The sequence below is a fragment of the Solea senegalensis genome, linkage group LG6, assembly GCF_019176455.1.
Source record: "Solea senegalensis isolate Sse05_10M linkage group LG6, IFAPA_SoseM_1, whole genome shotgun sequence".
Taxonomy (NCBI): Eukaryota; Metazoa; Chordata; class Actinopteri; order Pleuronectiformes; family Soleidae; genus Solea; species Solea senegalensis.
Genome location: NC_058026.1, coordinates 13,967,180 through 14,255,537, shown reverse-complemented (window position 1 = coordinate 14,255,537; position 288,358 = coordinate 13,967,180). Strand labels below are relative to the sequence as shown.

Below are 288,358 nucleotides of genomic sequence, written 5' to 3'. Positions count from 1 at the left end.
CATGTCTACACATGTACACACACACACACACACACACACACACACACACAGTTGGATTCCAAGACTCAGGACCATGTGACATTTGCTTATTGAATGCTTTCCTCCGGAACACATTCATAATTTATGGCGACATTGGATCTGTCTCCACAACACACCCACCCTGAACCACCCCATCCCTTCTGCCCCCCCATCTTTCTGTCAACCTCCTGCTTTCATCCAATAATCACGTCAAGCAGCAAACTACTTCTTTGTAAAAGTTATCTAATGTGTTTGATTGAATTTAATTAACAGAGAAATACTAAAATAAACTATTATTCCCCTACCTACCTACCCCTCTGTCTCTCTCTCTCTGGGGACTTCAGAATAAGTGATGTTACTAATTGACCAATCACGTTGCACTAACAAGACTGTCAGACTGTGTTAGGATCATCCGCCAATCATGGCCTGCTGAGTTGTCTCCCTGGGCAACTGTTAGCCAATGACCTGCAAGTATCTGGCTAGGAGCAATCACAGCCAACAACCAGAAGACACACATGCGCACACACACACACAAACACACACACACACACACACACACACAAAGGCACACAAACGCTCATCATAACTTGCTTGTATTGCGACCCTCTGAGACTTTAGCAGCTTGTGTGTGTGTGTGTGTGTGCTCTATTATTCAAAAACCATGTTGCTCAGGAACAAAGACTTTGCTGCCCATTAGTGACCAAAAGCTTGAGGGCACACACACGGGCACACACACACACACACACACAAAGACACATGCATGCACTCACACAAACACACAGCTTTGTTCATTTTGACATTTTTTTTTTCTTTTCTTTTTGAGACCATCTCTGCCCAGAGCATGCAAGTCAGACTAGCCTTTTTTTATCCTCCCATATACTTTTGCCTCTTTCTTGCTTTCATCTTCCAACTCTTTCTCCATCACTGGGTCGGGTCCTTAACCTCCTTTTCCTCCTGACTGCCTCTTTCACCAGCTCTACTGCCTCAGATCTCCCTACATCTTTCTCTTCTTTCTTCTCCTGTTTTCATCACGTCAACTTTCCGTCCGTCCCCCTCTCTTTGTGCCCTTTCTTCCATTTTGGATCATTTATTGAACTTCTCCATCTTAATGCCACTGCTTCTAAGTGACAGTGACAGTTGCCTCATCATGGTATGTGGAGCCAAGGCTATTAACACACAAACACACAGAGACTCACACACATTCAAAAATAAAAAAAAGGCACATGGGCACAATTTCAGCTCCGTCCAATGGCCACAGTGGTAATCAAGGTTGGACACACACACACACACACACACACACACACACACACACACACACACACACACACACACACACACACACACACACACACACACACACACACACACACACACACACACACACACATATGCACGGGCAGCTTGTTAGTATGTTAATTTCCACTGTGCATATGAATGATCATCTGAGCGCAAACAAACACACACACACACAGTGACCATCTGCTCCACCGAGGTGTGCGAGTGTGTGCACTTCTGCTCTGAGAATGTCACAGTTTATGCCATAAATGTTCAAAAACGTGCAAACACGTGAAGTGTTACATGTATTCGATTCATGCTCAAACACTCAGACGCATGACAAACTAATACCAGCAGGGGGAAAAAAGTGAGCGAACGATGATAGCGGACATTCCAGGGAATGCCACAATATCTTATAACACACACACACACACACACACATTGAAAGACAAGATGCGTCTGTAATGGAGACAGATAGAGGAGTAATCCCATTTTATTCTTCCATAAGGATTGTGGATTAGAAGAGGATTAGGACAGTATCATGACAAGATTATGACAAACATGAAGCTCTGCTGCACTAAGCCCATTACTTGCATTTCTGTCACTTGCACGTGTGTGTGTGTGTGTGTGTGTGTAGCAGAGTTAATGAATGCATGTCTACCTTGATACATTAGGATGAAATCATGCAGCGCTTCTTTCCTTAGGGAGAGTGTATATGTGCGTGTTGTGGGGCGTCAGAGGGGTTCAGATGTATTTCTGAAGCGTCACACCACATATGGGTCACTGCTGTTGTCCCTCAGGGCAGCGGGCAGGGTTTGAAATTGGGGTTTCGACTCGGGAGGAGGGGGGAAACGGGACAACATCAGAAGTATTAAATCTGGATCTCCAACAAGGTTCAACGAGCTTTCGAGCATTGAGACGATGGGATGAGTCCCAACTCGGGCACTCGTGAGTGATTTGTAATTATGATGAGCTAACAGAAGACTGCAGCAGTAACCTCAAGGGCAAATAGGAAACACTCCTCCTCCTCCTCCTCCTCCTCCTCCTCCACTGAGCGTCTTTATACAACATGTAGAGCTGTTAACTTAACGGGCTACATGAGAAGGTAGTAATGAGAGGTCGGACAGCGTGTTGGTATTTTTGGTTCAGGGGTTCTTGAGTAACCACGGGACGGACAGAGGGAAAGACAGAACGACAGAGATGATGTTCAACAGAGGAAGGTTTAAGGTTTCATTTTAATCGCAATGTCTGCATTAAAGTTTTTTTTAAGGTTTTAAAATGCATAACACCAGGCTACTATACTTCTACAGAATCCAATTATTTCTGGAAAGCATGAAAAACAAATGAATGCTACATTTACATAATTACTCACACTAAAGATCAAGTCAGTCTATCAATTCATACAGGGGTTTTTTTCCCCATAAAGGACATTGTAATTCATGGAATTCTTTTACCTGGTTTTGGGATTATTATGGCTGACTGATATTCTTGAATAAATTAATGGAAAACAACAATATTTAAAAACATCTCTGTGGGACCAACACAATTAACTTTGCACTTTTTCAAATTTAAACTGCTGAGGTTTTGTCGTAATTTTTTAAATCACATATTTTGTCTCCAATTATTTCTGTCTTTTGTTAGGTGATTAAAAAGGTACGGTGAGAACTTTCACACACCCACACACATTACATCTGATGATCTGATGAGAAGCAGAGATCAGCGGAGGAAAGCAGAAAAGATTATTTCGGCTTTAAGTTAAGTCAAGATGAAGGTGTGAGGCCAGAGTTTGAGATGAGAGAGGGTGATCTGTTTAAGAACGGGAACATGAAGAGAAGGATGACGATGGCAGGGTTATGATGATCAGATGTCGTAAACCAATTAGACCGGGTGTTGCAAGAGAGTGATTCCAGCAGCTACTGTCACTGACCTCAGGAAAAGAGAATTTTATGACAAACTATCTCTGCTTTCTCTTCCCCTCCCTCATCTTTTCTTGCGCCAACAGCCACTTAAGTAACGGCCGTCTTTGTCCTTCCTGAGCTGTTTCACCCTTATTTATGTCGAGCTGAGCAAACCTGCCCATCTGGAGCACCGGGTTAGAAACCCGAGGCCATGACCACTTGACAGGGCCACAGATTGTTTGCTGATTGCAGCTGGGTTTCCACATGACCAGATTACCAATTAGCTTTAATGAGCTCCGGGCAAAAGGTGAGACCACAGAACGATCTCATTTGGGTTGTGAATTGGAGAACGGTTGAGCGACGCTTCAGTTTAAATACAGCAAAAGACCTGGGAAAGTGTTGGTTCAGTGCTACTGCTGAGGAAACTGGGCAGGCGACGCTATGGAGAGACATTTACGGCATGTATGCCTAAATCTGCTCTTAATTGCAGAGGTGGAAATCTCTTCCTCTGAAATTTTCTGGCTAATGTGAGAAGACAATGTGTCCCAGAGTTCATCAGCAGTCACACACACACACACACAAGTGTGGTTACAGCAAAAGAACAGCTGAGCTTTAGATTACTCTAAAATCCCCCACGACTATGAGTTTGGGACAGAGGGGTGAAATAAACTTACCACCTGCTACTGGTAGTCCACACACACACACACACACACACACACACACACACACACACACACACACACACACACTCTTTTCCCTAACATCTGCCACTGCAGTCCCCTGTGTTTTGCCAACACCGGAAACTTTCAGACTAATAGTCACAGCTCAAGGCTGTGCTTACAGTTTCCCAGCTTTTAATGGCTGTTCGCCTTACATCATTAATGCATATCAATCACCATAAACACACATACACACACACACTCACAAGTGTGCACATGCAGCAGGATTTGTATCACTGAGCTGTGAATAACAGAGCTGAAGGCCTCTGCAGTGAGTATTGAGCTATTAAAAGTTCACAGGGAGGGAGCCGAGTGATGGAGGGAGGCAGGGACAAAGTAGAAAATCAAACAGAGAGAGAGAATCACTGAGACATACACCCGCAACCCTCAGGTGATTAAAGGGATGGATAAAAATAAGAGAAACACCTTCCTCTTGTAAATACCTATTCATAATGCATGGTTTCTGTCTACTGTGTTAGAGGCAGTGATTTAACTCGACCGTTGTAAAGTGCTGATTGATAATTTTAAGAACTATTTACAGAAGGGCTGCTTCAGAACAAAGTGCACCGGGTATTTTGCCCATCATAAGTAAGTGTGTAGTTCACACGCAGTTGAAAGATAAAACATGTGTGCTTTGATATAAGACATCTACAGGTTGAGGAGCTTGGGTGTCTAAAATACTCTTCTATCTGATTCTCTTTAGTTTAGTATGCACTGTATTGCAGTGGTTATTCTTACAGGGAGTCCACAAAAATCACAGTGTCATCATATTGTGCAATTGAACAACACTTTGAATTGTATTTGAAATGTTTTCTATGTGAGAATTTGTGGCCGCAGCTTGTTGTCAAGTCAGTGAGGGTGGATAACTTACTACTTTTGCATGACGTTAGTCTACATGAACTAACGTGAGCAGAAAGTGGTCACACACGTGGAACACACACAAACAACCCTCTCACGCTGACAGTCTACAGGCTCACCAAGAGGAATCCTAACAGCTGACAACCCTAAAACCAATTACACAGTTGTGTGACAGTTTTTCCTGTGGGAGTTTTGCATTATTAGTTTTTTAAAATAAGAAGTTTTTACTGTCGTCACTCACCTGGAAAAGGTTCTTAAGCGCAATGAGTAGATGAAGTGGGTCGTTTTCTTCTTTAATTTGCTTTATGAGCCGGAACAGATTCAGAGGTCATAACGTACCGACATGGAAACATGGCCTGCATAAAATAAAGTGACAAACCTGAACAACAAATGAAGGAGTCTTTAAACCATGATGTTAAAACCGTGTTTCATCTGTGCTGATCTGTGCACGGCCAATCTGGAGTCTAACTGGCAGAGAAACATCACCGAGATGAAGAAGTTGGTGGAAATTACACTATGACTTTTATTTAACAGACTGAACTGTTAAACAATGTGTACGTTGAAGAGGCTTCAGTGGCGCGCACACACACACACACGAGTAGTCATGGAAGACAAACAGTGATCAAACAACAACAACTCATGTCTGCATCTCTTTCATCTTTGCATGCTAATTAACCTTGGCCTGGAACCTCCTAGCGTTTAATTGCTACCATGGAAACGGCTGCCATTTGCAAAACCTTCCCCCACACACACGTATACACACATGGACACCAAATGCACAGTTCAATTAGACCCATCCATTCTGCTTGACTAACAGCAGTCATCACCATCAGCCCATCTGATATCACCTGTCTCCATCTGTTTCTGCCCCAGCAACTCATGAGAGAAGCCGCAGGCAAAGATGAGGAGGGAAATGCAGACAAAGAATACAAGATATAACTGTAACAGGTAAGAATCTGCAGTGTTTATTCAATCACCTTTCTCTAATCTCATCTTTCCGTGACTTCTTAAATATTTAAACTGCAGAAATTTAAGACTAATAAATAACCGTTGTCCAAAAAATGTAATTTTTGCAGATTAAATGCGGTGGAGAGGAAATACTATGAAGTCATATTCATTTATATTACATGGGGAAATGAGCCTAGTTCTCTCTTGATTTATAACACCAGTAAACACAACAGGATTTAATGGTCTCAGTCGCTAGTTTCAGGTTTCCTTCAATAGCACTTGATGTGGTTTTTACACAATATGTTCCTGTTTAGAGAAAAATGGACAATAGAGTGCCGCATAGACGCGTGGACGATCGGTGTGATTGACAGCTGGCATCGGTCAATATTTACGCTGTCGCTTCAAAATGGAAATTCAGTTTGTAACGGGTGACGTCACAACCACCTGCAACCTTGGGGGGACACAGTAGAGACAGGACAGAGAAAGGGCGGGAGGTCCACAGACCTGCTGCCTCATGCTCAATAACCACCTTAAAAAAATGTCCAAAAATGTTTGTTGTTTTTAGCTGAAAAAAAACTTGTACTGTACTTAAATGGTTTTAATTTAAACTGCTGCAGTGGAAAACAATGGCAACACTGAGCACAGTCTGATTCAAGGGAAGAAAGTTTAGTAGGAATGTGATTCACTGGAACATGAAGACCGTGTGGGAGAAATAACCGGCCAGTAAAAATGCTATGAAAGTCCTATGGTCACTATCTGCTGGGGAAGCTGACGGAGGGAAATGAACCAGGAGATCGGGGGAGAATCACCATCACTTTAGACGTGCAGATTCAAAGTATTTCCCTCCATCTGTCTACAGACCAGACTCAGTTCAAATGAAGCTTGAACTTAAGAACGTCCACAAACCTGCATGGAATCAGCAAGCTTCGCCCACGCACGCACGCACACGCACACACACACACTCTACTGCTGTTACTTGTGGGTGTCTGAACATGTAGATTGTCAGGCAGTAATGCTCTGTGGTTAATAACCCCCTCCACGCCCATCCGTCACCCCTCCCTTTTGCTTTTTCCAGTCACTTTCCATATTCCAGATACCAAAGAGCAAAAGATCTGGTTACTGTTGTTTGGGGCATGACACACACACACACACACACACACACACACACACACACACACACACACACACACACACACACACACACACACACACACACACACACACACACACACACACACACACACAAACCTCCAGCTTGCTGACAGGAAAATCGACTTTACGGCTGTTGGTTCACTTGGGGCCTCTGCCGGCTGTATCGATGTCGCCTAATTCCATTCAAAAAGAGTTTAAGACGTAAAGATTTCATTGTGACATTAAAGCTTTGACTTCTGCACCGAATAGTCAATATAACGATGTCGACCGAGCAGCACTTGTTTTCTTCTGCAGACTCTTGTTGGCCACATGTAAAGCAGGAAATGCTTCTGTCACACTCTCATTATTCTTTTTATCCTTTCATTAGCACTGTCCAGAAAAAATGAGACAGATCACGCAACGTTGAATTAAATATTGTTTTGGAAGAATGTCGTTTTTTGGCTTTTCTCAAACATTCTATTTCTATAGAGGAAAAACAAATCAACGACCAGATGCACTTCTATTATCAAGCTTATCTAAGACACAGATTTTGTCGAAAGACTTATTGTAAAAACCTTCTTTTCAGCTCTTTGTGTCAAGATATATCCAGGGTTTTTTTTCCATTGCATGAAAGAAAACTAGCCGTATAGAAAAACACTGTAAATTAAACATTTGACATTTATTGTACTTGACGTGATTAATGGCGAAAACATCTTTTTTTTTTTATTTCTACATCTGTCCCTGAAAAATACATCTTTTTGTAATTTTTCTAATCAAAGCATCAACAACTATCTGGAGTAACGCTGCGTTAAGGAGTGATGAGGCCAGGTGATCCCTCATGTTTGTCCCCCGTGTCGCCTCAGATTTATGGAAAAACATAGCAAACGCTCATGGGGAAACTAAAACACGTTTCTCTAACGAGGCGGAACTGCACACTTTTCTCCCACAACTGCGTCTCACACTGTTCACTTCCACGAAACAAAGATTTAGCTCCATATCTCTAGCAGCTGAAGATGTCTGGGAAACGACAACTGTTACCTAGCTAGTCACTAAGGCAACTGTGACAGGAATCTTACAGTATGTGCTGTGGTGAACACACACATGCATGCGCGCGCGCGCACATACACAGTCCCGGTTACCCACCCGGAGCACTGCTTGTAATTATGAGAGCTGTAAAACAGGCTGACATCATAGCCTTGGGATGCTCGTCCCTTACTCCTACTCTTTTTTTATAGGTATATTATAGGTCTGTGTGTGTGTGTGTGTGTGTGTGTGTGTGTGTAGTCATTGTACCTTCCAGGTGTTTCAGCGTCATCTAACTTTCACCACTGACTCTTGTGTGTAACAGCCTGGCATCAACCACAAAGCATCCACCTCTGTCTTCAGTTTTACTCATCACAGAAACATGTTTAATCTACACACACACACTTCAGTGACTTTATGGTGAGCTCATAGTCAGGTGGTGGTTGTGAGAGATGAAAGAGACGGTAAAGTTAAAAACAAATGTGAATTATGACAGAGACAACAAACATCATCATTAAATAAAGACACCAAGAATTCAACGGAAGTGTGTATGAACTCCATTAGTGAAAAAAAAAAACACTTAAACTATGAAGAACATAATATGGTCCAATGTTGAGAAAGCAGAATAGCTGAAATTCCTTTTTCCAAACTCACACATTTCTCTGCCAATGAGCTGTCAGGACACAGGTGACCCTGACATTTTTTTATTTCCCACCTCTGACCCATGAACAGGAAGAAACCTGCACACACTTTCTCCTCTGTGTCTCTTCTGTGTCTCTCGCTGGTCTGCCAGTAATTCATAATTTCATTTCTCCGAGTGGTGAAGGTCTCTCTTTGTATTGCCGTTGCACTGAACCTCGTTAAATTTCGCAATGAGTCAAATGCCCACACACGCAAACAGGGAGAGAGGGAGAAGGCATGAAGCTTTCTAGGCGTGTGAAATATTTAGGAGAGCCAGTGTAAGGTGTTTTTTGTGGAAAAAAGTGAGACAGAGGGGGCTTCAGGAGAACATAAACTACAAAAGCTCTCCTTTGACTTGGCCCATTTAGGCCCATTTAGAGACAACACACTTGCAAGAGAGCGAGACTGAAAGGAGGGAAAGAAGAGATGGTGTGAAGAGAGGAAGCGCATGAGCTCCATTTATTGTTATTACTAGACGGAGAGACAGACAGACAGACAGACAGATAGACAGGTGAAGTGTGAGAAAAAGCAGTGATATGATACGATCAGAGTCCCAACTTGTCTTTGCATACTTTATCTGATCACCCTTCCAGATAATGTTTGGTTCATCCTGCTTTACCCAATCTCCCTGGCATCCTGTGAGTGTGTGTGTGTGTGTGTGTTTGCGCCTAACACTTGCTAAGAGGTCAGAGTTCTTAAGAGCAGCCGTCCAATTACGGGGGGCATGGTGTTGCCGTAGAGATGAGAGAAAAAGTGTAATTGGATAATGACAGGTTGGAACCTGTCATCAGACACCAGCATGGATGCACACACATGTGTGTACCAGAGTGGTTGTGCACACACACACACACACACACACACACAAACACACACTTGGTCGCAAACCTGTGATTACAAAGCTGCTGATCTATCAAAAGCATGCAGCCATAACTCTGCTCTGTTACTTTCTGGGTCTCATAAAATCGTATTTTCCCTGTAAGTTGGCTTTTAAATCATTTTTGCATGCTTGAAGTCTCGTCTTAAAGTGACAGACGTGGTGTTCTGTTTCTGGCCTTGGTCCTCACATTCTGTAAACATAGTGCGTTTTAATGAGCCTGGGTCACCGTCATCACTTCAAACACACTCAGAGGCTCTAAACTTGTGAGCAACATCTCTGAGTGGAATCAGTGGTCAGCTCCCAGTTTCCTCTCTTGGTTTCCTCTACATCATTACCATGGATGAGTGTCTTGCATAAGCCTCTCCAAAACCAATGTGTTGAGCTAAGAGAGGAGAGATGGGTAGGGGAGGGGAGGAATAGTGTGAGAGGGTGAAGACTTAGGAGAAAGGTGCTGGAGAGAGAAAGGGAAGATAATAGTGGAGGGGAGAGAGAGAGAGAGAGAGAGAGAGAGAGAGAGAGAGAGAGAGAGACAAGAAGGGGAAGAAAATGGGGTGCAAAAAAAAAGAAGAAAAGACTAAGCGAGTAGGAGAGGTGCAGAGGGAGGGTGGTGAGGTTCTTTTTTGTGGTGGTTGGAGAGTGACATGGGTGCCAATAGAGTGGCCAGTGATGACAGTCCCACTGGAGAATGCTGGCTATGCCAGTGGAGTGGCACTAATGGAGCCAGAGAGGGGATGCAGTTGCCTGCCTCGGAGGGGGAATATTGTGCAACTGGACAAGGCAGCTTGAAACCGAGCCAAGATGGAAGATGAGAGGGGAGGGAGAGAGGCACCCAGGGCAGAGAAAGACAGCCATGTTAGGTCTGCTGACTGATTGACATGAACTGAACCCCCTCTGTTTTCCGTTTTGACGGGTAAGTCTCTCTGAGTTTTTACTCTTGCAGAGTGGATGCTCGGTAGACGTGTGGAGTTCTCACTGTGGATTTGCATTGTAAACCCTTAAATACAGTTACTCCCCTTCAGTAGCTTTAATGTTAAAATAGTGTTATTCAACAGACTTACCGCGCAATTTTACTTTATACAAAATTTAGCTGAACATGTATTCAGTAACTTTGGGATCTTCATTTGGAGTTTAATTAAAATGTTGTGCCTTCAAACACAATCTGACTGCAGAGACATTTGACATTTGCCTGTTGTTGAGAGGATTTATAACTTTGACTTTATTTGGTTTGTATTGTAATATGATGAGTTGAGAAGTAGCTGTGTCAAATCCAACAAAGCCAGGCTAACTGGCCATAATGGTTCACCATGGTCCATTATATATATAAATGAAAGGAATATTATAAGTTGTTTCTTGCCTCCTTGCTATCTTATAGAAAAAGAGCCCCTCCTCCACATCCACATGGAAACACACATGCAGCACGCAGGGGTCAATATTCCTGTGTAGCTGTGATTGGGGTGAGTAGATGAGCCTTGCATGATGAATTGTCCTGATTATTCCATAATCCCTCCCATAATTCACCAGCCAGGCTGACTCATCCATCAATACAGGGCCTGAATCCATACCTGTAGATAATGTGAACAGACAAGCCGTCACACAGAGAGGGAGGAAGGGAGGTAGGAGGAGGAGGGAGCTACGTCTCGCTGATTGTGAGCTGCGTAACCCCAGCCTTTACTTCATATTATTAAGTTAAGCACTGAGGCTAAAGTGAAAGAGAAGAAGAGAGGAAGAAGATAATAAAAGTGAGCGAGGGAAGCGGAGGGGGGGGATGCAGGATGATTTAGATGCTTTGTTGGGAGGCACTACCACACACGTTGACCTGTAATCATACACAAGCAAGGTGAGGAAATGGCTTTGATGCTTGCAGAAGACCTCACATGCTCACACATACACTGCTATTGTAAGTACCTGCTTCCAGGTAAGCTCTTCCTGGCACTGGGTAAGTATGAAACCCCCACTCCCAATATTCCACACTCAGGTTACGCACATTCAGATAAACTCACACACACACCTCGACACTTCTTCTCCTCTCTGACAGACAAACTGGCTCCAGGCTTCAGGCTACCTGCCATCTACAGTACTCACATACCTCTCCCCATATCCTCCCACATGACTCTCCCCTCTTGCTCTCTCACGTTCTCTGCCCGTCACTTCTCTCTCTCTCTCTCTCTTCTCACTATAGCTCACAATGGATCTAACACTTCTGTCTGCACCCTGGTAAATTCCTGCCAGCTTTTTCTTTTTTCCCCCTCCATGCCATTTAAAAGAGCAAACACGTCTCTAATCTTTCTTTTAAACACCCTTCATTCATTCTGTCTGTATCCACCCCTCCTCTCTCTCCGTCTCTTTTTCCAGCTGTAACTCTCACTCCGTCTGTAACCCGATGAGCCAAGCCGCGTCGTCACTGCTGCCTTGCCCATTAACCTGGATATCTCATCGGTTGGCGCTGAGCTGCCCTGACCTTTTCACCTGTGAGCAGTGAACTCCTGACACTTGGCGATGTGCCGAGCTGCATTCAGCGAACTGAGCTGAATAACGTAAAAGTGGAAATGATGCAGATTAGAAAAGGAAAAAACAACAACAGGACAAGTGACAGGATCCTGTCACAACACTCTTCACAGACATAGTTGGAAACCAATCATTTAATTTAGCGTGCCTTACATGTTCTTCAGAGTTAAGGTGTGAAGTTCTACCTCTACAAAACACCGACATGAAACATTTAACTTGGAAAGAAATTATAAAATAAAAAGCAGCAAAAGATTATGCCAGTATACTGGGTCTGGATAAGACAGTGTCTGCATCAGGATCCAGACTACAGTTCGCCCCCTGGTCTAGAGGCGTGTGATGAGGGACATGCATTCTACCTGTACTACAGAATTTAGACACATCATGTCATCCAGTATATACACTGTCTCATACTGTGCATGTAATAAAGTACATTAGTAGCACACATTTAGTCAAGTGGGGAACAATTTGGCTCGAGCTGTGCAAAAAGACTTTTCTTTATCACTTCACATCTTTACATTCTGTCTGCATAACATAATCTTTTGTGCTGGTGCCCTCTTAATAATGCCAGTTTGGCACCAGGCCCCCTCGGAGTCGCTTGAGAATGAATTAAAGCATTGTGTTCGGATCTGAATGCCCAAATCACTTCTTAAGAATGACTGGCCTTGAGCAATTCAGATAGGCGGTCGTGTGATTCAGATGACGGCAAGCGAGTGAGTCACTGACACTCAACACCTAAACACTGTGGGTCTAAACTCACGCTGATTCATAAGGTGTACGCAGATGACATGGAAATCTGTGAACACACACACACACACACACACACACACACACACACGCGCGCGCACGCACACACACACAAAGTCAAAATAAAAAAAACACTGTTCTGTTTGGCTTGATACAATCTGCATGATCCAAGAGTCAAAAACAAAACATTTCTCAGACAATATGTCTTTGTATGTGCTGAAAAGAGTTGTGTGTGTGCGTGTGCGTGTGCGTGTGCGGGTGTGTGTGTGGCAGTTTTTATATCTGTTTAAGTGCATTCAGAGAAACAGGAGGGGGCAGGAAATATTGTTGAATGGTAAAGCAATGCATTTGTGCCAATGTGTGTCTATGTCTGTTGGACAGTGGAAGAAAGAAGAGTGAGACAAATGGACAGAGAGAGAGAGAGAGGGAAAGGGAGAGAGAGAGAGAGAGGGGGAGAGAGAGAGAGGCCCATCCACAGACGCCTCGGGCTATAAAGGCTTAACTTAATTTCCTTGGACAGACATAATGGCAGGTATTTGCATATCCTGTGTACACAGAGTCAGTGGCAAAATATCTTCTCATCCAAAACACTGCATCTGACTTTGCTGCCACGAGATAGTGATCTTTTTTAAAAGGCAGCAGTCCCAAGCAAAGAGTTATCTTCAACTTCAACAACAACAAGAAGCAGGAGTTTGTTTTTCTATAGCATATATGCTTTACAGGAACATCAAGCATTGATGTTAATGACTGAGTATGATAATGATTGTAACAGACGGTTGTTCAGCATAACTCAGGTCAACATTTGAATCAATTTGACAAAAACAATGTTTCACAAGAAGGAAGTCATCTAAACTGTGCTTCATGATCAACCTCATCTACTTACAAGTCAAGCATGGAAACAATCAGCGTTTTTGTTAATAAAAGATAGTAGAGAAGACCAAAAAAAATGTTTTAATCTTATTGTTCTTATTGTTAAAATGTCTCTTCCATGTTCATGGCACGTTTGTTTGTGGCCCAGTTACTGTATAGTTACTGTATAGTCACCTACATCCAACATTTGATAAACCTTTCATTCCTTTTCATTTTAATTTAGAAAAAGCTAAATTATAACCAGATGAGTCTAAGTTATTCACGGCTACTATAACATGAATCTGAATCTACTGACTGCCCATGAATTTATTATGAAGATACAGTGAGTTGTCTGTTTTATAAATTTGTTTCCTTTCACATTTTTCTCATTTCACAGACGTTTCTAAATAGCTGCAGAATAAATGAAAAAAAAAGCTGGACCTATTAAGATGTTTAATCTTAGATTATAATAAAAGCCTTTCACACTTTCTACAAAAGCAAGTTTAATTTGCCAATTGTTTGTGAGGAGAGAAGAGACAGAAGATTTCTCCTTCATTCTCCTTTAGATCACCGCAGATCATCTCCAGCTTAGATCTTTGACTGAAACATTCTTCCCCTTTGACCTCTGGAAACCCAGAGGTCATCGACCTCTATGGCAACTCAAACGCCAAATGCTGTCTTAATTAAAAAAAACATTATTTACTCGGAGAAAATTTCATTTTCACTATACCTTTGACCTCTCTCTTCCTTTTTCCTTTCTCCTGCTACTCCTCCCTCTGTGTTAGTAAACTGTCGACATGCTGGGAAAGCTCACATCTTCTAAAAAGACGCCTGCGTTCTTGTGACTATTGTGCCAAGCCTGTCGTCTCAGCCGAGGTGGTGTGTGTGTGTGTGTGTGTAGCAAGGTTAAGCTCTCACAGAAGACAAAGCCACAACTTTCGAGGCTGCTAAGCAACAATGCCGCCTGGTAAAGCCTCATCGGGCCACCGTTTAGCAGAGGATTAGGAACAATTACACACATAAACACACACACCCAAAACACAGCCTCATCATCAACTTCATTCAAACCCCATACTGCATGAAATCAGTGTGTGTGTGTGTGTGTGTGTGAGAGAGACCTGCAGTCCAGTCATTTTCCTCTTCTAAATCAACATGACCTAATGATTCCTAATTAAAAAACAACATACATATAAAATCATCTTATTCTGTAATGGTTTTGTGACACCGACGACAAGCTTTAGTAAATGGAGACACACATTTCAAATTTCAAGTACATTAGCACAACTTTCGTTGCTCACAGGCTGTAATCTAGGAAAGGGACGTTATTGCAAATCACAATACAACATTAACAAATGAGTCAGTATTGATTTTTGTGCCCGAGTTGTGTTTTTAAACGTCTTTATGGGCAGAAAAGGATACAAATTTGGATAATCGGGGGAAAACATTCAGAGAAATTGTGTTATGCCTCGATGTGTGTGCACAAAGCAAAGACATAAAGATATAACCTTTGCTTTTTTTGATATTTAAAATTATACATATCATGAGATAGAAAAACACTAAAGGTCACACAGTGAAAGGATGATGTGGAAAGCTGCCACTGAGACACACACACACACACACACACACACACACACACACAAATGTGCAGAGTCCCATCAATCTGTCCTCATGCTAACCAGAGTTTTCAGCTATGGAAGCAGTGACCCATTCTCTTATCCTCGCATCACCCCTTCCCTTCATCAACCCCACTTTCATCTCTCCCTCCTTCATCTCACTACTGATTTCTGTCAACCAGAGAGAGAGAGAGAGAGAACGAGAGAGAGTGGGAGAGCCGACAAAGGGGGAGAGTGTATGTGTGTAGCATCTTTATGAAAAGAAATGTTTTGCAAAAGCATGACCAAGTAAGAAATGACAAAATAAATCCAACTTATGCAATTTTGGGGCAGATTATGAAACAAGATAAATACACCCACATTTGTTAATGGAAGGAAAGTGTGAAGGAGCAAACTTCTATATTGATATTCTATATTCTAAAGGCAGCGCTTCCTGAACCTTCCTGCACGCCTACAGACATTTCACCTCCAGTCATGTATCCTCTACTCCCACGTAAAAAAAAAAAAGGATTGTGTGAATTATTTCTCACCAAATACATCTATTTAAAAATGACCAACACGTTTTAAGAAATCTGCTGCAATGTTTGGCTGAATTTGACTGTATGCCTATTTATATGACAGTTTCAAAATGTAATCAGGCTGTTTGCAAATCATGTTTTTTGTCTTTGCGTATCCCCTACATCACTTTGTGTACAAGTTTTTTTAAAATAGGCGGTCCTTAGCTGACGCATAAGTAACGATGGCGATCCGGTACCTTGAGCGTGACGTCATCAAATAGCAACACCCTAATTTTAATCGAACGTTGTAGCCACGCTAAGTCTGTTTTTTTTGTTTTTTTTAAGTGTTATTGTCATTGTGTGTAACTTACTGCTGAGCCAAGTCTTTTTTTAACTCCAACCTTAACCTCACTGGTGTCGTATCTCTCCGACCTATAAGGTCGTTTTGAGTGGGGAGGACAGGTCATAAAGGATCTGTCCTGGCTTATCATTACATACAGCAGTGTTACATACATTTGGTTGTACAAGACAAACTTGTCACAGTTAGGTCCCAGCAAGATTTAAAAAGTAAGTAGACAAATATTGTGAATAAGATTTATATGCCACTTCACTTATAGATACATTTCATTACCTAACGATTATTACCTATTTCATTACGGAGCAATGTATTTGACATGTGAATTGACGGACTCATCGACGTTTACGTGTTTGCCGTATGTTATTGAGGAAACTTAAGACACCTACGGCTGTTTACTTGATTTTATTTAAGTCTATGATCACTGATTATACTGATTATTCTATCTACGTCATGTTCCTACAAATACTTAAAATGACGGTATTTTACTTGGAAGTTCAGTCCTGTATTTATAGTAGTGTTTTTCTAGTCCACTTGGACCATATGTTGGCGTACTGTAGCTTAGTGGCTTAGTGGGCACACAGGCGTTGACACAGAGCCTTGCATATGCCCGGTAAAGATGTACATCACGCTGTCTTTCCTCTGTGTCCTCGTAAGAATGTTTAACAGTAGCTTAAATGTCTGTCTGTGTTTGAGTGTGTTCTCATCTCGGGGTCAAAGCTTATATGATCCTCTTGGCAGGGGTGAAACTCTTGGTTCTCACCCAGTGCAGTGAGGTTTTTCTGGCCCATCTTGTTTTACAGAGTCTCTCTAATGAACTGTATCTGTTTGAGCCATTGTTCAAAATGCCTCCTAGATGCTTCATTCCCCCCTCTCTGTCTCGCTTGTCTCTCTCAGAGCAAACAGCTGTGGTCCTCACAACTACCAAGGGAAACAGCAGGCCTGTGCTCTGTGTGTGTGTGTGTGTGTGTGTGTGTGTGTGTGTGTGTGTGTGTGTCAGATAGAGGTAGGTTTTGGGGATATGCTTATGTGTGTCGACATAACCTAATAGAGTCTGAGCCCTGGAGTGTTGGGGGGTGCTCAGTGTGTGTGTGTGTGTGTGAGTTTGCATGCATAGACGCAGGTGTTTTAAAGGGAGAGGATAAAAGAATGATGAGGACACAGAGATTTCCTATGAAGTCACAATTCCCACTCTCCCTTTTGTGTTTTTGTCTAATGTCAGCTGTCCTTAAAATAATAATTTTATCATCCGCTTTTAACCCTTTAACGCCGAGCATATCGCAGACGACACGTTTACACAAGTGCACTTTACATGACCGTAATTACACAAATTATACTGAGAGCTGAGACGTTGCACATCGCAGCCAACATCGCGGTTATTTCACTCGTGCTGTTGAAAAGAGTTGGAAAAACACCTGTACATAAGTTTCCATTTTTTAGCATGTTTTTGCACATTGACACAGAAACGAAAACAAATTTTATTTTAAATATATATATCTGCTCAAACTTCAAATTTAGCATGCAAAATCTGGTGTCCTGTACAACCACAACGCTTTCTTATATAAAACCTTTTGTTTTTCCTCCATTTGTAAATTTGCAAATAACTGCCAGATATTGAAAGTTATTCTGGATAAAGGGGCAAAAACACTTAGTCACAGGACATTTTCTTGCCCTTTTAAGCAAAAAACTCAACAAAAAAACAGTCCAGATGGACATTTTGAGGCTCAGGTGCTAAATGACCAATTTAAATAAGCAAATGTGTTTTGTAAAAATAATAATAATAATAATAAAAAAATGCAGCCCATTGCCCTAATAAAAGAGGGAAAATTAACACTGAATATTTCTAAAACTGTTCTAGATCTGTTCACTCTGAAGTTTTCTTAAGGTATGATGTTTTTCATATGAACGTTTACATCAATGACCAGAAGATCACGCTCTCATCCACTAGTACACTACACCCTTTATAATAAACACTAAATAATTCACTCTCTAGTGAGCAGTAAATGTTGATTCCACTTACACTGACTATGACTGAGTCATCCTAAAATTACATCATCAGTGATATAAGTGTGTGGTCAAGGGAGGGAGGGCAAAGTAGTGTTTTTAGTCGTCTTCAATTTATAAGAAGCCCGGTGGGATGCAACATGTCAAACTTCTCAGGTCTCGCACCTGTTCTACAAGCCACTTTGATTTAGTCATCAAAAAAACTAAAACAGACGCAGTACATTGTAACACACACATACACAGAATTTCATTCCTCTCCCCCAAGAGAAAAACATCATAATAGCAGGTTAAGCACATGTTCATTTATAGCAGTACTGACGCAAAGAAAAACACATACCTTCTGACCTCAATGTAAAACTTAACAAAATTCCACCTCAGTGGTTCTCAAGGGTTTTTTGTTGTGTTTTCTAAAAATACAAATATGCTGTAGGGAATGAGGAAGGAGACATGAGATTTAATATTGACCAAGCTGCCCTGAATAATATTGGTTTAGCCTCCATGGTTGTCATTTCATTCTGAATGACTTCCATACGTCCATAAAATTCCATAAAATTCCATAAAATCTGCTTGCAGTTTTGTGGCTGTGAAAGAACCAACTTTTACTTTTTCGTTGTTATGTCGCATTTTCTGTGGCTATTCACAGTTTTTTTATTACTTTGTCTAATGTGGATTTCATATTGTACTATATTTGATTAAAATAATGACTGTAGCAGATCCTGCAGTGAAAATTGTACAATAATCGGAGGAGATGCATGCGCAAACACACACACGGGTTTGGTTTATGGTCAAAATGCACTCATACACACAGGCTGCTTGTCTGTGACAGCTGAGCAGGGAGCCGTTGTATTTTTACCTCGACCCACACGACGAGCAAAATGCCAGCTCTTGGCCTTGAGAAACTCTCCCTCGTACACACACACACACACACACACGCACACACACAAACACGCGCGCACACACACTTGCAGAAAACACTTACGCACATGCAGACACACACCCTTTAGACATGACAGGTCAAGCTCAGCCAACCAGCGTAACAGCCGCAGAACATAAACAACTTTCACACACTCTGTGAATCATCTGAGCATTTCAATATTGTTTTAGATAAATATATTCAGCCACACATATAAATATATGGAACCATAATTATTCCCCGGGACCACAAATGACTATGACGGGAAGTTAGTTCCCACAGTTTCAGCAGCGTCGCAGCCCAGCCCTCCAGTACTGGAAATCCACAGCTTGGTTTACATACAGCACAGACTGAAAATGTGGAAGGTGCTTGACAACAAACAGCAGTTCACTGGTTTCAAAGCAAACCGGAACATCTATGTTGTGGAAACTTTTTTGAAAGATCAGTTCCTACACTTCGCAGCTTATGCCTCCCTTGGTTTGTTATATTCACCACATTCTTTTCTCTGTGTCTCACACACACACACACACACACACACATGCAGACACACTCACTCCCAGTGGACAGCAGTTGTTGGAGTGCTAATCTCCATTAGCTTCTGAACTGGCTTCTATGGAGAGGGCCATGTAAAATCAGGTCCCTCACCCCTTCATCCAAGTAAAACACCACGTCTCCATTACTAAGGAAGCCCGATACTCCTCTGCCCTGTGATACACTGTGTGTTACATATTACAGCATGTCATTTAAATCAGTCACTATGTCGTGCACACAAACACTCCACCGAACAATTCATCCAACATCAAGCTCATCGAACAAATCATAAGACGGACACACATACATTTGTATATAGACAATGACAAAACTGTACTCACAGTCTGTAAAGCTTTGTCGTTCCCAGGAAAAGCAGCTCGGGAAAGACAGCCAGATTATTCCGATTCAGGCGCCTGAAAAAACAGAGCATAAATTAGAGAACAAACTCTACGAAGGCCTTTCCAGACGGTATGGGTAAAGTGGTTAGATGTGAGTATAATTATCTTTTTTTTTTAAAGTGAGATTTATATTTCCTGATAAGCATATTGTGTTGTATTGTTTTGATTGTAAAACCAGTCAGTTAAGTCAAAGGTAGTTTGGGAGATTGATGGAGACACTTAAAACACACACACACACACACACACACACACACGTTCACGCACAGATTCTCAAAAACAGACTCCGGGTTACCCCTGATTTAAGGGGTACAACATGGCTGCCAGACAAACAGTGAACTCCAAAATGACGAAGGGACGGTGGGGAGAAAGAAGAGAGAAGGGGTTTGGATGAAGGGTCAGGGGGACTTTTTTTAACCACAAAGACGAAGGAGAGGAGACGATGTGGGAAAAACAAACAGGCAGTCTGGCCGGGCTACCGAATGTGTGAAAAGGACCACACTGAGTAAACAAGGCCCTCACAGGAGAAGAACTCACAACAACCCATCATCACATACGCACGCGCTCTCTCACACACACACACACACACACACACACACAGAGACAGAGAGAGAGAGAGAGAGAGAGAGAGAGAGAGAGGGAGACAAACAAAGGCGTTGGGAACCCTCGGGTGAGTTTAATAATCTGGGTGCGATCATTTAACCCTGGTTGAGTGGATTGAAGAGGTTTGTGTGCCGGTATGTGCTGCTGTGTGTGGTTTAGCCTTGATGTAAGTCAGAGGAGAGTGAGGCAACTGAGTGAGAGAAAAGCTGCGGAAACTGTTTAACCCTGACACACACACACACATACACACACACACACACGTCTGCGCTTCATTCACAGTGAGGACCCTCATAGACATAATGCATTCCCTGGTCACTTACCTTAACCTTAACCATCACAACTAAATGCCTAACCCTAACCTTTACCCTAACCCCAAAACCAGGTCTTAACCCGAAAAAAAAACCCTTTAAAAGAAGAGAGGACCAGCCAAAATGTCCTCACTTTGCCAAAATGTCCTCCCCCGTATGGTTCACACAATTTGTGGTCCTAACATAGCCACAAATACAAGAACACAAACACATACAGCTATCCTTTTAAGGACCCTGCTTATCTGGTTAAAGGGCCACTTCACCCAAAACATTTACAGTTTTGTTTTACCAATTTCCAGAGATGAATGAGTAATTTGGTCGTCAGACAGTGGATCTGCTATACATGTCTCATTCTCACAACAACAGAGGAAAATGGGATTGAAAAAGATTAATAAAGCTGAAAAAAAGTGAACGTCAAAGTCACTTCCTTCCAAGAAAATAAAAGCCTTAATATAACCACTATTAAAATGATTAAGCCTTAAACTTAACCAAACTCTCAAATATTAGGTTCTGCCTCAAATAGGACCAGGTTTTGATCTCCATTAGGGCTACTGGTCCTGACAAGGTGAGTGTTTATGGCAGAAAAGGTCCTAATCACACATTGACAGCCACAGTTGCTGTGCTGGCAGTACAAAAACAGTAGGGAAAACAGAAGTGTGACGACAGATTAATTAGAAATCCAATAGTCCCAATTGGTTTTATACGATTTACACACGAATATTAATGCTGGAAATTCCACCGACTTTCCTAAAATAAACCCCTCAAAAATGTCACCAACTCCGTTCAAAGCTTAAAAGGCATCTCGATGAGGGTCAGAAGGAAAAAGCTTCACAGAAACCGCAGTGGACTCTCCTTGAATAACGTCATCCCCTCTGTGTCTGTCTTCCACCCCAAAGTGTACGACTACACGGATGTGCTTATGCACAAGCACACACGTTTTTACACTCCACAGTCACATCGGAGGCCACTTAAATATTTAACGTCCTCTAGAAATGATGTTTCTGAATTATTCACTGCTCTTCAGTTAACTCTGGCTAAGAGCCCCACGTGGTCCCGCTGAGAAGCCCACTCCCACTGTAGGTCCTGCCCAGCCATGAGCACCCATTAATGGGCTAGGCCTCCACTGGGAGGGTGCAGAGACTGGTGCTGGAGGTAGGGATGAGGAAAGGAGGACAGAGCAAATGTATGATCTCATCCTCTTAAAATAGAAACAATGCCGTAAGACTGGGAGAGTGAAATAATGACGTAAAGCTCAAACCCAGTTTGGTTCATCTGATTTTTAAATGGACTTTATGAATTTAATAACTTAAGATGCCTGATTGTCCCCTCAACCATCAACATTTAGGTCCAAATTTCAAGTATTAGGGCTTGTCCTACAGTCTGCATTCATTTTTAATGGGCATGCATCACAAAGGTCATTAAATGCCCTTTTGAATAACACTTGTTATTCATAACATGTTGAGCGCGTTACTTTGGAGCTCCTCTGCTTGATAAAATATCACATTATCATATTACAACATTACATTCCCAATAAAACAGGTTATGACATGATCCCATGAATGACCCCCTGTTTGCCACCACTGCAAAGATAGAACTGCCAATTATTCAAACACTATTTTAGTAATGATTTATTTATAGTTGTGATTAATTTGGTCCTTTAGACCAGCTGTGTTTTTATGTTTGGGGTTCCAGTTTCTTTTGCACGTGCACAGATGCACGTGGCTGCCGTTAATTAATTTGCAATGATCCATTTTTCAGAAGGTGGTGTTTATGTGCTCCGACATGCGTGCACAAGATTGTTTATTTACATGAAAACTTCAATGCATCATCATCATCGTCATCGCAATGGTGCAGTCAGTCACCAGTGAGGGGAGTCTAATGTTTTAACATTAGATGTTTTTTGTGTTCAGATAGTGTAGTAGTGTGTGATACTGTTTTTGTGTGCGTGTGTGTGTGTGCGTGCGTGTGTGTACATGTCCAAAATAGGGTGTGGACATTTTGGCTGGTCCACACGACTTTAATGGGCCTTTTGAAGATTAAGACCTAGTTTTAGGGTTAGGGTAAGGGTTAGACGTTTAGTTGTGATGGTTCAGATTAGGGGCTAGGGAATGCATTATGTGTGTACTGTATGTATGAGTGTCCACACAAAGAATGCAAAACCAGCATGTGTGCATGTGTGTGTGTCTGAAGTGAGAGGGTTTCTCCAACAAGCTAATGTCACACTGCAGCATGGTGATAATCCATGCAGTCATAAACAGATGCTAGTGGCCACAAACCACACAGTGCACACACACACACACACACATAGAACAGTCTTAAAACTCGAGAGCCTCGTAGCTGTGCCATACTACAGACTCTGGCTGGAAAGAAAACAACAAACCACCTTAAAAAACCAATTACTTCACTGCTGTCACGTTATTTATTACACACTCACGCTCACATACAGACAAACTCAATACTAATGCCGTTACCATAGTTATTACTCAAAACCTTGTAGATGTTTTTATGACTCAAGGGATCTGTCTCTACCAAGATAACCACTTCACACTAACCAGTGCCTCTGTTCTGCCCATTATCCACCAAAAGTTTACACACGCTAATCTGATCTGTTATTTAAACACTGTAAAGCAGAAAGCCAGTATTCTCGCCCGACCTGTACAAATTCCTTTGCTATCACCAAAAATCCAGGAGTTACTGGAAACATTTTTTTCCTAACTGTTGCGTTCCAGCACCTACAACAAATGCTGGCTGCACGCGGCAGAGACCAAAATCTGTCACAGGTGACTTTTTAGACAGAAGTGCTGCAGTGAAAATGGCTGTTTGTGAGTCGTCACAGTGCAGATAATTTCAAGCTCTGCTGCTCAAGAAAAAAACAAAACTTGAAATGATCAGTGCGAACAGTGTTATCACTCACCGGCTTTAAAGCCAATCATCAAGTGCTAATCCACGGCTTTTCTTTGAAATCCATATCCAGCTATCTGGGATCACTGTTCCAATTATCTTTGACTATATATTACAACATGGTCACTTGGTTTAACTTCATTATCTAGTTTGTAATCACTACTGACAGACACATCTCACGACCTGTAATCACTTGTAGAATTATCCATTGGTGTGAAAATGATCTTTGCCATTGTGATCACTCAATTACAGGCTAATTATCTGAAGCTTTATCTCACCGCTGCTCTCTGAAATAATTGTCTCAATGCCTGTAATTACTGTTTTGTTTCTCCCTGCATCTCTGTGTCTGCTATCTCCTTCAATCTCACAGACTTTGAATTGTGCAGAGGCAATAAACCAGTCAAATGTGAGGGAAGGATAAGAGGATCAGGAACGCCTCTCTTTCCTGTTCTGCACCCACGGGGAGAGTGTGCCGAATGTTTGACATTCCTAAATGCAAAGGACGACACAGGCACAGAATGAGATGGGAGGGTATGAAAAAAACATGAGGAGAGGCCGAGGTATGAATGAAAGAGAGGCAGAAAAGGCGTAGCAGGGTGGAGGGGAGGTAACATCCAGATAAAACCAGTACTGACGGAGCAGCCTTGCGAAAGTGAATGCGCATGCATGAGTGTATTCATACCCATGCATGTGCTCACGCATGTGCACGTGTGAGTTGTGACATGCCTGGCTCCTCCACACCTCCTTTGACCATCTACCCTTCCTCCATAGCCAGCAGCTACTGCCCCACACCTGACCCTGCCCTGCCCAGCCCTGCAGGGCCTGTCGCAAAAAAAGCATGTGAAGGGGGACCCATTTTCCACCCCTGTGGGGGGCAGTCACTGTGGATCCATCAGCCCAGCTTAGGGTCGCCTCCTCTCGGCAGCGATGCCCAGCAGGCCCCGTCCAGCCCCCCCAGAGGATGGAGGCCTTTGAAATGAGCCCCGAGACTCCAGACTCTGGAGATGTGCCTTTGTTAGGTGGCTGCGGGAAGGCATTGATGACTGACTCCATCTTTGTGTCTGTGAACGTGGCACGCTATAGCTGCAGAATTATAGTGGAAAACCCTTGCAAGGGCAACAGAAGACAGCCATGTTGTGGCAGAAAGTTAGCAGCCGTCAAAGGTGTTTGTCACCATCAGAGACAAAGTAAGTATTTACAGTCTGACAGTAATCTTTTGCTGAGCAGTCTACATTATAAGAATGTTTTGCTCACTTGTATACATTAGAGAGGCATTTACTAGGGATGAGCTAAAACTATATTCAGTATTGGTTCAATACTGGTTGAGATCTCTGTATTAGAGATCAGAAAAAGAAAAAGTTGAAATCTGACATGATCTAAAACCCCTAAATATCACTTGTATAGAGGGCAACACACTCCACCGAAGACGTGAAGGGAATATACTTTCAAATAAAATGAGGGGAAAAAATCAGACGCAAAAGAGATTCTCATCAAAGGACTGTAAATGACCGATATCTGTATCGGTAGATACTGAGCGCTGTTTTGCTATCGAGCCATGCTTAGTATTTACCAGCATGTACTGCCTTTTTTGCACAGAGGGTCATTGGTATCAAAGTTTCTTCTTAAAGCCACGCCAGAAGCAGTAAAATGTTGCCCTCTTTGTCCACAGTTCTGGGCAGGAATTCCCAGAAGTGCTTAGCAGGACAAAACCTACTGGTTTCATGAGAAACACCAGCAGATTCCCTGCAGTTGTCCACAGAGCTTCTCTATCCATTAACACAGAGCAGCTACGGTGCAGCACATACCAGCAGACACAAGCGAACCAAAAGCAGACGCAGAATTATGATAGTTCATCCTTTTCATCCCAAACACTCCTGACAATTGCTCCCAACACGGCTATTAAAAAGATTATCCACCCCTCATTTACTACGATATGTACATTTGTGCATGCTCACGGGTGGAAATCTCTGTTTGTGCAGGCGCGTGAGTAAGCGGCGAGGATGTTTATGTCATTAATTAAAAGCTCGTCTCAAAACCTCCTCACAGTTTCCTGCATTCCGAGCCACATTCACACATGCATATATATTATGGACTGCTGACACATCAAGCACGGTTGACAGTTGACACAAAGGACATATCAGCAGTCGGGGTCCACGTCCCCCTTCTGTCTCGCTCCCTCTCAGACAACTGACACTTAATTATGGCATAAGTGCTTCAGGGTTGGATGCTGAATACCAGTGATTCCAGCCCAGCGCCGTAACAACCTTTGGACACTTGTGAATCACAGCCTGATGACACGAACTGAAACATCTACAGCCGCGCATCCCGACAGCGAGGTTTAACGATTATGAGGGCACAGAGTGGTGAGAAATTAAAGGGAAAATCTTTACACAACAAATTCACTTAATGGATTGAGTATGAAAATATGATTGATTAAATATTTGCGAGTCATGGAAAATTTGTTGTCCCAATCCAAAACAGTCGGTGAGGTTCCACTGTTTTATGTGCATTTTGAAAAAAAAAATAAAACTGAATGTAAATATCGCATTCAACTTTTAAAGTTTAAGCCTGGTGGAAAGGAAACAAGTGCATTGGAAACAGATTCAACAGTTAAGTATGACGTTTAGAAATCATTCGCACTTCACTGCACTGGAAACAGCAAGCAAGATGAGGAAATGACAAAAGTCCTGGAAAATAAGTACAAAAAAAAACAAAACTTGTAATCACACTCTTTAACTTTGCTTGGCGCTCTTTATTTACGCCATAAAGTTACGCATGATTCTCCTCATGAGAAGTGGCATTTTGCACCACCTACTGCTTAACTCTGTGAACTAAGACTCCTAGTATTACATTGACAGCAGTGAATGGAAACACACATGTAATAGGGGATGTCCCGATACCACATTTTTTGTGTCCAACACTGTGATACCGATATCACAAACTCAAGTGCCTACTAATATTAGTCCGATACATTTATTTTAGACCACTTATAAACTATGAAGCTGTTAACAACACACATAATTCTCCTCAACTGTGTAACAAATACTATTCTCCCAATAATAAGAAATAAACATGACTGCGATATATAGGATTTTCGGACTGTATCGGATTCAACCTTTTTATCAGTACCGATACCGATTCACATCCCTAACATTTACGACCAAATTTTTACGATATATTTTAATGGAAACCCCACCTGTGAAGGCTAGATGAGTGATTACAGTGTGTCAGGGCCTTGAACAGTGGCCTGCAGTTCTGTGACCATCAAAACACTCCAGTCCTTTGCTGTATTTCAAAGTGCTTGTGTTGTATGTGTGGATACATTCTTCTTTTTTTTCAAGGTTAGGAAATCAGAGAAAATGTATTTAGAGATAATGTAGTGACTGTTAAAACATAATAGCATTACTCACAGTCTCTCCAGCTCCTTCAGGTCCTGAAAGGCTCCTCTCTCAATCGTGGTGATTTTGTTCTCCATTAGCTGCCTGAAAGAAAAACACCATGAGGGAGTGAGATGATGAGAACTGGAGAAGAGTGAAAAAATAGAGAGTGATAAAGAGACACACTGGGCAGAAACCTGACAGAGTGATTTGTGTGCTAGAACCGCGAGAGGCCAAAGAAAAGGAGAACGATAGCTCGCCGTGCCCACAGATAAAAGGACGATGAGGAAGAGGAGGTGAAGGAAAGGGAGATAGGACGCAAGAAAGGAAAGGAGATTGACACGGTGAGAGGAGAGGGGTTAAGATTGAGAAGATAGTTGACAGTGAGTGTGGGAAAAAAATTAAGAAAAACAGAGATGGAGATGGAAAGCGAAAGAATGTTGAAACGTCGAGTCAGAGAAAGGAGAGGAGACAATCAGCCTGAGGTCACTGGAGCACCAGAATCGACTTCAAAACCGGCACATCAGTCGGACAGCAACTCATCTATCATCCAATTTGCTCTATCTAACCACATCTCTGTGACTACTCATTCACTTACACAAGCACAACTCCACCAGGACCAGTGTGCTGACCAAGCCAAGACACACACACACACACACACACACACACACACACACACACACATAACAAGCAGGTGCATACACATGCAGCCAGATATAACTGGCTGCTCCATCAAGATCACAATAAATTACTTTCATAAAGGACCAATCTGTTGGTTGTTGTTTTATCCCTTTGGTTAATCATTTTGTGGTCCATAAAATGCCTGATATAACAAATAATTTTCTAGAGTAATGTCCTATAGTTACAGTACAAAACTTCAATGTATTCCATTAATTATCAGATATGACAAATGAGCAGCATAAGTGTGTGTGTGTGTTTCAGATTAACTACAGCTCTCTCTCTCTCACACACACACACAACCAATTAAGAACATAATCTCTGGAGGAATTCCAACAATGTGCATTCTCTGCCATTCACATTAAGCGTGTGAATAGCGCGCGCACACCCACACCCACACACGCACACACACACCCACACACACACACACAGCAGGCTATCCCTGTCACAGTATTGGTGCAGGGAGGCTCTTAACTTAACCCGGGTCCATCACAGGTAAGGAACTAGTTGTTACTTGACTTTACATCTCTTCCTTTCCTTCCACCTTTTCCTTCCCGCCTTCACAACTACATTCCTCCCTCCGCAGTCAGACCTAAATGACCTCTATATCTCTCTTCTCTCCCCCCCTCCATCACTTCCTCACCAGCGCGTTAATCTCTCCAGCACATGGGCCCCGGGGCCCCGTGGTTAAAATAAGCGCCTCCTGACACTTCCACTGCCACATTAACACGACGGCATTAACAGGTGCCGCCGCTGTTCTGTTGAGCCACACACACACACACACACACACACGCACACACACGCACACACATGCATGCACTCACACACGCTTGCACTCAGTCAGTGCTGCATGCGGCAGCGTGATGCTGCTCAGGATCAGGACACATTGTTGGGAAGTTGTTGTTGAAAATGCTGTTGGACACATACTGTTGTTTTTGCATCAGCACAGACATAGAAGACAAGTTAATTCATTAAAAAAAATAGACTTACAAGACTCGCAGATGCCTCAGTCCTGCAAAATCCGCCTTGGTGATTTTTGTGAGGTTGTTTGCATTCAGGTCCCTAGAGAGAGAGAGAGGGGAGGGGTAAAGGAGTTTATCAGTGCGTTGATACTTTATTAAAAACAAGGACAAAGCAGGTGAGCAGCGCTTTATTCAACTCCATGTGCCAATAATGCAGACAGGGAGCTGGGGCTGTTACAGGTTATGGTGGGTAAATTTGAATTTCATCAAGGGGATTTTTGCCTGATAAAATACAGCCTTTCCAACTCAAAGCCACTTGTCCAAATCCGTTTTTGATTAACTTGCTGGTCTCCAGACAAACCGATGTGGTCTAGAGAGGCTGCGCTAATGCAACAGCGCGAAACCACCAACACAACCGCAGCATTGTCCCGAACTTCAGCTCCGCCATCGGCGTTTATTCACATGTCACCACAAGTCTGCTGTCTGTCTGTTTGTTACTTCGCTTTTTTTTTTGAATCCGCATCTTTTAGATTCCGCAGCATTTACAGTGACATGTGCGTTTTAAGTGTAGTTTCAGGCGCCTTAGATCAAATGTAAATCTAATTAAAATGTGATCTCCAAAGGACACACATCCGCCTCATATGCTCTCAATAAAAAAACAGGGATTCTTTAAAGATATGCGATTATTTACACTGATGTCATTAGATTGTGATAAACAAATTACAATAAACTAGTCAATTATAATTATCATATCTTATCAAACTAACCATAAGTTCAGCATTATTCACACACAAAGAAACTGATCACATTCAATTCATTTCCCCTTATGAAACGCGTCCAAATTGTTGGGACACCTGGGTTGCGTAAATCCAAGCTGCGCTGTCGGTACTTACAGCCTCTCCGTGTTGCGTGGAATGTTCCTGGGCACGCTGCGCAGTCCTTGGCCGTGACAGTCCACTGTGGTGCCAGTGCAGGAACACTGGGCCGGACACGGCTGAGCGTCCGCTCCGCTCAACAGAACCAGAAGAGCCACCAGCAGCCCTGCAGTGGCCGGAGAGAGGCCAGGGCCAGCAGCGCTCACAGCTCCCACCATCACTGCGGCAAGTGGGGGCCAATATGAGACCCACGCACGAAACACTGGGTAATTCAAGGGCGTTAAACAAAATTAAAAGCCCTGAAATGAATCCGTGGAAAGCTCACCAAACTCTGCGCTGTGAACTAGACAGTCCTCTTGTTTGCTGATTCCTCTTTGTGGGTTTTTTGGGGGGAATTTCTCTTGCTGAATTTACATTTGGCTCTTCTTGGAGGGGGCTCTGTCTGTGAAGGCTTTGCACCGGGAGTTTGATCCCTCCGGACAGGGAGAGGAGAGGTCGACCAGGCGGCTCTCAACCGGCTCTCTCACTGCGCTACAGCGGCGAAAACTTCCACATGTCCCCGGCATGCGGTGCGCAAAATCCCCCCGGTGCGCTTTGAGTTAGTGTATGTGGTGTAAATGCGGTGTGTGTGCGGAACCAGGTAGAGTGTAACACCTCACACCTTGACCTGATCCAGAGAAACACACTCTTTTACACTCACACACACACACACGTGCGCGCGCGCACACACACAGACCTCACACTCCACACACACTCCAGGTGAGACTGTCTTGTTATTAATTCACAACACGCCTCCGGCAAAGAGGCAGAAGCGGCGACAGCGCTCGTTTTTGTTGTTTTGGTTTTTTTTATCCCCAAAAAGCTCAGCAGAGGTCAAAGTGGTATTGATTCCGATCATGTATCAATAACACTCTATCACATGCGAGAAGAGAGAGAGCAGGCAACGTGAGGAAAGCGAAAACGCTCCGTGAAAGACCAGCGCGCAATACTATAATCCAACTCTGCGTGGTGCGTCAAAACGCTGCTCCCGAGTGTGTGTGTGTGTGTGTGTGTGAGAGAGAGAGAGAGAGATGGGGGAGGGAGAGTGAGACACAGAGACAGAGAGAGAGAGAGAGAGAGAGAGAGAGACGGGAGCGGGCATGTCTGCTACTGCGTCTGTCCAGACAACTCTCACTCACACACACACACACACACACACTGCGTTTTCCCTCGAGGTAGCAGCAGGTTTCCAGCTGGCCGTCTGTCAAACAGCAACAGTTAGATGTCGGAAGGAGACTCTCTCTTCTCACTGCAGTGTCCCGGTCACCTGATGCCTTATTTATTTGGCCTCAGGAAGGCGACAAAGCTTCTCAGGGAGGACAAAAAACAAAAAAACTAATGTGGAAATTTGGGGAAAACCCGCCTCATTCTATTATTTCATCGTGTGAATAAATAATCCAAGGACGAAGCTGATGCATTTGTTGCTGTTGTGTTACACCCTGGAGTGTTTGAGGACGCAGTTTAAGGAGATAATGATATGGACTTCCTGGGATTGAAATGAACCATCAGAAATGCTGACATCCAGAGTAAATTAGACATCAGATTCATTAAGTAACAAAGGAGTCAACAACTCATACATCTGTCTTCTTCTATATGATCAATAACAACAAACTGATAAATAAGTGGTTATAGAATGTGACAAATTACATTCAGATGTTTACTGGTATTTCTGCGTGTCAATGATACAACATGATATATACTATTCAGTGCTTGGACCAATCACTGATATAATACTCATAAATATGTTTTTCCCCTGGGGCTAACTGCATTTTGTCTTTTTTTTGTAGTAAAATTAACATCATATTTTTCATAGTCATGTCACAGCAGCAGGTATAAATGTGCTTCAGTGAGCAAAATAAATAAATAGGAGGTGCCTATTTAGGCTATACTGTTGTAGTCAATAGTCACATCAGCAGATCTTGTATTTGATAATACATTTTAAAGCTAATATCTGCCGACAACATCATGTATCCCTAATCAATTCTCATGTTAAAAGATCGATTTATAGCAGGAACTTCTACTTTTGCTACAGTACAAACATGAGGGGGAAAAAAAAAAATAGAAGAATCCAGTTGAATCATTTAAGCTGAAGCAGGAATTAGACAGTATAACTTATAGCTTTCATTTGTTCATTTACTATATCGTTATCATTCATGGGTTAGACAGGTCACAACAGCAGGAGATACATTCAGGCAGGGTGTGGCACCATGGGTCAAACATACAGGAGGAAAGACATTGGCCCTCTCACTTGCTCCATTTTTTACATTTTTCTATATATTATATTATATTATATTATGTTACATTTAGTGTCTGAGCAGTGCACAAAGTGTGGAAGGACCCTTCTGAAACTGAAGGATTCATATCCATCCATCTTCTACTGCTTTCTCCTAAACATGAGGGTCACAGGGAGTTATATATATTATATTATTTGGATATTTGTCATACTGTGAACGAGGTTCAAAGACGCCTGTTGCCATGGCCTTGCGAGGACAGCCTGCCAAAAAGAGTGCTGCTCTGACCTGCCACTACCTACTAGGCTTTATCTTTGCACTGAAGCCTATCATTAATGTCAAAGTGCCACCTATGATCATCACTCATAAGTGAGCACAAAAACACGCCACTCAAGATACAAAAGAGAAAAATATATGTCATCTACAATGATTATTAGGCCTTAATTAAATGGCACGCTTGTGCACGTGGCACAATAGAACCACTACTGAAAAATATCCTCGGGGGAAATACTGATCTGCGATGATCGTATGAAATCGCACAGTCTGCAGGAAGCTTAATGAAGCTGGCAGAGAAGTTCTAGAAACTATCCAGACGTATGCATTCTGTTCTCTAAAAAATAAAAAAGGGAATATTTGGACTCAAGCTCAAATGTTTCACGCCAACAAAAACAAGAGGTCACTTGTGTGGACTTGTGATTCAGGTAAATATAGCTCCTTTTCTAATGGTCAGAAAACCTGCAAACTGTCTCTCGTCTGCAGAGGGAAAAGATACACCTGGCATTCAAAGCCTGGTCAAATGACTCTGCAATAGATACATGTTGAATCAGCTTTGGCTCTGATGAGCATAAATATGTACAGGACATTTGGGTGAATGTGGTCATTTCACAGTCTTGTCACAGACTCTGCACTGAAGTCTGAGCGTGACATTATGTTGCACACCATCAACTGAACAGTTGAACAGAGCTTTCTTCTGTTGCACATCAGTGGTTTACAACCTTTTTGTGATGCAGATCATTCACCAGAAGAAAAAAACAAAAAAAACAGACAAACTCTTCTCATGACAATAGGAAATGAGTCAATATTGAATTCAACCATGTTACCAAAAAATGTATACATGCTCATTTTTGTGTGAAAGAGATACTAAAGTATAACTTAAATTAAAATGTTGTAACCTTAAATTCACCTTCAGGTCTACATTCATGTTCATAGAGGTCTTCAGGTCTTCAGGTGTTGGTCTCAAGATTGTGGACCAACAAGAGTTCTGTGTCCTTGTTTATTAACAGGTTATGTCCTAGAATACGTTACCTGTTACCCATGTGTGCTCTCTGTTTGCATGTTAGCATCATTTTGCACCAAAGCTGTAACGTTCTTGAACGTACTTTGTGAGGAGAGTGACTTTATTTGCCACTAAACTCCCAACTCTTTGCTGCAATTATATTGTTTGATTACGCAACCATTACAGGAATATTACAGTGATTCTACATTAGGGGTCAGCGAGATACACATCTCAAGATCATGAATCTGCAGTGACGCCTGTCTTCCTCTCCCTCTCCCTCCCCTGTGTCTCTCTCTCTCTCTCTCTCTCTCTCTCTCTCTCTCTCTCTCCTGCTCTTGATCCCTTTCTGGCTCCAAAGACCGAAGACAAACAGCTGTGTGTGATTGTAATGCTGATGTGTGCTGTGTGCATGTGTGTCTTATTCTGCTCCCCCTCTGCCTCACATCCCCATGCCTGCTGCCACACACACACACACACACACACACACACACACACACACACACACACACACACACACAGTCTTCTGAGAGAGTAAAGAAATATATTACCCCAGCAAAATGTTAATATTTTTCTCTTCCTCATTTATGAGGGGTAAATAAGGTATAAAAGCAGAATTATTGTTTGCTCCCCTTTGTCTTAACAGAGAGGAGAAGGCAGACATGCAGACGTGTGGAGGAGACAGACGGGGAGGAGCTGGAGGGGGAGGACAGACGCCCGGACACTGATGGTGGTGTATGTGTCATAGCTGAAGTGAGGGAAGAGGGTAAAAAAAAAAAGAAGAAGAGAGGAAGTAGAGTTGGGGTGACCCTTTACCTCCTGCAATACAGTGATGCTCCAGGGCAAATGGCCTGTTTGGACACAGCCTCACCTGACCTGGTCTCACCTTACACACACAGGTTTGCGCAGCTATTCTTTTTAAGACTCGGCATTGACTTGAATTCATTTGTGCGTCCTGACCAAAGCCTAATCTTAAAGGCCCCCGTACCTAACACGCACCGTGCACATGACGTGAATTGCGTCATCAACGTGCAGGAAGCGTGTGCAGCCCAGATTTTAGGGCTTTTAACTGCCCCTGCTTAAGTGATTCTGATTTACTGCCATTTTACTGGCAACTCAATTATTACTAATTATTTCTATGATTCCTAAGTCACACGTCAGTCAGTAAGACATTCATCTACATTGGATGGGACAGTGGTACATGACCTGTTTTTTAAGTTAACTGCGACATTTAGCTGCTAATAATAAAACACACAATACCAAGTAGACGTCATGAGCTACGTGCTGTAAGAAAACATAAAACAAAATGCTGAGCCAAAATGAATAGAGCCTCTCAAAATAGACACAGCCTTTAAATGAACATGCGACAAATGAAACAAAACATGTTCTTTCAAAGGATTGAAGATGACAAACACAACGTTTTTAGAATGCTTCTTAAGGTCAACGGGCAACTGCTACTAACTGCAGATTCTGTTCATCTCGCTAATAGAAATGTCAACAAAGAGTTTTAAACACCTAAACACACAACGCACATCTTAAAAGAGATTTTGCCTCATTAGAACCAGGTCTTGGTCTCCAAGAGAAGATCCTTATAGGTAAATGTAAATGTCTTTCTATAGTTGTGAGAATACTTGTAGAAAATGTGCATTTCTGAGCCCCTTAAAGGTTTTCATATAGCTTTAAAATAAGCTGTTTTAATGTGCTTGAGTCAGCTTGTGCCACTGTGTTTCTACAGCAGTCCGAAAAACAAGCCAGAGTTTGCATTTCATATTTTGAAGCAGAAACTACACAAACAAAAATAAGTACATGTGAAGGCCACTGTAGATACCCGACATGCTTGGGAAAGGGAGGGGTCAGCAGAACAGTCATCAATCTACAGTCTCACACTAGATGTTACTAATTCTTACACATCAGACCTTACATTTAACCTTCAATATTTGAACTAAATACTTACTTCCAATCAAACCCTTATCCGTTACAATAATGATGATAATAATAATAATAATAATAATAATACCTGGGTACAAGAAGAATAAAGCCTGTCATACAGTAGAGAGTGACTCATTAAAATATTTGTTCTGTAGTTGTTTGTTCAGTGGAGAAATAAGTGAAAAAGTGTTGAGGTCGTGAAGGAGAAAATACTTTGGACCCTCCATAAACAAAGATTTTGTGAGTTCCGGAAGTTCAGACGACGTTGACATTGTACTTGAATACTCACTTGACAAGCCGTCTGTGAAGGTTCTCATTCATCCAGGTATTTTCAGGAGTTTATAAAAGCAAGTTCAATTGCCCATATCTAAACCCCTGAAGGAACCTGACAAACCAGATTTTCATCTCTCGCTATTCCAGTGTGGTGTCAGTATCCCATTTTTAAGATGTTAAATCTTCTGCATCGGGCTGTGCGATCTAGACCAAAGAAGAAAAGAAAAAAGCCACAATAACAATAAAAAAGTTTGAAAAAAACTCTATACTGTATGAGCAGGAAACGACAAACAGTTGTTAAACAGAGAAACATTTCACAAATCTGAGGCAAAACTCAGCTCTACTTTTACACAATAGATGTCATCATTAGATTAGATTGAAATAAAATGAATAATAATGAAGTGTTTTTTAAAGCAACAAATGTAGATTTTATTCTGAAAGTGTCACCAAAACAATTGGTGGTGAAACTATTAGATTACAAACCATCACAGAAAAACACATAGATGAACAAACTAAAGTGGGCAGGTCAGCTCCAGTAAATCCTATTATTTATCATTTTGGATTTAAGCATCAACTGTGCAGGGGCGTTGGTGACTCACTGGTAGAGCGAGTTATCTTTCAACTGCGCTATTGGCCGAGGCACTTAACCCCATGTTGCTCCTGACGGCAGCGTGTGAATGGGTATGAAGGATGTGTGACAAGAGAGAGAGAGAAAAAAAAAGCGCTGCACATAGATGAGCTGTTATGAATGTGTGAGTGAATGAATGAATGGCAAAAACTGTAGTAAAAAGCAGCTGTGAGTAGTCATCAAGACTAGATGGGTGGTGGTTTCATTTAAAATAAAATGGGTCACTCTTGCAGCAAGAAAACCTGGTCAGAACAAGGGCCTTTCTGTGTGGAGTTTGCATGTTCTCCCTGTGTGTGTGTGTGTGTGTGTGTGTGTTTTCTCCAGGGTCTCTGGTTTCCTCTCACAGTCTAAAAACATGCAGATTTGGGGCAAAAATTAGGCGAATTAGACGCTCTAAATTGACGATAGGTGTGAGTGTGAGAGTGGATGGTTGTCTCTATACGTGTCCCTGTGATGGACTGACGACCTGTTCAGGAAGTACCCTGCCTTTCGCCCTACGCTGCTGAGATTGGCACCAGCCCCATTTGGAGGATAAAACGGTAGAAGAGTGAGTGAGTGAGTGAGTGAGTGAGTGAGTGGACCAAGTGTTAAAACTTTCTGAAGTACTCAGAACAGAAAGAATAGATTGATAAGTATAAGCTGAATATCTTTTGATGTTGAATTTCTTGGGTTTGGAAGTTGTTGTTTTCTCAAAGCTGCTAATGAGAAGTGATTTGTCTAATGGTTGCAATGTTGGTCCTGGTCAATCCTGTCTGTTGATTTAGGAGCAGTTTGTGTTATATTTGGTTTATGACCATGCAGTTAAACTGAAAGTGTGTGTGTGTGTGTGTGTGTGTGTACAGTAGAGCTAACTGTGTGCAGCATGTGTTTAAGTAGCAGCTGCCCAGAGGCCAGGTGGTTGAACTGAACCCTACACACACACACACACACACACACACAAAGCAATCATGGTGAGGACACTCATACCCCTAACCCTAAAACCAGGTCTTAACCCTCAAAATGCCCTTTTAAGGAGTGACAGAATGTGAGGACCAGCCGAAATGTCCTCACACACACAAACAGGTTTCCATGACTTCAGAGGACATTGCATTGAATTACACTAATTTCCTGGAGACTTACCCTAACCTTAATCTAACCATAACTTCAGCCTAATTTTAAAACACACCTTCACCTTAAAATGTAGCAATTTATGTTATGGGGACTCGATATTTGTCCCCATGAGGAAGACAGGCCCCCATAATAATGGTCTCCAAAACATAAGGAATACCAGACACAGACACACACACTCACAGTTACCTATTCTGCAAATATTAATGTATGTACCCACACATGTTCTTGCAGTGCAGCATCCAGAGCAAACAGACAGAACTCTTTATTATACATACATGTTTGTATATATTACAGGCCACGCGGTTAGTGTAGTGGTCAGCACTCAGGCCTTTCTGCATGGAGTTTGCATGTTCTCCCCCGTGTGTGTGTTCTCCGGTTTCCTCCCACAGTCAAATTAGGTGTGTGTGTCCCTGTGATGGACTGGTGAACTGTCCAGGATGTACACCGCCTATGGCCATATGTCAGCTGAGATTGGCACAGCTCTCCCCACATGTGGAGGATAAAGCGGTCGAAGATGGATGGTATGTATTACTTCACCACATGAATCAAATCATGTTGTTTGTGTGTTTGTGTCTGACTGATAATAATAACATTATAAAACAACAACTGATGGTTGTGATGTTGTGTCTGGACTGGCACTGTAAACACAGGGCTGGTTTCACAGCTGCATGCGCACGCACGCACACACACACACACACACACACACACACACACACACACACACACACACACACACACACACACACACACACAAACGGCAACATTAAGTAAACAAAGACTCCTCCTCTCACACATTCCATTCACTCCCTGCTGCCAGTTTTGCGCTGATGAGATCCACACATGAAGAGTATTGAAACCGGACTGAGGCCCTGAGGTGTGTGAAGAAGTTGCTGGTTACCTTTGTTGTGATGGCACTGAGACACTGTTGTCTGTCTCACACACCCAGGCACTGTGGCCCCGGGAGATGCTGAGGAAGTGAACAGGATCTCGTAAGGTACTGGTATGCTGGAAACTCTCCATTCCTCATGCCGCTGGAGAAAGGCGTGTCTGGTTTCACATGTCAGGTGCATGTGTGTGTGTGTGTGGGGGGGAAAGAATTCCTCATTACTTGACAAACAATAGTTGGAAACCCACGCTGCATTATGATTCAGAAACAATAATAACAATATTGTGGTAACAGAGCAGCGAGATGCAGTGGGTTGTTTAAATGTGAATAAGAACCTTCCACACTCCTGGGCACAGGTTCATTGTGCAATGTGAGGGTGATGAGGATTTGTTGGTCTTGGAAAGTTACAAATGTTTGTTGGATGGATTTCTCAGAACGACAAGTGACAAGATTCAACAAGCATTTAAGCAAACCCTATAGCAAGTGTCTTCCTCTTTACATACGAGAAGAAGCCAGGACTCGGCGTCTGGACAGTGTTTTTAATTTAAACTCCTGTTTACTTGAACTTGGGAGAAAAAACACACAGTACTTCAGTTTGTGGTGTCAAACTATTAAGTAGTTTTTGGGTGATGGGTTTTAGCAAAGCAGAGATACAAAAAACGCACAGTTATGAAGTATATGGATGATAAACTCCAATGACCTGGGGGCCACTGAGTGTCTACTATGGTCAGTAGGAGAAAAAGACATGTTTTTGAGAAAAATGATGATATTTCACATGATTTCAAAATAAATCTTTGTTTTGATTGACCTCTGTGATAAGGGCTGTGATTTTGGTTCTCTCCCCTCACTCTTCTTTACACATGGTTTGCTACAAAATTTTGGGATAATCGTTTATTTGGTTGTACATACGTTTTGGACAAGAAGCGTGTTTATTTATTCTGGGTGTAAATATAGTTGAAGCCATTTAAATATTTGATAGAGCAGCAAAAAATTGGTAGAGACATAAGTTTTACTTCAACCTACTTCTCCTCAGACACCCTGTGTCAACTGGGAAACAACCCTCGTGTGAAGGATAAGTGATAGTCAATGATAATAATAATAATAATAATAATAATAATAATAATAATATTTAAAAGGTTTTTTTTTACGTGTAGGTGTGTTATGTTGAACCAGGTAGGTTTGCTTTTTTGAATGTGTAGGGTTTAGCAATGACAAAGGCCGGTGTCTAACCAGACATGACAGGTTGGCACATTTCCCTTCATGGTGCAACAATACAGTCTCAGCCCTTTTAATCCTTTTACACAATTATCCCTCAGTGTGTGTGTGTGTGTTTAAGTGCAGCTACTCTGACTGTGGCTTTTTCATGGACAGGAACCAAAACAGCTCAACCGTCATTATCCTAAAATAGCCCACATGTACAAGATAAACATTTGTGTGCGAAACTAATTGTGCATTGTGTGAAGCAGACTTGTTGATGACCATTGTTGTGACAACAGATCAAACATTTGTCTGAACCCATCGCTGAACCCGTGAGATTTGGGAGGGGAAATAGAATATATCCCATATATCCTTTGTCTCGCCAAATTGAAGAAATTGAAGTCTTGTTGACAGCGGGCAAGTAGAAACAGATGAAGTAGATTACAGATAGGACCAGCAGCTATTCTTCTTTTCTCCTTTGTTTTTTAGACCTTCACTATTTTCCCAGTGAACTGAATCGCACAAAAGAGCGATGAACAATCTAAATTCCACATCTTCTCCTCTCTTCCCCTTTTTTCCTGCGCTCTTTTTCCAGTGTGCTGAATCAGTGAAAAGCCACATGGAGTTAATAACTAGGCCCATAAAACACCACTCCGTCTGACACGCACAGACATGCACACGCAACAGCGGCCATGCCGGAGATGTCATCCGTTTATCACACTCTGAATGATAGGAATTTGTCTGGGTTATTTTTCCCTCCAGAACTGCCAAAGAACAAAAACAGAACTAACACAAGCTATGCAGCAAAATATATCAGAAACATTATGAAATAAGGCTCCAGCGTGACGAGAACGTAAAAAAAAAAGAGCAAAAGTGGGTAAGTGAGTTATAGCAGACAGTATGCTGTGCTAAAGTAATGGGTCTTAAATACTGACATGCTGCATGATTCCATGACAAGGGCAGGAATGGTGCTGCAGATGGCGCTTTATAGGACGGGGCTGTTTTCTGTCAGGTGCGAGGAATGGTGCGTGGAGTCCTGCATCCTGTGAGAGTGCAGCAGGGGTAAATCAACCCAGGCTTTCAAGTGCCGCACATCGCATGTATTCACAGCACCTTTGGAGATGTATTTTACCGCTACACTGTTGTCCAGAAATAATCAAAGTCAATTTCGGAGTTAACCCAAGAGTGTGAGTTTAGTCCCATTCAACACACGAGGAGAGAGCAGAACAAGAGGCCGCAGAGGAAAACACAGAGAGAGGAAGAGGGAGAGCAGGGTAGAAGGAGTGACATGGAGGAGGTAAGGAAGGAAAAGTGGGGTCTGAGGAAAGGAGATCAGGGCAAGAGTGGAAAGGAAAAAAAGGATATGAAGGGTGCTTTGGAGTGAAAGAAAAAAGGAGGTGTGTAGAAAGAGGACTGTGGGAAAAATCAATATGCTCTGTGGAGCGACTGGAAGAGACAATCAGTCCTGTCTGACCCCCGTCTCCCCTTGGTATCATTGTGTGTGTGTGTGTGTGTGTGCGCGGGGTGTAATGAATGTATGTGTGTATTTGTGCATACATTTAATTCACAAATGCCTGTATGTGTCTGTGACATACGGATAGACAGATTTTGAGTTTGAGAAGATTCTTGATATGTGTGGTCATAATCACACACACAAAGAGGTTTCCATGACTTCAGAGGACATTGCATTGACTTACATTAACTTTTTTCAGACTAATGGACTAACCTTCACCATCATAACCACTGACCTAATCCTAACCCTGACCCTAACCTTAATCTAAGCCTAACTTTAAAACATGTCTTCACCTTAAAATGTAGTCATTTACATTATGGGGACATGAACTTTGTACCCATAAGGAAGACACATCCTCATAATGTGACTGTGTAAACAGATGTAGGTCCCCACAACATAAGGAACGCCAGGTAAGCACACACACACACACACACACACACAGAGAGAGGTGTGTATGTATCTGTCTCCGCTTGTGTTTGCTGTCCTCAGCTCAAATATGTTTTAACGGCATGACTGCTGAGGGAAGGAAAAAGCTGCCGGGGCGAGCTAATGGGAGAAAAGTTCATTAGCTACTTTCCCTCTATGATCTTTATGAAAAAGGGCAAAGCAAACAAAGACTCAGAGCGAGGTTGAAACAGGATGAGGCTGCAGTCACTAACTTTGCTCACTAACTCCATTTATGTCACTGCCGTCCATGTATGGGGTCACATTCATACTCATACAAGCCAGAGGCTTTGTGCCTGCCTGTCCCAATCTACCTTTTTTGTGAAAATGCCCTCACTTTGATAGCTGTTATTATCGTGAATATAAAGAAGACAGCCCCCTTTTTTTCTTCCTTTCATTTATGTGTATACGCGTGTGTGTGTGTGTGTGTGTGTGTGTGAGGGGTTAGTATTTTAGCTAGCCTCGAGGCTAGCAGCATTCACAGACCCTCTCCTCTGAATCAGCTATTGTCTGAGAACCTCTCCTGAATTCAGTTTCTCCATCTGCCCCCAGGCACCTCTTAGACTGACAGTGGTGAGGGGGGTGGGGTAGTATATGGAGAGATGAAAGAGCACACAAGAAGAATTCAACTCGTCAGAGAGAGAGAAATTTAAACAATCACAGAATCCACTTTTCTCAGTCATTCTATCACTCCTCTGCTATCGTTGTCCAATCGCCTCTATTGCTCTATCCCTCCACCCGTGCCCCCGCCCTGCACTCACTGTCTCTGTGCTGTGCAGTTGCAGGGGGTTAATTGAGGTCTAAACAGCAGGGGGCTATAATGACACCTTTGCGAAGAGGGGACAAACACACACATACACACACACACGCACACTCACTAACACGTCATAAAGCAATAATTAAAAATTCAAGATGCAGGGAACACACAAGAATCCTCATTTTTGATGGTAAGCTATGCTGTGTGTGTGTGTGTGTGTCTGGAAGAGTGATGTCACATTTAATGACAAAGGTTTCCACCCTTTGGAAAAAGGCTGCCTCACCCCAAATCAGGAACCAACTGAATAAATCACACAATTAATCCAACAAGTCAGTATGGCGTATCGAAGCATTGCACACACGAAACACAATAGATTGGCAGCTGTGTGTGTGTGTGTGTGTGTGTGTGCGTGTACTTTGCATGCTCTGCTAGCAGCAGATGGTAAGCCGGTGGTTTGTTGCCAAATTCACTGTGTGATCATGTAAATGATCACATACACACCCACACTCAAGTAACATAAACGAACCAACAGCTACACCAAGACGTAAACAAACATATGCGTGTCCGCTCGCCAACATACACAAGCACGCACGCACGCACGCACGCACGCACGCACGCACGCACGCACGCACGCCTGTAGTGAGATGAACAGGATGATCAGCGCTCTACCGTCATTGATCTGCATTAGTTTCCTCTCCTTTGTCTATTCTGACTCAAATCTTCTTAAAGTGTCTTTATGAAATGTTTAAACTGTGGCTGCACCACTGTCTGTGTGCGTTATTTGTTACCTCTGTAGGACCTTTTGTGACATAAACACAGACCTCGTCGGGAACAGTAGTCCTGATGGAGACCAAAACCTGGTCCTTATGAGGCAGAACCTCAAACTTCAGTCCAGTTCTTCTAATGAGGTACTGGTTAAGTTTAGGTCTAAGATTGTAAATGTGATTAGGGTTAAATAAGGCTCAGGATAACGCTTCTGACGTTACAGCAGCGTCCTAAGGAGAATAGCTATGCAAACCACTGTGTGTGTGTGTGTGTGTGTGTGTGTGTGTGTGTGTTTGCTAAGATGTTGATTGAAGCTGAAGTTTAACAGTGGGAAGCTTTACATCAAAGTCTGACATTCACCTTTCATATCCTCGCCTTTTGATGCGCGGAAACACAAACACACTCTTCATGCGAATAGAGAGCAGACAGTTTCACTAAAATTGAAACGTGCCACTTGCTTCGAACCTCTGCAGTGCAGAGAGTCTCACATGTACACGCACACATTAACACACACAGAGAACACAGATAAGGGTCTCCGCGGGGTTTCGGGCCCCTCTTGGCACACAGCTCACAAAGAACACTCGCCACAATGAGACAATATATCGAGGAACACACAAACTCGCCTACACACATTTGGCAGCAACAGCATCGGGCAACAGATGCTTCTGAATGGGCTCCTTAGCCATGCATGATTCATAATGTGGCCATTGAAAATCACTTTTAACACATTCATAACCACTTATGGCTGCTTATGAATATTCACAGCTGAGAGGCTCCACCACACAATTATGATTAATGACACCAAAAAGGGACACAAACATGCCAACTTTTCTGCTTGGGTTACTTTTCTGCCCCTTTAAAATCCCAGTAACGGTATTGTTTATTAAGTTGATTACAAGCAACCTTTAACACCCAACCCTCAAATTATGAACCATACAAAGGACCAGAGATTGTCCTGTAACTAAGTGCTTTTGCCCATTTTTCCAGAATAACCTCCCATATCTGGCAGTTATTTACAATTTACTGCATGTTCAAATACTATTTTAACAATTTAAATTGAAAAAAAAAACAGATTTTGCATGTTAAATTTGAATAACAAAAACTCAGTCACTCAGTGTTTCTTTGTCTCTAAATGTGCAAAAACAGGCCAAAAAAATGGAAACTATGCCCAGGTGTTTCCCCCATTCTCTCCTCTCTAGTGACAAAGATGCTGATTCTCACAGCACAAGTGAAATTACCGTAATAACCATAAAGTGCACTTGTGCAAACGTGGTTTAAAGCACTTCGTTTTAAATGGTTATGGTTTTCTGATAGATTTTTATGAAAACTTCCCCTCCTAACATTCCTGATCTCTGGCAGAAATTGCTTTTCAGAGTGAGACTCTGTTATGATATGATACAAATAACGTATAATACAAATGAATAAAATACAAACGTCAGTGTCCTCACAGGACTCCAGAGAATACCCCATGTCTCATCGTCTTTATTCATCAAAAATCTCAAAACAAACCCTGCCAAGTTTTCATCTTCTCTCCTTTGCTTATTGCTCCTCGTGGGAGTCATGTTCTTGCAGTGAGTCATCCTCCCAGTGCTTCCAAATATCACCCGCAGAATCACAGGTTCTTTGAGCTTTCACCTTTAGTTGAGATTGATTTGAATGAATGAAATGTAGAAGTCCATTGTGGTTTCAGAGATAACTTAAACAGCATTTTACTCAGTTCTGCTTGCACAACTGGAACACGTTTGGTTCTTTTCATATTAAACAAAAAAAAACATCCACCAACACCCACGTACATCTGGCTTTCATCTTCAGTGTGAAAGGGTACCATCAGCATTCATTCCCAGGTCCAATAACGCTGTAGTAGAAGTCCCAGTTATTTTATTGTTATTTTATTATTTCTTACACAAATACAACGGTACCTACAGTATGTATTTCTTACTTTTCATTACCACTCCTTTCTTTATAGTGTTGAGTATAAGAGCTTGTATGTGTACAAATGGCAAATAAAAATGGGCAGGAATATGACATCTACATGGACAAGCTAATTCACTTGGACATCGTTCATGTGACGGCAGTCAGACGGACGTAAGAACAGAGGTAGGTAGATTTATTTCTTTACATTTTAAACATCGTACAACAACGAGGCAGTGGTGACGCCCTGTTGTTCAGTCACAGTGAAATCTGATGTCATTGCCAACCTGACTGACTTTGGGAAATGAGGTGTGTTTGCTACAGAGGATATCATTTTTTTGTTTTTTACCTGGTGAAATTCTGCAGCGCTGCACAAATGACAGTTACGACAGGAAGACGGTGGATCAGTGGTGGACATGTGCAGAGTTTGACTTCAGCCTGTGTACACAGTGCAACTACTGTTGTGTGTTATGCAGCAACGACTGCCTACATACAGCATTAAAAGACAATAGCGGCAAGCTTGCGATAAAGTACTTTTGCTGCCCCTGCCACCCCCCAATCAGTCATCTTTTAACTGGAAGGTTGTTCGTATGCAAGAGTGAGACAGAAAATGAGCTGGAAATAGTTGTTCTGTATGAACGTGTGAGTGAATGGCAAAAACTGGAGTGTAAAGCATCAAAACACAATATAAATACAGACCATTTACACATAAAATGCAAGAATAAGTATCACAATTGGAAAATATGTCCAAAAAAAATATCGCATATCATATCATGCAGCTAAAATATATATAAATAGAAAAGTTTATTGCTGACAAAATGCTGGTGGGTTGTTCCACCATCAGTGAAGCGAAAAGACAAACACACTTGATTTGCTGGGCAGATACTGCCTGACATGCAGATACTGCAAACCACTTTTTAAAAATCTTCTCCTTCGCATTAATCCATACAGTAATCGTCAGTCATCGCAGCCTCTCACCAGTCTGCTGGATTGTTTCAGGGCAGGTTAAAGAATCCATCTTGAGTCGCAAATGTCAGACAGAAGCAGACATTATATGTACAACATAATATAAAGGGTTAGGGTTAGAAAAGTATTAATAATAATGACAATAATTGACTTGAAGTAATAACTGAATTAATCTTGGCTTGAAAAATGTAAGCAGGCTGATGATCCAACATCAACCGATTATTATCAGCGATCACAACCTTAAATATGTCACTTGCCAACAAAGTGCTCCAAACATGAGGTTCTCACTATGTAATAAATGTATGTATTATGGGGTACAATAGCACATTTATATGAGCAACGGGGTTTTTTAATGAAACCTCACATCATTTTCTCATCATGATCACCACAACGTTTGGGTTTTCCCTTTTCTTTACGCAAGCAAAACAATGGAAAACAGAGAGAAAAGATAGCAGAGCAAAACAAACAAAGAAATGGAGAGAGAGAGAAGAAGAAGTAGAGGGAATGAGGTGAGAAGTTGAGGCAGTGGTTTATTTCTCAACTGAAACCAGATGAGGAATGGGGGTGATGAAAGATCTGGGAAAAGCACCATTAACCAATTAGCTTTCCCAAATAGCCATGTCTCCACCTATCATGGGGCTTTACCTGACAGCCTCATTAAAGGAAACAGCCGATTGGCGGATAAAGTGAAAACACATTGTTTTTCTTTCTTTTGCTTTTTTTTCTCCGTTTGTCCCAGATTTTGAACAGACACTATGTTGAACCACACTCACACTTTGTGTGACAGAATGACATAGCTTCACAAACACACACACACACACACACACACACGTTTGTGCTTCATTCGTTAGTGAGGACACTCACAGACATAATGCCTTCCCTAGTCCCTTACCCTAACCACCACAACTGTGGTGTTTAACCCTAACCTTTAACCTAACCTTAGCCATCACATCTAAATGCCTGAACTTAAAACCAGGTCTTAACCCCCAAAAAGCCCTTTACAGATGTGAGGACCAGCTAAAATGTCCTCACTTTGCCAAAATGTCCTCACTCCGTGTGGTTGATATGATTTTTTTTGGTCCTCACAAAGCCACAAATACAAGAACAAACACAAATGCTGATTTTGCATTCTTTGTGTGGACACACACTAAATGCCTAACCCCTTAATCATCAAAAAAGTCCATTAAAGTTGTGTGGACCAGCCAGCATGTCCTCACAAGGTCAAAATATCCTCACAAAGAGTTGTTGACAATTGGTCCATGACATGTACACACATACAAACGCGCACACACACACACACACACGTACGATCCTTAGTGACATACCCTAACAGCTTACCTTAACCTTACCCATCACAACTAAATACTTAAAACCTTAACCCAATCTTAACCCTAACCCTAAAACCAAGTCTTACTCTCCTCACAGCCTCCTTTAGATAAAGGACGCGTCTTTGCTGTGTGAACTGGACTGAATGTTTGTAACGTGTCTCTGTGTAAAAGCGCTACAGTGTGGTCTTGTCCTTCTTTCTTCTCACAACAAATCCAGACCACATGTTTTTCAAAAAGTGAATTCAAGACTAGCATTGGGAAAGCACCTTACAATCCCTCCCTTCCTCGACAGTCTTCCCGTCCAACGTCTCTCCCCTCTTTCATCCCACTTCATCGCTCACCACATCCATGTGTCTCACCTAAGTCTCTCTTCGTGTCTCCTTCTCCATCTGTCAGGTCTCATCTCTCGCGCGATAGATTTCATCCCAACACAGCGTGAGGACAGGTTCAGCTCAGTGTGAAGTGGATGATGGGAAATGGAGTTCCCACTGAGCTTGTATGACGTGACCTATTGACCCTCAGTGACGCACACTGGGGCTGGACAGGAAGTGCACAGTTGGCAAAGAATGGAAATGAAAGAAATCGTTATATTGTTCGCTCCATGAGAGGAAGAAAGCAAAAAAGTTTGACGACGTTGAAGAATAGAGGTTGAGTAATAAGGTACCGCGCACACACACACACACACACACACACACACACACACACACACACACACACACACACACACACACACACACACACACACACACACACACACACACACACACACACACACACACACAGAGAGAGACACATCTAGCACAGGCAACGGATCAATGTTCCCTTCACCATAAATAAAGGCTACAACCACCTGCGTGACAGTTTTTTAAATTTTTCGAGAATAAAGTTATAATATTATGAGAATAAAGTCAGTTGCACCCTGCGTCAAGATAAGCAACGTGGAGCATTTCATGAAGTTACATTTTGATCAGGGCTTCACAAATAAAGAAATACTTAATATTTTTGGCACATCAGCACCACATTATCTTTAGCATCAGGACTTTGAAAAGATTGAGCAAGAAACTGAGTCTGTTTGGAAGAAAGAATCACACAGACTTGGAGAAAATCATCTCTTTTTTTTCTCTGGAGGAGGAAATGGCTGCTAGTGGCCGACTGCAGACTATCGTAGGTTACATCTGTGTTCTGTTGCTATTTTTTAAAAATAATGCATTAGATAATGAAAAGAATCTCATAATGTTACAATTATCCTTTTAAAATTACAACTTTTTTCTCATGATATTTACAAGTTTTTTCTTGTAATATTACACCTTTTTAATATTACTACTTTATTCTCTTAATATTATGATTTTATTCTCATTAATATTACAACTTTATTCTCTTAATATCATGACTTTATTCTCATAATATTACGACTTTATTCTCTTAAAAATCACAACCTTATTCTCGAAAGAGGCCCTAAATCTGTATAGGAATGTGTTAGCTTATTCTAATTTTTTCTGGATCCAACAAAAAAAATGTATGTCAGGTTTGGATCAAGTGCGGGCAAAGAAAATGAGTGGTTCGGATACGGTTTGAGGTACTATACCAGACCAAAATCTGACAATCATTTTTGGATTTTTGTCCCAACCTCACAGATCTTGTCGGGGGCCTGACGGGGCTTGGGTCAGACATCCATTCTCTAGTGAGTCTGTGCATGCGTGTGTGCGCACACGCTTACACACATTCTTTTCAACAGCCAAACCAAAGCCATATCCCTAATTTGAAACATAACCAGTTAATGCCTAACCTTAACCTAATCACAATTCACATCTTAATCCTAACTTAAACCAGCTCCTCAGAAATAAGGTTCTGCCTCCAGGTTCTGTGAGTATATTACGCACATGGAGAACTGTACAGTGACACAGTAAAGACATCACAAGGGTGGAATTATAGGATTTAAGAGGGTATTTTTTGTGAGTAAGTGTGCGCGCGTGTGTCTGCAGAAGGGAATGTCTTGGCTATGATCCTGGTTGCGTGTGATGGAGAACAACAAATTTCCAAACAAACACTCTGGAAACAATTACAATAGAGAAACATGGAGAGACAGACTGATAGAGAGGAAAGAAAAACAGACAACAGCAAACGGTTTGCAGGTTTAGGGAGAAAAATCTACACTTTGCACAAATGATCAGGACAAAATGACGACCATGTCTCTCAGGCTCCGTTGCAAAGGCGCACATGCACACAAACACTCGACGTCGCCCGCGAGTAATTAACAAAGACAGCATGTAATGTCTATGACACAATAATCCCACGTGACAGGAAATGATTATTCCCAGATCAGGGAGAGTGAGTCGAGCCATCAGTCTGACGCTCCAGAGACTCATCAGCTCCAAACGCTGCAGACACACAGCTCTCCACCTGCTCCTGCTGTTTCCACACAGCTCACGGCTATGTTCACACAGACACGAAAAGTGCAGACGTCTCCCAGAGTAATAATCTGTAACATCTACATTGCATCTGAAAACTCACATTCGCGTTTGTTAACACACCTGCTCTCTTGAGACGCCGTTTTTTTTTTTTTTTAAACGTAAATGAATAAAATACAAATTCCCATAAATGAATATGCATGCAAACAGCAACATCAAACGAAATGAACCCACTACGTGATTTGTCCTTTCTCCAAAACACATAAGCCATTTAAGTTTATTATGGGTGTGATAGGCCTCAGGAGCCATGTGAGACTAAATGTATTGCATGCCGAGTATTGACAGCCAGTTGACAGATGAGATAAAGCGAGCAACATCACCTACACGCACGTAAACGTCAGCGAAAGACAAAGACACACACACACACGCACACGCACACGCACACGCACACGCACACAAACTCTGGTCAGTGCAAACCACTGCGTATCATTTATCTTGTTGCCAGATAAACATTTCTCTGATTACAACCTTGTGTTACATCATGGATGCAATTGTAATGTCTGTGTGTGTCCATGTGCGGGTGTTCCCCCAGCACCTGCACAGGGGCGTGACCTCATGTCCATCAGTGGAGCCTCTCGGTCACGTCTAAACACTCAGTGATAGATGTGGCAGCTAATCAGGACGGTAATCACACAGCTACGTTGTCCGGGCTCACATCAGCACTGACGCCGCGCGCCAGAGCCTGACGGGTGGTTTTACCACAACCACCCCTTCAGATGAATCACTTCTAGCTGCTGCTCCAAGTGTCACGACAGATGTTCTTCCAGCAGCTGGTTACACATTCTACAAACATGATGAAGATATGATGTGGACCTGTAGTAGCCAAAAATATGTGTTGATACTGAACATATCAAAAATGAAATGTTTACAGATAAAGGGATGTGTTTCCACCCTTGCAACACAACATCAACATAACTACAGCATTGTTTTTCATGCTCATGAAGTGAGACTTACTTACTGCCAAAAGTGCAACCTTTCACTGACTTTATCAAACCTTTGTTGCCTAAACCTGTGACAGTACTGTGGCTACGCACTCCAGTCCTAACCTCTGTCTCTGCTGGGTTTGGGTTTGTCTGTTATTCATTATTATTATTTTTGTTCTTATTTTATTCTCGTTGCACGTGGTGAAAACCACCAGGAAAAGTTTTTGTTTGTCTGTGTGTGTGGGGACATTTAAATCAATATGTAAAGACGTGATTTTCACGCAGTACAGGGACAAAGGGGAGCAATAATATTCATAGTTATGTTGTCGTTATTATTATTTTGTTAGTGTTGTGGTTGTTGGTGGTAGAAGTGAGTGTTTTTTCACCAGTGATAATTATAATAATTCTAATATTACAAATACTGTGAGTATTATATTAACGTGATGAAGAGCATCATCTCTGAACAGCTCAGTTCTAATGAGTGACTCAATTTCCACAACGGTAAATAAATAATGATTGTTTAAAAACGTAGCCATTTAGAGATTCTTTTACTAGTTCTAAACCAAAGAGCTACTGGAGTTGAGCAGAGCAGTAATTTTGTTCCCTAGAAATGTCTAACTTTTTATCACGTATCACAAAGTACCGGCCCGAAACGATGCTCTGCAGCAGACAGGATGGTAAAACCTTGCTGCACCTGTCATTCAAACACACTACAATCACATTGTGTCTGGGAAAACAGACTCCGGCTTAAATACTGAGTTATGTGTACGGTGGTTAAAGTTGAATTATGGTTTTAGTGAATTACTATGCTCTGTAGCATCCCCACAGGTGTGACAAAAAAAAATAAAACAACCACCGTCCAGTTCTTGTAGTCAAAAAGGTTGGGAGCCTGATTAAAAAAAAAAGTTTGAAGGAGGGATGAATATGCTGAAATCATTTTGGACCTGTTTACTTTACGGACGAACACACCAGCTTGAGCAGCTGCTGCATCCATACGACTACATGTTAATGTAAAAACTGCATTTTCAGATATCTGTGTCCAGACTGGGTGTGGACATTCTATTAACAAGAGGTGGATTCTCTTCTCTGCAGTGCATTTGCTTAGTTTTAGAAAGTCATGAAAACAACAATGGTGTAAAGCAGAAATATCTTTTAATAGACAGATGTAAACTATACCGTAAAGTAAGATGTTGTCCTTCTTTCTGTGGCATGGACTCGAAACCAGAAGTAACATAATGTCAATGCTGGCGATGCAGACTCACTCTGGCTTTTTCACCCCGTTACTGTATGAGTTGATGTACCATCAATATAATCTTAGAGATTATTATAAGTGATAACTATTGTGTCTTCTCTGTCACCATCAGCATGGTAACGTCAAGTTACTAAGCAACAACCCTGCAGCATTACTCTGTGTCTGAAACATCAGCAGCTAAAAACTGCAAAGATGAATCTTTATAGTACAAAAAATTTAAATGAAACCATATGCATCACCACACTAACTTACAATCTCTCCATGCAAAAGAAAAGCAGAAAAACAGACCACTCATTCATCCGTCCATCCTGTCATCCATCCATCCCTGCACTCATAAAGACAATGGGCCGTTATTGTTGTGTTTATGGTCTCTGTGGGATTTTCTCCCAGGCTCATTGTGCCTTGGACTTGGGAAGCCTGTTCACTCTAATAAACTTTAACAGGTCTGTTTCAGTCTCCGAGGATCATGAATACACGGGGCGACAGTGGAGCAATGCTGACTTTCATTATCTCAAACTCCGGTGACCCAATTATATCCAGTCTAATCAGCAGTCGCTCCTCCAGCCTGTGGTTTCCATTACAGAAATATGGTAGAATGATTGACATGGATGTTTTAAACATCTAAGAGTGCAGAAGTCAGACCCAGAAGAATTACCTAATTACGCACTCATTGCTTAATTCGTACCACAGAGATGCTGTCACAGATGGAAAGAGTTTGACTGTAAAGGCTGTAAAGTAAGATTTTCGTCATGCTCACAAACCCCGAGATTTAAATAGTCACAGATTCAGGTTCAATAAAAAAATGTGTTCGCTCACACACACATGCATCACTGTGGCAACAGATTAATCACTGACCCCCAAACCTGAGGTCATGACAGACGTCACCCACCCATGTAAACATCAATTAAGCCCTATATGGTTGCCATGGTGCCAACACAAGTAATCAGGGGCAAACAGAGAAGAGTCTGTTATGTGTACATGTTCATGTCAGCAGCCTACGTTGTGTATGAGCCTCCGAACATGCCTGCATGATTATGACTATGTAAACACTGCGCAGTGTCACTCTTTTGCAATTTGTTCTCTCAGTTAAAACACTATGTTTACTCATACACTTCATATTTCTCCCCTCTTTCTGTTCCATATGTCCCGGGTTTGAGACGCGAAGCATCCAGATAAAGTCGGGTGGAGTAAGAAAGGCGTTGCTGGAAGATAAATGATCAGGAGTGTTGAATTACTCTGTGAAGAGAAGAGGAATTTCACTTTGTGTCTGCAGCTCTCAGTATAAATGGCTCTCAGACATGTAAACCTCACATGCGAATCTCTCAGAGGGAGGGGGGGAGAGATCGGGAGATGGGATTTAAGGAAGATAAAGAGATGTGCTTGAAAGAGTAAAGTGGAAAAAAAAGATCATTCACGTCAGGTTTTTGTGGGAAACCCGCAGGTGCTTAGAGGCCTGGAAGTGGATCCGGTCCCTGACAGTACGCATTTTATGAAGAAATTCTATTGACAGCTGGAAAAACTAAATAAATTCAAATGGAGCTTGACTTAAACTTCAGTACACAAATCAAACTGACTCCCGTGTTGAGGGAACAGAAGGAAAATATGTCCATATTAAGAAACCGAGTATGGTTGCATTATTGGAATGCTTTCAATTCACTAAACGGATTGCTTGTTTACGCTGACTGGCACTGTAACTCATTAGTTACACCTGTTCAGTTACTCGCTATCTAATCAGCCTCGTGGCAGCAACTGAAGTGGAGGAATGGGGAAAACAAAATAAAAAAAGTTGATTTAAGTGACTTTTCAACGTGGCACGATTGTTTGTGCCAGATGAGCTGGCTCTGAATATTTCAGAAACTGCTGATCCGCTTAGATTCTCACTCACAGCCATCGCAGGGTTTACAGAGAAGGGTCCGGAGAGGAAACATGCCGGCCGAAAATGCCTTTCTGATGCCAGAGGTCAGAGGAGGAGGGCAACAAGACCAACTATGAACGTACATGTCAAACCTTAAAGCGGATAATCTCATCGGACACCGATGTCTTATCTGCCTTTGCATGTAAATTAATATCAGTGATATCCGTCACGATGCCTGAATACAAAAACATAACATTTTGTACTTACATAGGTTGCATTTTAAAATTAAACATTTAATGTCGAGCAGTTTCCAAAAGAAATGCAGGTAAAATGATACTATTTCTTACTTGATTTATTATGTCAGTAAACATTTTCCTGAAGGGTTCATGATTAAATTCATACTAAAAATAGGTCATAAACATGATATGTATGGTCAGCATTTGATTGACAGCTGTCCAACAGGTGCAGGTGAGTGTGCAGTTTCTTTTTGTTTTAAAACACCAACCAACATTTGCCACTGACACAAATCAGCAGGCGCCGTCACTGTGAGTCGCCCCCGGTGATGCTCGTTTGTGATGAATTTTGTAACTTCAATCACCAACTCGACTCCTTTATTCACGCACATTTGACCATGGGACTCAAAGGTAGACACAAACAGACGTGGACATTGTCCACCCTCTATGGAGAGACGGCAGCCAGTGGGAGTGAGACTCATGTGGACTCATTCCTGCCCTACAAAGCAAGGGAGATGAAAGCATGTAGCCCACACACTTGGGAGTCAAACTCAAGCGAGTGTTTGCCTTCAAAACGTTACCGCAATCAGGAACAAAAGTGATGTTTTTTCTCAAATATAATGAAAAGAACATTCTTGTAAAGGGAATGAGACGCAGAGCACGGGACAGCTGTGAAGACGGGAGAATACCTTTGAATTTTTGGCAATTTCAATCTGACATACATCTGCACAGAGTAGAAAAGGCAGTCACACACACACACACACACACACACACACACAGTAGAGGGACAAGCAGAGTGGGGTTCAGAGAAACATTGAGAAATGAAAAGTGTCTTTGAAAGTAAACAAAGGCAGAGTGATCAGGACCAGATTGGTGCAGATCAAATGGTACTGTTGAAGTAGGATGAGAGACCTCTGATGGACACATCAAACAGAACTAATGTAAACCACACATTAGCCTGACATCACACACACACATACATGCTGTACGTGTGCAGGCATTAATGCACTGCAGTTACACACATGAGGACCACACTCACATGCTCACAGACCGGTCATGCCAAATGCTTCTGTATTTCCAGACAAATTTGATACATGTATCTATTCACATATGCACGGGGGCCAAGCTCAGCAAATCATTTTAAAGACTGAAGATTACTTGAGATTTTGTTCCAGGAAATTAAAATAATGGAGCTAGAATCATAATTTATCAGCGAGGGACAAAGCCAAAACACAAAGTCAAACCAAATGAAACGATATTTGATCAGGAGTTTGTAGTCATCAGGGACAAAGTATGTGCAGATTAGACGATACATAGTACTGGACTAGGATACAGCGTCCCTGAACATTAAAGCTGCAGTGCATACGTTTTTTCTTCTTGTTGATGTTATCATTCTGCCTCTGGTCTTTTTGAACAGAAACAATACAAGAGTGTATTTGTATGCTGCGTCCTTCATCTGAAAATGGACCCTGTCAAGCAAAACTATCAGACTTGACTGAGGGAGTGATTGTGTGTATACAGCTGCAGCACGGGGCAGAGGAAAGAAGGGTTTATCCTGCGAAACTGCTGAATGTATGGGTTTTTTGAGCAGTAGACTAAACTTAAGTTCTTAGTGTTTTCTGTCACATTTTTAAACTGCTTTTTTAGGGTTAAGACCTGGTTTAAGGGTAAGTGTTAGCATTGGGTTTAGGTTAGGGTAAAGTTCAGGCAGTTATGATGTGTTTCCACCATGGTTTTGAACGGTAAAGCCCTCGATCAGGCTTGTGTTTCAACTGAGAACAGTACCTTTACTTGGTAGGCGGGGCGTGCACTGTGCTCAATGGCTGCGTCAATGAGATACAGAGCACGATGTTGTGCTGGTGCGCCGGCAACGGACAACGTCATTGAACGCAACAAGAAAAACAACAATGGAGGACAGCAGCTCTTTTTTCCTGCTCCTGTTTGTGGCTGTTTGTCTCAACAAGATGTCAAGCTTTAGACTGAGCATTGAAGAAACACTGGTTTCTAACGCCCAATCAGCTGACTGTTGTGGCTGGAGCCAGTCTAGCTCCACCCGTACCATACCATACCATACCATTACTCTGGAACCTGAAAGGGAAGGGTACTGAAGAATGGAAAGGTGGGGGCCGGTTATTTTGGTACTATTCCTAATGGAAAACAATAAGTCATATTGAAACCTCTTCGCAGTCGTCTTACTTTACTAGCGCAATGTTGTCTTGTTTCAATCTGTCTTGACCAAACAAATCACTTCCTGTGTGCAGGGCAGAAATGTCGCCTGGCTACACACAATCCAGACACTTGCCAAACTGAGAAATACAGAGCTGATGTGGTGCTGATGGGGGCTTAATCGGCTGAATCATTTGACAAGGGTGTTAATGTAACAGACATTTGTGTGTATCTAAAGGTTATGCACTACATTTGTTCGGGAAGCACAGTTTTCCTCGGCACGTCTGGGACCTGTGATGTCAGATGGATAACAGAGAGGCGTTGAAGGAGAATGCACAGTGGTGATCAGACTGCAGCTATTGAGTCTGTGTCTAGGCGAGTGGGAGTGTGTGTGATATTATAGCGACCTACGTCACTGTGGTGGTAGGGCGTCCACAGTGAGTCAGCAGCACAGGAATCAATGTTCCTCAAAACCAAAGGCAGAGTGAGACAGACATACAGAGGTTAAAAACGGGTCAGTGATGGACGAGGGCGATGGTGGAAACATTTAAGCTGATGCATCCAGTCAGTCAGCACACTTACTCCACGGAGGCAAATCCTGAGAATCCTCTGGGAATTTTTTTCTACAGCTTTTTCCATTACCTCTACATCTGCTGTATGCAACAAATGAGAGTCCCAATCAGGCAGTGGAGAGGTGAATTTAGGATAAAAACACCTCCCCCTTTTTTCTCAGTGTCATAACTCAATCGAACCAAAGCAACACACATTATATTTTATGTACCAACTGCTGTGTCATGTGGGTGTGCTTGTCTTACAGACAGTGTTTTTGTAAGGCCACAGAAATGGTTGGATGCAGACTGTGGTATGAGTAGTAGCTCACATGTCGGTTTACTGAATTTCCAGCTTCACATGCTGTGAAAATAAAAATATATGACATGCCGTGACTGTGCCATGTAACCTTGTTCTTTCTTTCCCTAGTTTGTGCCTTTCCTTCCTGTCCACTCTCTCTTTGGGTCCTCATCTGGCAGGCTGGAGGATCCAGTTCCAGTTTACAATAATAATCGTTATTATTATCATTAGCAGTAGTATTATTGTAATCATTATTATGCTATGATTAAAACTGATATCAGTATAATTTATTTTCAACAAGCTATGTTACTGCTTGTATAAATAATATTATAGTAATATAAACATGTCATAACTATTTCAGAAATGTCCTGTCTAAACCTATAACTTGATACAACTGTTGTATATCCTGTATGGCTCCTGTCTCTACCTCACATACCTCTTTCCCTTTCTCTCACCCACCTTTCTTCTGTCCCCCATTTTTCCTTTCACCCTAACCGGTTGAGGCGGATGCTGCACTTCTGCAATTCCTCCTGTTAACTATAATGTTTGCCCATTGTGTGAAATGCTGGGTTTCTCTTCTCTCTAAGTTAAAACTGAACAAATGAGTTCCAATTAAAACTGAACAAAACCAAAGTAGTAACATCCTGTTTTGAGTAGAATATTGTATTTAATAATGTATAAGCAAAGTAGAAAATAGAAATATTCACTGAATTATCAGGGAAATACTCAAGTGGAAGAGTGTGCTGCTCTGCCAAAGAAGGTCATTAACCTTGGTGCTAGAGCCAGACACAACGATAACCAGTGTGCTCATTTTTCTCAGGCTGCCTTTTCTATGGCTCTATTAATATATGCTAACAGTGTATTGAACATTGGCTTGATTCATTTGCTAAACAACCAAGGGGCGTGGTGTGTGTTTGTTTGTGCGGCTTTGTGTGTGTGTGTGTGTGCACACGTGCGCATGATTAATATCCCAATCAGGGTGTTTATTTGAGTTCATATCTGAGAGTGGGAAATCACTGTTATTGTGCTGTGTGTGCATGTGTGTGACATTGTCACCAGCTCTGCTCTGTGCAAAGGTCAATGAAACAAAGAGGAACCAGAAAAGAAAAGAAAAAACACTGTAAATCTCATGAAAAGTTCTGAAAGGGAGACTTGTTTACTAATCCGTTACATTTTAATGAGATTAAAGTCATGATATTAATGTTTTGCACGGTGAAACCTCAGCCCGGACTTTCATCCATGGTACAGCAGAGAGGTCCAGTATGTTGGAAATGATCAGTTTTGCCATGCTTTGCAGGGGGAAAGAAAGCATGACTGGAATTAAATGCAACAGTTGAAGAGCAAGATGTTTGTGGGGTCAGGGTGAGTCGAGCAGTAAAGGCTGGAGGGTTTGAATCTCACGGCAAAAGCTGTCACAATTATACAGTATATCTGAAAGGACTGCTAACCAAATAATTGCCCAAATCACTTGAAATAAAATATTAACTGGCACGATTAAACGATCACTAAATACGTGGAAGAAGTGCAGAAAGAACACACACGCGTACATGCATGCACCACCTTTGCAGGGTTGTTTTACAAGGATTATGGTGGCGATTACATGGGGAGCTTTTATTGGCTGTTCCCACATTCCAGCCTCTCTGTCTCACTTAAAAAAAACCCAAAAAAAACCACTCTTGTTCCTTTCTTTTGTGCTTTTTCCCCCTCATTCTTTCTGTCTTTCTTTTACAACCTCTGTTTCTCTCCTGATGGAGAAATTCATGTGCGAGGAGAATATGGGGACTGCAGCTCTGCTATATTAACATTTCAATCACGCGTTTCACTCAGTGAAAGAAAATAAACTCAAGTGGGTTCATGCCTTTTGCTCCCCTTAACTGTATGCCACTGCATCGCTCTCTCTTTTTCCTCGACTATTCCAAACCCATAAGAGCCGGTTCAATAAGTGAATGATAATCCCTGTAGAAGCACGGAGCCGTCTGCTCAAGTGCCTTTGTAGTTTGGAGGGCAGATTAGCATGGTGGCCACAGAGAGAACAGAGTCCTTTGTCTCACTAAAGGCCTGGGATTAGACATGGGGACTGGCCTATGAACTTATGGGAATGTGTGTGTGTATGGGTATCTTTGTGAGGATTAAAAACATTTATAAACCTGAGGAAGTGAGGACATTTTGTTCTGGTCCTCACAACTTTAAAGGGCTTTTTGAGGGTTAAGGTTACAGTTAGAATATAGTTTAGGTTGGGCACTGTGTGTGTGTGTGTGTGTGTGATGGTTAAGGTTAGGATAAGGGGCTAACCCTAACCCTCCATAGTGCTTGTCAATGAACTGTGACATTCACTCCCTGCACCAAAGTCCATAGAGAATCTCACATTTTACATCCTGGCACACAGAGGCAGATCCACTGCTGCCTCTGTCAGTGAAATGTGTTAGTTTGTGACTTCTGTGTGAAATCCTTCGTTCAGATTAACAGAATAATTTACCAAACAAGGCAGCAGAGGATAAGCTGCTCCTGTGCCCTCACGAGCTCAAAACACTGATTTTCTTTACTGTGGGTGCAGGAGTTTCCATATTGAAAGAAACAGTCAATTTAAGAAGCTAACATACTTTTACGTTGTCGTAGACTTTGAATCAGGCATTCATTTGTATTAGGTGAGCATTTAGTGGCTAAAATCAGTTTTTTGCCAGATTTTGTTGGCTGAGAACCAACTCTGACAGTTTAATGAAGTGCATGTGTATTGTTCTATCAATGACAATGAGGATCTAGAGTAGTAAGCCTCTTGGCTGCCATAGGAGACCCATTCTAGGTATTACATGGTTATTAGTTGAATTCTTCCTAATAGAGTGAACTGAACTGAAAACCAACCATGATTTCTTTTTCTTCGGGAAGTAACATGCCTAAAATATTTCTAGTCCTCCAACATAAACAGCCATACTGATTTACTCTCCCAACCCCCAGATACAACCTGTAATGGTGTCTCTTGTTCCAGTTAAGCAACACCAGGATTAACTAATGAATCCACAACTAATGAACGTGTTTACTTTTATTTGTATCCAACACTCAATACAGACAAAAGCTGTGCGACACACAAAAGGAACTATGATATGGTGTACAGAATATGTTGTATGATACAGAATATGAAGTGATAAAGGTGGGTTATAACTGGACACACACGTCTGTGCTTCATTCATAGTGAGGACCCTCACAGACAACATCACTTAACTATCACAACTAAGTGCCTAACCCTAACCGTTACCCTTACCTAAACCCAATTCTAACGCCAACCATAAAACCAGGTCTTAACCCCCCAGAGGCCCTTTAAAGATGTGAGGACCAGCCAAAATATCCTCACTCAGTATGGTTTATATGAATGTTTGGTCCACACAGCTATCCTCTAAATTGACTTTAATTCATTTGGACAGCATAAGCAAAGTGTTATCTCTTACCAACCAGTTGATGCCTAACCCTAAGCCTCAACTTAACCACAATTCAGTTTTAGCCCCAAACTTAACCAGTTCCTCAGAGTTGAGGCTCTGCCTCATTACGACCAGGTTCTTGGTCACCATATGGACTACTGGTCCAGTGTGTTTATGTTTGTTCCATTCCACAGTCTGCATCAACAAACATGGATCCAGATTTAGAAGCACAGAAATGAAACAATGTTATGTTTCATGAACGACTGCCAAGTAACTTACTAACTTACTGCTCATCTTAAACATTTAAAGAGTGCGTGTGTGTGTATTCATGACTTCTTTAGGACCTTCTTTGGCATAAACACGGACGCCTTGTCAGAACCAGTGGTCCTCATGGAGACCTCTAATGAGACAGAACCTCAGTGCTGATTTAAGGTTAGGGCTAAGATTTAAACTGTGGTTAGGTTAAGGTTAAGGCTAGGCATTAACTGGTTACGGTTAAGGTTAGGGACACTGCTTTGTTCAGGCTGTTCAAATGAATGGAAGTCAATGCAGTGTCCCAAGAAGAATAGCTGTGCAAACCTGTGTGTGTATGAGAAAGAGAGAAGAAGGTTAACTGCACACTCACGCAAACTTTTCTCACACAAAAACATGGAAAAGATATTTGCAAATGCAAAGTCACAGTTGAGCCTCGAATCTGAGAGAAATAAGTCGACCACAAACAGCCCGATCTGTGTATGTTTCCTTGCCACTCACATTTACTGACCGCTGAATAATTTGAAGACACTCTTGGGAGTAACCCATTAAAAACAAATGACCATGTGAGGTTCAAGTGCAACTTTATTTCAACTGCTTATTTGTCTGGTAAATTGAGATGCAATTTGAGGCGCAGTTAATCTGTGGAAAAAGTCGTTGTCTTTACATTTAGTTTGGTTTTCGCCGTCGTTGGGAAACCAGCCCACTTCCTGCCTCCAATCTGCTGTTATTCATGTTACTATCGAATTCACACATTTAAAATGCAATTTTCCTGTGGTTTTAAGGCTATTGGCCCTTTCTACCACTTGGACAGTCACACAGGGTGGAAAGAGTGCACATGGGAGTGTGAGGGACGGCGAGGGTGAGTATGCATGTGCGCGATTATTTAGGAGCACACGGGTATCGTTATACAAAGCTATCTGTGCTGCCACTGTAACGCGCTCAGGAACAGCTGTCTTTACAATAAAGGCAGGAAACGAATAACGATTATTCGGAGAGGCAGAGGAGATTATTTTTCAGGGAGGCAGCGCAGCAAAACTGCGATATGGTTTGATTTAAGGGGGAAAACAACATAATAATTACTTTAGATTAACAGCTTCGGCAAAGCCTTAAAAGCCTCTCAGCATGAACATTGTTTATGTCCAACAATGTTTCCTGCACTGGAATACATTTCTGAAATTACACATTTGGGTTATTTCTGCTGCAAACACAGCATTCTTTTTTTCTTTTTACTTGTTAGAACCGACTGCCGTCATTAACCGTGTTGCTGAAATCAAACAGATGCACAGCAGCCTGTTCAAAAGGGAAGAAACACAGAAAAACGTGTTTCATTTGAGTTTGAAAGAAAAACCTGTTGTACTTCACACTCAGAATAACACAGAATGCACCAAGAAGATTAAAGAGTTCATTTGTGAGCAGGTGCTGCTTATGAATACTGTAAACACACAGAAAAGTCAGTCTTGAGGAAATCTGCTTATTTTTATATTACGATGAGATCACCCCTGTCCTCTAATCATCTGTAGCGCAGTGTTGCTTTTCCTCCCTCCAGCTCCCTGAAGGCCCACTAATTAACAGGTTATTTGTAATTTGTGTATTAATGAGCTTTGAACGCGTTAGAAGGCGTAATTACCTTTTGATAAATTGATTTCCAGTCTTTGTGCTATTTTTCAATATGTCTAAATATTGTGTTCAGTTTCAAATCCACTTTAAATGAATAAAAACGTACCTGTCAAGTAGAAAAATTAACACAGTGTTTATTATTTGATTCAGTATTACTCGGGTTTTGAAGCATTTTAATTTTGTTACTGGCGCAGTTGGAGAAAACTTCACCGTCTTCTGATAGTGATGGTTACGTGTATACAGTTTTAAATTCTAATTAATGCTCACATATATCCGACTCATTAATGACTGATCTATTCATTCCAATACTATTTATAGTTATAAGCTGAGTGGAGCTCAGATGTTAGCTCTATGTAGGGATCCTTATGCACAAATAAAGTTCAGACATACAATGTGTTTTTTGCCAATTTACTTAAAATTAAGTAAAAATTGTTCGATGACTAAAAAAGTTTTCTCTGAAATGAAGCCGAGTGGAAATAGAATGACACTTAAATAGTGCAACACTTGAGTAAATGTATTTAGTTCTTGTTGGAACAGTTGTTTCAGAGTGTGATATTTGATATAATGAAATCAAATGATCTACGAGAGGTCAAGAGTGAGGTTTATAAAAGAGCAAATTTTAGTGATTCCATATTGCACAATACGATGCAGTTTAAAATACGGTCATGGCCACAAGAGGATTCACATGTTTTGAGAGCTTTACTCATGACTCAAACTTTTTTTTCCAAATGTCTTCATCGTCGAGCCCCAGAGCCTCTTTCCAGTTACGTCCAACAACATGACGGTAACACAGTAACCAGGAGCATGGTGATTGGTAAGTGTAAAATACCATATATAAACTAATTAATATTAATTAAAACAAAGGTTAAGTGCTGGCTAAAAGAAAAACAAAGCAGTAGCATTCATTCTTTGTGTCCTGATGAGTAATGTATGTGTGTGTAATGTAGCTTCAGCATGTTTTAAACCCATATTGTGCTTTAAAAGCCCAACTAGGGACAAGAGTTGAAAATCAGCAATCACTATAAACTCAATGTACAGCACAACAGTTGCATTCTTTATATTAGTACTGTATCCAACCGATTCAAATACTATTCTATCTAAATAAAAACAAACTTAAAACAACTCCCAAGAATGCCTTGTGTTTTTCAAGATGTCAGACACTCTTCATGAAAACATACAGTAAATAAGCAAAAGTCATGAAGGTAAAACAAAAAAAAAAAAGCAGAACACAGACTTTGGCATGATCCAAACATTCCCCCCTCTGACAGGACTGAGGTTTCTTTGTCCTGAGGAAAAAGAAATATGCCTTTATTGTTTTAAGTTCTACATTTACACGTCTGCACCAGTTTGTCAGGGAGTGAAGAGTTGCCCCTAGAAGGGCTGGAAGGGATGTGACACTTGGTGTTTTGGGTAAAATTGTGGGAACGGCATCACTGAGGAATGTTTGTGCTCCGTGGCATTACTGTACACACACACACACACACACACACACACACACACAGAGAGTAATCGTCAGTCACATCACTGAGAGCTCTGAACATCATTTTCCAGGTGCGGGGTGAAGAATCCTGGCAAAGCCGTGAATACTGAATAGAGAAAATGGAAAATAAACCTGAAACATTAAACATTATTATCATCAGGTCTGTTGACTTTCTGTAACCCACAGGAGTAAATAGACAAGCTTTGATCCAGACTGTGAAGGTATGTCGTGCTGGATGAGCATCACACAGAGCGCTCTCATGTCTGTTAACAGTTTATACAGAGATGACCATACTGCTGTTGTGACAGATGGTCCTCAGATCTGCAAAAGGTGACCGAGTGTGTATTTGAGATCATGTGTGGCTCATATTTTTTGCGTAGTTGGCATTTGTACAGTTTTCTCTGCTCATGTCCTCAGGCGTACACATGTGTGTGTGTGTGTGTGTATCGCCTCCTCTAAAGAACCTGTGTGCTAATTATTCATCCGTGCTTTTCTTTCTGATGAATATAACACTGCTGCACCTTAGATTTTTTCCCCAACACACAACACAACACAACACAAGCCAGAGATGTTAATCAAGGAAAGGAAGCAAGACAGGGATGTGATCTGGACCATTCCACTATTTTTACACAGAGATTTTTTTTTTATTACAGACCAGGGGAGAAGGAGGAAGTGAAAAGTCTTTATCGTATTAATAATGTCCTTGTCATATTTCTGCAGGTTATGAAGTGATGGAGAAAACAGATCCAGAGGAGAGAGAGTAAACAGAAGCATTTGGAAAGAATCTGAAATGGAGAGGTTTGTCATTATGGGTTTTTTGGGGTTTTTTTTTGCTGTTAAAGCCAAGATATGTTTTTTGATGACTATAAGCCCTTGAATTGCCTTCTGTGAAAAGTTGCGTGTTGTAGCTGAATATTTCTAACTTTTCAAGCATTAGGAGAACCTAGGATAGCTTTCAGTTTTCATTCAAATTCAGTATGATTATTTGAAATTCTATTTAAACAAAATCAAAATATTTTCACCTAAATCTTCAACACTGGACCCTTAAAGGTAAACATCATTGAACAGCCTTGTTTCATGGTCTAAGAGACACGATTTTAGTTTGAAGACAAACAGTTGAAATGAGTCATTACAGCGGACTCTAAGGCAGCTGCATTTAATACAAATGTGCCAAATGTGTGAAGAAAGTGATGAAGCAGCTAAGAGATTAATAACCTAAACTTGGTCTGAGTTCCCTCAACAAACAAACAACCATACAAACATCCATCCCTAACCCTCCCCAAAATACTTTGTTCTGATCACCTCATCTGCTGAACACTACCCCTTTTCCCCCATCGCAGGTTTTCTGTCAAGTTGTTGCAGAAGCCTGTCCAAGTCTAATCCTCCTTTTTCCTCATGGCCGACAAAACAGGAAAACACACTGCTGCTGACCTCAAGATGCCTCGAGGAGGAGGAGCTGTGTGAGTGTGTGGGCATGTAAACCTCAGAGCAGGCCCCTCCATCTCTCACTGTGTGTCACGCCCACAGCAAGGTGATGCAGCACACACACACACACACACACCAGTGACCAGTCAATGTCCTGCCAACTCCAGTCAACCTCAGTGCACGTCCTGAGGCAGCTCCAGATGTGAACGACGGAAGTGCGTGATGGTCAGAAAATTGCAGCCACTAATTCTAGAGCAACAGTTGAGGTGGATATTAACTCACTCACCTCCGCATCAGGGGCGGCAGAGTTTTCCCTATTCTTTTTTTGGCGTCCATTCACCCTTCAGCAGCTTCAGTCAGTACGTGTTATGAGCTGACCAGGGACAAGCTTTGATTCAACGCTTCCTATGAGATGTTTTCTGCATTTTGTGGGTTGCTTCAGTGTAGAATATTGGACAAGCATGAATCTCCTGGCTGCTGCTGCAGCAGCGTAGATCAGTTCCCTGACAGGAGACCTCTGATCTCTGATAGTTGCTGGCTGAGATACTGAGCTATGGCGGTGGAGAACGTCTTCCCTGCAGGCACCACTTTATGGGGTCACCGATTGTGCAGTGGCACTCAACATACCTGGACACACACTTATACTCACGGTGTGTCTAACCCGGAGGCTTTTGGGTCTCTGTCAGTGATTCAAACCAGATGATTTACAGGCTAATTATCATGACCTTCGTCCCCGAGAAACAAAACAACAATCACACACTCTCCATCATCCTCTAATTTTGACCCTCTTTCTCCTCTTTTGAAGGATTCACTTCCTCTTGCTCTTTTCTGCTTTTTGTCAACTCCGCTCTTATACACATAACACCCACTAACGCCCAGGTGCATGAACATATCACCAGTGGACAAACAAGGAAGTCTGGGCCACTAGTGCAATCGCTGAGAAGGTTTTGAGTTCGCTGAAGTTTGTGAAAATCATTCAACAAGTTACGTGGGAAGTGAACTCACAACCTCATAATACCAGCAGTCCTCTGATGAGTGTTTACATTAATGAGCTTCCTAAGAGTTTTACTGACAAACTTCCGAGCACAACTTGAATTGTATTGCGATCCCGTTTCCAGATTATCTTATTATCTCATTATTATGGCGTCACCTTTATGTCAAAAGTCGTGAGAGCAGTAAAACATGATCACAAGAAAATAATATTAAAATATATTATTGAACGTGCGCAGATATTAACTTATAACCGTGCAATATAGGTCCTTGCGTGCTTAATAAACAACCGCGAGCAGTTCAGACGGCTGCGAGTGAGAGACAACTAAGCAGTGCGTGTGGTGGCTGCACAAAAATGCTCCTCGAGTCTAGACTTAAGAGGCAGATGTCCAAGCGCCAAACTCAATATAGACAATAGACGTCAAACTGTCATTACATTATTCTGTCCGGTAACAACATTATTGTGTTCAACTTGTAATCAATTCATTTTCATTCACTTGTCTCTTCTGATTGAAATACTTTATATGAAATAATGCTCAAGTGACAGATCAAATGGCTTGTGCTTGTTTTGTGATGGGAAACACGTCACATTCTGTGTGTCTCTGCACCACGTTTACAGATGTAGGCGTGGCCCTGTTCACTTTCTCCACACCTGCATGTCTTGCATACATTCCTCATCTTAAAATACACAGCTCGCTGTCTCGTTTTGAATTAGAATCAGAGGAAATGCTGCCTGCTTTACAACCTGTGACACCAGCCGATCATTAGATTAATTTAGCTGGAATAATGTGCAGAAACGCTGCTCAACCACATGCATGTTAAAGAAATCTGGAATGACGACTGCTGGCAAGAGCAGCCATGGGCTGGATGACAGTGTTTCACAGAGACATGGAAAAACAACACCGGAGGGTTTTTCTTCCTCACATCTGCTGTCAACTGAACTCAGAGACAAACTGAGAAAATGATGTGAAAAGGAGCGAAAAGGGGGAGAAACTTTGCGACTGGGTCAAAGCCGTATATACCCCTGTCACATGTCATTAGTGTACCAGTTTCCTCGCTGTGGCCTTGTCGCAGCTCGTCTCCCAGAAACAATACAAACACAAAGACAACGCGCACACACAGCTCATGCGACCTTGGATTGCCACAGAGCACATCAAAAAGAAAGTCAGCGTGCTGCAAACAACTGCGCGTTGCGAGTTCTCAGATCACTGTGGCAGAGTGAATTCTCCACGCTTTAGCTGGTTCACAGAACAAAACAGAAGACTTGTTTACTCAGGTTCTGTCCTCGTGCATCATCTCCCCACACAAAACTTCATCCAGGCACAGAACTCAGGTTTGCACTGGATTAATGTTGGACACATATGAGGGTAAGAATGCGTAATATAGCAGAAAATGTGATCACAACACATTGACTGATATTGATATGTAACGCTGCAAGTATTCTGACTGAAGCTTGAAGGAAGTAGAAGTTTCATTTCTTAACATCTAAAATAAAAGAGCTGCTTTATCTGCTGTTCATCACTTCACAACTATTTCAAAACAAATTCTTTTTTATAAACAATATCCTCAGCTGGCTGTTATCTTCAGTATTTTTGTTGTGTGTTATCAGGTAAATGTGTCCAAAAACCTGTCATCAATCATCAAGTTGAATTGTATCGCGATCCTGTTTCCAGATGACCTTATAGCCATTATATCACAAGATGATGATGATGATACAATGAAAACTCGAGCAGGACTAAAATCAAGAATTATGATTTTAAAAGCTTTTATGAAGACCCCTGAATTCAAACAGTGATTTGTTGAATATCATGATACAACTTTTAATTACTTGTGAATTGGTTTGCTCACCAGTGGTTTCAATGTGTGGCTATAAATCACCTTTATTGTTCTACAAGTAAAGTCTTGGTTGATACAATGAAAAATAAAACAAGTGTGGGAGTGTGCCAGTTAACTGGAGTAAGTACACTGTGTCTGCTTTTACCTCTATTAGAGTCATTTAATGGATCAGCTTGATGATGGGATATTATAAGACACCTGCTGTGAACAGTTTGTGTGTCCTGATTGAGGTAATAGCTTCTGCTTAGTGTCACTGCTTGCTGTTCGTTGTGTTTTATTCACACGCACACACACGCAGCTGTTAAGTCCAGGTTTCGGTCTCTATGAGGACTTCTGATCTTGACAAGGTCAGTGTTTAGGCCAGAAATGGCCCTAAAGAGGTCACAAATACAAGCACACACACACTCACACACGCATGCACCCTGTCACATGAAATAGAACTCAGGAGCTGAAAAAATATAGCTAGTGTTGTGTGTGTGTGTGTGTGTGTGTGTGTGTGTGTGTGTGTGTGTGTGTGTCATAGACCTGTGGCGGTTTGGAGGTGCTAAGTGGTGTGTAGTTAAGAGAATCACACTGATCGACGTTATAATATGACAACATCTGACGAGCATTTAGGGCCACATGTCAGCTACGATTAGCTCCAGCCCCGGCAACGCTCACGTGGGGGATAAAGCGGCAGACAGTGGATGACAAGCGTTTCCAAGTGTCTATACTTGCACAATTCACCATCTTCCCCATCTGAAATGACAAGGTGATAGAACGTCACACTGACTGGCACACAAAACCTGCCTGAACCTTACTTAAGCATATCAATAGCATTATAAAATTATGAATTCGATTTAATGGCACATACACACAATGCCGTCCAGCTGACAAGGATCAAAAACACTAGTATGTCAGCATATAAACACAATATCTAAGAGACGGTTTCTAAGGATGGTTTAAGATATGTTGAGTCCAACTTGTAGCAGCATGTGAACTAATCAAGCAACCCAAAGCAACACTAAATCCTATCCGTGAGGGAGAATCTGTGTGTATTTTACCCACCAGACCACCAAGATGTCTGGAGAAGTCTGCATAACTTATGTCCCATAGAGTAGACATGATTTGAGTAGCACCTGATAGCATGCTGACATACGCAGGACATGTAAATCAAACCTTGTAACACAAGACGGGCCTCATAAAGGTGAGTTACTCCCGCAATCACGTGCCGTGCGATCACAATAACCCTGACAAATCATGTACATTAAGGGTAAAACACACCAACTCTCAACCTGTGGAGCAGAGCTTCCTAAAACGAGTGGAGAAATTAAACTTTAAACCTGATTAAAAGTAGTGCGTTCACAAAGAAGAGTAGGATTTCCTTCCCTGTGGATGCCGGCCAAGCCAAATGTTGGCTGAGGCCACATGATGTGCGGTACGTCTCTTAGTAAAATCAACGCTGACATTTAGGGTTAATATCGCTTGTCACTGTGATTTCTGCAAATATGGCTTCACCGCTAAGTGTTCCAGCAGCTGTGCGTGTGTGTGTGTGTGTGTCTGTGCATGTGTGTGCCCACGGTGTGGACTAAAGCTGTCATTACAACTGAATTCAGTCATATTGTCCACACCTAGCAAAGGCCTTCCAGAGGTCTCTAAAAACACAGACACACACACACACACACACACACACGCATGTACAACCAGCCAGAATGTAAGAAGTAACACCCGCTAGCCGCCCAGTGACCCCCACACCGCACCCCACACCCCCACCCATCCAGCCCCAGCCCTGCAGACCAGGTCTAAGGGTGTGAGATCCAGCAGACTTGTGGTGAGTCATTAGAAAGAGGGAGGAGAAATGACGGCGCATGTGAGGAAGGGCTGGAGACACTGGAAACCACTCTGAGAAAATGATTCCGACCCACAAACACAAACACTGACTTGCTGCCGCTCTGATTTGCATGACTACACACTACCTGGCAGGCACACACACGCACACCGACCAGATCAGTGGTCAACTTGGTGACAGAAGACATTGGGGATTTGGGCTTGGCCAGATGACGACATCCAGCGAGACACCTCATACAACGTCTGCCAGGAGTAAGAGTGTGTCTGCAAGATGATTGCATGGCTTTATTCATAATTAGGCCCAACATACAAGATGCCAAAAATCCCATCCATGATTGACAGTGTGAGGAATATAGGACCTGAGTCTCTGTTTCCCCTCTCTTGGTCATTTTTTTTTTTTTGACCGCTCGCTGGCTGAGGCTGACAGGAGTCTTCCCTCGCTCATGACTCACTGATGAGTCTGTTTTGAACAAACCGTTTGCCAACAGCTTGGAAAATAAGAGCAGGGGTATTCCAGCGTTACAGTTGCACCATGTAGTGATAATTGCATCTTGGCACACACACATGTGGCATGTGTGTGTAGAGTACAGACTTCTGAACACTGGTTTCCTGCGTCCTAAAAACAGAACTCGGTGGACAAATAAACCAACTCTTGTCTCCTAGAAATCTTGGTCATATACAGCTATTGTTTATATTGCTCGTCATGTTATGGTTATATGGGGGAAGTACTGTATTTGCAACTTGATTACATTCCCTGGCAAGGTTTTTTTTCCACTGAATAAAGTGCTACATTCTTGAAACCCACAGAGGAAGTCAAAGTGGACAGTGGGCTAACCAAACCCGTTTGTTTCAGTACTCGTGAATGTGGCTTCCTTTAGGCAAAAGCTTCACATTAAACAACAAGAATCCAGGTTGACACACAGATGAAGGCCTCTCTGTACACTCGATCTGGAATGCCACGCATGTGTATGTGATCCCACATTCAATTCCACGCCCATACGTTGGCCTGACCGACGCATACGCAGTCAATTTGTTCAGTCCACACAGTTACACATTTATAGGCAGCATGCAGACATCGTCATCCATCTCAGACATGATTAGATGACAACATTATCACATGAACCAGAGCCCACTCCAGACTTTGAATGAATCGTTTCCTTATGTGATGTCCTCATCAATGGGGTGACCTTTATCTGTGCATTGTGAAACCATCAGTTTCATGATGTGACCAGTGTTATTGTTGAAGATTGGCTCGACTAGGGAGCAAAAAAATTATTTTTTTCAGGTTATAGCAAGATCATGGTTTGATTTCATTCCAGTGAAGGTGGAATGAAATGTGGCTGAAGCAAACACATGCCGAGTCTGGGCAACTGGGTTACAGTCAGGTCTTGATAAAGTAAATACATCATGTCTTTAAGAATACCTTTTATGACCATAATATGGGATGATATCACTGCAGTACCATGAGTGCCCACGGGGACTGAACGCTGGTGCAAAGCTGAGCATCAGCAGTTCATCAATATTTACACTAAGGCTGAAAAAAGTGAATCATTTTCAAACTGATATGGTCATTTGAAACAACGCAATCAGTGAATCGCAAATTATATTACATTTTATATTATAAAAACACAATAAATACCTTTAAATTCTGATCCTTGCAATAGCATAAAGATTCATTTATGTTTTCACGGTAATGAAATTCTCACAGAAAACCCTTCCTTTAATTTTGACATTTGAAAGCATTTGCAAATAAAGGTAAAGCCTCAATCTCTTCCTTAACCTTACCAATTTCAGTAAAACATTGAAAATTAATTATTACAAGCCCTTGTTCTTAAAAGAGTTGATATTGCGCACAAATTGCCACATTTATTTTGTGCCTTGAAGATACAACAACAAGTTTATTAGGCATTATCTCCCACGCACGCACACACCCCCGCTGCCCTTTTCACCCCAAAAATTCACAGACTTGTTTTTTTTAATGTCTGCCTTTGATCAAGCTGACATTTTAAAGTGTGTGAACCGTGTGTGGCTGGAGACAGAGAGCCTGCAGTGTCGCGGTGACTGCTGTTGTTGTTATTTGATTCGAGGTTGATCTTAACGCCAATGATCTGCATATGACTAACCAGATACAGACCTGCAGACACAGAAACGCTTTCACAATGATCAGTGTCGAGCAGCTGCGGGTGCAGAGCCACATACTGTGAATGCACATGTGCTGTGCACACACACCCACACACACACTCACTGAGAACACCCAACATGTTCAGAGGCATCAGCGCAGAATGAGCTTAAACTGAGAATCGTGGGCAAACACAAACACACACATTTCTGATTTTACTTGAGTGCTGTTGCTTTATAGTCTGTGTGACAACAAACACCGCTCTAAAGTTCATACAGCCGACAGACAACCTCTCACACACAGACACGCGTCAGTCTGACAGAAACAGCAGACAACGTATTCTTTTAAAGTTCCTTTAAAGCTGCATTCCTCGTTTAATAGAGTTTTATTGCACATATTGTCTCTGATATGGCTAAGCCTTTGGCTCATTATCTGAGTGCAACATATGAGAAGCCCATCACACTCAGCCACATCAGTTCACCTAAAGCTTTAGTCAGTATTCACTTAGTTTATTTTTGAGGTTTTCTTTACATTTTGCATTTTCCATAGTTTTGGAACAGTGACCTTGATTGTGTACTACTGCACCGGGTGAACTCTGCCCGCACGTAATCCCCATCTTGTCTGAAGTGAACTGGTCATGTGACGTACTGAACTCATATATAGGAAGACGGGAGCTGCTGGTCTACTGCTGCCTCGTTTGAGAAGTTTGTGTCTCTCAATCCTGGTCCTCAGGACTCACTGCGCTGCATGCTTTAGATGCTTCCCTGCGCCAACACACCTGATTCTAATAAATGGGTTGTTATCAGGCTTTTGCAGAGTTTGTTTATGAGCTGACTATTTGAATCAAGTGTGTTGGAGCAGGGAAACATCTAAAACATGCAATGAGTCCCGGGAACCAGGACTGAGAAGAACTGATTTAGGTAATTTTGAATAAAAGGATCTCAAATACCAAAGTCAGAAAAAAAAAAAACATTTGAATTCAGCAATGGGGTCAGTAGTGAATCATCAATACCCGTATGATGTGATGTAAAATCGTTGATTTTTTGCTATGGATTTTGGTTGGGCAGTGGGCAGTTCACAAAATTCACTTTCAAATAAAAACTTATGCAAACTTATTCTTAAATTACGTTTGACTGAATCTTTAGTTATGTGGCTTGAATCTGTTTTCTCTTGTGTCCCCGCTGGCAGTCATTTTCAGTAAGGACAAGCATCTGCGTGTGAGGCTGGATATCTTGACACACTTCCAATATCCTGAACAATCCCTTTAACATAACTTATCACATTTTAAAATCAAAACACATGTACAACACTGTCTCTACCCATTAGGTTATGTATGCACTAAGTGGAAAAAAAGAAAAGGCCACAAACATGTACAACATTTTGTAAGCCTCTCCATCTTTGAAACACCAGATCAATATTGACTCAGATCTTATCTCTTTCTTTGGCTGGAGCTTTTTCAGCGTAGCAAAATGCTTTCTGTGTTGCACACTGCCACAGCTTCCCACCATTTTTCTCTGACTTAACCATCAGCTCCATTCCAGTCCGTCACTACTGAGAGCTGTGGAATGGAAATTAAAACTTGACACGGGAAAATAACTATGTAGCCTCTGTGATGTTTTCTTTTTCCTTTTCTTTTTCTCTGTGATATTTTACGTGGACGAGTTACACGTCTCTTTTGTAAAGCCTCTGCCCTGGTGACAGCTGTGGCTGTTGTTTCCAGATTGAACATGCGTGCATACATCCATCACCTGCGTCCTGTTCTGATCATGTCTCAGGAACCTCTTGTGGTCGGCGCAATTATCCACTTGGATGAATTTTGTGGTCAAAAGTCAATCATTAAAGTCATTGTGACCTCACAAGGCTTTTATCTTAAGAATGCCTCAAGAGATTCCTTTCACTCATGAATTAGTTGCTTAGATTGGAGTGGTCAAGGTCACGGTGGCCTCACAGAACATATTCAAGGCCTCCTGAACATTATATACCTTTAAGGTCAACATGTGCATACACCAAGTCTGGAAAAACATGATCTAATGTTCATCATAAATGAGGACTTCTACTTGTTTTTGTGATAGTTTGTAGTCAGACTTGAAATTTAATGGCCATGGCACCTAAAAACTATTGTGACAGAGGTTATAAAATGTGTCATCTGTTCTCAAAAATGTAATTAAACAAGAACATCTGAATGTGAAGAGTGACTGGTGTTAATGGTGAATGTCATTATTCGCTGCCCGCACCGTCCTCCCCGCTCACATAAACTCGGTTTCTTAATTTTGATGCACTGCTAGAAATAGCACATTAAGTAAGCTTATGGAAATGCCACAGGCGACACTTTATGACAAAGCAGAGACTACAAGAAGCGATTAGCAAGCTTGCCAAAGAGTCATTAGTGAGCAGCACAAGTTTTCACTGAGTATAAACAGACAAAAGCAATCCAGCGTAGCTGTTAAACGGTTTCTTTTTCTGCAGCCTGTCAAAACTGTTCCTGGAAAGCTAGAAAAGAAAATCAAACCTGAACTGATTTCTGTCATAAAAACAAAGCCGGGGAAGAAACAGTGTGCCCACTGTTGTGGATGGTAAGTGTGTGTGGTTGTTTGTGTGTGGAAAAAGATTTATTGGTGCCACATGTATGAATAACAGCTAGAGGTTTTTGCCACCAACCGTGTGAAGCATCACAATGTGGTGACACATCTCTGTGACAGCTCCCAGCACAAACGCCGCAGCTGGACTTTGACAGTGATTACTGCTGACAAGGGGAGGGCGCGGAGAAAGGAAGGAAAGGGTAGGACACTTGTAGATAGCAGCTGTAAGCCTGACTTCACGGCTTCACAAAGCACTTTGAGCAAGGTCCTCTGACAAAGAAACGGCACAGAAAGAGGAACTCCATGAAAGTTAAATCTGGTCGCTGCATGTAAAATCCTAGGGCGCTCTCCTCATGAGCGCAGGCTGCCATTTGCACGCAGAAAATATGGACTCATTTAACCTTTGCCCCAAGTTTTATGTGCATGCGCTAAATTTTAGGTTGTGTTTATGTGCATATGAGCACCTGTGACCTTTTCCTCTGATGTAGCGAACAGCCAGATTTGTCTCTCGTGTCTCCACTGTCCAGTCTTGTAAAAGCCCATTTACTGTGCTAATAAAGAGCTCTGCGTCATATTCACCTTCACAAAGGCAAACTCGTATAAAAACACACACACAACAGTGGCAGTAAGCATGACTGTGGCATCTCCCACATCAAAAACTCCAGAAAAGGCTTTTTTCCAGGTTATGAAGCAGGATAGACTCATTGTTCATGTTTACAGATGTCAGTTAGCAGAAGAAACCCAATGCGAGCGTCAGCCTTTTCTTTAATAGAGAACACCGCCTCTTTACACAGCCATTGATTTATGTCCCCCACCCTCACAAGCTGTTCTATCATCCAGTGGTTTGATCAGCACAAGTTAAATAAAATTTGTCCTGGTTGTGCGTGTGTGTAATGAAAAATGAAGGAGAAAGCGAACCAGAAACAGAGAGAAATGCTGTATTGTGTGTTGCTGTGTGCGCGCTTGTTCACCTACAACTCAGTGCATTTGTGGTTCTCCGTCCGTTTGGCATGCTGCAGTACATTGAGCAGCTGTATATTGTATCCTGAGAACAAAACAGGCCCATTTGTTTAAATTTGGCTTGTAGACGGGGTTGGCTCTCGCTTGCGCCCCCAGCGTTGCAGATTTGATTACACGGATATCGGTTGCTCCGTCTCAGCAGATAACACAGGCCTCCATCAATAGAAGAAGTCAACATGTCCCAAAAAACTTCCAACAAAACTTGACCATTGTTTGCTAATTGCTATTGCTTTGGCAGCAAAAAAATCAATTTCCGTGGGATTTAAAACTCTAACTTCAAAAGGTATCCGACATATACTGTACACTAGTCAAATCACAGTGCTCCGTCTCTGGTCATTTCCTCTCCGTTTCCTCAGTAAATGAAAATGATAAAAACATAGTAGACTGTTCATTCAGTTAATGAGAGCATGATTATGTGCAATTTTTCTATATAAAAAGGAGCAAATATTGGTTTGATGGACTATTTTTTATCCCTCCACCCACCACTCTTTCCTTCAGGTCCACTTATTCCAGACCCAGTTCTGTGTATGTGTGGTTGAAATGTTATGCCTCTCAGGAGATAACCCACGCTGGCCAAAATGATCACACACACACACACACACACACACACACACACACACTTCAAACCCCACCTGCAACCTCTTCAATATAAATCTCCCACCGTTCTCCCTCAAACTATGAGGACCCCGAGTCTCAAAACCCCTCTGTCCTCTAAGCTCCAAGAAACCACTTTGTTTTCACACTTTCAATGTTTTTAACTAAAAGCCAGAACGTGGTATTTAAGATAAAATCAGACATTCATCTATAAGCATCAGACATACTTTACAGTAACTGATATGAAGGAAAATATTTGCAGTGTTAATCTGCGTAACCGATATCATGTAGTGATGGATTTGTTCAAGTAGTATAAAGGCTTCTGTGTGGGTGTGTGTGTGTGTGAGTGATTACCTTGGCTTGACGGGACTGGGTTCCATCATCTCCACCTGTTGATTGTCACCCTTATTACACTACAACAACATGAAATTATTTATACTGGCCTCTCATACTGTTCACATGAGTTCCCATACTGGTCTGCTTGCCTGCTTGTGCATATGTGTTGAACAGAAATGTAGACGAGGCATGTCCATGTTAGCTCGTTGTAGGCGCCATTTAAATATATGACATAAGCGTATAGTGAAAGAATCAAACGCACGCACACACACAGATATATATCTCTCCATCTGTCCAGAGGTGGAAAAAGTTCTTGATACTGGGAAAATTAGACGTTTCGCTGGTTTTAATTCACAGTTTAAAATGCCATGTTATTTATTTCCACATAACTAGAGTGACATGATTGTAATGGGTTATGGTGAATACATGTATGTGTGTGTGTGTGTGTACACATCTGCAGTAGGTTGTGAGGACAAGCTTTGATACAAACCCATCTTTGTGAGGATATTTTTGCTGGCCCTTACAACTTTTGAGGGCTGTTTTCGAGGGTTAAACTTGGATTTAGGTAAGGGTAAGGGTTAGGCTTTAGCTGTGAGAAGTGAGGCTAGGATTAAGGGCTAGTGAATGCATTAGGTCTGTGAGTGTCCTCACAAAGACAGCTGTACATGCATGTATGCATGTTCAGGGCATAGTTGTGAGAACCAAAAATCTTAGAAACCATAGGGAGTGAGGACATTTTGGCTGCTCCTCAGGTTCTGTCAGCCCTAAAGGTTTTTTTGTAGGGTTAAGACTACTTGGCTTTCAGGGTTATTGGGTAAAGGGCTAGGGAAAGTATTCTGTCTATGCATATCCTCACAATGAATGCTCTACAAACGTGTGTGTGTGTGTGTGTGTGTGTGTGTATCATTAACCTCACCGGTCAGCAGCAGTAAATGAAATGTCAAATATCATATCAGTTAGGAAGAAGACACACACGGCCTATACTTGACAGCAGATATCAGTATTCCTATTCCTTATGTAAGAGCATCAACAGCAATATACGACTCTGAATAGCAATGAAATGACAATTGCTGCATAATCCCAGTCTCCAGCTCGGTAGATTGATATGTAAATTAAGGAAAATGAATCTCATCCCAGATACCTGACCTTACCATTCCGGTCCACACCAGGCTGTCAATCAACTTCATCAGCAGCCAAGGAGTGATAGCAGCCCAGCATACCTTAATGGTTCTATCAAGTGCATTCTATATTGCATTCTAGCAAATATGCATCCCAGCAGATTAGGCCTGAAACCTGTATCTTTCATTACTGTGCTCTGATACTACCATTAGAGTATATTTCCCCCTTTGTGGCTTCCTATCCTCTCCTCCAGCCTGAGGAAAAAATGTCAAATCATTTTCCATTCCAAAGAGAAAGCAAAACAGGATTTTTCTCACAGGGTGTGGACCTGGAAGACGATGCTTTCACTAACCATCACTGAGGGCTGTTTTCTGACCACAGTCAGGACCAAAAAATGAAATGAGATCTTCGTAGTTCAAACACTTGATGACAAATGAGCAGAAAATTAGACTCTGTATAGACACGGAGAAGGAAATCTTTGATTAAGAATCGTTATATAATGACATAATCCTGTGCTTGTACACGCGCAGCCTCTCTAATGATTCTTCAGTATATTTGGTATTGTGACATGTGACAGGAGATAAAAATGAAAAGTGCCTCTGCGAAAGGGAAAAATCTAATTCTGTTCTCAGCATTACTGACAGGCAATCGCAGATTTAGGATCATACTCTGGACAGTCTTGGGTGTCGAGCACAAATAAAAAAGGCCAACCGTAGATCACATGAGGTCCCAGCCAAAGTGTTATTAACACAAGTTCTCTGTGGCTTGTGTTAAAAAGTCGACCAGACATCCAACATATGGGGCCAAAATGAATACCTGGATTTCAAGAAAGACCTGGGTCATACTTTCCGTAACCACTCGTCCACAAAAAATTCTTCATCTGCCCATTTCTCAGGTGGTCTGCAAGGATTGTACATGCCTCCTGCGCATGTCTCATGAAGCATTACACCTTCTAGTTCAATTGGTGTCCTGCTCTTGTTTGGTCAAAAGAGACAATGGAGAAGACGTAACCGTGGATGCTTGCTTGAGGTTATGTGAGGAAGTCCACTGATTGTAGAACTTAAAGAATACAAGGACTAACAAACGAGGGCAAACTCCTGGAGAAAAATCACTGCATTGGAATGCGCGATCAAGTTTGCATGCATGGAAACCAGTGGTGGCTGCTGGTCTTTGTAACAGCAGAAGCTCATTTCAGGCCCAGTTATTTATACATTAATTCTGAAAACCAACACTAGAACAAGGAAACACGATATTTATGTAAAACTGTACAGACAAAAATGGTCTATCGCTGAGCAAATTACACACAATGACCAGCTATTTGTCTACAGGCTTGCAGAATCCACCCAAGACTGAGGGAGAAAAAAGCTCCGCTGTTGTTTATGTTTCCGTAACACTGTCAATCAAAAACTGGTTCTGCCTTTCAGACAGTTCCTCCAATCATCATGCGGAAGCTCAGCACCTGTGCCCGCCCACTGCTCAAAGGGCAATGGGGCCCACTGCATTGACACCAAGAGAAGGTGACCTTCTGTGGAAGTGACGCATTTCTCTTATCACTGTTGAGCTCACTGCAGTGAAAAACAGTGGAAGCTGAGCTTGAAGTGGTTTTAACGTGGAGGCTGCTGTGGGATGTAAGACGATTTTGAATGAACTAGTGACACGTTATAATCGCATTCTAGCGGACATGTAAATACAACACAGAGCAATTGCCACTGATGGAAAGCTAAACTGACACAGATACTCAATTAATATGAAGCAGTTCTCCATGGAGATGGAACATAGAAAGAATTACTCAGCCCAAAGTCCCTCAGGTAGAATATCGGGATGCATGCAGTAAAAGAAACTGATGAACAGACCAAAACAAAGTAATAAACAATCTTCTTGCCCTCTGGGTGCCCAACAACAAAGAACATAAAATAGAAATTAAGAAGGACAAAAAGACTTACAAAGACTACCAACAAACAAAAAAACTAGTGGATAAGACACGACTGACATCTGACTGGAGGCTTGGAACCAGGCCCTGGAGAGCATGAAATAGGCTTTTATCATAATCACAGCCTCCGGTCCTTTGTGGTAGCCAGTGGAGAAAATCCCCACCCTGCATCCTGCAGCACAGCCACAAGTTCCCTTTGTAGTTTGGTTAACAGCACAGAAGTGCAGCAATCATGTACCAATCATGTGGGGCGATGAAGCCTCATACCCATTTGCAGGGTCTCGACCAGGGTTGCCAGGCTCCTATCAGCGCGCTGCAGTCGAGTGCGGCCGTGCAAGGTTCACGCCGACACGCGAAGCAGACTGAAACATACTTTAAGAGGAACTGTTTCATCTCAGCTGGTCGATTACTAGCAGGTGTTTACACAAGGCTTCAACACAGAAAGTCTACACCTACCTCACTACCTCCTCCTGAAGTGTGTGTATGTGTGCGTGTGTGTGTGTGTGGCTCATGTTCCTGTAGTTCTGAATGTGCGATCAGATTAAACGTGAGGAGACGGAGAGGGAGGCTGAGCTGCAAGTGCTCCGTTACGCTCGCTTTCCTCCAAGGTATTTGAGAGTGAATGAGCGTGCGTGTGTGCAAGTGTCCGTCTGTCTTGAGGGGGTTGGTTTGTAGGTATTTTACCTGAAGCTGTGCACAGGTTTCTGTATGTATATGTGTGTGAGTGTGTGGTAAAAAGTTAAGGCCCACCTGCTGATTGCTGTGATAAGAAGCCTCTGGCACTCTCTCTCCTATTACACCCATAACATCCACAGGTTGGAGACAAAATTAGCATAACATAACCACAACACTGTACCCCTGTAATTACATGCTCGAGTCAAGTTGTCAGGTGATTTATGAACAAGACAAAAAACTTTCTTTTCTGTGGGTTGTCGGCTAATAAGCAAATTGTTTTATCAGAACAAAGTGTGTGAGGAAATATTTCTAGGCTCCCATATGGACACAAAGTGAATACTGCCTTTAACTAGCAGTTTGAGATACAGCACTTGTGACAGCAAATATAACAATATCAGAGTAGAGCTTGGTCATTTGCCTGGTTCTGTGGAAAGACAGCCAGCTCCCCAGTTAAGGCAGCCCTGTTTTTAAAACGCATGGAAAAGCTGAGCTGCGAGCAACAAATTGAAGCCTAATTACATGTTTTAAAGTCTACGCCTATTCATACTTTTTAACAGCATTGCTGGACGGAAACATAAAACTGATGATGACAAATTAACTGAAGAAAAAGACTGAACAAAACATGGTGAAATAATACCACCTACTGTCTACACTTGGTGTTCTATTCATGTAGTAGGCAGGAAAAATAGCTTAGTGTTGAGTGTCATCTGCATCTTGGCCAGACATTATTCTGATCCACAACAGAGGATCAGAGGCAATTTCTCTCTTTTAGGTTTCTTTGCAGCATTGGAGGCTGTTGCTAATGCTGAAGTACAACTCATTCCATTAAAAGGAACTCATTTAAGGAGTAAAGGCGTCTGTGTAAATTTAAGTGGACATACTACAAATGATTTGGAGAACTTATAGTTCCCCTGCTTATAGTTCTGCCCCCTGGCAATTTGCATATGCAGAAATGCGTGGCAACTCTCCGCAGACAAAGACTGAGGAAAGTACGACTCAGGCCTAAGGCTGCAAAGCACAGAGAAGATGCAGACGTCTTGCTCTCTACTTCTCTCAGATCACTTCATTTACATAAGCCTGAAAGATTATCAGTGACGCAAAAAAAAACAATAAATCAATTCAAAACTTTACTTCAAATCAAACTTACCCGTAATATGGGTATATACTGTAACTTCTATATGTAACAACTTTTCTGCAGAGGAGCTGCATACAAGCACATGTTAACGATTAATTTCAGATTAGCAAAATTAAACTGGAGCCAGTAGGTTATGCTGCCTCTGCATTGAATGTCCTGTGTTTCTGTAACTCAACAAATGACACCCAATGTTTTAGTGATATCACCAAAAAAAATGTATTCTTTTAGTATCAAGCTTTGTGTGTACCTGGTAGTTTATGTTGTTGTGTAAATCTGTTTACATCGTCACATTATGGGGACGTTTCTTCCTTATGGGGACAAAAATCAAGTCCCCATGATGTAAATTACTACATGTAAAGGTGAGGACATGTTTTAAAGTTAAAGGTTAGGGTTCGGTTAAGGTCAGGCCGGTAGTAATTATAGCTGAGGTCAGAGTATGCCTCCAGAAAACTATGGTAATGCATGGTCCTCAGAAGTCATGGAAACCAGTGCGTGTGTATGTGAGTTACCCAGTCCCCACCACAGGTGTACGTGTGTGCGCTCAGTGGCTCTTTTGTCGTAACTTTAACACGACGTGTCAGTCAATGGGGAGGAAATTACCACTTTAGGAATGAGAGGAATCTGTGTTCCTTCAGAAAAGGCTGAGGGGAAAAAGGACAATGCAGCCAGCCAGCCAGACAGACAGACAGACAGACAAAGATAGACATGACCTCTCTTTCATATTCTTTTCAGCTTTGTCATTTTGATGACTTTACATCTTTATTTTCAAACCTTGAATCTGTGTCTGCAGACAGCCGAAATTGTGACATTGTGAAAACATTTCCCAAACATCAAACTTGTATTTTAGAATCATATTACAGGAAATTTCCCCTAGCACAAGAAGTGAGGTTATGACACACGAGAGATGAATGCCAGTCGAGCACCATAATTTAAGTGTCCTACTTTAGCCAAGTACAAGCCTGATACTTATTTCCATTGGCAGAAATGAAATTACAAAGTTATACGTGATATCCATGCTGAGGAAACAAGAAGAGAGATAACGTGACTGACAGAGAAGATGTAATTCATTCCAAATGATAATTATAATCAGACTCGTAATAGCACTTTTTTATTAATCTGGTTATGTGTTCCGCAGATATGCTGTAACTCAGTAAAAACTCAAAGAGTTCCTTCAGGCTGGAACATGAAGTTATTTGGATAATTTTGTTGGAATTAAAGGTTAAATGCACAGTTAGAAAAAAAATATTGTTTTAAAAGGTTTAATTTAAAAGAAAAAAAAAAGAATACATTTTCACCCATGCAGCCATACTGTCTCCTGGAAAATACATTTATATACCACTAATTTACACCAAAAATAAAGAAAAAGAAATGTAATGCTGTCTTAAATATGTTTTCCATTGTGATAAGGAAGTGTCAATGAACAGTCTGTATCTGCCAAGTCACAAAATTCCGACACTTAACAGTTTTTACCGACAATATAAAGCATTTCATTTCCTTTTCCCGTATATATTCACTTGTGCAACACGGTATATGCTCTCGCAGCAGCAAAAACATGATTCATGTTTTTGTACGAAGAGCACGGAAAGATTGTGGTCTTGGTTTCATGGGAGTGGAGCCAAAGCACTTCATCTCACCACACACCAGGACTCAGCTGGTGTTTCCCCCAGTATAGAGAAAAAGCCCAAGACCCATGAAAATATTGGTGAAGTAATGTGGTTTGAATACTGAGGTTCTGACTGGGGGGGGAAGTGGTTCAGAGAAGACTTCCTTTAAATCTATTAATAGCATCCTCAACAGAGAAATTAACAGGTCCAAAGATTTGGATTCAGAGGATCCAGGTGAGGAGTAGAGTCTGGCTTGATAATGCAGGAAGCTGGAAATGTAATAAAGTATTAAAATAACACTAATATTAACCTGGTTAAGTTTAGGGCTAAGATTTGAACATCATCTTTGTGTGGTGAATTTTAGATGTTTGAGTTTTCAGCACAGATAATACATATGTTAGAAGTACAAGGTAGAAACTAAATTACATGCAACCTCTCACACACACAAACATAAAGCAGTGCCAGTCCTATAAAGCCTGCTGTTTGAGTCAGTCTGAGAGAAAGACGGTTTATAACAAGTGTCTAGTCCACCCTTTCTCAAGAGACATCGTAAAGTCAACTGCACCCAGAGCTGCCGTGTATGAGTGTTCCATCTTTACAAGGACCAGTTTGGCCCTGTGATTGTTTCTAATAAATTGACAAATATCGAGGCAGAATATTTGAGGTTTGTAAGCTCACTGTTTCGGCTTTGACACCCAAAATGTTTGTTTCGATTCCATCTTAGGTCAATAAATACATTACACTCTACAACAGCAGACATACACGTCGGTGAACACACAGAGACAGATATTTTCCTCAAGAACAAGCAGAACAAAAAGAGACGTATATTCACCCTTTGGACTAAAAGTTACTGTGGAATAGGTGAATATGATGCTATGTCACACTTTATAACTTGATCTGCTACACCAACGTGGACAAGAAGCTAACACAGACTAAGATCTCCATCTGTGTGTGTGTGTGTGTGTGTGTGTGTGTGTGCACACACGCGCTCCTCCAGGGAGAGGTACGGCCCTCCCTTTATGCCGATCTACCAACTTAGATCAAAGTAAAACTTCCAGAACAAACTCTAAAGGGTCCACTCTCGGACACCGCCTAGAAAATCCCACTCACAGGCACAGAGTCACCATAGCAACCATCAGCCATTGAGAGTGTGTGTGTGTGTGTGTGTGTGTGTAGGTCATGTACATTTGGTGTCCTGTGGCTCATTGAGACCTTTCATGTTGGTCACACTCATAAAGCTCTTTCTGTTACTGGGTGTCACACACACACACGTTTCCATGACTTCCTGGACTTACACTAACCTTAACCATAACCATAATTACTGCTGGTCTAATACCAACCCTGACTCTAACCTTAAACTAATCCTAACCTCAGCCTAACTTTAAAATGAAGTAATTTACATGATGGGGACTTGATTTTTGTGCCCATAAGGAAGACAAGTCCCCATAATGTGACTGTTAACAGATTAAGGTCCTCGCAACATGAGGAATACCACAGGTACACACACACACACACACACACAGACACACACCCAGCTTCCTGAGCAGTGGTAAACCACCCCGTTCCTGTTGATGATGGGTCTGCTATTTTGCTGTGGTGTCTCTTGAACCTGGCTGGAGGTCACCGGTTAAAAAGGAGGTCAGCATTGAAAGGTCATGAAGCTCTGCTACATGGATGAGGGGAAAGGAGAATTTTACAGGAGGAGTAAACCAAAGCTCTCTCTCCCTCCATTTTTTGGCACAATTAAAGACAACATTTGCAGGAATGTGGCAGAGGAAAAAAAGGACTGCTGTCACATAAAAATAGTGATAATACTGGGTTTGATTATTTCAGCAAGTCAGTACTAAAATCACACAAACTCAGTGCTTTTAGTTCCCATGCTATGAATTTAATGATTAATAGTGACAGCAATTATTTTCGGCGTAAATTTAGTGTTCCAAAAGTGTTTTCGTACAAGAAAGTACTAAATATGATCTGAATGTATTTGTAAGTTTAACAGACAAAAACACTATTAGAAGATGTGTTTCTATTGTTGGGGGGAAAGAATGGAACACAAAAAAAAAAAGCAGCCTTTCTCAACTTTGTTTAAACTGTCACAGTTCTACTTAATTATTGCATGATGTGTGATCACCACTATAACTAAACACATGGAGACTATTTAGCAGAACCACAAACACTTTGCTGTATCCAACACCAAAGCCCGGTGTTTTAACAAGGCAGCATTTAGCTACATTGATTTGTAATTGCAGCAAACTGACTACCTGAATTTAGTGTGCAGGTTAAAATGTCAACTCATCCACCACCACAGTTATGCAGATTCATTATCCGGCAAATGGTGCTTCCACTTTACGGGAAGCTGGTGAGGGATCACATCTTTTGCATCAGTGCTAATGACTTCATGGTTGGTCAGTGACTCTGTATCAGTGTTGCCAGATGGAAAATACCAAATTATCATACTGTGACTTTTTAAATTAGCATATTTTGCCCAATATTAAATCATACACAAAAACTTGCAAAAGTGCCAGAATACTACATTTAATAGCAAAATGATGCTATTAACACAAAGCTTCCATCATTTGAATAGAAGGCAGCAGTTCACTGCATCAGACAGCAACCACATCCGATCTTACCTTCAAAATAAAAGCCAAAAGACCTACACACTGTGCTCAGACAATTCAGTAAAAACAGTCCACAATATCTTTTACATGAATATTCACAGGCCTACTGATGTGATTGTGATTGCTCTCAAATCAAACAAGGTTTGCGACGTGTTCAATGAAACAGCCAAATTATCGGACTTTTAGCCTTTTTAGAAATTAATGATCGTACAGTGGGTGAAATGATCATACAAATACAATAGTTCTTGAACATCTGGCAACACTGCTCTGGATCCTCTGCTTACGTCTACAATGGATAATAAATAGGAGCAACAAGGAGTGAGTTGGCTATTCCAAACGATAGGATTCTGAGATTTCTCTTACATGGGCAAGGAACCATATATGATACCTTCATGGACCTTTACATGAAAATTAAAACGTAACAAAAGGAAAAAAAAAAAGTCTCGTTATATCCTCCAGGAACACTCTAGGGTTTAAATGTTTATTCAATGAGTGGGATGTAGATATATTCTGGTTTCTAAGGATTTGTTAAAAAACATTGAACACAAACCGGTTTTTCTTTTGTAATGTACTACAGATGCTGCAACCAACAACACTTGTTCACCAAAAGGAACAAATCTGTCAGGGCTGTTGTGATTTAATACAGGATTTTCCTGCTTTCGTCCACATTAGAGCCATGGATGAAGCTTTGACATTAAGATTTAGATGTGGAATGAAGCTAAAGAAACTGAGGGGATTGCCTCAACTATTGTCTGCGTGTCATCTGGTGCACAAACACAAATTGATTTCATTCTTTGGGGCAGTGGTGGAATGAATGTTGAACAGGGCAGCGCTGATCAAGGAGAGAGAAGCTCACCGAGTCATCAAGCCAAAGTCAAATGACAGTAGACAAACATTTTTTTGTTAGATATCTAACAAATTAGATTTTCAGCAAGCGTTTCTGTAAACAATTTAGTATTGGTTCCATACACGACGTACAATTGTACATTTCCCCCCCCAAATGTCAAAACTGCAGACTTACTGCAACAGCTTTACGTCCATGCCAGATTATAGTGTGTGATAGTTGTGTGTGAGTGAAACTAATGAATCACAGAACACGGGGGTGTTACTTTGTATAGTGCGTGCAGATCTGCAGGGAGCCATGTCAGCCAAGGAGAACGGACAAGACAGAAAGCCCACTTTGAATTTCAAAGAGCATTCACCTTTGCAAATCAATACTCCCCCTCCCTACCAGTGTGCACTTAAATACGCAAACACAAGCACATATATAGCAGCCACTGCTGAAGAAAATGGTGCTGAACAAAAGAGTAAAGTTGTGGGTGAGGCGGCTAAACAATGAGTTGCAAGGAATTGCAGTCTGATGAGGACTTTTGTCACAGTACATACAGATAATTAATCATGTAAGATAATATACTTATCAATTAATGCTACTAAGGAATTTAGAAGTGAATTCACCATAAAGTGGGGATAATTTAAAATAAAAGACAAAACTTCTGTCTTTGTGTAATGTATTCAGTGGTTGACATTCAGAGGTTCAGAGTTAGAGGCCAAAATGACCACAGAATACCACATCACCTCCCCAGAGAAACAACCAATCACAGTCCTCTGTCTATGCCTCTGGTTCACTGTCAATCTGTCCATCAGTCCATCTGACTGACAGACACCAGACTCTCCTGTCTTTCTCACTCTTTCACTCAGTCTCTCTCTCATCAGTCAGATGCTGCATTCACGTCAGGACTGTGTGAACAGACAAGTGTTTCTGATCGGTAAAGTCCGCATACACAACACCACCAATCTCCACTTAACACGACTGACATTTGTAGGTTACAGCAGTGGCAGCAGTGTGAAGATGAGGCTTCCAGCAAACCAAAGGGGCTTTCACCAACTTACTAACACATATTCAGAGTAAATGTTTTCAACTCTGCTTTAATAGTTTTGTTGTCGGTAGTCTAATGCAAATATGTGTACCCATTGTGTGCCAACATTTAATAATCCTCCAAAACCATCTGCTTAGAACCGAAGTCTCAAACTCGGGGCCCACGGGCCACATGCTGCCCTCCAGTCCATTGCATGTGGCCCACCACTTAAGTTAGTTTGTAGGCGTTATTTCTGTATGTTATTTTTAAAGAACTCAGTTTGCAATTGTGAGTTGTACATGGCTCCATATCAACACTAGGGCAGTAAAGTCCCAGTGGACTGGACAATATCAATCCATACAGTTTGCAAGCAACAGTTTGCATATCACAGCTCGACTACAAACATATTATCGACTATGGCATATCATATAAAAACCGTAAGCTATCTTCTGCATTATGTTGCTCCATGTCCATTTCGAGTACATGAACACGACTACAACAATATCCTGAATTAACATCAAACAATCAATACATTTAATTTTAAAAGGCACAGATCAGACAAACAGATCTATTTTCTTCCCTGATCTCTAAGGGGGAATAGCAATGAAATAAATCTATAACATAAAAATGTTTATCAAAAAGATCAATTAAAACAACTGCAATCAGAGTTTACTAACAGAAGGAACAAAGAATTGAGTATCTAATCAGGGTATACCGGCGTATAATAACTAATTTATGTATTTTTCCTTCTTGTCTGAGCCCATCAAGCTTTATTGTTTCATCTTAGCTTTGTTTTATTTTCCAGCAAAATTAAAATAAAAAACCCTCAAATGAAATACTGAAAAACAAGTATTCACATAATTAATGAAAATAATTGTTTGCTGTTCGTCCCATTCTAGCAGCACTGTTTATATGCAACAGTAAAACAGTTCGTCAAGGTCACAAACTCAAATCCAACTTCTTAATTACAAAATCAGATTTATCTCAACCAGACATACAAAAAGATATTTCTAGCTTATGAAATTTGGTCAAAAGGATTATCCCCAGCAGACGGGATTTTCATGTCTCACTTTCACGGGATAAAGCACATTTGCACCTGTGATACTCTAAAGGCATATGTCGATCTCCTCTGAGGATCTCGAACGTTAGAGGAGTTATGAGGTGATGACAGGATGGACTGATGAACAGTAAATCCTGTCAGCAACCACACACACACTGTAGAGTCAAAAGGGTACACTGCTTCCTACTGTGCTGCAAAGCCCTGCAGGATATCTCAGCAACTGTGGTATGGACACAGTACTGAAGTACTCTCTCACACACACACACACACTTTGTGCCAGGATATTCTCCATAGAGTTCCACCTCCCTTTTCCTCATCTCTTCCACTCCAACACCACTGGGTCACAATTATGTCATTGAGGTCACGCTATACCTCGTTTGAGCTAGAGGCCAATTTTTACCATTTCTTCAATAATAAGAATTGCATTGTATTCAGTGACTGACAAAACACTTTGCAATCAAAACAATAACAAAAAGTTTGTTCGATGACATCGGGAAGCAGCGAGGGATCATGGGAAGTGTTTGTTTTCACATTACACAATGAGCAACCAGAAGTTACAGCAAAGACAGGTAAAGTGGATGATGTCACAAGATTACCAAAATGGCAAAGAGAAAAGGAACTGGGTTTGAAACTGGAAGATCTCTGGTTAATCCTTAGATAAGCCACTGCTGAGAGTTCATACTGTATCAGGACCATAAATTCATTTAAGGATTTCCTTTCATTCTTTTGGTTTAAATGCCATGAATAAGGGGCTAAGCCCAAAAATTGACCAATGAGCTGCTTTATCTGTCATATTCCAGGGTAAGTTCAGGTACATTATGCACAGCCATACACTCAGTGGCCACTTTATATGCAAATATGTAATCAGCCAACCAGACAGCAGCAACCCAATGCATTCAGGAACGATCGAGACATGAAGACAGGGAAGAAAATTGATACTGGTGCCTTTGAAAGTAGTAGAGTATTTCAGAAACCGTTGATTCGAGCGTCTAAATTACATGCTACTTACATGTGGTGTAAAGTGACAAGGTGTAATTTAAGGCATTTAGAATAATAGAGAATGGACTAAACAAAGAATATCAAGTAAACAGCAATTCTCCGGGTAATAAAAATGGCCATACTGATTTGAAATCTCAATCTCCAAGTGCACATGTTCATTCTTGAAGCAGATGGGCTACTGCACCTGAAGATCACACTCCTGCCACTTCATTAGGCATCTTCTGTACTTAACATAGTGGCTGATGAGTGGTTACTGAATACTAGAGGATGATTCAATGATTTCTACAGAAAAAAAAATAATAAAATGTGTTTTGCACTTAGAAACCATTTGAGCATGTTCTAGATGTCATGTTAAGCATGTCATTTAGAGACTCATTTTTCTTCTAGGTAGTTTTCAGATGTTGTGTTTTGGATTGATAAAGGTGTAAGCTTCATTTGCGTGATAATTAGGAGTGTATTGACATCATCATTTACACCGACACTTATAACACTGCAGAAATCCCACAAATGTCACATCTGCATAGACACAAATGCTAAATAGGCCTTGTAGCTAACAGAGATATAAAGATATAAAGTACATTCAATTTGGGCATGCAGTTCCGAGCAGGAGCCTGAGAAAATGACTTGGATGGTAACTTTCATACACTCATCCACACAGAAACATCCCAGTTTCCTACACTTCTTCCTGGATCTCGTGAGGGGTGAGCTGGGAACCGTCAGTGTGTGAAATGACAAGGCCAACATTAGTCACTCACACACACACTACATCCTTCACCACACTCATTCACACACACTGACAGATATTTCCAGCGTTGTACTATGGCATGTCTTCTCTAGTGGAATGTTGGCACACTTGTGGTCTCTCTTTCTCAGCGTCTCTCTCACACACACACACACACACACTGTATCAAAGAATATACTGTAAATTCACACACATAAATAAAATCATGCCTTTTCTGATAACTGTGAATAATTGTTCATAAGACCATATAAAGCAGTGAACAACAGTTGCATTAAATTCAGTTCTTGATTAAATTAAGTTTGTGTGGGTGGGAAAGCAGAGAATCACTGCTGTGAGGTCTAATATTGCCAGCCAGAAACGTCGCACGCGAGTCCATGCACCACACACACACACACTCACAATCAATTAACCGATACATCTGAGCGTAGATGAGTTCATGTGTACATTACTGTATATGTGTGTGTGCGTGCTGTATGCGTCAGTGTATGCAAATCAAACTCATTAAGATTGAGAAACTCTGCCTTCCTATTTGTCCTCCCTGTGGAGCCTCACTGTCGGCTAACGTTGCAGTCAAGAAAGACCTCACAAACAGACCAAGTCATGACAAAGACCACACCAGACCAAAGCAAGCCTTTTAGGGTTGGAGCCTTGCTCCCCAAGATCCAAATTTATAACAGCCACAAAAATGTAATATCGGTTAGACTTATTAACTGAAAATAAGAGCGGTGCACAGAAATGGCAAACTTCACTGGAAATTGAGAGCTTCATAAATCACTGCAAGCACATTTTCTTGAATTAAGCTACGCAAAAAAAAAGGGTTAAGATGGAGGGTGGAGTTCTTCTGTGATATATTCAGCAGAAAGACACCTGAGACAGATGGTCATCAGTGAAAGGAGCAGCAACAACACACACTGAGTCTGATGTGTTCTCTCCTCACATACATGCGTCATTTATGATAGTAAACTCTACATATAGACAAACGCATCCAAAGTCACATATTACAGGTATTTAGAACGCTCCAAGTTTTCTTTGTGTGTTCATGTGCTTCCCTAGGACCTTCTGTGGCATAAACACTGACCTTGTCAGGACCAGTAGTTTTCATGAAGACCAAAACCACATTTCCAACAACTGGTTAAGTTCAGGGCTAAGATCTCAACCAGGGCTCTAGAGTGCCACCAATGTGGTCACACATGTGACCAAAAACCTTGATCTGGACTGTCCAACTAAGCAGTTTACTCACTACAGTAGACCACACTACACTACATTTGGGCTTAAGTGGAGATAAACATTTAACTACACCTTTATTCTTGTTTCAGTTATTTACATAAATATGAATGTATATGGTAAATGACAAAAAGGCAATGTGTTGAAAAATTTGGAGTACCTAAAAACAAAAAAACAAAAAAACAAGGTTAGGTGCACCAGTGCAACTAATGCAACAACTTAGTCTGGAGCTCTGTGAAATGTGGTTAGATTAAGATTGGGTATTAACTCATTAAGGCTACAGTTAAGGATAAAGCAGGTTAGGATTAGGCTAGTCCTTAAAGGTATGGCTGCATACAGCTGTGTGTGTGTGTGTGTGTGCGTTCTTTGTACTTGTATGATATGAGAGGTTAGTGCTGCTTCAGTGCATAAGGTGGCTTAGTATTGTGTTGTGGAAATCATGACCGCACCATCTGGCTCTGTCGGGGACACTGGAGGTAAGAAACACCGTCTCGATGAAACATACTTGATCCCCATGGAAAATTTTAAATCTATGAAAAACGGCCTTGTAAAAGAAAACTGTAGCCGTTTTAATTGGATTGGATATGTTGCTCTCCTGCATGTTTGACAGGTGTTCTCATTCTGTTGCATGTGTTGTGTATCATTTTAACTCAGGTAGAGCTGGTGAGTTGTTTTGTCTCCCACATAAGTTCTCCAAGGAGCTTCTTGGTTACAATTTAAAATAAATAAAATGATAGAGGCTATATAAGAACAAAATAGCACAAGCATGGAGGTTGCACTAACATTTGGAGTCTAAGAGCAAAACATGAGACTAAAATTGTTTATCAAATCATCTTTGATCAAAGAAATTCAGGTTTTAACAGAAAGGATGTCATATTTCACTGCAGTCTGAATCCAACTGTATATAAATATAGGTATATAAACCACCTGGGGAATTCCACTCCAGGAAATAGATTAAGGGCGACTGTAGAACTGCACAAGCTCACACAGGTTTGTTCTTAAAGGGGACATTATGCGAAATCAACTTTTTAACCATTTTAATACTTATGTTTGGGACTCTGGAGTTTCGTGGTCCCCCTTAGTGTAAGTATAGGCGATAAACACTCGATGTAGAATTCCCTGCGCTTATGACGGCAGCATGCGCATTTCACCGCGAATGTTACCGCCCCACCAGTAAGTTTACTTTGGTAAAGAGCGGTATTATGTCAACGCGGAGGGACAAGTGCGCTGTTCGTGGCTGCACAGTGTTTTACACAAACTTCCAGCCTCACTGGGCAGTGATGAGTGTCTTTGGGATTTGAAAAGCAAAGTCATTTAGCAATATTTCCAAATGTTATAAGAAAAAGTATGAACGACACATGGAATCAATCGCTAAATACTTAAAATTAAAAAATTAAATTAGCACCCTGGCAGGGGAAAGGGAAGAGAACAGAGCTGAGACTTACCAGGCAGCAGGTGAATAAAGGGAGACAGGTCCACTGCACACCAAACAAAAACGGGATTATGAAGGAAACACCACGACCAGGAAAGCAGACGGCTGCCTCAGCACAGAACACCTGTCCGACAGAGGGACAAATCAACCACCATGTCACGAGATACCAAACATTAACATGGAACTACAAACAAAACAAAAACTAGACCAACTAATCTTAATTTCCAAAAACAAATATTAACAGCAATTTGTAAAAACAGACATCCCACTAAAATGATTTGCACATTCAGGCCTGAGCTCCAACCAGCAAAAGGAAGAAAACTAAAGGCCTAAACCAGGACCAGGGAAATTAACAGGGCCAAAACAGCAGCCACATTCAGGACACTGGGTTCACCAGAGGTCCAAACAAATTTAAGGAATGAAATCAAGCAATTTAATTGAAAAGTAAAGGACCAATAATTGTAAATTGAGCGATGACTTTCACGTACATCCAACAGGCAACCAGAGGATGTAGCCTTTAAGGCTATGGTTCAACCACACTGCATCAGAGAGCTCACGGCAACAATTAACAGATTCACTCAGTGAGCGAAAGACACAAGGGCAAGAAAACGCCGACCTACCTTCCGGATACAAGACTGCACCCACGAGAACCTCCACAGGACCATTGACACAGCCGCTGTCCCACAAGTGGATACTATGTCACCAATGCGCATTTTCCGCATGCAAAGGAGATGAACAGGCAAGGTGCGTTAGCTGTGCGACGTAACACATAACTGCCAACACAGGAGAAAGGAAGCGGAAGGAGAGAACGCGTGCAACCGCCACACCTGTATATATAACTGCGCACGGCTCCGCCCAGCAATCAGTAAGATCAGCTGGCGCCGTCAGGTGCGCGAGGGGAGCCGGCGCAGTGGCGCGCCACAGCTGGGAGGGAGGTGACCTTTCATCACACACACAGTCACGTGCAGACTCCAAACTGGGACAAAACAAAAGGCAATTAAAAGTAAATGATAAACATAACAGATAATAAATTGTTCTCCCTTTTGAGTTTTTCCCAGATTTACTTACTCATTTTGTTCACTCTTTGAATTTCGCTGTTGATGTGACAGAGAACTGAGGTCATGACGTCACACCTTGGCTGTGCAGTCTTGAATGAAAATGACGTTTGTTCTGACCTTCCGTATCCACAATACACCCACCGTACATAACATAACAACATAACATTATTTATTTTTAACTCTGTTGAATAAAACAGCATGAATTCTGAGTTTGAGTTCTGATATTTCTTCTCAGAATTCATGCTGTTTTATTTTATTTTTTCTTTCTTTCAATTGTTTTTGGGGTCAAAACACTCTGTAATTCTGTCTAAAAAAAACTGTTGTTGAGTTATTTCTGCCCAGCTGTTATTAAAGACATAGTATATGGGAAACTGTGTTTGCTTAAGGCCACAGAACCCAGAACTTCCATCTCCACGTCACTTTATGGACCTTATATATACATATACCAGATTACTCAGGCTCTACAGTGTTTGACAACCTGTGGTTGATCTATAGTATGTATAGATAAATACACTGTTCTCTCCACATATGGAAAGGGTAGTAATATAAAAGTGAGACCAGATGAATCGATTATTTGTATCCTGTGATTATTTTTAATGGGCATCGAAGAATCAATTTTCATGAAAATGATCTTCAGTGGATGAATCATGTTGTTGATGAATATGAATATGATGTTTTTTTGTCTAATCTGATATTTGACCTGACTAGGGTGAATTGTCTAGGGTCTAGGGATTAGACAGGCAGTATAGATCGTCCTGGTGTTCATTAAACCCAAAACACTGCGCCATTAACTTGGCTCCAGACCCAAAGTGTTAATCATTCACCTTTTTAAACACTACCACTGAGTCATCTAATCTTTACCTTCAATTAAAACGCTTAATTACTCAGAAATGCAACTTCTCACTAAAAGATGGGGTTAAAGAGTATGTTTTCTCTCTCAGCTTTAATGATGAAGTGTTACTCTGGGCCCTCCTCCCTTCTCCTCAGTGAAATATGTATATGAATGTCAGACAGTTGTTGTTAACACAATAATGCACTAGTCAACGGAGAAGTTTAGAATAGACGTATGGACACTGTAAGCAAAATATGCAGCAGGGAAAAATACTCATTGCATAGTTATAAATAGTGAATGTTAATAAATATAGAAAACGATAAAATAAACAAAACACTGATACATTACAGGTCATTTAAAATGGATACGTCTGAACTTACACACTCTCTCTTTTTCTTACATACATACATAAGTATAGATATATGTATATCTATACTTATGTATAGATATATTTACTTTTCTTTGTGGTCGCCCGGCGCCACTCTAGTAGATGGCTCAGATGTTACTAAGCTCTAAAAGTGTTGTTAAAGCCATTGGCAACAGTCTGATATACACACACACACACACTCGATCTGCTTTTCACTTCTTGTGAGAGTGAGTCACAGCTTTTATCAGTAACACAAGTTTCTCAGAAGATTTATAAATGCATTTATTACTGCAGACACCACACATGCAGGGAGAGAGCCATCTGACTTTATAAGTAGCATGTTAGCACCGACAGCTCAAGATATCAAACCACTATTTCATTTCACATTTAACAGATTGATATCATACTTGCTTGGAATTATGAGGAGGGTGGTGTTTTGGTCTTTCCATCGCTGTTCACAATAAAATGTGGTCTTATAGTTATTCCCAGAGGAGAAGCGTAAAGGTCATGTCAGACCTCCCAAATGCTGACTCTATTTGGTTTTGCCATTGACAGAGGAGAATCCGTATCTGGCTAGGAGCAGAGCTTTTATATACTGGCTGTAAATAACGCCACAATCCTTTCTGAAAACACATCAGAGAGTTATTACTTCAGATACAGGCAAAATAATTTTCATCCTATTTGCCTCATGTTCCGACCTTGCTCTCACAGCACAAGTTAACGTTTTGAGTTTGTGTTTTTGAAGTTATTGAAGATCTGAGTGGGGGGTCCAGTGTGTAAGAAATAGTCACTTCTAATTTTTGACATTGCAGTTTGTAACTCCTCCATTCGCACCTCCTTCCCATGCACACCAGAACACTCCAGTGGCCTCTTTTTCGTTGGCATGTAAGCTTCTGCTTCCAAACGACCTGACTTGTTTGTCCATTGGCGGCCTCTGCAGAGCAAATATACACAAATTGTACACACATGCACACATTCTGTAAATAAACACACATGTTATGTTTAAATGTGTCCTCAGGTCCATAAAGACTGAGTTACATCATTGTGGATGAGTAGAAGCGTACTGCATATGTACATCTCATCACACAAAGTTAAACTGGAAATCGGTATTGATGATAAAGTAGTGGATTCACTCTTGCCTCTAAACCACAGATTCATTTAAATCGCAGCCAGATCTCTGGCAGGCCAAATGGTGTCTGTCATGTCATTCTGATTCAGCGTCTAATGTGCAGATATTCTTCCATTATTTCATCATTTTCTATTAAAGTGATGTTCCTCTGATGGGCATTTCTTTTCTTGCCTTACTTTCTGACTTGTGTTTCATTGACTTTCGTGGTCAGGTTTAGAGACTATTCACAAATGTCTGCCCCTAACTAATAATTAAGGAGACCCTTTCCCTCACCATTGGGTAAACTTTGTCTGGGCCAAAAAGCAAAGAGTTGTCAAGTGATGACATAAAACCAATCGACTTGTGTTAAACGATAGTATTGCCGATGCATAGAATCAAAGACATTAAAGGTATGTTCTAGTAGTTTCTCTGTGACTACAATGTAAAACTCAAAAACAAGCTGCTGGTAGTATCAACAGATATAAAGTGAGCTTCTGCAGGGAGTGACAGAGATGCTGCTGTGAGGAAGACACTTTTCTCCTGCTGCTGCTTTGTGACACACACAGACTGTCTGCACCAGTCAAGGACTATGAGGATTAGGAAGAAACATTTCGTTGGTGCTTCTTGGTATTTTCAGCCAAGCAGGCGGGCAGTGACTACAGACTTCACCCCACACCTCAGGTGGCCTGCAGTACATTCTGGAGGGACGACCCACAGTTCATATTACTAACTGTTTGCTACCGTCTCGCCATCTCACGTTACTAGTGTAACACATTGGTCATGTCGTAAAATAAAATGGATCACTGTGTGTGAAAAAAACACTGCTATACTGAGAAAGAGAGTCATGTGTGGACTTTATCAGCATTGTCTGAGCACATTTGACAATGGTTTCAATGTAACTGACATTTGTTTATATTTAAACATTATGCACCATGGCTTTAAACAAGTATATATTGTAGTGAATATAAAGAACGTGAGCGACCTGCATTCAAAGACACACCAAACACACCAAATAAGATATAAAAGACAGTCAGCCTAAGACGGTGACCAAAAAGACCAATATTTCTTTTATTCAGTATATGCTAAATGAGGGAGTACACTTGACCTTGCATGTGTTTCTGGTTTGACTATTTCCTCTCGTTCCTTCCCTCATCTCCCTCCCTCCATCACCCCTGGGGCGTTGTCTGGCCCTGTGCACCTCCACTTAAAATGACCCTCCACCTTCCTGAGTGTGTGTCTGCCTTTGTAGAGAGGAGATACTGTGGAGTGTGTGTGTGTGTGTGTAGGCATGAACATTTGCCTTCAAAGTCAAGTGCATTGTTGTGTGCAGAATTAATGCTAATCCTCCGTAGTGCTCCTGTGCTACATACTAAAGCCCCTCGAGCCCCTTTTACCTCCAAAACAACAAACGTCTCGCTGAGCTTCATCTTACCCTAAAGATCTGCCCAGATGCACAGAAGACGGACAGCTCAGGCAGAGAGGGTGAGTAAGGGGGGTGAGTTGGAACCAGCTGGACATGGCAGAAGTTATGAAAGACTTCTTCAAATCTGCAACGGCTCGGTGTCTCCCTGCACAGCAGTGCCACTTTCCAGGTCCACACACATGCATGTTCATGCGCTCTTCTCACTTTACTACCCCCTCTTTCCTATTTCTCATCACACAAATCCAAAACACATTTTCTTAGATGTAGGGATAGATGTGTGTCACCTGACACAGAAACTGTTGGCACATAGAAAAAGGTTCTATGACAAATAAACTTCACCATGTTGTACAGCGACCATTATCTCTTTTATTAAGGCCAGGATTTCTTATGAGGCGTTTTTGTGGATTTGCTTGCACAACAGCAAATGAAGCTGTTTGTTTGAATATGGGAAACTGCAGTGGGGGTTCACACTAGATTCTGTAGGGAAGAGAATACTGCACCTCTGTAGTAATCACAATGGCCAGGGTCCAACCATAATACTGATCCCCAGTACTCTGCATAACACACACACACATGCATGCATACATAAAGTTCTGTTAATGCTCACACACTCAGAAAACTCTCAGGTAATCATTTCCATATTTATTTACTTTGCATTCACATTCCTCTCCCCTTTTATATGGTTTCATAAAAACAATGTCAAAGTGGATTTAATAAGTGATTTTTGGAAATCCCATTCACAGGGCCCTGCAAGAAGTGAGGCAAACGTCTGTACAGTGTTGTAGATAATATGGGAGTTTGCTGCCAAAAACACAACGAAACACTGGATTCTCTTGATCTGCAGTCACTGTGGTTTCACCTCAGTAAATGGCTCAGGTTTGATTCATTTAATGTTCAAATAATTAAACATATTGCATCCAAGTATTAGCACAAATAGCACACTTAATCCATCACCTGTCACTAAATCACCACCTTCAAAACAGCACGGCCCCAGCTATGAGCCTGAGCTTTAACCAGAGTCTTTTTGGAGTGTTTCTCTAATTTATCTATCCCATATAATTAAACTTGATTCGCTCTGGTCTGTGCTCACCACAGGGTAGTTGAATCAAATCTATCTGAGACTTTGGTGGGAGGACGACGCACCACCACACACATAAGTGAGGTTTTTTTTATACCTTCCACTTACAATGCAGTAAACTCAGCAAGACACCTTGAATTTAGGCTGGGATGAAACCAGAATAAACAACAAGAAACCTGCGTCACAGTCAATTTTAGGCCACACGGGGCTGAGAGTGACTACATTCTGAGCCAGTGCATAGAGCCACTTTTGAATTTGAACAATAAAACCTTAATAATACCAGGTACATCCCATAATATGTGAGGTGTTTATTTAATAGCATGTATATGGAGAGCTGGTTCTAATAATCTTTTTAAAAAAAAATTAAAAAAATTAAATCTATGGGCTCATAGCATGTGTACAATCAATTGACATGAAAACAATGAAAAAATATGGCACATAAATGGTACATAAAGTACACACTTGGTTATTTAGAGGACATTTTTTATTCTTGGGTGGCTTTATTTAATATCTTGTATTTTCGCAATTCATAATCCATGGCATAATTTCTGGCTGTTGTGTTTGGACTGGTTGAGGCAGTAAAATCTGAGGGAAATTAAAATGTCCTTGCCCCTCTCTTGAACTACATAACAAGATCCAGGTGTGTTCTTACACATGCACATGCTAACACACACATACACACACCTCTGAGTGGCCCTGTAACTTCAGTGGACCTGTGTGGTAATGCAGTAATGACATATGTTGATGACTGATGTGTTAAGAGTTGCTTTGGGCAGCTGCAGACAGTAGACCACCACCTTGGTGCTGAGCTGCTGCTCATTTCACAATCACTCAATACATAATATCATCTCAGTGGAGGTTGAACTCATTTTTGTACTAAAAAGCAAATATATTCAAACATGTGCGCATACACAGGTCACAGGACGAGCAAAGTGTGTGTGTCTGAATGCACTTGCACTGCAACAATAAGTATGCTGTTGGTCACGCTCTGGCCCAGAAATGCTGTTCTGGCCCAGAGTGCCGTCTTTCATCACCATCTCCATGGTAACCATCCAACCAACCAAGTCACTGTGACAACAAATTCCACCTGGGCTTGTGACACTTGCTGTCTCCTTCAAGATAATTAACCTGGCAGGAGGGGCCCTCTCTGTCCTCTCTCTGTATGTTAGTGTATATAAGTGCCTGTCGAGTGCAGTGCAGACAAAGTTTACACACAGCATCCTAATTATATTTTAAATTGAGCCTCACGGACCAAACACAATCCCTCTTTCCACAGGTTTGTCATTTAATTAACTTCTCAACATGTTCTATTTTTGACAGACTTAATATTGAATATTCATACAGAAACAAAAAAACGTTGGTTTTTTTTTAAACAAGAAACATTTTCTCCCAATTACAAATGCTGTATGATTTGTGATGATGCTGTATATAATTTTTAAGAGGACAATATGCTATGGTGTCACATAATCCCATCAAATGAAGGCCTACATGTTTTTATACAGGGTTTAGCTTCCCTGCTGACACAGCAGCCTTGATAAGCCAAGATGTAAACAAACAAAAATACTATATCAAAAGTTTCTGGAACTAACAGATTTACCTGACTGCTTCCATCAGCTGAATTTGGTATTGACTGAGTTCATCTCTGCGTTTTAAAGCAAACAAGATTAATGTACACGAAAATCATAAAGTGCTCTGCTGCCCTCATGTGGTTAAGTGAAGGAGCAGCAGGTCAGACACCTTTCAGTGTGAAAAACAGAACACAAACACTCACCATCAATGTTTTGCACTTTTTCTCATTGTGATTTTGAATGTGATACTTTTACCTGTGAAATGTACAGCATCTTGACCAGTATTTATTTGTATTGTATTCAATAAATGGTATAAATATCTCCCTCTGTCATAAATGACACCAATATTAGCTCATTGTTGTTTAAAAATAACTGAATGTCTTAAAACTGTTCCTAAATAGTTTCAAAAGAGTCCTATAGCATCTTTATTCATGTTTAATGGAGCACACACACATTCACAATGAGGACCCTCATAGACATAATGCATTCACTAGCCTATTTAACTATCACAACTAAATGCCTAACCCTAACCTTTAACCCAATTGTAACTCTAATCCTTAAACCAGGTCCCAAAACCCTTTTAAGTTGTGAGTACCAGACAGACAAAATGTCCTTACTTTCACAAAATGTCCTCACTCTCTATGGTTTCTGCGGGTTTTTTTCTTGTTTGGTTTTTTTGTCCTCACAAAGACACACACACACAATGGTATACCTTCATTTTGATATTAACATTGAAACATTTCATTGTTGTTAACATTTTTTGTTGTTTTGTATAATGAGTAGTCGAACCAATTGTGTCTCTGAATGTGTTTCTTTTGTTGAAGCAGCGTAGTTACCTAATAACGGACGACGCCGTGATGAGGCTTTGTGGAGTCTATTGGTGGAGCCTGCTGTCCCCCTAGCGGCCAGCTGCGGTCATGACAGTTGGTGTTCCGCCGCGGTAACCGAGCTTCTTCCTGTGGTTCAGTTCAGTTAGAGGGAGAGAGTGAGGGGGGAGGAAGGACGCAGAATGGCGACCGTGCAGTGCCACAAATGCACGGTAGAAAGGAGAGGGTTTCGGCGGGAACTTGATTCTTGGCGACATAAATTGATACACTGCATTGGTACGACTAATTTGCAGTTTTATTTTATTTTTTTGTTTAAAATCGAGAGGGTTCAAATGGAGTTTGACCGGTAGCGGAGGGATCGCTTAGCATAGCTATACCTAGCTAGGTACCGATAGCTAGCTCGTAGCCTGCCACCGTAGGTGTTGATCCTGAGCGGTGAAGTGAAGCTGGCAGGCTAATATTTACCAGCTGGATAGCTTTTTGAGTTTTCTTTGTCTCCCTATGCTAGCTAGCAACTCATCGGCCCTATGTCTTCTGGACTGTGGTTAATGAATGACCGGACACTTGCAGCATTTAGTCGTGTTGTGTCATTTTTGTGAAGTGGTGTCAATGTCGTTTGCTATATTTGTTTATTGAAATACAATCTATACTGGCTATGCTAATATCATGCTAACGTAATCACTGTTGATAGCTAGGAGAAGGGATTGTTTCCACTTTAGAGAAGCTAATGTCAGTGCAACACGAGAAACGCACTTATTTCAACACCCAGTAGTAACGGTTGTCCACGTACTGTGGGCTATTTTGAACACTGATTTATGCCGCGGTAGTCATAGTCCGTCTCTCCCTGACTCCAGTTTGTGTTGTTCAAAACACATATTACTATAATACAATGGGTTCCGATTTTTTTTTCATATTTGTAATCCACAAGTTACCGATGTATACCTATAGAAACGAGGAAATAAACCGTTACATTTAAAATACATGGGATTATATTCATCCCAAACAATGGAAAAATAAAACACTAACATAGCAGCACGAAACAATTATCTTATCTGAGCCTTATCGATCTTAATCTCTTGACATGTTCTGGACCTCCGTGTTGTATACACAATTTTGAATTTTATTCAGAAATACATATTTTCTGTGAAGACTGCAAAGTATGGAAAGGGCTTGATGGTACATTTTAGGAACACGTTTTCTTTGTAAATTGTTTAGCTACTTGTTTCACTGTCATACATATCTAAACCAGAGCCCTGATATTATTTACACAACCATATCTAAAAGTATATATATGTATATATTACCTCTCTGTGACTCTTCACCATTGGCTTTTTTTCTGTGTACCTCTGTGACTGACTTCAATGGGTTATTATCCATAGACCAGGCAAATTGCTAGATGAGGCCAACCTGAAAGTAACAGTTTATTGAAAAGCCACTAGGGGGCAACTTGACTAGATGTCCATGGGAAAATTATCCCATTAATCATGTATAGTTTCAGGTCTTCAGTAGCACATTATTTCAATTGTATTATTTATGCTACCATTTAGAGGAAAATGGATGCTAAAGCACAGTGCATATTAGACAGCACCAGTGTGATTGACATCATCCTTCAATCTGGCACCTGTGGTTGGAAGTGACATCTGTGAATTTCTTGCTGTGAAAACTGCTATAGCATTGGTCAAATTGTTAAACTTGATGGTTTCATAATGGCATGAAGATTACATACATTTTTTTTTATATACAGGACAGTCCATGATGTGTGCTGCTATCTTAACTCTGTCAAAACTTAAAGTGATTAGTTTATCATATAGTAGTTCTTTGGATGTCACCCAATACTGTTTTTCCTCACAGAAATATATTAAATGCTGAGTCGCATGTATTTAACATCTATAAATTACCTCGCCCTTGTAACCCCTAGTGGGGTTGTTTGCTTCCCATTCCCTTTTGTTTTTACTCCAGAGTGATACACTGCACAGTGTTTTGTCACAGAGGTTTCTTATTTGGCTCAAATGTGAAACGGATAGAACATACTGTACCCAAATGTCAAGCATTTCAATACAAAGGGATTGACATTTTGTTTTGTTTTTCAGGGTTTGAAAGCATCCTAGAAGGCATCTATGGCCCAATGCTGCTGAGGGACCTCAATGTATTTGATGGTGGGTGTGTCTGTGTGTACATTAAAGTCTTAATTTCTCTGTAAATATGGATACATACAAATGCTTTTAGTATTGCTGAGAACATGACTTTTTTTTTTTTACAATTTGTAGTGATTGAGATTTGCATTTGTGACTCTGAATTGAACCAGCTGAAAAATGTAACCATATTGCAAAATTCCATCAGGTGCAGAACTGCGCAACAGACTATTAGGTGTGAATTCTCCCTGCTATTAAGTCACTACTGCCACACTGCAGTAATCATGTGAGCTGTGTGGACTTACTGTAACATAGAAGAAGAAAGTGACTTTTTTAATGAAAAATTTAAAATAAACAGCAGCATTTTACATGAGTCATGTTTGGGCCTGTTTGTTTGTTTCTGTATGGAAACAGGATATTTGCTACAAAAGTTAATAATTTTGAAATGGCTGGTTATGCGTCAGCAATACTGTGTTATTAAGAGCTTAGTTGTGTTTTAGAGATAACAAAACTGCAGTTGACTGATGTTGCCTCGGTAGAAGATAGTGCTAATTCCTCATAATAATTCCTCCTAGTGCACTGGTTCATTACAAATTTGTGTGATCATATTAGTACATGCCTCTGGTGCCTTCTGGAGAACATAATCGGATAATCTGTAATAAAAAGAAACTGGCAGACATGGTGTGCATTTATCTGTTTGACCCTGAATCTAGTCTATTTTAAATAATATCAGAAATAGTGTCCCATGTGTGGTTGTAAATGTAAATCAGCTAATGGTGAATGCTGTAAATAAAATTGTTTTGACAGCGAGTTTGTAACATCATTGTGATGGGAGTATATTACATTGTATATTACAAGTACAAGTACAAGAACCTAACCATCTTAGTCTTTGATTGTCTTTACCGTTTATGAGCCAAGACATTATTAAGAGCTTTGCACTTAAGTGTAAACTACTTTAATGTGTACAGCAAATTCATGAAACAGGGTTATAATGGCTATGCTATAAGCTGTTGTCAGTAGTCATCTTCAGACTTGAACTCCAGATTAACAGCAGGTGAAGCAGTATCTGACTTGAGCATGCAGGAGGCAGACACTTTCCCATTTACACACTAGATTATCCAGAGTTTCCTCTGCTGCTGTCTCACAATGAGCTCACTTGGACATCATCCAGAGAACAGACAAGGTAGTTGAGTGACTTGTGCGGATATTTGCTCCTGCATGTCATATTTTACATGTTGACATTAGATTTTGAGCAGTATAAAAAAAACTGGATCACTAGACACTTGTAATCATAGTAGCAGGTGGTTTTATCCTTGACTTACCCCAATTAATCCTTGTTTTTTTCTATTGTGTCTTTTAGACTGTGAACCCGAAGAAGTGGAGGATTGGTCCCCAGAGTCAAGCTGCTCTCAGTGTTCATTCTGCAACCTTCCGCTGGACCAACTCAGTGTAAGAATTGTTAAGATAACCCAGAAATTTGTGATAATCCTATTGGTTTATATAAAATATGCTATTATGGTAAACAATAAAATAACTTAATTTGTTTTTTCCCTGAAGGATCAAGTACCCGCAGCCACGTCGCCTCTCTCCTCCCCCTCTGATTACTCTCCCTGTCAGGCTCCAAGTATCTCTGAGAGCAGCCAGTCAGCTCACAGGTTTCTTCAAGCTGTGTTTAACAAGAAAGGTGAGTCTGGTTTCCTTCTGTCTGAGAAGCATTGCACTGTCATGCCAACTGGTGACACGTTAAAACTCCTTGTATAGGTTTAGAATTGCTCAATCCTGTTAGCATTTGAAGTTACATTAAGAATATTCAAAATCAATATTTGAGAAACCAGCCTGGTCTGCTTGATTTGCTTGTCTAGAGAGTCACCCAACTGCTTTGATGTGGTTCCATCAAAATGATGGGGCTTCACAAAATCACTTGGCAACAGCTGTATGGCTTTTGTTAATGTATCTGAAGGCAATTTCCTCGCAAAGCATAGAATTAATTGTTATTCGCTAAGGATATATGATATATTACTCTTTCTTTGAGCTGCTACTTGAATTAAGTGGACGATACTGAGTGTAATTTGTGTTGTTTTTTTTGTTAACCCAGACCTCACTGTCTGTCGTTCATTACACACATACACCCACAATGACTGACAAAAGGGCAACAGTACATAAAGAGATATGATTGAATCAGAGCAACTGTTAAAATGGCATGATTACATTGTTTCATTTATAAAAAATTATAGCAGTAGAAATGTACATCACACCACAGGGACAAGGATTTCATTCAGCATTATTATTTACAGTCTATTTTCGGGGCTGTTTGCCAAGCACACCATTACTGGAGACCTAACATTTTGCTCTTTGTTTGTATTTGGGAAATACAGTAGATATTATTTATATAGGGAGTCGAGCTACATATATACAATATACTTCCAAACAAAATTGAGGATACTGATAATCCGGCAGCACCTCTTCTCTGCTCTGCATAAACAGTGCGCTGCCTGTTAAATTTCATGCCACCTTTGCCTTTTGACTGAATTTTAGCATGTGATGTCATTGAAATAAACACTCATTTCTCATAAATGTTTAACTCGGTTGATTTGACCTGTTGTTTTACTCTACATGAAATGTATAGGTTGAATGAACAGAGTGGTCGTCTATAGCAAAAAACTATAAATACAAAAAACTATATACTATAAAGTAGTATATCAAGTTAGAGCTGCAACTAACGATTATTTTAATAATCAATTATTCTGTCAATTATTTTCCTGATTAATCGATTAATCGTTTGGTCCATAAAATAAAAAACCTAAAAAAAAGTTGATCGGTGTTCATCCAACCTTGAAATGGTGATGTTTTCAAATGTCTTGTTTTGTCCACAAACCAAGACATATTCAATTGAGATTCCAAAATTGAAAAATGAAAAAACAGTTTGTTATTTCCTTATTTGTTTATGAATCTGATACCAAAAAACAAATAACGGGTCAAAAATAGGAAATTAAATAACGACTATGGAAAGATTTTGATTTTGATATTTAATTTGTCCGATTTGTGTGAACCGGAAGTTATTGTCTTCTTTGTGTGTTGCACTTGTCAACATAATTTCAACTAGCTGTACTTTCATTGTAACAAATAATATTAAATTGAGATTTTCTCCCAGTTCTCTGGTTGTCTCCCACAGTCCAAAATACATGCTGAGGTTAACTGGACAATGTAACTTGACCATAGGTGTGAATGTGAGAATGAGTGGTTCATCTCTGTGTGTTTGACCTGTGATGGACAGGTGATCTGTCCATCTGGGATTGGTGCAAGCAGCCCTTGTAGACTCATATGGAGCAGTATAAATGAATATCTATAATATCATGAAACTAAAGCTAGAATTGTAGTCACATTTAAGTTGCAGATAGCTGTTAAGAATATGAGTAAAGTACATTTTGATATATATTGTGACGCTGTATCTTCACAGACAGGAGAGGCCTGTTTTTCTGTTTAGTTTATATTTTTGTTATATACATAGCTGTATGTGTAAACACGATACAGGAAAATCTGTTACATTTTCTATTTTGTTCCAGTGTTTGCGGTATTTCACTATAATTTGAAGTTGAAACATTTAAGACCAAAATAACAATTAACTACCATTCAGCCTAATTATATTGGGATATGAATTTTGGGTCTGTTGCTCAGCCTTAATGTAGACATGACAGAATACAACAAAGTTTCTTTTAGCTTACCAAACAGCAGAAATCACACCTTTTTTGTTAGAAGCTCATTTCTCTCTCTCTCTTGAATTACTCTCTGCATCTGTGCCTTCTTTGTTAGATGCTCCCCTGGGCTGCGAGTCCACCATCCCTCTGGTTGCTCAGGAGCTGATGAAGAAGATGATACATCAGTTTGCCATGGATTATGCATCCAAGTGTCTACAACACACCAGTACAAATGGTGTCAGAACAAGGACACCCTCACCTTTGTCAGAAACGTCAGATGCCCCTCTGGACCTCACAGTGAGCCGAACTCAAGAGGAGAGAGAGAGTGAACATGAACTAGGTAGGGAAAGCATTAAACACACTGTGATCAGAACCAATAAAAGTTTTAAGACTTTAACATTTACATGCCCTGAAGGTCCCACTGCATTGTGATTCATTTCCTCAAGTGTTCAACACATTTCCTCCTGTAACAGATGGCGTGCTCGACCTCTCAAACAGGAACTCTGCCAGCTCAGCAACTTCATCATCATCATCTAATAACAAAACCTTTGGGTAAGAGATTTGTTGTTTCTTAAATTGTTTGTGTTCATAAAATTTAGTGATATTGGGACTTGTGATAAAATGCAGAATAGAACCCTCCATCATAACTAGATACTAGACTACATAAGGGGGTTCTTCATGAATACATTTATAAATTAACATAACCACTGCCTTTTTTGTTCAAACCCACATGCCCCTTAGCATGTGAGGAAATCCCCATTAGGTGTATAATATGGTCAGGATTTATTATCCGCATCAGTGTGGTGTTTATTTAAGTCAACATCTAATACTAAATCATGTGTATATATCTTTGTATGACAGTGCTGCGGGTCAGTTCATTGTTAGTCATGATGAAGTTAGCTGTTTTTGGTGTTTTGGATCTATGGGGTTGACTCTTTTATCTCTTGAGCGGTAACGTCACAGTTATGGCAGCGTATTATACCATTTGCCAACAGTTCAGGATTGTATGGTGAGGTGAACATTGCAGTATCTCACAACGATTTTACTTCCGTTTTACTGATCCATTTATGATGAGTTTGATTATTCAACCTTCAAGCGTGTAGGATTCTCACAGAGGGATATCACAAAACAACTGTCGTTGTATGTGAGCATCTAAGTAACGCCAGCCATTCACAGTCTGTCCCACCTGGACGTGAAGAGGCTTTGCCACACACAAAGAATGTGTGTGCATGAGAGACACACAGCAGCAGCAGCAGTGTGTGTGAGGGCACAGAAACAGACAGACATGAAACTTAACAGTCGCAGTGATGTTACCAACACAAGGCATAAAGGAGTGGACCCCTCGCTCTGCACCCCCCTTTGTCCCCTATGCCAAAACAAACCCCCCTCCATCACCTCCATCCTGACCCTGCTGTTTGGTCCTCCTATCCCTAGGAGGCAGCGCAGGCAGAAGGAGGAGTACATTGAGAGGAGCTGGGAGCTGTCCGAGGGTTTGCTGTCCAAGGCCTTAAAAGATATACGTTCAGGGAGGCTGAAGGAGCACCGAGCATCATTGCTATATGGAATACCTCTTCACACCTTGAGGCAAGGGTTGGAGGGCTGGGCTGAGGGAAGGCTTGGAATGCTGCACCAACCTGCACCAGGAAGCAGAGATTTAAGGGATGATGTCACATCACACAATGTGATGTCATCAATGCTGGGCGGTGAAGCCCGTCTTGTTCTGCAGAAGGTGGCGGCATGGGCAGAGCAGGCAGAAATCGGAGGAGCTGTGGAGGAAAATGGAGACTTAAGTTTCCCTTCATCCTCTGTAACTTTTTATCAGCCAAGTGGTCTGCAGAAACCTTTCCCCCGTTCTTTTCCCCAACTCAGAGATGCTCTCCAGCCCCCACCAAGTCCCACCCCCAGTCTGGAACCACCCACACCACTGCGCATTCCTCAGGTCCGATCCATGTCCAACCACAACAGGTCAATCCCAACTGAGAATTGCAGCGTGGCAGTAAATGTCCATCAACGTACTTCAGCAACAGAGGGTACTGCCAGCTCATTGACAGCTGCTGCTAGACCTTCCTCTATCTTCAAGCTCAGACCTCCTTTTTTGGCTCATGGCTGTCCAGGCAGTGCCAACCAGTCACCTCATCGCCTGGGACCACGTGGATCCTCGCTGGATGATTCAGAAGAGGGAACAGGTAGTCGGGACAAAGACAAGCAGCCAAGAAAGAAACGTGGGAGATACCGTCAGTATGACCATGAACTGTTGGAGGAGGCTATCACTATGGTGATGGGCGGTCGCATGAGTGTTTCCAAGGCCCAGGGGGTTTATGGCGTGCCCCATAGCACACTGGAATATAAAGTCAAAGAACGCACTGGAACACTGAAGAACCCGCCCAAGAAGAAATCTGCCAACTTTTGTTCATCCAATTCTAGCTCGTCTGGTTCTGGTACCATGACCAGTTCCACAAACTCAGGGACTTTTTCCTCCGCTGCTGACACAAAGAGGTTCTAGACCACAAAACGCCTCCAGAACTCCTCAACACTTGAACTCATCACCTTTTACAGGACACACATTTTCTGAAGACACCTGTTGAAAAACAACACTTGCCTTTACAAAATACACGGATATTAATATTCAGGTCTTTTAACTATGTGTCTGTAATGTGATAGTCATACTCATTCTGGCTGTATTTCTCTTGCTTGTCCTGGGCTTTACTCAAAGCAGCTGCAAGATGGAGCCTTTTTCAAAACACAACACACTGGTGCTCATTAAAGCTTTAGTTCCCAGAAGCTGCAAAAATGTTTTCACTACAAGTAGTAGCTCGACTCCCTGTCACATTATCTGGGTTTGTGAGTTGGATTTTTGTCAGATTAACATGTTTACATGCGTTTTACGTCAGACTAAATACTAAATGGTTTTAAGGAGGCTTGATTAATTGAGAGCATACACATTTATGAAAGTTATAGATGCACCCAATGCAGAAGGATAATGAGTACTTTGGTCTTATCAGGAGATCCGTTGGTAATAACAGAATGTAATAACATCCCCATTATCCTTTAAAGTAACTTTGATTTCATTTTCATATGATTTGGTTTTATTTCAAGGAGAGAATCAGACACTGATTGTTGGTTGCCCAGGATCAAGTGTGAGAAACACAGTTGCGGAAGGAAATGAAGTGTGACTGTCATGTTTGCTAGCTGTTAGGCTATTAGGTTATTCAGGTTTGATTTAACTAAAACTCCTTGTTAATGGGAGTGATGATGATTGATTGTCATTTGCAGCTTTCTATCTCTCTCTGGGTATTGTACCAGGGCAATTCAAGTGACTTAGAGCCATTGTAACAGATTAAAACTCATTACTATTGTTCGACAACCCCACAAACAGGGAGACTGTACAGTTTAAACTGCTGTGGTAGCTACATCTTCACTATGAGTTTCTGCTGAAGAGATTAGCATATGATAGCCATTTTAGTGTCCACATAGTTTTCTTCTCTATTTGTGCAAGCTAGTCTCAACATTGTGTTGAGTGTAGTCGGAATGCAAACGTAAAGCATGATTTTATGTGCACTGATAAGATTGAGAAATGTATGTTATGTTAATGTTTATGTGTTCTGTTTATGAAAGATTTTTTTATTATCACACATATTAACTAATTATACTACTGGAGCTGTGTTATTGTAAACCTCATACATGACTGCTGCTTTTAACTTATATCTTACCTTTATGGGACCGTTTCCCTGGCACAAAGAAGCGTAGCTACAAACAGAAGACCTTTTTTTTTTTTTAGCAGATGCAACTCCAAGGTGTCCTGTGTTGTAATGTGTCAAGATGCATATTTAATGAATGGATGGGGTTTTTAATGATAGTTGATTGTGTAGACTACTGAATTGGGCTTCTGAGATTAGCCTATATCCATTAACAGTGCTACTACCAAAGCAGCAGTTCAGGGTTATCCTCACAAAGCTGCTTCAATTTGTTTTGCTGCAAAGTCAACTTTTGTGTGTGTATACTTGTATTTGCTGTCACTTGCCTATGATGTTGTCAGAACCTGTAGTCCTCGTGGAGACCAAAACCTGGACCTAATGAGGCAGAACCTCATATCTGAGGAACTGGTCAAAGTTAGGATTAAGACATAAATTGTGGTTAGGTTAGGGCTAGTGTTAATTGGTTATGCTTAATGTTGGGGATAACACTTTTTTTAGCCTGTTCAAAGTAATGGAAGTCAATGCAGTGTCCTATGAAAAGTAGCTCTGCAAACGTGTGTGTGTGTGTGTGTGTGCGTGCGCACGTGTGTGTGTGTCACTCTCTCTTTAACCTCATTGCCACATATACCTCTGAACTTAATCTGCCTATAGCTCCGTGTCAGGTTTCACATCAAAGCCTCTGTGTTATGATACTTTACTATGCTGGAGTATGAGGTCTCATTATCTTAAGGATGCATTATGAGCTCTTTGTCTCTCAAGGAAAAACACCCAAGTGTAAATGTATTGCCACCAACGTGTAAACATCAAAGAAAATGTACATTCAGCCATTAATTAAGTATGAAATGATTTTAAACATATGATTTTACATTTTTTTGTGTGGCATTTACAGAAGATCTGACATGTTTTAGCGAAGTATTTATCCTTCTTGGTAATATTTGTGGATTTATTTTATTGTAATGTTATGGCTAGTTGTAATGCAGTTTAATTTCTGAAAGCATTTTTGGTCAGATTTTGTGGCTTTAACCTTTCTAATACATACAAATACTGATGTCTTTGCTCCTGAATGTTTTTGCTCATATAGCATGACGTCTTAACTCTGGGAATTATCTGCCATGTAGGTCCAAGGGCCTGTTTGTAAACAAGCCTAAACACTTATGGAGAAATAGAAAAATATAATTTCATTGTGCCAGTTAAATCGTTGTATATTCTGGGAACACATTTTAGCTGATGGCACATCTTTCAAACAACATAAATCTGTTATTTATGCATCAATCAATTGTTGCACTATGATTTATAAGAAGCATTTTACTGTAAACTGTTTTGTGTTGGTGCTGCATTTATTGCTTATTTATTGATTGTGATTCAGAACTGTGATTTTACTAGTTTGATTGTTGTAGTTCTTGATTTGTAATGAGGCACTTTGATGCAATGTGACATGTGTATTGCTAACTGCATGAACACTTTTAAACGTTAGCTTATATTACTTGTTTTGTCCTAAAATGACAACCTTTGGGTATTGCTGTTGTTTGATGCTTATGTAAATAATTATTTAATGTGATTTTAAAATCAGTATTGTTTTCATAACAATCTCAACAATTACACTACAGAATGTAACTCTCTTTTACTGTGTCTGACCTGACATGGTCTATGTAAAGTACATACAGTACTCTGAAAGCTAGAAATACCATCAATATAATTCAGGTTAAGACTTTTACTACAAAAATGTAACACTTGCAGGACTCTGATGTAATTGTTTTTGAGCCTTCAGTAAGTGAAAGTGCTGTTGAACACATTTTTGTTTTGAGCGTTTCTACAATCATTCTTCTGCTTTTAGCAGAATGTTATTATTTGCCTTCAGCAACTCGTCAATAAAACAGTTCTGTAATCAGTTCATTTCTTTTCTTTTTTCATGTAATGGTTTGTTTCAGGGGTTTACAGGTCATGATACTTCTAGGACAGTTCTTTCAACCTTGCCTTTACAATTTGATGGCCATTTTGGCCAGAGAATAGCTACATGTAGGCAATGAGGTGATACATACAATGAAGACTGTATGTTTTATTATTGTAGTAATGCATGGACCAGGCTATTGTATAAATGAATAATAAAAATAAGTTTTTATTCTATTGTTGTTTAAAACATGATTAGATTTGGTTAGTTCTCTGTTAGTATTTGTTTGTCATATGACAGTGGTTATTATGTGGAAAAAAACTAACTCTCATTTCTACATTTTTGCCTCTAGCTCCTTGCTACCATCATTTAAAGGAGACCGGGGACTGCAAGGGAATAAGTGTCGTCAGATATCAGCGTTGGATGCTGTTGTCCGGGCACTTTGCCCTGCACACCGTTCCTTACTCTACCAGATGTTGAAGCAGGCACAACAGGAAAATTTGCTGTCTTTGCTTAATCGTCGACCTGCAGGTCAAGCTGAATCTTACTGCTGTCAATGTGGTGTAAACCCACCGGATAAAGGTATCCCTCATGCACTCACATGTAGTGAACGTAAAGCCAATAACAGCAGCCTATACTACCCTTTAATGGATTGCGATGATCAAGGTCATGGCAACACAATGTTCCATTCTGGAGACTCAAAGTCCAATTGTAGCATCCATCTTTACCCTTTAAATGACTGTAAAAATGATGGTTCTCTGGGTTCAAACTACTGCTGTGTGCACAGATGCAGGATGGAAACCTACACTGTTTTGTGCCCCAAGAGGCTGCACTGCCTTTCCTGCCAAAGCCTGGCTGTAGGTCCCATTAACAACATTATGTGTTCATTTACATCCGCTCCTACATTATCCAAATCCCCTTCACTGTGCACTCCCTCCTCTAGTTCATGCCCTTCCTCATCGATCTGCTGTAACCCACACACCCCCCACTCTTGTCCCTGTTATTCGAACCATGCCTGTCCGTTGCAGGACAGGAGCACAATAGAAAGAGGGATAGTTGACGGGGATCCTCCTGTCCTGAAAAGAGAGCACAGCCCCTCCCCTCCTCCACTTTCTCCTATCCCCTCAGACATCAGTAAGAAAACTGATGAAAAGCCACCCGCACTCCTTCAACATAGGCAAGACCAAGAAACTGACACATCTGTTAAAAATAATATTGTAAATGTAAGCCAACAGAAAAAAGAGGTGCTACAGTGCAGTACTCTAAGACGTAGTCATACTGAGCAGAGCCCAAATGGGATTTTGCTGCAGGACGTTGTGAATCGCTTCAGTGAGAAACTAGAGACAATCAAACCTCTAGAGAAAGACCCAACTGCTGTTTCTACAGACTTTAATGCCTCTGAAAAGGAGAAGCTGCAGTCTCCTTCTACCAGCCAGGACTTGCAGTTTCCTGCTGATGCCCATCTCACTGAAATAATCACCAAAGTGCTTCACAAAGGCAATGGCAGTGACTACAATCTAAGTGAGCTGTTCAATCGCCATGATAGTGAAAAGCCCAAATCACCCAACACCCGCTCCCGCCGTCGCCAGGAAGTCCTTGCAGCTATAGCAACACCTGCTGATGACTCTGCAACCAGAAGACATTCTTTACAGAGTAAACGGGAGTTGGCCATGCTTTATCAGTCCTGCAATAGAAAAAAGGCTCCACCAGCAAAGAAGGCAAAATTAAATGACGGAAAGGTTACTGTAACTACAACATACACGTCATCAGACTCTAGCCTAGTTAAAGGGAAGTCTCAAAGAGAAATAGAACTCAAACATTTAGCGAATCATAAGGTTGAGGATATATCACTGGGCATGTTCTCTGCAGAAGTCAAAGATGAGATTGAAACTGTTGTAGTAACAGAAGACATTCTGATCCTTAAAGCAGAGGAAAATGAAAGGGAATTGTCGTGTGAAGAAAAAGATATTCTCTTCAACACTCAGACACCCACAACTGAACTGCAAACATATGGCAAAGAACTCTCCAAGGGTCATGGCACACAAACACTACCACGGATAATGACAGTGACCACAACCTCAGTAAAACAGTGTGTCGGGCCTTGTAAAGAACATGGAGAGGTTAACAGTGCTGGGGGTGAAGAGGACCATGAAGAATCCCCATCAGGTCAAAACCCTGACAGTAAAAATAGACTAGATAAAAATTGCCATATTCCTGTTAGAGAGAGGCAGAAATCAAATCATTCCAAGGAGGTCAGAAGGTCAAGGAGAAGCATAGTCCCTCCACAGCGGTTCTCCTCTTTTGTCACAGAGCCCAGGAAGATGTTCTTTGCTGCATGTTTCTCTGAAAGCATCTTTAACCAGGGAACGCAAAAGGACGATGTTTTGACATCTAGCACTTTGGATGATTCACCCAAAGATCCAGATGCTAAAGACACTCAGCTTGAAACAGGAAATGACCCTCCGCTGTCCTCACCTGAGCAAATCGGGAAGCTTGCATTAGAGTCCACGGAGAGAGAACAATATGGACCATCTCACATAGAATTAAGAACCATTACTGCCAAAGACAAGAGTCCTATTAAACACAGCTTAGATACTGGAACAGAGGGTAATGACTTAGCTGTCAACACTTTACGAATCCTACGATCACAACCAAGACTTAAGGTCTCAATGACAGCTTCAAGGATGCCCAAAAACTCATCCAGTGGAAAAGATGTTATTGTGTCGGTTCCCTGTGTTGAAAAACCTCCTAACTACTCCCAAGTCCAATACACCAGTCCGATTAAGCTCATGTTTGTATCAGCAGTAAAGGATAAGGGAGAGGTCAGATACAGTCTCAAATCGGCAAGCTCTGGTTCAAATCCACAGGCAGAAGAAGCCTTTGATCCATATGAAGAGTCTTCATGGTCAGGTACGCCTGAGAAACAAACAAGCCAGAGTACTGAGTCCCCAACTTCAAAAGTAAAATCAACTTCTTCACCACTAAAGTCTGCTACCTCACCTGTAAAATCTGCTTGCTCACCAACCAAGTCGGCTTCTTCACCAGCAAAATCTACCCCCTCAACAACCAAATCAGCTTCTCTACTAAGCAAGTCTGTGTCTTCACCACGCAAGTCTGCCCCCTCAACACCCAAATCAGCTTCTTCACCAAACAAATCTGTGTCTCCACCAAGCAAGTCTGCCTCCTCACCCAAGTCAACTTCTTCATCACCTAAAATAGGTTCCAGAAGATCGGGTGAAAGTACACCAACTAAGCGAGTAGCTGGCACTGAGAGCCAGAGATCCCTGTGTGACTTATCTTTTCATGAAACCACTCCTCCAAAAAGGCGTCCAGGCCGGCCAAAAAAGCTGGGACCACAGCTAGAGCAAAAAGTGAAGAGACCAATTGGGCGACCACGCAAGCAGAAAGCTGTAGATTCAGAAACTGGGGAAAAATCAACAAGTGGAAAGACAGTTTTACCATCTGATGCTGAGGAGAATGCAAACAAGAACCTCAAAATAACTGTTGTGTATGGCCGTTCAAGGAGGAACAAGCGAATGGTGTCCGAGGGCTTTGAACAGCTGCAAACAGAATTTCATGATGCCTCTCAAGCAGTGGGCCTTAAAAGGGACTTGGGCATTTTAATGAACAGTTCTAGGACCAGCTCAGGTACAATCAAAGCCACCTCAACAGAACCGTCAAAGGATATGAAGTTTCTCATCCCTGTGAAAGAGTCCCCTCTATCTAGCAGTAACATTAAATGTCAGAAGCAGGATGATGCTGTGCCCTCAAGGAAACCAGGTAGACCTGCAAAAGTCAAAATCTCTGGAATCTCAGTTACAGTAACCACAGTATCACCTCGACAACGCAAGATTCAGATAAAGAGGGACACCAGGCAGTCTCCTAAAACACAAATTCATAAGAAATTATTTCTGACAGAATTTAAATCTGCCAAAGAATCCAGGACAATCAGTTATCAGTCAACAAACCGAAGCTGTCAAACAGAGAAAGGGACAGAATCAAAGAATGAGATCAAGGACAAACTGCCAAATCAGTCTGTACCAGTGCGTCACTCATTGAGAGTGAGAAAGCCCTCGATCCACTTTCTGCATGCGGTTGCCACCTCTACCTCTAGGTCATACAGCCACAGTAATGCTCTGCTCCGGCGCTCTAAACAACTTCTGCTTAACAAGGCCAGCAACGAAAAAAGGAAGGAGGAGCAGCAGCGCAGTGTTGAAACATCGGGAGGTAAGAAACAGCTCTTTGGACAAGACAAGAGGAAGAGCATCTCTCAGAACCTTAGCAGAGTAGCAGAGGTATCTGTAGACTCAATCTTCACTCCAAAAGAGACACTAAGATGGTGGTCATCATCTACTGAGGAAAAGACAATGAACCATGAGCTTTCCAGGAGAATACGATTCATCTCCGACACCTGGATCTCAGACGGTGTGGGGAACGAAGAAAAAGAAATTCCCCTTTATTCTAAACTAGACATCAAAGACAGCAATTCATTTACCACAAAGTCAAAACGTCCTTCAGCTGTTCGAACGCTGTTTGATTGTTCTCCTAACAAACCAAGGTCTTGCAGCATGCAGCAGCTCTGCTCCTGGTTCATGCAGACCACAGAGACACAGTCCCTGGCTATTGTCAAAAAGGCAAGCTCACGGAATAATGAACCTAGGCACTTTCCTCGTTCTACCCATAACAAAAATGTTTGCTATAGCCCTCAAGCAGAACGACTCCGCAAACACATCAAGAAGTTTGCCAAAACTGTGCCAAAAAGTCCTTTGCAACATCAACTGGCTCAAAGACGCATGAGGAAGAAGAATGAGGCACCTCTGCAAACACGTAGTATTAGGCGGCAGCTGTTTCTTCCCAGATTTGCATCAGACAAGTGCAAACAAGGAGTCCAATGGCAGCAAAGCCTTGCTTTTAGAAAGTACCAGGCCACTGTATTTAGGGCAAAGAAAAGGTTCTTAACCCGGAAAGAAAGGGAGAGGTGGCGAATGAGACAGCAGAATAAGAAAAACTTGAAAGTCACAAATTCTTCAAATGAACAACAAAAACACGAGGGGTTCCGCAGATTAGCAAAAGACCAGTCTGATTGTTTGGAGAGCAGATCTGACAAAAGTTCTGTTGACCAAACTCGGGAGCCAGTGGATGTACCCAAAGAGCAGAACCTCAGCTCAAAAGCCTGGAGTCCTGAGACAATTAAGGAATGTCGAGTGTTTCTGAGGAAGATCAACTCTCCAGACAACGAATCCACTGAGGAAGAGTGGGACTCCTGTACTGTGACACTGGATGATGGGTCACCCTCTGCATATGTATTTGCAGCGAGGGAGAGAGAGTTGGTAGGAGTTGTTAAAGCTGTGAACACAAAAAGAGTAAGCATTAATAGGAGGAAAGCCTCCAGAGACCTGGCCACTAATGCACCTAAATCAGTCCAGGAGCAAGGTAGGATGCCGGCAAGGAGGCGGAAATGCAAATACAAAAGTCCAGGAGTTTTGTCTACTGAATCACCACAGCCACCACCAGCGAAAATGTTGAGACAATCGCGAATGAGGGGTCTAACCGGGCCGAGATGGTGCGACTTTGTGTTTGGTAACTACCTTGCTTCTTCTATTGAATATCACTGAAGGCATCTACATTTATAAAGCCTCCTCAAATCATCACAGTCAACTTGTGCTTCTGTTTCTTTTCCAACAGAAAACTAAGTGAAGCATGAGGCCTCCTCCTCCTTCCTGGGAAAAGGACTGTGGTTTAACGTGGTGCCTTTTGACGTTGAGCTGACCACATGGACTGACCATCCCACTATGGTTCAGTCTTACACTCAGCAATTATGTAGCAGTCTAACTTAACAAAAGCTTGATGTTGCACTATTTTTATCCATGGATATTTGTGTACAGAATTTGTTTTTCTTATTGTCAACTTCGCTTTGTCCTTCTGAACATTTTTAGATCAACCCCCTCATGCCCCATTATTAAGCCCACCACTTCCCAAAAAAAGATATTAATATGGAACTAGTAGAACATTTTAAATAATTGTTGCTGTACAACTGTTAAATATTCCAGCTTTTATTTATAGCTATCCTTAGTTGGCACTGTTACAAGTCTCTAATTTAATAATTTGTTCCATATTTTAGGTTTGAAAAACTGTTGATTAGATTATCTTCCTTGTTTGCCACACTCACTGCTGTAGTTTGGCACATCAGTAGTTTAAAAACATGCTTTGAATGAAGGATTTTTTTTTTTTTACCCAGTTCCAATATGTATAAACCCTAAACATAAAATCCTGTTGAAGTAATTGGCTTGGACTGCACTAAAATCACCTGAAGTATCTAGAAAAGAATATTTTCAAAAATCAGCACAAAACCACATTAGCACTTAACGTAGATATTCTAAATTACTGTATAGTCTGTCACAACGAGCCACAACAATCCACACCCACTAATGATACAGCTTGTTAAGTAATGAAGAAAGTGTCACAATGCAGTTGTAGAAAGTAGGTTCAGATTAATATTTGGTCTGTGGGATCGGACTCGTTTTAATTTATCTGTGATTATGTACACGTTTTCACACAATGGAATCTGGGTAATGTCCAGAGATTTGGGGTCCGACATAAGCATCCTGTTCTTGTGTCACCAACGCAACGGGACGCCATCCCCCGTTCACAACAGCAGGAGAATGTCTTTGTGATTGTGTCAGATCTTCTTGCACTATTCCATCTGAGATTATTAATCCCACTACATGGACACCTTACCCATATTTTTGCACATCCCACGTCCCACAACCAAACCCCTACTGTAAAAACAAGAGAATTTATTTGGTGCAATACAAACCCAGATGATTTATCAGTATGTAGTAATTATTTTTATTGCTGACAGATGAATGGATGTAAACACATACCGATGGCCTGGGATGTTACTTCACTCGTCATGCCCCTTTTTTTTTCTCCTGCTAAACACAATATAACAGATCCTTGTTTGTTTTAATAGCATTAAAGAGTTTTTTCTCTCTCTCTATCATAAACATAATAGCATTATTTACTGTATAAACGCAGGTGGGCGACGTTGCTATTGAGGTTTCCATGTTCCCTGTTTTTTTTTTTGTTTTCAAGATGCAGCAAGAGATGCCTACCTCCAGTGGGGCTCAGCTAGGCCTACTTCTCTTTTGCTTATCAAGACCGTGAGAGACATGAAGCCAGAGTCGATCGGTAAACACTAATCTTGAGTCAATAACGCTTTTGATTCGAGGTGTCTGGCTGTAGGTCAAAACTTAAACCCTGTAGTGTGTTTTGTGTGCCTGACTACCCTTGTATGTCTGTCACTATGGTTTGCCATTTCAACAGGAGGCGGGGTGGCTCAGTGTTAACCTCCGTTGAAGAACCTGGTGCTAAACATTTGTTGTACATTTTCTTTATCACATGTTTTTATACGTCCATAACAGATGCACATGTCTGTAATTGAAACAATAAAGTCTTCTAAAATAAGGAGTGAGCAGTGTCGTCTATAGTGGACTGCGAGATGTAAAACCCTCAAACTCAGCTCAGATCTAACCATGTCCTGTCTAATGTTATTTCCCCGATTGCTCGCTGTACATTGGTAAGTTGTTTTGATACTAGATTACACGATAAAGTTTGCTTTCAAGTGCAGACCAGGTCATCTTAAAATCAACATGGATGACTGCCACATGTGTTAACATCACAACAACAAAAAAATCCACCTGAGAATGTCCTTAGAAACGTATTCATTTAGATAAAGTGATGGAGAACGATAGCATTCTCCAGGCAGCTGCCAGCATATTACCGGCACTATCGTTACAGAGAATTAGTTACTTACTTTCCACTTGTTGGCAATGTTGAGGAATTCCTCTGCGCAGGGCTCAGCAATTAATGCCGCATCTGTTTTTTGACAGTCAAGGCAAAGGATCGCAACTTAATTGTCATTGCCGATAAATTGTGCCATGACACCCAGGTAGGTGTCATAAAATGTTTGTTTTATCGATGAAATGAAACCACCTGCCCAACAATCCCTCACCTCTCGCCATCTTCAGTTACCATCTTAGTCTCTCCTATTCGACTGACTGCAGGCAAGTGACTTTTTCATGCAGTTAATTTCCAGCTTTCATGTCGGAGGCCAGCACACACTAGAAGTAAACAAACTTGGGTTAAATGATTTTATCGCATTAATCTCGGCTGTATTAATTGCAACGATTAACATGTCAACTTTGACAGCTCTACTTAAAAAATAAGAAAAAGATCTGGTTGTTTTAATGATAAGCTCAAGCTTTATTGACATATCTGAGATTAAAATGACAAGTTAATGACATCAGTTTCACTAAATGTTGTACATTAGAAAATTATTTTTGAATATAATGAAGTGGACTACGTAACAAGGTTAAAAGTAACTACTTTGAGTTTGATTTTTACACTGACAGCTCATCAGCAGAGTTTTTATGACACATTGGCTTCCTGGTTGATGAGATTGTTGAGGTCCAGCTTTGTTTTCTCCAGAGCTGCAGGTCTGGTTCTCCTTGTCGTGCGCACCACAGGGACGTTTTCTCCATCACTGCAGCCAAAACAAAATATGACAAATGAAGAATATGACAGAGACGGACAGCATGTACGTCTGACCGTTTCACACAGATGAGACTAAAAGAAAGACTCACCTCTCTTCTGATGACTCGGCTCTCCTGCTCGACTTTCTGCCTCCTTTAGCTGCACAGACTTTCCTCTGACCTGTGCACAAACACTCAGGTTACTCCATACTGCTGACTCAACTCATTTTCTTGGGTAGACGAGAAAAGCTCTAAAAATACATGGGCACTATCACATACTGCAGTTTTGGAAGTGTATATAAGAACCACATTACCTCTTTTAGTTCTCTTGGCAGATTTGCACAGATCTTCTGTTGCAGCTTCTGTGTAAATGACAGACAAAAAAAAAATCTGATTTGTGCCTTTTTCCTCCCTCACCGTTTGCTGCTTCAAACTGACAGATGTCAAGAGTAGGAATCAGATTTATTTTAATCCACTCAGAAACAAATTAGTGCAGTGTAACCGAGATAAGATTTGTGATGGAAGCTCGGTGGGACATCAGGTGGTCTAATGTACAGATTGTCACTTCGGTTGTATGTGTACCATCTGCATTGACATCCACTGGTTGTAGTGCGCTGGCACTGAGAAGCTCAGCCTGCTCCTTTGAGTCCACGAGTTGAGAAACCATCTTCTCCAGAGCACGAAGACAAACCCGATCCCTCACCACCTGAAGATAAGGACAATGCAGTGGGTCAAACATTTCAATCCATTTATCCCCATATTATGTGATAGAAAAAGGAATACCTTTGGGCTTTAAACAGAAAAAGAAACTACATCTACATGTTACCTGGAGCAGTGATTCCCAAAGACTGGGCCGCAAACAGATGGTTGGTGGGAGATTTATTTGTGTCCCCCGGGTTTTAATACATTTGCCAAACATTGCTTGGAAATTATGTTTGGTAAATTAATTCAGTTCTGATATTGGGGTTACATACAGTATATGGCAGTATATCAGTCGCTACATTATGCAATAATTTGCTCTTGTCATGATTTATATTGTGATTTAGGTTACAATAGTTTGCCATCTTCCCCATATAGGAGGTTTGGGAAACACTAACGTAGACCTTCAGGAAAAGGTCATTTGCTTGTTTTTGACATAAAAATGAAAATACATTTAAGTGGGAAAGAAATTCTGGGAACCTGTCATTTAAATACATTTCAAATACTCATTGAAATGTATTTTATGGAAATGATGGTAGTTAATTTAGTTTTTTAGGCTTTTTTTAAGATGAAAAAACATTGAAAGAGTTCAAATCCCCAAAACATATTTAATATGTAGTTTAGGCTGAAGTAGTTTTAAAAGATTGACTGATTTGAATTGAAAAAATATTAATATATAATATCTTTACAGCTGTTTTTGGGAAGCTGACATTTTCTGACGTCAGGAACTAATTTGTCAGGATATTAAAGGATCTCTTCAGGGTTAAAATGGTAATTTTGTAAAAACAAAAATCTTCTGTTTGAACAGTTGCATTTTCGTTTCACTGTACACATGTGAATACCTGTACAAGCTGCTGCAGCAGTGTCTGCAGGTCTTTCTTGACGGTCTCGTCTCTGCTGAGCTCCAGGTTGCTTAGAGTCTTGGCGTAGAGACGGACTTCTGGGGCTGTCGGGTCCTTCAGCATCTCCCCACACAAACGCACTGCCAGGTAGTCATGGACACACAACTCCTAGAGATAAACACATCATATACTTTCAGTCATTTCCCCCCTCATTGTATTTAATACACAATTTTTGCCCCATAGGTTTAGCTGATTTTCTTTATCCTTCATCTGACAAAATATAACTGTTTAATGATAACGTGTCAGTAAAACCTCCTAACTCACAACTCTTTAAGCGAGCAAGTTTTATGTTGAAGAATTCATGAAAGCTCAATGAGCCTTTACAGCTACTACGACACAGTAAACATAAGTCTGACGTTTCTCACCTCTGTGTTGGTCGAGGGTTTAATAAGTGCACTAGGTCGAGTCAGCTCCACAAACAGCTCAACCACATTGTTAATATCCACCTCAGCGAGAGGAGAGGTGGCTGGGGCATTCAGCAGAGTCCGCACAGTGGGGAGGAAACTCTCCTCCACAACCTCCTGGTGAACCCTAACACACCACAGAGACAAACTCCTTATTACTTTATACACATGACTAATCACTTCACCTCAGGTCATAATAATAATAACAGCAGCAGGATGTTAAACACTGTGCATGGCTGTAATGAATACCACATATTAACTCATAATTTGCATGTGTATGAGAACATGTGTGAACCTGCTCTCGCGGGTGTAGAGCTGGAAGAAGACTCCGAGACAGTGTCTCAGACGGGTGTCGTCCTCTGTGACGGGATTGTACCACAGTAACACCAGGCGGGAAAACATCTTAGCACTGGACATGTGACCGGTGTACATGAGTTTGGCCAGACCTTCTGCAGTTTCAGTTCGCAGGTCAGACACCTGAATAGGTTAAATAGATTATTAGATTATTTCAGCTATTTTACTTTCAACAAAACCTGAAACGCACATCGAGGTTCACGAGAGCTCACCTCGCTGTCGAGGAACTCAGAGAGCATCACAAGAGTACTCTGCGCAGTGTCCTCTGGTACCTCTCCCTTCTCCTCAGCCACAGGCGGTGAGTCCTCTTCCTGTCTGTCAGGTGACTGGGAGGGTGGCACCGTCTGAGTGGCACTTGTTTCGGAGAGCAGCTGGAAGCCGAACAACAGCAACAGGTCGATGATGGCCCGCAGAGCACTGATGCGGATCTTTACCTCATCCAGCTGTGCTATCTGAAGGGGAAAAACATACAAACCACAAAATTTATTACTGATAATTGGATCATTTTCTATTAGCTACATCCTAGTTTCAATATGAAAACTATTTGTTGGATGTTGGGTTAACAGGCACCCGTGTTAGGTTGCATGTGTGTCAAGTGAGAAAATTTGAATGGTTTCATTATTCGTTTACATGTTTTCATATACATTAAATGTTTATTCATGTGGATTGAGAACTATATAGTGCAGCACACCTTGTTCCTTTATGCTGTGGTTAAAATAGGTATTGTATTGAAAGGTAATGGGGTGATGTATTGCTATTGCATTACTCAGATGTCTTACATTTTAAAATACAAGTATTCTCTTAAGTAAGAATGACGACAGTAGCCATGTTTTAACTGTATCCACAACCCACTTAGCTCAATTTAGTAAGAAAAAAAAAGGCAATCCCAGAAAAAGTCAGAATTACAATAGCATTTTCACCTGTAGCAGCAGGACCATGTGGGTTTTAGCCAGTTCCCTGCTGTGCAGAGTGCATGTTCCCAGACAAACCACAGCCATGTTGCGGACAGCAGGGTGGGCATTTGCTATACTGGGCAGGACCTGACGGACAGAGAAATACAGTTTACTTGTTGCCAACATGACTCGACATAAACAATAAGCAAATCACGATCAACAGGCAGAATTAGGACTAAATTTAAAAATAATCTAAATCAGTTCCTATGTCTTGTATGTAGTTTGGTCACACATTTAAAATCAAGTCTCTTGCTGCTCTTTGTTTAAGGTAGTGGAACACAAAATATATGGTGACAGTACATTTCCTGTATCATATTTAAACTTTCATGTTAGAAGAATATGTCACTAAAAGAGATGTACAAGAGACAGTAACACTGATAAATGTCCATAGCAGACCTAAAACTATGGAGAGTAGGGCTGAACGATTCTGAATAAATATCTAATTGCGATTATTTTGACAGGAATTGCTCTAATTTTCATTCGAAAAATATATTTAAAGTTATTACTGTGTGATATTTGTGCAGATCTGTGAGAAACATATATGTTCTCTTCAGTCTTTAAAATAAGATGTGTTTAGCTCTAAACAACAATGAATTTAAAATAAAATTTTGACACACATTTTGGCTTTAACAAATCACAAATCATAGGCTGTATTTCGATTTCGATAACATTACGCTTAATTGTTCAGCCCTGATGGAGAGTAGCTTTATTTCGATTGGAGTGAGAGATCCAGTTAGAGGTTGTAATCTGTACATCAATGGTAACACGTTTGGTGTTAATGGTAACACGTATGGTAACAAGTGAAAAATATGATGAGGTGTGATTATATACCAGTGAGGACATTAAGGCACTTATGGTTGGGCCAATTCGAGTCTTGATGTTCATCTGCTTGAGCAATTCAGCACACATTGTTAAACACCTCAGAAGAGTCTCTGGGTCATTCTGAAACAGAGAAAATACAATTTGAATTTAAGTAAAAATCTTTCCTGGAAAAAAAATCTCAGAGGGACAAAACAGCTATGAACCTTCTCAGTGTGGCCCAGCTTTTCCGCTGGCTGGCTGCTCTCTGTGATTTCCCGGATGATGTGGTTCCTGCGGTTCTCCAGCTCTGTGATGGAGTCCTTCAGCTCTGCTGCACGGCTGAACTCCTGGGCGGTGATGCAGTCCTCCAGGGTTTGTTTGGCCTCCAAGATGCACACCTTCACCTCTGCTAGCTGGTGGGAGGAAGGGAAGAAAAGAGTAGCAGGGAGTCAGGACTTGGCAGAAATACACTCAGGAGGGTTTCCAGGCTGTTTAGAGTGGCAATGCACCACAACCAAAGAGGAAAAACAACAACAGCTGAGGCTCTGGGCCAGGTTACAACTCTCTAAGGAGCCCTTTGCTTTTACTTCCAGAGAAAGGATAGGGAGCAGGTGCACTGAATGAAGGGAGGCTAAACACCTGAGCTAACATTCACTTCCTCAGCAGATGTTTGGCCTTCACCAAATTGCATACTTTCCATGCTTATTTAAAACTGGAGAAAAACATATGGACTGTCAATCATGACAACACCCAAGGTTGTGAATGAATCTTTCCATGCCTACTTTGTTAGGTTATTGTAACCACAGTTTGTAAGCCAAGGTCAAATCAGGAAAAAATAGGTGTGGAAAACTGTTAAAGAGAAAACAAATTAACCTGGATAACCCCAGGCAAAGACCAGATTGCTGTACATGATCTGCATCTTCCATCCCACCTGTTAACGCATGCAACGCCTCCAAATACAAACCATCTGCCAGATGGAGGAACAGAAGTAGCAAATACAAACAGAGCACAGAAGACTGTAGAGGAGGACAGATCAGAGGAGATGAAGATTAATTAATTATGAGTAAGTAATCCTAATTTAAAACATCTAAATATCAGAGTTCAAGTACTTTCTAACATACTAATTAAAAAGATTTTACTAAATTAAACATTTTACAGCTAATATGTGATGTTTTCATCCATCCAAAAAACAGTGGGGTAGCATTTCAGTTGGCAGCATGTTGACTCACTTGGACCTGCTGCCGGCGGCTCTCGCTCTCATCCACTGGTCGACTGGCCTCCATGATGGGCTCCCTCACATCAGAGATGATTTCTGCCACCTGTGTAACACAGACATTAGTATCTGTAATAACTCCCCACCGAGTGGAAAATCTATTTACTGTTGTGGCATTGCAAACAAAAAACCTTTAGTAGTAACGGAGAGTTTAAACCATTCATCCATCACATGTGTTGAGCTAGAAACACTGATAAATGTATACCATATCATAATACAATTGTATAATAAAGACAAACAAGAGAATCAAATAAAAAAAACAGAAAACAAATAGCTTAAAAAAGGAGCATCATCGCTGATAGAAAACATGATAGAAAGGTTAAAAAAGGCATCAGATATGAGGGTAAAGGTACAAAACCTACTTTAAGTGTAAAATAAAACTCACAGTCTGTATGCGTCTATTGTCATCAGGCACAAGGGCGAGGAGTTTCTCAGTGAGCAAAGAGACCAGGGAGCACGGTGTCTGTGGAAGAGCCATCATCTCCTGCAGAACTGTCAACACGCGCTTCCTACAAACATCACAAAAAAGCTCAACAAGCCAGTCTGATATGTTTGCCCTGAATGGTAACTATGAGAGGAAAATCATAAAGGTCCAAGTATCTTAAGATAAGAAGAGGCTAAACAAATTAAGCAGAGAGCCTTCATAATTTAGAGTGTTCTTTGGACTCTTGTTAGGTTTAAATTTTTGACTAAATTAATAATGGAGCTTTGGATTTTGTTCTTACATGTAAAGAGTATTTGGCGGAAATCTTTTAATTAACAATGTCAAAGAATGTTTATATCTAACTTTTTTGGTAGACTTCAAATGTATGAACCCATTCTTGCATAGCAGATAACAGAAAACCCTTCCAACACTGGATCATGGGGCTGTTAGTTATAACTTTGTTATGATTTGGCACTATACAAATAAAATTGAATTGAACATTGTGAAAATAAATATTTATCTCTATACTTGGTCAGTTATGCAGAGGTATAAAGGATACAAAGTACACTACACACACATATATCTTGTCGCTCTCCTCAGTCCTCATCTTACCTGCCGCCCTCCTCATTTGTATCCAGGCATCCGATGAGATGGATGAGCTGCTGAGAGATGAACTCTTTGGTCATGACAAGCTCAAGCTGGTTGAAGTCAGCCCTCTGCTCCTCTGACAGCACGGGCACTTCCCTCAGATAACTGCAACAGTTGGATAAGAAATTATTCATTGACACACTCTGTGTCAAAGAAATACATCAGACTGTTCTCAGGGGGAAATGTCACAGTGGTACAAGAATAAATAACACATGAAATGCACTGCTGCAAGTAGCTGAGCACAACACCTGTCCTGCAAGAACAAAATGCTTTGTCACACACAGCCACACTAGCTTTTAGCAACTGTCTAGTCCATACAGTACTATATATACATACCTGCAACTGGTCACTTACCTTTAAATAAAACACTAACATGTTATATAATAGGGCTGAAACCATAAATTGATTAATAAGCAATTACTAAATTAGCCTATTTTGTTTAGTAGTTTGAATATTTTTTAAGACAAGTTCTCTGATTTTTCAGCTTCTTAAAAGTGAATATGTTCTTGTTTATTTGCATCATATTAACAAAGGAATCACTAAAACTGAATAATTTTGACATTTGAGATAATCGTTCACTTTGAAAAACACTGGCCAAAATTTCCCAGTAATTTGTCACAAATTATGAACCAAACGATGAATCGATTGATGACTTTCGCAATCGATAGATTAAGTGATTATGAACTTAATCGTTAGAAGCAGCCCTAATATAAATCCTTAAATGCAGCTAATGTATAATAAGCATGTTAAAGATTGAAAACAGTTAGGCAGGCAAACAGCTGAGTAAAGCAATGCATAGGAGGGATCTTTACAGAGTCCTTGGACATAAAAAGTATGAATGGCATTGAAAGGCATAATACGACTGAATGCTAGGTTTCACATTTTAAATTTGAAATAAGATTATATTAAATGTGTCTTTCTAAATTATTCTAATCTCAATCACACTGACCCATTTTCTAGATAAATACTGTCCAGCTGTCTGTGCTCTGTACATCAAGGGAAAAGCTAGAATAAGTCTTAATACAACAAATACAAATGGTGTTGCTCTGCAACAAGATCAGGAAGAGTTTGAGTACATGATCTCTTGAGGCCCCTGAGGTAGTGATCATGTGATCACAGCTATTTTTGAACCATCTGGCTTATAAATAACAACCCACAGACAAAAACAAAAGTGCTAAGCACCAACACAAAGTATTTCACTTGTCTGGCAGGAATGAGGTGATTTTTTTAAATACATGTTACACTTAATATTCATCACACTTATCTACAAATGTCATTATTTCATGTTAAACCTTGTTGCGCTTATAACCATTAGTTAGCCACACTATCAAAGCAAAGGAGTTGAAGTAAGCACACAGTTACATACACAAGGAGCTCCTCTGAGAAAACAGACCATCGCTTCAGATACCTGCAGTTACAACGATTAATGGTAAATGTGTTAGCTTGTCACAAAAACTAACTGAATACTACACTACCCAATTTTCTGACCACTTGTGGACATAAAGCTCCATAAATCAGAGGGAAGCAGCACAATCAGAAGACTGAAGGATTACACACACAATTTTTAAAATGCCTGTCAATTAACTGTGTAACTTTTTTATTGGCGGACATTAAATGTAGTAGTATGTTTTTATCAGTGTAGAATCGCTTTAAAATAAAAACTGTTTTCCTTTGGTAGCCTGCATAGTAGTAGTTTAACGGTGGTAAATCTGACCCTTACCCTGGGCCCACCCTTCAAGATTCAAGATTCAAGAAGTTTTTATTGTCATTATGAGGATAATGAAATTTTTGCAGAGACTCCCGGCTTGAGGGACACAACAAAATAGCAAAAATAACGAAGGACTTAACATTTAAATAGACATAACGAAAGGCTTAACCCTTAAATAAGACCCGACAAAAGACTTGACATTTAAATAAGACACAACAAGAGACTTAACACTTAATAAGACACAACAAAATGTAAAACCCAACAAAAGTACAGTGTGTGCAAAGTAAAGTATAAACTTTCACAATTGTAAGACCAATTGTGAAAGGGAGGGATGAGAAAAGCAGTCCCCATTGGATGTCACTAATTCTTATACACTGGACGTGATACTATATTAACTACAAGAATAAATCATATTATGGAGGCTGCTGCTATAAATCAATTATCTGTCAATTTACACTGCAGTAGGGGGAAAACATACAGCTGACAGAGAAATGTAAATGAATCTCTTTTCTTACCCATAGAGGTAGTCGGCATAAGTGGCAGCATCTGCCAACACTTGCTCCAGTAATTCATCACCTTCGTCTCCTTTAGCCTTGAAGAACTCACACAGAGCTCTCCAGTAAAGGACAGTCTCACAGGTCAGAGAGTCCACTGGGATCAGCTTCCTATTCAAGACACATACTTAATCTGTAGCCTTGGATAGTCCATCACTTATGTCACATGAGAGAGGCAGTTTGAAGTACATCACTGTACCTGCTGTCAAGCTGCACTCTGTCCTTCAGCAGTTCCTCAGTCGGCTTTTCTTTAAAGATGGCTCTCAGTGTTTCCAGAGCTGTTTGGGCACAATTCTCTACATCCAGTCTGTGGATCAACTCTACAATGTTATCATCCAGCCGAAGCAGCCAGGCAGGCAGGAGACGAGAGCAAACTACGTCCTTCACCGCTTCTACAATGCACACAGCCAATAATATACATTAGTTGAGCAAAACTGGAAAAGAACAATCTGCAAAGATTTTTGTCACAGGCTAATAATGCCTTTTTTTTCCAAAACGTTAACAGTTTCTCTGTAAGAATTGGCTACCCTTTGATCTAAAAGGTACATCTTTGGGTTGAACACACACAAAACATTACCTGAGGTGTCATGGAGGCCCTGCTGCAAAAGACCAACTCTCTGTGCGATGGTCAAAGCTTTAATGTGAACTTTGTCAGCCAGAACCTTAAAGAGAAATTTGGAAAGTGGACAATTCATAACGTTTCACAAGAACATGTGATCAGCCAAATTAGACGGCATGTGTGGCTACCTGGTAGGCTAGCTTGCGGACATTCTCTTTGATGTCCCTGGTACGTTTGAGTACTTTGGGCAGGGTCTGTGGGGACATCGCAATGCAGGACAGGACAGCACGTCGTACCTCAGCATTTGAATCATTGTCCAGAATCAACATATACGCTGAAAAGAGGAACAGAATTGAATGGTTAGAGACAATTAAGAGAATATGCACAGAACACACACACACACACCCAAATCTACCAAAACTAAAAGTTTACCCACAGACTGGTTATTAAAGAGAGTATACAAGGCCATGACATGACTTGCAGAACATTTGATTGCCAGCAACATGTTGAATTTTATTTCAGTAGGGGAAAAAACCAACCATTGATAGTGGGACAGTCAGGATCTCTTGGCTGCTGTAGACGCGTCATGGCCAAAGCAGCCTGAATTCTCACATTAGGGAACTTGTCAGTGACACGGACTAGCATGGCTTGATGGATGTGATCAAAGAGGTCATCATCAATCTGAGCATTCTCTGCCATACTGCCCAGCAACTTGTTGATCAGCTGGCACACTCGGAAACGCACTGCATGGCTATTGGCTTTATGAGACTACAAAGAAAGCGAAGTAAAAATGCATTCAACGTTTTAGTAGATGAAGCAGGATTAGAGGAAAAGAGGATTAAGGAAGATGTGACATAAATTTTAGCTTTTGGGAGTATGTGCAGTTTATTTCAGCACATACACAACAATGCCTAAGCAGATTAACTTTGCATATATACACTAGTGTAAAAAATTTAGTGCGTACCTCTAATAGAAAGTTAAAGATAAAACTCAGAAAAGGATGATCATCTTCATCTTCTTCCTCTTCCTCCTCCTCATCATCATTCTCCTGCTGCTGCTCCTCCTGTGGTTTAGGTGGAGACTGGAAACTTGTGGCAAACCTCGCAACAAACTCGATGACATTTTCAACTACAGGTTCACGCTTGTACACAATCATGGCGTACTTCAGGTAGTGGACAAATTCCTCATGGAAAAGTGTTTTGTCCTCGAGCTGAAGAAGAATATGAAGAATGTAATTAATAACAGATAAAAACATAATTGAAATAATCTTTTCTTTTAAACTTTTAAGTATTTTAAACATCGCTTCGTTTGTGTTTCCGTATATCCATCATAAAATACGTCAGGGGACTAATTTAGTTTATTTTGTACACACAAATCGCATAAAATCCAGAAGGAAAAAAAAAAATTAAAATGTGTCAGGAGAGGTCAAGAGGCCACAGGCTTATACAAAGGACAAAGTGAAGAAGAAAGCAAAAAAAGACTAAGGACTAAACTTGTAAAAATCAGAAAAGCTATAACAAGTCATTAAGAAATAGCACAATATAAAAAAACAAGGTGTTCCACAAATAAAGACACATTTTTTAAACATTTCCAAAAAACCAACAACGATATTTTGTAACTATTTTTTTTAAGTCATTTTAGAGATCCATATCTGTACACCACAATATCTAACTGAGAATTTTTATGATTTGTAAAAAGTGAATGTAAAAGTGATCAGCCTGCCTGGTGTTATATAAGTGAACAAGGGAATTCGATTTGAATAAGTTCCAAAATGATAAATGTAAGGATATAGGCAAAAAAAAAATTTTTTTGTAAACATACAGTGGAACTGAGAGTTATAGTCTGAGAGTAACTCGTTATAATTTGACTTACAAATCGAGGCAGAATTTATAAAGACTGGAGGGATATGTATTTGCCCAAACAATAACACTCAGATAAGAATAATTCAGGTTAATAAATAATAATCACTTTTCTACTAAGTGATTATCTACTAACTGCTCACCTCTACTACCTAGAATGATGAGATAAGTTAAAATACAACAGAGATAAACAAATAAAAAAACAAAACAAACCTGACGTTGACACGTTAATGACTGTTAAATGAAAGAACCAGGCTGACATATAAACAAATGGGACTCACCTTGTTGTAGCGGCTCTTCAGACTCGCCACCAGCTTTGCCTTGTTGTTGTGGCCTTTCTGTGCGCGCTGAAACGCCTCCTTAATATCCAGTTCATTATCTGTAGTCATCTCTCCTCTAAAGAAAATATATTAAAACACAGAGTCACTCAAACCGTCACCGAGCGGCTTAAATTCCGAAATAATGTGAACGACAGCTTGTTTTCCTCCACTGCGTCATTAGCGGAAACTGCAGTCCGACACCCAGTCGTCGACTCTCAGACAGAAAACTAACGTAACTAGCTAAGCTGTATGGAATAAACTTAACCCGAAATAAAATGACATCGTATTTCATCAGAATAGTTAAGTAAACGTCGTGTTTTACAAGGAAAATAAACTTACTGTGCGTTTTTTAAAGTGCACTTTCTCACTTCCCTCTCCTTGTTCGCGATGCTGCTGCCGCCTGTTTTCAAATTCAATTGTCGCGAGCTCTCGCGAGAACGCAGCAACGTAATCTCGATTGCTACGTAATGACGTTTGGTCACGAGGTGTGAGCGATGTTCACAACGTCTATTTAAACATTTAGTCCAGATGAAAATAACCAAAAAAACTGGACTTTTTTCACATTTTGTCAACTTGATTGTCCTTAACATTACTTAATCTTCAAGCACACAGTCCATTTTATTTGGTGTCCTTCTATATTGCTGTCCTCCAGGACACAAATGTGGCAATATGAGCCAAGTCAATATAACAAGAACATATTGTTCTTGTTTAACAATAAAAATAAAACCTCTAATATAAGACTCTCATGAGAATGGATAAACATCATGTAGTGCAGCCATGGAAATGATTATCTGGGTCATAATAATGAAATATAACATAAATACAGTAAATAAAAGTGCCGGTACTCAAACTAGAAAAATTGAGAAGTAATGGCCTTCAAGTACTGCTGCAGATATTTATTATGATCAATTAATCAACCAACAGTAAAGTAATCAAGAGCTATAGGTAATGAGTCAGTAATTAACATTCATAAAATAACCAGAATAACCTAAATACAAATCTTTCTCTTTCTCCTTCTTTTATTATTATTATAAAGGGTTTTATTTTGTCCTGGTCTATTCACCCATGAAGCTGAGTATAAGGTTGTGACGGTTCACTTGATGATTAAAGTTCCCTCTTGCAGTCTGTGCCCAGGGGACTTCACCTCATGCCCCACATTGTTTTTATCAGTTTAAGCCAGTGTGTAAGCCTTCTGCACCTGGTGTTGTAATGGTGATGGTGTTAAAGCAGCTGTGGATGGATCACAGCACAGCTCACCCTGTGGAAATGCTAAAAACATAGGTTCACAGTTGGACAGGGCCGAGCCTGGCAGCAGTGGGTTTAGTCCCCTCAGTTATATTTTCTGCACATCTTGTTAAAGCTATAAACATTTACAGAAAACTGTTGAAAACAACTAAATTATTGGATGTGATGATACAACCATGCAGATGTAGTGAAAGAAGATAAGAGTTGTTTCTATGTGCCTCCCCCCTGCTGATTTTGACTAAATTAATTCTTAAAACAATATATACAATGTTGTCAGCTGTGCTCCAATAACGTGCATGTTGACATGTAGCCTTTGATTTTAAATCCATTCATCTTATTTCATTAAAAAAGTTGCACTCTCACAATTTTCTTCATCCTGGTGCCAGGACTGGGCTTTTTGTTAAATGGCAAAACAGCATCATCCATCTCTTTCTGGAAATCAATTGAATATAGAGTACTCAGTCGGGGTGTTTGCTTTAGACCTGGGTGCATGTGGGTGAGGGATTATATGAGAGGTGTATTAACATATCAAATATTCATGCTGGCAAATGTAGACGGGATAAAAGTTTCTCCATTTGTCCATACACTTTTGTCAAAAGCCAAAAATGATGTGAATAATGGACTCTACTGTACCACCATAGAACATCACATTTTATGCGGTCGTGACAATGTCCAGATGTTTTATTGGAGAAATTGCTTACACTGTCTATAGGCATGATGAAATTATTATCTATTTGGACTTCCCAAGTTATAGTGTCACAGATGGCCCAATATTTGTATCACATGCATTAATTTAACCCACTTATGTTATGATATGGACTTTTGTTGTGCAGTTCTGGTGTTTCTCTCCCCTCCCCTTTGCTGTGCTGATTTTCTGCTGAGGCTGGGTGTGTCTGCTGCTGGCTGGAGGCCGCTTGGCCGTGCACCTGCATCTCATCATTTCATCCTCTTTCCTGCACTCGATGCCAGATTGTTCCACTTCCTCAGAGTGGTAACGCATGGCTGCAAAAACTTCTAGTGATTTTCTCTTCAATCTCAAAGCCTGAACTGAATAAATCTTTACTTAACCATTCCCCTGTCTCTGTGCCCACTTTTGGGTCATTCAAGAAAAGTGAAACATCACAACTTTTGTGAATCACATAAAATATTTTTGGAATTTAAACCACCCACCATTCAATTCAGATAACGCCTTTAAGCCAGTGCTAATACAATGTGTTACTAGATCTATGATAGCTGTTTTGATTTGCCATCTGCTTTTTTGTAATGTCAAACACAATAAAGTATTAAAATATAAATACAATACATACTAAACCTAATAAAGTGGAAGGAGTGGCACCTGCCTGGTATGGTTTCTGCTCTGGCATCAGCACGGCATTTTCTCCTGCAGCACATCTACTCACTGGATATTTTGTATTTGTCTGCCACATGCAGCCAGCCCCACACTCAATTCAAAGTGGCCCACCAATTAATATCAAGTCATAACTGCTTACTTATGTGTTTTTTGTAATTTATTAATTTTGCACCATAAAAATCTTTATATTGTAAACTATATATCAGTCCATATGAACAGAGAAAATTATTTTGAAATGCTGCAATCAATCAACTCAACAGGAAGTGGGCCAGGATGCCCTTTTTTTTTTAAACTCACCCCTCGTATGTATGCACACCACTGCACCTGGTAATGTGAAGAGGTGTACCTAATAATGTGGCTGTGAATGTATATGACAACAAAGGCAGTTGGCCTAATACAGTAACCACTGTTCTTCCTATATAAAAACCATAGGGTTAGTGAAATTGCTCTCAGAATATTGTGTTTACAGCATCTGACTGGTGGAGTAAAAACACACGACTAGACCCCAGAGAACCCCATTTATCATCTTCATCTTCCTCCTCTTCCTCACGGTGATCGGCAGTGATACAGCAGCGCCGGTAGGGGCGGGGCAGCACTGCAGCAACATCAGCATCAGCAGCAGCAGTGCGCTGAATCGGGAGCTGTCTCTGGTAATGTACCGTCGGAAACACACGCCCCTCTCCGCCCCTGCCGTGAGACAGGTGGTTGGACTGTGTCCTTCCATCATCCTCTCAGAATAATAATAATAATAAAAAAACATCTGTTGGCAGCAGCAGGCAAGGAAGGAAGGGTCCGTCGGCGCGAGCGCGTCCCCGATGGGCTTCCAGCGTGCGACCTCCGCGATCACCGGGCGGATAGCGGGAGAGCGGGGCCACAACCGGAACGCACGAGGAGAGAGAGAGCGCGAGCCCCGCCGATCTACTACCAAATGTTTCCCAGCAAGCTGCTGCACGCGGGAGGGGTTTCACCCACGGAGGAATGAGACGCACGAGTGAGAAGTTAACGCGGTTTCTGGAGGGAATATTCATCTGAGAGGTGGCGGGGTTGTTGCTGACTATATCCCCCGCGCTCCGCTCCGGGAAAGTTCCCCCGGGAGGTTTCATTATCATGGCTTCAGGCGCCGGTAAGGCTGTACAGAGCCCCGGGCCGGGCTCCGCCGTTAACGGGACTGCGGCAGAGTTCCAGAACATCGAGCAGGAGCTGTACGACGACCAGATGCACAGCAAGATGTGCAAGAAGATCGCTCAGCTCACCAAGGTAAGGAGAACCTGCGGCCGCTGACACCGGGAGAGACGCCGCCACCAGCACCGGTGCTGGTGCTGTCAGTCATGAAGGTGTCAGGATGATTGGATGATCTGATGACTGCTTCAGTATTATACCGCACTGAAACCATGCACATTATGAAACTGCATTTACTGAACATGTATCAATTATCCTCTCGTATACACACAGTAATATACTAGGACAACAACACAACACAACAGAATAAGAAAATCAGTCCTCACAGGAATGCTGATATTATCCATAGTATATAAAATGAATAAATAAACAAATAAATAAATAAATAACAGTCAATGAAAAAAAAAAGCAGAACACACACTACAAGCAACATCATATGGACCAATCATCCTCTCATCTCCTGGGATTAGTTTGTATTTGTCTTCAATAATCACACACTTGCTGTATGAGGTGCAGGCTGCAGATCTCCTGCATTTCCAGAGCCAAACCTATTACAAACCTACTACTACCTCACCATCTTCACCATGCATGACATACACTGGTAAATAAATAAATAGATATATAAAAACAGCAGAGATCTGCACAGATGACCCCAAAAAAAAAACATAATGTCAACAAGAATGCTTCCAAATATCTCGTATCTATGAACAGTGATATGAGTAAAAACACAAAATCCATGCTGATATGTGTTAATTAATCAGATTTATTGTCATAGATTTTAATTATTAGTGCCAACACACAGTATACTGCTTCTTCTTCCATGTGCACGCACACATCAGCTTGCAGGCATGGATGCGTGGCAGCTGCAGCAGCAGCAGCAGCAGCACTATAGCTGTATATGTTGCCTTGATTTACATACAGTAAGCACTGTATGGGGATTGACCCTCTGTGTGCTTCACAATAATGCTTACAGTGGCAGGGCATGACCCATTGCTTGTTGAGCTATGAAGATTAGTGATGACTGTGCACTTCCCAGCTTCCCTCATGGATTCACCTCTGTGCCGCCCATAGGTGTGTGTGTGTGAGTGATTGTGTACTTGTGAGGATACATTGTGGTTCACGTCCATGTGGCTGTTGCTGTTAGGATATTTAAGCAGGTCCTCAAGCCTTGATTTTAGGGATAGGGCTAGAAGTGGGTTAGGGTAAGGCATGTGTATGTGTGAACATAACTGTGTGTTGTTTACAAGGCTTTCTCTCTCTCTCTCTCTCTCACACACACACACACACACACACTGACAAACTGGCACACACAAACAAAGATGACACAGATGAGCGGTCAGCACAGTTATGTCTGTGCTTGTCAGGGAAACCTGCCAGCCTCGTCCCTGTACTTCCTCCATCACAACAGCAGCCTCCACCTGCTTTGCTCTCCTGAAACTTTATGCGAGCCCAGTTTAGCTTCTCTGATGACGACAGTAACTGAATGCAAAACCCGTAGCACTGGTGAAATGTAAGAATAATCAAACTGGATATTTGGTGTAAGCATTTTCACTGGGTGTCGGGCTGCTGGGCGTGTTTGGGACCAGGGTGTGGTGTGAGGAGGAAGTGGGAAATGGGTCAGCTGTGGAAACCTTATATATTTAATAACCTCTACTCTACACACACACACACACACGGGTGTACTTAACACACATCCTCACGCCTGCCTGTCCCGCACTGCTCCAATAACCCGTGCACACTTGACTTACACAGTTCCCTCCCCCCTGCCAATGAGAGTGGATGAATGAGTGCTGCTAAAGATAAACCAGTAGCACATCGGAGAGTGTTTACATGGTGATACAAGCCAATGACAGGAAAGTCAGAACTGACTATTTCAGGACAGCTGTTGTATATGTTCACATGAGCTTGCACGTAAGCGATGATATATGCAGTGTATCTCCCTCTTTCTCGCTGTCTCTCTCTATATACATATATATATGTACAGTATACAGTATATGAGTCAGGGATCAACAGTGGCTTATTTAAGTGTGTGTTTGTGTGTGCTTTTTTTTGTTGATTGGCAGCTCTAATTCTCTCAACGTGATTTTCTGTTCTTAACTAGCTTACACTGTCACATCGTTCCCTGTTTTGTAATCCAGCACACCCAGTGATCTCTTTGATACTTGGATTTATGTGTAGGTGTGTGTGTGTGGGAGAAAGTGAGGGAGAGTTGGCTGTTTTAAGAGAGAGTGTGAGAACCTCTCCTCCGTGTGCGTCACCCGTTCACTCCACGTCTCACTTCTGTTTCAGTGGCATCATCTTGACTCTCTGTTACACTGTAGACAGAATATTAATTTCACGCTTTGCTGACTATGAAGTTATTGTCAATAAGTATGCGCACTGGCCAGGGAGGACACATGAATAACATTGTCAAGTGGCAGGATCAATATGGGGATCTCGAGAGAGGATTTACAGTAGCAAGAGGCTCTCGCCATTCGCCACTCTCTGATCAAACCACTGTCGAAAGCCTGAATCACAGTGTTACATGAGGTTTATCACATTATATTTAAGTTTCACAAGGGGATTTAAACTGTATTCAGGCTAAAGGTCGATTTACTTTTCACATCTTCTCACGCACTCATTTTCTACTGCTTTATCTTCCACATGCGGGTCGCCGGGGGCGCTGGTGCCAATCCCAGCTGAGGTAGCCAGTCCATCACAGACACACATAGAGACAAACAACCATCCACTCTCACACTCACACCTACGGTTAATTAAGAGTGTCCAATTTGCCCAAATGTGCATGTTTTTGGACTAAACCTGCTAAGAAAATAAGTGTTAACCTAGCCACCAACCGTGTGGCTTCTTTTCACATCTAACACAAGTGGTGCAAAAACACTGGCTGCTCAGTATTATCATATTCATGTTTTCCCTTAATCTCAACCTTTTAAAATGTAATATGAATCTAATATCAGCATTATGGTTCAGGTTAAAGCTGAAGTGGGGAGAATTATTTTGACATTACTGATCAATAATTCCATGATAACCTTTCGGCATAATGTAAATCAAGTGATCTGAGAGAAAAGGACACTTCTGCACTTAAATCTGCAGTGTGGTGGGAGGGTTTGACCATGTACATCACAGGGCAGCATGGATGCATGGAGCTTGCATGTTCTTCCTGTGTGTGTGTGGCTTTTCTCCGCGTACTCTGGTTTCCTCCCACAGTCCAAAACATGCAGATTAAACACTCTAAACTGACCTTATGTGTGAGTGTGAGAGTGATTGGTTGAAGGAAAACTGAAAAAAAAGACAGGTGATCAGCTTGGTTCCCATAATGAGCTCTGTTCAGTTAAGGCTCCTTGGTAAGATGAAGGCCTATAGACTACTGTAAGGCCCAGGTCATACCTTCTGCGTCCTCTTGTCCACAGAGTTCTGCTGGGGTCCGTGTGAAGGGAACTTCTTCATTCTCCCATTTAATCAGTGGCCTGCGCTGACCTTGTGTGGACTAACACAAGCATACCTTGAGTGTGCACGGACTTTGAGTGCCTGTGTATGATCCCTGTGACACAACAGTTGATGGTGTGCTATTGTTTTGGTCAAAAGTGGCAAGACAGTAACCATGGGAACCTGCTTGAGATTTTGTTCCGTTGTTGTCCACTGTGTTGTTGTCTGTTGTGTTGCATTCAATGTCGTTGTTCATTGTTGGCGCACCAGTAGGTCACGCTACGTATCTCGCTGTCAAAAAGCATGCCTGACCGAGGGCTTCACCGTTCTTGGTCTTGATCAGCCAACATCTCTATCACCTGCAGGCTGAACAAAATGCAGCTGCCCACCTTTTAACTGGCAACAACCTGCCTGATTCTACTGTTCTTCCAGCTCATTTTAGAATTCAGTTTAAAACTTTTATGATTTGTTTTCACGTCTCAGTGGTCTGGCACCACCTTATTTGGCCAAGATCTTACAGCCTCACTCTCCAGCCAGAGCAATGAGGTCAACAAACCAACTACTCTTTGATCCTGTGTCAAAAGCAGAGGTGATAGAGTTTTTTTAGGGGGGTCCCCTAAGCTGTGAAACAGCCTATTTTTTCACAGCTCTTCTCAGCAACTGGACTAAATTAATTCAAGCAAGGAACGCAAAATACTTCCACACCAGGGATTTCAGAGAAGCAGGAGGCGGTTCGAGTTCAGTCAATGTGTCGCCCAAATCAGCAGTTACGATGTTATTAGTTGGCAGCAAGTTTGGGTTAGTGGGAGGAGGTAGCCTGTAGTCGTGCTACAATGGCTACAACCATAACACTGTGTTTTTCCCCTCTGGCACACCTTCAGGATGTCACACTGGGGGTGTGGTTAAATCCTCGATTCCACCTTTCCATCCGAAGGTCGAGATTGTGACATTGTTTCGATCAATATTCAATTTACAATCAGGATTGTGACATCCCTAATCCCTCCAGCAATCATGCCTACTACAGCTTTACTTATGAATCAAGTTAATGTAACATATGCTGTACAGCTGCCAGTGTGGCCATAACGGCTTCATGATAATGATAAATACTAAAACTTAATAAAGATGAACCAAAGAGCACGGAGCTGTGGACTCAACTCCATCTGCCACTTTTGGGATAAACTGCAACATCATCACTTTGGGACATCATCACCCACCACCTGTGCTTAACTAATGCTATTTAAGCAGAATCAGAGTAAATCAGATTACAATGTCTCATGGTAAATCACCCATGCAAAACAGTAAATGAGGATCCAAATGCTTTACAATACAGTTTTGCCATTCACCCATGCAGTCACACTCATTCATACGCTGTCGGCACAGCCACCAGGAGCAAGTTGAGGTTTAGAGTCTTGTTCAAGGACACATTGGCATGTAGAGTAAAGCAATTTTTACCAATGCTGGTCCTCAGGGACGCCCTGCATGTTTTAGAGGTTGTCCTGCTCCAACACACCTGATTCAAATGAATGGGTCTTTTGTACATTATATTCAAACATTCAAAAGACTTTTAGAAGAACTATTGCTGATTTGTCGCTCCTGCTCTTTTTTTCCTGTGCTCTCACTTTTCAAGTGGTCAAAGATGACAGCCAAGAACAGGACGCACACTGAGAGCCTGCCCCCCCCCAACTCAGAGTGCCCTTCATTCCTCTGGGTCATGAGTCATTGTTCATGAGTTGAAGTTCATGATCTATGACGCAATGGAATAGCAGCGTGACATATTGTATTTTGTATTGACAGGAAAAGGGAGAGGTGGGTTTGTCATTAGGATTCAGGACGATGTCACATCCGTCACTGATATTAGGAGCTGGATCATAAGAAATGCATGGGAGATTTATGGAGATTGTCAGTGTTGAGGCCATGTGAGTGTGTGTATGTGAGAGAGACGATGACACACACACACGCACACACACTCACACACACTGGGGGAATGTCCGGCAGTGCAGCGGCAGCTGTGTGTGGCAGACAGAGAGGCGTCTGGGTAAAATATGAGCCTGTGTGTCCCCAGCTTACCAGCACGCTCATGCAGACACACAAACACACACACACGCCTCTGAATGTGTGTAAGTGAGATGTCAGGGTCACTGATGATGACACTGAAGACATGGCATGCAGGGGAAAATGAAAAGCAGGGGTGAAACAGACCATATTTCACATGTGAGTCTAAATGAGGAAGAGGGCGCGAGAGAGAGAGAGAGAGAGACTCCATGTATGTTGTCAGGCAGGAGAAAATACTGCAAAAGGCCAGGCTATATTGGTTCACTGGTATTTTGTTACAGTACATTTCTGTCACCTGCAGTTTGACAGTGCTGCTGTTGTTTAACCTCTATTATTTCTGTTTGGAGATTATTGTGTTCCCACATGGGCCATTTTCAGTTTAATATTTGTGTTCATTAAGCTGCCAGCTCACAAGTTTGGCTCCATAATGTCTATATTTATGGACTAGTGTTGGTGTGAGTTACTTGAGATACACCAGGAAACATCCATGTGCAGTGAAACGTCAAATTCAAGTGAACTACGACTAGGTCAGCTTTTTAAAACAAACAAAAAATCAAGAGGAATAGCCCAACATAGAGCTGTGCAATATATAGATATTTTATTTGTATCGTGAACTTAGACAGGATATTGTCTAAAATTGTGATGTGGTATCTGTGATGACCACTGTTTCATTGATAATCATCATATTTATTGTAAATATTACAAATTAAATATTATATATTGATAAAAAATACAAGGAATCATGTTACAGCAGAATTTGACCATATTTATAAGCAATGTCATTGTTTCTATCACATTTAACATTAAAAAAATCAATGAAATGAAAGGTAACATGATAAGATTTTTACCATTTCGCTCAGCACTAGCCTAAAATCATTTCAACAAAAAAATGATGCAACACACAATAATGTACCTACCAGTCATACTAAAGAATATCCATCCATCCGTCTTCTACCGCTTTATCCTCCACATGAGGGTCACAGGGGACGGTGTGCCAATCTCAGCTGACATAGGGTGATGTGCACCCTGGACAAATCCAGTCCATCACAGGGACACATACAGAGACTAACAACCATCCACTCTCACACCCACGGTCAATTTGGACTGTCCAATTTACCTAATCCCCATATTGCATGTTTTTGGACTGTGGGAGGAAACACTAAAGAATATTAGAGATAAGAGGTGAAATTGTAAAATCAAACAAATCAAACAAAGAGACAAAATCTACTGCTAATTTTGTCAATTAAAAAACTGAAACTCATGAACGACAGCAGTTACGGCTTTCAATTTCCTCTGCAGAAAATGCAAAAATGCACAATAGATCATTGACCTCATTTACCTGAATTAACAGTCAGGAGTCAACTCTAAAACCTAATGTTTCAGCAACTGAAAACAAACAGAATCACACAACAATAACACAACAGTTAAGGTCAATGATTGGGGATGATTCTGTATCAGGTAGGCTGTAGGTGTTTTGTGATCATCAGCATCAGTCAGGGGCCAATTACGCTTCAAAATCGATATTTTAATCCTAACACAAAGAATTCCCACCTTTAGGGCAGAAATGTGAATAATGCTTAAGTGTTTGTCTGTCTGTCGCTGTCGTCCTTCAGGTGATTTATTCTCTGAACATGAAGAATGAGGAGCAGGAGGCGGCTCTGCAGGCCTTGAGTCAAGCTCACCACGAGGAGCTGCACCGCATCCTGATGGAGACGTGTCATGAAGGGGACGGGTCACTGCTGAGGACACGCCTCCTTGAACTGCAGGTGTCTCTCGATGAGCAGCAGAGAGTCGGAGCCCAGGTGGGTGTGTGTGTGTGTGTGTGAATTGACCTCATTCAAGGGCATGTTTGCCGTAATTTAGTGTGTAAACTCTCAGTGGGACCGACTAATCAAATCTACCCCTAATGTGACCTACAACAGTCAACCTAGTTCAGAGAATCTCTCACTTAACCTAAGTTTCATGCAGTTTGTGTCTAATTTACATGCAACCATCACCCTGAAAGGTACACACACACACACACACACACACACACACACACACACACGACTCTAAGTTATTTGGGAAACAAGATGAATGTTAGCCACTAAAGAGATGAAATGTTTGGCCTTGCTCATTTGTCTACTTTGTCGGTTTCAGGTTGTGCTGCCAGAATAGTTTTCTACGAGAAACACGACTGTAAAGATCTCTAACAATAACATGAATATCCTCTACATAACTTTTTGTGAAAGAGTGAAGTAGTTACTAAAGTGGAAGCCAAAACTAGATTTACAGATTTGTAAAAATCAAATATCGAATGATCGCTGCAGCCCTTATTGTTGTTTAAACTTTGATTGAAAGTGATCAGCCGGACACGCAACGTAAAACCTGCACAAATCCTGCATAGAATTCAACGTAATGGAGACTGGAGTTTACAGTCATCATGAACGAATAACTGATTTAAGTGTGGCTTTTCTTACAAGGACATTCCTATTTCCCCTATAATTACTTTAAACAAGACAAGGAAATGTCTTGGGAAATCATTAGAACATTCAAGACCTGCTAAACAAAGTGTTACTCCTGTAGGGCACCTCACTGTTACAACTTCTGTTAACAATTCTGATAAGCTGAATAGAGTTTTATAATTATATAAAATCCTGGCTCCAATCTGCCTGATTTCAACAGCACAGGCTGGTAATGATTTGCCAAACACTGAGTATTGTTTAAATGTCCCAACATAGCAGCTAATTGGTCCTAATGGCCACAGTTTGGACATTTTTCAAATCTTTTGTATATTCTCTGTCCACACTGTTCCTTGTACAGGAGGATAGCAGTAGGAATGTGCTCAAACAGAGATAAAATTGAACTGCGATATTATTTAATCAGTATAGATGTAGACGATTCGTAGAGATTGTACACTGAACAATTATTTGGGCAGATGTCATCTTGTGTTTTACACAATGACATGGTCTTCTGCTTACCTCGGATGTAACAAGTGGAAAGAAACGGCTCAAAATGTATCCTGAGAAATTTGAAATTGAGTTACTGTTGCCTTTCTGTATTGTGGCCACTCTTTTCTGACCTCTGGCATCAACAAAGCATTTTCCTCCAGAGAATTCTCTCTTTTTCTGACCATTCTCTGGTATCCATAGAGATGCCTGTGTGTTAAATCCCAGTCGATAGCATTTTCTGAAAATACTCAGACCAGCCCGTCTGGCACCAACAACCATGCAACCATTGAAAATCACCTTTCTTCCACAACTTAAGCAGATCATCTCGACCATGTCTGCATGCCCAAATGCATTGATTTACGTTAACTAGCAGTTCATCAGATGTACCTAATAAAGTTTCGTCCGCTGTGCTTTCAGGTGCAGGCAGATTTCGAGTGCTTCCGTATCCAGGCAGAGGAGAGGGAGCGAGAAACCGAGGTGGAGCTGCGAAAACACTTTAAGGACAGGCTCCAGGCTGCGGAGGGAGAGCTCCACGAGGCCAAGGCTCAGATCACTGCAGCCCAGGAGGAGAGCCTGAGGTTGAGCGAAGAATTAGAGAAGGCAGAGGAGCAGATCCAGAGGCTGGATGCCAAATGTGAGGAGCTGCAGAAAACTGCTGACAAGGAGAAGAAAAGGCAAGAGGAGGAGAGACAAAGAGAAGATAAGGAGAAAAAGAAAGAAGAGGAGGAGAGACAAACAGAGCAGCGTGAGGACTTGGAACGAGTGAAAGCACTCTTGGAGGAGGTGAAGACGCTGAAGGAGGAGAGCGCTCGGGCCGAGGAGAAGTTGAGGCGTGCAGTGAAGGAGGAACGGGAGCAATGGGAGCACAAGGTGATGGATCTAAACGAGGAGAAGGAGGACATGAGGAAGAAGATGGAGGCAGAATGGAGGGAGGAGCGGCAGAGGTGGGAGGAGAGGGAGGAAGAGGAGAAGAAAGGTATGCACAGTGCTCTCAGAGAAAGAGTGAAGAGGGCTGAAGCTGAGGTGGAAAGTCACCTGGAGAGGCTGGCTGAAAGCAAGAGAAGCGCGGTGAAACTGCAGGAGCGGATACAGGTGTGTACACGCGCTCACTCACTGACCATGTTTCACATCTGTGAGAAAGGAAATTGAAATGTTGAAGCTTCCTGCCTCTGATGCAGCCAGCTAATGATAATGTTGATGGGAAAGCGGGGAGTGAGATGGAAGCTGAGGGGAGAGAGAGGGTGGATCGTGCTCGTCTAACCACAGGCTGCATCTCTGAGTGCTGTTCCCAGTGCCAACTGCCTGCTAATGAGCAGTTTGAGCAGGATAGATTCGCTGCACCACCACCATTACCACCTCACACATGAGCGTTAGAAGCCCGACGAGAGCTGGCACAGAGCTGACACAAGCTCCCGCAGCAGACCATTAAAGGCTCACAGCTGAGGGAGATAGCTTCCTGACTCACCACGTTTCATGTCACCCATTTATCTGTCTTTTCTTCTATCATTTGTCTTTTTTTTCTTCTTTCCTCTGTGCTCTTTGCCAACCAACAACAACACATCCTCTGCATCTCCCTCCTCGGTCCTCGTGCCTCCCTCCAGGACCTTGAGGAGGAGCTGGAGCTGGATCGAAGGCGCGTGTCCGAGGCCGAGGGCGTGGCCAAGCGGGCAGAGGAGGAGCTAGCCGTCGCCAAGGAGCGGCTGCTGCTGCAGGAAGATGAGCTTCAGAGAGGAGCAGGTAGTCATGAATGTCTGCTGGAGAAAGCTTCCATCACTTCACATCACCTGAGCTTTTCCTTTATTCCCTCTGACTCTCAGAAGTAATTAAGTATTCACCTCATGCTATTGTAATATACAATGTACAGAAAATGCAACAACTGCACATTATTCATCCTCTGCAAAGGCAAACTGTTTCATCAAAGTGACATTATACCCAGTCAGCAAAACATACCCTGAATTTTATTTAGTGCACGAGAACGATTTTTTGTTTTCTGGCCCCTCCTCGTCCACTGTTGCTCTGCTGTATTTCCAATATGCTTCTGTCACACATAATCGATCAATACTTGCTTATGCATTTGTGCTCATTTGGTTGTTTGTTGGTGTTTATCTGGTGATTGCTAGAGGAGCTGCTGAACCGCGGCAGCTGCGACGTGTGCGTGTGCACTGAGGTGGAGGAGCTGAGGAGCCAGGCGAGCCGTCTGCAGAGCAGGAACAGAGAGCTGGAGCTACAGAGCAGCGGCCGAAACAACGACCACGCCCGGCAGATACGTCAGGTGACGCAGTCAGTCACACGTGCATGAGCAGCAAATATTACACCCAGTTTCCACTCGGACCTGCCAAAAAATCAGTGTGTATTTGAGTAAAAGGCAGGGAAGCACAGATCCAGTCAAGTGACTAGTGACTTTACACCAGACTTCTGTAGTAGATTAAGCCACGTTTTTTGGATTGTTAAGTACTTTTAACTTATCTACAATTTGGCACTGTTCGGCTTGATTTCTGTGCACACGTCTCTGGATTACAGCCTCCGACTCCACACACTACAGCGGCAGCGGTCTGTGATGCCACTCATGATCGCCGGCACTGTCCCTAAATACACCACTCCACTTTAAAAGACTCCTCTGTTAAATATGGAGGTTTCCCTGGTAGTTGTTGGAGATTAACCCACGTGTTTAGGATTGTTAAGTAGTTTTAAGTGATCTACAGTTCGCCGCTGTTCAGCTTGATTTGTGTGTGTGACGTCTCTTCCTGTGACGGCACTCTGGACAATCATCGCATAGTACCTACTCAGCACGCTTTTGGAACCTTGCCTGAGCAGGTAGTAAAAATAGTACTATATATACTACTACTATTTATTTACCAGGTATAGTGGAAACGCTACTTAAACCGTGGCGTGGCGTGGCGTGGCGTGGCGAGGTGAGGCGAGTAGAAATGCGCCATTAGGGTCGTCCTCATGCTATTGGATCAGTGAGGACAGATGTTAACACCAGGTGTGAATGGGGCCTTAGAATAAGCCTTTTATATGTACTTTAGCAAGGGCCTTGCTTTATGGATGCGGCCATCTTGTGTAACCATATTTATACAGCAGTAGAACTGATGTGCATTTGCTTCTTTGAAGAACGGGCTTATTATGAAACAAAGGACATTTCCTTCTACGGAAACCTGATGCATAATCTAACGAAGAAGCAGAAAATAAATGGCAATTCATACACACTGGACCTTTAACTTAAAATCAGTAATACATATGTGATGATTTATAAAGAATAAACTGACTGCAACCCAAAATGTTTTAGGAAAAAAGGAGGAACTAGTTTATTTACAAAAAAAAACAATCAAAATCAAACCAAAGGAAAAAACACAACTAAGGGGGCAGAGGGTCACCAGATTGCAGGCAGAGCTCTGAATCCAAGGAAATGGAAAAGACAGACAATTAGAAAAGTATCAAAGGAACAGAAATACAAGAAGCAAGCGTCTCGGTGAATCAAGGAAATAATCAATGATCATTGCCACATGGAGCAGACATGACCATGACGCACTGGCGACTATGAATCCAGAAACCAAATAGAAGAAGTAAACGAGGACGTGAGGACTACACAGGAACACAGGAAACCAAGAACTTTAACAAAATAAAGGACAGGAACTTACCCATGACAACATTTACTTAATAATTCAAAAGTTTGCTGAGCTTTTATATTATATTGAATTGTATTAGCTTGTATAAGGTGGCCACTGAACGGTCTTTGTGTTGTGTGTTTGTAGCATGCTGAGGCCCTGTCCAGTTTACGATCAGAGATGGTGAGAGCTCAGACCGAGGAGCTGCGGCGAATCCAAAAGCATGCAGACGATGAGAAGGACAAGCTGCAGAAGGAGATCGACAAGGAAAGAGAAAACCTACAGAAGGAGAGGGAGCATTTAAAGGAGCAGCTGGAGAAGGACAGGAACAGACTGCGCAGGGAGAAAGAGGAGGAGAAGGAATGGCTGCACAAACAAGCAGAGGACATCAAAGAGCATCTGCATAAAGAGAAGGAGGAGGAGGTTGAGCGGATGCGCAAGGAGCTGGAAGTCGAGAGGGTCCGTGTTCGCTCTCAGTTGGATAAGAACATCGAACAGGTGGAGGCAGAGAAAGTCAATGTGCAACAGAGGCTGGAGGAGGAGAAGAGGAGGTTGGTGGAGAAGGCTGAGGAGGACCGGAAGCGGCTGAAGGAGCAGGTGCGGAAGGCAATAGAGGAAGTGATGAGGAGACACGCAGCCGAACTACACGGCGTCCAAGAAGCTCTGAGCTCGGAGAAGAAGACCAACAAAGAGGTCAGCAGCATGTGTCCACACGCCACAGGGGAGGGAGGAGTTTATTTGATCCAACGCGGCTAGGAACAGGTCTATAGATGTCATTCAAAAGATATGACCTCACCTGAATCCACATTCCTGTCAGAAATCAGGTAGAAAAAGGATATGTAGGTACAGTATGTGCAGCAAGAACCTGAAATGACTGTGATAAAATGATATTAGTGACACCTTAAACACACAGTACGTTGCGTTCTGCCGCCGGGTGTCTCAATCTCTCAATCAAAACAATAACAAACGCTAGTTTGACAGACGCAGCAGGGGATCGCAGGGATAATTGTCTGGTTGTTTGGTTCCACTGTGCATTTGAGCTTCAGTGGCAGAATGGTCCATTACTTAAGAGAATAGAAATACAGATTTCTATGATTTTAAATTGCAAAGTACATTCAGTCTTGTCTTTTTGGGGTATTTTTTATGGAGAAATCTTACCTATTATACCTTTAACCTGAAGAGATTTATTTCCCTTCCATTTCCCTTCTTGTCATGGACTTTGGATGGTGCAGTGAGAGAACAGGCTCAGTAGCAAAAGAGGGCATTTTTGCCGTATGGTGTGCTTCAGCGTGCATCAGACTTTTTAAAAATAGCCTGCTGTTCATCTCAGCATCCAGCTCATATAGGCTTAATTATTGTAGTTTCAACATCAGCCAGACGTGTGATGTAATTATTTTGGATTCGGGGGTGAGTCCTGTCACACACAGCTGCGACAGTAATCATTCCCCTGCACTAAATCAGTGTGATGCACATTCACATTCAAAGCCCTTTCCCCCCAGTTTTATTTGCATGTTTTCACACCTAAAGCAGTGAAAGGAAACAGCAATGAATGAGACGAAAGGCAAATATTAAAGAAAAGTATGTAAACGTGTGGGGGATAAATGTGTTTTATCCTGTTACTCATCGTTTAACCTTTTGTGGGCTTTGCCTTCACCTCCAGGCGGAGAGACACAGAACTAAAACAGAATGATAAATGGATATTATTTTACCGACTGTAAAACTAGAAATGTAAAGAGATTTTATCACGTAATTGCTTGTCCTTTAACACGTTTTATAACGTGCGTTTCAGTATGCCAATGTTTGAAATAGGAGCTGATAATACGGCGGAGTTTAAGTGCTGAAAGGAAGATGAAATGTTTCTGATGATGGTAAATATTCTTGGAAGGTGTGTGCACATTTGGAGGAGGAGAGGAGGAGCAGCGACGAGCTACGCAATGGGCTGGAAAAGGAAATGGAGGAGCTGAGGGCAAAACTGAGAGATTCTTCCAATGAGGTCAGTCACTAAACTGTGTTATCAGCTGAAACAATAACAGACGTGGATCACCTGTGAAAGTCTCTGTGTTCTCAGGTGTGTCGGCTGGAGTCAGTGGTCCAGCAGCAGCAGCAGCAGCAGAAGAAAGAAAAGGTGACGCCTGAAGCCGCGTCCTCATGTGGACCTCACTGCTCTCGCCTGGAAGAAGAGCTCCATCAGACGCGGAGTCGACTGACTCGGATTCAGGAGGAGGCAGAGAGGCAGCGAGACAGACAGCAGAGAGAGACTGCTTCCCTCAGAGCTGACAAGCACCGGCTGGAAGAGAAAGTCCTGGAACAGAGCCGACTGAACACGGAGAGGAGTCTTCTAGAGCAGAGCCAGCGGCACACGGAGGATCGGATCAGGTAGCTGAATGAACACAGGCCTGCCAGAGTTGCCCAGGCTTACATCACAAAATCTTGCCTCTGCTTGTGACCCCCCCCCTCCCCTCCTTCCCTCTGCATAAGCATTAGGGTAAAGTCAAACCTGTGGAGCAAATGATCCAAATTGCGGCTCACAACAGCGTCGCTTGAATGAGCTTAACCGCAGTGTGGCGTGACCAGAACACAACAAAAAAATTAACTGCAGCAATTAGATGATGCAGAAAAACCATTAAACCCTGTCGTCATATCAATAATACAAATGAAAACAATATCACAAGACAAATAAACCTTTGCCTAAATGGGTTTTCAGAAGACCAAGTAGTTTGTCCTGTCTCGGATATTGACAAGGATAATTGTTATAGTGTAAGATTTATCCACACAGGAACTATACGGCCTTTTTCTTTTTACAGTCCTTAAATATGGTTTGTGTATTTACACGTTGCGCATCATAAACGAAAGTTGTGCAGGGAAGATGAAAAGACAAAGAAGGCTTGTGAAGACAAAAATAAAAATAGCAATATCCCTACTGCAAAATAGATTTAAAATGGATCCAATAAGTGTCAACACTCTTTGTCTATGAGAGCGTTCTCATGTGTTTTTTGACTATATATTGAACAGCATGTTTTTGATTGTATATTATAATTAGTGTGTGTGCAAACTGGAGACAACCTATTACATTATTCTGCTATAAGTTGAGTCATTAAACAATAATTGTTAATCAATACTTTCATATCTCAGATAAATGAATAGTTAGATGAGTTGATTCATTGTAAAAACAATGTCTACTTAAAAGATATAGAAAATATAGAGAGGAAAACAGGGAACCACCATGCACATTCTATCTACTACACATGACTAAAGAAACGATTTCTCCTCTCAAGCTCTGCCAAATTCTGCCGTGTAGTAGGAGGAGGAACGAAATTGCACTTTTGCATGTAGGTTAATTCTGCCTCCCGTCTCGCTGTGGTGCATGCCTGCAGGGCAGAGTGTGAGGATCGTCTCAGAGCAGAGTTCAGGATAGAGATGAACGCTGCTGTTGCCGAGAGTGAACAGAGATGGCAGAATCGAGAGCAGGAGCTGCAGACTCAGATATCTGAGCTGGAGAGTCAACTGACTGAGGTGAGACTGACGTTATAAGATCCTACCAGTGGTATTTATACTGACATAAAATGTGTCTCGTTCACTGTAATGGATTTCTGATAACTGTCGCCACAGTTGCTGAGGATCAAACATTCTTATCTGCGTTCAACTGCTTTCTAAAGAAAACGCTGTTGTTTAAACTACAATTTTTACTATCAGCCATTGTCAAGTGGCAACTGGTCCTGACGTGGACCCCTGGGAATCTGACATCCCATTTTACAGAATCCAGAATTGCTTCCGTTACCAGGTGTCAATTACACTGGTGTCCACTCATATGTGCCATACTTTACTGTCTAAGGAGACGTGAAACTAGTGACCATTTGTGTCTCAGGAAATTGTTTTCTGATGTTGGAAGTCAACTCAAAAGTAGGATCATCTTCCTTCAGGGTTTCATTTAAATGGAATTCATTTCACAACCCGTGCAGTGGCCCCCTGGTGGCTATTAATTATATTTTTATTTTCACACTGGTGTCCTCCAGAGACCTGAAAGACTACGTCCACGTTTTGTATACAATCTGTGGTCATGCTGTGGCATGTTCTTCTGTGGTTGTAGAAAAACTGACAAAAATAAACCTGACGACTGGTCTCTGGGTGTCCATAAATAAGTCTCTCGAGTGAGTCCCACAACTTTAAGTGCAGTACTAAACTAATGGAGGACAAATGTTTAATTGGTTCCACAACACTGTGGAGTTTACCTGGGGAAAAAAAAGCACATTTCACACTCTGAATTCAGTGCATGCAGCAAATCATCATGCCGTCGTCTTGGGACTGCAGAGCCTTCAAATCCTGTACACATGATCTCTCACTATTGTAGGAGGAGAAAAAGAAGGCGGGCCAGGGTGACGATTGCCATGGTAACCCTGAAATTGACAGACTAAGGCAGGAGGTCCAAGACACGAAGGAGATAAACAAAAAGCTGAGGGAGCTGCTGCAGGTACACGAGACGCACCATTTTTGTTGTTTTTTAACATGTGCGTGTGTGTGTGTTTACGTTTCGTCATAGCTTTTCTCTGTGATGAATAATTTAGCAGCTTTGATGGTAGTGCTCAGCCACCAGCGGCAGCGTAATGGTTTACTAAAAGTATGTGCAGGTTATGTGTGTGTGTGTGTGTCATGAAAAGATCCTCAGCGGGTCGAGTTTCAGTGAGTTTAGAAAATGTAGCCCGTGCAAAATGTTGAATTGAAAAGAGTGTGATTTTGTTGGAGGAGCCTCAAACCCAGTCTTTGGCCGAAGAGAAGCACAGTCACGCGATGGCTCTGCAGGCACTAGAGAGACAAGCAAAAGAAGATCTGCTGTCTGAGAGGAACAGACTACAGACAATGCACCACCTGGAGCTAGGTAACACACACACACACACACACACAGGCACACACAGAGTGATGTACACATGGAGATTATAAATTCACCAGTGAAGTTGCTATTGCCATGGATACACTTCACCATGGCAACAGCAGGAGGGTACCTGCAACAGTGGACCAAAGTGATTTTGTTTGCTGTTTATGCTTTTGTGTGTGTGTGTGTGTGTGATATCAGAGAAGCAGCGTGCAGAGTTGACCCAACAGCACACGGAGTGGAGCAGACAGATGACCCAGAGACACATGCAGCAGATTGAGGACCTACAGGCTCAGCTACAGGCACACACACAGATGATGGCTCTGCAGCAGGTGACACACACACACACACACACACACACTGGGATGTGTGCAAACAGCAAATTGCATTGTGTATTGTTCTCTCACATTCAAACAACACTGGCCACTTTATTAGGTACATAAGACGCCTAATAGTGGCTGCCATTGTGCTCCTCTGCTGCTGTAGCTTCAAGGTTTGACTCGTTCAGAGATGATTATCCATTCACAGTACATTGGTGCTGTAATAAGGGGTTCTGTGAGTTACTGTTGCAAATTACTGTTTCTTTTTATCATCTTGAACCCGTGTGGCCTTTGACCTCTGGCATCGACAAGACATTTGTTTTGCCCCGAGAAGTGGAGTACACTGGATATGCATTTATTTTATTATTTTTTGAAAATGTATTCATTAAGTTTTCTAATATTATATTAAACAAAAAGAAAGATACATTATGGATATGCATGTATATACAGTATACATATCAAAAATGACAAAAAACAACAGAACCTTTAAAACTAGATGTTTTGAAGGTAGTTTGCTCTTTATAAAGATGGAATGTAAGGAATGTAAGTTTTTCCAGGGCTTGGGAATTAGACAATAGGCTTGTGAACTCAGTGTACTAACAGATTTCCAGAATTGGCCACGTTGTATTTTGCTTGTATCAAGCAGTACGTTGTCATTTTCTTATTTTCCTTGTTGAGTTTGCATTTGCATTTGCAAAAAATCCCCAAAATACACAGTTTAAGGCATAAATTTAACTTCTCACCTCTGATATTTGAAAGTACATTTATAACTAACAACCAGAAGCTCTGGGGTTTTCTCATTGGCGGTGAATTAATGTGCCCTTTGCTCCACATTTAACACATACAGTACATCTGGTGAACTGGGATCAAATTTGCTCAATGCACCCTGGATATTTTTTTCGGACCCTTCTCTGTTAATCCTAGAGATAGTCGTCTGTGAAAAATTCCAGGCGATCAGCAGTTTCTGAAATTTTGAACATTTGAACTTCAGATCGTCTTGACTATGTCTACATGCCTAAATACATTAAGTAGCTGCCATGTGATTGGCTGATAAGCTTGAGGAACAGGTGTACCTAATAAAGTGGATGCATAATTGTACACAAACATATCAGTAGACGCTCTGTACCAACACAAAACTGAACTATAAATTTTAGACTTAAGGCACATTTAAAGAAAAAACATTTACTCTATTAATGCATGTGCTGTGCATGGACAGTATGTAAGTGTGTGCTTCTGTGTGTGTGTGTGTGTGTGCAGGATTTGAAGCAGCAGAACCAGCATCAGGTTTTTGAGCGACAGCTAGATGAGAGTCGCTGTGCCATGCTGGAACTTCAGAGAGAGAATGCGGCACTCAAGAAGCAATTAAAGGACAAGTAAGACAAGGACATGCATGTGAAAATGGAAAATAATAAACGCTGGTGATGTCCTGTAGGAATTTCACATTGAAATGATGGAATGAAGGGAAAGTGAAGTGTGTTTGCGGGATGAGCAGCACATTTCATATAACGCTGAAAATGACCACGTACAGTGTTGTTAGAAGACTTGCAAAGCCAGAATACAAAAAATGAGTCACACCATGTTAGCATAAAGACAAAAAAATGGAGATCACAGATACCTTCACTCTGCTCGCCGGTGGAAAAAAAATCTGCCTCTGAGCAACTCTGAAGCTCACAGAGTCGGTAAAAATATGATGTCGACATCTGTGAGCTTTAGAAGGTGCTGGGTGGTGTATTTATAAACTTCAAACAAAGGCAGACTCTTGTTTCTAGTCTTTAACCATCTCATCTCCTGACTGTAGCTTCTAACTCTGAGCAGGACAGGATATGAACAAGTTTGATTTGGAGTAAAACACTGAACTGTAACAATGACTTTTTGTATTGCATTTTCTTAATATATTTCATGTGCTCATGTTTTTGTAAGAATATTTGCAAAAGGCTGTAGAAATTAGGGATGCACGATATTATCGGCACAATATCGGTATGCCAATATGACTACAACAGTAGGCTAACTAGGCCGCTACCTCCTTGACTTCAATGCTGTCGCCCTCTACAACTATTATGTTTTTAACATTTATTTATTTTGCTCAATAAAGAAAACGTATATCAATATGTACATATATATAAATGTATATATATATATATATATATATATATATATATATATCGGTATCGGTCTGATATTGGTCAAAATCACTGGATCAACTGGATATCGGACAGATAAAATCCGATATCCAGCAAAAGCATTTAAGCTGTTCATTTCTTTTTTTTGTGGAGAACAATATTTGTGACACAGTTGGAGGATTTGAAATGAGGTCTTTGAAATGACTCGGCACAAACGTGTTGTTCACAGCTTCAGACTTCATAAATGGTCTAAAATTACTGTATTGGACTAATATCGGTATCAGTAGATACGGTAGAGTTTGTGTTATTGGTGTCGGTATCGGACACAAAGAAGTGGTATCACCCCATTCCTAGTTGTTGGCCCAAACACTCTGCATATATCAGCATATCGGATGTTGGCAAAATGTTCAGTCTTGTGCATCCCTGGTAGAAATGAACGTTAAAACTGTTGTGAATAACAACATAGAGCAACATTGCACTACTAGAGCAGTTTGCCAGGATAAAAGCTTCTTACCAAGACTCGTCCCTACTGTATACACACAAACGCTCCCACACTGAAGAGCCTCTACAGTAGATGCTGCATAGAAAATTATTTCTTTTACAGTTTATTCTAAGATTTAATTTTAACGTATTAAACAGGCCTCTGCCATTGTTTCTGTCACTTCCCAGATCAGTCCAGAAGAATCCTGAAGCCGAGGAGAAAGAAGAGGAGAGCCCAGATCTGAGGAAGACGCGAGACGCCCAGCTCGAAGAGGAAGCACAGCGTCTGAAGGAGGAAGTGGAGAAGCTGAGGGTGGAGATGGAGAAACTGGAGGAGTCACAAAAACACTGGGAGGAGAAGAAGGAGGAGGACGTGAAAGAAGAGGAGTTGGATGAGGAGAAGAAGAAGGAGCGGGAGGAGGAGAAGAGGAGGGAGGAGGTGGAGGAGATCAAGAGGGAGCACAAGAAGGAGATGCAGAGTTTGGTCTCTGAATACAGCAGCGCGCAGTCACACCTGCAGGCTCGAATCGTGGCCCTGGAGAACGAGTGAGTAGAGGACAGGAAACACAGTGCACGCAGAATTCAAGCCAAACACGCCGTCACAACGGTATTACAGTGAGCATCAGCACAGGTATGTGAGAAGGTGTCTGTGTGTTTGTGTATATGATTTAACTGCAGGCTGCGTGAGCGGGAGGAGCGCTGCAGAAGGAGGGAGCCTCGATGTGACGACCTGCAGCTGGGGAGGCTCCAGGAGAGACTGACCGAGAGAGACCAGCTCATCAAACGATTAGTGGTGAGAACGCGTGACACGTATGAATGAATGAATGTTTATATTGAACATCATAATAAAAAATACAAAAAGTATTGTTCAAAAAGGAGTAGGATGGAGCAAATACCATATTACACTATACTATACTATACTATAATATACCATACCATACTATACTATACCATACCACTAGACTAGGTTATACCATACTATACTATACTATACTTTACTATACTACACTATACTATACTATACTATACCATACCATACCATACCATGCCATACCATACCATACCATACCATGCTAGACTGGACTAGGTTATACCATTTTTCAAAAACAAATTGATAATGTAAGGATTCCCAGGGATCAATGAACAGTTAAAGTTACTTGCAAATGTACTTTTTTATAATACATTTGTCACAATTATCATTTTTAACTTGCAATGTAACCAGCTCTAAGCCACACAGGAGTTAACAAATGAAAAATCTCATAATAACATAATAGGAGGTGAATGCATAAATCTGCCTGTCAACGCTGGGTTGCGAACCGGGGTTTCAAAGCGCAACTCCTGACCAGCTGGAATAATGGGGACATGTGACATGAGGGCCGATTTTCTGTCCCAGTCTGTCCCAGGCCATAAATGATACATTATAAAACCGAACATTGGGCCACACAAAATCTGACCCATGCCTGCTTCCCCTTCTCTATATCTTCAAAATGTAGACATTTTAAAGCATTTTCTTAAATAGTATAATTGTGCCATAAAGTCACTGCACCAAATGAAATGCACATGCTCTTCAAATTAGTATGGACATAGGCTTTCTTTAAAGGATTTTTTCCTCTGAGGTTATACAAATCTCCTCGGTCGATGAATCCATTATGAGTAGTTACCAGGAAGTAAATGATTTGTAGCTTTGTACGTTATTTGACCAAAATGGAGTTTAACCAAATCCATAAACTGAAGACAATTGGTCTTCAGAATGAGTATGTTTGTGTGAACTCTATGCCCAACATGATGTAGAAATCATGTTGGTGGCAAAGTGGTGTCTGTCACCAAATAGCTCAGTAGTCAGTAATGATCGAGGTCTATCTTCTGTACCATAGAACAGTTAAATCACAGTAGTGAGTGGATCACACACTTGTTTTGTGTGACATGATGTCGTACAAGAACAAATTTTCCTTACAAGTGCATAATAGCACAAAAACCCTAATTGTGGAACCCTAATTAATGTGCAATTAACGTATACATAAACCAGAGCAAATGTACAACTTAGTAAATGATTCATCCCTTTTTTAATTTAATGAATACTATTTTTTTGGTGTCCTGTTTTTCATGTCTTCAGTAGGAACAAACAGACTGAGGGTGCAGAGAGAGACGGACTAGCACAATACTGGGTGTGATATTTTTATTGAATTTGTTGACAGGGCAATAAATATAGAATAACGGCCTCATCCCATAAATCAGAGAGCGACCCTGTCCATGAATCCTAGCTCGGGCTGTGAAATAGTACCAGCACCACATTAAATCTACCATGTGTCTCCGCTTTTATGGTTTGGTCTCCAGCGTGTCTCTGGCAACACTTCTGATGGTGTTTAAAAATGGAATGTTTCTATCTGTGAACATATTTAATTCAATTTAACTGAATGAGACAAAATAATCCACAATTATGTTGTTATACAGCATATTATATTTTAAATGTATTTATTCATTTATTTATATATATGTATATATATATAAAATTTCAGTCGTTCTCTTTTCTGTCACTGAGAATGTTTGGGTTTTAAATATATGAAGATGTCAACCATGGATTAAACAAATTATTGAAAAGTAAGTGAAAAAAACATGTAGAAGAGTTTGAAAATGCAGTCAACCATTAAAGACTGTGTGATTATGGTCAAAACCTCAATAAATAGAGAGAAAGTAAACCTTAAATCGATGTTAGTCATTCCTGGCCAGTATACAGAGCGGTTTACAGACATTGAACTCCAGGTAAAACCAGGACATTCTCCAGAGTGTGTCATTCATGTATAATGAATGCAGTGGCACACTGGAAACATTCACAACAGCAGGAGACTCTCCGGAGGCTCTAGGTGATGCTTGTCCTTTCCCCAAATAAAAATTCCTCACTTTTTTCAAGACTTGACCATGTTGTGTTCAGTAGAAAAGTGCATTTTAATAAAAGCATGAATGAATGCAAAACAATTCTCTGTAATGTTTTACTCACCAAAACAAAACATGCATAGATTTCACACAAACGAGCAGACTCTAAAAATCTACTATGAGCGAATGTTTTTTTTTTCAGACATTTTCAAGACTTTCCAGACTTTTCAAGGTCTGAAAAATGTCATACCATTTAAGACGTGCACAAGTAACCTGTTTCAATAAAACAGGCTTTTTTGGCTCCTGGTGGTTAAAGTAACACTTCACCAATTTGCATTTAGCTTTGTATTACTAGACTAGGGTAGTATTTTTGAAAAATTGTGCTTCCCAACCTCAGTTTCCCCTGAGTTGAGAAATATCTTTATTTTTTTCTTTGTTACGTGTCATCCAGTGACACTTGTTCCTGTTAGCTTAACTGTTAGCAAAGATGGCGGACACTGAGGTCCTGTCCTCCTACGAGTGCGTCTGAAATGTGCGGAACTAGTGTTACAGTTTCAAGCCACAGACCAAGTGTCACTGGTGGACACGTAACAAAGAAAAGAATGAAGATATTTCCGGATTCAGGGGAGACTGAGGTTGGGAAGCACAATTTTTCAAAAATACTTCCCCTATTCTAGTGATACAAAGCTAAATGCAAATCGGTGAAGTGTTACTTTAACTGATATTCACAGCTTCACTTTACAAACCGGAAGAGAAGGGAACTTGGCTTGTAACCAGAGGGTTGCTGGTTTGAGTGCCCACCAGGTCAAAGGCCTGGGGTAACCCTGAGCAAGGTACCCAACCCCCATTGCTCCCCGGGTGCTGCTCAGCGGCTGCCCGCCGCTCCTGATTCTAGGAAAGTTTCTTGTAGAGGAAGGGTTACATGCAGAGAAGGAATGTCCCTAAGGAGATTAATTAAGTAAACAATCAAGTGGGAAACTTGGGAAACTGTGTTTTTGATAATCATCTGCTAACACGTTTGCAATGGAGACAAAAAAAAAAAGGCACTTTTAAAAAGAAATATCATCCTCGGCCAGAGTGCTGTGTCTACCATCTGTGTGACATGAGGCAGCCTAATAAACAAGTACACCCTCCGGATACAACAACACCAACTGTGAATAAGGCCAATAAAAGTCCTTCCCCATCCTCCTCCCCTGCAGGAGGAGAAGCATCAGCTGCAGCTTCACCCTCCCGTTGCCGGGGACGGCAGCACCCTCAGGCCCCGTGACAGCAAGTCCCGCCCTGGGAGCGTCACGCCAACCATGAGGGTGAGTTTATCTCTTTGGCTCATGCACATAATGCATTCATCAAACCAAAGCATGAGCTGTGCAGTCATTTCAAAAAAGGATAATAAACTTTCAGTAACATACAGTGGTTTCAGTGGTTGTGTGAGACATGGACTTTCTCTGTGAATACATGATTATCTGCTAGAAACAATGCACATTACATGGTTGTCAGCAGGGATACAAGATACAAGAAAAAAACTTTCCCAAAACTTTTCATGGCTGGAAACTGAACTTTCTGTAAACTGCTCACTCCAAAGACTTTGGTGCAGGAGAGTTTCCACAGTTCAATTTCTAGTTGCAAAAGTTTGTTTAATGCAAAATAAAACAGCAAACTTTTTTTTCTTTAGGTAAGTCAGCGCTGAATATGTACTTACACATCATAATTCAGCATCATGCTCGTCATAGTTCTTCTATTTGAGCTTTTATTTTTTTTATTTTATGGCATCAGATGCATTAAAAAGTACACTTTATGTAACTGAAATAAAAAAGTTTATTATCCATTTACAGTGTGCTATTAATCTTTATCATTATTTCCTTTGGTTCCATAACAGTCATGTCATTTTGTGGATTCTCATTTACAGTATATCATCGCTGAATTGCAGTGAAGTTGAATAAACTGTGACACCAACATTAAATGACGTGTTTGTCACTTTTCTGTCCTCTGACAGAGGAAGTGCGCGGAGTCTCCTCCTCGTGTCACCAGCATCCCCAGCACCAGTACTTTCGAGAGGAGCATCTTCCCCCCCCACTCCTCCTCATCGTCTTCCTCCTCTTCCTCCTTCCATCAGCACTCCTCCACCCTCCCCCACCAGTCCACCTCCCACCCCCAGAACTCCCCCCACTACTCCACCTCCTCCCTTCCACACAAGCACACCTCCCTCTCCCTCAGCCAACATTCCTCCCCCTCCCTCCCTCGCTCCGCAAGGTCCCGGACCTCCTGCATCCCTCCAACCCCAGCGCCCACCGCCCCACTCCCCGTCTGCCCATCAGCACAGACAGGTATCCGATACGTGTCCCCGTCTTGCCAGGAGCCCCACGCACACTTGCAGGCCCAATCAATCAGGTACGGACATTTTTAATATCTTGGCTGTAATGTAACAAATCTAAAAAGGGGAAATGAGAAATGATCCAGCAGAATAAGGCACTACATGAAATCCAAAGAAGCAGATCTTCCTGTGGTAGAAATTCAATTTCCTTGTACAGTGTGAATGTGTTGTTGCTCAGTAAAAGACAAGATAAGATCCTAACTGTAGTTTTCCATTCTGCGAGTCCTTTTCTTTTTTAATGATTTTTTTTAAGTTTGGTTGTTGACAATGCTTAGTCGACTGCTCCTGTTCACATCGAAACAATACATAAATACCTCATAGACCCCCGCTTCAAAAAACAAGCAACAAAGACTGAACTATGCCTTTTACAGATATTACTTTTACATATCACTTTAATGTTTTTGCGCATATTATTTCTTTTATTTTCTCGAGAAGCACACATTTTGACTCACCGTTTATAAAAGTTCAAGTGAAGGTCTATAGGAAAATGAGCCAACTTCTCAATTGAATTACGTCAGTAAACATTTCCATTGCAAGTTAATGGTCTCAATCACTAGTTTCAGCTCTTCTGCAATAGAGTATGCCAGTTTTGTTTCCATGTAAAGGAAAATAGACAAAGCATGGCATGTTTGAGTAGAAACCAGTGTGATTGGCAGCCGATATCGTCAATAGCAGTGGCTGCCTGCAGGTGAGATCTTGTCCTGGTGCCAATCAAATCTGGAAGGTTCTATGGGAGTTTGTTTTGAAACCAGAAGACCAGAAATGTGCTGACTCTGCTTTAAAGTCAAAGCCTTTAATCTTGCACTCGATGTTAGCACAACAATAACGTTTATATCCGTGTCTCTTGTGTCTTTGCAGGGGCCCATATCTGGAGCCGAGGGGGACACAGGGGCTAAAACAGGAGTGGTTTACCAAATACTTCTCCTTCTGAGCACAAACACACACAGAGCTGCAAGTACATCTCATATACAGTTCATTGCTTCTTACACACATCTGTTAGCTTCACACACACAAACACACACACACAGACAGTGACATACCAACATTACAAACGTGGGCTCATCACCAGCAAGGCCATCTCAGTCATTGCCTCAAAGCTCAACCAAAAAGTGCTTCTGAAACACATGCCTGACCTCTTCTCAGATCATTGGCCTGCCGGATCTTGTTTGTATAGTTTGGAATGTCTCCATATGTTTCCTTTTTTGAAAGCAGTCTTCCTTTTTTTAATGCCAATGTTTTTGCTCAAATCTCATCGTACGGTTATTCCAGTGCATTTGTTTTAAAACAAACACAAATCTACAGCCATGTGTGTCTTTGAGTATGGGAGCATTCGACATATTCAACCAAGATCCTTGTCAAAATGGACACACACGACACAACCTTACTGAAATGAAGCTTGTTTTAATGCAAAAATGTAAAATAATCTTAATGAACAAATTGAATAAAAATATTTTGTTTTTGTAAGTGTAACTTTTATGTATACGTGTGTGTCTCTCTTGAGAGGAAAACAACCACAAGCCTTTAAAATATGAAATATAACAGCAGTGAGTGGGGCTGTCTAATACTTTATCTGTTAAATTGGACGCTCTAATTTGACCGTAGGTTCCCACTTGGTGTGAGTGGTTGGTTGTTTGTCTCCATATGAGACCCTGAGATGGACTGTGATGGAATCTGTCCAGGGTGTTTGCCACCTATCGCCCTGTCGGCTGAGATTGGCAGAGCGCCCCCTGCGACCCTGGTGGAGGATAAAACGGTAGAAGACATATGGATTTTATCTGCCGTTTGTTGATGTTTCCTATTGAAGTAGAAAGCAAATCGCAGTGGATCCTGTGGCTGTGAACGGCAAACATTCTGGCTGCTGGGAGCTGTGTGTCAGTCAGGTCAATGGGTGAGATGTCACGTGATATTACAGCTGACTAAGCAGGACAAATAACCTTAACATGAAATGATAATCTGTTTTGGGTCTGGTTCTGGTTTATTTTTTTCATGTACATCCATGTGTGTATTTACATCATTTACACAGCACATGCTTGTAATCAGAGAAAACATGCAGCGCCAGAAACTCAAAGCTGCATATTTTTACAGCATTTTGTTTCCCAGTTGCTGCTGAGGAGTGTTTGCATCCTCTCTGGTGTGCGAAGGCCACCGTAGTTTTGCCAAAACTGTGAGCACAACAGCACTTAATGTTAAAAAGAACAAAACCCAAGGAGATTTATTAAGTACATTTTTTTCATCATTTATAAGTGTTACTAATGACACCTAATACATATTTTCCACATGGTCGTAACCTTTGTCAAATGAAAAGCTTCACTACATGAACTGACCTCCATCTCTGACAAGGGAATCTTCTTTATACATGAGAGGTCATGAAGGGTCACAGGGTCATAGTGACTATGATCACCTACATACGTTAGATTGAATTAGATTTGTGTCAATATTTTCAAACTCAGCAGCGACCCAAGAAAACGCAAAGAACTGAGGGAGCGCTAACGCAAAAGCTCCGGAGCAAACAAAATATTGACACAAATCTAATTCCATACATACGCTGCACCTTCTACTCACTAAAAAAAAGAAGAAGAAAAAAGTATGTGGCTCAGCGCCCAGCTCACACTTCGTCTGCTCATTTGGCTCTGACACATTACTGGAACATGGGGCAGTTCTGTAGTGCCTCGGTGGCAGAGCCGTACTGGAGGACGTTGTCATAGAAACGGGTGAGCTCCTCTCGCGTGTCCTTGGCTCCTCTCCCCCCTGAGCCCCGGTACTTCATGGACAGCAGCTTGGAGCACAGGTAGTGGAGCCACAGCACGTTGGTGTGAGGGCGGTAGACACTCCATTCGTTTCTGAGAAAAATGGAACACTTTTAATTCACCGAATTAGCCACAAGAAGACATTTTGTGGGAAATACACAATTAGTTAGATGAGAGGATTAAATCTGTTCCGGAAATATGAAGTTCTATTCAGGAGAGAGTAAGCTCAGCTTAGCATTGAGCCTGGAGGAAGGGAAAAATGTAAAGGGGGGTTCCTTTTTTAAGCTTTAAGCTTTTAAGCTGTTCATAGTACTTGTACCTTCATATTGAGCAGAGATAGAATTATTGAGAATGAATATTGATCCTTTACTCCTAAAAAAAAAAAAGTCACATTGCTAATTTAGGCCATCACAGTGAACAATCAATAACAATATCAATTGCCAAACTAAACTTTATGAAAGACAATACACCCCATCATAGAAACCACTGATCCCTCCTGTCAGAAGTTGCACAAAAAGAAAAATGAATTGCTGTTTGAAATTGTCTTCCATATTGATTCACAAAGCCAAACAGGAAATAACACATTTACTGTAACGCAGAGGCTCCATTATGCCCCATGTTAAATGTGTTTGCTCACTGTGACCCATGTACAGTAAGTCGTCACTGACCCGTTCTCCTGTCGCATCAGTCTGTAAATATCAAACTGATAATCTCCCTGACCCATGAAGAGCTCCTCGTCCTTCGAGATGTCACAGGACACCGTCAGGTCATCTGACGACAAGAAAACAGACAGTACACGGAGTATTGATGAACTGTTGATATACAGTATCTACACAAAACGAGTCATTTAAAATATGTAGAGAGTAGAAAAATCGTCTGACCGATTTCTAATCTGGACAGAGAGTAATCAATGATGCGGACCAGCAGCCCTTTGGTTTCCACAGAGTGAGTTGTCCCATTCAGAAGGAAGCTCCCCGTCTTCTGCTTGGTCGTTTTGACCAGGACATTACCCCAGTGCAGATCCCTGCAGTAAAACAGCATATATCATATATCAAAACCTAAGGAGTGAATGCAATAGGCCGATAAGTAAGCGGCTAAATGTCTCAAATGAACAGTTCAGCGAGCAAACCCGGGTGACAAAATTTAGATGATTCAGTGTTAAAAATGTGCCGTTATCCAAGTTAACTATGGCGTTTTTGATCTCCAGGAGACGTATGGAACCGGTTTTCAACAAGCAACTCTGTGCTATGTTGTGGAATTTAGTGAGATTATGAACAGCAAAAACACAACTGCAAAGGCAACAAAGAACAAGACTGCAGACAGGGAAGTGTGCATGTCAAAGACTGTATATAAAAATGGATGTTGTTTTCCAGCATGAAAAACGAAGCCAAGAAAGTAGGACAAAAGTAGCTACTAGGCAGCAGAGGAATGTCAGTTTCCTGAGGAGTTAATGGTTTCAATCGTTAGTTTCAGCTCTTCTTCATTAACACATGATGACAATGAAGCAGAGCACATACAGTATGAGAGGACACCAGTGTGACTGGCCATCAGCTACTATCATCCAATAGGTGCCTGGTCACAGGTGATGCCTGTGAACCTATGGTTGAATTTTGTTTTGCAACTGGCAGACTACAAAAATCTGTTTGTTTTTTTAATTGTAAGAATCTATTAAAGGCTGGAGTTTTTGTACGTAGGTGCACGAGTGCTCTACCTGTGTTCAAAGTGAAGCTCCTGCTCAGCAACAGCCAACGCAGCAGTGACCTGATGAAGGATGCTCTTCGCCACTCCCAAAGATGCAAGCTTGACGACACAAGAGAGGCTTGAATTAAAGACGGTGTACTTTGATGAAGCAAACAAACCCTTCATAGGTTATGAAGATTTGTTTTTAAAATAAACTTGCATTATCATTTTTTTTAAAAAGGTAGTCTGCAGAAGTAATAAGCTGCAGTCAATGCGGCGCCGTGTGTGATCCATTACCGTTCCGTTGCTGTTCTCTAGATCGGCACCTCCAAACTCAAACTCCAGGATTAAAAAGAACTGATCCTCTTCAAAGAAATCTGTGCAGGTGAACATCAAGAAATCCAATGAACATATGAAAGACTGTTGAACCATGTTAAATGGGGTTTAAATTACTGCATAAGTAAAAAAACAAATAAATAAATACCTAGTAATATCAGTCACTCTAACTTCAGAGACATGTGTGAAAGCAATGTGATATGTTTATCTGACCTGGTCTGTCGTTTTCAGAGCCTTTCTTTTGGTCAAATTTGTCCCAAGCACTGAGGAATTCTGGGGGATAGCGTCCGCGAACACAGTGGAGACTACGATGAGACACACACACACACACACACACAACACATCAAGTAACAACACCACTTGACAAACACGCACAATAAGACAGAAGGACCAGTCACAACGCTTACTCGTTGAGTCCAATAAAGCTGTGAGTCTGGTTGTGTTGCTTCTCTTTCAGGCTGCTCAGCTCCCTGACAGGAAACAAAACACAAACAAAACATTGTCCGGGCATCATTCAGGCCTGACGATTCAGATTCATTTTATTATTATTATTATTATTATTATTATTTTGTTGTCACAACTTCCATCATCCACACGTCTCGGTGAATGAAGCAGCGTTAGTTTGTCGCTTACTTTGAGATAATAATCTCATGAAGAATCTCTCCAAATGTCTTCTGGTCCTCTCCGTTCACCTTCTCGCTGCCCTCTAGTGGAATTATCTGTCAATACATGAGCCAATGTTAAACTGCTGAGTCCATATATACTCCGTATGAACAGTACATGCAATTATTTATTACTTTTTTTTGTTTTTGGTTATTATGAAACTGTTCATAGCATTGTTCTTAGCATTTGAGAGCCCAAAACAAAACGCCATTGTTCCACGTAGGTACTTTGTGGGGGGGTTTAAAGGCCGATACTGATCTTTAGAAGTAATAATCGGTTGATGCCGTTTATTAAAAATGACCCAGAACAAATCCGCACAGATTATTTGGTCAACCTCCCGGGCAATTCTGCACGTCAAACAGTTTTTTGACTAATAGACGATTATATCACAAACACTTCAGGTTAAGTTAGTCATCAATACAACTTTCTGAAAAGCACATCAACACACGATATATATATATCGTAACACACCATAAATACACAAACACATACTTTGAGAGCCACGGTTTCTCCTGAGGCATTGGTGGTGGAGAAGACCTCGCCAAAGGTTCCCTCGCCAATCTTAACACAGCGCTTCATACGGTGAGGGAGAATGCACTCCTCCCAGGCCAGAGGCTGCTCCTGCCCACACTCGGCATACACCTTCTCTGCATCCGACAGCTCTGCGTCCTCACACAACTGCCACAAAAAGAGGTGATAAGACACAAGTCTACAGGCAGTGAAGAGGTTGTTTGTTTTTTCACATTTTAGTGAAAAGACATTGATCATTATGATCTTCATAAAGGAGTGATTTTGTATGTGTTGTATGTTGGGCCATGTTTACTTTAAAGGCGGGTATTTTTATTACGACTACTTCAAAGTTGCTCATGTGTAATGTGTGTTTTACCGAAGAATTGTGGGTCAGCTGCAACTGGAGGTGTTTGGGGAGCAGAGATCGTAAAGGTGAGGCAAACAGATCCTGGCTGATGTCTGTTTGAGCCGTTCTTCCAGGAGTGCCTTGATGATATACACTCCTTGGAGTGAGGAGCACTAATGAGAGGGAAAGATAGAAAAGAAAAGAAAAAGAAAAAAGGTAAGAGTTAAATTAGAAAAACATTCACGGAAAAATAATAAGAAATAATTAGAATTCCATGAAGAATAGTGGCAATCGTGCCTTTGCGATGAACAGAGAGGGCAGCCTTGAGTCGCCTCCAGGTGTGTGTATTGGGAGTGAAGTCAGCCAGCAGAGACGAGATGTTGAGCGGGCTCGCTCTCACTGGGGTGGACAAATTCACGAATCCTTGGAGCTCCTAAACACAGAGCACACATAATAGATCATTGGCGATGCCACAGCTCTGCCTGTATCCTTCCTCACAAAAGACATATACTTATTACAGCAGAGTGGGATTGAAGCTGAAGCAAAAAACTAAACAAAAAAACATTTGTATGTGCAATAATACCTGCTAAGGATTAAATATAAAGAAAAATGTGATATGTAGGATACAAAAAAACATGGCCGTAGGAGGCCCGTAACTGACACATTCATCGATTATGAAAGTAATCGTTAATTATTGTCTCGATGAATCGATTAGTTGTTTGGTCCATAAACTGAAAAAGTAAGAACAAAATTACTCAGACTACCTTGTTATATAGAGCAAAGAAACCAGAAGATATTCCCATTTAATTATTAAAAACACACTCAAACTGATAAATTGAATATCAAATTAATGGTTGATGAATAATTAAGCAACCTATTAATAATGGCTTAATCGTTGCGACACTGATGGCAAGCATGCAAGATTACTTCATCAGAACCTGTCACTTAGGGAGAAACCACGTCACTGAACCTGGTCAAACATTTCTGATTTCATTTCGTGCCCATTCACAACCATGATATGTGGATTGCAACGTAAAAGACATGCCCATCTCTAACATCCAGAAAATGATAACAAAACAATTTGCAAAGGGTGGAAAGATGATTCATTTGTCATTCAATTTCATAAAAGGCTGTCTCACATAATAACTTTGATTTTAAGTATAAAGAGACTCAAGTGTCAAACACCTGCTTCATTTCACCTTCACTGCCTGGATAACAAATTGTGGTAATGACTTGAAAAGTCCAGTGAAAAATCTAAACCATCACATTACTCAGCAATTTGACATAATATTTCAGCAGCACTGTGGTGCATTTTCATGCACGTTGTCCTCACCTTCGGCTGCTTGTGTTTTGCGGTGATCAGCTCATTGATGCTGCAGTCCACTGACTTCACTTCGCCTGCCCGCAACCATGCGCTGGTGTTGCTTTTGTTTTTCCAGCGGTTCACACTCAGGCCGCTCACACACGCCTTCCTCGTGGTCCCAGGTCGGTCAGTAGATGTGCTCCTCCTCTTTTTTTCTTTAGGGACCAGGGACATTTTCTTTCCTCTCGGCAGAATGTCACAGGAGCTCTTTACAACTTCTTCATTTGAGGAAATGCTGTCTTCAGAAGTCAAGCTCCTCTTTTTCCTATTTACTTTAAGAGAAGTGTCTTCACGACAGACATTCATGTCACTGTCAGACTGGTGGTTATTTTTGATCTGTTCATGACTGGCCGAGCCTGACGCATCTGTGGGTGACCTTTGCCCTTTGTCCCCTTTTGACTGTGGTAAAGATATTCTCTTTATCTCAACAAAGAGTTTGCGAGAATGACATCTCTCTCGCAGCGTTGTTGTGAGTATTGCAGCTTTCTCCTCTGTTGCTGGATCACTGGACTGTGTCTGAGCGACTGGACCATAATTGCTTACTGAGCGACGCACAGGTAAAATCGACCCCTCCATGGTTTCCCCTAAACACGTGAGATCTTCTGGGTCGTTGGTGTTACGCGTGTGGTCATTTTCAGCATTTACAGACCTGTGGCTACACACCAAATGTGTTTCTTTCTGCTTTGTGAAGCCTTTAAGCTGCTGAACAGTCAGTTGTGACAAATCCAACCTTTTGAGCTGAACGGTGCATTTCTTCACAAGACGTTTGTCATTTACAGCTAAAGCCTCATCCTCTGTAAACAGTGTCTCCACACTCTTGGCTGATAAGTGTGTACCCATAATAAAGTCGACGCTGCTCTCTGCGTGGTGGGTGGATTCATCAGCGAAATTCTTACAGTCAACTAATGGTGAAAGATCAGTCCCTGAAGCGGCTTGTTCAAGAGAATCACAACTATCTACTGACCGTGAACAACTTCTGGTTATCAGTGAATGAAGATTAAACGATGCAGTTTGACTGCAGTCCACAGACTGTGGAGGTTTGTGTGTTTGCTGGCTATGACCCATGCTTGAAAGTCCCAAACAGGATGAGTAGGTTGTTTGACAACTAAGCTGAGTCACGGTGAGGTTTTCTAATCTCTGCAGCCGCACTGTGCAGGGACTGGTCAAGCATTTCTCCTTCAGAGCCTCAATCAGCCACTCTAACCCTCCCGCCGCTGACACAAAGTCACTGCTGCTTTCACTGTCAACTGAGAGCAGATTCAAGCTTAATTCCCCTCTAAACTTGGCCTTTGAGTCTTCAGTGTGGCTGTTTGCCTCCTGGCTACAGCTGCGTCTCTTGTTTGTGCTTCTGTACTCCATAAATAAATCACCAGATTGCTCACAAAGACTTGGCTGCAGTTTATCATCACTGTAGAGTCCAGTGGGTGCTGCAGAGAGAGGTGGTGAGACAGGTTGCCCGGGTGATTTAAGGTTTTCTTGAAATGGGCTCAGGATACCTGCACAGCCTACTGTCATGGACGGAATGCTGGTAGACTTCTCATTGATGGAGAAGGGTTTAAGGCGTGGACGTGTGCTGAAGGAGCTTGCTGAGGGAGTAGAGCAAAAAGGGGGGTTCCTGGAGTACAGTCCGAGGCTGTGATCTGCCGATTCATTGAGGGATATTTCTCGCAGGGGGTTAGCAAAGCTCAAAGTCCCTACAGCATTTATAGAATTCTCTGCACTCGACACTAAAAATGCTGAAGGAGGGACCCTCGTCCTCCTGGTGGGCCGCAGAATACGTCTGGAACGAAGAGCTTCCGTAGTAAAGTCATCAGAGGAGTTGAGGTTGCTAACTATTGCTTTCGGGAGTGTGGGTTTGGCGGCAGCCCGGCGTGTGCGGCAGGTTACAAAGCGACCCACAGAACGCTGAACACTAAGTGAATAAAAGAAAAACAAAGGGCAAATTGTTAAAGCCACCACAGGACATTACAGCACATAAAAACAACAAACAAAAAAAATCAAAACTTAATTTTCAATTAAATAATTTAGAATAAACAGAAATGTAGTGATAGATAGTGATAGAAACTGGGCTGACCCAAATATGTTTTTAATGGTGTATAGTATTTGCTGTCCTGTTGCAGTTCATTGAAGCCACAACACTTTTCAGTAGGAGCAATAACAAACTGACTGGCTGAGGACTTACTCAGAGCCGCTCTTCTTTTGAACTGAATTTTTGTGAGATCTAGCAACAGAGTCTCCCTCACTCTCGCTGGTCACTGGAACCTGCCGTCCTTTCCTCTTCATCAAAACTCCTAAATTAGACGCAAGCTGGTTTCTCCTACTGACACATAGAGACAAAAACCATTTCAGAAATGCATAAACATATTATAGTTGTTGAAATGTTTCAACAGTCCTAAATCTGTGATTGTAAACTGCAGCTTTCACAAATAAAAGTGGCTCAAAAGAGCTGATGAAAATAGACACCTATGCTAAAAATCACATCTGAAAAAATCTTTTTTAAATTTATAAATTTCTTAATGGTCACAAGAAAAACATGACATGACATGTCATGAAATGTCATTTGGCAGACGCTTTTATCCAAAGCGACTTACAATGGAATTGAGTACAGTCAGCCAGGGGTGGAGTTGAACTTGCAACTATTGCGACCATGATGTCTTTCGCACACAGAGTACTGGTCTTAACCACTGAGCCACTCCACCCCCCTCCACATGCTTAACTTCAGTAACCTGATACTGAATAACACAAATGGCATTTGCCAAATAAATGTATGTCTTTATGTGCATTTATATACAGTACTTTCAAAGAAAATAATGTATAAAAAATAAGTTTTAGTGACTTGAACAATTTTTCTGGGAACAAAAATGGGTAATTTGCAATAATTGGCCAATATGGTTTATTAAAAACGGCTAACATTAATCAGTGATTAATTATCTACTCACTAAATAATAGATATAACATGGTCACAATGTTCTGACAAAGCTTGTGTTTCCATGGTACGCTCTGCCAAAACTTTGCTATACACAGACCTGGTTCTGTTGCTTTGTTGAGCGACTGCAGGAAGGGAGCAGCTGATGTTCTCCTCATCACTGTTGTTCTCCATCACACGTAAAGCAGCTTTTCTCTTGGCAGGACGGACTGCCCTACTATTGCAAACACTAGTCTTCTTCAATCTTATGATAATAAAGAAAAGATTAAATCCAACGTGAGCAGGTTAAAATTATAACAATAACAATAATTTAATACTTTGTTCGAAAACCACTATTGCCAGGTGCATATGTCTTTTACAGACCTTATTGTTCTGCTCTGCTGAGGATGAGGAAGTGAGGGGATGGCGCCATCTTCCTCACAACTGTTCTCCTCTGTCAGACACCAAATGGCCTTTATTTTGGCTGGACGTGTCCCATTACGACGAGCAACACTAGTCTTTTTCCCTCTATGAAATGAAAACAAAAAAAAATAGATGAAACTCTGAGCAGAAAAGAAAAATGAGCATGGGAAGGTTAGAGGAAAGCTTTAAAATGACAAAGTATGATTTGGTGATTTTGAGGGTAAATTGTTTTAAATTAACTTCTGCTTAATATACAAGGTTCATATGATGACAGTGTGTATTGTGTGTAAGTAGAACCCAACTAATCGGAGGAATTTACAGTGACAGAAAAGGTAAAATATATTTCAATAATTCTTTTAACTTTCAAGCATTTAATAGTTATATGTTTAATTAGGATGCATTTACTGTAAATTGGCTGCTTAAGAATTGTGACCGGTCATTTATTAATCAGAAGGACAGTTATTTCATCCAGGCTGCATCGTCTAAGGCCTTGTTCACTGTGTTCAGAGCTTGGGCTTGATTTTATGGCCCGACTCGGGTCGGGCATCTATGCTCTAATTCAGACCTGTTATCAACATCTGTCGTGAGTGGTCCGGTCACATGTGGAGAGTGCCAATCACAGCTTAACACACCCAACACTGAAATGCGTACTGGATGTGTATCTGCAAGAAGGTGATTATGTTTTTAATGAGTCAGACTGTGCAGATGTGTCGGTTATCAGTGTGTTTTTGAGTGACAGTGGATGAGAAAGAGAAAAGGTTGAGGTGCCTCCTCTCTGTAATGATCCATCCTCAGGACATATTATTTTTATGTAGCTCAGGAATGTGACCATATACATTGGTCTCTGTGATTAGAACTGTGGACGCATTCAGGATTTATTGGAAGCGTTCAGACCGGAACTGCATGGGACTAGATCATTCAGGACAAACGTTGACCGGTATGAATGGGAGCTCAGTGGTAGATGACACGGATGTAAACACACCATAATCCAACTCAGACACATCTAAAAATAAAGCAGACAACATACAACAATCTTCTTTCCTCTCTCTCTATCTTTTTGTTTAGTTCGTTTAGCTGTCCTGTGGGAAAGACTTAAATACAACGTTACTTGAACATGTTCAGTATTTAATGTTATTATTTGTTTTTTGGTGACAGATCATTACGTACCTTATCCCTGGCTTTGACGGTTCAAACTCGGAGAGATCTCCGTCTGTTGAGACGCTGCTGTCGAAGACCTGCTTGCGGTTGTCCGGTGAAATCCAGGCGGGCAGCTTTCGCCTCTGTTTACCGTATGTTTTAAGAAATACCGAATTTACTGGCTTCATGATGACTCAAATCACCGTTACGACTAATATAACGTGAGCTAGCAATGCTAAACCTAACAGCTAAGAAAACTCTACGAGCGCTTTAAAACTAACTCTTAACAGTGACAAACTAAACACACTGCAACTCTAAGTAGCAGTTTTATAATAACACAGGTCCATGGTTATCGTTATGCATTACATTTGTGTCTCCTTCATTATTATCCAGTGTGAATCCGCCAGGAAACCGCTTATTGTTCAAACTACTGAACGCACCGATGATTGGTCCACAACCGGTAGTTAGTTACGATATCACAGCACCGCCTGGTGGATTGGAGGGATTGCAGCTGTCTGCGTTTATTCTCAGTCCCAAAGTATTTCAGGAACTTTCAGAATTGAAGAACCTTTTGAATAAGAGGTGAAACGTTTTCAAGAAATCCACAAGTACAGTTGATACTCACTGATTTTTGAATATTTACAACTATTTTTGGATAAAAATTGCCCCCCTCCATCGATGTTATTTATGAATTGAAATCTGAAACTTACCAAAGTTACTTATAAAAGTTAATTCATATTTTACATAGCGTAGTCATTGGTTACGAGTTGGTTCTTTGTATGCCAAAATAAGTCATGTGTCGTACATTAAACAGTCTATCAGACTATTTTTTGTATTACCTTATTCATACGTTACTACAAGGCTCTATTAAATTATCCTTATCTTATCCATTGCGAGTGTCATTGTTAAGGTACCAGTAAATCACCAATAGTTATCAGCATACATAATAGTTTAATAAGTATTCAAATATACAAAGACCAAACAAATTTGCAATAAGAGAAACTGTGCTGTCGTGGTAAAGAGGTTTATTTTTATGGACAAGCATCACCTCTCTTCCATTTTCTGGTATTCAACACTCAGCAGCTCAGCTCCTGGTCTGGACTGTTCAGCAGTTTTCTCCACTGGTCTGGATGTTTCTCTGCATGGTGTACTGTGCAGTGTTGTTTTTGGAAGCCATTCTAGATTTAGTCTTTAGTCTTCTTTTGGACTAAAACGCTTATTAGTTTTAGTCACGTTTCAGTCATTTCTATATGCGATAGTTTTAGTCTCCGCCGGTGGTGCGCCACGACCGACTCTAGATCGGCTTGGAAGGGCTCGGGGCGAAGGTGGTATACCTGGAGGGTGGTTTACCCTCCAGCACCAGGAGGGAGACACAAAGAATGGACTCCGATGATGAACCCACCTGATATTAAGCTGCTAAAATCTCATAATATTCACTTCAGAATTCAGATAAATGTTTGAATACAGCTGTTGAACAAACCAAGGGTTTGTTATTGTTTTTTTTCCATGTTTTCCCATCTTTCACCACTTCCACTAAAAAGTGTATCAAGAAGGAACATGTTAAAAGCCAATATTACAATAAGTAAAGTATGTTGTTCTGTTTATAAGCGCCTAATGCTGTTTTGGGACAGTAGAGAACTGTGAACTAAATAGTTCATCTATAAAAGACAGAATTCTTGCCTACAGTAGAAATGATGGAGACTGGACAGATAGGAGATACTGCAGTAAATCAAAGTATCCACTAGGTGTCATCATTTCCTTAGCCCACACTCCCATATTTGGCATGTTCTAAGCATATATTTGACATGGTTTATCAGAAAAAGATAACTCTACCGAACTGTGTGGCATGAGCAGGACATACAGCTCTTCTGATATTGCTTTAGTACAATGTGCAATAACTTCATATTTTTGGTTTTGTGGGAAAAAAGTGTGCAGTGAATAATCTACCACCGGTGTGCTTCAGAATGTGGATCTTAAGTGCCTCAGATTTTTATAAAAGCACTGTACTGTCTGTGTCTGGGTTGTTGTTTTACCCTGTGTACTTGACTGCAAGTTTTTGATCTGGGCCAATAAAAGTGAAGGTCAGGCCTAAACCAGAGGACTCAAACTCAAATGACCTGGGGGCCACTGAGAGTCTACTTTGGTTAGTAGGAGGCCAGTCAAGTGAAAAAAAGTCAAACCTTTTGAGAAAGAATAAAATAAAATAATGATGATATTTCACATAATTTCAAAATAAAAGTGGTTTGTTTTGATATGAAACGATAAATGTCAATGTATTTATGATGCAAAATGAATCTATTAATAAAACAAGTGGGGTCACATGAAAGTGATTGCAGGGACGCATGTAGCCCATGGCCCTCGAGTCTGAGAACTCTACTGTATGTGTTCAAGCATATCATTAATCATTAATTTCATTGATACTAAACGAAAAAAAATGTCTAAAAGCTTCAGAATACTTCAGAATTGTATAATCTGAAATAGTTCATAGAATACTTTCTAATCAAACAGTTTATAGTCAAATTATTCCAAGGGGAATGTTATTGCATATTACAATGTAAAAAAAAAAAAACCAAAAAAACTATATATACTGTATGTATATTTAATGTGTATGGTATCTTTGATTCAGATCACTGCAGACCTCCACTGTCCAGTTTTTGCTGGATGAATTAATTCAATAAATCAAAAATCACGGAGGGGCGTTTGCTTCCGGAGCAGCGTCCCTCGTTTCCCCCTGTCGGAGAGCAGCGGCATTTGACTGGGAGAGAGGGAGGAGAAGAAACAAGCGGAGAAAGAACGGAGGGGAGGAGTAAAGAAAAGACTGGAGCTCTGCACGGAGGACGTGAACACACTGGAGAGGAGGTGAGTGATGTGGTATGCCGAGAATTTGAGCTTCAACACGGGGGACTGTTCCGGTACCGTCACAGTCCGTTAATGACCGGGAACGTGAATAACTTTCCATATTTTGTGTCGGGCGACGCGGTGCTGTGGCATCTGAGGGCCCGCTGTGGTGCAAACAAGTCCGGGAGGTGGGGGAGAGGAGACTGGGAGACTGCAGATTCACCGAAGCCAACGTATGTTTCTATGACTTTATTGTTGGGTGTTGTTGTTCGTGTTGACCTTTAAAGTAGTTCACACGTAGTGTCGTTGAATGCAGCATCTGTTTTATTTTGCAAACAGCCGATATGAGTGACGCGGACAGACAGTGCGCTGCTCTTTAAGATTAGCTGCTTAAACTCGGCTATATATGCACAGTTTTAAAGAAATGTATGCAACCGAGCTGTTTAAGAAACATTTCTGTAACCTCACCACTGTTTTGAAACTTGAGTTTATGTAGAAAGGAAGGTCTTTCTGAGAGTTGTTGGCAAACTGAGCTGTAGTCAGGATTTCAGGGTCCAGTGTGTTAAGATTAGTGACATCTACTGGTGGGAGTGAATATTGTGACCTCCGCTCGTTCCCCCTTTCCCACGCACCTCACAAAATTAAAGTGGTCCTTTAAAAAAAAGGCAGAAAATATGTAATTTTGTTTCTGCCATTAAGCTTCTGGCTTCAAATCGCATTTTATATTTGGTTCGTCCATCCAGGCTGCTGAAGAAGCATGGCAACTTTATAGTGGATGTGTAAAACAATGTAAAACTGAAGTGTTTTTTATTTTAAAGTGACTTCAGCCCGTGATATACCTCGGGTTTAAGTCATTACTCACATGTCAGGGTCCTGTAGTATCTCACTTCGCTTGTGCTGTCCATGTGCACCCAACGCTGATGCAAACACTGCTAGGCTTAATCAGGATTGTGTAAACTCCTTTGGCAGAGGTTTGAACGTAACACTTACTTATTTGAAAGTTGTGCACTGCAACTTTAAGTTGTGTTGTTTCTTCCCTGGCTTCCAAGGCTAAACCAGTGCCTGTGTTGACATATACGTAAAAATACTTAAGTTGCCTATTACTAAGTAGGGGTATTCATTTGTGCTGGGAAACCCACCAGACGACCCTTAATTCTTTGTCACAACCCAAACTGAATCTGACAGGCATTCTGTATTTTTTGTTGTTGTTGAAACCAGACAGTCAAAGTACAGTTCAGATTCCCCATAACCGTCTTTGTTAAACTGTAACCACTGATAACTATTTACATAATCTAACCATCATGGTTTATTTTGAGTTGTCGTGGAGCAAAAGGATAGGATACTCTACATCTATCAAGGATGCGTTGCGTTCACTGTCCTGTCATAAATGGCAAACCCCAGTTCTAGAGGCATGAGGTCGTTCACTTATCAGTTTCTACTTATCACATATTTACACTTTGCATCTATTTATTAAATATTTGCACCATAATGAAATCTAAATAATTTTACTTTAAGATTTATTAAAAGGACTTGAAATTACCATGCCAATTCATGTGACCGAAATCAACCCGAGGCAGGCAATCATTTCTGGATATCGATGCACTAATCCACAGTAAAATCACTTGTATATGTGGCTCATGAAGTGTACTCCTCTATGGTGAGTGAGATGCACTCTCATTGCTTGAGGCTCTGTGTAACATTAGCTTTTTTCTCTTTGTACCTCTTTGAGAGTTGCTAATAGTGTTTGACTAAAGTATGTGCGTGATGGGCTTTTATTCTTTGGCTCCAGTGGGTGTTTTTAAAAATTCTTGATTGTCCACTACATAAAATGGCCACTGGTCTTTGGCTACATATTCATACATTCCTTGAGCTCTTGCACTGTCATGGAGAAGTGGGGTTATAAATGTTTCCTCTTGAGTCTTTTGGCCTAGCTGGATTCTCTTTTTCCCTTGTCATCCTCTCAAATTATTTTGTGGTGATGATTTGCCAAGGTGTCTCATATTACTTGCATTCTCTGATGTGTAGGTCACTGCAGTCTGGCAGTGTCTGTATATTGTCTTTTGTTTGTCAGTCACCTTTTCTCCAGTCTCATTTCTTGATTTGGAGAAACCAAAGTGTTGCCACACATCAGATTAAAAAGCCCCTGGAGCATCCGCAATTAAAAAAAACAGTCTCTATCTATAGCAATGCCCCATTCTTTTGTTTGCCACTTATATCAGTGTCTGCCATTTGTGCCTAGTCCATAGGGTAAAGGGTATGTAAGTTATGATGTTATGTAGTTGTCTCTTCCCTCTGCTCCACTGCAGCTGAAACAAACTGTTTTGCCAATAATACCTTTTGATTATTTGATATCATCACAGGTTCATGACAGTATTGAGAGGTTTTTGTTCTTGCAAGATCATGAAATTGACAATAGTTTTACATCTCTATTTGTTTGGCAGTGAACTGCCTGTCACAGGTTCCCAGAGCTCAAAGTGGAATCTTTAAATTGGTGGTTTTGTCTGACAAACATACCAAAACCCAAAGATATTCACTTTACAATGTCATAAAAACAAGAGAAAAACAGCAAAGGTTTGTGAGCCAAGCAACAATGGAATTGATGGCTCTTTTTCCTTATACAACTTAAGATGATTGTTTGTAGACTCATAGTTGTCTTGACGTCTCTGTCCTCTCCTACAGTATAAGCAATAAAGAAGCTCATTGTGAAACAAACATGCATAAAGAAGGGTATTCTCTTGACTTGTGTACATTTCATGGAATAGAGGGCTATAGGCCAGGAAAGCCCCAGGGGGAGGTCGAGCTACAGCTTGCATTGGTGCATGGTGTTTGCTGGACTGGACACAGTCTTGTTCTGGTAGCTTGGGCCAAATCCATGAGATAATATGGCTGCTTGTTTTCATATAGACATGGAGCCACTTAATAGCTTATTTACTTTTGTGACTTAAATAATTTAGAGAATGATGTCAATGTATCTCTCTTATAGTCATCTCAGACACAGAATTATTGTTGACTTATTCTTTCAAATGCATTGGCTGTCCCATTATTCACAAGGACTGGATTTCTTGCTGCGTCACATCAGTGTTAGACCCTGTGAAACAGTAGTGTACCATATGTGTTTTGTGTGGATGCAGCAGGGACACTGAAGTTGTTGACAATAACATGAATTGCCAGAGGACTTGTCTTGTTTTTGGACTGTACCACTGAGGTTTTTTTTCCTTCCTGCCTCACTACCTGTCTCTTGGCAGGAGGTTCTCTCATAATGCACACTTGTCCAAAATGGAAAATTCAAAAGTAATGAATTAAAAGTAGGGATGTCATGTTTTCATTCTGAAAAAAACAACAACTTTGTTTTACTATTTCCTGTACATACACTAACATGGTAAACAGCCAGTACTCATTATTTTAGGCAGTGGCTTTGTTGGTTGGCGCTGCGGTCTTGGTTTGGTGAGTTAAATAGTGCAAGCTACAAAAGTGAATGTGCCACTGACTGACTGTACCACCACAGTGGAAATGGTGCACTGTCATCCTCTCTTCCTCTCTGTCACTGGCTCCCTTTCTCCCTCGCCTCCCTCCCTCTCGATACTTGCTGGCTTGCTTTTAATCCAGACCTGGCCCTGGTCTCTTGTATGTGTGTTTGTGTGTGTGTGCTAAATACATGATGTCATTGCTAATTGCTCTGGGCTCTTGGGATGTGAAGTTGGTTTTATATTCTGCTCCTCTCCCTCTTCTATGCACCTTCTTTTCACTTTATCCCTCTTTCCCTCTTCATTTGCTCTCCCTCGCTTCCACTGTAGCATTTCTATACACCACCATGAGTTGCTGAGTATGGAAAAAGTGACTTAGACATTTATGGGCTGAGTTTTGGCCAAGTACTGCAGACAGAGCCTGTGTGCTAGTGTATGTGTTTTTGTTTTGCTGTGGTGTTGAATGTGTCTCACTTTCAAGAGGACCCCTATTTCTTCCTAGGTTTCCTCTGTAACCTCTATCATAGACAAAGCATTTACACATTCTCTTCCTAACCTCAGTTTCCCCTAAGTCGAGAAATATTGTCTTTCAATTTTTTGTTATGTGTCCACCAGTAACACTTGGTCCGAGGCTTGAAACTGCAATACTAATTCCACACTTTTCTGACCCACTCGTAGGGGGGCGGGACCTCATTCCCAGTATGTAAACTATGTCCGCCATCTTTGCTAACAGTTACGCTAACAGGACCAAGTGTCACTGGTGGGCACGTAACAAAGAAAAGAATAAAGATATTTATCAACTCATGGGAAACTGAGGTTGGGAAGTACAATTTTTCAAAAATACTACCCTATTCTAGTAATACAAAGCTAAATGCAAATCGGTGAAGTATTCCTTTAAAGGCCACATAGACCGGAAGCTCCAATTTGTGTTTTTGCGTGTGTCTGCGTCATTACCTCGTTTATGAAACCCTAAAGTTTCAGAACAAACAGTTCAGCCACTGCTGAGAAAATAGTGTTGTATTGTTTTCCTGGGCTCTGCGAAGCGGATCGGCACATCCTTAATTTGATGTCGTCATCAGAAATCCTCACCACTCCTCTCACCACTGTAGCGCCCTGGTGCGGCACTAGTCCAGGCACATCCGGTTGTGTACATTCAACCGCAGAAGAAGAAGAACTACTCTCGTTGTAGCTGCTGAGATGCAGAGCATCCACCGTGCCAGAAGGGGGAGCTGTGTATCTGAGCGCTGGCCTATCTATTACGTCACTTCCAGGTTCCTGGCCAATCACAGGACAGTGGGAAAGCTCTCGTTGGCTGGCCAATCACAACACAGTCCACGTTCTGGGGGTGTGATTTTGGTCTGAAACAGCGCGGCTGACGAGAGCGTCAGTGAGGAGATATTTTGATTGGCTCGTTTGCGGCGATTAGGAGGTTTTTAACCATGAAAACAAGTTAATATATGTAAGTAGACCTCCATAACTAACATATATGTGTGATACAAGCATTCTATGTCACTTTAAGTCACCAGCTTGTCACACGATGTCTTTGTTGATTTAAATTTGGGTACACTGTGTCTGTGTGTGGTGATGTTAAAACTCTCACCTTTTAACAACAAACTGTTTATGTCTGTGTGTGGTCGAGGGCATGCACAACAAACAGCTGATGAGAAAATATGGTGTGCATGTGTGTCGGTTTCTGTGTGGGTGTGTGTGAGCAATCAGATTAAAGAGTACAGAGATCAGTTATCACTATCCTGCTTCCCCTGTGAAACAATAGCACTGGTCCGCCCTTGGCCAAACAAGTGTGCGTATACTGGGACATGTGCATATTTGCGTGTTTGTGGAGGAAGTCCTCCCAGATTGGTCAGATGACTGATGAATTAGGGACTGAAGAAAACTAGATTCATTCCAGGCTGTCAAATTGGCACCACAACTCCACTGCAGTTTATGTGTGATGCTGTATTTGTGTGTATTGTTACTCTTTTTCTTCATCTCATTCCCTTGACTTTCTCTTTCAGCCCCTTATCGAAGACTTTCAATGGGTTATTGTGCCCACTATCAGGCAGGCTACAGTGTGTGTGTGTGTGTTGTTGCAGGGAGCAGACAGCCGTGAGGTGTGTTTGAACAGAGAAGGAGTATAGAGGCCCTGTTCATCCTGTTGGGTGTGAAAATGAATGACGGGCCCCCATTCTCGCTTTCCTTCTGTCCCTCTGTCCATCTCACTGTCTCCCTCCTGCTGACAGCACGTGCTTGTATCCAATTGCCTTATTTTTGCTCAAGTTTTACATTGCATCTTTTTTTCTTTCTTCCTACATGCGAGTGTTGCCTTGTCAAGTGTCAGCTCTTGAAAGCCCTCGCCGATTGGCTGTCTCCTCACTGTCAGCCTGCCTTGTGATCGGCTTGTCAGTATGCATGTTATTCTGCCCACAAATTACCTGTGGAAGCCTGCTAGCTGAGGACTGACAAGTTTTCCATTTTGAAAGGACAATCCACACACACGGACACACTCTATGCCCATGTTCACACACTTAACCACCCCTTTGTTTATATGTTTCTGTTTCTGATGTTGTCTTTTCCACATGGCTGCACTTTCACACGACTACCCCCATCACTTCCACTTCTGCTGCATAAGGGTTTTCAGCCTCTCTCTCTATTTGACCCTCCCCTCTACTGCCTTTCTCACACACACGCGCACGCCACGCATGCACGCCGCGCACGCACGCACACGCGCACACACACACACACACACACACACACACACCATCTAACTCTACAAAAGCCCGAATGTGATGAAACAGGCTGTTAAGGCCAGAGCCCCAGGTGCCAATGTAAATTGCCCTAACGCAGCAAGTTCAACAATTTCTGCTGCACTGTCTCAGAACAACCTTTCACTCAGAGTTGCTAGTTTTCTGTCATTTTTCTAATCCTCTGTCCTCACTGCAAGGAACACTAAAGTAGAGACATTTTCCTGACTTGGCACAAGGAAAACTCCAAATTTGGGCACCATTGAGCAGTACTGTAAAACAATCACACCGCACTGAGCATCTGTAAAACATTCAGTGTGCTATTTGAAACATCTTGTGCATAACTGTTATCCAATGGGCATTGTGCAACGTGGTAAATAATCTGTATTTATATTGTGCTTTTATAGTCTTAATGGACACTTGTAGCACTTTTAGCACATTTAAATGACCATGGTTGAAGTGTCTTGCCCAAAAGCTCCTTGACACATAGACTAGAGGAGCCAGGGATTCAACTTCAACTTGAAACCCTTCACGTTAACAACTTTGATTTTGAAAAGCGTTCTGTGATGAATGCGTGCTTTTAGTTCAGTTTTCGTAGGAAGGCTTTCTTAACAAGTTTGACATTGGTGGTTTCACATTATTTTCTGTCAAACCCTCTAAATAAACAGTGAATAATATATATATATATATATATATATACTGTGCAGTATTTGAGACCCTTTGATGTGTGACTGAAATCAAAAGACTTGTCGAAGCCAATTGTTAAAATTTGAGATTAAAATATTTCACAATGGAATTACTTCCCAGCTTCCGAACCCACCCTCCTCTCTCCTGTCTCTCTTCTCTCCTACCCCAGCCGGTCCAGGCAGATGGCCATACACTTTTGTGTCTTGGTTCTGCCAGGAGATTTGTACTTCCTGTTGAAAGGGACTTTTTTTCTTACCACTCTCACCAAGTTCTTATTCACTGTGTTCCTGTTGGATCTCTCTGTAATGATCGTAAGGTCATGACCTTACTGTGTTAAGTGCCTTGCGATAATGTATATTATGAATTGGCATTACACACATAAATGAATTTAAAATTGAAATGGCCTGCTTTACTATCTAGTGGGACAGATAATTGATAGAGAGAGGGCAGTATGGCATGGGGTTTGGTTTCATGTAGTACTTTGTCAATACCATGGCATTAATGCACATCACAGCGCGCTTTGCTGTGCGAACACTTAACTCAGGAACTGTTGTGCTTTCTGCCAGGTCAGTACTTCTTCCACTTTATGGCTGTTTTACATATAAATGGTAGCACATGCATACCTGGTGTTGTACACAATATGTTGTGCATGAGAAAGGGCTCAGAGTGCATTGCATTTTTATTTATTTCTTGTGTATATTTTTAAATCAAAGCATGTATTGACAGTTCATAATTCAGTATATAGTTTTGCCCATATACTGTATGTACCGTTGTGTTATAGGTGACTTTTGTTGCAGTAAAACTTAATGCAGTGTAGGCTGTAGGGGGAACCATCACTATCATAATACATTTATGGAGATTTGCATGCACTACAGTGGTAAATATTTAATTCCTAGTCATTTGTGGTATAATGGTACATTGAGAAGTCAATCGGGAAAAAAATTATCAGCAAATTTCTAATATACAGCAAAAAACAGTCCGACTTTGACAAAGTGCCATTCAAAAAGCATTTTGTATATTAAATGATAAATAGATAAATCAGCTATATCATTGGCCAATTAAATAATTGTTAGATCATGGTCTTGTTTAATAGAAAATGTATTAAGTGTCAGATCATCAGGAGAGGTTCCCCACTGGTTACTTCCTGTTGGGAAACCCTGAAACATGCATTGTTCACCATGACTTCAGCTAGCTAACGTTAAAGTTGAACATCTGTTGAAACAGTTAACCTTCACATACAAACAAGACTGTGGACTGTATGAAATACAGGATGATCGGAATGTTGACTCATATAATGGCAGTCGTGGTGGTGATTTGAGCTCCTGACCAGATTAGTTTCTCACTGTTGCATCATATCCTGTGCTGAGTAATGATAAGTTAACATCTGTTGTATGGATTTGAAGCACTGCTTATCTTAATATTGTTGACGGTGTTTCATAAAAAAACACAGCGACATAAAGTTTTATTGTGATTGTAGGCTACAATTGAAATTAATTCAGTAGTGTTACTTTGATAAACCACACAGTGCTGGAATCTTGGCTTTGCAGTGACTGTGCAAAATATGTGGTGAGGCTGTCTCTGTCTTTGTGTGTGTGTGTGTGTGTGTGTGTGTGTGGTGCAGTGGTTGTCCACCAGCCGTGGTCAGCTAGCTGTATCATCCCTGTCCAAAACCGGTCTGTCAGAGAAGAATTCTCTGCAAATTTTGGGAAACAACAAAAATAACTCCCATTAGTATGAAGGGAGAAAGAGGCAACCATTGTTTGAAAGGAAGAGACGACAAGTGAGGGAGGGGATGACGGTGATTTAAAGTATTGGAAGCTGAACGATCATTGCAGTGGTGTCTGTGGTTTCTTTGGCAGGGATGGGACATTCTTTTTCTGATGAGTCACTCCCCCACTCTCTCTTTCTCTCTGATCAGTTTTCCTTCTTACCACCTCTTGCTCTCATGTTGGCACCCTCTCCCCCCCCCTTCTTATTTTTTGAGTGTTATTACTGTCTTCTACTGTTGTCTTTGGCCAGGAAGTCAAAACCTGCAGGCAGTCGGTTTAGACTGATATCAAAACAGTCTTGTTACCTTATCATGGAAGAGCATCCCAAAGGCTTTGAAATGACATGTCATAGAACAAGTCTGTGTTAGTCTCTCTTTCTAACCTATGTGTTTGTATGTGGTAATGAAATGCTTCGGGGGAACATTGTGTAGCCTAAAGGCTCATTTATACTCAGTCACTCAAACCTTTTGATGTCTGAGCTCTGAAAAACTCGGAGTGATGCGTAGTTTTTAATTTACGCTTTGGAAGGTTTCAGTCGTGTCCATGGTAACCACACCTAGCTCTGTGAGTATTGTTACCCTGACTGGTATATATTTCTTTCCACTTCTTTATTTATCTATATTCTTCATTTTGATGATGGATGGATTTGAGGAAGTTGTTGATATTTATTTGACGAGGATGAGATCTAGAATTTATTTTTACTTAGAGAACAAAAGGAGCATGAAAAACAGTGGTTGTGGATGCAGTTGAACCAATCAAGAGAGCAACAGGGAGAATATCATTTGTTTTTACAGTTTAAGATGATATGTCTGCATGGTGATGGTGAATGCCACAAATCACACTGCATAGCAAAATATGACTGTGTCTGATATGAAAATACATAATGCTTAACCCTCACCTTAACAGTAATCCGCTTTTCTTCAGACTACATCCACACTTCTGCATTTTCTTTTAAAAAAATGTAATTTTCAAACAAAATGATCTGTGTCGAAATTCAGCTTCACATCAGTAACCACCATCCATACCAACAGCCATGCAGTTGTTTAGTTAGCACTTTCAAACGTCACAGTTTTCAGGCTTGAATAATGTGGACGTCACATGTTGCCAGAGCAGAATTCATGCATTTTTAAATGGAAAATGGAGTCGTGTTGATGTAGTCTCAATTGGGACACATTGTTTGTCCTCAATTAACTCGTCTTCAGTCTGGAAATTGTTTCCACAAGTAGCCGTTGACACACACATTCACACAGTCACGTACAAAGCTATTTGGTTTGTGTCTAGACTTCCCTGTCCTCTCGGATGTCCTGTCACATCTCGGCTATTTATAGGACACACCGTGTCCCCACTGCTTCTGCCCTCGCCTTGGATCCAACGAGACTTTTGTGCACGTGCGCATTTGTCCTCCTGTCAGTTGGTATCTTTTCAGTGGGAGAGGGAGAAGACTATTTTGACACAAATAAGACCTTTGATGTTTGCAGATCATGCACACAGGAAACGGCACTACATAAATGTTTTTAAAATGTCTAATTTGTGTTCAAGTAGACCAACAGCATGACGTCTCCACGGTAACAATCACATTGTGGCTTTCTGCCAGCTCGTCACTAATTAAGTACTGTCAACTCACTGCTTGGGGTAAACTGAACAACAGTCAAAAGAAAGCAGAATGTTTTGTTTGACTCTTAAGATCAGAGGGAGAATCACATGTTTTTCAAAATTGCAGGAGAAATGCACTGATGAAAACTGTCAGTATTTATGTTAAGAGAAATGTATTTATAGTGAAGAAAAGAGGCTCATGATAAGTTGAACAGATGTGGCTGTTTTCCGACTCAACTTCTTCTTGTTGTCCCAACATCCCGTCCAGGAAAGAGCTGTGGTCTCATTTCAATAAAATCATGCTGGAGCTGCATGACCAAGCGCGTGTGTGTGTTCCACAGCATGAGCAGGCTTCGCGTTTTGAAATCAAACATCCATGCGTTGTGTGTTTTGCGTGTGTGTGTGTATAGTGTATTTTTTCTACCATCCAAAGACCTCCCCTCACCCACAGGAAAGAGGGGAAAAAAAGGGTGGGGGTGGGGGTTATATGGGAGTAGGGGAGGGGTAACGGCAGCACACTTGCTCCCAAGTTTCCCACTGGCAGGGAATAGTTTCTTGGCTTCTGTTTCTGACATGTTACTTTTCCACATCAAAAGTGTGTGCTTGTGGGCTGAGATTTCTGACTGTGTTACAAAACTCTTTATTCTCTGTCACCTGTACAGTAGTCATGTTTTGACTAGAGCTTGACTTAATTAACCCTCTTATGACCATCGAGATAACCAGGCTGCCTAGATATATATCGATTTTATGGCTGAAGCATTGTCAAAAAATGTTCAGTGAGTGAGTGCTTCTGCTCCTTTTTCCAAGATAACTTTCACTTTTGATATCTGATATCTTATTCAGCCATTTAGGAATATGGCATGGAAAAGTTAACATCACAAACGTCTGCCGCGCTGTTGAATCTTGTCTGTTATTGGACGGTCATTCCACAGAAGTCCTGAGGGCTATGGTAATGGCGCAAAGCTCTATTTCTCTGCTTTCCAGTATCCATCCATCCCTCTATGGCAAAAGTCGGGGTGAGCAGATTGCCAGTCTATAGTTTTTGAATTTTCTAGATATCTCAAACGCTCTAGGAGTTACAGTAATGAGAAGTATGCATGCCATGGTTTAAACACCATAGTAACAGCCACCAATGTATTTATGCTCACTTAGTTGTGGGTGGAGATGCATTGAGACCCCTTACATTTATACTTCTGTTCAATGTGGTTGCAATGCATCTCTGACCACCTCCCGAAGTGGTTTTAGCAGATCGGATAACAATCCTCCTGTACATACATACAAGTGATCAGGCGTTATCCAATTGCAATCCCATCACAGAAAACGCATTTTAATTCCAGGTGTAAAAGGGGGCCACTGTGGCAGCATTAGCCTCACACAGAGACACAGACCTGCGCCAACCGAAAGTTTAATGTTCAAATGTCTGGTTATATTTCACCAGAAATGTTGTTGAATATAGTTGTTGCCTCAAGTGCAACAAGGTAAAGGTGGTGATACAATGATCTTATCTAACAATGAGCTTAAGTGCATCACATTCAGACAAAAAAGTCTACACAAGATTGTTTAATTTGACTACAGTCTCTGACAAAGTGTTACTTTGTCTGTTATTTCCTGTTATTGACAGTAAACGGATACATACACACATATTTGCAAACATTCGCACACACAGCACCTTTCTCTTCTACCCTTTCCGCAGTTATTCTGGAGGACTATTGTTTTCTTCCCTTTCTTTCTTCTCCTTGTTTTAGTGGACACACACACACACACACACACACACACACACACACACACACACACACACACACACACACACACACACACACACACACACACCAAACCAGTCTAGTCATCACATCAACCATCTGTTGGTGTCGGACAGATTAATGTCTTATTTTGTGTTTCTTACCATTGACACGAGCCATAAATTTGTTTTTAGCTTCAATACATCGAGCTAAGGTGTACCACTTGTCTTAGATTACTAAAAAACACTAACAATACATACAAAAATAAAACTGGTAGTAGGATAGATTTTCATCCTTTTGTAGAGATTTATTCTAGTGTTTTTGTTTTGATTGTGGCTCTAGTAAACTAAAACATGTATGGGGATTAGACTGCACATAAAGGGACATAAAATAGTCTTCTAGGTCATTTAAATGTGTATACAGAGAACAAGTGTAGATCAGCTAAATATTTTCTGATTTAGTTTGGGCCTGAACTTTAATTGCATCATTTTTGTCTCTTAAAAGTGCATTGTCCTTTACAGATTGAAGTAATTGGAAAGGGAAGAGCCATACAGTCATGGTAATGCACACAGTTTGTCTTTGTTTGCAGCGTTGCTAAACTCTCAGCCTTCTAGTAGAAGTAATTTGCAGTTAAATGTTAAGGGCCCAGCCTACTCTGCAGCCAATGAAAATAAAGTCAACAAAGATCTGGGAAGATTGCCTGGTATTGTGCAGCTGGCTTACACGTTCACGTCCTAATCCAAATGTTAGAAAAACACCCTGTTGCTTTTATTCTATTTTTCATCCTTTGCTTTAATGACATGAATTTTTTTGTTATATTTTAGATGGCTAGGCCTCCAACTGTGTCAATTTTGCCTTTGTCTGTTTTCTTTTTGGTAACAGATGGGTTTTCTCACAAGCAGAGGGCGAGAAGAGAAGAGGAGGGGTAGAGCGGTTGTAAATCAGGATTATAGAGAGAAACGGGTGGTTTATGAGAGTTTACAGACCTTCACTTTTAATGAGATAAGAATAAGAAGATGCGACGTACTAGACAAAAGGAAAGAAGGAGAGGATGGGTGGGAGCTAGAAGATGAATGCAGTGGAGGCCGGGAGAGGAAGACGAGACGAGAAGGAAGGAAATGGGCAAGAAAATCGTTTAAAGGGAAGATGTAAAAGTCGAGGAGGATTAGCAGAGGAACTGGAATGGCGAGAAACGTTGAGAGGGACAAGCAGGAAGGAGCCTATGTTAACCGTTGGCAGACATCCACTTGGCATACTAATTTAAAAGCAGTCTCTGGCTTACTTATTCCAGAGTCTGTATTCACCAGTGGCTCAACACAACACGTAAAAGGAAAAGGTCTAGAGTATTGAACTTTATGCAGCTGCTTCCTTCATTCTCTCTGCAGCCAGACCTCCAATGTACCCATCACACATGCAGCACCACAAACTTGGAGAGCAGGGCAGTAGGTCAGAGGTCACTGCCGTGCTTTGACACATCCTAGATCTTATTACTTGGCCTCCTAGTGTGTGTTTTTTTCTGTGTGTGTGCCTTGGTCATCATTGGTCTGCGTGCCTCAGTTTTTGCTCGTGCATTTAACTGTTTACAAGGGACTCCTGCGAAAGGTTCACCCATGTTTTACTATTCATGCCTATGCTTGTGATACGTGTTTGTGTCTGTGTGTGAGGGGCCCTGTAATCATGCTGTAGACCCCCTCATCTGACCACAGGGAGGCCTTCATGGGTCCTGAGGCCTGACCCACAACAGCCACTATATGATTGCATTCAGTGTGAAACCATATCCAGATATGAAGTTGGAATTGAAAGTTACAGTTTAAGTGCATATTTGATGTACAGCTCCTGAGCCGTAGCTCCACCCAAGTGTGTAAACATACATTTCTCATTTGACATCTGTCTGTAGGTGAAAGAAATGATATGGCTGGTATGGTGCAGTCTGTAGTTAGCGTTTGGTCAGTGACACTTTTTTTTATTGTTGTTTTGGCTTCACTGTGGCACACTGAGCAAAACAATCCAACCATGTCACTAATTTAACACATCAGAATTTCAGTGTAGTTCGCGGAAGACTTCTGCTTTTGACTTTCTCGATCATGAACATCTATGTCTGTTTTGAACCTTGTTAAGTACCGGAGCTCTCTTTCTGCGTCTCTCTTTCTCTTCTTTTATCTCATTTTCTGTCACTCTGTCTTTGCACCCTCTGATAATATGTTTTTTTTTGTGTAGGGCTGTATTCACTTACACAATTTATTGTCAACTGTTTTGATAATCGGTTTCAATGTTTTTTGTTTTTTTAAAGAATTAAAACAAGCTTTCATTTTTTCCAGCTTCTTAAATTTCAATATTCGCTGGTTTCTTTGCTCCATATAACAAAGAAATAATTAAAACGAGTCATTTTGATTTGTGGACAGAACAAGATATATTTAGAATATCATCATTTCAAGGTTTGGGAAACGATTTTCTGACACTTTATGATTAATTGAGAAAATAATTAACAGATCAATTCATTTTGAAAATAATTCTTAGTTGCAGCCTTAAACAAAAGCATTACCCATCATACTCACTCAGTTTATGACATTAATTGAACCTTTTATTTTCCTGAGAGATGTCACACTTACTGTGATTGACAGAATTACTTTGTGAAAGTGAGGATTATTGGTGTACTAAGAGTGTAAAGCCTGATTTTGTGATTAGTGAGCTACAGAAAAGCGGTTCCTTCCTAACCCTATCATGTTACATTTTATTGTGTCATGGACACTGTCACATCTTCATGGAGACGTTTCATCTTTAACTTTTGGACCAAAACGTGTTCTTCCCATTTCTCTCTTGATTGGTCCAGTCAGTGCTGAACTTTCTACCTCTGGTACTTGTGCTGCTGGTGTCCTCTCAGTAAAAGTAAATTCCAAATCTCTTCTTTGTCAACTACAATATATCAACTTGACCACAAATGAGGGAAGAGTTGCACAGATAAGGATACAAATAAAGAAGCTAACCGAGAGAGTCTGTGGTTATATGGAGATGAAAAGCGATGGCGTATAAACCAGACTTAACGGCCATTCCTTTGGTTCAGTTCACGGTGTGATCTAAATGGATTATGCTGTAATACAGAGGATGAAATAAACCCACGCTATACTGAGCAGTTGCATATATTTCATATTTGTATAGTGTTGTATAACACTAATAGAACCTACGCACTGAGCACCCTATACCAAATTCTTGTAAACTTATCTATTGCCACATAATACCTGCGAAATACCCCAATACACCTTAAATGTATCTACGACAGAGAAGTATAAATCCATAATCAATTTTTCTCAGTTTGCCACATAAAATGGCTCTTGTAATGATGAATAGGTTTGAGACGGTCACATTTATTACAGATGCCATACCAACTTATAAATCCAAGTCAGCAGCAGCCTATTTTAGACATTTCAAAAATATTTTATACATTTAAAATAGGCGCCTCATGCACACAGTTGTGTTTCCATGATTTCAGAGAAAATGACATGGAATTAATTTATTTATTTACTTCTACTTGCCTAAATGTTATCCAAACCTAAATCTAACTCCTTATGTTCTGGGGATTTGCCCTTTGCCCCCTAACACAAGTTAACTCCATAATATGACTGTGTAAAGTGATTTAGGTCCCTACAAGGAGTAATGAGTAATACCTGGACCACACATTCACACGTTCCCTGGTATGAAGACTTGTTGCTGCAGGATTCACTGAACTGAGCATGCTATGTAATTTTAATCCCAGAAAGCAACATTTTTTTATTGCTATTTTATGAATCACTAGTGATTCATAAAATAGTGATTACAGTTCCTCCCTTTGTCTTTGACAGTTTTTAAACCATTATAAAATGTACAGCTGGTTTGAGATTAGAATTATATAGTCACACTTCAGATGGTTTAGTTTTTTTTTTTAACCACTGTCTGTGTAACACCTTGTGATTTTAGACAAACCAGATGTTGTTCTGCTGTTGTGTCAGCGTACACAGCGCGGCCTCAGTACAGGACGGGTTCATTGAGTCAAACTAGTTGAACTGTTTGTCAGTTTGTTTATGGATTTATCAGCATAAGTCAAGTTATCAAGTACTTGTAGAAGTAACCGTTTGTAACTCAGTCACATAATTCTTTCTAAAAATGTAAAAGTAAAGCCTGGATGATTGCTCAACTTTGTGTTATTTGTTCAATCAGCAGTTGGAAAGGAAAACATTGTTCTTTTTGTTGGTTCTTTTGATCCTTTGAATTTTGTATTCCCACTTGACTATGTGAGTGATGTTATGGCCTTTGTCCCAGGACCTTCAAAGGAAGTCACCACTGGGTTTATACTATTTTTTTTTTGATATATAAAACTGTTTGATTTGCTTAGTTTCTAAATTAAATGCTGTGACCGATTGACTAGCTTGGCTAAAAGTCATTTACTTTCTTATCCAGGATGCAAACATAACTAAATGTAGAGCTAGGCCAATTCTAAAGCTATAGTGGTCTTATTTCAATTTTCCTCTGACAGCAGTGGAAACAACAGCTCTCATAAATGTTCAGAATAATGTGAAAAACATGTTTGGCAAACACAGCTGCTGTTTGCGTTCAGGTACACGAGTGCAAGCTAATCTTTAAATCAGACAGATGTCAGTTATTATTTAATTATGTATTTGTCGATCCGTCTGTTAACCATCGATTAACACTGAAAAAATAAGACGTTGAAAAGCCCAAAATGGGATTTTTAAAAGTAAAAGCAGAGGGAGAAGATCATTGCCAGCAACAATTCTATGTTCATTTACAAATTCTGTCATTATGTGCACCAAATAGTGTGTTTTGTGTAAAGTGAACTTAAGTATAGAAGATCTCTAAATAGTTTAAAACATCATTTTGAAAACTGCCATTTAATGATTTCTCAGATTTTTAAACCGCACAGTCGATTAAAAAAAATAAAAATAAAGAAATGCCAACCCTGAGCACACTTTTTGAGCATATTCTTGTATTTATTGTATCCCCTGATATTTGCTGCAGGGGATTGTTTGATTTTAAGGGTATTACATGCTCAGATGAAGGACGGTGAATAATTTAAATCTTGTCAAAGGCTACAGTGAGCTGATAGTTGAGCTAAAAGATCCATGTGCCAGGTGGATGTGAGCTTTCTCTGATTTCCTAAATTACCTTTCCAGGTGTTTTTCCAGCCACTCGGCCAGGCTTTAGTGCAACTTTGTGGTGCATTTTAGCTATGCTTACTATGTTGGTCTCATCATTTCTCATAGAAGCTGTGTGTTAGTGAGGACTGTCCACAAGTCTTGACTGCATTATGCAGTAACGTGCATGTATTAGTGTGTATTGGTTGTTGGAAAGGAGTGTAGGGGGAGTTTACAAGTCTCCTGTGGCATTAAGTTTATGATGGTTCCAGTCAGGGAAGGGTTGGCAGGACTGCACCAAAGGAAAAAAAATATGAGCTTTATACAAAATGAGCCTTATGTTCTTAGTCACTCTCGCACAGAAAACACACACACCCACCTTTTGTATTAATGTTTGATCAAGGTTGTGAATAATTGATGTGTCTTTATTATTTGTCCCTCTGGTGTCCTGCTGTCCTCTTCCTCTCTCCCTCCTTCTTTCTCCATCTCGTTAATCCTACTTTAATGTTTGTCTCTCTATCGCAGGACGCTGCTTCTTCAGTAAAGCCCTCCCGATTGGACGAGAGTCTCAGTATGGATGCACTGCATCTTGGAGTTTCCCACAATCCTTAGCTCTCTGGTAAGTAGCACCTGTAAAGTGTTTTTTTCTCCATTTCGAAACTGTTCTTTGCATCAACATTTAAAAATCTAGGACTTACTGTTATCGTATGCTTTTTGTAGCTTTTTCCCTCTGTCCGTAAACCCTGCTGTGTTGTCCCATTCTCTGTACACACTGCATTTAGTGTCTGGCATGAGTGCATGAGGGTTGGACATCATGGATATCATCATGGATTTGCGCTAAACATTGCAGCCCAATGTGGTGTTGGTTCTATAATTGTGATTTCTTTGGTGTTTGGAATTCCCTTGGCGAGTATTTCGTTGTCACCATAGAAACCAGCTGTATTTGGGTCCCACATGGATGAATGTGGTCTCCAGGGGCAACCCAACACCACTCTGGATTTTTGGCATTCTTCCCCTGATCATTCTTTTACTCTTTCTTTTTTTCTTTAGCCGTGTTCAGATCTGCAGCTGAGTCTACTGAACCCTGAACCGTGAGCAGCGCCAGTCTGTGACTGAACTCCTGTCAGGTACAAAAACACAGGCACGCACGCAAACACGCCCTACACTCACACCTCTTACTGCTCTCCATGCTTCATCCTTGGTTTTGAAAGTCTGCAGTCCACAGTAATATTTGTCAGGAATGTAAATGATAAGCTTGTATATTTCTGTCATCCAGCCAAAAATGTGTTGGCCTCTTTGTCAATACATGTTTTGCCTCTGTCTGACTTTCCTAAAACAACAAAGCTTAGAAATGTGTGAAATGAAACATTTATTGCACAGGGACACTGCTGCTACTACTGCTATATCAGATTTGATAAATAGAAAAATAGGAGGAAATTAAGGAATATCTAATGCAGTCAGTAAACTTGCCCTGTCTGTTAAGGTAATATAACCAAAGTACAAAATGTTATTAAAGCCCGACTTGTGTAACTTAAACTATTTATTCAACCTAGTTCCCCTCTCCTCCCCAATAGGTGATCTGTCTTGTGCCAGGATGATGTCAGTGGATGTGACCAATCGTAACGGCCCCGCCGCCACACCTCCCACCTCACTCAGCCTTCGCTCCTCGCACAACCAGCTACTTAGCAGCGACGTCATCAAACAGGGCTCTGCCACGCCTCCCAAGTGTCGCAAAAAGTATGCACTCACTAGTATTCAGTCTGCCATGGGCCTCGGAGAAGCAGTACCACCGTCACCGTCACTGCCAACCTCCCCGTCGCAGTCTTCAACCCCCAACAATCCAAAACTAGCCAAGAACGGGGTCAATCAGCTCCGTAAAGCGGGCCAGGACCATAACAAAAACACTACTTGCTCTGACTTGATAGGTCTGGAGTGTAATTCAGAGACTTTAGCAGATGACCTCAATGTCAACACAGCAGATGAGCACGACAGCCACACTCTCTCCAATATTGACCGAGAGGATGATGTCATTAAGTCGGATGTTGAACTGCACCCAGACGCCGGCACTGATGCTGAGCCCGAACAGAAAACCGAATCCGATGTAGACTGTAACATAAACTCGTCTGTGGAGCTCCAGCTGAATGGCAACACAACAGATATGGGCTTTGACTTGAACATTGAGGCAGAGGAGAGTGATGACATCAGCATTTTGTCTGAAAAGGAAATGATCTCAAAGATGAAGATTGAGGAAGATGGAGATGCAATCATCCAGGACCAGGAAGATGAGGAGAATAAGCCGTTGTTGACAAAAAGTGATTCTTCAGTGAATAACAAAGTTTCCGCGGGCCTGGAACTCATCACTGACCTCCACTCCAACATCAAGCTCCTCAAATCGGGCAAGGAGTCTCCCGTGCCGCCTCCTCCCTCCCCACCACGCCACGCCAGCCCAGAGGACATGCCCTTACTCTCTGCGGCTTCCTGCTCCTCCTCTTCCTCCTCCTCTCCAGAGACAAAGAAGGACAGAAGGACTGGTGCAAAGACAGACTGTGCTTTGAACCGCATCCAGAACCTGAATCCCAGTGACGAAGAGTTGAGTTGGACCACTCTGTCCCAGGAGAGCAATTCTCCAGAGGAGACAGGTAAAACACACATACAAAACAAAATACACTGCAAAGCTTATATCAGCCATTGCCATTTACTTATACATTGCTGTTGTTTTCATGTGAATCTTGTGGGTTGTTTTTAAATCCTCCCATGTCCTATGTAGAGCCTTTACTGCCCTCTCTGCTGATAACATGTTTCCATTTATGGCGTCCCAGTGTGCATTCATGTGCGTGTGCATGAGATGAACAGAGACTCTGCTGGAACAGAATAACAATCACCCCAGCCACGAATAAATGGAGGAAGTAGCCTTGTAACCTCATGGTTAGTTAGCAACATTGATCAGCTGTGTCCTGTTTAAAGCGACCATATGTGTGCATGTGTGCATGTGTATCATGTACTCATTTTTGTTACCTCTACAAGTCTTTTTATGATATAAAAGAGGCAGAACTTTTTGAGGCTGTAGTTTAAGATCCTATATAATAATAAAATATCTCCTTGTCACCCCTCAGGAAAATGTGTTATTAACTATCAACTTACCAAAGTTGAGTTATTAAAAAAAAGTTGTCTTCTTTCTCTGCGCTGAGATAGTGGAGGTGTGGCCACAACAGCCGTTTCACACACAGTTCTGGTCTACCCACTCAACTAGGGACCGTGAGCGTCTCAGTTTGTCATTGTTTTTACAGAATATTAACATAGATGCTCCGGTAACTTCTAGAGAACTAACATGTCCACCATTTTTGGTGGCAGATTAATTGGTGATTAATAGCTGCTTTTAATTATTCTGTCAAAGTCATGATGTCAGCAACAAATCATTTTGGCTGTATTAGGAAAAACTAGTTTTGTGTGGTAAAAGATAATGTTCCTTTAGATTTTCTTAGTTCTCTATTCTTATTAACGTTCTTATTCTTTATCAGTACACGACTTCACTTAATATAAAACGGATTTTATGGTTTCTACCTTTTTTTTAGTAGATTCAAAGTTCAGAAATTCTCATCAGTCACTCTCTTTGTTGTTTTTCTCTTTGCTCTTTTTTTATTACTTGCTTGTTGTCTGTGCTGGTCCGTCCAGATCATTTTTATTTCTCAAGTCATATGAAACCCATCTTTTTCATCTAGAGCAGCCAACTTCTAACATGAACTCAGCTGTAAACCATCCTCTGTGAGTTGCTTTGAGCTTGTGAGCCTTGTTATTGTTTTACTTCTCTTAATCTCTGAATTCCCTGTGCAAGTATTATAGGAGAATGTCTTGTCCCTGATTTTCTCACACTTCGAAACTCATCTCTGCTTGTCTGCAGCACCATTTTGAGGTCGTAACACTCTCATGGGAGGACCTCATTCTCCCTGTGGATCAATATATGTATGTGTGTGTGCTTGTTGTTGATCAGCAGAGGAGATGGGACAAAAAGCAGACTTTAACAGCAGTGCAGTCTTAACTTAAGACATATTATCCTCAGAGGGTTTGGTGAAGAGACGCTAATCATGGTATTGACATTGTTCATGTTGGATTTGTGGAACGCTAGCCCCTTGTGCTCAGTGCTGCTGTGTCCTCTTGTCTGCTTCTCCATCTAATATTGACAAAGCCGTGTTGTTTTCCCAGGTGTCTGTCAGATTCCTCTGTGCAAGTTGTGGGTTAGAGGACTAATACGACACTGCTTTCACACTGAGTAGCCAACACAAAAACACACACACACACACACACACACACACACTGGGGAAGGTCATTTAGTGTAAAATGATAGAAATATCTCTTCTGACTTTGTCCCCCCATGTGTGACTAACCACCTTACTTAATATAAATGATTAAAAAAAAGTCCCCAAGTCTAAAAGATTAGATTTCATGTCCTGTTAAATTTGGCAACATTGCTGTGAGATGATGGTGGAGCTGCCACACACACGTACACATTATTACCGCTTTTCCACTACATAGTCCCGTCCCGCCTCGGCGCGGCACGACTCAACTCGACTCATTGGTTTGCCATTACAAAATAGTACCACCTCAATGTGGGCGGAGTCATCACTGCACGGCCATGAAACTGCCGTGACTTAATTTTATACGCGACACACACACACACACACACAAACTTGTAAAGCAGTTGTTTTCGGTGTACTGAATCATTAGAATTAGTTAATTTAAAGGATTTGTGCAAAGATTTTGATCACAGAATCGTTCAGTGGTTGTGGTACAGCTCACTCCTCGCGATCGCCGGCTTCTGGTGGTGCTGAAGATGGTAAAACTGTGGATTTTTGCAGCAAAATGCTTAGCATCTACCAATGCCAATTGTCATAATTTTAAGACAGGAAGGGAAGGTGGGCTTTTTTGAGCTGTTGATGTTGATACACCAGATAGAAGAAAGATAAAGTGACAACTGCAAACATGGCTCAGATCAAGGGAAACACCCCCCCCCCTTTCATCATTTTATTTCTTCTTCTCGTCCATTTAATCTGAGTTCTCATTTGCACTAATCTACTCATTCATGTCTTTGCTCCCTTCCTCTCTGTCTTTCTTTTCTCATCACGCTGTTCTTGCCTCTCAGCCTCAATGTGTCTCCATCACTCTCACTCTCCTCTCTTTTTCCACTTACCCTGTGGAATGTCCCCCTCTCTTCCTTCTCTCTCTCTGTCTCCCTCCCTCTCTCTCTCTCTCTCTCTCTCTCTCTCTCTCTCTCACTGTCTCTCTGTGTGTCTGGGGTTTTCTCTTTGGTTACATTACTGTGTTTTGCTGTATGAGAGGCAGCTAACTATGATGCTGGGCAAAGACTACATGCTGGCTATTGTGATTGTCAATTACGAGGGTAGGTGCATCGGCCAGAGTCGGTTGGAAGGGACACTGTTGGGTTTGAATTTGAAACGCTGTCTGAGTGTGTCTGTCTGTGTGCAAGTGTGTGTGTGTGTTCGTGTGCATGCAAGCAAGCAAAAAATGAATGTGTGTCTCTTCCAACTCAGTGATGAAGTTCATACTGGCACCATTCACTTAATATCTGACAGAGGCACCTGTGGTTACATGCTATATTTGTGCATGTAATGAGAATGTGTGTTCATGCAGATGTATGTCAGAGAGATGTGCAGATGTGTGTCAGAGAGCACATGTGTGTTTATATTTATGTCTGTGTTTTGCTTCTAGAGGCTCACTGCTGTCCCCTCCCCCCTCTGCTCAACTCTGCTCTGGCATGGGGCTGCATGCTAACTGAGGCTAAGGCAGGCTAACTGCTACGTAGCTCTGCTGTGGCACATTTCCATGAGCTGCCTAGGAGCATGTTAACTATTAGCCTCGCTCTTAGTTCCACACTTGCCACTGCACTTGCAGAGGGTGACTTTGATGGCCTTGGAGCTTTCTCTCTGTGCGTGTGTCTCTGTCAGTGCCCCCTCTTCTTTTGTTTGTATACACACATGCATATATATATATATGTGTGTGTGTATCTGCTGCACACACTCACATCTCTTTTCTCGTTTCTTGCTGGCGCATATTCTGAGTCATCAGACTCCCTCCTGCTCATAGCAGACACCCTCGGGTTCTCTCGGTTGTAGTTTTATTGACTGTGACCTATTTTCTACCCATTAAAAGACTGCAACTCCCAGAAGGCTCAGCTGCTTCACACTCACTCTTCTAAAGCAGAGATTGAGCCTCAAGGGATGTCTGCTTATGTGAAGAATGTATTTGTACATTCGGCTCCGCTTTCTGTGTTTTCTTTTCCATTTCATGAACGCAGCTCTGAATAACGTACCTGTACTCGATCTGGACCGGCCCAGTCGTCACGATGACATATAGCATGGCCTACTGTCGTGGTGACAAGCCCATAGGCTGTGTTTCATCAGCATGGTTAGCAGTTCAAGACCTGTTGGTGTAACAACACACACATATAAAGTCTGGTTTCCATGACTTCAGAGGACATTACATTGGCTTACATGTATAACTACTACTAGTCATCACCCACCGAACCATACAACATGTCTTCACCTTAAAATGTATTAGTTTATGTTATGGGGACTTGCATTTTGTACCCATAAGGAAGACAAGCCCGCATAATGTGACTGTGTGATCAGATTTAGGTCCCCACAACATGCGTTGTACCTGAGAGACACACAGACACACACAACACCAGCTGACCAGTCCCTCAGGGTTACTTACTTGCCACTATATCACACACACACCTAAAAAATGTCATCAGTATTGAGTGCCAGGAAAGTGCAACCGTCAAATGACATGCATTTAGTACAAGAGCAAGAGAAGAAATGTTGATAAAACTATTATAATTTCATCTCTGCAGTGGGTCTGTTAGTGTGTGTGTTCAAAGGTTGATGTGTATCCTCTAAAAGCAACACCTTAAAACATGCACACTTCAGCTGATCAAATGACGTACTTCCTCTCTTATAATGTTTACATTAAAAACAGTATAATAGTTTAAAAAAGGTTGTGTCACTGTACAGTAGGTTCCTCCTAGGTTTCAGAGATGTCACTTTCAGTTTATCTAAATTGACCACATGCCATGCTTTCTATGTCATGTTTGCACAGAAAGCATGGCATGTGTTTGTAATGTAATAGGGTACAGTTGCTTCTCCTGCTTTGTGGCTTGCGATAACATTAAACAGACAGCCTGGTTTATGACATAATCTTGGACCGCTGGTAATCCAGTAATTCTGATATGATATTGTGTTATGCTCTTATTTAGCACTTAAATTATGAGTGGTTATCTGGTTAAAATGTGTTTATACCTGCTCGAATGAAGTTTAAGTAATTATTAAATGTATTTATAAATAATAAGCCCTTATATTTGTTGGTTTAAAAAAACAACAACTAAAAAACACAATATACAGTGCTGTTCCAGTTCTTATCCAAATGTCAGTGATCACAGACAGACATTAAAAAACAACAAAACTGGTGGATTCCCGGTTTATATTTGAGAGTTCTTTGTCAGTTTAATCAAATGTCAAATTTAAGCTACATGTACAGGTCTTACTCAAACACAGGAGTGCAAACAAATGCAAAAACATTTGCTTAATAGGTTTTACACAGTTACGTGTTCAGTGACAGCTGCAGCAGATGCCCTTAATCCCTGTCAGCTGTTGATATTGTTCAGTGTATACACATGGGAGGGTTACCTACCCTTTAACAGAGGCCAGATTTATTCTAACTGAAAAATGAATCGGTGTGCAGATTGTTTAACGCTTTTGCACTTTACATGGTTGATGTCAATATACAGTCTGAATGTGTGTTTTTACCAGATATCTGGAGTGAGCAGTCATTCCAGACAGACCCGGACCTACCTCCAGGATGGAAGAAGATCACAGACATGGCTGGTATCTACTACTGGCACATTCCGACAGGTACCACCCAGTGGGAGAGACCCGCTACCCGCCAAGCTCCTCCGGGTCAGATGGAGCCCCAGACCCTAGACGACAACACAACCGTCACACCACGTAAACACTCTGTGGGCTCACTCAGCCCCTCACCCACTCCTGACCTTGAGGTGAGTAGCAGATAGAAATGCACACTTTTTAATGCTTAAATTTCACTTTTCTAATGTCAGTTAGCCTTATGTCTTTACAATTTCTCTGTTGCTATGACAGTTTGTTAGTCTTTCTGACAGTCTTCAGAGAGCACATTCTAAAAACGTGAATTCATCAAAAAATAATGAAGGCAATGATTAAAATCAAAACACCCACTGTAAAATAATAAATAGGAGCCTGGCTGTAAAAACACATGAAGAACTCAGTTCTCACTTCTCTTCTTAAAGCAGTATTATCTATGTCTACAACATGTGTTACATCTGTAAAAATGCAACCGACAACAATAGTGTCAAATATAAAATCTTGATATTAGTCTCCGCAAGAGAAATCTGTATTTTCCTGCAAACCACAAATTGCTGCTAATGTGTAATACAAGTTGATCACAGTTTCTAAAAACCATGTTTTTGACTACATGTAGTCTTGCCAGGCAGAGATTTTCTACAGGGCCTCAACACGTTCGGGCAGCACCACCTCCGATAGTTCGGTGGAGCCTCTCTCCTCTCATGAGTCCACCCTTCCCACATGTGGATTTGTCAACAGCTGCTACTTTGTGAGTAAAAAAACAAACAAAACAAGCTCACTATCTCTGTGGATGCATCTCTGAACATGACTATATTGTGCAATGAACAGTATGTGGTTATATGTACCTTTTGTGACTGCAGCAAGTGGAGGCAGAAAGGTGGTCATCAATAACCCGGTCTAACTTCTGAATACAGTAATACAAGAAGACTGAGTCAATCAATCAGCCAATCATGCAGAATGATGGAGGGAAATGGAGAGAGAGAGGAAAGGAGATTTATAGAGAGGAGCATGGTGTAGATAAAATATTGATCTAGTGAGAATGGACTGATGTTGGCAGATAGGTTGATCTATCCGGAAGGCACTGACCTGCAGATCACGTCTGTATTTTTGTTCTCTCTTTTTATGCTTCATCTCTCTCTGTCTCCCTCTTCCTCACTTTTTAGCCTCGTTCCACTTCCCTGCAGGGAGTATCTGACCAAGAGTGTCGCTCTCAGCTTCATGAAGACGAGGACAAGGTGAGGCACTTTAAAACTTTCCACTTTACTTCCCTCACCTGCTACTCTGTAGCCTTGAGATATGCTTAATAATTTACTTTTTATGTGTAGATGTGTGAGTAAGTCAAAGAGGGGGAAAAAATATACTCACAATGACACAGCGTGTGTGTATTACTGTATTTAGGATGTATGTCCATTTTTTAATCACATGCAGTGCATTTAATATTTGCACAGTCACATGTATTTATATTTGTTTTGGCCCTGTGCATTGGATTTGAAATAAATTATTATTATGTAAAAATGGTGCCTAATGCACACAATGGAATAACCTAATGCTGGTTTGTTTGGGAAAATGGTGTTGAACATGAACATTTGGGCTTGACTGTAATGCATTTATAACATTACACAATCACTTTTTTTTGTATCTATTTTTTTTTACTGGTTCCTCTTTTTTCACAAGAGTTACAGTATTCTCACATATATATCTACATACCTTGTCACAGATCAAGCAGAAACTCAAAGTCACTTCAAATATGTTGTGCAAAAACGAGTAGTATATAAAACTAGTAGTCAAATAAGCACTGATTGCATACTGTCTGTTTTTTTTCCATTCTACTAGTCAAGAGTCATTCGATTCGTAGGCGTGACGTTGATGTTCAGTAGGAGCAAAAACATGACGGGAAACACTTTAAATTCTTGATTTCAGCTGTGAAATGTTTTGACTGGGTTGCTCCTTATTGCAACAAACACTCAGTGTTCAGTAAACTAGTTAGCTAACAGCCTTGTTCTGTCTTTCTTTCCCACCCTCTCACCCTTGAACCCACCACTGTGTGTGTGTGTGTGTGTGTTTATGTTTTTTTTTTATAATGCTGTATGTAGAAACAGGTGTGGAGTGATTTTGGCGGAAAGATTGATAGTGAGGTGTGGAAGGCAAGTATAATGCACTCAATATCAACGAGTCTTGTTCTTGGTCTAACTTCGCTCACTCGCTGAGTTTGTGTGCATTTATGCATCACGCGCAAGAAATCCACTGCCTGTGCAAAAAGCATGTGCGGCTGATGCTTTCACATACGTGTACAGTAACTGCACTTTGTCATGCCTGATAAATCAGAATATGTCTGTCTATTATTTGGCTGCAGCAGCAATGTACTCAACCGGCTGTGTCTTTCTTGACTTACAGTGTGAGGCTAAAATATTGTCATCTTTCCTACCTGCTGACACAGGTCTGAACGTGTTTGCACACACGACTGTGTGTATATGCTGCCTGTCCACTTCCTGTCCTTAATGCAGCATGCCCCATTATACACATACCACACCAATGCCCTTTCTTCATCCAGCAAGGGGGATTCTGCCCACACTTGGATGCATGCTGGCATATAATGTGTGAGGGTCATAATGTTTACGCTTGATGTCTGGTGTGTCTTTTAAGCCCCTCTTCCACTTGGCCTTGAATCCAGGAATATTACGACAGGAAGAATTACTCTGAACATTCATGGGAAAACCATGACATGTCTTGTGGAGTGTCAGATATACTGTAAGTTGGTCTGAAATGCAGTCAGAAATTCAAATACAGTGGAAGAGTGGAAATTCCACATCCAAGACTGCCAAACAGATCTACACTACCCAGCTATGTTGTCACAAAATTAAACCGAAAAGAAGAATAAAAAAGCAGTATAATTTGAATTTGATCTCATCTTACGGTCATAAAAATTGCTGTCTGTTCCATCTGGATCACGTTTAACTACTTCACCACAAAATATAAAAACAAAGAACTGTCATCATTTCAGGGCAGTGACGTCACCACTGCCCTGAAATGATGACTGATCCTGTGGGATCAGATTTGGAGACCGGGCAGAGTGTTTAGAGCATGTAAACACCTGTCTATAACGTGGACTAATAATACAACTATGCCCTTGATTTGAGCAGCACTTTTATTGAAATGCTTCACCAAGTTTGTAATAGACCATATTTTAAGAGTTATCCCAAAATCAAAAGCAAAAATAAAGAGAAAATAGTGATTTTTTTTCTTTCTTTAAAAATTCCATGAAAGTGTGACATTCAGCGATCCATGTGAAAGTAAAAAATAAAGCAGGGTCAACAGTTTTGGTCTGTTCAGAGTGACTAGCGTTACTGTGAGTTCACATGTGTGAAAGGGGCTTTAAGGTGGAGGTCCATTTGGCCAAAGATGTGGGAGTCATTTTGGTTTGATTTTGCACTAATGATGTCACCTGTGTGATGTTGACAGGATCTACAGGCAGCCACAGTGAACCCTGACCCCAGTCTGAAAGAGTTTGAGGGTGCTACACTTCGTTACGCATCACTCAAGCTAAGGTAAAATACCCGTGCACACACACACACTCAGCAGTTACATGAATCTTTCACTCATCCTCTTGCCTATCGCTGTCGTTTTTAGTTTGTCTAATCTTGTGTTTAATCAGTGTTAGCGTTGAATCAGTTCAGGCAAAGCAGGAAGTCTGTCCATCTACTCAGGAAATGGCTCTATGTTCACTATTAGTGTAATGACTGCCTGTAGCTTTGGGAGGTTCATGCACAGGACAAGGATGTGCTGAACAAAGCAGCTAATGGTTGTGATGGTAATAATTTCACACAGCTAATCTTTCACTGCTGCCGGTATTCCCTTCATCACTTCATTTATTTATTTATTCGGTTTTTTCAGGAACCGTCCAGCAGTAGAAGAGGAGGAGTCGAGCGGTGCCAACAGTGACCCAGAAACAAAGGTAAGGAACATTTTTGTGTGTTTTCATGGTATTATTTTGGGGACCTAAATCTGTTTACACAGTCACATCATGGGAACTTGCCTTCCTTATGTGGACAAAAAGCAGGTCTACATCACAACTATTACATTTTAAGGTGCCATGCTGCATGGTCAGGATGAGGTTAGGGTAAGTAGCAGTTATGGTTAAGCTAAGTATCCAAGAAATGAATGTAAGTCAGTGCAGTGTCCCCCAAAGTCATGGAAACCAGACTGTGTGTGCCTGTGTGTTCCTCGATGACTGGTATAAACACTGATTTTGTCAGGACCACTAGAGAACAAAACCTGGTCCTACTGAGGCAGGCCCTTATTTTCTGGGTTAGGGTTACCCCAAAGTTAAGGGCTTAGATTTCAGTTGTGGTTAGGTTAAAGTTCGGCATTAACCGGTTACATTTTGGGTTAATGCTTTGTTAAGGATGTCTTAATGAATAATCAATGCAGTGTCCTAAGAAGAATAGCTGTGCAAACCTGTGTGTGTGTGTGTGCGTGTGAACGTCTTTGAAAAGGTTGTGTATCAAGGAAGCAGCTAATTGCATTAAGATGGTGTTTGCATTTTTTAGTGTGTTGATGTCCTCAGCCTGTTTGTTTACTGATGTTGTGTATGAGATCATTTTGGCTGCCTTTGCTCCAGTGAGGTGAGAGAGAATCTAGAGCAATACTGCCCCCCAGTGTTGAGAGCGACAAGAACAGTTCCGTGCTGCACAATAGCGCATTGATTGGGAGTCCTCTTTAACATCCAAATCTGAGATTCAAATGAGACATTTTGACATTTAATCAAGGATCGCTTCAATAAAACATTACACCATCCACAACAGATGAAAGCCAAAGTTATAAATCCAATTCAAAATCCAATTAATTAAATTGAAAAATTGTTTAATTATTTATCTGGCTTGATACAGACTCATTTAATTCTGTCACAAACTGCAGCAGATGGCCAAAATACATTCCTATGTGTGTGTGAGAGAGTGTCATTCCCACAGATGGCTAAAAAGATCTAAAGCATTTCATATCAGACTTCGAAGCCAACACTCGGCTTGATGACGTGGTGCTGATTTAGCGGTCTGGTCTCTTTTTTTCCCCTCTGTGTGTTTGTCTGGCAGAAACTCACAATCCTTGGTGACTGTGACGTTGTGATGAAAACCAGACACAAACATAGACCTACAGTCAGAGCATCTGGTCTGGTAGCACACTCTGACACACAAACAGCCCGCCACTGTATCAAGATTGAAACACCAAGTAAGGGAGTTAAATATAAACAAGACCGCCATCATCAAAGGCTGGAAGATGAATAACTGGAACACACTCCACACACAGAGGCCTTTCAGCTAAACAAACCTGAAATTGTACTTTCTTAATTAAAAACACAAATTCTATGGTTTGCATAAAATTAAATCCAGGTTGCATAGTTTGTGTGCCATGTAGCTGCCACCACTGGCTCGTATTTGGATCCTTTCTGACATGAATTTTCAGGACCAGTAGTCCTTATAGAGACCAAAAACCTGACCCTAGTTAGGCAGAAATTTTATTTTCTTAAGAACTGGTTAGGTTTAGGGCTAAGATTTTAATTTTGGTTAGGTTAAAGTTCGAGTAAGGCATTGATAGTTATGGTTGCGGTTTGGGATAACGCTTTTGTTTATGCTGTCCAAATGAATGGAAGTTAATGCAGTGTCCGTAGTCAGACATGGCAATATGAATATGAATTCTCTGCACACTGAATCTTGAATCTTGAATCTGAAGACACCATGCTCATATATGTCTCTTTGTTAGATGAAACATGAATGGGTGCAATATATGTTAAGAAATGAGTGTCTGTGGCGTCCACAAATGGCTGAAATGCATTAATATTGTAACATAATCATTTGGCATGTTTCACATTATACTGGATGGATTATAAGCAATGTAAGAAAATCCTCTTTTCTGTAAAAAAAAAAAATAGTGGAGAATATATAATAAACCCCTTCGATGCCCATTTAAGAAGGACCGTCTTAAACTAATATGACACATTTTAAGACAAAAAAGGTATAAATCAAGTGTCCCTTCTTTTTGTTCACTAAATCATCTGTTCAGATTAAAAACAGTTCTGCTGTCAAAATGTATTGAAATCACTGTCTCTGATATATCCGGTTGTTTGTACTCCCTGCGTCTCCCATTGTGTGTCTCACTCACACAGAATTCCATGATGTGAGTGGCTGAGTGTCAACATCAACAATCAACATGTTTATATTGTCAATGATTAAATGTTGTGTGACGTGTCTGGATAGGACAGCGTCTAGGTCTGGACTGCAATCTGCCATTTTGCCTCAGCTTTGAATACGTAAAACTGAGTTTTTGTGTGTTTGCTGTGTCCAGCACAAAGCCTATTATGAAGACACCTTAAGTTGTCTGTTCAGTATATACATTTGATTTGAAACTTTGACACCGATTCTGTCTTTGTTTCCTTCTCCGTCCTCTTGCATCTTCCATCTCTGGTCTGCACAACACTGTATGAATGGACTGCTGAAGTCAAAATGAATACTTGATGAGGACAGATGGATGTGTCTATCTCTCCGTCCTCTGTCCTTATCTGCCCACATGTTTTGTTATCTTAATCTATATTCATATAGCATGCGATTCATAAAGTGTTGCTTGCTTCGTTAAAATTGTTGTTAATATTGACACTAAACTAATTCCATAGTTATGTAGATGTACACGATAATCACTTGATGTGTGTGTGTGTGTGTTCGTTACCCCTCAGTGTTTTGCAGTGCGCTCTCTGGGATGGGTGGAGATGGCTGAGGATGACTTGGCTCCGGGAAAGAGCAGCGTTGCTGTCAACAACTGCATCAGACAACTGTCCTACTGCAAGAATGACATCCGAGACACTGTCGGCATCTGGGGAGAGGTGAGATGGCGAGTGTTGTCGTACAGTGTGCGGGGGTTTTACACTTTTGGGTGCAAGATACATTTGTCATGTGTGTAATGTTTTAGCAGTAAAGGATCTGGAGAAGGAGGGGGGTGGTGTACAAAACTCCAGACTATGAATTAAGTTGTAGGGTGGAGCAAAGAAAAGAGCAACAGAAGTTAGCAGGGGCAACAGTCTTCCTAAATGTATGTCAAGAGATGGAAAGTGGAGGGAGAGATGAAGAGGAGAAAGTAGAGCAACGTCTCCTCTCTGTGGTGGTTGTGTTTAATGAGAAGTGACAGAACAGAAGGAGAGAGAGAGAGCTTTGTTTCTCTTCCCCTCTCTTCCCAATAAACCTCTCATCTCCTGCTCTCTCTTTTTAGGCATTTGATCATTTATTTACAGGCCTTCAAAGCCAAAGGACGCACACATATTTACACACCATACATACACACCCAATAATTTATACATAATATACAAGTGAACTAAAGCTCCTGACCTTTAAACGAACATTTGTTTTGTAACATCTTGCCCTGCAGCAAATAAGCATTGCATTTTTCTCTGATGAGATCTTAAGTGTGTACGTGTGTGTGTGTGTGTGTGTGTGTTTTTTCAGGGAAAGGACATGTATCTGGTGCTGGAAAATAACATGTTGAACCTAGTTGACCCCATGGACCGCAGTGTGCTTCATTCTCAACCAATTGCAAGTATTCGGGTCTGGGGCGTTGGCCGGGACAATGGCAGGTCAGTCGTCACAGTTACTAAATCACTTATTTGTTCTTTTCTCTTTAAATAAATTCCCCCTTTGCGTGCCAGTGCTTTTGATTAATAGTGATTGAGTAAGATGTGAAATTGTGTGTTTTCTCAAAATCACCTTTAACATTTCTGTGTAAATATTATGAAGCGTTGTTAACCAGTCATCTGGGTCATTACTCATTACTGGGTCTGGTTTGCTTTTCTTGTTTACGTTTAAGTTTTTGAATTATTAATATGATAGAGCAGTGACTGGTGTAAATCAAGTCGATGGTGCATTACACAAAAGGTCAGTGTAAGAACAGGGGAGAGCTGACGGGTGGTGTGGTGGCCCGACTGAATGGACAAGTTAATGATTGATGATGGAGGGATGCTATTGAAAGATTAATTCATCAGTGCGAAGGAGACTGCCGGTCCCTCACTTTCACCTCAGCACAACGTGCTTCACCAAAAGACAAATTCACACACGGCAGGAACACGTCACCGCTGAGCTGCTGCCGTTTCATGTTCCTCAGTGTCAGAATGTTAAGTGAAATATAAGAGTAAATGAGCTTTACAGGGATTTTCTTTTAAGGCTAAAACCAATCTATAAATAAACACACTGTGTCGTGTCACTGGACAACCAGTGGAGGGCACCCTGCACTACTGCTGCACAGACAATGAGATGTGGGTTATCAGGCGCAGGGAGGTGATGTTGACTGTGGTGAGAGCTGCTATATAATTAGAGCTGGCACACACACATTCTTGTATGGCTCTCTTTGTGAGGACACTCATGGCCATAATGTATTCCCTCGCCCCTTACCCTGACCTTAACCATCACAATTAAATGCCCAACCCTAACCTAATAGGTTTGAATCAAACGATGTCCTCACAGCCTACTACAGACGTGTACACACACACACACGCACACGCACACACACACACTGAGTGCACTCAGGAGAGGAGGCGATGCTAAAAGCTCTTGGCATATGCAGACCTGCAGAAATCTATTACCTCAGGGATCTTTCTCATCTCTCATTCAATGACACACACACACACGCGCACACTCACTCACACTCAAACATGCAGTGGTTCTACTTGTACCGTACAATATATCCTTAACTTTCGATCATACTGCTGGATAAAGCAAATGTGTATTTTCCTTGTGCGTAACCTTTATTTCTACAATTTACATATGAAAGGAGAGTGAGAGCAGTGGGAATACCACAGCTGCAGCAGAGGGAGGAGGAGGAGGAGGAGAGGGAGGGAGGGAGGGAGGGAGGGCGGAGAGGCTTTGGTTGGAGGGAGGGAGGGGGGAAAGGGAACAGGGGTATGAAGCTGGCAAAAGGGGAGGTATGGTTAGTTCTTGCTGTGTGTGGAGCAGACAGGTTGAGGAGTGTGTTCATGTATGTTGTATCAAGAGGAATACGTAGTGTGAGTTGATAAAGACGCTGGCGTGTTAACAGGAGTACTTGCCAAAACAGGAAACTAACCGTGAGTATGTATGTGTATGTATATATATTCTTTTATTATTATTATCTGTCAGAAACATCACTTGTGTGATTTTGTTAGATGATAAAATAGCAGGAAAAATATTGAATTCCCTGATGATAGTGTTGAGGGTGTAGCAGATGTTGCTGAGTAGGTAAATTTTTTTTACAGGAACTCAGGTGAAGTGTAAAACGTGGATGTGGGAGAATGTGTGGAGGTTTGTCCATGGTTGGGTGGTAATTAAACAAAAGATAATTCAATAATGGAGTTCCCCTCTCTTGTTTAAAAAAAACAAACAAACAAAAAAAACCCCCAGTATGTTCATGGTCCATGTACAGCCCAGAGCAGTGTTGAGCAATAAAATGTGCAGCAGTTCAGCACTGTAGTAGAAGTGCACAATATTTCAGTCTTCATGCTGAATGTGCATCCAAAATGTACACCTTCTCTATGTGTTCACTTCATTTAATGTGTATGCAGCAATGCAAAATGTATATTTGCTTTATGTGATTTTCTTTTATTATTTATGGTTTGCTGGACTTTACAGGTTTTAAATATGACTGAGAGAGCTGGAGGCAGCAAGCATGTGTTAATAGTATAGTAGGGATACTGTGATTCATTGATTATTCATTGATTACTGATTCATTCACAAACTATTTTGTTAATTGGTTCTTCTGCGTGTGTGTTCTTTGCCCTCGATAACAAAGAAACCACAGCAACTGAATATCTTAGGCTTGCAGACAAAATAAGATGCCATCATTTTGAGTTTTGGGAATCGATATTTGACATCATTTTCTGAAATTATATAAGATAAGATATTCTTTTATTAGTCTCACAATGGGGAAATTTACAGACTTTATGGACTAAACCCATAAATCGGCAAAATAATCCACAGGTTAATCGCTTGTAAAAAAGTATTGTGCTTTGCAGCCCTCTATTTTAAAAATGGTTGAAGCAAGCAGGGCTTGTTTGTTTTATGGCTCTTGTTGTCTCGCTCTCACTCCCACATCCTTTTGGATACACCTGTGCCAGAGGTTGTAGTGGTCTCTCCATGTGCCACAAAACCCATTACTACCACAGAGATTACGGATTCCCACAGCAACCTTGACATTTTCATTGCCGCTGCACGATTGTATTATATTCAGAATGAGATACCCCCCCCCTCTGACTTTTATCGCTCCTCCTCATCTGGGTGTTTTATCCTGCCTTCAACTTTACGCTTTTATCTTTATCATGTAGATTGTTGCCATTTACGTCCTGTGTCCTCCACCCAGTATTTCACATTTGCCTTGTAAATTCCCGGACTCTTCTCACTCTTCTTCCGAGCAAATAGTTTGTGTGACTTTTAGAGCTGATGGCAGTTCTTCTCGTCTCTCCTTAGTTCACTACCTTATTCAATGTCTGTCGGTTTTTCATATTGGACTCCAAGGTTGACTATGCATTAAAACCACCTGCAGGGTTGGTCTGACCTGAGCGACATGCATATATACATAAGGAAATGCAAAAGAAATCAATAAGTCACTCAAGGTTAATTCAGTATATGTATGTCAGTGGGTCATTTTGTCACTTCTACCTCATTTAGGGTTTGGATTCCCCCCCCCCCCTTTTTTATTCTACTAACGATCTGACTTTCCTCCCTTGCTTCCTTGGACACAGAGAAAGGTAAACACATTCTTTCTCTTCATCCCCTGACGTTCCTCTAGCATTTCTTATTCTTTAATTTCCTCTGAGTCTCATGTTTTTTGTTTTTTTTTCATTTTCAACGTGAACCTTGATGTACTGTACCATTGTGCAAACTCTCTTTAGAGCTGTAGGAAATGAAGGTCACCTCTCCTGTCTCAGTCCACAAGCAATTTTTTTAAGTATGCACCCACACAAATAAGAATCTTTTGTGGAGATTTTCCCTGAGGGTCTTGCTCTAACTCTCAGGCTGGTTACGTATCATTTATTGGAATACTGCTGCACACAGTATGAAGGAAGTTGTTTAGATTGGGTTCTTGGGTTCATGTGCTTTTTAAAATGATTTAGATTGTGTGTGTGTGTGTTTGGTGCAGCTATTTCTTCTTCTTCTTCTTCTTCTTCACAGTATTCTATGTCTGCATTCCTCTTTCATTCCTCTGTCTCTACACTTTTTTCTCCTTTTCATTACTTCTATTCTGTGGAGTTAAATTGTTTTTGGCTCCAGTGGGCTCAGGGGAAAGTTCCTCCCTGCTGTCATTCTGTTCAGCTCCCTCTTGCATCACGCTGCTCTATTGATCACTTGGGTCCATCGAACTGCAAACGTGTGCGTGTGTGTGTGTGTGTGTGTGCGCGTGTACACGTGTGTGCGCGCGTGTACACGTGTGTGTCCTGTTTTCATCAGACTGTCAAAGGTTAGTTCATCTCTCATATCGTCTCCAAGAGCTGTCACTCCAGACACCCAATCACACACGCTCCATCATTTATCTTTCTTGTCTCCAAGTAGTACTAGAACTAGTTCAGCAAACTCTGCTGCCATCGCTCACCCTCCTGGTGTTTTCATTCTTCCTCTGCATGTTTAACCCTTTGCTTTCTGTTTTTTTTGTTCCTCACAGGGACTTTGCATATGTGGCAAGGGATAAAAACACCAGGATCCTGAAATGTCATGTGTTCCGCTGTGACACGCCAGCCAAAGCCATCGCCACCAGCCTGCATGAGATCTGCTCCCGGGTGAGTGGTTGAGACTGGAGGAGGAGGGTGATGTGGACATGATGAGGCCACATTTGGCTCAGAATAAGTTTCACTGTGTTGCATGAGCATTTCCACAGGCACTTAAATAGGGAAGCCAGGGAGTTTGGAAAATTGTGCTTATGGGCATTCTTAAACAGGCGTGTATTGTTTGATCATATTTACAGATCGTCTACATTTCTAAAATGTCCACTCTTTTGGGTACAGAAAGAAAAAGCATCAAAATCAATGATTTTTCTGATTTCTTCACTGAACTGTTAATTATTAATTATTGGACTTCTGCTTTTCATCAAATAAAATCCATTTATAGCTTTGATAACAGCATTTTATGAACTTAACAAATGTTTGTTCTAAGAAACTGTAAACTAATATTATATGTCCTTGTGTCAGATTTAACCCAGTACAAGGCGAACAAATGGTCACTGTAGAGTTTGCTGCGATGCAGATGTGCAGCGACAAACTCTGTTATTATGTATAATTTATGTAATCTATGTTATGTAATTTATTTGTGTGTGTGTGTGAGAGAGAGATAGATAGAGAATGTGAATGATTTTCCTGCCTTTATGCGTCTGGTTCTGTGTTTGCTTGTATCCGACTGTTTCTTATGAGAAGCACTGCAGGAAACACTTCTACCCTGCTTTGGAAAGAGGAATGTGACCTGGTTAAAGTGTGTGAGTGCTTGTGTGTGTGTGTGTGTGTGTGTGTGTGAGAGAGAGAGAGAGGGAGATGGAGAGAAATATTCTTTTATCATCTTTTACCTCCCTCAGCCTCTTGCATGTTACAACATTTTTCTCCTCCTCCTCCTCCTCTCTGTCTCTACTGTGTTGTACCAATCCTGCTCCATTTCCACATGCCGTTACCTCATATTTCTCTCTCTCTCTCTCTTTTTCCCTCCAGATTATGACAGAGAGAAAGAATGCCAAAGCGATGGCAGGAGGCTCTCTTCAGGACAGGATGCAGGCAGGTCTAGATCTCCCCTTACAAGGTAGGCTTCATACATACTTCAGGTTCCTTCAGTGAATGTGAAAAGTGACACGGTCAACGTCCGTGGCTCGCCGAATGCCCTCTCGTCTTCTTCGTTGCCTTTCACACTTTACTAGGCTTGATTTCCTATGACGGCGGACAGCTGTCAGTCAGCATGACATGAGAGCTTCATCAGTGCTTTGCAGTTTACAGAGGAATATTCCTCTACTGTTGAGTTGATCAGACACAACATCTTTCTTGTAGAATGTAGAAATGTCAGTGAGCATTACGTAAACAGCAGCGATAGTTTCCAGTCACCACTTACTGTTTACTTGTCGGGAAAAAAAGAAAATGATTTGCTGTGCTGCGCACTGTCTTTAACACATAATTAACTGTAGTGCTTAAAAATATCTTTTTCTAGTTTTTTTGCCCAGTAAATTTGGTAACCTTTATAAAGGCAGCAGAGAGTATCCAGATATGAATCTGACACTCATTGATCCATCTGTGTTTGTTGTTTTTATCTACATGAAGTGTATTTTCAATTCTTATGAGCACCCAGTAAGTGTTTGTGCGCCTTCTTCCCAGCAGAGTTTCCCACACCAAAGACGGAGCTGGTTCAGAAGTTTCAGGTGCTCTACCTCGGGATGCTGCCTGTGGTCAGACCAATAGGTCAGTTTCAAACATGAACACTTACAAACCATCATCATGTGCAGCAAAGTTGTCTGGAAAAAAATGTTTAATAATTATAATTATGAAGTTAATAATTATGAATTCACGTGTGGTTAACATAGCTTTGTTCTTTCACATCCTCTGGTTCAGGCATGGACATACTGAATGGAGCCATAGACAGTCTGATCAGTTCTTCCAACAGAGAGGACTGGACTCCAGTAGCTCTCAACGTGGCAGATGCTACAGTCACCATCAGCAAAGACAAGGTTATACACACTAATGCTGTTTCTCCACAGTTTTACCTGGTAACAGAAAGATGTTTCGGTTTAGCAAAAACCTTATTCTGCAGCAAAATTTATTAGAATGATAAAAAGGCAACGGCAAGATTGTGTCAGTTTTAACTCATAACCATGTTATCTTATAATGAACTGTTGCACAAAAAAATGGCCTCTGTGTTTACATATTTAAACGAACTGTGTTGTCAGGGCAGCTAGAACAGCTGTTGATTTTTATCATCACACCACTCTTTATGTTCCCTTTGACCTTTGTGTAAATTTCGATGTGGTAACTACACAAATTGTGGCAAGCATGTCACTTGTGCTTTGGATTGAACAGACTTTGCCATCATTGAACGAGAGGTAGAGAGATGCTACTTGGCAAAGTGAATAAATGAATGACACTCCGACCATGTGGCTACATAAAAGTGCTTTTTCTCCCTTATTTAAATAAGTTATGGGTTTCATCTTTAACAGAAAGGTGTTTACAGCCCTGCTGCTCCGCTGGACCTTGTTATTACAAGGCTGCCGTAGCTTACCCGTGTGAATGTGTTTAAATGACTCGAATTGCAATTTTCTCTTTTATTGAGTTTTACGTTGTTGATGTCTGCTCTCTCAACGTTCACACTGATGTCTCCGACCAGGATGAAGAAGAAATGTTGGTGGAGTGTCGCGTACGCTTCCTGTCTTTCATGGGCGTCGGTCATGACACGCACACGTTTGCCTTCATCATGGATGCTGGCGGGCATCGCTTTGACTGTCACGTCTTCTGGTGTGATCCCAATGCTGGGAGCGTGTCCGAGGCTGTTCAGGCAGCTTGTATGGTGAGTCGCTGAGTAAAATATCACAGGGCTGAAATGCATGACTACAAGACAATTCCTGAGCTTCTTTTTTTTATCTGAAGGAAAACATGCAGCAGTGACATGGAAGAAAGAAGGAACACTGATGTAACCCAGGAAATTCAAGCATAAATGACAACATTCATTGACTACACATGTCTGTCACCTTTTTTCAATCATTTGGTTTCATGAAAAAAGTCAGTCCTATTTGAACTCAACGAAGGAAACTTCAGCTTATTCCTAAACGGTTGAATAATGGCCAGATATCGAAAGTGAAAGTTATTTTGGAAAAAGGGGCAGAAGCACTCACTCGTTGAACATTTTTTGACAATACTACAGCAATAAAATCAGTATACATCCAGGCAGCCTCACTATCTTGATTGTCATAAGAGGGTTCCTGTGCTCGAACGTCCTTGCCAGTAGTTTAGTTCCGCCATTTTCACCACCTTCAACAAATACCTCTATGCTCTATTCAGGTTGTAGTGGCACCCCGTGTTAAAGCACTGGTGTGTTGGTGTAATATGTGCATTTTAAATCAATACAAGTAAAATAAAAATAAAGTGTGTTCAGCATTAATTGCCTCTGCACGAAGACGTCCTTTTGAGTTTCCTGGTGTAGACATTCTGTTTGAAGTTCAGTGCTTTAGATTGTATTACATTTTGTTAACTGTGTTTGCAGAGGACAATAGAGTACATCGAATGAGTAATAATAATAAATCGGTAATATCCTAACGGTGTTTTTATTTCATCATGATAATGTCCATAATCACGGGTGTTGCTGCCATAACACAGGAACTCAGTGGTTCCTCATCTTCTTTGTCGCTGCTGTGTGTGAGAGTCACAAGATTAGTCCACTGCTCGCTTGGCTATTGATCATATCTCTCTCTTTCACTCTCTCTGGCACACACGCACACACACACACACACACACTAATACACAGTAAAACTGATTCACAGGGACATGAATCATCAGTCATTAATATTGATCACAGCTCGCTGTCTGCACCAGTCCAGGTTTTTCTTTCTCTGTCTCTCCCTCTCTCACACACACAAGGCAGCAGCTGTAACTCTCTCTCTCTGTCTCTCTCTGTCTCTCTCTGTCTCTCTCTCAGCTGCGGTATCAGAAGTGCTTGGTCGCTCGTCCTCCCTCCCAGAAAGCCTGCAGCTCAACACCTCCCGGTGACTCTGTGTCCCGTCGGGTCTCGACCAGCGTGAAGAGAGGTGTCCTGTCCCTCATCGACACGCTCAAACAGAAGAGACCTGTCACTGAGTTGCCACAGTAACTGCCACAAACACCAATCACCAATGTTATGAGCCACATTGCTGCCAAACCTGTCGCCAACCACAGACCCAAACAACTACTCAAACACAGCAAAGCCCCACGGTTTGGGAAACCGTGTCACAATTCCCTCACTTTTCTGGAGCAAATAGGAATTTCCCCTCAAGAGTTTTTTTCGGCTCTCGAGCAGAAATTGGACGTTTGTTTCCTCAAAAAAAAACTAAGACCAATAAAGACTGCGAGCCCTGATCAAGAAGGAACACACAACCTTAAGAATCCACCGAGTGATGGTCATGAAGGCGTTGATGTACATAGAAGTAAACGCTCATCGCGCTCAGCACAGATGAGGAGAAGAGAACAAATATTGTAGAAGTAGGAAGTGCTCCTTCAAAGACTGCAAGCTCATTGCTGCCCAAACTGCTGATCTCTCCACGCTCTTACTGTATTTGTGTCTGTGCCTGTGCTGCCAGCATGACCTTGCACACCCGGCCACACCCCACTGTCATTCACCCATTTGTCCAGTTAACCCCAACGCCCCCCCCCCCACTCCGCCAACTGACCCGAATCGCCTAATGTTCAGCAGTCGCTAAGAGGGAACTCTTCAAATCCTCAGCGTGCGAAAACCTGCTAACCAGACCTAGATCTCATTTCCAGCATGCTGGAAATTTGATCCACGTCAAGCCGGCCCAGTCAGCCAGAGACCAGGACGGGGTGAGAGGGGCTGAAACCCAAACAGGAAGACAAAGGCAGTTCATCACAGCAAAGAAGAGGATGATGGGAAAAAGAGAAATATAGCATCCCAAAAACAGAGTTTGTTGCAAAAGGGGTTCAGTGGTCGACCTGTACACATGAAGCAGAGCTAAATTAAACCTGGTTTCCCTGTGCCAATGTTCACATATCCCTTTGTGACCACTATGAGGAGATAATGTCATGTGTTTCTGGCTCCTCCTGGTGAAATATTGTGAGAGACGTGTAGTGACAACCACTGAAAAAAAACAACTCCCGATCATTAGATCCTGGTGTGTGGGACGCACACAGCAACCCTCGAACTCTAAATGTCGTGTCGTGTCTTGTGGACTTGGTTTTAAAGATTCTGGCCTCACACTCATCTGTTCAACTGATCGTGCATGAACTTTTTAAATGGAAAAGTGGATCCTTCTATAGACAATATCAATAACACAAATGCTGCTTCCAGAAAAAAAAACACATTTGTTGTCTTCAACTGTGCAAGCTTCAGCCTGGTGGTTCTAAACGAGTGGTGGCTTTTCACCCGAAGACACCTTACGTACGCCCTCGGTTTACGTTTATTTTTTCTGTTTGTCCCTCAGAAGGTGACAGACGATAGCCATAATGAAGGAAGAGACGCAGGGGTGAACTTTGTTATTTAGCCCGCTCTCCTCCGCTTCCCCACTTTGTCTTGAACGGTGACTGCTGCTCCAAACACCGTAGACGTCAGCATGTTGCTGCCGCCGCCGCTGCTGCTCTTTGATACACATGCTGGAGGAAATTTGACTTTAAATCCCACCTCAGTATCTGTCCTCACAGACTCAGTGTTCACTAATAAAATGGGATTGGCTTGAGGAAAAAAACCTGGAGGAAGAAAAAGAAGAGCAGAGGAATGTGGTTTTCTTTTTATACCTGGTTCTGGTTGAGATGTCTGAACTGAGACGAGGTGAGATGGAGAAAACTATTTCATCTGCAGCCGTGGCCGTTTGAGACGGAAGATTAAAGAGAGACATGTAGACTCCAACCAGCAGGATTCTCCTGGGCTGCTGTCGATCTGTCTCCAGGCGTCTGTTCACCTTCTTCGTTTTTTGTTTTGTTTTTAAATTCTCGGTTACTGTACATACGCTTTCATCAGAGCCACGCGATCACATTATTTCTTCTTTTCTCACACAAATCCCAATTATTCACCTCTACATCCTCACTGTCACATATCTGACGTCGGGCCCTTAACTTCCACATGCAGAAACGATATAGATAAGATCTTAAGACAAAACCAGAATCATGCTGTAAGACCAGAGACACAATGAAATAAACCATTCGTTTTTATGCTGATGAGCAAGTGTCAAAGAGGAAGAGGACGTCAGGAGTTATAAAATCAGGAGTTATAAAATCTTAGTGTTATCCTTGAGAATCCACTCACTTTAAACATCTGAATGATAAAAAAAGAATTCTTGTGTTCAAATCAAAACAAAGAGCCACCTCACTGCGTAGTGTCTCCAACTTGATCTTATTTATCATTCAGTTTATGGAGTAGATTGTGGATTGTGAAACATACTGTTGGCACACAACCAAACTCTGGCGATGATGAAGCTGCATAGATAGAGAATCATTCAGAGAAACCAGTTGTTACATTTGAGACCAGATTATGCTGTTTTCTTAGCCATTAGATGCACAAACTGAAACCAGTCACGAGGTGACTACTCTATGTTCCGTTGAGCGTTTCCAGGAGAAGCTGTGTGCTGTTTAGCACCCGACTATTTCTCCTGCAGGAGTCACAGCCAAGCATCATGAGTGCCGGGTAATAAATAAGCTGATGTCCTGCTGTTCATTCAGCGTGGGATGTAAACTCTCCAGCTCCTCCAGCTAAATATCGTTGTATAGTTTTACGTTTTCTGTAAAACTCGTGGTTTATTTCCGGCTGTACAGTACAAGGAGTGACTCGCTCGACGTAACAAAAAAATGCACAGCTGCTCCTTTAACTCCCCGTGCAGCTCACGTGTTTATCCACTGCTGAGATGACTTCACCTTGTTTTTGCAGTCCGTCTTGAACATAGACTGGATGTAGGAAGTGGACGTAGTCTTCCAGTTGAAAAAAGAAAAGCTCCTGTTGTTAAGCCTTAGGATTTGCAATTTGAGCAGCACCGTGTGTCAAGTTTGTGAGACCAAAAACCCAGACATTACCAGCTGTCAGTCACACCGGGGTCCAAAATTGACATATGGCCTCAGAGCGACGGCATCCACTTTGCTGATGATACAATTCAAATAAGAAATAGGCTCATTTTCCAGCACACTTGCACTTAAATAGAGGGTTTTTTTTTAGCAACCAGTGGAGTTGCCCCTCTGGTGGTTAAATGCTACTCCTGTCCTACTTCTTAGTTTGGAAAGCTACGTCCATTTTTTTTATTGAGTCTATTGTTTTGAAAAATCTAGTTGACAGATAGTCTCTTAACGACAGTTGATTAAATGAACAAAACGCCACAGTCACTAGTTGGAAAACAAGTTTTAAGAGCTTGTCTTAAAATGTTTTCATGAAATGAACCTTGGTTTTTATTACTGAGACACAGTTTATCTGTATAATGTGCTTTGTGAGTAGAAGAAGAAGGAAAGGCTTCACAGACGTAGTGACACAGGCGACCAGGCTGTTGCAGCTGAAGGAGTCTGGTTTTCTGTGTTAATATCATCCTTGTAAAAAAAATACACTATGAAGGAACCGGGAGTTTAATTTTTGATTTTTGTTGAGGAGAACTCGGCCACATCACTTTCACTGTGTCACATGGATGTTGAAATGTGAATGAGAAGACTACAGTTTGTTGTGTACATAATATCCAGTCAGTGTAACGTTTGGCATTAATCATTGTTATAAGCTAATCTCTTCATTTTTGAATGTCTTCACTTTTTCCTGTTTCTTTCCTGAAATGAAATGCCTTTTTTGAGAACTCACAAATGGCCAAAGTGTAAAGTACAGATATACGTTGTTGTAGATAAGAAAAAAATACGAGCGCAAATCATTTGGAAAATTTCACAGCCGTCAATTAAGTTGATGCTGAATTTAACTGAGCAATTATCTATGCATTCTTTTGATCTCAAGAAATGGAAAGTCGTAAAAAGCCTTGCATGCCCTCGGATGGTTGAAAGAGCGACTGTATGTACTGAACAGAAATATTTTTTATTTTATTTATTCTATTTTATAAAGGTATATACTGATTTTATTAGTTGAGGTAAGTAAGGTCTCTAGCCTCGTGTTGTCGTCTCGGTCCCTGGTTCACTCACAAGGCTACAACGAGCTCCGCTTTGCAGAAAACGGCAGATAAAGGAATATATATATATATGTCCACTCTGTACAGTGTCCTGAGGACTGGACGTCCACTGCTGCAGGAGTGAGGGAGAGGAGGAGGAGGAAGATGATGAAGAAGACAGCAGTGGACTCTCAGTATCTCTGTCAAGTTCACACATAAACAATCTAAAAAGGAAAACACACACAAACACACATGCGTACACTCCATTTCCTGCAAATGGACGTGTTGGCTTCTGTTTGCCGTTCACCGATTTCTACACTTTAGCGATGTAACCAAACGTGAGAATAAACAGCATTATAAAATACAGCATTTGGCTTTTGTGTATCTCTGCGTGTGTGTGCTGGGGCTGCGAGTATTAATGTTTTTTATTGAGTCATAATTTTTTTGATTAATTATTTAGTCTGTGGTTTAGTCGCAGTGGGTTTTGGCCCGAGAGTAAGGAGCAGAGGATTTTTACTTTATGAAATTCTTTAAAGTTTTAAAGTAAACGTTTGAATTTTTTGATCACAAGAAGAAGAAGAAGTCTGTGTTTGTTGACTTGAAGGAAAATATCAAAAACAAAAAACCTCTGCAGATATGTACTTTAATGTCTTTCTCACTCTTCATTTTACACTGTAAAAATCACATTTTAATACTATTTAGTACAATGTTTAGCTGAAAGTGTATTGAATCACAGTCACCATCAGAATTATGTAAATACATACTTAATCCCCACATGTTTATAATCCAGGTAGTGAGACTGTGGAAGAGGATGCCGACATGCTGGTGTGCTGAAGGTGGGAGATGCGGGACGGAGGCTGGGAGAGAGAACTAGCACTCCTGCTAAGTAAAGAGCTGGAGGAGGAGGAGGAGGGAATGGGTGGAAGGACAGAATCTGCAAGTTTCACCACTTCCTTTGGTCTGATCATCTTTTTCCTCTCCTTAAAGAATCCTCCTGGTTTATCTCCATCCTGCAGTGTTGTCTCTGTTCTGTCGGGCTGTGGTGTGACGTGTCTGTGCACCTGCGCGGAGGCTGCCGGGCCAGAAAGTGGAGCAGAGCGAGGAGGTGATGGATGTTTGCCTGCAGATGAAAGGGCGCCGACTGTCTGTTGAGATGTGTTTTCACTTATCCTGTGCGCAAGAGCTGTGATCGGAGACAAGTGGTTGGACGGCTGCGCCGAGGACATTAGTGTCAGCGTGAGACGAGGTATACGTCTCTGTTTACTCTTCGTCAGACGCTTGTTGGGGTTGACTTTCTTCTTGTGGTTTTTCGGCTGATTCTTGGCTTGCTTTGCTCGCCGTTTGAGCTTTCGCTTGTGACCTTTTGACCTCTTCCCCTCTTCCTTCCCGACCTCACCTTCTTCTGTGGTGCACTCCTCCACCTTCTCATCACCCACCAAGTCTCTCTCACCTTTCTCCTTTTCGTATTCTGAAGGTGCGCCTGGACCCTGGCTTGAGGGCGACTGGGGCTTCTTCTTGCTTTTTCCCTTTTTGACAGTTTTTAATTGTTCAGGCATTATTCCACCCAGGAGGCCCTTCGCTGCTGCCCTTGCCAACACATCCTGCACCGTCTCTACCTTTGTGGGATCAGCCTGGAATTGCAAGGGCAGAGTAAGATATCAACAACAAGTCTCCAGGGCAAGTCGACAGGGAGGAGATTCCTGTAACAGAATGCAAAGCTGTGGAAATGCCGTCGTAAAGTGGCCAACTAGACGGGAAGAGGAGTAGTGAAGAGGAGAGATCACAGTGGGGTTGATGGATTTTTACATTCCCATAGAGCAAACTTTGTTATGGCCCATAATGTGAACGGCAACACGAGAGATTTTATAGCTGCTCTTCAGCTCCAGCAGAGTCTGTGTGCTGCCTTCATGCTAAGTCTGCAGAATGTTAAAAGCAAGAATCAACACCTGTCCAAAGTGGTTAGTGCTTGTGCAACGTGTGTTGCATTTTTTGGGGGGGTGTCGGATTAAAATAATGCTCTTGCATCTCCCTCTCCTTTTTAAAACACGTCCTCGCTCTCTTTTCTCCCTCTCTTCCTCTCTCTCTGCTGCCATCTATCAGTTTCTCATCCCTTCATCCAGCGGGGGCAGTTTGACGAGTGAAGTCATGCGTGTGAGCGGCAGTGAACCACCTCACAAGTGTCACTACTAACTGAATCTGTTGCTCTGCAATGTGATTTCATTCACAGAGAGAGTGGATGTCGATTTAATTACACCCCAGCATTTAGATTTTAAATTACTGCACTGCCACTCTGGATAGCAGGGTCTGTCACTGTGTACACACACACACACACACACTCTCTGCACCATTTTTGGAGCTGCAGGGAATCAGAGGAGCAGCATCTCATTTCCTTCTGTTGTATTTTTCCTTCCTTTTTATGAGTGGAGCAAGCGGGGGTGAAGGAGGGGCAAACAGACAGCAATGAGGTGATGCAACGGGACTGGGGGGTTTGAGGAGGGATACAGAGAATTATTCTTTCATCTTTGCTGGAAAGTCAGTCATATTTAATCTTTGACTTGACTTTTTTATGGAGTGTTTGAGTAATACTCAAATACTGCAGTGTTTTAGCACTGAGGTATAGTGTGTATGTGTGTGGTCTTTTGTGAGGACAAAAAAGAATGGGTTTTAGGGTTAGAATTGAGTTTAGGTTAGGGTAAGGAATCTAGTTGTGGTGTTAAGGATCGGATAAGGGGTCGAAGGAATATTTTATGTCTGTGAGGGTCCTACTACGGCTGCTGCACACACACACACACACACACACACACACACACACACACACACACACACACACACACACACACACAGAGCGAGAGAGAGTTGAGCTGTACATGCAGACCTCACAGCAGACAGAAAGTGCAGCCTCAGCACTGCTGGAAGATCTTGTCGCAAAGCAGACACACACACACACAAACATATCTGTTCCACCACAATTTCCTAACTTGACCTTGTCCTCTACATTCTTCTCCCCTTTACAGTTGCCGCATCTCACACTTCCTGTCTTCGGCTCTCCCACCTGTCGAGACAGTCTGGCTATGAAGCAGCCGTTGGTGAACTGAGACGGTTTGAGTCTGAAGAACTTGGAGTCTGCTGTGTCTCCTGACTCTCCACAGTTGGCAGGGAAAACCGGACCGTTCACCCTGAGAGATGAACACAGGAGCAGGTGACATCACCACCATGATTCACAGATGTAATACTGGAAAACAATAGCTTTGCACACAATAATTCAGGGTTTCAGGGAACATGCCTAAAATCGTCATCCTTTTCTGACTCTCCCCTGCATAATAATAATAATGTATTCCATATGTCATAATCTACATCCCCAGAAAATTTCATCTAAATCTGAGCAATACGTTTCGAGCTATGCGGCCAAATAAACTTGCATGGTGGAGGTAACTATAGATTTTGAATATAAACATTGCTCCATTTCAGCTTTAGGAGGCTCATATTGTCGATTGCTGCTGTGAAAAAGGTCTATAGTCATTTTTACAACAGGTTATGCTCCATGTCCCTGCAACAGTAAAGCACAACAGTTAAGATGTAAGTGGGATCTGAAGACTTTACCTCTCAGTCTATTTCCATTGTGTGTTTATGGATGAGTCGTCAGGATGAGCATTATTTATGGCAACCTGAGATATGTTGCCAAATGTGTCGTCAGTGGATCCGACAGTAAATGTGGAGACAATGTGCTGCTATGACTTTAAAATTTAAAACATTTAAACAAAAAGACAGAAAGTGAGCAGTAGATTTGTAATCTCTGCCATTTAAATGGAGTGAGCGTTGTTTCTCTATACAAAATAACCACACACACTCACACACAAACTATATCCCCTGCCCTCTCTAATGTAATGTAATATAATCTTCAATCTAATCCGATCTAATCCAAGCTAATACAATCCAATAATCCAGTCCAATGCAAATGTATAATCCAATCCAATCTATCCCAATCTAACACTCTGTTACTGTATATTTCTTGGGTACAAACTGGTGTTGGCTCTTCTAAAAACAACTCGAATGGGGTTTTATCAGCAAAAAAACGCAAAAAGCAGTCGTAAACTCACCTGTGAAGCTGTAATTGTAGTTTGATAAGCGCATGTAAAGGTGACCAAAAATAATAATGACGTTCTGATTTATTCAAGAGGACGGTTTGTGTAGTAAATTGCTTTTGAAGAGACACAGGCGTGAAAGTTTCTTCACCCCATTTACCGCGAGTGTGGGATTAACTGCATTTCCCATGTAAATGGCAACTCATGCTTTACACAGTCTGCAGCTGGATAACCCAATCTGACCCAGGGCAAAGGTCAATATCTCACTGTGTGTGTGTGTGTGTGTTTTACCTAAAGGGCAGCAGTTTGGGGTGAGTGTGTGTTTTTTCTAACACCCTTTTCACCAGTTGTTCATTCTCCTCAGGATACACTGAGCGTGTGCAATAGACGACTGTCTGAACCTTTGGGACTGACAGACAGAGAAAATGACAAAAATGAAATTAATGATGAAGTTAATGTGTGTGTGTGTGTGTGTGTGTGTCACACCTACAGGTCAGAGAATGTGCTAACAGCCGTGCCTGTTGACCGGCCATTGAGTTTATTTTGCCCTCGGATACAGAACCATGAGACAAGTCTGGCAAAAGATCCCAGTCTGTCAAAAAAAAGGATTTGCAGTGTTTAGCATTTTCATCAACTTCTTGTAGTCATGTGATCATCAACACTTTCAGAATGTCAGTATAAATCATTCATTGTGACTGAGTTTTCTTCCATTGTCTGCTTCCTCCATCCACCGTCTTTAACTGCCACATCACATTTAAATCATAAATAAATAGTATATGTATTATATACACATTTATATTGCACATTTCCAATATCTTTACATGTCTATGGAAGATTTAAAAAAACAGATAAACCCACGCCGATGAAAACATAATCTCTTTTGCAGAGTTAATGCGTACACACAATGCTGATTCTCAATAAAGTGGCGTTAAGGTCTTTGACATTAAGACACTAAGACCAACCAAAGGCAGGATATGAACATCAACAACTAAAATCCCCAAATTTACACACTGCAGCTTTAACGTCACAGAGGAGTCATACTTCCATGTTCACTGTGGATGGTGGGCACGGGGTCATTGAGGGCAGTGGATGAACACTGAGGCAGCACCATGATGACCTTAAGACGCTGCACCGTGGCGTCCCACTCCTTTAAGTCACAGAAGGCTTCAGACAGGATTCGCACGTCTACGGTGGGATGTTGAGCAGGAGCATAATTGAGATGTAACAGGTTTAACAGCAGCATTGGGCTCATTCTCTGTTCTCCTTCATTACTCACTGGAAACGTTCATTTCACCGAGCACTTCCCGGATCTCTTCTACCTGTGAAGGTGTGTGATCAGCACCACACACCAACACTCGGCCTGAGCGCTCGGCAGCCACAACAGCGATGTGAGCCACAGTCACAGCAGAGAAACTGCCCACCACCAGGACGTCGCCTTGATCAAACAGCAGGGGGCGTAACACGCTTACTGCTACACACACACTCCTGTCCTGTGGAGAGACAACAACACTGCACTGGTACACGTCACATAAACAACTCAAGTCTTTAATATCATGAATGGATGTGAGAGAAACGTTCTTTTTTTAAACACACTTACTCCAAATCCATAACTTATCAAGCTGGAGAAAACAGTAAAACCTCTCGTCTGTTTCACAGCAGTTAAGTGTTATTAGTCTGTAAGATGATCCATTAACCAACAAATGGATGAACTGGCCTTTTGCACAGCAGCCATTTTAATGAGTCACCATAGGAACCTCAATGATGGCTCCAGTTCCATTTAGTTTCCTCAGCTTCAGTGCTTAACACATTTCCTGCCATCATGTACCAGAATGGCTCCTGTGCAGTCCGTTCAGGACTTTCTGTCTTATTTGATTTTAATTGGACAGTATTAAAGGGCTGTTTCACCCTTTCCCCCCTCCCAAATGAAAACTAAACTTAACACGAATCTGATGCTGCTGTGTTTGTTTTCTATTCTGGGGTGGAGTCAATTTGACCCATTTTTATTTTATTTTATTTTATTTTATTTTATTTTATTTTATTTTATTTTATTTTATTTTATTTTATTTTATTTTAGTTTAGTTTAGTTTAGTTTAGTTTAGTTTAGTTTATTTTAGTTTAGTTTAGTTTCTCAGATTTTTGTGAAGAGCAGTCCCAACTTCTTGTGTTGAAGCAGACGTATATCTCAGATCCACTGTCTGATCAAATAACACATTTATCTAAAAAAAACAACTAAAAAAAACCTGTTTATTTTTTGGTGAAGTAGCCCTTTAAGTTTTTTTTCAAAAGCCACACATGTTTTAAGTTCTCAGTCTGATGTGAACTTCAATAAAATGGACATAGTGAAAAAGTTCTTACTTATTTAGTTATTTTTAAACTTAAGGTGACTGATACATCTTCTAATAGTCAGTAAAGGGACACTATACCTCTACTTTCATAGGATATTGTTATACTTTGTACTCAAAGTGACACAGAGTAGCAACTGCTTCTACTTTGATATGATATTACTAAATGTATTCACCTTCTAAAATGATATTCAAAAGCACTTCCTTCTTACTCACACACACACACACACTCTCTCTACCTGTATGTTCAGTGTGCGTGTGCCGGTGAGGCTGCTGTGCAGGAGCAGAGCATGAAGCTGTTGGGGGAAGACAAGTGTGTCTGGACAGAGAGAGTCCCTGCAGAACGTCAGCTCCTCCAGGTCAGTAATGCTCTTCCTCTCACACAAGCCAGCGCTGAGCAGCGCTTTGCACACTTCTTCAACACTACGGAGTACAGGACAGAGAAGAAAACTGCTCTGTCTGTTTTTAAGCAATCATCCAGGTGTCCTCATTTTCCTTCCCACCAGAAAGGACAGCGTCGTTGTATGGACACGCCTGTGACCTCCTCGCTCCCCTCAGGAACGCTGACTCTGCTGTGTCGGGTACGCCCCACTGAACTTCACTGACCATTAACCTCACACTGCAACAACATGAGCTCTTGTGAATAATGTAACCCCAGAAGAATAATAGACTTATCACCCTATGTCAGCTGAGACCTGCGACCCTCATGTGGAGGATAAAGTGGTAGAAGATGGATGGATGGATTAAAGAGTTTAAAATATGGACACTGTAAGAGTGCAAATAAAATAGCCACCACCTTGTGATCAAATTAACAAAGGAATATTTTTCCTTTCCTTTTAACCCTTTTACAGCTCTTGACCTGATAAAACATGTACCTACCTGGTCTTGAGTGTATCAACCCATGCATATAGTGGCAGATGCTTTGCTTGGTGCTGCTTGTTTCTGACAGCATCTGACAGAAAACAGGACACGCTCCTCAGGTTGAGTTTCACTCTGCAGCGAGCTAAAGACGCTGCCAGTTTGGTCTTACACCTGTCAGACACACACATATGACAGCCACGTTTAATGGTAAAACATTTCACATCACACGAGTCACCCATGTGTCAATGAACACCACACCTGTGCAGATTAACCTCCAGCTCCCTGACTTCCTGTAGAGACTCCAGTCCTGTGCTTGTTGGATGTTCACGCGACACAAACCGCCTGTCCTGGAGGTCAAACAGCATCACCATCGCCAACGGCAACAGGTCAGTGGACTGCAAAACAAGAACATTTTCATTACAAAACCATATCCTCTTGCCACTATTCATCTTAAACCTGTATTACTTGATCATTGCAGAGGATTGAATATACTGTACATAAGTATGTTTGCATGAGTGTATAATCACTTTAAACATTAGAACATAGAGCATTTAGGCTGTTTTTCCTCATTATTTTGTTAAAACGTATATACAGAGGCTATAATAATGAATAATATAGAGTGTCTTATATCATTTTTTCAGCACAACCTATAGGCAATGTGATAAAATCATTTTTCCCCTTATTTTCATCAACTCCATGGACACCCCCGAGCAAAACGTACTCAATTTATTTTTAAAATGGGATTGAATTTGTGCACAGTTCAAAGTTCGCTCGGCAGTTTCGTTTTAATGAACAAAAATAATAAAGACTGTCTATTTTGTGACGCCTGCACAATTATTACTATATGCCTATAAACACCCAGGATGTCCATATAAGGCAGAAGTCTCATGGCCCCCCAATCAATTTCATGCAGCCATTTATTATGAAGTTCTAATGAGTTGTTTCTGTATGTCTTTTTTTGTTTTTTTTACTCGTAGATTATTTTTGCATCACAAATATGTTTATATTGTGAACCTTTTATTGTTCCATATCAAAACAAACACTTTTATTTTGACATGATGTGAAACTTTTTTTACTTGACTGGCCTCCTATTGACCAAACTAGACACTCAGTGACCCCCAGGTCATTTGAGTTTGAGACTTCTGATATAAACAGTTGTGTATTATTCACACGCCAGTTTACCAAGAGTGAGTGAAGGTGTGGTGGAATTACAAACAGCTGTGTGGCAGTTGTTCATTGTCTTCCTAACAGCCTGTCAGGATACACTCTATGTTTTACCCATCCCTCAATAAACAACAAAACACACACGCTAAGTGTGTCTCTTTGTCCATGTTTGTGTCAGTGCACAGTGTTTTATTGTGCCATTTACAGTCTCCCGGTTGCCGGGTGCGTCTGTCCCTCTCCTGTTTGCATCATTTGCCACCTATAACTGGCCAGACTGTGCACAGATCTGAATACAAATGGCCTTTAACAGCATCCCTGTCTCCCTCACCAGCATTTCACCTCGTTCTGATGGAGCACATACATACAGACAGAGAGAGAGGGAGAGAGAGAGAGAGAGAGAGAGAGAGAGAGAGCACAGCTACTTCATCTGATGACAGATAAGTCCAAGATAGTGTGACCATCAGGAGCTAAGCCGGTGTTTTCAGTAAGTTGCACTCATGTCAACGACGGCTGGACTCACGATATGCTGAGATGAGTGGAAGCAGCTGTCGGTGATGATTTCTTCAAGTAGATCTTGGTCTGGAAAGAAAACAACAATGATTTTTAATCAGACGGACATGTCAACGTGTAAAGTAATCCCCTGTCATGACGATTATCCTTCATCTTGTGTATGTATTCATCCAAATATGATCCCCCCAAAAAAGAGAAAACATCCAATGACGGCTGTTCTCTGACCACAGATCTTTATGTAGTAGAAGAAATGTGGGTCACAGCAGCAGAAGACCACATCAGCCACACATAATATATATGTTTCTGTACATGTGCTGATTTGACCACATGTATGTATGAGAATAATATAATATATAACTCACCATGTAGTTCACATGTATGAAAATATGTAGTTATATATTGAATATGTATGCCAAATATTCCATATGGGCAAACCTCACTAAATATGAACATAACTGCACGGCTCCACACATATACTGTGTGTGTGTGTGTGTGAGTGCATACGTGTGCCTGTTTGGTCGTACGTGTGTTTGTGTGAGCCTTATCACTTCCTACGCAGGCATTTGCTGCACCTCCGACTGAAGTAATTTGCACATAGAAAAAAAAAAAGAAGGAGAAATGTGTGACTATATGCTATTTAATCTACAGTGTGCAGTTAAAGCCACTTTTCAAAAGTGAATATTGGAGTTGACACGTGCTGCGGCTCTCCGCTGCTATTCATTATAGAGATAAGGCCGCCTCACAGGAGGTGGTTAAAGTCTGCAGAAGTAGCCGTGGACTCATGCAAATTAATTTCACCCTGACTTTATGTTCAACCAGCAGTTCATCCTCTCCAGACAGAGTGTGTGACTCCATATGAGTCTTAAAAACGAACATTACCCTCAGCTGCTGAAACAACATGAGTGACTTTGGGGATTCATAGAGCCTACTCATACATTTGAGTGTGTTGAAGGCGAGCTGGTAGGCATGTCTCTGTGTGGTTTTGTCCCTGCTCTGCTCGGGTAGCCGCGTGTCAATTTTCTTCCCATAGTGTAGAAGTTCAAGCATGACCGGCTTCTCCTCACGCAGCTGCTGGAAAATGGCTGATGCCTGCAGATATGCCTGATCTGATAGCGGGGAGGCTGTGGGGGAGAGGAGCGATGGGGAAGAAAAAGAAGGTGAGAGAAATTAGGGGGAAACAACAACAACAGGGAGGAACAATTATAAGTTTCATTGCAGTGAAACCATTGGTTACTGTGCTTTACGATCCAAAATCATATAAAGTTTAAATGCTAGTTTTTAGCTGCAGGGAAAACAAACGTATCCTCAGTAACATGTTTCCAAGTGAGCTGTAACAATGTTGTCTTAAATCCACAGATTAAACTTTTATTTTTCTGCTTTTTTTTAACCTTCTAATGTTATATTTGTATTTCTGATTTAGTGTTATTATATGTTTATTTCTAAATCTGGCAGCAAGTTTTATTCACATTAGCTTAACTTTAGTCTTGTCTGTATCTGGATATGTTGTCTATGCCCTAAATTACCACTTGGGGGACAAACTGAATTTATCTACCCATCCATCTTCTACTGCTTTATCCTCCCCTATAGGGTCAATCACTCCCACTCCCATTTACACCTAAACTCAATTTAGAGCGTTAACTCTGCATGTTTTCTGAGCTGTGGGAGGAAACTGGTGAAAAGCCCCATACATCGATCCATCTTCTACTGCTTTATCCTCCACATGAGGGTCTCAGCTGACATAGGGCGATAGGTGGGGTAGACCCTGGACAGTTCACCAGTCCATCACAGGGACACATAGACAAACAACCATTCACTCTCACATTCACACCTGTGGTGAATTTAGAGTGTCCAATTTACCTAATCCCCATATTGCATGTTTTTTTGGACTGTGGGAGGAAACCGGAGAACCCGGAGAAAACCCACGCACACACATGCAAACTCCATACAGAGGCCCTTGTTCTGACCGGGTCGTGAACCCAGGTCTTCTTGCTGCAAAGGCAAGAGTGCTAACCACTACTAACTAACCATTCATTTTTATTATTTATCCTTTATTTAGCCAGGAAGGTCCCATTGAGATACATTATCTCTTCTTTAGATAGCAGCACAAACAATTACAATTTTCCATATTTTAAAAGTACATATAATCACTGAATTACATTCACTTTGTGGCGACTTATTCAAACTTTAACCACAAACATGTTTCTTCTCCAAGAAGCTGAGAGTTAGGCACAGCAAAGAGTGCTGGGCATACAAAGAAGAATATGTATTGATTAATATTATATTCTAACACATAATAAATGTGTTTTTTGAGTATCAAACTAATGAAAGCAATGCACATTATAGATTCATTTAATTTTGTCCTGAAACATTTTAGTGTCTGCTTTTCCAGAACGCAGCAGTCCTCAGAAACACTAACATAATAAAACATATTGTGCTACTAGATGAAAATAAAAGGCTGATCATTAATAGTATAAAGTTTCAAGGTTTGAACGACGGCTGCTTTGTTTGTCCTTTCATTCTCCTCAGTGACAGATAACTGCAACCTGACTCTGTTCACAGGCAAACATGAGAGCACGGTCTTTCTCTTCACAGTAAAATCAACTGTTTAATGGGAAACCTTTAGTCTCACAATCAGAAAAACATTTTTAATTCATCCTTGACGAATGTTGGAACTTAAGACACCGTTGTATAAACCAGGTCTGAAAACATTAGTCATCAACATGATCAAATGTCCTCAGTGTGTGATTAAAGAGTCAGACATGTGTCTTACCTGGTGAAGGTAACGATGGAAGAAAAGGAGGGAGAGGAAGTAAAAAAGAGACGGGCTCCTCGTTGGCCTGTTCTTCATGATCTTGTTGTGAATCGTCCTCTGTTGAATTCACATCTTCCCTGGAGTCAACTGCAACACATTGACTCTGGGTCGTCATGTTACACAAACAAGCAAGAGAATCAACAAAAACAAAACAACATCTTAGAGAGCGTATGCCATGATGACGGCAACAATCACCACCAAGCCTCTTTCTCTTTCAACATGTATGTAATTCTGTCGAGTGTCTCCACAGACACAAGCACTGTTTGTTTACAGAGTTGAACCCGAGCTTTGCAAATGTAAATAAGATGCATGGCATCAGTCAGGGCTGACATGTGATCAGCCGTCCTTCAGCTTCTGTGAGACAGTGCGGCTCAAGGCCACCGTGGGTGACTGAGCTCCTCCTGGTGCAATTAGGCAGCAGGTCGGATACATGAGCATGAATAAATAACAGGCTGCTGTCCGACCCTGTACAAACGTCCACCTCTCACTGACCTGACACTCTCTCTCCCTCTCGCTCTCACATTTGCACCTCATCCCTCATTGACATAATGCATTGCCGAGCCCCTTACCCTAACCTTAACCATCACAACTAAGTGCCTAACCTTGACCTTAAAAGCAGGTCTTCACCCTGAAAAATCCCTTTGCAGTTGTGCGGCCCAGACAAAATGTCCCCACAAGGTCAAAATGTCCCCATAAAGATAGGTTTTTGCGTACACACACATGTTCTTAAGCCAGTTAATGCCCTACCCTAACGTGAACTTAACCATAACTCAAATCTTAGACCCTAAACTTAACCAGTTCTTCAGAAATAATATAAGACCTTAGTGGTATGAATAACCACTTCACAAACAAAGTTTGCAGGCTGTAGTGTGAGCCAGTGATGTGAGTATATTCTGTGCCATACCTTCATCTGAGGCTTAACGTGCAGAGGTTTTGCAGGGACCACTAGTCTCTAATTAAACTGGATAAATAGTGATGAACACAGTCTGTGTGTAATCGGCTTTAACGGCACTCGTCGATGCTTAAGCACAAAACTGGGATTGACCAGAAATGTGCAACGTATCCAATAAAGCCATGTGAGTGCAAATGGGATAAATTAATGAATATCAAACGGCAGTGATTTAACGAGTGAGGAGCAGTTTCCTGGCGACCACAGAGGAGAAACTTAAAAGTCCACTTTAGAGGAGCAGGGCTGGAATAAAAGGCTACAGCAGCTTAGTGTAATCTGCATAGATGATGACGGGCTCTTTAAAAATGCATAGCAGGTCTTACCTTTGTCATTCAGAACCGTCCTCGTGGGAACAACGCAGCTCATTTTCTCAAAGAAATGCAGCTGGAGCAAGTGTCCACACTTTCCCCCTCTGCTCTGAAGCTGTGTCTGCACTGTGTTATGGCTGTCATTCTGTGTCACAGTGAAATGGAGCCTTTCAAACACTCATCACCTCTTTGTCATGCATGGTTTTGTTCCTGGGCCCTGAGTTTGAAATGCCATGGCAACAATATGATAATGAAGAAGGCCTCTCCTCTCTATGTCACATATACAGTAACATATATATACAGTATAATGCATTCATAAAAAAACAACAACAACTTGAATCATTTATATGTTGCATGGTAGCAACGTATAAATGATTCAACTTCAAATTCAACTTCAACAGATGGTTTTAGATGCTGGACATCTTTTTTGTTTGAGATGGAAAGGATGGAGCTGCTCACCTGCTCTGACAGCTCATTTAAAAATAAATCTCTGTGTGTGTGTGTGTGTATGTATGTGTGTGTGTTTGTGTACATTTTAGTTCTTACATAAAATATCAGCGAATACATGACAGAATATTCATCTTATCTCCACTCACATGAACTGGTTGCAGCGTTATTCACACTGTGCTCTGTGACAGCAGCAAAGCATCTCTGGCAGCAGGTGTGATTGACACTCACTGCCCTCTAGTTACCACTGCAGTGTAGTACAGTGCACCACAGAAAAGTGGTTATAATGGTTATATATGTATATACATATATATATATATGTATATATATATATATGTATATATATATATGTATATATATGTATATATATATATATATATATATATATATATATATATGTATATATATGTATATATATATATATATATATATATGTATATATATATGTATATATATGTATATATATATGCTAGTTTTCTGGTTAGTTTTTATGTTTTGTAAATGCTTAGTTTTAGTTTAGTTTTTATTAGTTTTAGTGCTAATTTGAGGATTTTTTATGGAGTGTTTGCCAGGTGTGACATAGCAAAATTGTAAAAGTTTATTTGGATGGATGAGCAACCTTCCTGAATGAAATATAACAGTCGACAAGATTGGACTGAAGTGCAAAAAGTGCATCATAGTGCTGAGGTTGGCTGCAGTTAGTGTGCAGTTAGCAGACTGAAGACCCACATGAACATAACAACATAAATAATACTAATAATAATAGATAACCCTGATGAGACACATAACATTGTTTGTGAGTCAGGAGTTCAATCTGAGGAAAAACATGAGCAAAATAATAATAATAAAAAACCAATAAAAGACTAGAAGTTTGATTCACTTAGATGAACCAACTCGACCCAATAACGAATGTTATGTTTAACTTGCATAGCTTCATGTCCCACACTGTAAACAAAATCAAATTGAAAACATTTAATTATGAATGAAAATACAAGCTTTAAAACTTTTTAAACTCTAGTTTTTAATGTTATTTTGTTAGTTTTCATTAACTATAATAACCGTGATGGACCCATTTGTCTTTCATTTAAATGATAATGTGACTTCTACTGTATGTTCTTAAGATGGGAATTTGCGTTTTCACACTATAAACCAAATGGGATTGTTTTTTCTTAATATGTAACAAATATAGATCAGATATTTGCTTTATAAAAGACAGCTTTATAGCTAAAAAAAGTGGACAGTGAATGTATTAACCAGTGGACACACTTATTCCTATATTAACAGTTGTCCTTTTTTTAACATGGGGACATAAGAAGCACATTTAAGACACATAATTGGATTTGTAAATATGAAATAAAAGTTTAAATACAAAATACTCCTTTTTGTGTTTTGTATTGGTCTTTAGGAAACCATAAACTACATTTTTAAACTAATGTCTGTAAAGTACCAGCAGAGGGCGACAATTTCCTGCAGTATGGCAGAGTCGTTGGAGCGCAGTCCTATACTTGTCCCACAGTGTTGCCACTCTCTGGTTTCTTTTTCATCTAATGTGTAAAGAATACACATACACAACACAAATAGAGATTCATTCACTCTCTTAAAGGTACAGTGTGTACAATTTAGCATCAATTATTGATGACTAAGAGATGTTGAGTGTGTAAAGCTGACCCAGCTCCCTAAAAAACATAAAAGATTCATTCTGGGGTAATGAAAAACAACAATGTTAAAAAATAATTCCATCTAAATTTTACACACTGGTCCTTTAAGAAACCAGTAGCGTTTAAAAAACAAAAAACAAAGTGCACAAGAACCCATGGACATTGCCAGATTAAGCAGGAAAGTGTTTATCAGTGTGTTTTGAAAATAACAAAAACTTAAACCAGCCAGGCCTCACTTCTCCACGGGTGAGAGTCCAGCTAGAGAGATTATTCAATCCAACACGCGTCATCAATGTTGCTTCACAGCAGTGCTCCACTTGTTCTGCATGTGTGGCATTAGTGTGTGTGTGTGTGTGTGTGTGAGACAGCATATTCAATCGTTGGCCACAGTTGGAGACGGCGGGTCGTGAGGCCATAAGCCGACCTGGAATTTTCTCAATAACGGCCTAATCTTTACAGAAAGCTGTGCTGTGCTGGATGGAACTTCTCTCTCTTTGTTTTTCACTCTTTACTTAATGAATTTGCATGTACACACACACCTCCTCACCATGGTATTTTCCACTTTGTCCACACTCTGCAGAGATCAGAGAAAGTCACACTTAATATAAATGACCCTCAAGTCTCAAGTCTTTCTTGCAAGAACCATGCAAGTTCCAAGTCGAGTCGTACGGAAGACGATTCGTCCCGTGACTCGAGTCTATTTGAGTTACGCTGAGTCGATCGACTGTGAGGACACCGTGATTCACCCACACAGTATTTGGTTGTTGAACATCTACTTTCCCAACTGTGGGCATGAATAAAACATCCGTCACTCTGCTGAGGCGGCTTTTTTAGTGAGGTTAGGTTGATGCTGAGTGTCTGAGAAGCATTTCTTTAAGGACGAGGTTAATCATAAATTCAGGGTTTGACTGGATACATGACGGTGGTGGAGTTATTTATTGTCCCATGAGTCTCTGCAGTTATTAGACTTTTTTTGTTCTATGTGAAAACTGTGTATTTAGATGTATGTGAATGTCACAGTGGTTGTTTTCCTGATATTGATTGATACATTATGGTCTTTATAAATGCCAGTGCAGTTGCTTTGAAGTTATTGCAGGTAGTCCTCAGCCTTTACATTTATCGTTTAAAACATATTCTATTCACTTCAGCCAGAAGTCTAAATTGAAAAATATTAAAATATGTACAATAAAATGTCATGCCTCATTTTTAATGATAAATGTTTATATATAAGACTAAGATGATATTAAGATCATAATTATTAGACGTCATTCAGCTGTAGGTTAAACAAAATATTGAAATGCGAATACAGGTGTGCTGCTCACTGTGTGTTGTTTACTATAATTCCTTTATTCACACCTCCAAAAACATGTAGGTATTTCTATGTTACCTTATTATTACCCGTTTTATGAAAAGGTATATTTGTATCATGTCAAAGAGAAGTTTCTTTCATGACACAAATAAAGATTGTATGATTGTGAGGTAGAGATTTGCATAATGTTTAGGCATCTTAAATGCCTAAACGCCCAGATGATACACATCAAAGATATGTGGACTGTAGTGTTTGCATAACTTTAGGAACATAATGTTGAGAGAAAGATTTAGTGGAGCTCATCAGACTGGATTTTTCCATTACACAGTTTCAGCATGACTGGATTAAAATGTGACGTCCACAGACTGCCGGCCCCGGATCGGTCAGAGAGTCACTGGAAGAGTCATGACAAGAACTGTAGACCAGTTAAAAAGACATGCGTTAATCTCCAACATATAGCAAGGAAATGTCAAGAATCTCGACATTTAACAGAGGAGTCTGGTGTATTTAGCGACAGCGCTGCTGAAAGCGGTGATCACGAGTGGCGAGCCGCATCACAAACCCTTCCCCTGAGTCTGTGCTCGGGTCATGCAGGATAGTACTGAACGATTGTGTGAACACATCTTCTTTAATGAACTAAGTCTGAATCATTGTACTGAATCATTAGACACAGTTGTTTTCAGTGTACACAGAACTGTATATTGGAAAAGCACCATTTGTATGTCACTGTCATGCGTCTGAAGTATCACTTTGGACTGTTTTCCTGGGAATCTTTGCTCCGTGTGTCTCAGGTCTCTCCCTCTATTGTGTGTCTTTCACTGTGGGCAGAGTTTGCTTTTGTTTACACCTTGTGAAAGTGCAGCATGTGCATATCTGCAAGTCTCTGTACAAAAGGTTCACGAAGCTGTGACTGAAGGATAATTACAGATTATTACAATTTAGGCCTCACTTAGTTTGACCCATTGATTCTGTAATTATTAAGAGAATATTTCAGTGTTTGTCCGTGTGCTGAGAGACAGACGAGAAACGGATACTGAAACATTGTAGTTGAAAGATATACAGTCCTTAACAAATTTGTTAGACCATCGCCCAATGTAAGGTTTATGCCACAGCTGCCCCTAAATAAACAGCATTTGTCATTTTTTATATTTCTGTAATGCTTAATACAGCAGTATGTACAAGCTCTTTAACCAAAATAATTTTTTTTATGCTAAAATATATTTATTATTGTTATCGTTTTAAAAAAATAAATTTAAAATAGTAATAAGCACGTTATTATGTCTTGATTGAATTGTCAAATTTTAGTTATTTACTTTCATTCCTGAACAGACAAACTTGTTTTAGTGCTTGAATCTTATGCTTGATTCACTTCTGCCCAGTGAGCCGGCTCACATTTGGGTATCAAAAGATGTTATTTATTATTTAAAAAAATAACAATAACAGTTTTAAACAAGTTTTTGAAATATTATATTGCATATTTTTATGCACTTTATATACTATTTCTGCATTGCAAAGTCTAAAAATAATGAGATTAATTTTGTAGGTTGTGTAAATTGTGTAAAAAGGTCACTAATTGATCACAACTATGCATAACTATACATGCTGTATGTGTACATGCTAGATATTTTTGGCCATAATATCTTTAACTGTGTAATTATTTGAACATTCTCATTTATTTACTGGACAGAAAAAAGCACCAGTGTGAGTGTAAGGGTTACAGTCAACAGGTGACGCTTCAAGGAAACGACTGACTGATGTATCCACCCTGTAAAACTGCAACTTTATTTACATATTTAGATTCTCGTAGTTGTATTTTTAAACAATGATGTCACTGGGTTTTTGTGGTTCATTATTTGTTTTCCTATTTGAAAGTAAGTTGCTGTTTTCTTGACTCAAATCTCTACATTCCAAACCGTGTCTCTTCATTGTTGACATTGCTGAGGTGTGCGCACAGGAACTCCAATCACCATAAAATATGGTACAGACGTGACTCTTCTGTTAAATAAAACAAATCCTTGTCTCTACATTTAAAATCACATTATAGTTTGCGATCCCTCCCTACATTGTTCCATGACTCAACATTCAATTTTAACATGACAAAATGAAATATGAAAATATGCTACACAATTACATGTATTTCAATGATTTTTTTGCATTTTTGGAGAAAGCTGAACGATAATGTTTGTGCACCAAAGTCAAAAACGCTGAATAGAGAAATCTTTAATATTTAAGAATATTAAAGTCTTTTTTCAAGGTTTTGTGGTTCAAAGAAGCTCTGAAATAAGACCTCACGCTGTTACTGCCTGTTTATTATTAAACCGCTGTCAGGGACTAAACACGAAGGTAACAAACTTAGATAAGTGTTATACTGTCAATAATACAGATGGCTTTCAGACGCCTGCACTGCATTGACATGCAACAAAACAAGATAATAGCAGACTCAGTTTTCACTGGGATGGATTTGCCAATCTGAACAAGTCGGTGCAAGTGGATCTTTAAAGTGTAAACAAATGACTGAAAACACTGGCAGCAGATAAAGAGCGTTTCAGAAAACATTGGCTGCAAAAATAATGAGTAAACTATAATGTGTTTTAATTAGCTATAGCACGTTAGCACGTTTGCTTGTGATGTATTATAATTATGTGCATCTTGCACATAATTCAAACTCTGATGACAAAACCCCAACAAACTAGCTAAGCTTTTTTTCCAATTATACAGAGTATTTTGTCTGATAAGGAAAAAACAACAACATTTGCAGTCAATATCATATAGTGCACCCACATAAAGTCAATTCAATTATACCTGTGCTTCTGTGTCTGCACATGTTATTCAAGGCTTGTGGGATCTGTAAAATAAAGCATTAAAGACAAATAGGTTGAGCAACACATCCAACGGCCCCGGCCTCCTCCCTACCAGAGTTCAGCTGCTGTGTTGAAACAGTATTTCTCTGTGTGAGCATGTCTGACTCAATATCAGTTTCCTACACACACACACACACACACACGACACTCCAATGAGTCCCATTCATTTGGACAGCCTAAACTAAGCACAAAGCCTTGTCCCTATCCTTAACCATAACAGGTTAATATCCAACCCTATGTTTAAATTAATCACAATTTAAAACATAATCCTAACTTTAACCAGAAATGAGGTTCAGCCTCATTAGGTCCAGTAGGCCTCCATGAGGACTACTGTTTGTGCCAAAATAGGTCCGAAAGACACACTCATGTTTGCGCTTCATTCGTTAGTGAGGACCCTCATAGACATAATGCATTCCCAAGCCCCTTATACCCTCACAACTGCCTGACCCTAACCTTTACCCTTACCCCTAAAACCAGGTCTTAACCCCCAAAAAGCCTTTTAAAGATGTGAGGACCAGAACAAAAATGTCCTCACTCTTTACGGTTCATATGATTTTTGGTCCTCACAAAGCAACAAATACGAGAATACACATACTTGCAAAGAGACCTACTGCATGTGTGTGTGTGTGTGTGTGTGGACTTTATCTGAATGTATGCAAGCATATGTTTTTCTATCTCAGTGGGGACCAAAAAAAACAAAAACAACGTACAAACCTATCTTTGTGGGGACATTTGTCTGGTCCCCATGAGGTTAAAGGACTTTTTCAGGCTTAAGACCTGGTTTTAGGGTTATGGTTAGGCATTATTTTGTGATGGTTAAGGCTAGGGTAAGGGCCGGTAGAATGCATTATGTCTATGAGTGTCCTCACTACGAATGCTGTGCAAACATGTGTGTGTGTGTCTGTCTGTTACTCTAAACAGAAATCCAGCTTCCTCACTTCTCTCTTCTGTTCTCACTTTGTCAGTTGACGGACTACAGTAGTTACTTTTCAGCACAGCTCTCTCTCTCTCTCTCTCTCTTCTCACTCTTTTGTTCAATGTCTCCATGACAACTGGGTGCCTCGAAGACGATGCACTCGCCACCACGCACCTGACATCAGGAAGAAGGAAGTACCTGGCCCCGCCCCCACCAAATGTGTGGAATTTAGTTAAGCAACACACATGCACGCACACACGCAGAGTGTGGAGCGAGGGGTTAATTGTGGTGACCCGGTGTGTTGAAACTTTACATCCATGTTTTTAAACGCGTGATGTTGTTCAAAGACAGAGAGAAAGGAGAGTGGGTGTGGTGGGAAAGAGGCGGAAATATGAAGGTGGAGAATAAGAAACACCAGTCGAGCCAGTATTAATTATCTCCACTGTTTTACTTTCAGTTCAGGCTGACAGCGGGCGCCTGCTTAACAGAAGTGAGAAAATGTTTATATTAGACATTTCAAGTTTCACTTTTCCACACCACTGTAGCTGCGTCCACGCATGTCAAACTTCACGCTGACAGTCAAACACAAGAAACGTGAGAAGGCCTGGGTAAGTTGTTATTACTGTAAGATGTTATTACGGAGGGATCTACGCACGCACGTCACTGTAGCATGAAGAGAGCGTGTCATCATGACCTCAGGTGTGTGTGTGTGTGGTGGGGTGGGGGGTTTGTATTTGTGAATGAGGATCATCAATAATGACCATGTGGTGGATGTGGGATCATGTGGTGTGGGGTTTCGGGATAGGTGTGAGGGAAACTCCTTCAGAGGAATGTTGCTCAGGCTGCTATGATTCAGGTCTGGCTGTGCACGCACGCACACGCACACACACTCACGTGCACACACACACACACACACACACACAAAAGCCAGGATCACAAGAGGATAGCATTTCCCATCCGGACTGATAGGCAGGAGGGAGGTAAAGAGGTGTGCTAGGAGTTTGAGCAGTCAGATTCTGGTTTGGTGAGTTTCAGATAGAGAGAGAGAGAGAGAGAGAGAGAGAGAGAGAGAGAGAGAGCAGTGTGTGTACACCATACACAGATCAAGTCAGTGTGTGTCTGAGTGTGAGAGAGACAGAGGTGGGGAGAGGGAGGAACACAGAGAGAGAGAGAGACTGAAGAGAAAAGGGGACAAGAGATGAGACGAGATGGAAGAGAAGAATAAACACCTGAACACAAGTTAAACGTTTTGGAGGGTTTAGGTGACGCACAGTGGAGATCCACCACCACCACCACCACCACCACCATCATCATCATCATCATCATCAGCAGCAGCAGCAGCAGCAGTGCCGTCATTGAACATCATGCTACTGTGACTTGAGAAGAGGCATCAGCTGTGGTGTGCTGTAAGGAAGACAGTTTTTTTTCTCTTTTTTGTGTGTTCTGTCTGGATAAAGAGGGTTTATTTTCTCTGTTGTGTTTCCTGGGATTGTTAGTGTGTCTGTGTGTCTTTTCAGAACTTTTTCTCTTTTCCTCTTTCCTCCTTTGCCTCTCTCCCCCTCTTCGGTTCTGAGGAATGTGGAGCTTATGTCAGTGAGAGTCAGGTACCGACTCACTAATTACCACGTCTCTCCCTCCCTCCCCTCTCTCTCTCTCTCTCTCTCTTTCTAGCCCTTGCCTTCAACGCTGCCACCTTCTGCTCTCTTCTCCACTTCAAGACCTTGTACCCCCCACACTCACTCACCCCTCCTCTTGTCTCCTGCTGTTGCGTCTACAAGCGCTGTCGTGGCTGTAGCTGTAGAGGAGAGGACAAACAGAGAGGATCTGAGTCAGAATCCAAAAAAATGCAGAAAGAAGAACAGAAAGTCTGACTTGTCCTCTCTGTCTCTCTGTCTCAGCGTCTGCCCCCCCGTGAGTGTGAGTGAGTGTGAGTGTGTGTGTGTTCTGTGTTGGTTATAGACGTGTGTGAGTTCTCTTCTGACTCTGCTTTGGGGGACCTGTCATTGAAGAAAGGAGGCACGCTGACAGCCAACGAGAGGCCTGAGAGAACCTGAGAGAACCTGAGAGAACCTGAGAGAACCTGAGAGAACCTGAGAGACGCACGGCAAAGGCGGAGAGGAAGACAGAGGAAGGGAAGATGAGAAAGTGATCAGCTGGATTGTTGCTTTTGAACAGTGGCAGAAGAAACTACGACGACTACACGTCCCCCAAAATTCCACAGGTGGGCTTGAGACTTTGTCATGTGTCTCTGGTGCTGTCCTTTCTGTCCATGTCTCATGTGTCTCTGGTTCTGTCCTTTCTGTCCGTGTCTCCACTTTCCTCTTAATGTCAAAGGATAGTTTAGAGAGAAAACACACACTCACACACACATGCACACACACAGTGGGTATCTGGAAGGACATTTCTTCAGCTGGTCCAATGTTCCCTCTGACCCAGCTGACTGCTGTAACCTTCACTACAAGGTTGTGGGACGAGGACTCAGTGTTTATTTTTTTGTGTGAGGATGTGTATGTGTAATCAGTTGCTGTCTTGTCTATTCATCTTGTGTGTGCATGTGTGTGTGTGTGTGTGTGTCTCAGAAACTGGTTGAGCAGGGTGCCAGTTAGCCATGGGCGTCCTGTTTTTGTACAAACGAGATTTCGTTTAGTGAGCTTTACACTCCAGGCGAAATGCGTGGATGCACGTGCCTGTTCATATACTTGTGAGCAATTTTGGTTTGTGTGTCAGAGTGCAAGGGTTCACATCAGCGTCGGCGCGTGGCAGGTGTCTCTCTGACAAATCTGCAAAATTTATATTTACAATTTAAAAGTCATGTCCTTTTGGGGACCATCTCTTCACATGAAAAACCTTTTAGAATCTTGTCGAAGACAATAAATGAACCAAACCACATTATAGAATGAAATAATACATTTTGGGTCTTAATTTTAGTAGCTATTAGAGGATATATAATTTGCAGTTGTTGTAATGTGGGATAAAACTTTTAGTTTCACACTTACTGTTTCCTGATAATCACGTGTGGAGATAGAAGGAAGAGAGGAGTGTAGTTGTGCGTGCGTGTGTGTGTGCCGGCGTGCGTGTCGGCATGCGTGTGTACTGGTCTTACCTGATGAAGTGACGACAAACTTCCAACTGCTTTCTCCAGAAACCTAAAAAAAAAACACACAGGTTAAATTGTTAGAATTTGGTCGTTGCTCTAACAAACTTTCATTTCTGCCTGTGTGTGTGTTTGTGTGTGTGTGGGTTCAGTTCTTCACTGTACCAAGTCAAACCATTTTTCAGATACTTATCTCTCTCAAACCGTTCCAGTATCACATTCCCCTGCTTGCAAGAAAAGGGACAGGCAGTCATCTCAGAAAGGCATTCATATTTTGAGTTTTTTTTTTCCTCAAGCATGACTTTAGTGGTATCATGTTTGAGCCAGCTCTAGTTCCAGGAAGACATGACAATGTTTGACAAGCACATCAGCAACAGGAAGCAAGGAGGCAGTTACAGGAAAACAGCCTCTTTAATAACTGAGTCACTTAGTAAAACTGATGGAAGCTGATGTGAAACTTATGGATCATATGCATTACAAACACACACACACACACACACACACGGTATGGTAGTGTCACCTGACTGTCACATGACCATGCCATGCTCACGATGGGGAAGCACAGATTGAGAGTGTGTGTGTGTGTGTGTGTGTGTGTGTGAAAGAGAGAGAGATAAAGCCATAAGCCTAAACCACCAACACTGAGGCAGATATGTAAAGCCACTGAGTAAAGTGTCTAATGCAGCGGAGGGAGAGGGAGAAAGAGGGGGAGAGAGAGAGAAAGAACCTGTTTGCACTATTGTGGTGTTTATGAAACACCTGTAACAAGATCTGATCACCCTCTCTCTCTCTCCCTCTCTCTCCTCTTTCTGTTTGTCTCTCACACACACACACACACACAGACACCGCACACATACCTGGAAAGCACAATGGCCACATTCTTCTCCTCCATCGTCCACTTGCACCTCCCTCCTCAGCTCCCCTCTGATCAGACCAAACACTGAGCAGCAGTAGGGAAGTTGAAACAGGTTGCACTTGCAGGTAGAAAAAAAAAAAGAATGTTGTTAACATGGTCAGTATTGGTGAGAAAGAGTTAGGATCAAAATGTGTATTTGTCCCAAGGCGAGTAAATCAAAGGCACAGTCACTGAGAGATCATAATAACAATAATTCAAGTTTACTGCTTTCAAAATGGGAACAGCTTTTTCCTGCATTTTTGTTTTGTGCCAGTCACTAAAAGGTTAGATTTAGTTTGCTGTGTTGACAAGAAGACGCTGATAAACGAACTTTCATGGTATTTGGCTGGACTGCACATTCAAACTGCTTAATATTAAGAAATAATCACACTCAGACTCATGAAATCATATTGTTTGAAAGTCACAGTGTAGTCACCATGCCATCAGTTTTCTGTTGACCATGTTGAAATCTTTATTAGCACCACAGTGAAGTAGGGGCCAAATAATATGATGTTGAATCCACAACACCCTAGACAGCAGCAGAAATGCTTTAATGCAATTTATTTGCATCAGAAATGGTTTCTGAAAGCTATGGAAAGAAAAGTCTGATCATCCATCCAACGCTTTATCCTCCACATGAGGGTCACAGGAGCTGGTGGAGCCAATCACAGCTGACACAGGGCGAAAGGCGAGGTACATCCTGGACAGGTCGCCAGTCCATCACAGGACAAACAAACACCCATTCACCATTCACACCTACGGGCAATTTATCATGTCCAGTTGACCTCAGAGTCTCTTTTAGACTGTGGGGAGAACATGCAGAAAGATGAGTCGTCAATCTGGGTTTTTTACTGCAAGGCAACACTAAAACAAGTTATGTTGACCGTGTTCCTCAAACACTAGTCAAATACGTTTGTTGTTTAAACCTCATCATGTGAAAACCAGACACAGATTATTGATTATCCACAGGGACGGGGACAAAATCTGAGTAAATAATCTGTTAGCAGTGAGCTGACTTCCACCACAGAATGGATGAGGAGGAGGAGGAGAATGAGGAGGAGGAGCCAATACATTCCACCAGGCCTAATACTGCAGAACTAAATGGAGAAAGAATCTTTTTTTTTTTTCATTCTATAGATGGAGAGAGCCAGCTGAGATGAGATATTGTGCGACTGTCTTTCTTTCTTTTTTTTGAGAATGTGGCAGGAGTGAGTGTAAACAGGTGACATCCACTCACTGTGAAGGCTGGATCAACACTCCTCCTCCTCCTCTGACTTTCCCTTCGTACTCCCCCTCCTTCTGCCGGTCAAACTTTGACATCTGCGTAACCCCTCCACCCCCCCATGTGGTGACACCGCTGAACCCTCCATCCTCCCCTCCTTCCCTCCTCTGTCCTGCAGCCTGCTCGGACTCTAATGCTGTTATTATGCCTCATTTCACTGCCAGTTTCTCCCCCGTCTCTTGACTCCTTTTGCCTATTTTAATTGCCTTTTTTAAGGTTAGTTTGAGTGAGGACGTGGGTATATTAAAGGACATGCCAAAATATAGATATATACAGTAGACGGACAGATGGATTTCATTTTGATTTCAAATTCAATACTTACTTAAAAAGTGGACACACACACATTTCCTGGACGCTTACTCTAACCTTAACCATAACGATTACTGGCCTAACCCTAAAAATAAACCAGAGCCTTAACCTAACCCTGACTAATACAACGTGTCTTCACCTTGAAATGTAATCATTTATGTTATGGTGCTTTGCTTGCTTCTTTGGCCCTTATGAGGAGGATAATGCCACAGTGCAGATTTAGGTCCCCACAACATGAGAAATACCTGGAACATACAGACACTTACTTTCACTAAGCCTCTGATTTGCATATTCTGTACCAGACACCTCTCTACATACCTGTTGTCACACATAATGAGCTAGTTATATGTATGTGTGTGTATACATATATACTTGTACTTGTTACTTCCTTTTCCTAATGAATTGAGGGCATTGCAGAGTCCTAAGAAGTATAGCTATGCAAACCTGTGTGTGTGTGAGTGTACGTGTCCCATGCCTACCAGTGCCATTTTGTGAATGGGTTTAGTTCAGTCTCGGCTGATGGAACATTCCATTCTGGCAACAAGGAGGGGATGAGGGTCACGGTGGTCGTAGGCAAGGTGTGTGTGTGTGTGTGTGTGTGTGTGTGTACTTGTGTCTGTGTGTGTGTGTGCACTTGTGTCTGTGTGTGTGTGTGTGTGACTTGTGTCTGTGTGTGTATGGGTTGGATGTTATCATGAGCCCGTGTAGAACTTTGTGTCCTCCCATTAGTCACTGCTTCACAATACAACACAACACAACACAGCTAACCAGAATCAAATCACCCACTGCATACACACACACACACACACACACACTGCACCTCGCTCTCTCATCATAGACCCTGCTGTGTCAGTGTGCGATGTGCGTGACACCATTTATCTGACTGGATGTTGTGAGTTTAGGGTGTTGTAGTTGGCTGACACTGAATTCCACCATCTCACCTGTTACATTCCCGTCTTATTTTCATGATCTCGCTGTCACTCCGTGTGTGTGTGTGTGTGTGTGTGTGTGTACGTGCCTACTAGTGCCAGTGTGTCTGTGTGTGTGTACTCTTGAGAGCAAGAAAACAATTATTCCCTATAATTTTTCCCTATAGCAAGGGCTGGTAAAAATGGCATGTTTAAAAGTTGGCAGTGCATGAAAGATTCTGTACATTTTGAACATATCTAAGCCAGCCATTAAAAGGGACCTGTGTTTTTTTTTTTTATGTGCATACTTAAAATGACAGAAATTGTTTGCTGAGTAATCATCTCACAAGATCAGCACAGACAGGATCTGATAGAAGCTCTGTCTGGACACAGTCCAAACACTCATGGTTATATTTAATGATGAATCAATCATACAATCGCTTTTAAGCCTATGTCGTAAGTTGGATAATTAGCATTTGTATAACTGTGGTGGATTAAAGGGATGATTCAGGGTTTGGAAGTGTGGGTCTGTGAGGGACTGACACATTGTTTGCACTGACTTTTCCAAGCCTAAAGCAAGACTTTTTTTCTGCCACTGGACAAACTCTAGACCTGCTTAAATCTATAATATCATGAGATTATATTTGCTTTTTCCTGTAACAACTGGAAACTGAAGTACATAAAGTCTCTGACAGCAGCATTCTTAGATAAAAACCTGTGTATTTAGCTCATGGGGGCACAGGAGCTGCTGAAAAAGCAGATCTATAGGAGAACCTCTTTTCCAGGAATGGGTAACTGAATTTGGTAAAGTAGCGGCAGGACAGGACAGAAAACTATCTCTTGTAATGGGTCATGTACCTTGATCTATATATGCACCAGTGTGGAGGCACTTGTTTGTTTGTCGTGAATATGGACGTGATGGATAAGGGATTTTCAGTTACAATTTCACTCTTATTTGATCATTTTATCTTGTGTTTATTTGGCATAACCTATAATAATAATTATGATCATTATATTCTTCTTCAGTAGTTTTAACATTTACCATGTCATATCACGTCTTTTTCTGTCTGTGTTTGGGCTGTAAGATATAATATATATATATACGAAGGATGACCCCTCTTTGTTAAGGAAGGGTTGTTTGAATTGATTGTAATTTTTTTGATTTGTACATTATGTATATATTAAAAAAGATTCTTTAGAGGTCTTTAGGAGGTGTAAATCTTATTAGGTGAAAGCTCCAGCCACCCCATGGCCCTCATGTGGAGGATAAAGCTGTAGTAAATGAGTGAATGCACCTTCAGTCATGTGATCACATCTCTGTAGCCTCAATTTTATTTACAAACAACGCTGGAAATGTGAAGAAGTAAAAAAAAGGAGTTTTAGACAGATGTTCACAAAATCACCTCATCACATCTACTCAGACGTCTATTATTTTATCTACATGCTGCTTACACACTATCACATGACCGTCTCTGGGGGAGCGGAGAGGAGAGGAGAGGAGCGGAGAGTCATACATGTTGACGTTGCAGTGGTTACTGGTCAGCGACCAGAAAATAGCTGGCTATTATCTGGCTGTAATCTGTGGTCATAACTCATGAGGGTGACTCTGTTTTCTGGTTGTACCGTGTTTTTATAAAGACTCGCTGCCCCCTCAAAATCTTTTCTTCATGCTCCCCCTTTCCTTGTTTCTACCTCCTTCCGTGTCTCCTTGACCTTGGCGCTGATTGTTGCACCTAAACACACAATACTGCTGCTCTGCCATTGGTCAGTGAGCAGCCATGTGACGGGATTGTCAGCTGACAAGATTCTAGGCAAAAGGGGAAACTTCTTTCATCAAGATGGAAGAGGGAAAAAAAAAAATCTCAGACTCTAATGTCAGATCATGTGTGTGTGTGTGTGTGTGGTGGGAGGGTACAAAGTCTCTCCTTTTTGTGCTGAGTCATTTTTTGTTAATCATAATTTGGACAGTGGGATTGGTTAACAGACGTGCAGGATGTGAGGTGACACTCTGAATGAGGAAGTGTTACAAAAGAACAGAGCACAGTCAGTCGCCAAGTTCACAAGAGGAATTTTAGGCTCAGCAGCATTTTTAACTCTGAACATTTGACACGTTACCATCTCCACACACACACATGCACTGTGATGTGCCAGCTGCATGTGTGTGTCGGCATGAGAGGGTCAGCTGAGGATGAGGATGAGGATAGAGGTCAAATCATTTCTACATCTTTATATTTCAGTTTTCATTCATCTGTTGAATGAAGGACACTGACAGTTTATTATATATATGTTACATAGGGATGTCCCGATACCAATACCTACAAGATGAGTATCTACCGATACCAATATTAGTCCAATACAGTTATTTTAGACCATTTGTGAAGCTGTTAACAACACGTTTGTGCTGATTCATTTCAAAGACGTAATTCTCCAACTGTGTAACAAAATATTGTTCTCCCAAAAAGAAGAAAGAAACAGCCCAAACATGACTCAACTAAAATAGCTTTTGCTGATTTTTATTTACCTTCTTACAGTCTGTGAATAGTGAAGCATTCAATATGTAGGATTTTTGGATCGTGTCCGATATCCAATCCAGTGATTTTGACCAGTATCGGACCGATACCGATACTGACCGATACGGATTGCCATCCCTGATATTATACGGTGCTTCCCAGGGCTGAACAATTCATTAAAACTTTATCAAAATCGTAATACGGCTTACTGCAGTTTTCAATTTGCAGGTCAAAATGTGTATGAATTCACCATTTTAGATCAGATATTGTCCTCACTGATACACATATACAGTATATTCTACAGAGTGAAGAAAACGTCTTTGTTTCCCACAGATCTGCACAAATATCACACAATAATCATTTTAAATATGTAATTTCAATGAAAATGAGAATAATTATGTAAAAATGACCATTCCCTCTGATATCGCGAATCATATCGCAATCGTAATTAGACATTTATTCAAAATCGTTCAGCCTTGGTGCTTCCTATATTCCTAATTATTAAACATTTTGCTTTCAGTTTCAATTATTCAAATCACATTACTAAGTTTAGTTACAGTTTTCTTTCCGTGACAATGAATACGTTTATCTTTCATGATGACAGTTTGTTGTTTTCAAGACATAAAAGTAAACCCTTCTCTGCTGTTCTATTATTTGTAGTAAGTCTAAGTGTTCACTGAAAAAGACACATCTGTTCCACTTCACATGCTCGAGTATCTGTTCAGCTTTTAAACAGAGAGGAGGCAGATAAAGCGACAGAGGTCAATGGGGGACATTGAAAAGCTGCTCGACAGAGACAGACATAGTCAGACGAGTCGTGTGGACACCATTTCCATCTCACACACACACACACTCAAATGCCCCCTATTTGAGTTGTTACTGACCTGGGTGGAGGTGTAATCTGCTGCCCATTAGAATTATTTTCCTCACAAACAAGTGCTTTGTTCTGACGAGGCCCCTCAGCTGTGTCACATGTGCCGCAGAGCCGACGCACACACACACACACACACACACACACACACACACATACCTCACATCTCTATCATTTCTCTCCTAATTTTCTTCGATATATATTTGCATCGACAGCTATGGAGAAATGATAGGAGATGATGGGAGAAAGAAACACCAACATGATCATGTGTCCAGAAATGATTTACTTGCGTCATAGACGTTTGTATAACTCCAAACAAACTTATCAGTTATAAAAGCAACTGATAGCAAAATGTAAAAGGGACACACACACACACACAGTGTCAAAGCATATAATAAAAACTTGATAATATACAGTATGTCCGATATTATTATTGGGCTATTATAGATAAAAAACCAACACACAAACAAGTATCCGATTCTATTTTTCCATATGACAATATCAGATGATTGCAGAAAGATTTGAATTTTTGTAAAGTGCAGTACAATATTAAAGAAACGATGCATACAAAGAGACCAATGATGACCATATGTTGCAAATAAAAGCATTTTTGCTGTATATATACAGTGCTTCACACATTTATTAGAGCACCTGTCATAAAAACAATAGAGCACAATAGTTATTGTTCTTTATTTGGCAAATAACAAACTGAATTTACCTTTTTATAACCACATTGGAGCCGGCTCACTGAGCATCTTCTCTGAGAAGCCTGAAATGAATAAAGCACAATAATTTAACCACTAAAACTAATGTTCCTGTTCAGGGAATGCAAGCAGATAACTATAATTTGACATCTCAATCAAGAAATAATCATGTGCTTTATTTTTTTCAGTTCTTTTGTAAAAACAGATTTGTGGATTACAATAATGATTATACTTTAGCATTAAAAACATCACTTCTACATACTGGTGTATTAACCACAGCAGAAACATAAAAAATGATTTAGATTATTAGCGATGCTGTTAATTTAGGGGCAGCTGTGGCTTTGGGTGGTGGTCTAATACATTTGTTAAGCACTGTACTGTATGTATGTGTAATGCATTGTTATAATGTGTGTGTGTGTGTGTGTGTGTGTGTGTGTGTTGCTCTCAGCATACGTGGCAGCACACACTCACCTCCCATGTGAACATTGTCAGGCTGTTTGTGTTCGGCTTCTTACAGTTGAACATGGCGTCACATCAGACCTGATGGGCCAGTTCCCTCATGTCTTTGTCTTCAGCGCATGACTTTGTGCTTTCTGTGTCAAAGTGTGCAAATGTTTTTACTGGACACATTGTTTTACTCTCCGCATTATGATCCTGTTTGGTCTGATTTAATTTAACTGTCACAACTTTTTTTTTTCTCACTTCTTTCCGTCTTCCCTTAGCATTAATGAGCAGTTTTTTTAACTACAATACAACATTTCCTTTTGTGTTCATTGATCAGTTCTACAGTTGAAATCCCAAATACTACACAGGAACAGTACGCATGCAAGTATTTACAGTTTACAGTCTTGCTCGTGAATCCTCGATAAAGCAAACGAACAGATAGCATGTTTTAATCTTTGTATCAAGATTTATTATTGTTTTATGAAAATGGTTGATGTGGTGTTTTGATTTGTGAGCGGGTGACTTTGTTCGAGTGCCATCTTTGTGTGTGAATCACTCTCTCATCCCCCCTTTTAAAATAGGTTTACAGCCGCAATATGGCCTTCACTCCAACCTTTTTTACACCCTGTGGAGAGAATAGATTACTCCATCAGTAAACTTTGAACCTGCTATCTATGTATACTGTGTGTGTCTGTGTGTGTGTGTGTGCATGCATGCGCGCTGCCAAAAAGTGAGAATCAGTGATTGCATGTCCTTCATTAACAGAGTCATTGGTTAATATGTCACTTGTGCAATGGTATTTGCTCACACACACACACACACACACATGAACGGCACCCCGACTGATAAGAGCGTAGACCCTGTTCTCTTTAAGGCTTGTTGAAGGTTATGTACACTTCCACGCGTTGTCATTGTGGTCTCCTGTGCCTGGAATGCGACCACAGTGGTATAATTTGTGTTTTGATCAGTCTGTTCTCAGCAAAGTGCCTTTGACATCATGCTTCACGAAACCTGCAATTAAATTTACCAGCATTTGTTGAAGCAGTCATGGCTAAAATAGACACAGGGAAACTCTTACAGTACCAGGGCGATGCCAAACTTTGTAATTTCAGTCTTTATTGACCTACAAGAGCTTATTTTCTAATATTTCTTTTTGTGATTTCCTGTCATTATGAAAAGCAATAGTGAGTTCTTTCATCAAACTCTTTGTCTTTGTGTGTTGCCATTCAGATCGCCATTTAATCAGTTCATAAAGTCATCACGTTTCCTCAGGGATGAATCACGATGACTTCGGTGACTTCTTTTTATTTAGTGCCATATCATCGACTCAATGCGTTACTCAGTAATATATACTATACTCAATAACAAGTAGTGCAAGGGATTGAAATGTATGAAAACAAGTTCAAATGTCCTCTTTGCCATGATGATGTGGACGTGCAGCAGTAAAGTTAGGGGAGACTGATTTTCTCTAGTTGCTCATTTTTATTTCGATGAAATCAATTCATTTTCAAAAAGAAACGTCACATTTTCAATGTATTTACAAGACTAAAATGGTAATATGATGAGTAATGAAAGTATTACACGAATATAAAGTTATGTTATTACTTTTTAAAGGACCAATATGTAATAAGTAACTTATAATGACTTATTTTTGCAGCTTCCGTTGAACTTCAGACAGGAAAACAAGTTAAAACAACATGCAGAAACAGGTTAAATGTTAAATATGCTGAAGATCAGATTATAGCATGCTGGCCTTATCATGTGAACAAATCACAGGTTTCATTACAGACATTACAGTAGAGATATGACAGTGGGAAAAGCCCAGCAGCGTTGTGCACGCCAAGCCTCATTTCACAAATGAAGACAGGGACGAGCAGAACTGTGATGAAGCAGCACATATTTGCTGCATCATCAACAACCTGACTACAACTGAACACACTTGTTTGTCTGTGTTAAAAATAAACCCATTGATACCTTGACTGTGAAACTTGAGAGGAATAGTTTCTGTTTTTAAAAAACCATTTGAAGTATTTTATTCTTCCTTTAAATTCCCACTTCAGATTATCCCTTGAACAGTAAGAAATGAGCACACATGTAAGTGTGAATATGTAACCTACAGGTTCCTCATGACTTTTCCTTGATTGTTGCCAATCATCACCTTAAGTCACACCCTCTGTCCTTTTATCCCAACCCTCCCAACCCCCCTTTTGTCTTATTCTTTATCAGCTGAGAGAAAGAATGACTGAGTGAGAGAGTGATTGAAGAAGGGAGAAAAAAAGGTGGTGGGGGGCTTTACCTGTACTGAGAGGCCCCACCTCTCTCTCTCTCCTCTGGCCACTAAGAATAAGTAAACACTAAACCAACTTTGCTTACCTCCATACTCAAACACCCAGACACAGCAGGTCGAGGAGGCTGCTGCAGCCTGTCAGTGCCACAGGAGAGACAGTTTTTAGAAAGGTGTGAATATACAGACAGAAGTGACTCCCAAAATCAAAATACAGCTCACTGGTCCACACTTCGATATCTCCGAAACAGGTACAGTGTCTACAGTGTCATCATCTGTCTTTCTAAAAGTCTCTATGTTATTCTTCTTCCTTCAAATGATGATTCTGTCGGAAAAAAACAAACTAATCTCTCAGATTATTGATAACCTTCATACATTCTGGTGTCTCTAGCCTCTGGCCTCCATGTTTAAATGCTTTTTGTTTGACTTTGTGACCAAAATCTTGTGTCAAGTCTTGTGACAGAGGTAATCTAAAGGAAGCAGGTTTTCTCCTCTCTGTGACGATATCTGCTGTTCTGTTATTTTACCACACTGCTCAGTTCCAACACCAAAAAGGAGGATGGAAACAGACAGTGAGTTCCTTTCAAACAATCAGTGCTCAGAATAGATGTTCTCAGAGTGAAACCAGTGGAACCAGTGGAGTGGCATGGTGCTGTATTTCTGTGTGTGCGTGTGTGTGCGTGTGTGTGTGTGTGTGTGTGTGTGTGTTCAGGGTGGGGGATAAAAATGCTTCAGTGACTAACAGGAGAGGCTGGTATTATTACCCATAGACTTCCGGGTTCTTGGTCATACAATATGTGGACTTTTACCCCGGTTCAGTTAAGCTGTTTGTTTTGTAGATATGTATGTGTGTGTGTGTGTGTGTGTGTGTGTGTATGTGTGTCCACTAGCAACAGAAAAGCCAGTGGCCTGCCGCTAGATTTCATTCATTTGAATTTGAGGCTATACAAAACATTTATTTTCACAGTTTTGTCATGGTTCATAAATCATAACATGATTTATACTATCGTCTTTTCATCAACGTTATTTCAGCGGCACGTTTTCTGTAACTGTGTCACAGTGGCAGCCTGACACAGTCTCTCAGCAGTGTGTTTGTCCACAGGGTGCACCCTTGTTTGAGATAAAGTCAGTGCGAGGGTTAGCTCTTTTGTAGAGAGATGCTGGAGAGAGGTTAACATTTTATTATTTAATAGACTTTGCTCTCTCACTCACACACACACACACACACACACACACACACACACAGCCTACAAAAAGCCTATATCACGAGTGTGGGACGCATCAGCCATAATTCTAAGTCTAAATGTCTTAACCTAAGGAAGTAAAACCCCTTTAAGCTAATGTTGGGGAACATGATATATGTGGCAATACTTCATAATTGTCTTAAAAATGTTGTTAGGATTCAAGCTATTATTCAAGAGTGGATACAATATCGAGGCAACTGAACTTGCACTAGTTAATTCAAGTAAAATACCTTTATTTAACACTGTAGCTTTGTTTTGCAGTTTTAAAACACAGACACAAACACCTTGATTTCATTTGATTTAAAAGTTCATTTGAACTTGGAGTCAACAGGAAATAACAAAACAACAATCACTTAAACTTCACACAAGTTGACACATGTTCAAAAGGAGTGGGAAGAAGTCTAGACTTATCATACCCACCCCATCTCCCTTATTTACGTATATTACATGTTTATCCCACTTCCTTAATAATTAGTGGTAATCCTAATAATAATTATAAGGATTTTAATAAACAACTTGAAATGCACACATCACATCACATAGAGAAGGACATGGACATATGGACCAGACAAGGACAAACAAAAAAAACGTGTAAAAGACCCAATTTAAAGTGAACGTAAATTACTAAATAAATGGATACTCATTAACATAAATAATATATTGAACATCTGTAAATAAAGAAATGATTTAATAACATGTGAAATAAAAGTGAAACTAAGTTAAGAGAGTGAGATAAAAGTAGAGTTTAAGTCGAGGACAGAAACCTCTTGGATGTGTGGTGAAAGTTAACCGAAACTCCTGAAGACTCAATGACCTTGACGACTGAGAACCTTCAAGCTTTTTGATGTATTGAATAAAATGATGCGGTTTGAGTTAACACTGTGGGGTTTTGAGTGGACAAATGTGTGGGGTGGGGGTGGGGGCTCTTGGGGTAAATGGATTAGAATCATCCCTCTGTGGTGAAGTTGGGGTGGGTTGAGGTAGTGACTTACGCACTCCCTCTGACCTGAAATTCTTCAGGCCTGTTTCACTTTGAAGGACTTTCTAATACTGAGGGAGGGAGGGAGGAAGGGAGGCCTGCATGAGGATACTAGAGAGGGAACATTTGGTACTCTCTATGTGGTCCTTAAAACACACACACACACACACACACTGTTCTCCACCTCTCTACACACTTCCCTCTCTCCCCCCTCCTCACTGCTCTGCTTGGAGCTTGAGTGAACCAGAGGAATGAGGGTGACAGGTACAGGGATGGAAGGAGAGAAAACAAGACAAGGGAAGTAGGAGACAGTGGAGGACGGTGGCAGGGACAAACATGAATAGGGGCTCACATCTAGACAAAAAACTTTTTTTTTTGGACAATTTTGACCACAAAATAATCGATCACGCTCTCGATGCCCACGTACTGGAAAGCCTACATGAAAGGTGTGACCACTGACAGCCTGTGGACAGTGGAACTGTAATCTCTGATTATTAGTTTGAGCATGTTAAAAACACACCGGGGTTTTGGCAGAAAACAGACACGTTAAGTGCGTCTTTGTCCTCCATCAGCAGTGTGAGTGGATTGTCCGTCCTGCTGCTGCAGCAGCGTGCTGACAGTTGATCTGTGTGAACCACGGTTCTGAGGACATCATGTGTCTGCGGGGGTCAGCCACAGTTCTCACTTCCCTTTCATCGAGTCCTTTGTTTTTCCAAGTCCACCGGCCACCTTCTGCAGCTGATTCTGCTGTGTGTTCTGGTGGAGGTCATAATCTGAGTTTCTCTGCTGCCTTCAATAATATTTAGGTGATTGAGACAGTTGCATTGTGAACAGCTACCACAAACAATCAGGCTGTTAGAGAAAGCAGAGGGGGGAGAAAAACCACAGCAGGAAGCTTCTTATTTCAGTTTTTGTGCTTGTGTGAGTGGAGTCACTTGTGGAAAAACACATTGTGGTGTTATTGTACAGGTTGTATCACTCTGCAGCGCACACACGCTCTAGAGAGAGAGAGAGAGAGGGAGAAAAACAGTCGACCCAAGGTCTTGTGACATGCTACTCATTTACTTTTTATGGATGATGGTAGTCATACAAGCTCTCTGGCCAAGATACCGAGAGTCACCACTGCTTTACTGCTGACTTTATTCCTGCTTGTTCACAGTTTGTGTCAATGACGCAGATTCCATGCAGTTAGAGACCCAGCTTATCAGAGATAGTCTACTAAGTCTAAGAACTCTCAAATTTGATTTCTTATCATTGTGCGTTTCAGCTTACACACAGTGTCAGGGTCAGCGTATCGCCATAAAATAAACACTGTAAATACACAGGTCAGTGTGATTCAATCCAGTCTACCAACACAAATCAAAAACCTGTGGAAGTGCTCCGAGAGCCAGCTCTTGAGGACTTACATTGTTCTTACAGTTGGGTTTGGGATTGTTTAGTTTCATCCACGTGTCATTACACCAGTGACACATTTGTCCAAATTTCTTTTCTTTTCTTTCATTTATTAAACTTGTCCATTTTTCTAAAAAAAATATGTTGCTTTACAGCAGTTTCCAATGTTAGAACAGTGACATTTCCAGTGATGAGCCATGTTGCTCAGTAGAACAGCCGATGGGAGCACCTTCTCTGTGTCCTGCCCTGTGATTGGTCAGAGTCTCCCATCGTGGGCCAGGCCCCATTTAATGGGATTAAATCTCAATAACAGGAACATATGTTGTTACCCCAAATTAAAGTCCTCAGAAGAAATGACTAAAAGTTAAGTGAGTGAAAAAAGTTATATTATTGGGTTACTGAAGGTTGACATTCAGTAATGATAAAAAAAAATGTTCAAACTCAAAATCATCACCAAATCTGAACATTAAGACCTGATTCAAATTGAAGCAACATAACTTGCCTGACAAATGATTTAGTGAAACATGTACAATCATTACAAGGCATGAGGCAATAAATGTTGTATACACCCCCCCTGTGGGATCTTACTGCAGGGTTTAACAGTTAACCGATGACCTGATGTGCGGTCACCTGGACAGTGACACCCTCTGACGAGTCTGACCCCTGACACTAAGCTCCAACTCTAAGAACCGACAGTTAAACTTTAAAATGACCCATTGACTCCACTCTCCCCCAAAAAACAACACCTTTCTTGCCATTGTACACACGCACACACTTCAACATTCATAATGTCTCTCAAACACACACACACACACGGACACGGACACACCTTTCTGCTATTATTTGTGTTCAGTCCACTTGAGTTGACGTCACTCCCAGTGATTCAACACTTTTATGACGGGTGTTTCATTATGCAAACACGGTCTAAGGCACTACAGCCCCTACTTTGCTCTTTATCTATCATTTATGCCTTAATCTCATCGTTTCTGTCCATCCATCATTCTCTTGGGTCTTTATGCTAAATAAACCTTCTTCTTCTTCCCTGTTTACTCAGTTGTTGAAATGAGCAGAGCAGGTTTCAAAAGCAGCTGAAAGTCAACACAGACAGTGGCTTTCATCTCTATGTCCCTTTAACCCCCCCCCCATCTGCTCTCGCCTTGCCTCACTCACTCTCTTCTCGACTGAGAGGACATTTCAGACAGAAACTCTCATCAGGCTGTTTTTTTGTCTCTCACTCTTCTCTCTATCTACTCTCTTGACTGCCCAGGAAGGTGTGTGTTGTTTGCTTAAGTCAGGCTGTGGCAGGGACATGTTCACCATTGTGATGTACAAATAACACACCACACACACACACACACACACACACACACACTCAGATGTAGTCTTGTGCTGACATGACATAAATCACTTGTGGTAAAACAACAGTCAACAATTTTTAAATGTCAGCACAAAAAAAGACGAGGAAGTGTTTAAAGCCCAAGTTTGAAGGTTTTTGCCACTCTCAGCAGAAACAAACCATTTCATTTTAAAACAAATCATTTTAAACTACATTTCCCATCAGCCCTCTTCCCCCATTCATATCTTGTTAGTGCAAGAGTTTTTGAGTCAGTTACCATCTTATGAAGATATAAAAAAAATATAAAATAAGATCAGCAATTTTCTTTTTGAAAAGTGTTAAAAGTAAAGGTTTTTGTTACCTCACCTCCAGCTGCTTTGTTCTCTTATGAAAACTGTTTATTCCTGTCTCATGTAGCTCACCAAGGTGCAGGTCAGTTTAACCAGGGAATATAAAGTTTGCGTATTTTCTGAGGACTCAAATAAATCGAAGTGATCAGGAAATATTCTTTACAAAAAAAGCAACTTTTTAACAGAAATCTTTTCAAGCAAACACGGGAAAGACTAAACTGCAGCCGTGAGATAAAAACAAATGTAAAAGTAATATAAAATTGCCATAAGATTTATTGATTTTTACTACATTGAGTAATGAATGCAATTAATCACTAAGGCTAGTATTAATTGCTAGCCTTAGTGCAATTAATACTGTCTGTGTATGTAATCAGGTCTGGTAAATACATTTAAATGTAATGATTTTCTTAAAAAACTGGGGCTTGAATCCACTTCACACTCCCACAAAGTACCTGTTTTAGCTCCACCCTCATCTGTGTGTGTGTGTGTGTGTGTGTGTAGAGGAGGCTGGCCTCTGTGCTCAGTGCCCTGCTGTACCTGTCTCTGATGGAGGTGGACTAACACTCCCAGAGCAGGCGGCCAAGCAGCGGAGCTCTGTGAAACAACAGTGGTAGCTATCCTCACATCTGACTGATCTCTGCTTCCCCTTCTCTTTCCCACAGCCATTCATCTGCTTTCACTCTCACTTCTCTTTCTCTCTGACTCTCCTTGGATTCTCCTTCAAGTTGCTTTGATTTCAAGCTGTAGTGTAGCGTGTAATGTATTAGTGTGCAGTATTTTTGCTTGTGAAAGGTGAATTGCATATGTCTATTAGTGCATCAGTTGTGACAGGGTTGCTTGTTGGGTGTGTATTATATTTGAGTGTTTTGTTTAATGTTCTGCTGGGTGAGTCAGTCACCTCCACATGTTCACGTGTGGGGCTAAGATGGTGTCTTTCACGCCACTGATACATACACACATACATGTTAGGAGAGCAAAAAGGAAGCTGCACTGTTCCTTACTCTTTAACATAGCGTTTGTTTTCTTATATCATGAAAATCACGAGAAATGTTTGTTACAAATGTCAGAACAACATCGTATTTAAGAGGGAAAATAGGGAGGAGCATTGGGAGCAGTGAGTAATCATGCTTTATTAATGACATGGCTCATTTGATCATGTGAAAAATAAGATGTCCGTGTTTATAGGCTGGAAAACCATAAAAGCTTTTTTTGTCTGCTCATAAAGCAATTCATTCCCCCAATAACATGATGTAACTACATATAAAATCAGGTGTTTCTATCAATCATAAACACAGTGTAATGGGTAATCTCCACTGCGATTACCGGAGCGCCGTCAAAACCTTGCTCTTTGACTCCGTTCACTTGTTAGTTCCATGCTTTTCTGAGTCAAAACCTTTGACCAGCTGAACTCTGTGTTTGAGCAAAAAACGGCTGTTTCCCCTCGTGGCTTCTGCCACTGCTCTGATGTAAACTCATACAGAAGACTCACACTTGTTTCAAAATTGTATTTTATTTTATTGAGATGTCGTTTATGCTCTTTGTGAGTAAAGGCTGGAATTTGACTTGGCCACAGTTAATCATTTACGTGTGGCTGCCTCAGATTTCAAACACACACACACACAAAATAAGGTCAGAGCAGTCTACTGTTTTTTCTCTTGTTATCATTTTCTTTATTTCCTCTGTCATGCTGCATTACCTCTCCCTTGTTATCTGGACTTTTTCAGATACTCTCGTGCCAATATCCCACATACACACTCAGTATAATTTTTTTTTCTGGCAAAGGAAGAGAGATCATCAGCGTTTTGCTTCACTTTTGACACAATGCACACCGATTTCCTGAGTTTCACTTAAGAAAGGAAAACCTCAGCAGTCGAGTGGTCAGCACTGAGGAAGTCAGGAATATCACTGGTGGTGGTCAAAGGCAGGAAGTAGATTACCCCATACTCACACTGTCATGTGTTTGACAAAACACAAAATCACCCAGAAAAGGGAGCCTCGCACTGGGTTTTTACAAATTGTTGACCTCGGTGTCACATGGCTCCTTTTTTTATAACTAAACAGAACTCCCAAAGAGAATATTGTCCTCCCTTTGTCATTAGTCTGACAAGATAAGTCTGATAAGAGATGGAGTCATGTTAGCACTTCACACAGCAGAAGGAAAACACAGAGCTGTAGACGCAGAGAGGGAAAGCAACACACAAACAAGTCATTTCAAAATAAAAGAAGCTGATTTAATGTAAGCTACTGGGGCATGGCTCTTTTGCCTTCAACTGTATTTGTATGTAACTCAGTGTCATCTTGACCTGTGTGAACGCGCACAAACAGGCTAAAAATAGAAGGGAAAAACATCACCCTGTTTCCCGACTTGTGAGTTTTGTTCTGCTTTCCCTTGATCCCATGTTTTGAAATGACTATCTTCTATGATAACAATTTGAACTGATAAAATATCTCTACTGTAGTTTTCTTTTTTATTTCTATGATATAAAAAGCATCTGCTCTTTCAGTAGACAAAAAAATCTTGTGGGAACAACAAGCAAACAGGTGTGCGTGTGTGTGTGTGGGAGAGTGGGATATTAGGTCAGGTCAAATGAGTGTGTGCGTTACCATGGTTACTTGGCTTTGTAGCATTTTACCTTTGTTGACTGCCTCACCTATCGCCTTGAAGTTTAAGCAATGTTGTGATTCAAGAGAGGCAATTTGACCTATTTGTGTAAGACTACATGAAGTTCAGTCTGACTAAAAGATGAAATTTGCTCCTGTGATTTGTTGATTCATTGTTGAGCGCTTTGTGGAGATTTGGGGATTTGAAACTGCTGTGGATTTTTCCGTGCTGCATACTGGCGGTGCTGGAAAGTAACAGAATAAGAGGTTTATGCTTGGAAAGCCGATTTCTGCTTGTCCTCTGTTCCACTTATAGAACTGCAGAACTTAATGATGTGGCAAACACACATGCACGCACGCACACGCACACGCACACACACAGGAAAAAGCTCCACCTATAACTTGCATATTGATAAGGGGGTTTAAAGTCCAACATCGTGGGGTGAGTGTGTAACAGGTGCTTGTGTAAGGTTAATTAATGTGCACAGCATTTCTCACAGCGTGGAGTTGTATTGTTTTACTGTAGTTTAACTGGAGGTGACATATATGAGTTTGCTTGTTAGCTGTTAATTTAGCTGCTATAACTGAAAGACACACACACACACACACACACAGAAAGAGCATGTGACCACACTCACTGAACCCTGAGCTGGATGGAGGTTTCAGGATTTGCGGGCCTTCATTCTCCCTGATAGAGTTCAGAGGTCAGCAAGGGATCTGAGGAACTCAGCAAAACAAGGTTGTAAAACTGCTGATAAGGAAAAGCACCCTGGGGATTTATATATGCTTTAGCTCCACTGTTCTGTCTAGATTGCTATGTGTGTGTTGGTTAGTGTTTTATAAGTAACCTAGCATGTGACCCTGTCTGAAAATTCATAATCACTTAATCTCGGCGAGCAGCCATATCATAACATTTTGCAGTTAAAACTGTAGTTGTGTCTGTAAATGTCTGTTACATTCAAACCATTGTCACATTAGTTCACACAATACTGATCTCATGTGGTGCGGTGAATTTCTCACTTTTGTTCTAGGAGACCGCTAAAAACAGGTTTGAGGATGACTGAAAACACAAAGAATCGCCCATGAAGACTTTCAGCAGTTAATTCCGCTGCTCAAAAAATTCGGTTGTTCAGCAGTTTTGACAGGATAAACACTTCTTGCCCCTGTGCTGCTGCTGCTGCCGTTGTATACACACAAACACTTCCTCACTCAAGTCTGATAGTATTGCTTGGCAAAGGCAATTCTCAGATAAATTGCACAACAAGTAATACTACCTTGTTTCTGCTCACAAGACCAAACAGATGCAAAATAATAAGATCTACAACAGCAAAAATCACCCAAAGTTACATGCTGCAGTTTTATGGCGGTGTTTCTTATCATTTGTGTCCCTTCTTGTATTTTCTGTTCTCTTGTTTGTGGTTTAAATGATATAATTGTAATTCTCCTCATCTTTCTCAGGCCCCAGATCTGATTGGATGGTTATGCCAGAATGACAGCCGAAGATTCTGCTTCCTCCTCAACCATGAGCAACAACGCTGCCCCATCCAAACCCGCCAAGTCCCCCAAGTCCTCTCAACTGTCTCTCCACGAACAGATTAATATCCCCGAGGGTGTCGCGGGTGCTCCGTATGAGGCTGCACTGAAGTCTCTGGTAGAGCGCACTGGCTACAGTATGATCCAGGAAAATGGTCAGCGTAAATATGGCCCTCCTCCTGGTTGGAGTGGTCCTGCCCCTCAACGAGGATGTGAAATCTTTGTGGGCAAAATCCCTCGGGATGTATACGAGGATGAGCTTGTGCCAGTGTTTGAGTCTGTCGGACGCATCTACGAGATGCGGCTGATGATGGACTTTGACGGGAAGAACCGAGGGTATGCATTTGTAATGTACACAGAGAAACACGAGGCCAAGCGCGCAGTGCGGGAGCTCAATAACTATGAGGTGAGACCTGGGCGGCTACTGGGGGTCTGCTCCTCTGTGGACAACTGCCGTCTTTTCATTGGTGGCATCCCCAAGACCAAAAAGCGTGAGGAGATTCTGGAGGAGGTCTCTAAAGTGACAGAGGGTGTACTAGATGTCATAGTTTATGCCAGTGCTGCAGACAAGATGAAGAACCGTGGCTTTGCCTTTGTAGAGTACGAGTCACATCGCGCGGCCGCCATGGCTCGCAGGAAGTTGATGCCTGGACGTATTCAGCTGTGGGGTCATCAGATCGCAGTAGACTGGGCTGAGCCAGAGATTGATGTGGATGAAGATGTGATGGAGACGGTGAAGATCCTCTATGTCAGGAATCTCATGATGGAGACCAGCGAGGAGGCAATCAGACAGGTGCGTTTAGTTGACAGATCAGTCAGGAGGTTTCAGTATGAAAAGATATTTCTATCCTATACAATAAAACATAATGTTCTCTGCCAAGCAGGTATTCAGCCAGTTTAACTCTGGATGTGTCGAACGGGTGAAGAAAATCCGTGATTATGCCTTCGTCCACTTTACCTCCCGAGACGATGCTGTCCTGGCCATGGACCACCTCAATGGCACAGAGGTGGAAGGATCCTGCATTGAGGTGACGCTCGCCAAGCCGGTGGATAAAGAGCAGTACTCGCGTCAGAAGGCCTCCAAGGGGGGAGTCCCTGCCACTCCAGAGCCGGCTCAGCAGAACTACGTATACCAGTGTGATCCATACACACTGGCTTACTATGGTTATCCCTACAACACCCTCATTGGACCTAACAGGGACTACTTTGTGAAAGGTTAGACTTCATTTTTGTCTTTTGTGCCATTAATGATCAATTGTCATAGCCACATTTTTTTTTCCTGAAAGCCAACTATGTTTTAAATGTTAGCAGAACTTCATTGGTGTATACAGTAGCTATAGTAGGAATAAAGACACCATCACTAATGAGCTATGATTTTGAAATTGTCGTGATGACTAAGATAATATTGATTAAGGACTAGAATTTAAGTGTGATAAGATTTTGTGGTTTAAAATCAAAGACTTGTTAAAAAGACAGAACAAGGTGATGGACCAATGAATGCTAATCCCATTACCTTTGATTGATTGAATATGGTCTTTGGGTGGAGGCAGGACAATCTATTTGACTTTCAACAATCATTGTGTTTTGGTTTTCTCTCCAAAGGAACCCCAATGATACAGAACAATGGTAATCTCTCACATCCTTGTTCCTACTTACTCCTTCAATGAACAATGAGCTTTCTTGCCATTTTGACAAACTATAAATTTTCTAACACCATTCTTTTTCTGCTGCGCTATCACCTCCCATTTCATGCTGGATTATTGCAGAGATTGCAGTGAATCCACATACATCTTGGACAACCATTTCACAGCACCATGAACTTGTATAGCTAAGAGACAGAACAGTGCTCAAGAAAGAGGTCAACCTGGAGTGTACTAAAATAACAACAAAACCCCCAAAAAACCCTTGTCTCTTAGAGACTAAAAGCATCTTCACTTAATGAGCTTGCTATTGCCTTAAATTAGAGCTAAACGTCCCTCAGTCCAATAGAACACCCACTTTCACAACATACTTTTAGAACAAGTTGCCCAAGTTCTAAACCACAACCCCTTTACTTTAATTGTATTTTAAGCAGGTACTGTGCGAGGTCGTGGTCGTGCTACTGCAGGTAACCGTACCCCTGGACCACGGGGTTCATACCTGGGGGGTTACTCTGCAGGTCGTGGCATCTACAGCCGCTACCATGAGGGCAAGACCAAGCAGCCTGAAAAGCCCTATGAGCTGATGCCCAGTCTGGAACTTGCTGCCTCCGTCAACCCAGTTGGCATCAAACCTGGCACAAGTCAGTGAGATAGATATATCCATCCATATCCTCGCCCACCTCAAAAGCTTTTACTAAACCTTCCAGCTTTACTACTCCTTCTCTCTCAGTCCTTTTGTGTTTTAAGGAACGGTGTTGCTTGATGGTTATGGGAAAAAGGATTCCTTGGTCTTTGCAGCATGACATACATGTCCTTTCTAGCATAACCATGAAGTACCGACGACACTTTGTCTCTTTCCTTTGTCCCACAATATCGAAACATTCCCGTGTTGAGATGGAAAACAGCACTGCATTTTAAATAGCGGCCGTCGGATGCTTCAACATGCGAATGTCAGAGCAGTCATTTTTTCCCTCTTGCATCATAATAATGACCATGATAAACAGTTGAAAACGACTGTTCACTTGGTCAAAATAGAATGCACTGTGTTGCATTCTGGCAAAAAAGAGATGACATTCAGTAAAATGAATCATGCAGCCATGTTTTGTATGCAGTGCTGACTTCTGTCTGAACACAACCATACAGCAGTTATGTAGGGACCAATTCTTTCACAATCTCCTCTAACACGAGCATTCACTTCCAACTTTTGACTGAAACACAGTGAACATTATTGCACTTTGTCATTTTCTTTCATAAACTGATGAATGAAATATGCATAATGATGATAAAAAAAGATTAGCTGTCTCCATTCACAATCAGAACGACGGATGATGATTCAATGGTTAAGCAGTAGCAATATAACAGTTTCAGTCAAGAGTTGGAGTTAAAATGCAGAATTTTATCTGCTCACTATTTAGATTTCTTTTTTTTCACAATATCTTTCATTCTTTCTGATCTGATCACTAAAAAGTTAATAACGGTGTTATTGAGAGATGTTGCTCTTGATCTTATTTTGAAATGCATGTGTTGTGTGATTTGGTTTTCTTCTCCTTTTTGATGACTACTTTTTTCTTCTTTTTTTTTGGCTTTGCAAACATGAAAGTCCTCATTGGTGTTTTTATAGTAACGGCCATTACAATGACATTTAGTGCAGACCCAGCTAAGTTGCAAGGTGGCTTGATTTTGAAATACCATCTCCTGGTGGAGGATGACACTAAAGGGAAGAAATTGCGTTTATAAATGGGAATATGTGAGTATGTTCACCCTGCACAGGATTAAAAGGTGAAAACGTCAACGATATCCATCCATCCATCATTTACCGCTTTTATCCTCCACCAGAGGGTCGCGGAGGGTGCTGTGGCAATGTCAGCTGACATAGGGCGATAGGCGGGGTACACCCTGGACAGTTCGCCAGTCCAACGCAGGGCCACACACAGCTAGAGACAAACAACCATTTACTCTCACACTCACACCTATGGTCAATTTAGAGTGTCCAAGTCACCTAATCCCCATATTGCATGTTTTTGGACTGTGGGAAGAAGCCGAAAAATCCAGAGAACCCGGAGAGAACCCACGCACACACGGGGAGAACATGCAAACTCCATGCAGAAAGGCCCTTGTTGTTGTCTTCTTGCTGCAAAGGCAAGAGTACGTCAGCAATATAATGCAAAGAATGCTGGTGTTAGAAAAATATCCAGATTGGCATTGATAACAACTTGAATTAAGTTTAATATCCTTTATGGCATATATTATAAACTGATCAGAGGTCCATTTTGTAAAGTGATTTATCTTGATGCTGCCTCTGGAAAGACTGGAGCTCGGTCTGTGTGGAATCACAGGATCACCACCAGATTAAAATGATTTTTGTCCATCTGAAACAATAACCACATTGTGCTTACTCTGTGTGTGTGTGTGTGTGTGTGTGTGTGTGTGTGTGTGTGTGTGTGTGTGTTATGTATGTGCTGGAACACTGAGGTTAATCCACAGTTGAGCATTAACATAATCTGAATCACACCCTAATTTAAACTTGTGTAACTTGTTCTTTTTTCCCCTTCATGCCTAAGCTATATTCTCTAACCTCTCTCTCTCTCTTTTATCCTTCATCACCTTTGTCTTCGTCACTCCTTTATTCTCATATCTCGGTGTTTCATGGGTGCATGTCGGCTCATCTCCTCCTAATATTTCCTGTGTTTTGAATACAAACATATTAACCACCTCCCACTGTAATTTCGTTACGTGTCGTACCCCACCTTGTTATCCAAGCTCTCATTGTTGTGTACTGTTTATGTACAGTGGCCTTGCCGACTCTGGGTGGCCAGTACCCAGTGTTCAGTGCGGCTCCTGCAGCCAAGCTGATGGAGGAGGGGAAGGTGCACACGGTGGAGCACCTCATCAACCCTCTGGCCATTCAACACGCTGATCACACCACCACTAACGCTGCTGCTGCCGTCCTACCTGCAGTCTCTACCCCTCCACCTTTCCAGGTTTGCACGAATGATTGAATGATTAATGCTCATAAGGAGGAAACAGGATGCAATCCGACCAGTGCAACACCTGCTTAGAAAAAGTATTAATATAATGTATATTGAGAACTGTAAAATCTCTAAACTCTAAAATCACATGCACACACATTTAAAAAACATTTATTTGCATGGTCCCTTTAAATAGTAGCATTGGTAACGTGTGGCATTTTGTAACATGTAAGTTCATATCACAGGCCACAAAACATTTTTTTTTACTACTATGAAAATGCTAAAATACCATCATCCATCCATCTTCTACCGCTGGTGCCAATCAGATTGTCAGATTGAAAATTGTGAAAATTGTGTAGTGTGTTTTAGAGTGTCCAAGTTGCCTAATCCCCAAATCTGCATGTTTCTGGACTGTGACCCAGAGAAAACCCACGCACACACGGGAGCATTTTTCTTGCTGCAAAGGCAAGAGCTAAAATACCAATTTGGCTTAAAAATGACACGAAAAAGTTGAAGCACACTAAACAAACTATAGTCATACTTTAGAAATCCTCTTATTCACTCTATCCTTTCGTTCTTTTTCCTCAGGGTCGTCCAATCACTCCAGTTTATGCCATGGCCCACAATGTACAGCGCATCCCGACAGCTGGAGGCCTGTATGGAGCAGGATACGTCCCCATCGCTAACTACACTGCCAACTCGGCTGCGCTGGCTGCTCTGCAGAAGAACGCGGCAGTGGCGGCCGCAGCATACGGCGGCTACGCTGGCTACGCTGTGCCTCAGGCCTTTCCCACTGCGACCTTCCAGCTGCCCATCCACGATGTCTACCAGACATACTGATTGTGACCACTCTGACAACATGAACGATCCTGTCTGTGACTGAACGACCAGTGCCACATCTCAGAAAGGGCCCGTGCCATCATACAGAAACATCTCTTGAACTTGTGAACCAGCAAGAGCGCCACAGGAGTATAGTGTGAAGCGGACGTTCAGAGCACAGACAGCGACAAAACAACAAAAAAGACATCTCACATCTGTTCCATATACTGGTCTCATCATATCTTGGACCCAAGGCGCAACACTGCTGCTTTTCTACTGAATATTACAACACACGTAGAAGACAGTCTGAGGACTGAGGAAGTACATGCCAACACATGGTGACCGCTCGTAATATGCAATAATTCACAGTAGCTACACAAACATCTCTCCTCGACCTTTTTTTTCCTCTGACCCCTCACCACTGTGTTTCCATGGCAACGGGAAAATTGAAGGTACATTTGAGTATTTATGAAGAGAAAATGCTTATTTTAGTCTTTTTATTTTGGGTTCATGTTTGTTTTCTGAAGCAGGAATGATAGACCTGTACATTGTTTAAAAAAGAAAAAGAAAAAAAAGTGTTAAGTCGAGGAATGGGGAGAAATAAATAAATAAAAGTTCAACACAAACTACTGACATATGGGGACATCGTGAGGACAGCTGTCTGGAAGTACTGGGTGGGTTTTTTTGGGTTTTATTTTTAGTATTTTTCTCATTATTATTTAGTATTCTAGCCAATTCTACATGCTGTAGGTGACGCTTTCCGTCCATGCTGGTTGAATGTGTATGCTTCAAACACGCCTGTTTGGTACTTTTTGGTTCAGTAAAATGAGTTTGTTCTAAATGAAGGTTCAAAGTATTGTTTTGTTTTTTTTTGCCTATAAGTAGTGTACCTGTCTTTATGTGTCAGCTCAAACATTTAGAAACATATAGTTATAGCCTATCGTGGTCTGTTGGAGGAAGAGTAAACAGCTTATTAATATTGTTTTGACAGATTCCCTGGGAACAAATAATAGAGAAAGAAAACTGGAAAGCTTTTTTTTTTTTAACTGGTGGGCTGGTTTATCTAGAAACCTCACTAAAAGTGACATCTTGAAAACACAGATACGTTTCCCATCCTCTAATGCTGCGCTGGCAGGGGACTTCGACTGAACACATATTAGCTGTTTTATTGTTTTCCGTGTTTTTTTCTTCCTCATTTATGTATGTTTTATTGATGTTTTTGATATGTTTAACTCTTGAAAGGTGAACAAATATGGACAGAAATGACAGACGTTTTTTTCTATTTGGACTGGAGTATTCTCGCTCTCTCGCTCTCTCGCTCTCTCTCTCTTCCTCTCAGAAAGCGCTCCTCCATTTGCCCAATACTAACCAAAAACTCCTGGCGATACCGTCCAGTGTCCTGACACCAGAAACCTTACATCCACACGTGTGTACCATTACATCTTTTATTATGCCTTTCATAACAAAGACGTCCATCCGTGCCAAGCACTGGAGTCTTCTCATTCATATTTATGTGTAAGTAACCAGATTTGTCGTAAAACTGTGTTCTGGAGACGAGTAGGTTTCATTCTCTGCAGTCAGATGTGAAAAGGCTACCTCTCTCCTCTCTGAATGATCCTGCGCTAACACTCCGTACGTCTGTCTCCACTTTATTTCTTGTCCTCCAAACTGTGCTTGACCATGGTGCACTTAAACGTATTTATGAAAGGCAAGAGATTTGCCGCTTTCAAATGAAGAGATATGAAATACTAAGCATGAATTAATGTGTGAACTGGGCTCATTTTTCAGTGTCTATATATGTCTGACAGAGTTTCTCCATGCAGATAAAGCACAAACAAATCCATAAAATAATCCATGTGAATGTTCGGTGGGCACTTTGAAAACTCTGCTGTGTGTACAACTGAACAGGAAATGACTGGCTCTATACCTCATGCTGAAATACACACGTAGCTATGCATGTGTCGTATGTACGACAACACACAAACAGCTGTCAACCGTGAAGTCACAATCCACGCCAGCCATTTTGTTTAAAATGCGAAACATGCCAAGCTGACTCACTGATTTTAGAAACATTTTACACACAAATATGAAGACTTAAGTGAGTGTCTGGATTTCGAAGTTGTGAGAGAGATTGTGACTAAGTTATTGACCCAAGACATGAATTGAATTTGTTTGATCGCTATCTTCACTTGTCTCCCCTCTGTAAATGGATTTCACGTCAGAAAAGAAGAAGAAAACTGCTGTTAACTGCTTTCAATATTTTCTTGTATGATGACAATAAGTCAGGATATATTTAATATATGCATTATGTATGTTGTGAATGAAGTGAGAAGAAAAGGTATAATATATTCTAAAAATGTGTTTCTTTTCTTTATATACACTTTGTTTAGGGATTAAAAAAAAAAAGTCAGAGTAACAAAAGTAGAGAAAATATTTTTTTTTTGCCAAAGTGTCCAATAGTTTTTAATCATTCAAGGCTTCTTCTTTTCTTTTTTTTGTTATGTGTTATGATATGTTTGTGTCTTTTTAAGCAGATTTGGTGTAATGAGTGGGAACAGAAAGGCCTTCTCTTTCTGCTGCATATTATCATCAACCAAGACTAAAACTGGCTGACTGAAGCGTGACGACCCATTGGCACTTTAAGCTGATGGTGTTGCAACTATGTTTGTCAGTTGTGGCTAAGCCATTAAAGGCCTAATCATAATTTAACTCACTGGTTAGCAGACAGTTGTGTTTTCTGCCTCCCACTCAAAACATGTGCTTTAACTCATATTGCCTGCATTTCACCCACACTGCTGCATTTGCACGAACTGTTGTTGCTCTTCGTGTCAGTGGTGTTTAGCTACATTATGCCTAGATAAATATAGGTATTACCATTTAAACTCTTTTTAGTGTGTGCCTTATTGCCAAGATGTGCCCTTTGCCATTACTTTGTAAACCTATGCAGACTTTTTTCTATCAGAAGGTTTGATTAAAAAAAAAGCTTGTTTGCCATTGTTATATTTATAGTGATGCAGTAGATAAATAAAGCATTTTCAAAAGAATGCAGTGCTTCAATATTTTGTTTTTGTTTGTTTGTTACATGTGCCCCGACACACTGTGTAGATTTTCTTCAGTTTTAAATTAAACCACAAAACTGTGAAAGTGCCACAACCTCTGTGAATGAAACACATCCCCGACCTCATACATCAGCTATTATTAAGCAATCTATCATGGTGAAGAGCTGAGGGGCAGCTCAGGGTTTGGAGATTGTTTCATAAAGTTCTCTGTGGCAGGTCAACTTTTCTCTAGAAACACGTTGTGCCTCCGCAGGGAGTTCATGCAGGATTTCTGAGGACATAAGTAGCCTCCGTCATGTTGTACAAATGTGTGCAAGAGGGCAATCACACAAGGAAGGGACTTTATTTAATATTGCCACCCTTCAACCAAATGGCCATTGGTTTTACAATGTAAACGTATGGACAGGTTTCAGGAAACACATTACAGTGTTGTGATACAACTAGAAAATAGAAAATCACAGCCATTTCAATTACCACTTATTCTGGGCAAATGTTCTCAGAGCCACTAAAAACAATACTTCACTCAAACTACTTGGACGACATACTTACCTATGACGTTTTTGAGTGATTTTGGACGACATACTATACTATGACTTTTTTATCACATTTCGGACGACATACTATACTATGACTTTTTTTGACCCTTTTTGGACGACACATACTGGCGTTTTTATCAATAACCCCGACATACTAATCTATGACTTTTTTGTAGAGATGGGATTTATAGCTCTTTGAAGGGAGCTGGATCTTGAGGAGCCTTTCCTTTAAAAGAGCCATTCAAAACTGGCTCACCATTTTGGATCTATGTATAAAATGTGTCTTATTGTAAATAATAAATTGACTTGTTAATCATGCAACACATTTATTGTGGCAGAATAAAAAAACTAAGCTAACTTGCGCTTCCTTTAGCTCATAACTGCAGTTTGACACTCCGCAGTCCACACTTATATGAAATATGCATATCAAATGCATATGCATGTGTGTGAATGCGTTTCAGTGCAGAGCATATTAGAGGATTTTAACCTTTTTTTTATAATTTATAGATTTATTAACACATTATCCTATGAGAGGGGAAAGTCAGAAGATATATTTCATCACTTTACAAAGACACCTGAAAATGTACAGATAAAACATTGTTTTGTCTTCATTGATCCTGTTGATCAGTCTGTAGGTATTGAGAGCAATCAGAGATCTTCTTCACCTGACTGACACTCAGACTCTCAGAACACATTGGACACACTGCCTCCGTCTCCAACAACCTGTAATAATAATATAAAAAAAACTGTTCAGTCTGGATCTGTTTATGTGACTATGAATAAAAGACATGAATTACAGAAACATTTTAATGCAACCTTTCTTTAAAAAAATATTCCAGACAGTTTAATAGAAAACACTACATTTGTAGCTCAAATAAGTCTTGTATTAAACATGTCGGTGACGTGATGGAAAGAGTATAAAGACGTTTGAATCCAAAGTGACAGTATTCTCAGTTCTCATTTGAGAAAAAAAAAATCTCAACCTTTTTGTAAACCGTAAACCTTTTTGTGTTCAAGTGTTCAAATTTCATGTGTGATTTGGCTTTGTGTTTGTGTGTTACTCACAGGATTAATTGTGAGTAGAGAGCAGGAAATTCACAGTGAGGACACACAGACCAGTCTTCTTTCAGCATGTGACGACCCTGAAAAGAAGAAAAAAGGACCAAAATCAAACCACCATTTTTTTTCCACAACTTACACTGTGTCCAAAAAGTTAAGGAGGTTTTCTACCGTGGCAACGCAGTAGGGCAGGTTGTTCTTGCAGGAACTACACAGCAGCTCATTTTGTGGTAGCTGAAATCCACAGAAGGGACATGGAGTCGTTTCCTCCTCCAGCTCTGATGTATCTGGACGTCTGTGGAACGGACGCAGAGTCAAGAAAAGGATTTAGAGGCAGTTTTGGTTAAAGGAACAGATGAAGTTGTCCAAAATCAGACAAATAAGTGTGTGGAAGAGCAGGACATCATGTCACTGGTCACTCACCGAACCATAGCCTCAATCTTCTTCCTGTACTTTGGGTCGATCTTGTTTCGGTACTCTGGTCTCATCAGCATTGCAGCAAAGCTAAAGGCTGAGTTCTTTAATCCGGCACGGTGACATTCAATGACTGCTGATGTCAGAATGGGAACAACATCTACACATAAACACATAAACAAGGGGAGATTTATTATTTTAAATATCAGGGTCATTGAATCTTCACCAAAATTAGAAAAGTAAAAAAAAATTCTAGGTTGACTCACGTGCTGGAAACTTGCTGATATTGTTGCTGACACGAATGAGCATGCGCGCCCCTTTCAGGTGATCTCCTCTCTTTACATGGATCTACACAGAAACATAGTCACAAGAACATTATTTTTTATTGATAGAAAACGATCTAAAAACAATCTAAAAACTGTCGTGCCTGTGAAACTTGATAAGATTTCTTGAGAGAAGTAGCCTCATCCGTTTTTCTTATCTTCTTATTTTGACCAGTTTAATTGTGGTACATTCGGAACCAATGACAAAAAGATTAAGAGTTGATTTTTAATTGAAAGAAAATTAAGTATTGAGGTGTTGTATTTATAAAGAGACAGATTATTCCAAATGTTTTAGAAGACCGGATGTTGTTGATCAGACATCTATCATCATCAGCACCGAGTTACGAGATCTACATCCAGAGGTCAGTGTAGTATTTACAGATGTAAACCCACTCTTGCACAGTCCGTATTTTCATGTAAAGCTATAAAGCAGAACCTTTAGCACGCAATTTTACCACCTTCTCCAGAGAAGCCAAAGCATGGTTTCTAAGAAACCAAATTTGTGTACACTAATCCTGTCTTATTGTCTATAATTGTCTATAACACCGACAGAGATAATTCAGTTGTTTGTCACTTGATTGAAGGCCTTCATACATTCTGCTAAGTAATGTGGCTATTTTATGAAATCAGTGGACAACACAAGCTACTTAGATACGAGCTGGTTCCTTGATGACTCTGACCGGGTCGTCTGGTGCTGAAGAACCCAAATGTTCCATCAAGAGATGTGCTGTAAACATTATTTCTTGAATTTAGACCCTTTACTGTTACTGACTGGTGATTCTCCTAAAGTGTGCTAACACTTCAAAGGTATGTGTTCAACTTCAACTGCTCTGACCTTCACCAATAGGTAGGAGTGGAGGATCATCAGATTGGTGGCCATTTCAGCCGGGATCTTTATCTTCTGGGCCTGCAGCTCTGTGTACATGCTGAACAGCACATCATGGGCATTTCGGTAGTTTCCTGTAGGAGTAACAGGGGACAAGAATAACAGGATTATGGTTGTATCACGTTATATGTTGTTGTTTTGCTGTCAGTGCTCAGTTTGTACCTGCACACTGCTCTTCTCTGGCGATGATGATGGCGGTACGAGCCGCCTCCCTGTACTGCTGCAGCGCCATATAGAGACGGAACAGGTACTTGGCGTCCTGTGAAGATAGAAGACATGAAATGATAAAGTGATACCTTTAAAACTGGCCTATATGTATTAATGTTAACCTTAAGAAGCTGAGACTTCTCCAGTCAAACTGACATTAACTGCACAAGCTTTAGAAATCATCCAGTAATATTATTTCTTAAGACCTGGAAAACTCTTTGTCTCCATAATCGTGAAAGTATGGGGGAAACCTAGTAGGTTGAAGAGGGACTCTTACATAGTTTTTTAATAGATTTGTTGACAAGATACCACCTTGCTGGCGTTTCTACCCAGCACAGGGAGAGGGAAAGTTGGAGTTCTAGTAACTCCATCATATTTTGTTCCTTCGCTCCTTTCTCAGCTCAATAGGAACTGTGAATGACAAAAGTAGACACTGATTGATTGCCTCATGAGCCAGTGTAGAACCAGGTGACCTATGGATTTGCTGCTGTTCTGTTGACAGATGTAGCATTGCATATACGTACATCAAGTGACCATTAATACTGGCTCTTATTGATGGTGCGAGCAAAAACAAAGAAAAAAGCCCCACAAGATGGGTAGCTCTCCTTATTTGGTCCACAAAATACTTCATATGATCACATTTGACTCCACAATATTTGTCAAATTAGATCTTGATTGGTGCATAAAAATATGTCACAACACATTTTTTTATAGAGATTCATTGATTTCACTTTAGTGAGACGAACATGGACAAATACATGTCTCTTACCTTGGGCATACCGTCACTCTCCCCCATCAGGTAATCTATCAGCTGATTGGTCAAAGAGCCGTCTTTGGCCTGTCCCACCTGAGGCAAAAACAAACACACATTGAATACATGAATAACTAAATGCTGAACATGAATTCTGAAAAATATATTGACTGTCCCTTTAAACCGTGTATGCACAGAGAAAAACACACAGCTCTCACCGTCTCAATAGCCATCTCCACTGCCAGGTTGTCATCAGTGTTGGGACACTTGAGGAAATGTTTCAGGGCCTGTGAGAAACAGACGGACTGTTGAGTCAAACAAATGATGAAAGTCTTGTGAGTAAAAAGTGTAAAGGAACCAAAAAAAAGCTCTTACCCTGCTGTACTGCCCACACTTCTGGAAGAACTTGCCGGCCTGCAGGTGTTTCTTCTCTCCTTCAAAGTAGAGAGCAATGCTCTGATAATCCTCCTGTGTCGCCTCGGAGCCTGGTGAACACACACAAGCAGTCATGTATAAATATTCCTTAAAGACAATTTATTTGGAATTACACTGATAGAAAAAAGTGAACTACTAGCATATAATGCAACAGGGAATAATGTTCGACGCACTTGAGGAATCAGTGTGTAACACTTTCTTGGGCCGAAATGGAATAAATAATGTTTGTTTGAGCGTATAATCACTTTAAAATAAAAACAGTTTGTTGCAGTTTTTGTAGCCTTAGAAAAACCCTTTCATATAAACTTTAGGCAAGGGCCTTGCTTTATGGAGGATGCCGTCTTACACTTTTTGGTGTGCAAAGGCCACCGTAGTTTCTGGACATGTTTGGGAAAAGGAAAGGGTAAAAAGAGGAGTCCTCTCTCTGTTGCACTCTGCATTCTCATTATTAGATGTCACCAATTCTTAAACACGTGCACCATGTTTACACGCTCTATACACACGCATTACTACACAGACTGACCGATGATATCTGCGTAAACCTCCATTTGTCCGTGCTGCTGTGCCAGCTGGAAAGCTTCGTCGTTGCACTGAGACAGAACCAGGAAGCTGATGGCTGTGGCGTAGTCGTTTAACTGCAGGAAGAACCTGAGACACAACAACATACAGAATATTTGAGGTATATGACAGGAATAGAAAAGATCAACAGGAAATTCAACAGTGATAATTTTAAGTTATTTAAGTCACTAAGTGATTTAAGTTATAAAACAACTTGGCAGAGGCAGTTATATGCCTCCGCCGACCAAAGCTTTTACACATAATTTTCTTTTTGGGCCACCCAAATAGGCTTTCTTACAATAACACATTCACATTGCAAAAAAGGATTTTAATCTCTGTACCAAATTTTAAGAAATTCCCTCAAGATGTAAACAAATTAAGTTTTCAGATTATCCATGATTCCAGGTGATTGTTTGTAACGTTGCGGACTTATCACATTCTCATATGTTAAGAGAAGTCACACAGAATTTCTCACAAAATAATCATGTCATCCATTAATCCAAATGAATATGTCAGATGTAATGAAATTCTTCACGTTGTATTCCTGATATATCGCAATCAAAGTGTCCAGACATCAAAACCTAATAAATTCATCATTGTATCCAGGTGAATGTTTGCGCTCGTGAAGTTCATGAGATGTTCACAAGACAGACATAAGTACACATTTTTAGATTAAGATCTTAGTTAAAATTGGAATTTAGGATTTGGACTTTGTTGAGGTTAAGATGAAGCTTCACGAGTATACATTCTGTACGTCCGTGCTCTCTCTATTTCCTACCTGGCAACCATTTTTGCTCCGTCGATGCTCTGCGTCTCCCTGACGATGCGAACAGCCTCTTCTGGGTTGTTCAGGTGATCCAGCAGCACTCGAATCATGTTGTCCCAGTCTTTTGCGCTCTCATAGGCCTGTGCTGCATCCTTATACCTGGTGCACACAATAAACATGACATCAGCTTTTCTTTCAGTGATTTTATGGTCTTCACTGATGAGACATTTAAGGGTAAACACTTACTTGCCATCTGCCTCTTTGGCCTTGGCATACTGCAGGTGGATTTTTTGAGAGGAAACATGTGGGAGCAGCTCTCCTACCTTTGTCCTGATGATGGAATGACATTTTTAGAGACACAGAGCAAAATAAAACAGAAGAGGAACTTAAACTTACATGTGTGTTGTTGTTTGCCTCACCAGTTCTTGCAACGTATATAGACAGAAGCAGCCTTGTCATAGTACTGGCCTTTCTCATAGAGCTGAGCAGCTTCAGAAAATTGCTATAAGAAAATATATAAGATATAATAAAAACTATCACATGATATGATATGACAGTTTAACATGTGGAATATTATACATTTAGTCTCTCTACCTTCATGCTCTCCAGTATGGCGCCACATTCCTTCTTGAGGATTTTGCTTGGGTGTTGAATAGCCTGTGCAACTCCTCTCCTGATGTCACCCATCCTAATGGACATCCTGGCTACACCTGCTTGACATGACTCATCATGCTCCTGGAACTACAGCATGAGAGAAAGATGGCTGTGGGTGTGAGCAGTAAAGAAAGGAAACTGCTGCTACCACTTGATATGCAGTGAATCTGAATGAATCTAGGCAGTTGTCTCTAGATATTATTTTCAACAAAACATAATGGACAGGACAATGAAATATAAACAGGAAGCAGCTGTAACACCTGACCAGGGACCCTTGCAAACTAGAAATATTCAGTCTCAAACGATAGTGAAAAGGAAGGGATTCCTGCATTTGTTAGTCCTAAATGTAGCCTGCTCCAACTGTTTTTCCAGAATCTCCAACCTTGCCTTTAAGATGTTCACATACAGTATAAAAAAATCTAATGAGGACAAATGGAGTGAGCAGTCACATCTTTGCACTTACTTTATTATTATGGGTCATGCCTTTTTCATAGTGTGTCAATGCATTCACGTAGTCTCCACTACAAAGAGAGAAAGACAGATTTAGATATAAGGCAGACTGATCAATTCTACAGAATGTTATTGGGTATGCACATATAAAAACTTACATGAATTCCAAGTGGATAGCATATTCTTTGGATATAAAAGGAATCTGGTCTTCCGCGAGCCGCTCTGCTAACATGAGAGCATTGTCCCAGTGCAACAGGTCTCTCCTCATCTAAAACACACAAACACAAATGTTGTAAGAATGTACTTAAACAATGAAGTTACAGGAGATGACAAATGGGTTAGATGGAAGATTAAACTACACTAGATTAAGTTAATTATTGTCCACAATGTGAAAATTGGCCACATGGGGGAACACAGCAAGAAGATTGCCGGATACAAATATAAAACAACTATTCATAAAACAAGAAAAACAGGAGAACATTGAGTTCAGAATTTGACAATTTAATAGTTTAATTGGGGGGGGGAAAGGACTGTGGGAAATTTAAGTTTCTTCCTGAGGGGAGCAGTGGAGAATTGCAATGGGTGAGACAGATCACTTGTTATGTGATGAACCTTCTTTATGATACTTATATGTGTTTCACTTTACATCCAAGTGTCTGTACCAAAGTCACTAAATTAAAAGACAGCCCTGATTCTTGTTCATTTTTGTGGGTATAACCTCTGCATCATGAACTGTCCTCAAACGCTCCCTATGATGCATGTGTTTCAACTTAAATAAATCACACAAACCTCCAGGGCAGCAACTGGGCAGCTTGAGGACAGATACAGAGTCTCTGCAAGGTTGTAGTCACAAAGAAACATGGCCAAATGTCCTGCCAGTAAATTCCTTTCTTCTGCGCCCTGGACAGAGTGAAAAAGACAACGATCAAGAGAGACAGAGATGAGGATACATTTGTTTTGGGGATCACATTTTTACTGAGTATTTACAAATGGAGGTACAGTAGAGGCACAGAAGTTTTGAAACTGATAAGGATAATTGATATGTCAAAGTAGAAAGAGTGTCTCACATACAGTATACTGTAAAAACAAATGTGTGTTTTGTACCTGGATACCCTGCAGTGACAGCACCATACCCACGTTGCCACTAATGCGGTTGACCTGGATGGCCAGATCAACATCCATATGGATGAGGCAGGCTTTACCTAACTCTGCCCAGTCTGCATCGCTGCCTGCAGATTTACACAAGTCCCAGGCTTCATGAAACCTGCAGGAGAACACACATAAGCACATGCACTAACCCTGCACATAACAGCCATATTTTGTCTTGGATGAGTGATTGCATCAAACTGATTCAGAAAATGTGCATTTATACAAAAATATTACCATCGTACTGGGTTAAAACTAAAACTACTTTATGTGGAACATGCAATGTATAACAAATATACACTGAACGATGCTGTGTTACACTTGTAATACAGTTTCAAATGCTGTTATCACACAACTGTCCATATTAAGTATCACAGTACATTTTTATCTTTGAATTTATTTATTAACTCTCATTTTTGCCTGTACAGCACTTTGGTTCTAAACCTATGATATAAAAAAATTGACTTGCTTTCTCCCAGTGGTGAGATTAAAATAACATCAATATGATGAATATTCCTTTGACTGGTGACTCTTTTCTGTGCAAACCTCCTTTTCTGGCATCTGACAAAAGACAGCTTCATCACTGAGAATCCCTGCTTAATTTAAATGTGACTTCTTCTTTAACAGAATTATCTAATAAAACTGACTGAACTGACCTCTTGAGCATGAGAGCCTGGCTCAGCTGTGTGCTGATCCCTGCCGGTGAATCTGTCGATGTGCTGGTTGAATGCTTCAGGAAGGCGTGTGTGCTCAGAGCCACTTCGCTAGTCTTGCCACTTGCTGTCTGACAAGTCAGTTCACCGTTGTACAAGAGCAAAGGCTTCTGGGAAAACAGAAGTGTGGTGCTGCCCACCAACACCACTCGAGGGCCTGAGGAGACAGAGTCAAAGCATTGTTCCTCTGAGAAATTTGGTAGGTTATAAATATCACGTGGTGTTCTGATGTGGGGTCTACGTACCATAAATGGTGGTTTTATGCAGGGCATAGGTGTAGACCTTGTCACTGTCATAAGCTACAAACACTCCTCTGTCAGCATGCCAGTTGTCCCACAGCACTCCTGTGATGGTGGGAGAGAAGTTGGGCAGCTCAAAGCAGGAGCCCTTTGCCTGGAATGGATGGTAATAAAAAAGAATAGCCATTATCATATTATCATGTTGTGTTCACATGGTCATAGATCTAAGCTGGGACCATATTGTATCCATGCACTTCCACTTTAGAGATATTCATTTTTTTTCTATTTTCATATTCACTGTTTCTACTGCATGTCAGGGATTCAGCAAAACTGAAATTATGGAATGGCAGATTTGATTCTTTGAGAAGATCTAAGATCATCTAATCCTAGTTGTTGTGTTTTGAGTGAAAATCGAAATAGAGTGCATTTCCATATTCGATTTTGTTTCCCTCCGCTCCAGCGACTTTTTTTTACTTTAACACCGTGTCATTTTTCCCTGCATGCTTGACTTACCATGATGTAGTAGTCAACCACTGACTGGTTCACTACTTTAAGTGCAAACCTCTCAGAATGTGCTCCGTTTAAAAGGATGTATGTATTCAAAGATGCATGAGGTAAACTACTGTGTATGGACTTACATTTACAGGGGAGAGAAGGAAGCCGCTGTTTTTATCATCGATGAAGACCAGCCAAGTGCCATTTAGGTCAGGGAAAACTCTCCTCACACCAACAGAGTGACTGTAGCTGTCAACTGTCTTCCAGTTCTCCAGCAAGACGCATTCCACATTACCTGACTGAGGAAATAATTACAATGCAATTACAAATACAATTTTGACTAAGAAAATTATTTTGAAAAAAAAGAAGAGGGAAAACCACAAAAGGTGGAGTTCAGGGTGAAGATTAAAGACATGGACCAGGGTTAGTCTTTAAACCCACAAAACTAAACCATGTAGTAAATATCCAGAGAAGAGGAAACTGAGATTCAAATAATGGACACAGTCAGATTTCTATTCATCATCTGCAGAGCAGCATCACTAATGTGTGTGTGTGTGCAGAGTGTCTTACATCAGTGCCGTAGTACAGGAAGTCAGCAGTGAGGGCGTGGCAGAGGATCCGACCTTTTCTCTCATCATCTGGAAACAACTTCATCTGATTCTTTTCCTCTTGGTTTTTGCCTTCGATCTAAAAACACACAGACTAATATTATTATAATATCCATGCTAAAAAATAACGAAGCCTGTTTAATTATTAATAAATAAAAGGAGATGTACATTATCCTGACCAAAATAATTGCGATTAACAACATTACTTGCGATGACATATAATTTTTTTAGATTCTTAAACAGGTGCAGTCTTCTGTCTGCACTGGAGGTCACAGACACCACAGATAGGATCTATATATTTTTGGTAAAAAATCATTTAATAAGACCATTGATGATGAATGAATGAATGAATGAATGAATAATAAGTCATGAGGAAAAATGCAGCTGCACATTAAGAAATAGATCTCTAGCACTGTGTGTTGGTAAGTTAGAGAGTGCTTTTAATCCTGATAAGTGATAATATCATACTGTCCCGTCACTATGTACAGACACCAAAAGTCTCACCATATGCAGCTGCACTTTTCCCTCAAAGAGCGCTGCTGCGTAGTCCGAGTTAAGGCACATGCGGGCTATTGTCCCCAAATACTCAAAGTCCTTTAGCTTGTTAAAACCTGTGTGACACACAAAAAAAATTCAGTATGACAAATTAAACACTACACTTAATATTTAAAGATACATACCAGGTTCATGATCTACCAAAGCATAGAACCAGGCTCTGTTGTTCATCCCCACAGCGACATGATACGGGCCAACTGCAATGAAATTAGGTTCCACGTCCACTTCTATGGCCACAGGAGTCTCCTGAAGAACACAGGACATCAGAGTGAATGCTGTATTCTATCAAAGTATTGGAGAAACACAACTGACACAGTCTTTCATACTCTATCTCACAATCTTAATTATGCTGATTTAGACTGATCTTTACAGGTCTCACAGAAATATTGTAAACAAACACAAACCCTCCAACTTAGAAATAATTATAGATTCATCGTTCATACACGAAAACCTACACGCCCTTTGCAATTGTTACACAATAATATGTTTGTAATTGTTATAATGATGTATGAATTGATTTCCTCTCGACAAAATGTGTAAAACATTTTTGTGTGTGCACTCACCCCTTCCACCTGGTTGGAGACAGTGACCTCCAGCAGAGAGGTGAGGTACGCCACGCGGGTACCAAAGCTGTCACCCAGGATGGGAAGCTTGGTCAGGAAGACATGAAGTGTCCCTTTCTGTGTGGAGACAGCCAACAGCTGGCCGTCGTCTGTCCAGCTCAGCTGGTCCAGACCTGATGGAGCAGAGAGCGACAGGCAGATTAAGGTGACGTAGGAAGAGTCAAACACCCTTTGAAGGTTTGGCTGGAAAAAATAATTGTCCCTCACCTTTAGTCTCATCGTCCAACCGAACAACGTTGCTGATATCTTTGAGCTCAGACAGCTCGTGAATTTTTATGCTGCAATGATAAATATGTAGCATTAATGTTTCATGCTCATAAATAAACAGAGTAAAGGTTCTGTCTCTTTTGAACGTCGGTGTGTACCTGTTGTCCCCACAGGATGCAGCCTTATTTAACGTTGTTGAGATAGCCACACTGTTAAGACTATCTTTATGGTTACGAGCCTGGTACAGCTCCTCCCCAATCTCCCTAATGTGAGTGGAGATAACCACAAAGTATCCATGGGAAAATCCAATGAGAATATATCCATCACCATACCTGACAAGGAAGCAAGTACAAGGAAATGTAATTTCAATACATTTATCTCACTGTCATTATTGTGCTTGTTGATATGTGTGTGGACGTGTGCATACCAGCGATATGACACGATGTTTCCATAGTGTCGCTGGAAGGTCAGTTCTATTCGATTATCAGGGTCATTGATATTGAAAAGCATCAAAATCTTCTTGTCCACAGACACACTCACCTGAAGGATAAATAGATTAAAGTAAACATTTGCAAAAACATAACTGGCACATCCCAAATCTCAAGACAATGGTAGAGAGAAAATATTTGAAGACCTACAGTGCTCTCTCCTTGAGAAGACCGCTCATCTGTCTTCATTGTTGAAAAGTAAATTTCAGCAGGTTCACCACGAAGTGTTGTCTAGCAAGGGAAAACACATAAAATACTGTGGATTCCATGTGCTATCTTTCTAGTCTGTGCATTTTGACATCAACACTTGACACCACACGACCCGATGTAAAAACTTCAGTGTCACGGTTAAGGCTGATATTAATGTTCCCTGCACACTACCTGCCTGACTGTGTCTCCCTCATGATTGCTGATGCTCAGTGTGCTATCATCACTTCCTAGAGCCAAGAGATTTTGAGAACTCCAGCAGCCACAGGTGATCTTTTTGGTGTGTTTGCCTGACACGTAAAGAGAGAGAGTGAGAGAGAAACACAACAGGGATTAGAGTCTAAAAAAACATTCTCTGTGCAAGTGTATTTCCTGAGTTTTACCGAGTACAGGGATCTTGCGTGAAGTTTGCTGGTTGTAGATCAGCAGGTTTCCTTTCACTGTGCCGACAGCCAACAACGGGCCGGTCTTTGACCACAAGATGAATGACATCTGATCTCTGTTGCAACAAATGACATGTAAAAAATATTTGTATTCAAACCTGAGACATTTTCCAATGATTTTACATTTTGGAAATGTGATGCACAATATCTATATACCTCATGCCGCTGTCGATCTGGGATGTTCTGTTCACACTAGCATCCCAGAGGTAGATGAAACTGGATTTTGCAGCTATCACAGCTAAAATGTCTCCATCCTTATCCCAGTCCATACCCACACAGCGTCTAACATAAAGTTAGCAAAGTTGAAATACACTTGTGGTTAAAATATTTTTAAACAGTGTGAGAACATCATCTAACCCACAATGAAAATAAAATACTAAGGAGTCATATTTCAAAAAAAATCAATGCAAATCACATGTGAGTCAGTCACATAATCTAAATTGAATGGGACAGTGATACACAACATGAACAAGACTATCCTGTTTCTGTTTTTAATTAACGAACTGCTCCATTTCTATTTCTATTCATCAAGCTAGTAGAAATATCACAATTCTGGAGAAAAAAAACATGTAAAAAAATAGTTGCAATTAAAAAAATTTTTTACCCAGGAAGGTTGAGTTCAGTCCACTTGAGTCCATGTCGATCAAATATTTTCACTGAATTGTCTTGGCTGTGTAAGAAATGCATTTTTAACTTATATTATATATATTAATCTGATATAAAAGGAAACAGAGATACAGTTTATTCTCGACCACAAATGTTTACTCACCCTGCTACAGCAATGTAATTACCAAGGGTTCTCTGCCACTTATACAGTAGACTCGAACTTGCCCAGGCTTTGTCAGAGAGAATGAAAACGTTCTGCGAACACAAAAGATTTGTCTTCAGTAAATTTAATTGGGAAAAAAAGGTATAACTGCAGGAGAGGAATACCAAGTATCATCATTGTCCAACTCAATCCTATTTTCTCTCTTTTTTAGATTACTTTAAGTTAAGTTTGACTGACTGATTGCCCGTGATTACACTTCATTTCGTCATGTTGATAGATAATTTTTAAGCAATAGTACCGTAAAATAAAAATATATATAAAACATTATACATAATTATAAAATTATTATAGTTTGTTTCTTTTTCTTTAGATTCTCATTGTGTCCTATTAACTTCTCCTTATTGTATAACTTGCATTACATTGCAGCCAAGTTAACTTTGTAAAATGCTCCATTATTTACAGATTTATTCTATTGTCTTACATTACATATGTCATTATTGGTCATCTACTGTATCTTTATATAAATATTTTACAGTATAAAAATCCCAAATATCAGTATTGAATATTTAGCTGAATTAACTTATATTTTATCCAATATTTCTACAGTACAATTGTTAGAAACCTTATGTGAACTATGTGAGGGAGGCCAGGGATAATAATCTGTGTGTTTTTTCACCTGTAAATGATTTTGAATACGCATTTTACAGTATAAAAATGCCAGATATTTGTATTGTACATTTAAAAATATACGCTAAAATATAGAACGTAAGCTGCCTAAAATAATACATAGACTAACAACAGCGCAGCCACGGCTAACCTTGTCACAGTGATGTTCTGCCCATTACATGGTGACAAACGTTGTTTTGGTTGATTATTTGTTGAATCAAACGTATGGTCGTGCTGTTTAGTTCATGCTGACATTTGAAAATGTAATTTATCAGCCAAGTCTCTACAAGTCGTCAAGCTAATCACTACAGTTAGCAAACAGCTAACATGTTTCGCGAAGCTCGTTCATTATTTTAGAACTTTTCTATGGGAAACTAAAAAAAAAAACACATACAACGGTGTTGTTTCCAAATATTTCGCTGGTTCTTACCTTCATTTTGGTGGCATTTAGTTCAGTATTTCAACTTTACGTCGATATCTTGAGTTGTTGTGAAAATCCCACGATGCATCGCTGTAAAGCGTCTGCAGAGGCGATGTCATAGCAACAGCTATGAGCCAATTCAGGGTCTGGATCCTGTGAAACGTCATCAGCCTCAGTCCAAGTACCAAGTACGCGAGTACGGTTCACATACCCGGAAGTGTTCTCGTTGAGTCCGTTTTCAAGTATGGATCGGGTGGTGACCATGGAAGGACACATCCATGGCGAAGACATGAGCGTACTTGGGGAAGCCATGTATCCCAGAATGCAATTCGCCGAAACATGGCGGCAGAGAAAACAAATATAAACTAAGGCCGTTTCTCAATACTCAAGTTAGCAAGTACGTACTTACTTACTTGAGAAGTACGCTGGGAGTATATACTTGTACGGGAGTACACAAGTATGTGGCTGTTTCTCAATACTCAAGTAAGCAAGTATGTATGTATTGTTCTGCTGTTTGAATGGTGGCTGGCGCCAAGTGCTGCACCTTCATTACCACCACCTACAGTGTTGATAAACGAACATATGAAATACTTAATACTAGAGTTGACGCAACTACATCCTTGAATACTTTGATGTTAAGAAACCGCACGTCTGCTTGCTCTTCTTTCAGTGCAGCTTGCATTAATGTAGTTACTTCACTGCCACCGTCTGGTGATAATTAATCCCTACAATATCCTTCTAGTCCAAATGTTCCTATTAGCAGTCTTTCTCGCCCCAAACAGTTATTGTTTGGACACACACAGCAATTTGTGTTAGTGTAATACAGTTTAATTCCTAAATTGCATTTACAATGTTTTTTTTTTTATTTTTTTTCTTCAATTCAATGCCAACTGAGGTTGTAAACTGATTTGTCACTGTTTTAGCATTGTTATGTACTATATAAGATTAATATATGACTGCAATATATTTTCTTTTAAATATTTTTATTCTGGTGCAGCAACAACACAGAGCAGAACATGTAAATGTTCATAAATGAGCGTGTCGCACACACACACACACACACACACACTTCATTAAAGTTTAGATCTCACCTATTTATTTCAGGAGTTTTTAATGTCCCACAGCTACATAATTGTGTCCCGCAATATCAACAGGACTCCAGCAGGACTACACAAAATGTCCCTCACATTTTGGGACTCAAACAGGATCAGGTCCTGCACAATAAAATTATTCCTGCAAGTGATTGTCTGGTCCTTAAATGTCCTTTGGGCCTGTAACTTCTGCATGGATCCTTCATATCCCCTTGTATAAAAATCCAGGTGCAGACAAATCAGCTATAAAAACTATCAGAAGACAATTTCCCCAGGGTATAACCTCACCAAAATGTAAGTGGTTCAGGGATTTATTGCAGGATTAAAATGCTATAATTCGTTTATATTTACAAAGTCTGGATAAAAGAAGCTTTTTCCAAAGAAAAAGAGAATGGCAACAATAGATGCAGGCAAAGCTGGAGCAGGTGGAGGAAGAGTTTGCTCGTGTTGGCAGCAGATGAGTCAGGACAAGAAGAACAAAGTCAGGTTGGTGAGGAGGAGAGATGTTTTACTTGATCTTTATCTTGCGAACTTACTGTTCTCCAAAGAACAAGCAT

At 41.1% G+C, this 288,358-nt stretch overlaps 9 protein-coding genes and 1 long non-coding RNA gene across 34 annotated transcripts in view; 5 read left to right on the top strand and 5 right to left on the bottom strand.

Annotated features, from left to right (window-relative positions):
* slit2 (slit homolog 2 (Drosophila)) overlaps positions 1-30,574 on the bottom strand; it is an 85,465-nt gene extending 54,891 nt beyond the window's left edge. For all 4 annotated transcript variants that reach the window (XM_044028247.1, XM_044028249.1, XM_044028250.1 and 1 more), the window contains exons 1-4: positions 29,557-30,574; positions 28,692-28,763; positions 27,057-27,128; positions 19,781-19,852 (exon numbers count right to left, since the gene is read on the bottom strand). In XM_044028247.1, the coding sequence (XP_043884182.1) occupies positions 19,781-19,852; positions 27,057-27,128; positions 28,692-28,763; positions 29,557-29,756 (416 nt within the window). In that variant the 5' untranslated portion in view covers positions 29,757-30,574. The remainder of the gene's footprint in view (positions 1-19,780; positions 19,853-27,056; positions 27,129-28,691; positions 28,764-29,556) is intronic.
* Positions 30,575-100,808: 70,234 nt separating this feature from the next.
* On the top strand, positions 100,809-119,001 carry lcorl (ligand dependent nuclear receptor corepressor-like). Of its 3 annotated transcripts, XM_044027633.1 has the most exons (8): positions 100,809-100,953; positions 102,768-102,833; positions 104,170-104,258; positions 104,367-104,493; positions 106,620-106,844; positions 106,978-107,056; positions 112,440-117,667; positions 117,773-119,001. In XM_044027633.1, exons 1-8 carry the CDS (start codon positions 100,860-100,862, stop codon positions 117,778-117,780), a joined length of 5,916 nt encoding a protein of 1,971 aa, XP_043883568.1. In that variant the 5' UTR covers positions 100,809-100,859; the 3' UTR covers positions 117,781-119,001. The 3 variants fall into 3 exon arrangements, with proteins under 3 accessions (XP_043883568.1, XP_043883567.1, XP_043883569.1); XM_044027632.1 differs by having other exon boundaries at positions 112,440-119,001; XM_044027634.1 differs by lacking the exons at positions 112,440-117,667; positions 117,773-119,001 and adding an exon at positions 107,939-112,090.
* Positions 119,002-120,328: 1,327 nt separating this feature from the next.
* ncapg (non-SMC condensin I complex, subunit G) lies at positions 120,329-132,503 on the bottom strand. 2 transcript variants are annotated; one of them, XM_044029147.1, is made up of 23 exons: positions 132,419-132,503; positions 132,041-132,155; positions 130,865-131,110; positions 130,440-130,668; positions 130,089-130,234; positions 129,919-130,003; positions 129,541-129,733; positions 129,303-129,452; positions 128,446-128,487; positions 127,044-127,184; positions 126,393-126,516; positions 125,964-126,053; positions 124,959-125,147; positions 124,765-124,875; positions 123,901-124,020; positions 123,193-123,432; positions 122,922-123,103; positions 122,588-122,753; positions 122,163-122,330; positions 121,204-121,327; positions 120,936-120,983; positions 120,733-120,802; positions 120,329-120,632 (listed from the first exon to the last, which is right to left on the bottom strand). In XM_044029147.1, the coding sequence occupies exons 2-23, from the start codon at positions 132,146-132,148 to the stop codon at positions 120,518-120,520; spliced, it is 3,087 nt and encodes a 1,028-aa protein (XP_043885082.1). In that variant the 5' UTR covers positions 132,149-132,155; positions 132,419-132,503; the 3' UTR covers positions 120,329-120,517. The 2 variants fall into 2 exon arrangements, with proteins under 2 accessions (XP_043885082.1, XP_043885083.1); XM_044029148.1 differs by lacking the exon at positions 128,446-128,487.
* A 2,762-nt stretch (positions 132,504-135,265) lies between these two features.
* fam184b (family with sequence similarity 184 member B) lies at positions 135,266-162,340 on the top strand. Of its 2 annotated transcripts, none has more exons than XM_044028815.1 (18): positions 135,266-135,932; positions 142,943-143,131; positions 144,677-145,351; positions 145,861-145,996; positions 146,380-146,531; positions 148,015-148,560; positions 149,753-149,860; positions 149,936-150,243; positions 151,242-151,380; positions 152,216-152,335; positions 152,611-152,740; positions 152,936-153,066; positions 154,312-154,427; positions 155,844-156,200; positions 156,333-156,447; positions 159,725-159,832; positions 160,519-160,913; positions 161,755-162,340. In XM_044028815.1, exons 1-18 carry the CDS (start codon positions 135,783-135,785, stop codon positions 161,825-161,827), a joined length of 3,948 nt encoding a protein of 1,315 aa, XP_043884750.1. In that variant the 5' UTR covers positions 135,266-135,782; the 3' UTR covers positions 161,828-162,340. The 2 variants fall into 2 exon arrangements, with proteins under 2 accessions (XP_043884750.1, XP_043884749.1); XM_044028814.1 differs by having other exon boundaries at positions 152,608-152,740.
* A 507-nt stretch (positions 162,341-162,847) lies between these two features.
* haspin (histone H3 associated protein kinase) lies at positions 162,848-173,684 on the bottom strand. 2 transcript variants are annotated; one of them, XM_044029377.1, is made up of 16 exons: positions 173,037-173,684; positions 171,831-171,974; positions 171,568-171,711; positions 170,724-170,861; positions 168,512-170,453; positions 167,476-167,611; positions 167,209-167,351; positions 166,815-167,000; positions 166,293-166,378; positions 166,067-166,129; positions 165,873-165,964; positions 165,621-165,700; positions 165,355-165,443; positions 164,525-164,667; positions 164,312-164,414; positions 162,848-163,736 (listed from the first exon to the last, which is right to left on the bottom strand). In XM_044029377.1, exons 1-16 carry the CDS (start codon positions 173,192-173,194, stop codon positions 163,535-163,537), a joined length of 3,849 nt encoding a protein of 1,282 aa, XP_043885312.1. In that variant the 5' UTR covers positions 173,195-173,684; the 3' UTR covers positions 162,848-163,534. The 2 variants fall into 2 exon arrangements, with proteins under 2 accessions (XP_043885312.1, XP_043885313.1); XM_044029378.1 differs by having other exon boundaries at positions 170,724-170,858.
* Positions 173,685-175,756: 2,072 nt separating this feature from the next.
* LOC122770710 (amyloid-beta A4 precursor protein-binding family B member 2-like) lies at positions 175,757-221,015 on the top strand. 7 transcript variants are annotated; one of them, XM_044027742.1, is made up of 19 exons: positions 175,757-176,077; positions 193,486-193,579; positions 194,011-194,087; positions 194,535-195,599; positions 200,784-201,028; positions 201,487-201,618; positions 202,034-202,105; positions 202,964-203,014; positions 204,330-204,415; positions 204,762-204,822; positions 207,592-207,738; positions 208,355-208,482; positions 211,615-211,620; positions 212,532-212,646; positions 213,562-213,649; positions 214,213-214,296; positions 214,447-214,562; positions 215,216-215,395; positions 215,476-215,699. In XM_044027742.1, exons 4-19 carry the CDS (start codon positions 194,555-194,557, stop codon positions 215,491-215,493), a joined length of 2,574 nt encoding a protein of 857 aa, XP_043883677.1. In that variant the 5' UTR covers positions 175,757-176,077; positions 193,486-193,579; positions 194,011-194,087; positions 194,535-194,554; the 3' UTR covers positions 215,494-215,699. The 7 variants fall into 7 exon arrangements, with proteins under 7 accessions (XP_043883677.1, XP_043883672.1, XP_043883673.1 ...); XM_044027737.1 differs by lacking the exon at positions 215,476-215,699 and adding an exon at positions 216,521-221,015 and having other exon boundaries at positions 175,760-175,865; XM_044027738.1 differs by lacking the exon at positions 215,476-215,699 and adding an exon at positions 216,521-221,015 and having other exon boundaries at positions 175,760-176,077; positions 214,216-214,296.
* A 266-nt stretch (positions 221,016-221,281) lies between these two features.
* LOC122770444 (putative methyltransferase NSUN7) lies at positions 221,282-250,995 on the bottom strand. 3 transcript variants are annotated; one of them, XM_044027297.1, is made up of 16 exons: positions 250,751-250,992; positions 244,820-244,936; positions 243,972-244,014; positions 233,693-233,822; positions 232,379-232,507; positions 230,544-230,729; positions 229,619-229,677; positions 228,193-228,329; positions 227,953-228,105; positions 227,313-227,496; positions 226,008-226,221; positions 225,773-225,916; positions 225,222-225,323; positions 225,023-225,140; positions 223,678-223,825; positions 221,282-222,280 (listed from the first exon to the last, which is right to left on the bottom strand). In XM_044027297.1, exons 2-16 carry the CDS (start codon positions 244,852-244,854, stop codon positions 221,429-221,431), a joined length of 2,634 nt encoding a protein of 877 aa, XP_043883232.1. In that variant the 5' UTR covers positions 244,855-244,936; positions 250,751-250,992; the 3' UTR covers positions 221,282-221,428. The 3 variants fall into 3 exon arrangements, with proteins under 3 accessions (XP_043883232.1, XP_043883233.1, XP_043883234.1); XM_044027298.1 differs by having other exon boundaries at positions 223,702-223,825; positions 250,751-250,991; XM_044027299.1 differs by having other exon boundaries at positions 222,212-222,349; positions 223,702-223,825; positions 250,751-250,995.
* LOC122770446 lies at positions 223,756-228,287 on the top strand. The gene is made up of 4 exons (XR_006360527.1): positions 223,756-223,848; positions 227,325-227,432; positions 227,580-227,654; positions 228,231-228,287. It is a non-coding gene; the product is annotated as an uncharacterized LOC122770446 (long non-coding RNA).
* On the top strand, positions 242,038-272,076 carry rbm47 (RNA binding motif protein 47). 9 transcript variants are annotated; one of them, XM_044027302.1, is made up of 8 exons: positions 242,038-242,274; positions 242,882-243,089; positions 263,530-264,397; positions 264,489-264,819; positions 265,207-265,230; positions 265,676-265,885; positions 268,035-268,225; positions 268,802-272,076. In XM_044027302.1, exons 3-8 carry the CDS (start codon positions 263,561-263,563, stop codon positions 269,051-269,053), a joined length of 1,845 nt encoding a protein of 614 aa, XP_043883237.1. In that variant the 5' UTR covers positions 242,038-242,274; positions 242,882-243,089; positions 263,530-263,560; the 3' UTR covers positions 269,054-272,076. The 9 variants fall into 9 exon arrangements, with proteins under 9 accessions (XP_043883237.1, XP_043883236.1, XP_043883239.1 ...); XM_044027301.1 differs by having other exon boundaries at positions 242,878-243,089; XM_044027304.1 differs by lacking the exons at positions 242,038-242,274; positions 242,882-243,089 and adding an exon at positions 254,247-254,420 and having other exon boundaries at positions 265,679-265,885.
* Positions 272,077-272,936: 860 nt separating this feature from the next.
* Positions 272,937-287,024, bottom strand: LOC122771531 (WD repeat-containing protein 19-like). Its single transcript, XM_044029154.1, has 36 exons — positions 286,720-287,024; positions 285,624-285,715; positions 285,459-285,524; positions 285,011-285,136; positions 284,795-284,910; positions 284,586-284,701; positions 284,355-284,435; positions 284,144-284,256; positions 283,875-284,048; positions 283,717-283,787; positions 283,450-283,622; positions 283,012-283,132; positions 282,836-282,942; positions 282,294-282,410; positions 281,867-282,022; positions 281,235-281,382; positions 280,933-281,146; positions 280,235-280,394; positions 279,920-280,030; positions 279,289-279,398; positions 279,144-279,201; positions 278,621-278,767; positions 278,446-278,528; positions 278,273-278,356; positions 278,039-278,185; positions 277,226-277,350; positions 276,643-276,752; positions 276,486-276,554; positions 276,286-276,363; positions 275,472-275,568; positions 275,259-275,383; positions 274,367-274,448; positions 274,110-274,260; positions 273,858-273,981; positions 273,693-273,769; positions 272,937-273,350 (listed from the first exon to the last, which is right to left on the bottom strand). Exons 1-36 carry the CDS (start codon positions 286,723-286,725, stop codon positions 273,236-273,238), a joined length of 4,050 nt encoding a protein of 1,349 aa, XP_043885089.1. The 5' UTR covers positions 286,726-287,024; the 3' UTR covers positions 272,937-273,235.
* Positions 287,025-288,358: the final 1,334 nt, after the last annotated feature.

What these genes read in the sequence shown, in the direction of transcription:
- lcorl (XM_044027632.1), top strand. Translation starts at nt 100,860, where the DNA reads ATGGCGACCGTGCAGTGCCACAAATGCACGGTAGAAAGGAGAGGGTTT. An exon ending in GGACCTCAATGTATTTGATG is followed by an intron (nt 102,834 to 104,169) that starts GTGGGTGTGTCT and finishes TGTGTCTTTTAG; the next exon opens with ACTGTGAACCCGAAGAAGTG. An exon ending in AGAGAGTGAACATGAACTAG is followed by an intron (nt 106,845 to 106,977) that starts GTAGGGAAAGCA and finishes CTCCTGTAACAG; the next exon opens with ATGGCGTGCTCGACCTCTCA.
- ncapg (XM_044029147.1), bottom strand. Translation starts at nt 132,148, where the DNA reads ATGACTACAGATAATGAACTGGATATTAAGGAGGCGTTTCAGCGCGCA. An exon ending in GGGCCTCCATGACACCTCAG is followed by an intron (nt 129,734 to 129,918) that starts GTAATGTTTTGT and finishes TGTGCATTGTAG; the next exon opens with AAGCGGTGAAGGACGTAGTT. An exon ending in GCCGAGTCATCAGAAGAGAG is followed by an intron (nt 120,633 to 120,732) that starts GTGAGTCTTTCT and finishes TTTTGGCTGCAG; the next exon opens with TGATGGAGAAAACGTCCCTG.
- fam184b (XM_044028814.1), top strand. Translation starts at nt 135,783, where the DNA reads ATGGCTTCAGGCGCCGGTAAGGCTGTACAGAGCCCCGGGCCGGGCTCC. An exon ending in AGATCGCTCAGCTCACCAAG is followed by an intron (nt 135,933 to 142,942) that starts GTAAGGAGAACC and finishes GTCGTCCTTCAG; the next exon opens with GTGATTTATTCTCTGAACAT. An exon ending in AACTGCAGGAGCGGATACAG is followed by an intron (nt 145,352 to 145,860) that starts GTGTGTACACGC and finishes GCCTCCCTCCAG; the next exon opens with GACCTTGAGGAGGAGCTGGA.
- haspin (XM_044029377.1), bottom strand. Translation starts at nt 173,194, where the DNA reads ATGAAGCCAGTAAATTCGGTATTTCTTAAAACATACGGTAAACAGAGG. An exon ending in CATGAGATTATTATCTCAAA is followed by an intron (nt 166,130 to 166,292) that starts GTAAGCGACAAA and finishes GTTTCCTGTCAG; the next exon opens with GGAGCTGAGCAGCCTGAAAG. An exon ending in CTCTGAAAACGACAGACCAG is followed by an intron (nt 165,701 to 165,872) that starts GTCAGATAAACA and finishes TCACCTGCACAG; the next exon opens with ATTTCTTTGAAGAGGATCAG.
- LOC122770710 (XM_044027737.1), top strand. Translation starts at nt 194,555, where the DNA reads ATGATGTCAGTGGATGTGACCAATCGTAACGGCCCCGCCGCCACACCT. An exon ending in TTGATAGTGAGGTGTGGAAG is followed by an intron (nt 203,015 to 204,329) that starts GCAAGTATAATG and finishes TGATGTTGACAG; the next exon opens with GATCTACAGGCAGCCACAGT. An exon ending in TACGCATCACTCAAGCTAAG is followed by an intron (nt 204,416 to 204,761) that starts GTAAAATACCCG and finishes CGGTTTTTTCAG; the next exon opens with GAACCGTCCAGCAGTAGAAG.
- LOC122770444 (XM_044027297.1), bottom strand. Translation starts at nt 244,854, where the DNA reads ATGGAGGAGAAGAATGTGGCCATTGTGCTTTCCAG. An exon ending in GTTTGTCGTCACTTCATCAG is followed by an intron (nt 233,823 to 243,971) that starts GTAAGACCAGTA and finishes ACTGTGACACAG; the next exon opens with AATGACAGCCATAACACAGT. An exon ending in CCCAAACTGCTGCCCTTTAG is followed by an intron (nt 223,826 to 225,022) that starts GTAAAACACACA and finishes TTCATCTCTCAG; the next exon opens with GGTGAACGGTCCGGTTTTCC.
- rbm47 (XM_044027302.1), top strand. Translation starts at nt 263,561, where the DNA reads ATGACAGCCGAAGATTCTGCTTCCTCCTCAACCATGAGCAACAACGCT. An exon ending in CAGGGACTACTTTGTGAAAG is followed by an intron (nt 264,820 to 265,206) that starts GTTAGACTTCAT and finishes TTCTCTCCAAAG; the next exon opens with GAACCCCAATGATACAGAAC. An exon ending in CTACCCCTCCACCTTTCCAG is followed by an intron (nt 268,226 to 268,801) that starts GTTTGCACGAAT and finishes CTTTTTCCTCAG; the next exon opens with GGTCGTCCAATCACTCCAGT.
- LOC122771531 (XM_044029154.1), bottom strand. An exon ending in ACTGAACTCAACCTTCCTGG is followed by an intron (nt 285,137 to 285,458) that starts GTAAAAAATTTT and finishes ACTTTATGTTAG; the next exon opens with ACGCTGTGTGGGTATGGACT. An exon ending in TCCTGTACTACGGCACTGAT is followed by an intron (nt 282,023 to 282,293) that starts GTAAGACACTCT and finishes TTATTTCCTCAG; the next exon opens with TCAGGTAATGTGGAATGCGT.